The 278,352-nt window shown below is 46.0% G+C and overlaps 1 protein-coding gene across 1 annotated transcript; it reads right to left on the bottom strand.

The window, feature by feature from the left end:
- Positions 1-34,875: 34,875 nt before the first annotated feature.
- LOC144823852 (uncharacterized) lies at positions 34,876-167,821 on the bottom strand. The gene is made up of 7 exons (XM_078682724.1): positions 167,803-167,821; positions 167,023-167,075; positions 67,853-67,969; positions 59,654-59,719; positions 58,420-58,459; positions 51,948-52,087; positions 34,876-35,972 (listed from the first exon to the last, which is right to left on the bottom strand). Exons 1-7 carry the CDS (start codon positions 167,819-167,821, stop codon positions 35,253-35,255), a joined length of 1,155 nt encoding a protein of 384 aa, XP_078538850.1. The 3' UTR covers positions 34,876-35,252.
- Between the last annotated feature and the right edge of the window lie 110,531 nt (positions 167,822-278,352).

The following is a 278,352-nucleotide window of genomic DNA, read 5'->3' as shown; positions in this document are numbered from 1 at the left end:
CCCGGCTCCCGTGTGGCCGCTTGGGGGCGGAAATGGTGGTGCCCCGGGAGATCTTCAGCCCTGAGGAGGTGGGCGCACTTGTTTTTTATGTGCAGCGCCGTCTCCCCAGGACCATCGCGGCAGGCGGCAGGATCGCTGCTGGTTACACCAACAGCCAGGAGCGATGGAAGCGGTGGGGGCAGGTGTGCCGGGCCCTTTTTAAGATCACGGGGGTCCAGCGCACCTACAATCAAGTCACCCACCGCTGGACCGATATCCTGGACCGAGAGCGTGACCTGCTAGACGTGCTGGGAGTGGAGGTCCCCGGGCTTGGTGAGTAGTAGTAGCAATTTTTTCATCACTCACTACTCTGTTTTTTCTCCTGCTCTGTGTGACTGTGTTATATTGCAAATGTTTGCTTTAATTTTTTTACAAAGAGCAATAATGCTGCTGATAACATTGATAAGAGAGGTAAATTAATATTTCAAAATCTTCTGTGCATTTCAGGTGCACTGTTCTCCTTCTCTGTGGCGGTGCCACTGCTTATTTGTTTTCTATTTTGTGTTCATTTAATTGGGCTGAGTAATGTATGAGTGTATTTTACAGAACTGCGTAATGCTAGACACAAAGGGGCAGATTTACAAGCCCCTTGTTCCACGTTTACGCTGCCTTACCTGACGCACAGCGACGTAAACGTGGCGCATCCCTGCAAGTCATGTACAACGTGATCCATCTAAGGAGATGCGCCACGTGAAGGCCTGGGCCTGCGCCACAATGGGTGCGTTCCCACGCAAGGGGGGAGGGGTGGCGGTCAGGCAGCTGTGCACCTCGCAAAAGTGCCTGCCTGAAATCTACAAGATTTAACGCAGGCACTCCCGCGACGCTGCTATGTCAATTCTTTATGCCTGCTTGCTTGAAGCATATTTACAACAAGGAGTGGTGATGGACAGAGTCTCTGAATTAAGCAGAATACTCTCACCCAGTCAAGAGATCAGGGCTAGATCCAACACCGTTTTTTAGCTCATTGCACCATCCCAGTTTCAGAACCCGGCTGTATGCAAATTAGTCTGTCCCTGGCCCAGTGCATCATGGGAACAGGGCAGACCAGACTACAAAAGCCAATTCTTACACTGGGAAGGAAACAAGCTTCCGGGGACCGGTTTCTGGCATTACAGCCGTCTTCGGCCCAGCTTGCTTGAATCCTGATGTTGCAATGAGCAAGGGACTCACATCTGAGTATACCCTTCCACGCTTAGGGTGGACAAAAATATTTACAACAAGGGGTGGTGATGGACAGAGTCTCTGAATTAAGCAGAATACTCTCACCCAGTCAAGAGATCAGGGCTAGATCCAACACCGTTTTTTAGCTCATTGCACCATCCCAGTTTCAGAACCCGGCTGTATGCAAATTAGTCTGTCCCTGGCCCAGTGCATCATGGGAACAGGGCAGACCAGACTACAAAAGCCAATTCTTACACTGGGAAGGAAACAAGCTTCCGGGGACCGGTTTCTGGCATTACAGCCGTCTTCGGCCCGGCTTGCTTGAATCCTGATGGTGCAATGAGCAAGGGACTCACATCTGAGTATACCCTTCCACGCTTAGGGTGGACAAAAATATTTACAACAAGGGGTGGTGATGGACAGAGTCTCTGAATTAAGCAGAATACTCTCACCCAGTCAAGAGATCAGGGCTAGATCCAACACCGTTTTTTATCTCATTGCACCATCCCAGTTTCAGAACCCGGCTGTATGCAATTTAGTCTGTCCCTGGCCCAGTGCATCATGGGAACAGGGCAGACCAGACTACAAAAGCCAATTCTTACACTGGGAAGGAAACAAGCTTCCGGGGACCGGTTTCTGGCATTACAGCCGTCTTCGGCCCGGCTTGCTTGAATCCTGATGGTGCAATGAGCAAGGGACTCACATCTGAGTATACCCTTCCACGCTTAGGGTGGACAAAAATATTTACAACAAGGGGTGGTGATGGACAGAGTCTCTGAATTAAGCAGAATACTCTCACCCAGTCAAGAGATCAGGGCTAGATCCAACACCGTTTTTTATCTCATTGCACCATCCCAGTTTCAGAACCCGGCTGTATGCAAATTAGTCTGTCCCTGGCCCAGTGCATCATGGGAACAGGGCAGACCAGACTACAAAAGCCAATTCTTACACTGGGAAGGAAACAAGCTTCCGGGGACCGGTTTCTGGCATTACAGCCGTCTTCGGCCCGGCTTGCTTGAATCCTGATGGTGCAATGAGCAAGGGACTCACATCTGAGTATACCCTTCCACGCTTAGGGTGGACAAAAATATTTACAACTTGCTATATTTGCTTGAAGCAGGCGTAAGGACTGATGCGGTATGTTGAGTATTGGGCAGCCCTGAGCATTGCTATAGTTGCAACGCGCCCGCGACGCGACTCTAGAGATGCGCCCCTCTTTCGTCACGAGATGCGTCACGCATCTGCCTACCCTTGCGCCAGGGTTTGCCGCATTGTAATAGCGGCGCATCTGCCGTGACGCAAGGTTAGTTTTGCGTTACGCATTTGTTCTGGTGCACATCTGGAGGTGTCCAGCTCAGAACTCGTAAGTATGCCCCTAAGTGTCAGATTAGCAATTACCTGCGCATCCCTGCAAAGTGTGCGGCACGCCAGCACCACCCATGGTGCGCCGTATTTACAATGCTGCACACCATGGTCCCAAAACGTCACCGAAGCGTTACGCATCGGTGCCGTAAAGACGGCTCATTGATGGAGTTGCGTTGCAACGATGGCGCAGCTCCAGCAATGCTGCGTCAAGCCGTAAGTCTGCTTCATGCAGGCGCAGGGTTTCAGTGACGCATCATTGTCCTAAATGACTGATTGAAATTTTATCTATTCCCCATAGCCACTTTTAGCATGCGTTCCTGCGCAGGAACGCCCTCCCTTGCGCTGGAACGCTCCCTAATGGCGCAGGGCTTTAGAATGGGATGCATCTCCCATATGCGTCACGTTGTTAATATACGCCACACCATGGCGCCTCTCTTGTTGTGGCGCTGCGTCACAAAAGTGACGCAAGAACGGAGCAAAAGAGCTGCAAGGGGCTTGTAAATCTGCCCCTAGAGGCTCAGGTGCAGTCCTTCCTTTGTAGCCCTCTTTTTGACTGAAATAGTTGGTTCTTGTTCTTTCTAAATGTTTGATTTGGTTGACAAGGACATCGACAAGCAGCAATCATCAATGTTTTCTGTTCTTTCTTTCATGTTGTACGTCAGGTCCGCCCAGGGGCAAGTGGACCGAAAAATCGGATGCAGTGGCTCCAAAGGAGGAGGATGCAGGCCAGGGCGGCGAGTGCTCCTTTGCTGGCCCCAGTAAGTTTTCATTTAAGTATAGAGGACCTATTGTTGTCCAAGCGTTCCTAATTTAATTGTTTCGAAATAGTGTTTAGATAGGAGCAAAATCAATAATCCTACTGTTGCAGGGACAATTCTCCACAAACCGAACTATGGACACCAAAGACCAGAGTAATAATATTTCAGAGTGGCGTGTTTGGCACACTGTATAAATAAACCTGGTAGTGTCAGCGGCACGGACTCCTCCTTGCAAAAATTGCAAAACTTTTCGCTCAGTCACTCTAGTCTGGAGGACTAAAAACCACAGAGTCTATTCAAGTTTAAAAGCTTTATTAAAAGTTTAAGTAAACACATATATTAAAATAAAGTTAGTTGGAAATGGAAAAGTGCTTGGTGCTGAGTTGATGAGTAATGGAAAACATTTCTTGTGGTCGAGCCGAGCTTTCACCTGGTTTGAAGTTGATGTTGCTCTTGTCCTTAGAAGTCCAGTTTCTGTCTGTTCAGAGAAAAATGGAGTGTGTTAAAATTAAGCAAGCATTCAACAATTGTGACAAAAAAATTAAGCAAGACAACAGCTTTCCCTGGAAGGAGTGACATTTTTACTTTAGACTAGAGTAGACAGTCAATTAATTTTTCTGTTTTCATATTTTTTCATTCATAGACCAAATACTAGTGGAGTGGTGTAATCTAACATTCTTAAATCAACTTTGTAGGTGGAACATCTGGTGGCGGGGCCAGCTCGGATGTGGTGGTGATCCTTGACTCGGAGTCCGAGGATCAATCTGGGGAGGAGGCGGCGCTAGAGGAGTCGGACCAAGAAGAAGTACAGACTGTGAGGAAGGAGACAGTGGCGGTGGCGAGTACAGGTAAGCTGGATCATGGTACTATCTGACTCTTAGATAGGATATGATGTGTATCCAGTGGTGGCCCAGTGACAAATTACAATATGGTAATTACAGCAGGCTGGGACCGACAGACAGATAGAGGCAGAGACAGAGAGAGAGGAAGACAGAAGGAGAGAGAGAGAGGGAGGGAGCCAGAGGGAGGGTGAGGGAGGGAGACAGAGAGAGAGAGACAGCGAGGTAGAGGGAGACACAGGGAGACATAAAGAGGGAGACAGAGAGAGAGAGAGAGAGGGAAACAGACATATCGCCTGGGCTTCTGCCAGATCTCTTTCATATGAAAGAGCATCAAACCAAGGATACAAGTGAGTTGTGGGAAGGGAAATGGTGATTCAAGCGCCCCCCTTGCCCCTCCCTGCGGACGCCCATGATACTGGCCTGAATAGTTTTGTACTGCGCTGGCTAGTTGCTAGTTGTACTGTGACACAACTTCCTGCTGAATTATTTTGTGTTAATCATATTCTTAAAGAGCATTGGTTACATATTATGTCTTTCTTTCTTCATATAGTTGGCAATACTAAAACCTCAAAACCGACGAGGAGTATGCTGGCTGTACTGGCCCGGCAACGGAGGCTGGAAGCAACTGTTGCCCAATATCGGCGGCTGGTGGAATTGGAGGGGGACGACACACAGTCCAGTGCATCAACATCTGCATCCTCCTCCGTGACCCCACGTTCTGCCGGTAAGCGCAGTGCTCCAGCGAACCGGAGCCGTGCTGGAAGACGCCACCGCCGAGCAGCAAAAGCTGCACCTCGCAGTACTGTTAAGGCTCGCTTGCGCCGTGCACTCCGCAGAGTGTCCGACCTAGAGGCGGAGGTCCAGAAATGGAACGAATATCAGAATGTGGTGGAGGGCCTCCGCCTAGATCACGCCACCCTCCAGGAGAAGTATGATGCCCTGGCCCTAAGGCATGATGCCCTGGAGGCCAAACTTAACAGCTTGCATCCCTAGAGTGTCCCTTGCCCCTTTTTTAGAGACTTTTGGGGGGTGGGAATTGGGAGTTGGGTTTTTTGGGGACTTTTGAAGGACTATTTATTTGTTGGGGTTAGGGAGGGTCTTGCGGGAGATTATTTTGTTAGGGATATAAATATACTTTTTCAAACTTTATCTGAGCATACCTGTTTTTTTACTACTTTTGAGCTTGGTGGGTGGTGGTTTTGCAGTAAGTTCATTTAACTGAACACTGTCATCGTGTTGGTTCACGTGCAATAGGCCAAATGTTTTCCAAAGTAAATGCCTGTCACAGAGTTTGTTAATTCAAGAGCCCTAGGACTTTACTACCAGTACCACTGTCACTCTCTCGCCTCTCCGAACACTCCATTATACTACCTCCCATCCAAACGCTTATCTTACCTGTAATTTGTGTTTGAGGGCTGGCTCCACCTGGAATTCACAGAGTCCTAAAGCGTTCTGCAGCAGGGCCACAACTGGAGTTTCCCGGCGTGGATTTTCTGCAAAACAAAAGCAATCAACATTAGAAATGTGGCAGCGGTGCTCACACACCACAAAAACCTAGAAGCCCCACAGACAGCACCCCTAAGACAGGCAAGCGAGCAATAATAACGCCTAAACGTTCACGTGCAATAGGCCAAATGTTTTCCAAAGTAAATGCCTGTCACAGAGTTTGTTAATTCAAGAGCCCTAGGACTTTACTACCAGTACCACTGTCACTCTCTCGCCTCTCCGAACACTCCATTATACTACCTCCCATCCAAACGCTTATCTTACCTGTAATTTGTGTTTGAGGGCTGGCTCCACCTGGAATTCACAGAGTCCTAAAGCAATCTGCAGCAGGGCCACAACTGGAGTTTCCCGGCGTGGATTTTCTGCAAAACAAAAGCAATCAACATTAGAAATGTGGCAGCGGTGCTCACACACCACAAAAACCTAGAAGCCCCACAGACAGCACCCCTAAGACAGGCAAGCGAGCAATAATAACGCCTAAACGTTCACGTGCAATAGGCCAAATGTTTTCCAAAGTAAATGCCTGTCACAGAGTTTGTTAATTCAAGAGCCCTAGGACTTTACTACCAGTACCACTGTCACTCTCTCGCCTCTCCGAACACTCCATTATACTACCTCCCATCCAAACGCTTATCTTACCTGTAATTTGTGTTTGAGGGCTGGCTCCACCTGGAATTCACAGTGTCCTAAGGCGTTAGGGGACTCGTCAACGTAAGTTTCTTCATTGTGCAGAATCCAGGCATCAGCATTATGGGTAATGGATAGGGTGAGTCTGGAGGAGGAGGACTCAGGATAGACGACCAGGACTGAGTTCTTGTCAACTAACTGTTGTGAACCTGAGGAATGCTGCGGCATCAAAATCAAGACAGTTCTGTTGATGGGCTTGTTGTTTTATTGGTTGATTACAGTTTTGTTGGGAATGTGATGAAGCACTTGCTAAAGAAAGACAGACACACAGGAATAAAAGTGAATAAGGAGGACTAAATTTACAATTAATGAATGATTGACTAATTTTCAGAACTCGCTGCCAGGGAAGCAGAACTCGTCCTCATACTCTGCTAAATCATCAGTCGGGGTTACTTCTAGTAACTGAGGAGAACTTTCCTCAGGTAGGTCGGTGTCCTCTTCTTCCTGCGTGGATTCTCGTACTCTGTAATCTGGTGGTATGAAGTGCTGGTTCATCTTTATCAAGGTGAGCCTCTCCACATTTGCGGGCAAGAGGCGGGACCTTTTGGAAGTCACAATGCCACCAGCAGAACTAAAAACACGTTCTGAAGACACGCTTGCGAGTGGGCAAGACAAGTAATTGATAGCCAGGTTGGTGAGCTCTCGCCATATTTTTCTTTTCCCATGCCAATACGCCAATGGGTCCTCAGTAATATTGACCTCTGTTGAGTCATCCAGATAGGCCTGCACCATTGAAAGAATGTCCTCCCGGATTCCTGTATTTTGCACTTCTGTGTCCTTTCTAGGACAAGGAAACCCTAGCTGAGTTAGCCAACCCGCTTCAGACATATCGCCTGGGCCTGGTTCAGATGATACGGTTGCTGGTGTGGTTAACGGCTCAGAGGAAAAGACACTCACTTCTGCCACAGGCACAGATGCAGAAGTGCTTTTTTGCCTGATGGCCTGCTGATTCACTAGTAGTACTGTCTTCTCCTACAGTTTCCTTCCGCTCTCTTTCAAAACGAATGGCTGACTGAGCTAGCCAACCTTTGTACTCTGTAACATCCGATGTTTCAAAAGGAATTATTACTTTGCCAAACAATGGCTTTTTGTAACGTGGATCCAGAATAGTAGCACAAATGTAGTGCTGTTGTTTCTTGATTTTTACAAGCCGTTCATTGCTAACTAGGCGTTGTAATAATCTCTGCGCCAACTCATGTGCTTTGTTCTTTCCAACGTCCTTTAATTGTGAAGACACCACCTTGACTTGGTGCTCGAGCTTCAGCAACAATGGGATAGCTTTGCTCAAAGAACAGTCCTCCCTGCTGACGTCACGCGTGAAGACCTCAAAAGGACGAAGCATGTCTGTCAGGCTTTTAACTAGCTGCCATTGCTCCACCGCTAGCATCATTTCTGTTGTATCACCACCCAGGTTGTAGAAATACTCATTGACTACTGGAAACAGCTCATGCAGACGCTCAAGCATGTAGAAGGTTGAGTTCCAACGTGTTGCCACCTCCTGGATAAGTGCTTTCACTGGCATTCTACGTTCATTTTGCTTGCGCCTCAGCTCCTTCCGGGCCTTAAAAGAATGGTTGAAATGTGTGCATATTCTTCTGCAGATGGTCAGTGTTTTGTCGACTGCAAGTTCTTTTTTCAAAAAATTTTGCACAACAAGGTTGATACAGTGCGCCAAACACGGCACTCTGAAATAGAAACCGTCCTCCATGGCCTTAACTACATTGCTGCCATTATCTGTAGAAACATAACCAACCTTGCATTTTCTTGGGGGCAGCCATTGCGAGACCTTTTTGTTAAAGTCAGCCAAAATGTTGACTGCAGTATGACTTTTCTCCATGCCAAACATGGCTAATGTTGCATGTTTACGAGCACCCTTAAAAATCTCGACCAAGTCACCACCTGCATTTATCTGTTTTATGACTCCTGAAAAAGAGACCCAGTGTGCAGTGATGCACATGTAATCAAGGGCTTGGCAACTGGTCCACATGTCTGTTGTCAGGTGTATAGTGTGAACAGCACTCTTCTGCAAAGCTGCCCCCACCAACTCAAGCACCTCTTTATGTAGTGCTGGAACAGCAACCCTGGCAAAATAGAACCGGCTAGGAACCTTCCATTTAGGGGCCAGTGTTGCCACGAGTTCAAGGAAACCCACACCTTCGACAAACGAAAAAGGGAGAAGGTCCACCGCTAGCATTTTAGCCAGCTTAGTGTTATACAGGCGTACAGTTGGGTGGTTGCGTTGAAATTGCACATCTGAGGAGAACATGGCTGAAATGGTGCGCTGGACAAATTTACGGGATGATGCTGATGCCTTCTTCGACCCACTTCTGATCAGTGTTGACATTTTCCGCATTGGTGTGTCTCCCAGACTCTCAGTGTGCCTCCTATGTGTTCCGGAGGGTGTGGTGCTGCCAGGGCTACTGGGTGCAACCGGACACATGTCTGACGCTTCTTCTACCTCCCCGTCATCTTCAGATGAAACACCTAGTATGGGTATATTTTGGCCACTTGCCCTTTGGGATCGCTTTCCCTTGACGTTTGCTAGGTGCGGAAACCATTCGACAGCGTGCTTTCTTTCAAGATGACCTATCTGGCCTCCGGTTCCATAGTTGGTACCAGTCTTACCACGGCTAACGCTAGTCTTACAAATGCAACAAACGGCTATGTTATCATACTTTTCATGGACACTAAAAAAGTTCCAAACTGGGGACTGGAAACTTCTGGTTTTGCCGCACGAGGTGATACTGCTGCCAATGCCAGATGAAGCAGTGGTGGATGAGCCTTGCAGACATCTACTGGGTTGTGCAATTATTGCAGCAACCTTACTTGAGGGAGTCGAGCTGGATGGAGTCCCCCTCTGGGGAGAAAATATGGGAGCTGTAGGTTTTGTTGAACTTGTTGTACTACTTGACTGCGTTGGTGGTGCTACCAGTGCCACGTCGCCAGGGTCACGCTCAGCATGATGTCGGGATAGGGTATAAATGTCTGTCTGCTGCATGGCCGGTGTGGCTGGAATGACGTGTGTGATGACTAGGTCATTGCTGTCATCCTGTTCATCAACATCAGAATGAACCACTTCATCAAGTCCGACGTTCGGATCCATAAGTATGAGCTTTCCGGGGCCCTTCCTTTTAACATTTGATACCTTTCGCAGCTCATGGTGTGCCTCCCTCTCAGATGTCGGAGATGGTTGCCAATCTAGATCCAGATCATCATCTGATGGAGCGGGACTTGAAGAGGAACTTCTACACACCCTCCTTGATCTTTTCCTTGCTGGGGAGCTGGGAGAAAATGAATCATCAGGAGGAGTGGCTTCGTCTTCCTGACATGATACCCCGGCTCCAAAGTCAATTTCCTCCTGTGCCCCTACTTCTGGAAGAACAACCATTGTGGGCACTTGCACCGCTCCATGCGCCGCTACATGGGCATCTTCACTGACCTCTACTTGCAAGTCTCCATGGACCTCTCCTTCTCGGCCTTCTCCTTCTCGGCCTTCTCCTTCTCGGCCTTCTCCTTCTCGGCCTTCTCCTTCTCGGCCTTCTCCTTCTCGGCCTTCTCCTTCTCCTTCTCGGCCTTCTCCTTCTCGGCCTTCTCCTTCTCGGCCTTCTCCTTCTCGGCCTTCTCCTTCTCGGCCTTCTCCTTCTCGGCCAGCTCCTTCTCGGCCAGCTCCTTCTCGGCCAGCTCCTTCACAGCCAGCTCCTTCACAGCCAGCTCCTTCTCGGACAGCTCCTTCTCGGACAGCTCCTTCTCGGACAGCTCCTTCTCGGACAGCTCCTTGCGCATGTACTTCTGCTTGTACTAGTAGCCCATGCAGTTGTTGTTGCGGCTTTGGTTGTTGAATAGTACTTGTGAGATGAGTTACAACCTGTGTTGATGGTGTGCTGCTACTTTCTTGCGATGAACGAACATCACTGGTCGTTGGTGATTCAACAACTAAACAGGCTACCTGTGCAGCACTCATGGTGGGCCTTTGTTTTTTTTGTTGTTTTTCCCCAAAAAATGTATTGGTTGAGCCACCAGTCTCCTTGGTAAGTGGTGCCACTTGCTTCTTTCTCCTTAGTAGAGACATCTTTCTTGCAAGAGGACCTACGGGCACCTCTTTTTGGAGCCATCTTCTTCAGATGTCGGAACAACAGGCCGCAGCAGGACTTCTTCCTGGCACTGAATGCTCAACGATGATGCGGAGTTTTGTGCACCTAAAAGCAAACGAAGACAGAGGAACATCAGTAAATATATGTTGCTTATGTAGCGCTTCAATAAACAGTTAGCAAGTAGGCATTTATGAATACACACGTGCACAGTGCACACCACACAATATGGAAATTTCAAAATTAGGATTTGGGAAACAGGAATTTAACATTGATCCAAGAGAGCACACACAGAGAGGGTTGTACTTTCATGTACCCCTGACTCCGCCTGGGCACAATGGGTGAAAGCAAGGCACAATGGGTGCAGGCCTATGTCTCAAAGCTCACTGCCTGCCTTCAAAATGGCCGCTTGACCCCCCCATCCACATGGCCAGGACCATGCCTCAAAATGGCCACCACCAACATAGCCAGCCCCCAACCCCTACTCCAAAAAGTGAAAAAACACAACACTAATCAAATCACCACAATCCAATGCCATCCATCAAGTTTCAGAAGGCTTATGCTGCCTGCTGGTGGTTTTCCGGTGCAAAATTGCAATTTTTACAATTTCGCGAGTGCGAGATTGTTGCCTCACGGCGCGAACGTGGCGAAAAACCAGCAAAATCCGCGAACAGACCGATTCTGGGCCCCCTGGGCATAATGGATGACATCAGAGCACACTGGGTGCAGGCCTATGGCACAAAGCACACAAACTGGCTTAAAAATGGCCCCTAGACCCCCACCCACACGGGACCAGGCAATAAAATGGCCCCCATCCACATAGCAAGCCCCCAACACCACCCCAAAAAGTCATAAAACACACAAAGATCACCACAATCCAATGCCATCCATGCCCTGGCCAGAATCATGTTAAAAAAAAAATTCAAGAAAACAGTTGTATCATGCATGCACCCATAACTACTAAGCCTGGTGGTTTTCAATTCATGTGCAGAATTGTAATTTTTACAATTTCGCGAGTGCGAGATTGTTGCTGCGCGGGACACGAGCAGTGCGAACACAAGCAAAAACATCCTCAGCTCGCGAACTTGCAGATTTCCCCCCCCAAAAAGTCGAAAAAAAAGCAACACACACAAAAATCACAACAAACAAACAACATCAACTTACTTGTTTGTGAAATCAAATTTCGAATCCAAAAGTAATCCAAAAGGCCTCAAATGCAAATATCCAGCAGCAACCACAAAAAGTAATCCTTCCCAGTCAAGATCGAAATCAAAGTGGCCAGGAAATGGAGGAGCTTGCTGGACAGGAACAGGAAGTTGGAGACTGGGGCACTTCCTTCACCCCACCCCTATGGGAGGAGCTTGCTGGACAGGAACAGGAAGTTGGAGACTGGGCCACTTCCTTTACCCCTCCCCTTGTAATTTTTGTACTTTCGCGAGTGCGAGATTGTTGCGAGATTGACCGCGAGCAGTGCGAACACAAACAAAAAATCCGCTTCGCGCGGATTTGCGTATTCTCGCCACATCCGCGAGAGTTCGCGGATTCTCCGAAAATACGAAAAATCCGCGAGCGTAACGGATTTTACGCCCATGCTTAGTGTGGGTATGTCCAGATGGTAGACCGATAATGCCAGATAGTTTGTTGTCACAAATGGCTAGGGTGTATCATGGAACTACACACATTGGAAGGAATGCCATGATTAGACATTTCAGGCAAACCTGGTATAATCCGAAGTTTAGTGTAATTGCAGAGAGTTTCTGCCAAAGGCGTTTGATCTGCCAACAGCAAAATCCAAGTAGGAAGACAGTTGTCAGTTGGGGAAAAATTGGAAAGGCAGAGGGACCATTCACAAGATTGCAACTTGACTTCATTGAGTTGCCACCGTGCAACGGTTTGAAGTATGTCCTAGTGATTGTATGTCTGTTTTCTTGATGGGTAGAAGCCTATACCACGAGGAGGAATGGCAGTCTCACAGTTGCCAAACTACTGTTGAGCGATCTCATTCCCAGATTCGGATTTCCAGTCACTTTAGAATCAGATAGAGGACCTCATTTTAATAATGAGGTAATCACATTGATTTTTACAGCTTTCAAAATTGAGCAGAACTTTCATTGTGCCTATCGACCGGAAGCATCTGGAGTGGTTTAGCATCTCAATGGCACAATAAAATCCAGGTTAGGGAAAGTGTGTGCATCTACTTCACTGAAATGGCTGATGCTTTACCCCTTAATTTGATGAGCCTTAGAAGCATACCTGACCGAAAAAGAGGATTAAGTCCACATGAAATCCTCATGTGAAGAGCAATGAGACAAGTATTTGTACCAGGAAACAAATTGATGAATATAACTGATGATGTAGTGTTGGACTATTGTAAAGGACTAGCTGATCTGGTACATTCTGTGTCTCACCAGGTTGAAGAAGACACAACCACAGCACAGCCGAATCAAGCACATGATTAGTGTCCTGGAGACTGGGTCGTGATAAAGAAACACACGAGGAAATTGGGTTTGGAACCCAGGTGGAAAGGACCTTATCAAATCATATTGGCCACGACGATAGCAGTGAAGTGTGCTGGCCTGACAAATTGGATCCATGCCAGTCATACCCAAAAAGTCCTGAGTCCACCTGAACGACAAGAGCAGCAAATGGTAGAGCAAAGAAAAGAACCAGTAGCTGAAAGTTGTGAAATCGAAGAAGTCAGAGAAACAGACTCTAAAGAACGCATTGATGACGAACAACCAAGTGCAAGTCAAGTAGAGTGGGCACCAGTTACTGGGACTGAAAAGACTGCTGTAGAGGCTGAGGAAGAGCCAGAGCCTGAAAGACCAGAATGAAATGAACAAAGAATAAAAGAATTTACTATAGAAAAAACCAGATCAAGATCAGTCAAAAGAAGAAGAAGCAAGACCAACTGGTAGAAGAAGAGACGTCAGAACAAGCTCAGCTAAAAGGACAAGAAGAAGGACTGAAAGATTCAATACAAAGACAACAGAAAAAGAGGAATCAGAAAGTTCAGAACAGGTCCAACCAAAAGAAAGGGAAAACAAAAGGCATTTGAAATAGGGGAAAAAGGTGAAAAGGCAGTACACACAAAAATCAATCAATCAGGGGTTTATAGAGCGTGCTACTCACCCGTGAGGGTTTCAATGGCGGGGGAGCGGGTGGGGGGTGGCTCCGGATCAGTCAAAGAGCCAGGTCTTGAGGTCCTTCCGGAATGTGTCCAGGGATCGGGGAGGGTCTGATGTTCACAGGGAGCTCGTTCCAGGTTTTGGCTATGATGTAGGAGAAGGCTCTCCCGTCGGCTCTTTGTCTGCGGATGCGGGGGACATCTACCAGGGCAAGGTCGGCAGAGCGGAGGGTCCTCTTGGGTACGTAGAAGGATACTCTCTCATTGAGGTATTTGGGTCCGACGTTGTGGAGGGATTTGTAGGCGTGGGTGAGGAGTTTGAAGGTGACCCTCTTCTCGATGGGGAGCCAGTGAAGGCCTCGTAGGGGTTGGGTCATGTGCTCATGGTGCGCTGTCCTGAGGAAGAGTCTGGCTGTGGTGTTCTGGATGGTCTGGAGTCTGTGCAGGAGAGTTTTGTTGTTTCTGGTGTAGAGGCCGTTGCCGTAGTCCAGTCTGCTGGTGATGAGTGTGTGGGCGACGGTCTGTCTGCAGTTGGAGGGGATCCACTTGAAGGTCTTACGGAGGATGCAAAGGCAGTTGAAACTAGTGGAGGCGATGGCGTTGATCTGGTGGTTCATGGAGAGGGAGGAGTCAAGGATGATGCCAAGGTTCCGAGCGTGGTCTGTAGGGGTGGGTGGGCGCTTGAGGGGCCACCAGGTGTTGTCCCAGGCGGAGGTGCAGGGACCGAGGATGAGGACCTCAGTCTTCTCTGAGTTTAGCTTCAGTTGTTGATTGTTTATCAACAGATACTGCTGGAGGGTTCTTAATGATTAATACCCAAATATTTGCAATTAGATCAATGGTTTTGCAAAATAGACTTGCCCTTGATATTGTTGTCAAAAGAGGGTGGAGTCTGTGGCATGTTGAAAGTATTGAGGAATATATCAAGAATATTACTAAGATTCATAAAGACTTGACCCAACTGGAGGTTGACGGTGTTTGGGAAAGACTCAGTAAAGGTATTTCCACTATAGGTAGCTGGTTTTCCACTTTTGAAAGTAGTTTATTAGGGTAAATATTAATTCAAGTACTATTAATAGCAATAATAATTTTGATAATAATAATGCCCTACAAATGTTGCAAGGGAAAATTAAGAACTGGAATGATGATTGAAACAAAGAATAAAAGGATGGGAAGGAAGATAAAAAGGGAGGAAATAGAGCTGGAAGAAATGAAAGAAAGTCTATATGGAGAAATGAAAGAGCTAAACATGAAAGAGAAAAATAAAGAATGTGTAGAGAATAAGGTAAATACTAAGATTAATTAATACAATTGGGACTTGGTAATGATGGGTATTTTATGATGGCTCTAAAATGCCATCAGAGGGGGGGATTAATGGAGCAAGGATTCAAGAAAACGAACCTTGCTTGGACCAATCTCTCATTAATAGTACTAATCGGTACAAATAGTATAGAAAAGGAAATTAGCATACGCAAACATTTCCATATGGGGAAGTAGCTTTACGCATGCTTAATTAATGAAGAATAAAATCCTACGCGATTAAAACCTACTTTAAAATGGAAAATGCTTTTGCGCATGTGCACACCAGAATGACGTATATAACAACGTGTCTAACCCGTTTGAAAGAGAAAACTCTCACGCATGCACAAGAATTACTAAAATTAGGTCTTGAGGCACTGCATGTTTGGCATATGCTTGCCTAAATCTAATAAGAGCTACTGTTGCTAATGCTTTTGTTTAAAGAAAAAGAAATTAACTTGGGATAGAGTACAAGTGGGTGGTGAACAGTGATAATCACATTGAGAGATTAACATCTGTTTATGATTCCTTTATTAATAGTGTACGTTTGGGCCTAATATGGCATGCAAGAGAAAAAGATGGCAGCGGAAATGGAAGCAAGCTAGACATGCGCAGTGTGATAATGATGTGAGCTGCAGACAGTGTCGCTGACAGGCCGCCAAGAGCCAAGGACACGTTACCGTGTGAACCATCTTCATGAATGTGGAATTGTAATAAAATGCATTTATGACTTGAAACATGTGATGGATAAGAATCGGCAATATAGCAAATAAATGAATGAGCTCAAGGGGGAGGGTTTGTTAGACCAAGTTTATTAAAGATGTGAATATGTCAGCATGAGGTGATGACAACTCCCCTGCCCATGCCCAATCACAGTCAGTGAGCCACTCAGATTTGCAACTTTTGAGGGTGGGACATGCAAAACAAAGAGTATAATTGAAGTGACTTAAGTAGATAGAGGGTTGATGACATCGATGCTGAGAGAAGTGTTAGTCGTACATGAGAGAGAGAAGAGGTGAGAGCTACTGCTGAAAGAAAAGAACAGACTGGGAAGATTCATTACTGAATGCCAACCTGATTAGATTGAAGATTCCGGAAGAATATTGAGGGGGGAGAGAGTGTATGAGAGGGAAGCACTCTGGTGCCTCGGGTCTATAGAGAAGTTTAGTAAGAATTGCCCTTAATTGGGAGACCTCCACCAGTCCTTTGGCAAGAGGGTTGGGTTTCCTGGTTCACCATTGGGTAATTATTCTGTCTTAAACTTGCATATCTTTAGCAAATGTATGATTTATTATGCCTTTTGTCTCTTCATCTATTCACTCCTAATGCATTAAATTGTTGAAAGAGTCTGTGAATTGAATGTATTCGTTAAATGAATTTTTCTCCCCATGAAAGTTTATGACGTTTCCACTGTGAATTTTACTAATGAGCGTTCATTTATGACTGAGATTTAGATAAAATTCATTGAATCTTACCCAGAGTCTATGGTTATTTCATTAAGATCTGTAAGTTGCAGACTGCAGTATTGCACGGCTATCAGGACGTTTTAGAGCACCTTATAGGGATCTCCACCCTTTTTGATCGCCGCGTTCGCTGTTCGCTATTTGTTTTAAAAATTGTCAATTTATTTTGCTAATTAACCCTGATTGATGCTACATAACTACTAAATAGTATTTTGCATACCTGCACTTTAAAAAAACGTTCTTTTCATCACCCGCCGCTTTGGCGTGGCTAGTACTCTTGTGGGCGCCATCTTGTGTGAGGGAGGGTCGGGCTTGCTGACATCTGCGGGCGCCATTTTGAGTAGCGCTCTAGCTGTCTGCCAGTTCCTTCAGGATACCTATTTAAACAGGAGGGATGCAGGTGCGCAGATCCAGACTGCAGTATTGCACGGCTATCAGGACGTTTTAGAGCACCTTATAGGGATCTCCACCCTTTTTAATCGCCGCCTTCGCAGTTCGCTATTTGTTTAAAAAATTGTCATTTTATTTTGCCAATTAACCCTGATTGATGCTACATCACTACTAAATAGTATTTCGCATACCTACACTTTAAAAAAAAACGTTCTTTTCATCACCCGCCACTTTGGCGTGGCTAGTACTCTTGTGGGCGCCATCTTTTGTGAGGGAGGGTCGGGCTTGCTGACATCTGCGGGCGCCATTTTGAGTAGCGCTCTAGCTGTCTGCCAGCTCCTCCAGGACATCATTTTAAGCAGGGAGATGCAAGCGCGCGCAGCACGCTCGCACGAAGCGGGCACGCCAGAGGAAAGCCCGTCTGTGCCCCAGAGGCGCCCGGCGCCGGCAATGCTGCCCATCTTGACAGTGCCCATGGACGCATAACCTATGATAGAGATAAAATGATAACGCTTGGTAAGCTAAAATGCACAGCAACTCCAGCTTGGGCCTGTGGGAGAAAGGCTGGAAAGATTCTTCTTGGGGGCTTGATCAATAGCCGGTCCCTGGTTAAATGCTCTGCTGAGGTATCAAGCTTGCTAGAGGACTTGGGACTTGACGCTCTGTTTCTGACAGAAACGTGGACTAATGCAGAATCAGCTGTTGATATCGGCTGTGCCTACCCCATTGGCTATAAATTCCTTGATAAGCCTAGAACCACGTGTAGAGGAGGAGGTGTGGTGGTGATATTTAAGGAGGAGCTGCATTTTAGAATCCTACAGACAGATGAAGTGGAGGGGGAAGAAACGGTGGGGTTTTCTCTATACTCCCCCAGCGGGAACCTCCTCACAGGATTGTTGTGTTATCGATCTCCAGGTGGGCCTGTACATTTTCAACGGTTTCTTGATTTCGTCACCAATCTAGCCCTGATGCACTCCAATATGATCATTTTAGGAGACTTTAATCTCTGGGAAGATGGGAATGTTAATAGCCATCTACATGACTTAAGGCAAGCATGTGTGAACTTGAATCTCTCCCAACTTGTGGCAGGATCTACACATCAGGGAGGGCATACCTTAGACTTGGTATTCTCTAATCCATCAAATACTATGTTATTAAATATAACACCTCAGACCTGGTCCGATCACTATCTTGTCCAGTTCAACACCAGGTTGGCAATCTTTGGGGATAGCATTGGCCAGCAAAGGTCTTACAGAAAGGGCAGGGAATGGGTTAAATTGCTCAAATCAGGTACTCCAATTTCCGATCCGGATGTTTCTCATTTTGATCCCACGCTGACAGTAGAAGGAAACTAGAATGTATTCACAAAACACATAGGCAATATCTTGGACCTGGTAATCCCCATTAAGGTTATAAAAAAATGCTCCATGGTTTAACGAGGAGCTTAAACAGCTCCGTGCCTGCCGGAAGATGGCAGAGAGAAAATGGAGGAAAGGATATGATGAGAACGACAAGAAAGATCTTAGATGTATACAGCTGCGATACAAAGAGGAACTCCTTAGGGCCAAGGCAGGTTTTTATGCCAGCTCTATATTACAGGCGCCGAATAGCACTAAAGCACTTTTTAAAATCATAAAGGATCTCTCTTCTCCTATTTGCATATAAAACAAAGTGGTTGCATCTCAACAAATATGCGACGAAATAGACCTACACTTCCATGATAAGATCACTAAAATAGTGAGCAACCTGCATGCTATCGACAAGGCTGTACCACCTTTTCCTGATTTAGGGACTGAGGTAGTCTCACAACAACCTGTATATCTAGATACTTTTCAGACCTTAACAGAGGAAGAGTTTGCCTGTCTGGGTGACAAAGTATCCTCTGGCTCCCCCCTTGATCCTCTCCCCCACAAGGTATGGAAATCTCTTGGGCGTAATACCTTTCTGTGGCTGAGGCAGATTTGCAATAAGTCTTTGGTAGAAGGTACAGTCCCGGAGTGGTGGTAATTGGCTGTGGTGTCCCCACTAATTAAGAAATCTTCTTTGGACCCGTCAATACCGGCGAATTTCAGACAGATCTCACTGCTCCCTTATCCGGTGAAGATACTAGAGAAGGTGGTCGGTGGGTCTCTGTCTCGCTTCTGGGAGGAGAATAGTCTTCTAGATAAAGACCAGTTTGGTTTTCGCACTGGACACGGGACTGAGGCGGCTCTAACCACTAGGATGGACAACCTGCGGATACGTGCCGACAATGGGAATGCCATGGTTTTGGTACTTCTCGATATGTCAGCCGCATTCGACACGGTGAACCATCTCATACTAGTGGAAAGATTGAAGAGGATAGGAGTGAAGGGCCGGGCGCTGCTGTGGTTTCAATCTTATTTAGAAGGCCGACAGCAGATGGTAACCTTAGCACCTTTCTCCTCTGGTAAATCTTTAGTCGCCCATGGGGTGCCGCAGGGCTCTGCGATTAGCCCCATTCTATTCAATGTCTACCTGCAACCCTTGCTTTCCATCATAAAGTCCTCCAGGGTTTGTTTAGTCAATTATGCCGATGATACACAACTAGCCTTCTCTTTGGAAGGGGACCCTGCACTTTCTCTGGAGGCGTTCCAGCATTGCATGCGGCAGACGACTGAATGGCTCAGGAGGAACTCACTGCAATTTAACAGCGGAAAGACCGAGGTAGTATTTTGTTCTGCAGGCAGGTTGGCTAGATCATTTCAATCCGGCTTTAGACTTACACCAGAGGAGGAACCTTTAACACCAGTCAGGAAGGTCCGCAATTTGGGGGTGATGATTGACGATGACCTCCAGATGGAATCTCAGGCTAGCAAGACCGCCAGTGTTTGCTTTGCCTTAATCCGTATGTTACGGAAAATACTCCCTCTACTTCCTAAGGAGGCTCAATCTCTGGTAGTAAGTAGCATTGTGGGAAGCAGGCTGGATTACTGCAACTCCCTGTATTTGTGAGCCCCTGCCTACATTCTTCAGGGTTTGCAAAAAATCCAGTCTGCTGCAGCCAAACTGGCCCTTGGTAGGTCACGGAGTTCATCCTCTACCCTGGCCTTGAAAGAGCTTCATTGGCTGCCGATCAGGGTGGGGGTCCACTTCAAGACTCTGTGCTTGGTCTTTAGAGCGGCGCATAACCAAGGTCCCATTCCCGTTCAGGAACGGTTCTCATGGTATCGCCAGACGAGACAACTCCGCTCCTCCAGTGCGTGCCTGCTGATGATTCCCCGGTTCAAACGCTCGAGGCTAGGCGGTAGGGCATTCAGTGTGGCCGGCGCAAGGCTGTGGAACGAACTTCCTCTGAGCCTTAGACAAGCCAACTCCTTGCTTGAGTTCCGTAGGAACTTGAAGACCTGGCTCTTCCCTAAGGTGTAAGCTCTGCCCTCCCATGATGTTCGATTGTGACCTGTTCCACCTTGGTCTAGTCTGTTGCGACCTGTTCCATCTTGGTCAAAGTCTGTTGTCTGAAGCGCCAGGATGCCCGTAGGGTGACAGTATGCGCGGTATAATTGTTCAATCAATCAATCAATCAATCAATCAAATGAGTTAGTTAATTGTTAATATCACCATCAACTACTCAACTAATGGTCCATTGACCAAAGGAAGAGTGTTGATCTGTGAAGATTAGTTAGACATAGACTAATAAAGATCAAGGTGAACATAAAACTTGACCCCCAGCGTAACAGCCAGGAAACTTGAATGTGTATATGGGTCCATTTAAAAGATTTTGTTGATTGTGAAATGTTCATCCTGGCCCTTCGCTGGATCACAGGGACTTGATTTCATGTCTTAGACCACAGCTTCCGCAGGATAGACACAAAGGGCAACCACGGCCAGATATCAGCCACATGGGGAGGCTCTACCCCTAGTGTGAGAGCTAGAGCTTTCGGCTGAGCGCCTAGTATCAACCACCAGGGTGCCCCCCCGGCCCAGGCCTGCCCTTCAGGTATTGAATGGGAAATGGCTAGGAGTCCAGTGGGGTCTTGTTTGTTTTCGTAATACCTCTAAGCGGCTAGCAGTGAGAGTGGTAAACCGCTATGAGGGCTGTGGGAACTCTTCAGAAATACCCCAGCTTTTCCCCATTGTTCTTGTTTTCTCAAGTGTGCTCCAACGTTTACTTCATCTAATGAGCCCAGTGAGTACGCGAGCAGGCGGGCACGAGCACAGCATCAGGACATCGCAGGAGCGTCTCTGCTGTGTTTTTGTGACGGATGGGAAGGGGAGAGAAAAATGTGCAAATGCGAGGCATGTTTAACCATGCATGCATGCGGGCAACTTTACCTCAATGATCAAAAATAGTAGAAAGAAAGGAAGTCACCCTGTGCCTGAGCCCTATGAGTGGAGCATGTCGCACGTTCAAATTTCCTGCTTTCATAGTACGCCACCGATGTCAAAACGAAAAGTATGTAAACTGCCATTGAGACACTGTGCAGGCTTCAGAATAAGAAAAGAGGAAGAGCCTTTGTACCTTGTCCATAGGGTACTTTATTGCTAACTGCCTGGCTATTAACCCACGTTCTTCCACAGCCTATTGTCGGCTTAAAGTCACGTCTCCTCTGCATACCCAAACATTAGAAAGCTTTACACGGGGGGCGTGGCCAGGCACCAGCGAAGATGGCTGCCTAAGAAGGGAGCTCCGCCGGAGCAAGGTTTGTCCCCTGCAATATCCGACCTGCATCCTCACCAAAACGCACTCTAGTGTGATCCCCCACCTGCCAAGGCGGACCGCTCTCGGCTCAGCTAATTCCGGATGATTCAGAAAAGGGGGTGGCGATGAACAGAGTGCCTGAATTAAGCAGACCACTCTTACCCAGTCCAAAGATCAAGGCTTGATCCATCACCGTTTTTTAGCTCACTGCACCATCCCAGCTCAGAACTTGGCTATATGCAAATTAGTCTGTTCCTGTCCCAGTGCATGATGGGAACAGGGCAAACCAAACTACCAAACCAATTCTTATACTGGGAAGGAAACAAGCTTCCGGGGACCGGTTTCTGCCATTTCAGGCGTCGTCGGCCCGGCTTGCTTGAATCCTGATGGTGCAATGAGCAAGGGACTCACATCTGAGTATACCCTTCCACGCTTATGGTGGACAAAATTATTCAGAAAAGGGGGTGGTGATGAACAGAGTGCCTGAATTAAGCAGACCACTCTTACCCAGTCCAAAGATCAGGGCTTGATCCATCACCGTTTTTTAGCTCACTGCACCATCCCAGCTCAGAACTTGGCTATATGCAAATTAGTCTGTTCCTGTCCCAGTGCATGATGGGAACAGGGCAAACCAAACTACCAAGCCAATTCTTATACTGGGAAGGAAACAAGCTTCCGGGGACCGGTTTCTGCCATTTCAGGCGTCGTCGGCCCGGCTTGCTTGAATCCTGATGGTGCAATGAGCAAGGGACTCACATCTGAGTATACCCTTCCACGCTTATGGTGGACAAAATGATTCAGAAAAGGGGGTGGTGATGAACAGAGTGCCTGAATTAAGCAGACCACTCTTACCCAGTCCAAAGATCAGGGCTTGATCCTTCACCGTTTTTTAGCTCACTGCACCATCCCAGCTCAGAACTTGGCTATATGCAAATTAGTCTGTTCCTGTCCCAGTGCATGATGGGAACAGGGCAAACCAAACTACCAAGCCAATTATTATACTGGGAAGGAAACAAGCTTCCGGGGACCGGTTTCTGCCATTTCAGGCGTCGTCGGCCCGGCTTGCTTGAATCCTGATGGTGCAATGAGGGATTCAAGCAAGCCGGGCCGAAGACGGCTGCAATGCCAGAAACCGGTCCCCGGAAGCTTGTTTCCTTTCCAGTAAAGAATTGGCTTGGTAGTTTGGTCTGCCCTGTTCCCATCATGCACTGGGCCAGGGACAGACTAATTTGCATATAGCCAGGTTCTGAACTGGGATGGTGCAGTGAGCTAAAAAACGGTGATGGATCAAGCCCTGATCTTTTGACTGGGTAGGAGTGTTCTGCTTAATTCAGATGCTCTGTCCTTCACCACCCCCTTTTATGAATCGTTTTGGCCACTATAGGAGTGGAAGGGTATGCTCAGACATGAGTCCCTTGCTCACTGCACCATCAGGATTCAAGCAAGCCGGGCCGAAGACGGTTGCAATGCCAGAAACCGGTCCCCGGAAGCTTGTTTCCTTTCCAGTAAAGAATTGGCTTGGTAGTTTGGTCTGCCCTGTTCCCATGATGCACTGGGCCACGGACAGACTAATTTGCATATAGCCAGGTTCTGAACTGGGATGGTGCAGTGAGCTAAAAAACGGTGATGGATCAAGTCCTGATCTTTTGACTGGGTAGGAGTGTTCTGCTTAATTCAGATGCTCTGTCCTTCACCACCCACTTTTATGAATCGTTTTGGCCACTATAGGAGTGGAAGGGTATGCTCAGACATCAGTCCCTTGCTCACTGCACCATCAGGATTCAAGCAAGCCGGGCCGAAGACAGCTGCAATGCCAGAAACCGGTCCCCGGAAGCTTGTTTCCTTTCAAGTAAAGAATTGGCTTGGTAGTTTGGTCTGCCCTGTTCCCATGATGCACTGGGCCAGGGACAGACTAATTTGCATATAGCCAGGTTCTGAACTGGGATGGTGCAGTGAGCTAAAAAACGGTGATGGATCAAGCCCTGATCTTTTGACTGGGTAGGAGTGTTCTGCGTAATTCAGATGCTCTGTCCTTTACCACCCCCTTTTATGAATCGTTTTGGCCACTATAGGAGTGGAAGGGTATGCTCAGACATGAGTCCCTTGCTCACTGCACCATCAGGATTCAAGCAAGCCGGGCCGAAGACAGCTGCAATGCCAGAAACCGGTCCCCGGAAGCTTGTTTCCTTTCCAGTAAAGAATTGGCTTGGTAGTTTGGTCTGCCCTGTTCCCATGATGCACTGGGCCAGGGACAGACTAATTTGCATATAGCCAGGTTCTGAACTGGGATGGTGCAGTGAGCTAAAAAACGGTGATGGATCAAGCCCTGATCTTTTGACTGGGTAGGAGTGTTCTGCTTAATTCAGATGCTCTGTCCTTCACCACCCCCTTTTATGAATCGTTTTGGCCACTATAGGAGTGGAAGGGTATGCTCAGACATGAGTCCCTTGCTCACTGCACCATCAGGATTCAAGCAAGCCGGGCCGAAGACGGCTGCAGTGCCAGAAACCGGTCCCCGGAAGCTTGTTTCCTTTCCAGTAAAGAATTGGCTTGGTAGTTTGGTCTGCCCTGTTCCCATGATGCACTGGCCCAAGGGCAGACTAATTTGCATATAGCCAGGTTCTGAACTGGGATGGTGCAGTGAGCTAAAAAACGGTGATGGATCAAGCCCTGATCTTTTGACTGGGTAGGAGTGTTCTGCTTAATTCAGATGCTCTGTCCTTCACCACCCCCTTTTATGAATCGTTTTGGCCACTATAGGAGTGGAAGGGTATGCTCAGACATGAGTCCCCTGCTCACTGCACCATCAGGATTCAAGCAAGCCGGGCCGAAGACGGCTGCAATGCCAGAAACCGGTCCTCGGAAGCTTGTTTCCTTTCCAGTAAAGAATTGGCTTGGTAGTTTGGTCTGCTCTGTTCCCATGATGCACTGGGCCAGGGACAGACTAATTTGCATATAGCCAGGTTCTGAACAGGGATGGTGCAGTGAGCTAAAAAACGGTGATGGATCAAGCCCTGATCTTTTGACTGGGTAGGAGTGTTCTGCTTAATTCAGATGCTCTGTCCTTCACCACCCCCTCTTATGAATCAGCTAATTCCGGAGGCGAGACTTGCCAGCAGCCCGGAGAAATGTTCCTGAGTCACGAGGCCCGGGCTCTCTGCAATCGGATCGGAGCCTCGCACCCGCAACACGAGATCACGCGAGGCCCCGGCTTGCGGCCTGCCCGCGATCAGGAGGTGCACACAGAGGATTGCCCCGGAGCGGCGGCAGAGGGAAAACGACTGCGAAGGGGGGTGCGGAGGAGTGCAGGTCCCCTGAGCCATCTGGTCATGCAGCAGGGGCATGATCCTGGCCCCCGGTGAAGGAGCACCACTCGGCCGGAGGGAGCGGCCTACATCGAGGTAATCAAGCTGCACCGGACTGGGGCCTAGAACACGCGTACACGACCGGAGGCCTGAACGGAGCCGGAAGACGAGTGGCAGCAAGGAGGAACGCGGAGGCGAATGGCCCATTGAGACCTTCTGAGCCGCAGCACAGGGGCCATCCTGGGCCTCGGGGGCACAGCACCGCCCCATGAGGAGGTGCAGCTGCACCGAACAGATTCATCGTCGCCGGACTTGGGCCTTGCCTGGCCGGGTGAGGCCGATGGTCGGGAGTAAGGCTTATGGGCCACTGGCAGCCCTCGGAAGCACAGCGGCACTTTGGTGAGAGATTTCATCTGACCTTCCACTACTGGATTGGGCACTGACAGGCCGGGCGAGACTGGTGGGCCCCGACGACTACGGGGCGAGGCGCTGAGAGGGGAGGTGGCCATTATTGACCCCAGGAACTGAGGCCGGGACTACTATACTGGGGAAGGGCCCCCTGGCGATGGAGGAGTAAGTAGAGGTGGCACACCACAACGCAGGCCATACACCTGCACCCAGGGATGCCGCTGTAACACACAGCAGGGAGACAGCGAACGGCGGGACTGCACGCTGGCTGTATGATCCGGGTGTGGAGGACAGGAGTACCCCGGGCTGCGATGGAGTGCCTCGGAGGTGGTTAAAGGCGCCAGCGGACAGTTGGAGCTGCCCGGAGCAACGTCAGGGAAAGGAGATCCCTAATGGTGGCCGCGGGAGATCCACTACACAGCGGAGGCAGAGTAGTGCCTCTTATTCCAGACCTAATAAAGAAGGAGGCCACCACCGCGACATATCCCTGCCGGCTGGAAAGGAGTTGCTGTCTCTGAGGAAGGGCCTGACTGCCTTGGTCACTCATATCTGGTACGGGACGGTGTGGGGTCTATGACACAATTCTCGCGCCGAACAGATCACCACCATGAGACCTAAAGGAAACTCAACCACACAGACCAACAAGTTGGAGAAATATGCAGTCCCTCTGGGACAGGGCCAAGCGGGGAGTGCGACCGAAGACCAAGCAGGCCAGAAAGAGCCATCTTTGACTTCCATCATGGTGACGATACAAACATTGGGCACTACCCTAGAGACAAAAATTGACAAAATCTCAATAGAAGTGAACCTTCTTAGAACTGATCTTGGCAAGACCACAGACAAGGCCAAAGCAAATGAGTCTGCCATACGGAAGCTTCAGACCTCTGCAAAAACGACGGAGAAGCGGGTGAGCGACCTGGTACACCAGCACCGGCAAATGGCCCTTAAGCTCGAGGACCAGAAAGGTAGGGCCCGCAGAAGTAACATCCGCGTGGTGGGAGTGCCGGAAGGAACGGAGGGGCCCAGCGTGGAACTTTTTCTGGAGGACCTCATCCTCACCCACCTGAAGCCTAAGCGACTCTCTAACATCTTCACGGTGGAACGCGCCTAGGACAATAATTGCAAAAATCCTGAACTTTAGGGATAGGGATGCTATCCTCCAAGCGGCTAGACAGATGGGAGACTTGCCATATGAGAACACCACGATCCGCTTCTTTCCGGACTTTACGTTTCAAGTCCAGCGGGAAAGGTGCTCTTTTGCGGGCGTGAAGGCAGCACTTCGAGACAGGGGACTTAAATATATGATGTTCTTCCCGGCCAAACTGAAAGTCATCGCGGGGGGCAAGTCCCTGTTTTTCACAACGCCGTCAGAGGTGCAGGACTGGCTGGAGAGGGAGTCGTCGCAGGCACAGATGCGGACAGAGGGCGAAACCTGGAGAGACAATTAGGCTGCCTCACCGGGATCCAAAGCCGGGAGGTCGGAGATCGATGTCCAGAGCCAGCGCTCCTGGCGGTCGAGGTCGGCCAGCCCCAAATGGGGGTCCCTCAGAGACACGGAAGGACGCTAGTGGAAGAAGATGCGGACGTGGCCCTGGCAAACTGTAAAGTATAAAGTACTGCTATACCGAGGCAATGGGCTGCTCTTAATTAGCGGGTGGCTATGGGGGGAGAACTCTCAGCTCAGATAGCACTGCGCGTACCTGGCAGTACGGGGCAACATAAGGAGGGAACCCACAGCCTCATCGAACTGAGAGATGGTGTTGGCCCTTGGGGGGCCACTATGTAGCAGTACCAGTGGTCAGACACGAAATGTTACGAGTGTGCGATGATTCTTCAAGAGTGTATTCTTGGGTACAGCAGGGTTGTGCATGAGAGGAGACAGATGTAGACGCCGGCTGGAGCTAGGGCCAGCGCACTCTTCCCTTTTCAAATTTTAGACGGAGGTGGAGGTTTCTTCACTCCCGGGTTGGGATTGGGCGAAAGGCACTCTGCTAATTGGGGATGTGGGTAGTTTGAAACCTACGGAGCAGGGAAGCAGGGTGGGGGGATGGTTGGTGGGGGGTCAGCAAAACCTTTTTGGGGGTGGAAGGAGTTGGGGGTTCAGTTGTGGGATGAGGGGTGGGGGGAGGCAGTTTTGGGAGGTCACACCGAGGTATGCTGGAGAGACTGAGACTTGAACGTGAGGACTGCAGGGACAGTGGGACACACACATATCTGAATTACTATGACGTGGGATAAAAGTTTGAAGATGGTCAGCTGGAATGTCAACGGGCTGGGGGACAAACTGAAACGGAGTATAGTATTGCAGTTTCTGAAGCGGCACCTCCCCGACGTTGTTCTCCTGCAGGAGACACACCTGATGGGTAACACATGCTATGCTCTGAATAGGTGGGGGTATACTTTAGCGGCACATGCAGGTTTTACATCCGGGTCAAGGGGAGTGGGTATCCTGTTACGACGCAACTTTCCAAGTACTATTGGTCACACAGGCCACTTTGTCGCGATCTCAGGAAAATGGGAGGGCCGCCGGCTTAATTTGGTGACAGTTTACATCCTGCCAGGCCTCCAAACACAATCATATCAAGACCTGGGAAAACTGCTATTAACACTCCCTGAGGGTCAACTCCTGGTGGGGGGTGATTTTAACGCAGTGGTCTCAGGGGATTTGGACAGACACCCGGACAGGGATATTGGCATAGGACAAAGATGGCTCCCCAATCTCATGGATGCATTTGGTCTAGTGGACTTTTGGCGCCTACAACACCTAACTCAAGAACAGTATACCTTTATCTCTGGTCCATACCACACTTTCTCGCCAATAGATTACTTGTTAGCACCAATGTCCCAGGATGTAATGCTCCGTAAGATCACTCATTTGGCATGAGGTATCACAGACCACTCTCCATTATGGGCACTTGTGACTATAGGTGGCCACAAGGTGGGTTGTGTGGCATCGATTAATGCTTGGTACATTAAAGGGGAGAACATGAAAAAGAGACTTTCCCAAGCATTTGACAATTATTTCGGGGACAACGAAGGCTCGGTAGATTCGCCTTCGGTATTGTGGGAGGCCTTCAAAGCGGTACTGAGGGGTGAGGCCCTGTCGGTCATCGCAGGTAACCGCAAGGAACGAGAAGCCCAGCTTGTAGCGGTAGAAACAGAGCTCCTGGCGCTTGAAGACGCAGTGCAGCATAGCACAGAACAAGATGCGGTATACCGCCTCCAACTTAAAACAGCAGAATATAAGGCCCTGGCCACGGGCAAGCTCATAGCCTGGCTAGATAAGAAACAACAGGTGCTGAAGGTGGTAGCCGAACTCAAAACAGAATCCATGGCCGTTATCACAGAGCCACGTGAGATAGTGAAGGAGTTTGCAGCTCACTATCGCAGGGTCTATACTAAGAAGTCTGAACCGTCGGAGGAGTCGTCAATGGCTTTTTTGAGCAACATCACTCTGCCCGTCTTAACAGCTGAACAACGGGAGACTCTTGAGGCACCATTAGGGGCAGAGGAATTGATTCAAGCCATTCAGGATCTCCGCTCGTGGAAAGCCCTCGGGCCAAACGGTATACCAGTAGAGCTTTACAAGCTCAAACCCGGCAGTCTTGGAGCACCCCTTCAGCGGATGTTTGTAGACAGCAGAACACGGGGAGTATTGCCAGCGCACAGCCACAATTGTGGCTATTCCCAAGGACGGAAAACCCAAAGACTCATGTGCCTCATACAGGCCGTTCTCATTGCTCAATGCGGAACCGAAGATCCTAGCCAAAGTACTGGCCAAAAGACTTAAACCCGTCCTGCAGGTACTGGTACACCCAGACCAATCGGGCTTTATGCCCCACCGCAACACGGTGCTTAATTTACGCCGGCTTCACGGAGTGCTGGGTAGCTGCCATCGGCTGCATGAGGACGTGGTTGTAGTCTCTTTAGATGTGACAATGGCATTCTACACCTTGGAATGGCAGTATATGTGGGCTGTTCTGCGAACGCTGGGATTTGGCCTGGAGTTTGTGAGCTGGGTGCGTCTTTTGTATGCGGAACCGCTAGCGCAGGTGGTAGTCAATAATAAGGTCTCGGACGTCTTTCAGCTGGAAAGGGGAACACGACAGGCGTGCCCCCTCTCGCCCTTGCTTTTTGCCCACTCCCTGGAGCCGCTGCCGGCCTGGATTCGGCAAGCCTCTTCCCTCGCTGGGATACGATGGGCAGCAGGTTGGGAGGATAGGATTTCGCTCTACGCGGATGACATCCTCCTTTACCTTACGAAACCAGGTGAGTCCATTGTGAGGGCGTTGGAGATCTTCAATAAATTCGGCGAATATTCTGGCTACAGTATTAATTGGGGTAAGACGGCTTCACATACCTGGGAGTGTTTATCACTAAGGACTGGACCCTCAGATACGAGAGGAACCTCTTGCCGCCCCTAAGGCTGCTCCAGAGAGCCACGTGGAAAACCCTCCCTATGTCCCTGTTGGGACGGGCAGCGCTGTTCAAAATGATGTCGCTGCCAAGGTTCCTCTGCGCCCTCCAAAATTACCCAGACCTGGTGCCCCAGAGGTATTTTGCCGCTATTGAGACAACTCAACGGGACCTGCTGTGGAATGGCATGCCCCGTATAGCGCTGCAAAAACTGACGCTGGGCTGGTTCGACGGGGGAATAGCACTTCCCGATATTAGGAAATACTATTGGGCGGCGCACCTCTTGGCCATAAACCAGGGCACATACTGTGCAGGGAATGACCTGGGATACGAGATGGACAGGTGGCTCCTGCCGGGGGCAACTATGAAGTCGCCCTTTATTCACGACCGGGTAGGCATTGTCTCACGGGCCCTACCAAACACTCAGTCCAGCTATGGAACATCACGCAGAAGAAATTGGGATGGGCAGGGAAACTTACCGTAGCAACCCCACTCTGGGCCTCGGAACGACTCGGCTCTCTTAGACGGACCAAAGGATTTAGAAACTGGCACCTGATTGGGATTTCACAAGTTAAAGACCTATGGGGCCCAACTGGGGTAGTATCATTTGACACACTGCAACAGACTTATGACCGGACCTGAATACTTCCGCTACCTACAGGTCAGACATGCACTCCAGACTAACATTCCCCCAGAGACACAACCCCCAGAAGCCTCACCTCTCGAGGATAGGCTGCTGGATGGCCATCTTCCGGAGAAGGCCATCTCGCTTACGTACAAGAAACTCATAAATCCCACCCCAGACACGCTGATGGCCCTAAGGGGTAAATGGGAGGCAGATGGACTCGTAATCGATGATGGCATCCCCCAGAGGGATAGCAATATCGGCCAAATTACGCCTCATACAACTGAAAATCCTGCACCGAGTTTATCTGTCTGGCACAAGGATGGTTCTTATGGGTCGTAGTGAGGATGGGCTCTGCCGCAGGGGATGTGGGGAAATAGGCACCTTCCTGCATATACTATGGGAGTGTCGAGAGATACAGGCCTACTGGTCCCGGGTGTTGCATTGTATGTCTGAGGTGTGGGGAGTGGAGCTGCGACCTGAGGTGAAGAGGTGTCTACTTAATATATGGGAGCCCTCTGACCTTTCATCAAAAGGGAAACTGTGGGTTACATTAGGTCTAGCGATAGTGAAACAGAATATTGCGAGACTGTGGGAGGCGGAGGCACCACCTACTCTTAGCTCCTGGAAAAAGTAAATGGACTGGAGCATGATTCAGGAGAAGACAGTGTATGCGGCTCGGGGGTGCCTGCGGAAGTGGGTGGCGATATGGTCTAATTGGAATAACTATAGGGGAAATAACTGTGAACCTCCATGTATTGCCCGTGACGAGGAGCTGACCAATTTGTGAACATGGTAAATATTGTTTCTCCTGAATTCTGAATGTGACCTGAATGAAGCTGTAGTCCCGATGATTCTTCAATGTATTTATGTATCACCTGCATGCCTTGGAAGTGACACTGGTGTTTGCTTGAGTTTTTTCAAATAAAAAGATTTATAAAAAAAAAAAAAAAAGGTTTACACAAAACCCCATTTCACAGCTGAAAACTTGGCATATCTACTTCACTGATCAGTCACCTACAACTATATTAATACTACAGTAGACTATTTCCAAGAAGCATTAAAAAAGGACTCTATAAAGATGGGGGAACAGAATACAGCAATGAGAAAGCTCTGCCAACTGCTCTGACCAATTGAACAGGTGAAATGAACAGTTGTTTGCAAACCTCAAGGCCTGGCTTAGATTTAGGTGCCAATAATCTATGAGTTTTTTTCACTGTTGGCAGTCTTTGAACATTTTTCATAAGTGGAAGCCAATGCAAGGTTTTCATGTTACATGAATTACGATCAAATTTACACTCTGCATTTTAAACTAGGTGTTGACACATATAACCTGTTTCCATAATCAAAGATGCTTGGGTACAGCATTTATAAATGTGTTTTGGAAATGCAGTTCCACTAAAAGGTAGAACACCTCTCGACATCCTTAAGTGGTAAAACAGGTGTTAAAACAATATAGGCACTTGTGTTTCTAACACAGGTCCAAGGTTGATACTCATCTTCAGAAGGCAACGTGCACTGTCCCATTGATGAAGGATCGAGACAAGCATCCCAATCATGGGGAGGTGAGGAGTTTTACTAGAATTTACTTTTAGAGAGTTAGGCATTCAATATCTGATCACTAATTACCAAGAATTAAGCACAGAAAACTCACTGATGCTGTATGCACCCATCATCTTTCCAGTAAAACTAAATACTATTTAGGTATCATCGACATCAATGTAAAACATGCTTTAGGAAGTCAATGTAAAAAAGTCTGATATCATAAAAAACAAAGGCAGATAGGACTGGCTCCTGGAGGACAAACATCTCAAAAATTAAGGATTGTTTTTCAGTAGTGAGAAGGTAACTTTTTGAGCTCTATCAAATAGGAATGCATTCAGCCAATCCTGGCTTGATCATGCCTTGTTGACCAGGAAGATGTGATTGATGGTGTTGAATGTTGCTGATAGGTGTAACAAATTTTGTACCCTCGGCCATCAAATTCATAACTTGATGACATCCATCACTGAGAAAATCCCCAAGGCATTCCTTATGACAGGGTGTAAGCTCATCCGATAAGTGTCTAACAAATTGTTGTCTTCATCAAAACCTTGTATTTGCATGGCTACTACATGGCTACTACATTACCCATGAGCCGAGCAGTAAATGGAAGTATAGGGGTAAGTCAGTACTTGCTCAGATCCTTGCCTCAGCTGCTTATCTTGGCAAATGATGGATCCCACAGATTCTTCACCCTCACAATGCTTTTCCATCTTAATTAGATCTAAGTGGTATCACAGTGGGAACTTTCTCATGCTTTTACTGCCACCATTTCACCATCACCCCATCGAACAACGCCATGCTAACCCCTGATGCAGACACACTACCGGACCAACTCAACTGCCTCCTGATGAACGCCAAATCACTCTGCAAACACCCCACCGAATTCTGGGACACCATTACCACCATTGGCCTTCATCACAGAAACCTGGCTCACCCCCACATCTGCCCCAGACATCGCCACAGCAACGCCCAGCGGCTACAAAAAAACCCACAAAGACTGCACTAACAGACCTGGTGGAGGCAGCACCATCATACACAAGGAATCTGTCACCTGCACCATCACCAATGATGACACCATGCAGACTATGAAACACATGAATTTTCAGCTCCATTTTGACACCAAAACCACCAAAGGCACCCTCTAATGTAGCCTGCTAAGGACCACGAACAGGCATCAGCAACGCCATTGCCGAATTCATCACCCGCTCGCCTTCAAATCGGAACACTAGGTCTTCCTGGGAGACCTCAACTTCCACCTGGATAACATCAACACCCCCGACATCCTGGAAAGACTAGACAACATGCAGTTCACATAGATTGTCACCAACTCTACACACAGAGCTGGACACGCTAGACCCTTTCTTCACATACAGCAGCAGAATCAGGTATACTGATACCTCAGAACTCACCTGGACGGACCACTCCATCATGCACTTCACCCTCACAGGTCTGCCACACACCACCCCCAATCAACAACACCCCCTACCACAGCTGGACCAAGGTAACCCAGCAGCAATGGACAGATGCCCAACGTCACCACCAACCTGGACCAGACAGTAGAGAATTTCAACACCTGGATCACAAGGGCTGCCAATGTAGTTGCCCCATCAAACCAGCCAAAACACACGGACCCGCCAAGCAAGCCAACTTGTACAAGTCAGAACTCAGCACATCTAGTCACATGTGTATACAACTGGAAAGAATATGGCGAACCAGTAAGAACACCACTAACCTCAGAACTCACATGGACAGACCACTCCATCATGCACTTCACCCTCACTGGTCTGCCACACACCACCCCCAATCAACAACACCCCCTACTGCAGCTGGACCAAGGTAACCCAGCAGCAATGGACAGATGCCCAACGTCACCACCAACCTGGACCAGACAGTAGAGAATTTCAACACCTGGATCACAAGGGCTGCCAACGTAGTCGCCCCATCAAACCAGCCAAATCACACAGACCCGCCAAGCAAGCCAACTGGTACAAGTCAGAACTCAGCACATCTAGTCACAGGTGTAAACAACTGGAAAGAATATGGCGAACCAGTAAGAACACCACTAACCTCAGAACTCACATGGACAGACCACTCCATCATGCACTTCACCCTCACTGGTCTGCCACACACCACCCCCAATCAACAACACCCCCTACTGCAGCTGGACCAAGGTAACCCAGCAGCAATGGACAGATGCCCAACGTCACCACCAACCTGGACCAGACAGTAGAGAATTTCAACACCTGGATCACAAGGGCTGCCAACGTAGTCGCCCCATCAAACCAGCCAAATCACACAGACCCGCCAAGCAAGCCAACTGGTACAAGTCAGAACTCAGCACATCTAGTCACAGGTGTAAACAACTGGAAAGAATATGGCGAACCAGCAAGAACACCACTAACTGAGCTGCCTACAAATCAGCCCTCAACCATTACAACCACCAGCTCAAAGCTGCAAAAAAGGAGGCCCTGACATGCCTGAACGAAACCTGTGTTGGGTTTGTTGGATAGGGAGAGGATGAGTTGGGTGTCGTCTGCGTATGACACAATGTTGAGGCCGTAGGTTCGGACGATGGGGGAGAGCGGAGCCATTTAGACGTTGAAGAGCGTAGGGCTGAGGGAGGAACCATGGGGGACTCCACAGGTGGAAGGTGTAGGGTCCGAGAGGGAAGGGGGGAGTCTGACCGGCTAAGCGTTCTGCCGGAGAGGAAGGAGCGGATCCAGTCGAGGGCCTGGTCTTGGATCCCTGCGTCGTGGAGTCTGCGTAGTAGGGTGCGGTGAGAGACTGTGTCGAACGCCACTGAGAAGTCGAGGAGGATGAGGGCTGCTGTTTCTCCTTCGTCCAGTAAGGTACGGATGTCGTCTGTTGCAGCAAGGAGGGCGGTTTCCGTAGGTGTAGGAGTAGGAGGTGTAGGAAAAGCACCTCCCTACCAAAGCAGCCTGGTGCTCATTGTAGAAAGCACTGCTTCTGTCTGCAAGGCTCTGTTCATAATCTCCTTCTGTTTAGAAAGTCCTTGAAACAGTTTTATTCTAACACTCAAAACCCTTCATTCAGGCCATGCTCCACCAGTATCTCCTAACACAGTGCTTTGAGAACAGTTGTGCACTGTGCACCCTTCCAAATCCTTAAATAAATGTTAATGTCAGACTGTATACGTTTGTTCTAAAGTTCCATGAATTTGAAACATAAACAAAGGTAGTATCATGTTTAATATTTCTTTTAAATAATACATTATTACTTTGTGCTAAATTACTGCATAAGATGTCATCTGTACCTTTTCACTGAAGCTATGATAAAATGATAAATTCAAATGTACATAAAAACAACAGATGTTAATGTGATTTGTACTGGCTTCATTACTGAAACATTCTTAATAAATCCGGGCATGACTAGATTCTTCCACATGTGAATATCATAGTATTCTTTCATATTATTACTACAGTGCTTTTTCTCATAGTTTATTAAGTGCTTTAGAAGAATACTTAAAATATTCCAGTGATCTTTGTACAATTAACAACAAAGGACAGAAGCATCAATAATATATATACTATGTTACACAGATGCCTGTTTAATTTCTGTGGAAAATATATGACCAACTTAAGTTGGCCATGTCTATTCCTTCACCTAAATTGGGCGTGCTGTAATCTGAAAAAAACTTTGAAAAACTATCATTGTGCTGGTCAGCACCAAATGTTTCAGAGAAGGAATCATTTTCAATAGGAGTAAATCCTTGCAATCCACCAAGATCATGCTCAGTGTCTTCTGGTTCAGATGTTATAGGAATAGTGTCAGGAATAATATATCCTGGACTCTCATCATTTGGAGACTTAAACAAACTAAAATCTAACACATCATCTCCCAGCTGTGGAGGAGTTAAGCCGGGCAGCAAAGAAAGCAGCATGGAAGTTGGTGAAAGTACTGTTGCTCCACCTTTGCATGGTGTGGATGTTGACACACCTTCCGGGATGGCCATCTTGATGGGCGTTTTAGAAGGAGAGATGAAAACGTTCACAGGACTGGGTTGATTATTTTGGCTTGAATTCATAGGACTCATTAAATTAATATTGGTTTCTGAATCTGGGCAGTCAGTGTGGCGCTGGTGACACGATTGGGGTTTCCTAATTCTTCTGAATCCATGTCTACGGCCCCTGTATCCCTTCCAACGTTTAGCAACAATCCTTTGTGGCTCTGTGACTTTCCAAGTAGTGGCTTTCAAAACAGAATTTTCTTTGACCGGATGAACAAAGCCTTCTGGGTAAATAATTTGATTTTGGAGCAGGAACGGAAGCTACAAGAAAAACAATATCAATTCATTATTCAATATCAAATATAATTCTTACATAGAAATGCTTGCATGCCCTCATTCCCATATCTTGAACTATTTCTGTATTTTGTAGATGTCTTCTTGAAATATTTCAAGAGGATTATAAATACACATTCTATATTCTATATAGGAGACTCTGAAATTAAGCTACACTACCCACTGCGTTGACCACAAGGATGTGAATGGCTCAACTATTTGTGTTGTTCATCTCAGAATAGAGATTACTGAAATATAAAGTATGCACACTCACTACAACAGTAGTGTCAAATAAAAAAAACAGAACAAATTTCAATATAATAAAAATAATGCTGTGACCAATCAATATTTTTACAAATTGAGTACCCTAATGACAGCTTAGACAGGAAGACCACGTCACTCCAACTGAGTACCAGAGTGAGGAAGAACAGTAAGAAATGTACAGAGATATAAAGGGAGTTCAGTGAGGCATAAAGATCTAGTGCTAAGAGTTACATTCTGGGAGTGAAAGGTGGAAGTGCAGGAAAATAAAGAAGTCTGAAAAATTGAAAAGGCACCACAGGAAAAGAGCTAAAAAGAGCAAAAACGAACCACAAAGGAACCAGGCACACCTACTCACCTTCACTGGAAAAACCTTGTACTGAATGACAGAGCGAAGGTAATGTGATCGATGGACCTTAAGTGCATCTTTTGAATTAGATATGGAAATGGATAGTGAGAGGACCTGAATTGGTTGTCCTGACATTCTAAATACATTTAGGTCCCCAAGAGCACAGCCAACTATTACAGCGAGGTCTGAGAGTTAGACACCAACTCCAAAAGAAGAAGTTTGTACATTTTAGAAATGTTCCCTGAAGTTGATTAGTGTTGAAAACTGGTTTTTACCAAGTGTCTAATCTGGACGTTATGTAAGTGTTTAGCTATCTCACTAAATGGAAATATTGTTTACATTGTGTAAAGGAGTATACAGTACCCCTCTGTAACTTATTGAGGATGCACCTACAGCCCACCCCTTCTGCCATTCGTCAAAGGGGCTTCTATAGGAAGTTGAACTAAAATCAGAATTAGAACGGATTGGCAAATCACGACGGAAAGATAGAGAGACCTAGTCTGACTGCAACATTGTCCCAAACCATTAGCCCGGTCTTCACTGGTGTGCCAAGGTATACATAGGGTGAGGAATAGCCCCTTTCTCATCCAGATGACATGCCACAGTTGTCTCCCCATAATTGACTTTTCTAGGTGCAGTTGTATGGCTCCGTTTTGGACTAGTCAATAACTACTCAAATTTGAGCTGCACAATAGTAAGCAGAGAAATCGTGCAATGCTGCCCCTACCCTCAGTTTGGTGCGCTGTAGCAGTTTCATTGTGACAGTAGCCTTTGCACCCTTCCACGCGAAGTGGGAAATACTATGCTGCAGTGTAGTTAAGAAATGCGTTTCCACTCTCACCAGAAGTCCCTGAAACAGATACAACACTCTTGGAGTAACATTCATCTTGACATCAATTCTGCCTAACCAGGACAAAAGAGAGAGGCCACCTCACTGGATTTTCATGGATTTCTAGAAAGGAAAGAGTGGTAATTAACCTTAACCAAATGCTGTACATTCAGTTCAAGGACTTTGTGCTGGAAGGCTGTCACAGTTACCCATCACTATCTTTTTACACATCACATTGGGGCCAACACGTGTCTTTCAGTCACCAAGTCAAAGGTTCTTTTGGCATCAAGGGATACCAAAGTCAGAACCTTCTTCCTGTGGGCCTTTTTAACCAGGTGGACAATATACTGAATGTTATTGTGGGCCTGCCTCTCTTTGACAAATCCTGATTGATTAGGATGGATCAAATCAAGAACCAATCTTTTAACACTGGTCATTATAACTTTCTTAAAAATCTTGACGCCCACGTTAAGAAAAGCAATCAAACTTTAGGAGGCACAGAGGCCTCTCAGAAATGGAGTGACCTTTTCAGCTGTTGCAGAGTGACTATACAAACAGGTACATTTGGTGGTCACATAAGGACCCAAGACCGTATCAAATTTACTCATAATGGTATTTGGGGTTTGCTAGACTTTATGTCGCAGATAGTTGGGCGCACTTTGTCTTCAGTGATAGGAATATCTAAAGCATCGTCTTGTTCTCAGGGATTTTGGCCCAGTGTGCCCATCTACTATATTTCCTTTGAGCATCCCATGAATAGTATTCACCTAAATAGAGTACCTCATAACATTTCTTAAACATTTTGTGTTGGTGAATAAGTGAGCACCCGAGTATGAGCAGGATTCCTGGCCCTCTCAACCTTCTCTCTCAGCTGACTGGTGTTTGATGTATAATAAAGTGAGTTCCATTCTGCTAGGGGATTTTGCTCTTAATTAGCCCATAAGCGTCGTCATTTCCCTCAACAGCTGGAGAGATGGCTTCTGGTGATATTTTTCCTCAGTCTCTTTAATGTCCATTTCTTGTCTACGTATCTCCAGTGCACATAGCCTTTGCAGCCTTGCCATCATTGAAATTAATTTTCCCAAAAGAACTGGCTTACAGCTGTCCCAGACATAGTGGAGAAGACACCCCTTGATTATTGAGGTCAAAGTATTCGGAAATATGTGATGCTATTTCCAGACATGAAATTGGATTCCTCACGAGTGAAAAGTTCAAGTGCCATTTGCTCCTGCAACTTGGAGTAGCTCCCATGTCCATTTCAAATGTGAATGGGGTGTGATCAGATAGATATAGCATGCTAATGTTGTATTTGTGTGCTAGAGGTACTGGGGATACAAGAAAGATCAATGCGAAGAAGTTTAAATTCTCACCTGCCCATAGTATTCTCAGCAGATATCTGTCAAGCCAGCTGCTGCTATCACACTTTTCAGTTTCTTAGGTAGCACACTGGTGGCACCTCCACTCTACCCTAGATCTATCCAATTTCCTACCTCATAACCCTGAAAAGGGCCCTGTGTGGATAATGTCCTCCTCGGCAAAACTGGTGCGTTGGTGCATAAATTACAAAAGATAGGCTTTGTGGCCGACATTAGGGGAATAAATCATCACCAGTGTCACCAGAAGCGTGGCTCAATGGTTAGAGCGGCAGACCCTGATGCAGAGGTCTGGCCCAGGACCAGGGTTCATTTCCCGCCTCGGCGGCACTTGGACTCAATTTCTCCGGACCTGATCATTCTCGCCTCGGTGCCTAGTCTAATCATGGTCCCACTCTGTGACTCTGGGCAATAGCTTGCTTAATCTCCACAACGGACACAGCAGCGCTTGGATGTCTGGCTTCACCTTGGGGGTGCCCAGGAGTGGACATTTCACAGGAAAGCCAGGATGGGTTCCACAGTGGCATGAATACAGCGCTACGAGACCTCTGGTTAGAAGTGCGCTATATAAATACAAACACATTTACATATACATTTACATTTACATTTACCTGGGAGCTCTCAAGGAAACCCTTAGCCAACAGGAAGGTTCCTTCATGATCTTTAGAGTCTCCAATATAATAAAGGAAAGAGGAATATAGCTAGCCCATTGTGCTTCCAGTTTCTTGAAGAGTTCTCTATTCTCTCTCTGGACATAATCAATGCCTCATTCTCAACTGGTCCCTACAGTTCAGGCCTGTCGCCTATAAGCAAATGGAATCAAGATGTTGCTGAAGTAGGTACGTTCACACAGACAACCTGTTCAAATGACGTTAACCATGGATTAAAGGCAAACAGACATAACTGCTTTTTAGCCCAGATGTAGGCAATTGTCCACTTCCCATTACAGTACACAGAAATGGGAAATCAGACCAGACAGAGTCCTGCCAGCTGCCCTTAAAGCGATTTTCACATGGGCACCCTACCTATTACAATTTCCTTCCCAAAAAGTCAATCCCAACCTGTAGAATTTGAAAAACAATCAACATCAATACGTTTGTGAGACCACTTGCTGAGGTTGTTCGTCCATTTGGCATTAAGATCATATCCTATGCGGACGACACTCAGCTAGTGGTCTCCTTGGCGCAGGAGCCGGGCTTACCATCCCCAAGTGGTCTGGCAAAATGCTTAGAGGAGGTGAAGGGATGGATGACTTCCTCTCTTCTTAAGCTGAATTGTGACAAAACGGAGTTGATGCTCCTGGGTCCCACTAACTCCATGTCTGTCAACCCCTTGTGGCCCTCATGTCTTGGTACCCCCCCAACACCCAGAGACAATATAAAAAGCCTTGGGGTTTGGTTGGACAAGTCTCTGTCTTTTAATACTCAGGCCACCAAACTTGCGGCCACTTGCTTTGGCCTCCTAAGGATGTTGAGGAAAGTTCTTCCTCTTCTTCCGATGGAGGCCAGGCAGGTGGCCATTCAGGGCTTGATTCAGTCCCGCTTGGATTCCAACAACGTTCTCTATCTTGGCGCTCCAGAATATACATTGCGCAAGCTTCAGATTGTGCAAAATTGTGCGCACCGTGCTCCAGCTGCCGCGCAGGCTGTCAGCCAAACCTGGTCTGCACAGCCTGCACTGCCTCCATGTGGGACAAAGAATCGCCTTTAAGGCGTTATGTATATTCCACCAAGCTTTTTGGGACACGGGTCTGGCCATTACTCGGGACCTAGCAAGACAGTACCAACCTGGCAGAATCCTTCGTTCTAGCCAGGCATGTAATGCTACAGTCCCCAGAATAAAAAAGGCAAGAGCTGGCGGCAGGATGTTTAGTTACAACGCCGCCAAGCTGTGGAATTCACTCCCATTTCAACTGAGATCTAACACAAACCTTTCCACCTTTCGGAAACAACTGAAGACTGTTCTGTTTAATGCTTCTTTCTAAACTTCTTTTCTGCCTTTTTAAGCAATTTTACAGCGCTTGGACGCCCCAGGGCAGCAACCGCGCTTTATAAGTTGACATTTCATTTCATTTCATAACCTATAACCCCACCAGCCGTAATCGACCCCTCAAACAGTAGTCCCTAAATACTTAGGTTTGGCTGCTTTACAGTGGGTCAGACTTAGACATGGATAAAGAAACGATACAACATCTCCCCCACTCACTAAGTAGCTCCAGATGGATGGGTGGAAGAAAAACACAGGTACAACTTTTCTGCGCCATGCCCTCTTTACTGTAAGCCCTACCCCTTCTGCCCCCCATACGTAGGGTAGCCAGAGAGAGCATGGTTGAGCCTCCTGGAACATTTTGAGAAGGTGTAAAGAAAACAAAACCTCAAGCAAGAATATTGACAATTCCCTCACAGACCTCCATCTCCACAGAGTTATCATCTAAATTATTCATGTGGCTCTAAAAGCTACTTAACCTTTGCAGTGTCAGAGTTCGTCTCTTTCTTTGGCTTCCTGCTGCCTTTGCGATCTAGTTATATACCAGGGCGGCTTATTGTGCAATGCCTCCTATAGAAAGGATGCAAAAACAACAATTGATGGACAGAATGCAGATCAATGTCATACATTCACCCCAGTACAAAGATCTGGGCCTAAATCCATAGTTTTTTTGCACTCCACACCACCCTAGTTCAGACATATGCAAATCAGCCTCGACCCTGTGCCTCATGGGAACAGTCCAGCCCGAACTGCCAAGCCATGTCTTTCCTGGACCGGAATCAAGCATCCTAGGACCGGTTTCTGGCTATCATCCATCTTCAGCCAGGATAGCTTGACTCCAGCGGTGTGGAGAGCATGGGACTCACGTCTGAGCATACCCATCCCACTCGGGGTGACAAATGCAAAAACAACAATTGATGGACAGAATGCAGATCAATGTCATACATTCACCGCAGTACAAAGATCTGGGCCTAAATCCATCGTTTTTTTGCACTCCACACCACCCCAGTTCAGACATGGCCATATGCAAATCAGCCTCGACCCTGTGCCTCATGGGAACAGTCCAGCCCGAACAGCCAAGCCATGTCTTTCCTGGACCGGAATCAAGCATCCTAGGACCGGTTTCTGGCTATCGGCCGTCTTAAGCCAGGATAGCTTGACTCCAGTGGTGTGGAGAGCATGGGACTCACGTCTGAGCAAACCCATCCCACTCAGGATGACAAATGCAAAAACAACAATTGATGGACAGAATGCAGATCAATGTCATACATTCACCCCAGTACAAAGATCTGGCCATGTTAGAACTGGGGTGGCAGAGTGGGCTAAAGAACGGTGATGGATTAAACCCAGATCTGTTGACTGGGTGTGAGTGTTTGATTGGTTCAGATGCTCCATCCATCACCACCCCCTTTTGTACCACTTTGTTCGCCATAAGTTGGCAGGGTATGCTCAGACGTTAGTCCCTCGCTCACTTTGCCACTGGATTCATGCAAGCCGGGCTGAAGACGGCTGAAATGCCAGAAACCGGTCCTCGGAAGCTTGTTTCCGGTCCAGGGAAGGCATGGCTTGGCAGTTCGGGCTGGACTGTTGCCATGAGGCACAGGGTAAGACTGATTTGCCATGTCTGAACGGGGGTGGCAGAGTGGGCTAAAGAACAGTGATGGATTAAACCCAGATCTGTTGTCTGGGTGTGAGTGTTTAATTGATTCAGATGCTCCGTCCATCACCGTCCCCTGTACCATCCTATAGAAAGGAAGCATCTATCTCTTGATCATTGAAGTGGTAGATGTTGTTATATTTCTCAAAGGCAATCCCAGAGGGAAAATACCACTTACAGCAAATTCCTTGCTTTCGTAGATGGTCTAAAACAGTTTCCCTCCTGTAACATGCCATGGAAACATCTTGCAATAGCTGAGATGAGGTGCCTTGAAATGAAAATATGTTTGGACTGCGTAGTCCTTAAAACAGTTTCCTTTTTGAAAAAAGTAACAGAATTTAAAAAAGGCTTCTCGGAAACAATCGTCATGAGTTAGCTTCCTCAGGCCAACCATCTAGACTTTGTCCAACCTAACCGCTTCATGACCATCCCCCGGAACTGAAGGGAACAGATTCACACAAAGGCCTCAAGGTCTGGGCACTCCTCACATTCCACCGGACACTTACCCTGATATTTACTTTTCATAAGTAGTTTCCGAATTCCTTACATCTTCCTCAGGGCACCCTGGTCTCATTCTTGGGAACTCACTGACCTACACACCTGCTCCAACTTGGCTTCTATATCCAGCACCCTCTGCCCCAGGGAGCCAACATATTTTTGTACGTTTCCAGGTTGGGGGGCAAGTTGCCATGGAGTGCTTGTTGGCCTTTATTCAGGTCTCAGTTTATTTAATCTTGGAGGTCATTTTTAAAGTTCGCCAATCCCTTCATCAGGTTTGCTTTGGTGAGGAACATGGGTGATATTTACGAGTCAGCTCTCGCTAAGACCCTTTCTTGACATACTGTGCTTTGTGGGGCTCGTTATGAGCCTAGCAGATCTGTCTGCATCTATTTGTTAGGTAGGATTAGTGGCAAAAGCACCATCCTGTATGAACTAGATACATGCGCGGGACCAGGTCAATGCAACAGTGGCAGCTATAGCTCATCCCAGGCCAGTACTATCACTCTTGTCTAGGAACAGCCTTCCGATTTCCCATGGGGTGTCAGTGTCCAGATGTTTGATTGTTATATACTTAAATCATGTGAGCTGTACATATGCTGTAGAAGTTCTTGTTTAGAACAGTCTCCCTCAGTGAATGGTCCCCTGCCCCACGCCAAGGAAGAGTCTCTCTTCTAGTCTGAAACCCAAAGTGACCCACTCCCCTGGTGTCAGGATGCTACTAAAATGATGCCTCTGGATATGGCCCCTGCCTTCAATTTACATATACTGGAAGGCTTATGTCCCTTACTCTTGACTCCTCAATTCTCATGGTCTCACATCCATATGCCTCACCTTGCCTCCTGCACTCCACATGATATACCACAGTCTAGCTGGACGGGTACATGGGGGCCAGAGAATAACTCTCGTCTGCAGGCTGACAACACCCCTGGATGGACAACATGGCTACAACTCTACAGTGTCAGTAGGGGCCATCTTGGAGTTAGAATTCCTGTCCCTGGGTGCATGGCTCACTCTTGTCTCCAGGGATGTTGGATCAGAGTATGTTCCCATTCCCCTGATCTGCCCCCTATACCAGTCACTTTCTCCTCATCTGTATCCCATTGTTGGCAGGGTGCTAACAGCTATTGACAGGCTGCCAGATCATAGGAGTGCAAGAGGAGCAGGCTACCAGCGCAATCAGTAGCAATGTAGCATCTTGTATCTCTTGCTTGTCTATGTTGGATTCCTGCCATTATAGTGAATGTTTGTCTGTCCCCAATAAAAGTAATTCAAGACAAAAACGTTTTGCCTGATTTTAAGATGCCACTTTGGGAAGCCAATGTATCATTTTTAAAAGTCATTACAAGACAAAAAAAAACAAATCCCAGTTCCTCAGTTACAATAGTGAACCAGTGGATCCAGAGGGAGTACCAGCACTGACTAAATACTGGCCCCTACAACATACAGTGGGTGCTAGCCAACTTTAAAAATCAGACATGCTCGTCTGTCCCGCCAGCTGTATATGCCTAATGCCTCTATATTTTGTTACGATGCCTACTGATGCTTTGTTGGAAAAATTAATAAAAACACATTTGAAACAAAAAAAAACAGTGTTCCCCAGTTTAAACGTTGACCTTAGAAGACCAAGTGGATTAGTGAATGGTCTCCTGTAGGAAAATATCCAATAACCATTGCATGCCACAAAAGTACCCAATCTTGGTACTATCATTAACTGGGAAATGGAACTCTGACTTCTGACCATTTACTTGGCACCCTGCATGCATCCATTTTATGTGGATGAAAGTTACAATTCACTTTTAGGTAGTGGATTTATGGTGTACAAAATGTATTGAGCATGAACCTCAACTGGAACCCGCTGATTTGTCCCATCCCACAGAGTAGTTCCACCACCTTAAAATTAAGGGCCACAAAGAAATGTAGACCAATGTTGCCCTTTGATAGATTGCATTACAACATTTTGCCTACCACATTTGTTCAAGTGATTGTGGACTAGGAACAAAGCGGTGGTAAAATAACTATGATTCATTTTTTTTTTTTATTCAAGCTAAAATCTAATGAACCTCTTTATTAATAGGTGCTAATGCTATTTCAATTGCAGAATTTAAGAAACTGGGTAATTGGTTGAGAGGAATGGAAGCCCCATTTAAACAAAAGCCACAATCCTGGTAAGGGTGAACCACTAAATTAACCTGTGCTTAACCCAGGCTTAACACCAGACTCAACGTAGAGGCAATGTTTAAAGTATCTATGCAGAACCCAAACAGTAAACAAGTGGAAACACACCACAAGAAAAATCCCAAACCAATTTAGAGAGAGTATGTTTTAATAAATAAAATGATACCAGTACGAACATAATTCAATTAGTAGAACCGGAGATATTATTTTTTTGCGGTTTTAGTAAAAATAGCACCAAGAAGCATAAAGCGCCACTCTTGGTTATCTGGTCGCACTAGACAGAGAGAAAGTCACAAGTTGAGGTCTACTGCAATAGAGTGCTAGTCGCATTCAGGACCAATTATTCCAGCTGAAGAGTTACCTTATGAAGTCTGGTGTGAAGAGCTCAGTTCGCATTAGAGGCAGCTGTGAGGAGGAGGCTTTTTGCACGAGCAGCAGTTCAAGCCTCGCAAACATTTGTTGCTGTAGTGTGAAGAGCTATTTGTTACTGAAGCTTCGTGTTGGTTGATTGTAGTGGACACTCCGCGCGAAGTGCAGGTCTTGTGTTGCCCGTCGTCATAAATGGTCGCTGTTGGCACGAAGAGCAGGTCCTGTCGAGCTTTGCGTTTGTGGACATCACAGGCAGACAATTCTCAGAGCAAAAAGGTCACTACATGGTCACGAGGATCCCAAACTTCATGATTTTTACTTTTTCTTTAGGAGGATTTTTCACTGATGTCAGCCAAGGGTCCAAGACGTGGGGCAACTCATTGGGATTAGGATCCACTCCAGCAGTGGCCAGCAGCAGGGCTCAGGCAGGCCCAGTTGGTGCTTGTCAACTGGGCAGTTGCAGGGAGTCCTCTGGAAGCTTGCTGTGTCCCTGTAGCTCACAAAGGAGGATATCCAACTGACCCTTGGAGTCACTCTGGGTAGCCTGGGAATCAAGGCAAAGAGGATAAATCTTCCTTCTTCAGCCAGCAAGGCAGTCCCTTCACCAGCAGGGCAGTCCTTCTTCTGAATCTTCCACAGGTCCAGGTGTGTTCTTAAGAGTTGTTCTGAGGGTCCTGTTTTTATACCTGGTGGTTTTGGTCATATCTCCCCCTTCCTTTGGGTTTGGCTCCAAACGGTCTAGGGTGACAAAAATAAGTGTTGTGGGGTCCCATTGTTTGTGCTGCAAGCAGAGCCCTTTGAAGTGTAATCAAGGCAGGGAACAGCTCCTCCATCCTGCTGCCAGGAACACCCACTCCTCTCACAGCTAAGCTTTTATTGTTCCCATGTCTGGAAGCATTACACCCCCAACAGCAGAGACGTTCACAGCCAAGTGAACTAGAACCCTGGAAGAAAAGCACTGTTGGTTTGGAAAAGATAATGCACATAAAAATTGGAGCCTAGAGGGAAGAATAGGTCTGGGTCGCCCCCCACTCAATACGTTATCAATACAACAATGACCCAGACCAAGGGCATTCAATATATTTCCTAAGACTTGGCTACCTCATGTCATATTCTTTTAACAATAACCACCCATTTCATACTGTGTAGGGTTGGGGGTACACCAGTCAATGGCCCATCTTAAAAACGCCTGTCTCCTTCTATACAACAGTCCTAACACCCACACCATAATGTGTAGAAAAAATGTGTGAAAAACGTGATAACACCTCACGGGCGCACCACCAATGGGACCCCTGTCTGGTACTCACCAGGATGGCCCTGTTATCATCATCGGTGTTATCACGCTGAACGGAAACGTGTCCAACCAAACAAGTGTTAATAGTGATGAGTGCAGTGGAACAAACAGACAACACATACATATAGTGAAACAATACCACATATATAAAATCCACAACAAGCATGAACAGACAACTTTATTCTTGTTCTAATATGCTTGATGTTCTCAAGTTAAAAAGGTGAAAATGGCTACTCCTTATAGAGCCAATATCAACTTGCCGACATGTTTCATTGCCTTAATGATTTTAGGCAATTTCTTCAGGGCATATCTTTAGTCGCCACTGCTTAGGACACCAGGGTTGTAGATACTGTTGTAAAGACAAACCACAAAAAGGTGTCTCACTCATATGTCCTTTACGTGTGCAATTCTATTGACACAGCGCACCACACACACAATCATTTTTTATATATTTACCCTCGATCAGCCAAGGTGTCTCCTACCAGCCACGAGGTCTTTAAAAACAAATTCCAAGGAACTCCAATCGTGAGTTCACGAAGTTTTCTCCTTGCGCGATGAATCACTGTAAACACATCGCAGTCATGTTCAAAATATGCCTTAAGCAACTCATTGTTACAGACCTGTATTTCTCCAGCTATTCCCTACGTTTGTTTCAAGGAAAAATAAGGGAGGGATACATAGAATCCAACACACGAAAATCCGTACTGCCTATCTATGGTTACACTCAGGGTGATTAGGATGTGACTATGTAAACCCCCTATTTTGATTTCGAAACAATCCAAAAAATTTGGAACTATGGCTGCATTCCCCTGGGGTTGGACATCAGACACATGACAGCATAAATCTCACTCATTAAACATGCATTGACTAGCAATCGGGGCTCCGATTGCATTAGTGCATTTACGTGATGCAGGTCGGCTTGCTTAATCTGTAAACGAAGTGATAGCAACCCGCAGCAGTACCCACGTAACCAAGGAAACAGACTCCGTCTCCTCGCGTGAACAGACGGGAGTTACAACCTCTGGTATAACAAACAATGGGAACTGCCCCAATCCAATATGGCCGCGTGTTACCGCGAGACCACGGGATCCTACCAGAGAGCGTAATATGTAAACAGGGAAGGAACAACCAGAAGGTTGCTCGAGGGATGAGAGAGAGCCGGCGACTCTACGTACAGCGGTAACTTTTCCTTGAAACAAACGTAGGGAATAGCTGGAGAAATACAGGTCTGTAACAATGAGTTGCTTAAGGCATATTTTGAACATGACTGCGATGTGTTTACAGTGATTCATCGCGCAAGGAGAAAACCTCGTGAACTCACGATTGGAGTTCCTTGGAATTTGTTTTTAAAGACCTCGTGGCTGGTAGGAGACACCTTGGCTGATCGAGGGTAAATATATAAAAAATGATTGTGTGTGTGGTGCGCTGTGTCAATAGAATTGAACACGTAAAGGACATATGAGTGAGACACCTTTTTGTGGTTTGTCTTTACAACAGTATCTACAACCCTGGTGTCCTAAGCAGTGGCGACTAAAGATATGCCCTGAAGAAATTGCCTAAAATCATTAAGGCAATGAAACATGTCGGCAAGTTGATATTGGCTCTATAGGGAGTAGCCATTTTCACCTTTTTAACTTGAGAACATCAAGCATATTAGAACAAGAATAAAGTTGTCTGTTCATGCTTGTTGTGGATTTTATATATGTGGTATTGTTTCACTATATGTATGTGTTGTCTGTTTGTTCCACTGCACTCATCACTATTAACACTTGTTTGGTTGGACACGTTTCCGTTCAGCGTGATAACACCGATGATGATAACAGGGCCATCCTGGTGAGTACCAGCCAGGGGTCCCATTGGTGGTGCGCCCGTGAGGTGTTATCACGTTTTTCACACATTTTTTCTACACATTATGGTGTGGGTGTTAGGACTGTTGTATAGAAGGAGACAGGCGTTTTTAAGATGGGCCATTGACTGGTGTACCCCCAACCCTACACAGTATGAAATGGGTGGTTATTGTTAAAAGAATATGACATGAGGTAGCCAAGTCTTAGGAAATATATTGAATGCCCTTGGTCTGGGTCATTGTTGTATTGGAAAAGATAATGCCAACTTTCTAAAACTGGCAGTTTCAATCATGTAACATAAAATCAGACTTCGCTGTTAAAGAGCATTTAAAATTACAAATAATTTGAGGGTAAACAGCATATCTCTATTTGCTCCCAATCTGAAGTTATTAGTTAAAAGGGGGCTCCCACGGGGGGAAAGTGGTCTTTCCATGGCAATAGAGGCAGAACCAAGGCAGAAATAACCCTCAAAGGAGTGGGTATACAATTATGCGTTTAGTGCATGTATATCTGTATAACCTGAATCATGGCTATGTTCATTGATACATAATTATTATAATGCATTACTCATATCTTAAAGATAAGGTGCTCCTAAAAAGTGACAGCGTAGTGAGAGTTATTAATGGTGATAAAAGTGCATACGTGCTATGCTCAGAGATATATACATGTGGTTGACAGGGAAAGTAGAATGTTTAGGGTCAATATTTGGCCAGAAAGTATTGATATCCACCATCAAATGAAAAGACACAGTCAACATATGTTGTTTCGTCCCCATCTGAAGTTAGCACTTATTAAATGTAATAAGGTAACCCAGTGTTCATCAATAGGAGAGACAGGCCTTACAACAGTGAAATACAACTTTAGGATTTGTTCACTGTCAGCCAAGTAAAATTTAAATACACATGCCCTACATTTTAAATACCATGCATCCTGTAATATAAGTGGTTAGATTCTATCTTGAGGTGACTTGTACGTTTTAAAAAGGAAGGTTTATGTCTGGCAAAACGTTTTTTGCCACGTCGAAATGGCAGTTTCAAACTGCACCATAGGCTGAATTGGCAGGCCTTAGACGTGTTTTAAAATGGTATGTCAGTGGGTGGCACAATGAGAGCTGCTGCCTACTAGTAGCACGTAATTTACAGACCCCGGGAACACGTAGTACCACATACTAGGCACGTACAAGCAAATTAAATGTATCAGTCAGTAGTAGGCTAATCCGATGTTTTCCAGGGAAAGCACAAGCATTTTACCACTGATTAATAGGCAGAAAATGAACAGACTGATTTCTCATCCTTACAACATAAAAATAACCTGTCTAACCTTGATTTTGATGTTTTCCTCAAAATTAAGGCAAAGATCTTCAAAATGGGTCTTCTCTCTAATTCTCAACTCATTCGGAAATTACAACTGTTTCTTTCACAAGACCACTCTGCCTCAAAATTCTACTAATTACTCATTACCTCAAAATGTCCTCGTCATCCTCCTCTAGGACAGAAATGGTCCTCTTATTTCTCCTCCGATAACCTTGTTCCGCTAGATGTGGACACCTGGTCCAGGGTAGGCTCACAACTTCTCCAACATAAACTGATCCCATCACTAACCCACACCAGACTTTTTGCAGTGCACTGCATGTATTACACTGGCAAAACTGTTCCGTTTACAGTTGAAGAAAACCAATACATGCTGGGCCTGCAACTTGTTCACTGGTGACGAGGAACACAGGTTCTTTTCCTGCACTCATCTATAACTCTTCTGCCAGAAGGTGTCCTCACAGCTTCAAAATAATTTCAGAATACCTATCCCACTATCCCTCCCGATCATCCTTCTAGGACCCTGATGGCAGACCCTCCAATTGACCTTTCTGCAATGGACCTATCACTCCTTGATCTTTTGCTCACCTTTGCTATTATGGTTATAATACTTGACTGGGAATCCACCAATAATGTATCCTATCATACCTGGAGGGCCTCAGTAACCTATCTACGAAGTACACACATCAACCAATCTCATACAAGAGGTTGCCCAGCCCCCTCTCAGGGTATTTGGGATACGCTTGACCTTTTTATTTGTGACCCTTCCATCGAAAGAGAAATCCTGCAACCATCTACTGACCACGAATTCTTACTATTATTACCATATTTGAATACGGGATACCTCTTGTACACATGATAACATGAATCCCCCCCTCCCTTTCCTGCCCTCCTACACCCCCCCTTTTCTATTTATCATCACAACTTGACATTAACGAAAGGACGGTTCCACTTGTTCACTTCATTCAGTTCTTTTTGATGCCATAACTTGGTACTAAATGCTTCTTTCACTTCTTAAATACTGGACTTATGCTTGTTGTTATCTCATGTCCTTAACGTCAATATCTGTACTTATAACATTACCGAACACATTATACAACTGTCAGAAGATTAAACTTTTTCTTCTACCTCCTCATTGCCTATGTATTGCTTGTTATTATAAAAAAAAACCTAATAAAGGCTCTTGAACAAAAACAAGAGTCCTAAAGGTCAACATTAACGGGTTCAGCAAAGAAAGGCAGAGGAAAGCTAAAATCTGGGGTGACCCTACAGGTTCAACCCAGGGCCTGGTGGCATAAGTGCTATAAAAACAGTTCGAGGTTCTACCTGGATACAACAGAATAGTATGTCATTGTGTAGCATTTGTTATTTTAATATCGGTTAGTTCCTAAATTAAATTACAAAATAAATGAACATTAATTTATTTAAAAATATAGTCTAGCTGGATACTGAGTATATTATATTATTACTGTGAAACATCGTATCAGGTTCAAACTGTAGCAAACTGGCTTTTCTGTGCATCTCCACCTTTTTATGGCTATCTTTTAATACACAGCCATTCGTTGTCACATAGATAATGTAACGTTTTTGCACCCAATTTACTAATTATTTAACTTTGCAGTAAGGCCATGGCAAATTGGAGCAAGAGATGCACTATGGCATGCAAGTTAAACTGAAGCAATGTTAGTTTTAGCCCTGGATAATGTATAAAAATAATTACCTGGATACTTCCAAAAGGTAAGGTTGGAGCAGATTACGGTCCAACCCATGCAAACGAAAACACATGCGGAGCTGAAACTTACACATGGAAGTGCAGCTGTGTGCCCTATGCATACAATAATTAATGTATGCATGTCTTATTATGCAGCTCTTTGGTTTGCTACAGTTTGAGATAACATTTTCTGATTGGTCTACGAGGTGGTTCCTGGGCTGACGTAAGCTGCAGATGGGAGACTTACATCTATGTAACCAGAAGGTGCAGAAGTAACCTGTGTCAAGTACAGATGTATTACCTTTGGGGCAATCAGAGCTGGTTTGGCCTTTTTCAACTGAGAGGATTGCTGAAGATTAGTTGTGGCAAGTGGAGGACCAACGAGTACTGGAATCAGGAGAGCTGCAGACCCCCTGGGAAGGATTGGTTTTATTCTTTTCTCTGAAAAAAGGTGAAAATTATTACACTGTTAATAGCTATCAGCTGACATTGCTTATGTTTTCACTCGAACGAAACGTTTTTCACGTTTCTAAAGCACCAACATAATGTTGAGGTATGTCAGTTTGTGGAATGCCACAGGAACCTCGAGGCTGCTTCAGTAAATTCACGAACCAACCAAAGAGCCCTGCTAAATAAATATCACCCGACATGTTTGGAGTGTGAAACACCAAGAGATAAAAATAAACGACAACGTTGTTTTCCAAAGTCAAACAAACTATGCAGAATCTAAAGTGACTCACAACCTCACACATATCAGGGAAAAGGGTTTTATAATTGAATTCACCCACTTTTCTCGAAAAAAATGCAAGATATCAATACGTGCAAAGTACCGGCGCATTCAATTTTACATTAAAAAAGTAGCTCTAATTAACCAGTGGCGGCTGATAAAAGTAATAAGTGGTGTGGCGGGGGTACGGGGTGAGCAGGGAGCTGGTGTGTGGCGGAGAGGATGCGGGGGGTGGAGGGATTAATACTAGATAAAAAATAGACTTACCTTACTTACGCTGTCAGGCGCCTCGGTGTTCCTCTGCTCCCGGCACAGGCTCCCAGAGTGCCCACCCAATCCCGACGCTGCTCTCCTGCTCAGTATACCAAGCATGAGAGCAGTGTGGGGATTGGTCTGAGCGGGCAGCTTTGATGCTCGGTCAGAGACAGGAAGCCTGGGCCTTTTCACCACCCACTGTGCAGCACAGCTCGGGTGAGAAACCTAAGTGTGTATGTCCGTTTGGCTGGCCAAATACAGCTGGCCAAACTGACATGCGCACTGACAGAAAACTACCATTCCTCCTCCCAGTCCCTCCCTGCCCTGTTAACCTGGGCCTACCCTGCTCTATGCTCACGTCGGCTGCCAGACAGCAAAAAATAAAATGATAATAAAGTAGTTTTATCCTAATTTTTTTTACCGTTTTCTGCCTTTTTGCAGGGTGAAGCAACGCTCCTCAGCTTTCAATGCAATTCACACTACATGAACAAAAGAGCCCATTCCTTAACTTATAGAACCCGACTCACATAGGCAGGGTGAATCATAGCCTTGCTTGTAAGGCCACAGAGCATGTAAGTAACAATCATCGCAAAAAGGACGAGGAGCGTTGGATGGTCAATAAAAGTCCTGCACTCACCTTCCCTCATGCATCCTTTATTTATTCATGACCTCAGCAGTTTTAGTTTCCCATCTCCCACTTGGGTGGAGGGACAGAGACGTAAGCCTTCCTTGGATATTCCCTAGTGCCACACCTGACACACATTCCCAGACCGGGCTCAGGGGAAGGAGGAAGAAGATATAACATTGGGTGTGCATCCCGCCCTGGGATTAGTAAAATGCCCACAAATTATCTGGCAAACACCCACTGACCTGCCCCTATTTGGCCCATGACCTGCACTTGGGGGCCTTGCGCGGGATCACCTATGGACATGCAAGTGCTCCGAGTGATTTTTAGCTTCCCAGAGTTGCTCTTTTACTTATTTGCTCAATGAGGGTACATGCACAAAAAGTGCTTCTGTTGATAGGGCTCCTTATGTTCACACTGGTCAATGGCCCAGAATGATCTTGATTTTAAACGTGTTTGTAAATGTCCAGTTAGAGTTCCTTCCACCCTAGGTAATTACAAGTACTTTCCCATTAAACCTTTTACTAACATGGGATTGAAAGGATAGTAGCTTCCATCAGTAATACCTCGTCCACGAAGATGCCACTGTTGTCAAAGCAGTGCTGGGAGAATCTGCCAAGGCCCCTCACAAGTACCACCTCGATGATTTTCAAGTATTATGTATGTCGCAACGCAGAAGTCCATTTAAAAATATGCATGAAAGTGCATTGAAGATATTGGAGATAACTGATTCTAAAATGCAGCTGTGGCGATTATTCAAAAACAGGAAAAACATTTAAAATAAGCAACGAGAAAGCTAAAAGATCCAGCATTGATTGCCAGCCAATTGGGTTTCCAATGCTTGTTTTAGTATGGTTTTTATAAAACTTTATAGCTAAGAAAGCTGCTGGCTTCTCACCAAAAACAAAGCAAAAATATTGTTTATCTCAAAAAGCACACGTTGCCATAGTAGTAATTGATGGGAACTACTTTGTGGGTGGGTGTGCTCCTGTGAAAGAACAGAATGCTGTCACTCATTTAAAGTTAGCCAATGGCTTAAGTGGGCAGGCCTACTGCCCCATGCTGTAGGCTGTAGTGGGTGGAAGAAAAAACTGAATGACACATGAACAGACAAAATCCTATAGACTGAAGGCTGAAAGTTCATTTTAGTGAGTATTTCATCTACACAATTTTAACTGAATCAAAGGGTCTTGGCTAATGCCAGACCTTTAAAAAACCACATACAATAGGGAGGGGGAGGAGTGCAATGGCATTAATGCTGTGGTGGGAGCAACAGAGAAAGAGGGGGTTGGGGAATAATACAAAAAGAAATAATAGACACGCAAGAGGCACGCTGAGGTGGAAGGGAGAGGGCACCACGGAGAGTATTGGGGGCGGTTGGGGGCACATATGACAGGTAAGCTGCACTCAAAGAAGAGAGCAAGAAAAAACATGCACGCCCAAGGCGTGCTGAAAAGAAAAAGTAAAAAACTGTTCCTTGGTGTGGAGCACTGGAAGGATGCAAGTCATCCAATCACAGGATGATAGAGAAGCTATGCTACAGGGAAGGTTCAGACACAAGAGGAAGGAAACTCTTCTAATGTGATGCAAGTGAATGAGACTGACAAGAAAGCCAACCAATAGAAAGCAATGAGTTAAGCCAAAGAAGCCCACTGGAAGTATTGGTACTGTCCGCAATAGATCGAGGACCAAAAACAGTGAAATGTTGCCCATTGGCATGAGCGAACAAGCATTTGCAATGCAATAGGTCTCGCAGTTGTGAGAGTTTGAGCTATTCGCATTGTAAATGGCAATGCCTTTTATTTACGTATTGGTTTTTAAAACATAAATAAAAATCATTGTCATTTACAATGCCAATAGCTTAAACTCTGGCAAATGCGAAACCTATTGCATTGCAAATGCTTGTTGTATATATGAATAGCTGCAAATATTTCAAGAATACTATGTTTTTCCTAGGAAGCGCTTATGTTGTATATATTTAAAGCACTTGAGATTAAGGATATGTGATGAATCCCTCTTTTATAATGTGATGTATTTTGACTTTACTTTTATGGCCACGGTGGTGGTCGAAATAAAGGGTGAAATTTCAATAGGCAAGATCAAAGGTACTTGTCTGCCAACAACAATCAATCGGGAACTATTTAGGCAAAGTTTTTGTTGTCTTTTAATCTTTAAGCAAGTCCAGCAATAGAAACACCTCTGCAGTCCTAACCAGTCTGAGCTCCTTGAAGAAGTGGTTAGAACATGACACTCTGACATCCAGATGTTACTCTGCTCTGGGGCCAGTCAGCCTCCTGTCTATAAGTATAAAGTGAAAATGGAGCAAATGAACTACTTTTAACCTGGAACAGTCCTTTCAGTTTGAGATATTCTATCACCCCAATCAAGTACCTGTTACACGGGATGCAAAGGGATTGGGTCCACAGCATCTGGCTAACAGGAGAGTGAGCGAAACCTGCAGCAGGAGAATAAACGCAGTATGAGCAATCCAGAGTTTGCAGCTGCCCTTGGGTCAGCCTAGTACAACCTTTTCTGTAGGCAGCAGGTGCCCTGGTGGTAGCACCCTCAAAGTCACAAGTTGCCAACCTCCTACCAACTCAAGCAAAGGAATTATCAAGGGCAGTGTTGATGGGCCCCTCACTAAAACATATGGCTGCACTGGAGAGAAAGTGGCATCAATTTGAGAGAAACTTGTTTGTCACCTTGTATCTCACGATCGGCAAATGATAAGAATTGCTTTCAGGCAATATCATGATGCAGAGAAAGCACAAAAGTGCTAAGTCGGGAATGGGCATGAGCGAGCAGTGCTGCATTCTTGGACATGATGCGAATGCAAGCAGGCTTCCTGATTTAAAGCCAAGCTAGCTGACAGCACACACAGACCTGCGAGGCGCTATGGTCGAGAACTAGAAGGCACGGAGCAGAATCAACAACGTGTTTAAAATAACTAAATAAACTGCATGTCCACTAGCACCTGACAGAAATGTGTAGCTGTTTAATTTAGTTAGAGTGGAAGCTGATCAAAATTGATCATTGTGCTGCATCATACAGTTATTTGCTGCACTTGCTCCAGAAAAGCTGGTGGTTACACCGTAATAATGGAAAGATTCCTAAGGTAAGTATTCCAGTTTCAGGTAATATAAGGAGAAGAAACTAGAAATGTTATTACATTGTTTGGGTCCAGGCGGTTCTAGACAGTTCACATTGAGTCAGACAAGCGGACACCATGTGGGACAATCAGAGCCAATGGAGAAGAGCTAAAATGCCTCAAATTGTAAAGCACTCCGATATCCTTCGGGATCAAGTTTGCGCTATATAAAACTTTATAAATAAATAAATAATAAAATAATGGGATAGAGCGCGGCTCTCCATACTTCATTGATGGGAAAGTCTTTGTGAAAATATTTGCCGAAATTTAAAAAAAATTAAGTCAGATGTATACTAGGAGTAAGGAGGCAAGTGAATGCAGACCATGGCTCTTTGAGTATCTAATGTGGAAAACAATGGGTAGGCTGCAATTTGAAATCGTTCTTGGGTTATGCTCATCCTGCACATTATACAAGAGCATTCGAACTGGGAGAAATGGATAGGTTGTTTGCATAATGAGAAGGTGAAAACTGAACATGTGCAAGAGAAAGTTAGTGATAAAATTAGGGGTCAAAGGAGGTTTGGCATAAAATAGTAATAAAGGGAAATGCCTGCTATTGTCTGTATAAATTCAGAAGTGTACCCGTAACTCCAATGGTAGGAGCAGTTGAATAAATTACAAAGTAATGTTTCAGAATGGATTTTACTGCCAATAGTTATCCAAGGACAATGGGAGCTTAAGAAAATGTGCAGACCTGAGGTAGGCATGATCTACTAGCTATTGGGGATATTTTATGTACTTTGGAAAAAGCAGAAGTGCTATGCTATGCCTCTTCGTGCATACAAATTTATAGACATGCCTTTATTCTTGGCATTAACCTTCATTCTGTTCCAGAAATCAGTGGAAGTACCTTTTAAACTATGAATTCCAGGAGTGATACGTTTTGATATATGCTACTTCTGAAAAATGATAAAGAACATCTAAAGCAGATTGAGTGAACAGTCCAATTGTAGAAGTGTAACATAAAAGTACATTTTGTAACCTATTTAGGGCATACATTAATGAAAGGTATAAAACAGGAACTAGCATTGGGAACACCAATATTTCTTGCGTTGGGCGCGGCAGCCTTTCAGCGTTGTCAATGCCTACCTTGGTTTGTCATTTATTTGTATAACTTTGTTGGTGCAGCTGCTGGGTACTTACCATTATAAAAAAAATACATTAACTAAAAGAAAAAAGCATGCACTGCCATAGTATTGTTAAAGAAACATATAGAGCACATGTCCTCCATAGACCTCTTGTTGCGAGATAAACAGCTTAACGCTTGTTTAAAAGACAGGTTTACAAGCTTTTTTTAAAGGACATCCGACAGAGATCGAATTGTGCTCGCACCTTTGGTGGGAGCGGGACTTCCGTCTTGTGCGCGAATCCCACTCCTAAGAAGACGTGCGCACGCAAAACGAAACCTATCGTGGGGCGGGACTTCCGTTTTGTGAAGCCCGCGCCCACGGAGTGCCTGGAGCAGCAGTGGTGACGTGGGGCTCCCATGCCCGAGGGAGAGCCCCGCGGTAGGAGGCTGCACAAGTCCGGAGTGCCGGTGAGCGGGGAAGGGGGGGATGCCTGTATGTGTGTGTGTGTCTGTGTGTGCGACGGCGGAGGGGTGGGGGGGGATGTCTCTCCGTGCGTGTATGTGTGCTTGTGTATGTGTGTGCACATGCGTGCAGGGGGAGGTGTGCCTGTGTATGTTTGCGCTTCCCAGGAGACAGCCACGGCGAGCGCGTTCGCGCGCGCGTGGCCTGCGCCGATCGCCTTTTGCGAGATGCGCGCGGCCAGGTGCTGTCTCCTGGGAAGCACAGTCAGTAACAAAAGATCTCCTGGCGGACACAGCGCTGACGCGCTGTTACGCCACGAGACCTAAAAATGGCAGCAGTGTCAAGGCGCATAAGAGCGGACACAATGGATATTGGCAGCATAAACACTGCAGTACAGGTGATAGCAGGTTAGTTAAATAAGCAATATAGAGCATGGAATGCATGCTCAACTACCTGCTTGCCAGCTAATGAAATTCATGCACATACCTTTATTTTCTTGTTTATGCGACTTTTTAGTGGTCTTCTTCTGCAGAAATATATGACAGAAATATTTTGTTACAGACTGTTAACACTACTTTCACTTTTTACCTAGACAGCTTAACATTTTCACACTTTTAGTTGTTACTTAACCGGCAATGTTTCCAAAACATGCATTATAAGTTGTGTTTACCACAACCATAATAATTAAAACTTTTTGGCTATGCACCATGCCTGCCTCAAATTTCGAAATCACTATCTAAAGCACCACAAGAAAAAAAAACAACCACCAAAGTAGAATACTCCAATGTTGTATGCATGTTTTAGGAAATGTGTGATGAGCAAGTTACAGATTGTGGAGCATGCTGCAGGTAAGTAGGACCCACACCCTATCTGACCGGCAAGATACCCTTGCCAGTGCATCTGTATCACTTGAGGCAATAGAAAAGGCAGTTTTTGGGTGCCTGATGCACAGGTTAAAACGAAGGAAGGGGATAGGCCAGCAGAAGACACGGAGGTATAGGGGCGTAGGAATCAGGGTTACACCAGTAGCGACTCGCTTTCTTACCAAGTGGTGGGTGGAAGAGAATGGGGAGGGGGAATATAATAAATAAATTAAAAAAACACTCATCTACTGCTGCGCTCCCGGCTCGGGATTCTTCTCCTCGGGGTCCCTGCACACTGCGCAGGCTCCTAGAAGCTAAACAAGATGCTGCTATAAAAAAAAACAGTACAGTGATTGGCCCGAGCAAGCTAGTTTAATGCTTGCTCAGGGCCTAGGAGCCTGTGCCTCAACTCCACCCAGTTGTACAACACAGCTCGGGTGGAGGGAGATCAAAGTGTGAATGAGGGTTTCAATGACATTAAACAGCCGGCCAAACCCTCATGCGCACTCAGTAGCAGTCCGTGGTAGGAGAGCTCCCCGGTGGTGACATGGGGCGGGGGAGGGGCAGGGTGTGTGGTAGTAAATTACGGAATACGGGCAAATACAGGTAAGTAAACATAAATAAAATGAATTTCGTTGCACGCACTGCATCGCCAAATTCGATGGAAAGTTCAGCTATATGGAACACGGAGCACCTCTGTTGTCAAGCCAACACACAGTACACAGCAGGAATCAAAAAAGATACAACTGGCAACGAGAAAGCAGACTCCTCCTTCAATGAGGGTTATGTCCAACTGACTCACCAACGCCTTCCTGACAAACTATTGTGAAAACTGAAAACATGTGCCGAGAACTTACCGAATTATTATGGAATTTTACAGAAGGTAGGCTGCCTAACTGGTCACCTTGCAAGGGAACAGTTTCCTGAAAAAGAGTTTGAATCAGTTTAATAAAATAATATATATTTTTTCAAATTCACAGGTTATATTGCACTTCAGACACTATAACGCAAACCTCAAAATGCATCAGTAAGGTCAGGATAGGCTAAGATACCTGCTAAATTTGGTGATAACGGCCACGTTCGTCTGGTGCTGGACCTTGCACACCAGGAAGATGCTAAAAAGCATGCAGACACTTTACTGAGGCAACGATGACTGTGCAGTCTCCCAGAGTACGCTCCAGTTACACAAGCTTAACCAATGCAAGATCATGTGGACTCACGCCTTTTCACAGAGAAGTTTCAGTCAGTGCTCATACCAAGTGGTTGTATGACAGAACAACGCATGCCTTAAAAACGCATGGCTAAAACACGCGGTCTCAACCACGACTGCGTCTTTACCACGCATGCCTTTACCACGCATGCTTTTACAACAAATCTTGTTGTAAAGGCATGGTTGATAAAGGCATATGCGTGGTAAATATCACACCCCAGCACCCCCACCCTGAGCCGTAAAACCAGTCCACCAGCCCTACAATCCCCCACTGTCCCAGCCCTAAAAACTACCCCTACACCTCACCCTGAGCCTTAAAACCCAGCCCAAAAAACTACCCAAGTTCCCCGCCCTGAGCCCAAAATCTGGCCCCCAGCCTCAAAACTGCACCTTCCTACGCCCTGAGCCCTAAAACCCGGCCCTCAGCCCTAAACCCTAAAAACTACCTCGGCCCCAGCTCCCGTCCTGAACTCTAAAACCGGTCCCCAGACCTAAAAACTAGCCCGAACCCCCACTCCCGCCCTGAGCCCTAAAACCTGGCTACAGCCCTATGTACCAAGCTGTGTCCGGGTCCTTCCTGTCCCGATCGTTCCTGTTCCTCTCCCCGCCTGTCCACTCTGCAACTAGAGTGCTGACTGCCTTAACCACGCTTATACGTGGTTAAGGCAAGCATTGATTGTTCAGCTTGTGTTGTAATGGCACATGTGGTGCAGCCCACGTTGTTAATGCTGTTTCTCATCCCTAATGTATCACTTTCACCTACATACTTGTCGCACAATAGCGCTCCCTAAACTCACGTATGTAGCTATTTCCATGGGCTACATTACACAGTAAGGGCATTTTCATTGTTTGCGCTGGGCGCACCTTTAAAAAGGTGTGCCCAGCGTAAACAGTTAAAATACACCCTATTCCGATGAATGTGCTGGCCCCAGGGCAGCCGCGAACTCGTGCTACGCATTCATGTGAAAATTGAAACAGCTGCTTTACAGCCGCTAAATGTTTTCACAGTGTAGGCAGCAACCCGCCTGCACTTTGAAGGGGATTAGAGATCCCCTTGCAGGCAGGTGCAGTCAGTGACTGCACCCGCCTGTATGTCGATGTCTGGGACCCCCTTCCTCCCCACCAGAGGGCTGCTCTCTCCCTGACAGCTTCTTTGCCTCTGTGCCCACATCTGTAATATGGCGCGGGTGCAGAGGAAAAGGGATTCCCTCATTTGCATGGGGCAAGTCCCCATGCAAATGAGGGAACGCCCCCTGTAGATAGCGCTTGCGCTTTATGTGCGACACCAATACCGGTATTACAGAAGGGACCGCACAAGCATCTGCGGCCACTTCTGTAATACCAAAGTGCCCCGGGAGCGTGCAAAGCAGGCGCAAACGTCCATTGCGCCACTAGGGCACTTTCTGTAATACTGCCCCAGTTCTACAAAACACATTCACAATAATTGCCAATGAAACACCAATATTCACTGTAACAATGTACACATACAGACACTGCCACTTTAGGCTGTGAATCCACACACTGTTAAAGCAGCTCATATTCGGTATTTTACAGAATACTAGCTCCCATCACGCAGTAATTAAAAGATAAAAACAGTTCCACAGCAGAAACAACCGGAGAGGATTTTCTCATTGCAAGGGAAGTAATTGAAAGTGTGCATACAATAAAGATATTTATCTTAGTAGAAGTTTATTTCAGTTTCTTCCTGCTGTCGAGCTATTCTTAACCGTCGCACTATGTGAAAAAAAACACTGGCAATGGCAAACGTTTGGATTTGATGGAAGTGAAAATTATTGTGCCAGCTTTCAATAACACAAAATATGGGGAGGAACAGTGCAAGATTTCAATATACAGGTACAGAACCGGCTCGCAGAAGGCTGAGCATGCTGATAGAATAAGGAGGAATTTAAGGCACCAACACAGCCCTTTGGGTCAACTCTGCCAACAGTTTCTTTAAATCACTTGAGAAAATACAAATTAATTATGGTGCTGTTGGAATCCCTTGTATCTAAACTAAGCATGAGCGCAAAATCCGCTACGCTCGCGGATTTTGCGAATTTTCGGTAAATCCGCGATCCGCGAACTCTCGCGTATTTACCGAAAATTCGCAATCCGCGAGCGGCGAATTCCGAGGCCAAAAGTTCAAGCCTTCCTGGCCTGTTGTTGTAACTATTTTACGATGGCGCCGGCAAGCTGCCAGCGCCATCGTAAAATAGTTACTAAATTAGCTTCAACAGGAAGCACTAATAGATAAAATCAAGCAGGCGCTCGTGCATCTGCTTTATTTTATCTATTCGAGCTTCCTGTTGAAGCTAATTTAGTAACTATTTTAGGATGCGCTGGCAGCTTGCCGGCGCCATCGTAAAATAGTTACCAGGCCAGGCAGCTGTGCCCTCTTCCCAAATATACCATCGAAAATCGGCTGTGATGCTGGACAGAGGCCTTTGCATCCGTGACTGTCACGAGCGCAATCCTCGTGCTGTTCCTGTGGACAGGAGCTTTTATAGCTCACTCAAGGGACCCCTGCGCCCTTCGGCGCTATTGCATAGTAACACACACCTGGTCGCTGTAGACAACTCTCTGGCACTTTAGGCAGCTGTAGTGTAGTGTAGTGAAAGCACTATACATTTAGCCAATGAGGTATGGCACAAAACGGTGGCGTCTTCTTGAATAAATATGAAGGGCAGGGTTCATTCTGGCACGATGGTCCTGGCACAAAAATTAAACCTCAACCGGAAGCACTTACAGATATCATTTAAGCATGTGCCCTAGTTGAAGCTTAAATTCAGTGACTCACTCATCGGCCCAAAAAACAATCGTGAGCGTTGTCAAGGCTGGGCAGCTGTGCCCTCTTCCCAAATATACCATCGAAAATCGGCTGTGATGCTGGACAGAGGCCTTTGCATCCTTGACTGTCACGAGCGCAATCCTCGTGCTGTTCCTGTGGCCAGGAGCTTCTGTATCTTCTTCATCCGCTGCTCTGATCGGTCTCTGACCTTTTATACACACAAGAGGCATGTGCACTCGCATGGAAGCCCCGCCCCAAATCCGCAAATCCGTAATCCGCAAATACGCGGATTTTGCGGATCCACGATCTGTGAATACGCAAATCCGTGAATCGTGGATCCGCAAAATTCGCCCATGCTTAATCTAAACTGATATGATAAAATAGTGGGTTATTGCACATACTGCTGAGATGTCCTACACTCTGAGGCTTCACAAGGTAAAAGCTTGCTGCTCGGCCTGGGCGGGGGGCTGGAGGGGGGGTATTTTGATCAGTAAGATTGGGGGGTAAGCGTCAAATTTTTCAACAATCACACTGGCATATCTTGTTAAAATACGTTATAAGAAACAGGACAACGGGAGGGCAGAAGAGGAAGTGGAAAGAGAGAGGAGTGCTGATTGTCCGGGGTATTTAAAACACAATTGTTTACAAACTAACGAAGATTTTTTAGGCAGAGGCAAGAGAGAGTGTGTGTTTTTGTCTGGGGATCATGCAAAAATCCAGGGTGATACCTCCTTGAGCTAAGCCCCAGGCTCAGCCTTTCATTTTCTAAAAACGGAAGTTGGAACATAATCACTGTAACAAAGGTAGACAGTGAACAGGAAAGAGACAAAAGGGTGGTTTTACCTAAAAGAGCCTTCTCACTCTGAACAGCAGAGTCCAGCCCCCTTCATCTCCACCATCCACCACGAGGCAGTGCTACAGGAACTCTAATCAGCAGCCCCTCCCAGCAAAAGGACCTCTTCGAATTCTTACAGGAGCCTAGGCTCCTTTGTCCTCACTCCACTGTCTGGGTCTGCTCCCTCCTGCATCCCTCCTGATGCACTGTCTGGCAAAGCAACAGCTCACTTCTTGTTCACTGGAAGAGGCCCGGGGCTTTCAAAATAGAATCCACGGGCCTCCTTTACTTTGGTACACTTACACGTACAATACTTATATTATAATGAGCACACACACAAACACGCACAACATACAGTTGGATGGGATTAGGTGACAGGGTATAAATCTGACTGCACATTGAGGAGACACTCTCAGCCAGTGCCAAATCACTAATTTTTGTGAGTGAAAAAAAACGTTAATTACAGAATAGTGAAGGCAGATCTTTAAACAAAACCATATCTTTTATTGGTGACAATTTCCCTTGTGCAGCGTACAGACCTATACCAAGGTTGGGACACTCCAGACTATGTTTAAAAGTGCTGCACTAGGCTTGTCACACAGCTGGTTCGGGCTCTTAACCCCTTTGCCGCGGCTGCAATTTTGCGGCAGTGCGGCACTTCTGCAAAATGGGCGGGGCCGCGTCGGCTGTTGGCCGACGTCAGCACTAGCGAGGTAGTGCTCCCGTCAGACAAGGGCTGACGGCAGCACGCAAGGGGTTAAGGATTGAAAGATGTGTACACTTCGTAGTTCCATATTTCATGTTTCAATTGACTGCCCCACATGTGGAGCACTTTGTATAATGTTGTTTCTTCTACAACGTACATCTTCAATTGCTTGGTATCTCAGAAGGCCTTCTCTCTCTATACTCCTAATACCCTGTGTGAAAAATAGACATTGACCAACTTCTGCTTGATTTCTCTTCTTTCTTTTTCCTGAGTGACCCTCTTCTTACCTTCCACTCTCTGCATGCTTATTTCTGAATATAGCCTCGTCTCAGTGTCATGCCTGTACTTCTTATTGTAATGTTGCAATTGATGATGCCTCATATCATATAGTTCAACCTCTCCTCTTTAAAACCTATACTTTTAATCTAACATTACCTAATCTCCACCAGCCAATCTGTCTCACCAACCATTCACCTGAGACTACTTAGCTCCCGGTAATGATAACACCTAATTTGAATTAATATAATCTATCACTAAGTAACTGGAGGCCATTTTTTTCTTGAGAGCACATGACTAATAGCAATAATCACTAGATTACCCGTTAAACTTGGCTACCTGAGTATCACGCTACACGCCGTGAAGCCTTTCAACGCCTTGTCAGGGGTAGTGAGCGCAATATAAATTCAATTACAATTAATTCCTGCCATCAATATAAACATTCTGAGCAGCTAGATGTTCCTGATCTGGATACACAACACGCTTATTTGAACTTCAAATAAATAGGATGTTTTGGGGCACCTTGAAAGGTACAGTGCATAGCTCACACCTCGTTTGTGATTGGCTATCGATGAACTCACAGATGCGGATGTGGTGAGTAGATGTGGTGGTTTCCTTTCATCACAAGTTCTGAAAACCCAGGGCCACAGTTTTCACAAATGTGGCTCCAAAAGTTAGGGAACAGCAACACAAAATCTCAAAATCCTGACAGGAGGAAAGGGTGATGGGGTACAAACATAAGAGACGGAGGGTGATTAGAGGAAAGGTGATGACAGAAAAGCTGAGGGTGAGGAAAAAGAAAAGGAAGCATACAAAAAGAATGCTAAGGAAAGAGGTGGATGATACACGAGAAACAACTGAGTAGAAGGGAAGAGAAGGCAGATCACGACAAAGGGTTGATGGAAAAACAGTAGAAGAGTTATGAGTGTCAATGTAGAGAAGGCAATGAATATGGTCTGGGAGCTGGATTATGGAGGAAGGATGAGAAGTAAGAGGATGCAGGATGATGGAGCAGAAGAATGAGGAGTAAAAGTAAGTGGTGGCAGTATGGTGATGGGTTAGCATGTCCTGAGAGGGGGTGATGAGAGATGGGAGGAGGAAGAGTAGTAAGGAGTATGAGGCTCGTGAAGAATGAGGATGATTAGAAATGAAGGTGATGTGAGAGATAGCAATGAGCAAATGAGAACTGGTGGAAGAGGGGGAGAGAAGAGGAGGAGCGTGAAGAGACTGGAGGAGAGTGGTAAAACAGAAAGGTGAAGAGCGTGATAGGCTGGAAGGCGGATAGAGAAAACGGGGTGATGGGAATGGGAGACACTATTGGGAGAAAAAAAGAGAAAAGGAATGGGGGAGCAAGATAGTCACTAGTTGGGAGTGGCAGTTCAGTTTTGACTCACTCAGCGAAAGACAAATATTGGCAGAGAAACTAGCCACCCAACTGCAAATCCAACCGTCAACCTGTCTTGGCACAGTGGGCAGCTAAGAGTAGACACAAGCCACATTTGGTGTTTGATTGGCTGGTTCTGCTCAAATTGCTGACTTTGCTCTTTCAAATGTTATTTTACTTATTTGGAGTAAATGCACTGCAGTAGGCACTATTCACAACTTTAAAATTGTGCACTGCTCCACAGTACCTCTTTAAAGTATGCATGGCCCCCAAGTCTTTGTTCCTTGAACCTGAAGTGTATGCTCATGAGCGCCTTCTGTATGATCCAGACCTTGGGGCTGATGTTGTTCAAAATTATGAGAGTCACCAATGAGGAACAGGTACAGGGCAGTGGGAGCACAATGAGAGAGAAGGAGAGGAGACAAACAGAAGCAGAGAGAGAGGAAAGCTATAGGGAAGAAGTGATGGGGAGAGAAGTAGGCGAACCACAGAGAGGGAGGACAGTGAAGAAGAAGTGAGAGGGAGGACGGTGAGGGAGAGAAGCAGGAGAGTGAGCTGGAAAAGCAGAGGAGGGTGAAAGAAAGAAAAGGGTGGGGTATATATAGGCAGATAGAGGAGGGTGAGGCAGAGAGAGAAGAGATTAAAGTGGGAGGAAGCAGCGCATGAGAGGCCAGGAGAACAGGGTGAAGCAGAGAGAAGAAGGTCGGTGAGGTGGAGAGAGGGGCGGGTTAAGTACAGAGAGTCGAAGAGATGAAGGACATAAAAAAAAATAGAAATAGAGAGAGTTACAGCTCGAAGGCACGACCAAGGTGGGCAGAGTATGCAGTTCATCCCCTACCAGACCATCTAGCATATCTTAATCAAAAACTCAGGTACTTGGGAAATTCTGGGCAACCAAATTCATTTGCTTAGAAGTCAGAAAAATATTGGATTGCCACAACTGTGGCGTGTAGCACTGAAAGCAGACCTTATGTAAAAAATATCTGAGGATAAACAGGTTTTTGCAAGAAGGAATTCATGCACAGCTTAAAGTTATCACGGCTCACTGCTGGTACATGGGGTGAGTGGAGTCATAGGGTAAAGCAATATTAAATGTTCTCTATATTACATATAAATGGTAATTGTTAAATATTAAACTACAATTAAATGTCAGCAGTCAGGAACTTTGTGAAATGCCAAAAGGTCTTCTAGAAAATAGGACCATTTGAATTTAAAATTGCAAATCATAACTATGAGAAAGCATTCATATATAAAATCTTATTGAGCTAACCAATCCAAATTGTGTTTCTATTATCCGCTGTAGACCTTTTCTATAAATGTAAGGTTTGAGTGTTTCTTCCAAATGTTTTACTAGGATTGTAGCCTATCTTGAAAAGACTAAATAATCATATAGTACAACACGAAGGATACTATGGGAGCAAATGAAGCTTTTGAACTTATCTAAAGGATAATGCCTAACATGATTTCTGGTCCACTTGCATCTTGGTTATTGAACAATTGTGTCCAATAGTAATAGCTTAAAGGTTCTATAGTCTGAAAAATCGCAGTGGATGAGAGGTTAGAAAAAGTGGTTGCCCCCACGCATGACCCCCCATGTAGATCAAAATCTGGGAAAAATCTACGGATATTTGACTCTAAATTTTATTGAGTACAGACCAAAATCTCATTACACACCCCTGAAGAACACCCATATTGGTTCCATAACCAAAAATCTTTTTCCATGTTTAAAGAGACAGCCAGATATGGATCGAAAACTTGCATCCACAACCTTCAGGCGAAATATAGAATTGCTTGCAATAAGTTTATCATCATTAAACATCATTGTAACAGAGGGCAGATTTTTGTTTCTAGACTTACAATTTGTGGAAGATTTGAATCCAAATGTGTTTTTAGCGTCCAAAAGGTAACCTTTTCATTCTCTCCTGTTTCTCGAACAAAGATATCGCGCGTTGATAGGGTGTGTCGAATAGAGTTCTGCACAATATTAATAAAGAAATGTAAACAAATTCCAATAAACACACAGTGGATTTACACAGAAATTACAACAATAATACTTTGTAAATAAAATTGCTAAATCTTGGTTTATAATCATATCTACTAGGCGTTTCAACTTGCATTGGCCAGCTTATTCACTGCATAATTTATGCCTGCCTCTTATTTGAAATGAGGTCTCTCCGATAGTTCTGCAAAGTTAAGTACAATTTAAACAGCATTACAAAGTACATTAATATGAGATTTTTATTTAAATAAAGTACACATTTTAACTATTGTTACATTCTGTAATTTCAGCCAGAACACAGATGAAGAAATTTAATTATTTGTAATTAAAATGATAAAATAACTCATTTTATAGATCAATTTCTTGAGATGGATACAAGCTTTTCAAAAAAATAGCAGCTGGTGTAACAAGCATTGGCATAGCCAATAGATCTCGCCTTTGGGACCTTACAAGTGTTTAGTTATCCAGCACAATATCCTTGGGCAACAACATCAAGTGTTGCATGACTAAACACTCATAAGGTCCAAAGGCGAGACCTATTGGCTATGCCAATGCTTGTTTAAAGTACCATTCCGAAAACCAGGAGGTTTGCTTCTGATTCTTTGATGCCAGCTGGCAAGCTTGGGAAACATCTCTATTTATCTGAGACCAACTCCATACTTTAGGAAAGAACTTAACCTCCGCGCCCCCGCAGACATAATTATTTTTATTAACTGGACCTGACTACAGTTGCCAATTCAGAAGACATGGGCAAACAATTTCAAGGATTTTGTGTTGTGAGGTGGACACTCGGACCCTGTGGCTCCTCCTAGGCCACCAGCAACGACAAGGGACGACACTGCTTATTTCTGTTTGAGCGCTAGACGGGAAGTGAGGGGAGAGGGACGGGCACTGTGGGGTAGAAAAGCACATGAACCGCATGGGTGGAGAAAAGTCCCCCCCCTGGAGGAGAGGAACAATGTGGTAGAGAGAGTAACCAAAATAAAAAATTCATACAGTTCATGGAAAAAACAGCCAGTACTCACTGACCTTGGTCTTGACTTTGAGGCGACTTTTGCAATATGCGGCTACTGCAGTCACTTGGAGATGGTCCTCGCCAGGGTTTTCATGTGTTTTAAGCAAATCATTGTTTGAGGAGGGGGCTGGTCATGGGGTGTATTGCCATTTTACTAGAGGAGAGGGGAGGGCAACCAAAATACTTTACTGAGGGTGGGGCACATTTGGGCGGGAAAACGCTGTTTTCAGGCAGCATCGATATTAAGGATGCCACGTGAATTAAAGACCACCCAGATGCAAATGACAAGTGGGTTGTGTAACTGCTTTCCCCCCACCCACCGAGCATGTCCATTATGACTGCAGGCATTCTTCAGCCCTCCCCTCGGGTGGATAAATAGAAAATGGATTCTAAGTGGCAACGTGAGACATTAATCACAACCGTGTGTTTTGGCATTATAATGCTGGCTGTCGTGAATGTTTTGCGAGAACAGCGTGTTACTTTAATTACTCACCAGTGACGACGAGTCAGTTTGAAAGTCGGTCACACATGCACATTTCAGTGTTACCGCCTGCTGCATTATTCATGCTTGTCACTGCTTCTAGGAGTGACGGCAGGGAGCTGCTCATCCAACCGGCAGATGGCAGCATAGCTCCAGAGAAAGAACAATGGTGCGCACGAAAGTGATCGCGACCGGGAGTTGTGTGCGCGCAGAAAAAAAAAAACAGGCTGGCGAGTGGTGTGCGTGCACCATGACAAGAAAGGAAAGCCATATGGCGCCTCTGCTCGTCATTGTGCGCGTAACCGCACGCTCTATGTCTGCCAAAAGCGTGTGGTAGGACTTTTAATAGCCCACACACTAAATGTCTCGCAGAGCACCGCATGCGCTGGCTCAGCGAGACCTAAACATGAAGGTTTTTCACTCTCAACGAAACCCTAAATACATTTTCTTCAAAAAGAATTAGTTAAACATTTAGGGCCTGATTACTAGTTAGGCGGTGTGGGAGCGGGCCACCACGCCAGCACCCCGCTCCCACACCGCAAAACTCGACTGCCACCTGCCAGCGCCTTGAAACCCTCACGGGTGAGTAGCGGGCTTTACAATATCCTCATTGATTGATTAATGGCTAGCTCTCGTGGTCCCCTGACTATGGGCTGGGGGGATATGCTATGAAGAGACCCAGCCAAATGAGGACTTCTGACCAGAGTGATGGGCATAGATATTGAGGAGTCTCTTTTCTCCTTTGTTGTGATGCCTATACATGAATATATGAGTACTCTCGGAATGGGATAAGGTACGGATTTAAAAAGCTGTGCAGTGGAACATTAAAATAAGTCCAACTGCCCCTGCGGGAAATGGAAAAAAGCCAAAGAATGCCAGCGGACATGCCAAAGTGCACCAGAGAACACCGAACGCCAACATGGAACAAGTCCAATTCAGCACAGATCATGTACCAAACCTTGACAAAAAAATACCTCACTAGAACTCAGAATGTTACATTAAATACTGCATGAAATATACCATAAGTTAACTTTATTGTTTCAGAAAATGGTGGGACGATAACATTTATTAAGCAGTAAAGCTGAGCGGTCATTGCCAGTGGTCCTGGTCTGTGCTTCAGGTGATTTGTGTGTGGGCAGCATGGCCAGGAGTTATATACTGAGGGGTATTAATATTATTACTAGTGAATTCTTGTATAGCGCATAGATACCCATAGGGTTTACCAGCGCTTGGGAGCATGTTCCACAGCCACAAATGGGAGCTAGCATAACCAAGTTCTTAGCTACTTGCCATAGGTGGGTAATGAGATGCAGCCTCTACGTGATTCTGGTAGAGCATTCCACAATGTAGGGCCCAGAAAAGAAAACAAGCAGCCATCCATCCGGGAGAGTCACTCTCAGGGCACTGTGAAGAGGGAACTTTTGCTAGAGCAAAGGGAGTGTGGAGGACAATACGGGCCAGCTAGTTTTTGCAGGAACGGCGGTTCCATGTTGGAGTTGATTTTGTACATGAAGCAAAGAGCCATGACATTAATACACTTGTCCACTGTGAGCCAGTGGAGAACACGGAGAAGATCAGAGACAGAGGAGTGTTTGGGCTGTGAAATAAGAGCCTGGCAGCAGAGTTTTGGACCACCTGCAGACATCTGACCATGGACTTAGCAGCCCCCAGGTATAGAATATTACCATAGTCCAGCATCGATTGGCCAGGACAATGGTTCTTTGTGCAGAAAAAGGAAGTATCCATAGGGCTTTTTGGAGACATTTCAAGGTGGCAAAGCAAAAGGAGGCAACCTTAATAGCCTGAAACTTCATGGTCAAGTTGGAATCAAGCCAGAAGGCCAGATTCTTCACTTTAAGGACGGGGTCAGAAAGTTCTCCCAAAGTAACTGGCCAGTGCTGGGGACCCAAGAGCTGGGGGTCCCTGCCTAGCACCATAACCTCCGTCTTGTCGCCATTTAATGTCAGGGAGTTGGAATTCAACAAGGAAGAGACACGACTTAGGCAGGAATAGAGATCTTCCATGCTAGCTTCCTCATCAGACGATAAAGAGAAAATAATTTGTGCGTTGTCTGCATAAGAGAACAGGGTCAGGCCGCAGCTTTCCGCCAGGGGGAGGACATTGATATTAATAAAAAGCATGGGGCTAAGGGCAGACCCCTGGGGGACTCCTCATGTCAGTTAGTGAGGACTAGGTATTGTAGTCGAGGACAAAAACCTGGAAAGTTTGATCCACAAAGGATTTAAGCCAGTGAAGCGCCAAACCTTGGAAGCCTAGTTGGGACATTCTGATAGTCAGAAAATCATGGGTAGTGGAGGTAGAGGTTATGCAGTAAACATGCCTTGGTGTGTGCGCTCTAAGATCAAACTTCTTCTGACCAGGAGCAATGGAAGTAAAGAAAATCCATCAAATTGCAGGCTAAATGTGCATCCAGGATGTGGAAGAGAATAGTTTAGGCTGCAAAAGATTTGGTGCCACGCTTTCTCCTGTTTTTCACAGAACACTACTCAAGGAATGTTGCTCAATTAGAAGAACAAAAGAGACGGAAATTAAAAGTCCTATTACTACCACTGTACTCTGTGCCTCGCTAGCATCTTGTCTTTCCTGCCCACATTAGAAATTCTATAGAGGAGGCATCTCTTGGCCTGCTACAATTATTACTAGATTAGAAACACATGAATATTCCGCCGACCACTTTTTAGGTCTCGGCAACGAGATCTATTGTCGCCGAGTTCGCTCGCAAGGGACTACAGAGAGGTGCACGAGCCGACCATGGACCATGGACGCGCACACACCCAGGCAGGCAGGCAGGCACGCGCCAGACACACATAGACAGACAGACACACGCACGCACACACGCACACACACGCACACACGCACACACGCACACACGCACGCACACACACACACACACACCCTCCCTCTCTGCCCACTCCCTCTCTGCCGCCCCCCCCTCTACCCCCACTCACCTGGCTCTTTCCCTCTGCAGCGGGTCAGTCATGGCAGCAGGCAGACTCAGTGTCTTCTCCGGCGATCTTCAGCTGATGTGCACGCCCACGCTGCGTCTCGTGCGCGCCCACCACGCTGTTTCGCGCCGTTGATCCTCAGCTTGTGATTACTACTCCTTCTAACCCGGATTCTAAATTACTATTTCTTGGTTCTCTAACTCCACTCTGTTGATTTGTAACAAACTGATATTCAGCACATTTCACAGTCTCGCTTTTGCTTCTCATAAATACAATAAGATTATTTTAAGCAAATGTCTACCCTTCTTTTGGTCCTGTGACTATTATGCTTCGGACTATAGAGTTTTAGAAAGTGTGGTGGAAGATTTCATGATATCAGCGTGCGGAACCTGGGTGTCATAGACATAGAAAAAGACTGCCCATATGCCAACCTGTGTGCTGACTCCAGAGTGTGAGTGCAGAGTAGTGAGTGCAGAGTGCAGAGTGGTGAGTGCAGAGTGCAGGGTGCAGAGTGGGGAGTGCAGAGTGGTGAGTGCAGAGTGGTGAGTGCAGAGTGGTGAGTGCAGAGTGGTGAGTGCAGAGTGGTGAGTGCAAAGTGGTGAGTGCAGAGTAGTGAGTGTGCAGAGTAGTGAGTGTGCAGAGTAGTGAGTGTGCAGAGTAGTGAGTGTGCAGAGTAGTGAGTGTGCAGAGTAGTGAGTGTGCAGAGTAGTGAGTGTGCAGAGTAGTAAGTGCAGTGTGAGTCCAGAGTGCAGAGTGAGTGTGCAGAGTAGTGAGTGTGCAGAGTAGTGAGTGAGCAGAGTAGTGAGTGTGCAGAGTAGTGAGTGTGCAGAGTAGTGAGTGTGCAGAGTAGTGAGTGCAGAGTAGTGAGTGCAGAGTAGTGAGTGCAGAGTAGTGAGTGCAGAGTAGCGAGTGCAGAGTAGTGAGTAGTGAGTGCAGAGTAGTGAGTGCAGAGTAGTGAGTGCAGAGTAGTGAGTACAGAGTAGTGAGTAGTGAGTGCAGAGTAGTGAGTGCAGAGTAGTGAGTGCAGAGTAGTGAGTGCAGAGTAGTGAGTGCAGAGTAGTGAGTAGTGAGTGCAGAGTAGTGAGTGCAGAGTAGTGAGTGCAGAGTAGTGAGTGCAGAGTAGTGAGTGCAGAGTAGTGAGTGGAGAGTAGTGAGTAGTGAGTGCAGAGTAGTGAGTAGTGAGTGCAGAGTAGTGAGTGCAGAGTGCAGAGTGGTGAGTGCAGAGTGCAGGGTGCAGAGTGGTGAGTGCAGAGTGGTGAGTGCAGAGTGGTGAGTGCAGAGTGGTGAGTGCAAAGTGGTGAGTGCAGAGTAGTGAGTGCAGAGTAGTGAGTGTGCAGAGTAGTGAGTGTGCAGAGTAGTGAGTGTGCAGAGTAGTGAGTGTGCAGAGTAGTGAGTGTGCAGAGTAGTGAGTGTGCAGAGTAGTAAGTGCAGTGTGAGTCCAGAGTGCAGAGTGAGTGTGCAGAGTAGTGAGTGTGCAGAGTAGTGAGTGAGCAGAGTAGTGAGTGTGCAGAGTAGTGAGTGTGCAGAGTAGTGAGTGTGCAGAGTAGTGAGTGTGCAGAGTAGTGAGTGCAGAGTAGTGAGTGCAGAGTAGTGAGTGCAGAGTAGTGAGTGCAGAGTAGCGAGTGCAGAGTAGTGAGTAGTGAGTGCAGAGTAGTGAGTAGTGAGTGCAGAGTAGTGAGTGCAGAGTAGTGAGTAGTGAGTGCAGAGTAGTGAGTGCAGAGTAGTGAGTGCAGAGTAGTGAGTGCAGAGTAGTGAGTAGTGAGTGCAGAGTAGTGAGTAGTGAGTAGTGAGTAGTGAGTAGTGAGTAGTGAGTGCAGAGTAGGGAGTGCAGAGTAGGGAGTGCAGAGTAGTGAGTGCAGAGTAGTGAGTGCAGAGTAGTGAGTGCAGAGTAGTGAGTGCAGAGTAGTGAGTGCAGAGTAGTGAGTGCAGAGTAGTGAGTAGTGAGTAGTGAGTGCAGAGTAGTGAGTAGTGAGTAGCGAGTAGTGAGTGCAGAGTAGTGAGTGCAGAGTAGTGAGTGCAGAGTAGTGAGTGCAGAGTAGTGAGTAGTGAGTAGTGAGTAGTGAGTAGTGAGTAGTGAGTGCAGAGTAGTGAGTGCAGAGTAGTGAGTGCAGAGTAGTGAGTGCAGAGTAGTGAGTAGTGAGTGCAGAGTAGTGATTAGTGAGTGCAGAGTAGTGATTAGTGAGTGCAGAGTAGTGAGTAGTGAGTGCAGAGTAGTGAGTAGTGAGTGCAGAGTAGTGAGTAGTGTGTAGTGAGTGCAGAGTAGTGAGTAGTGAGTGCAGAGTAGTGAGTAGTGAGTGCAGAGTAGTGAGTGCAGACTAGTGAGTAGTGAGTGTAGAGTAGTGAGTGCAGAGTAGTGAGTAGTGAGTGCAGAGTAGTGAGTAGTGAGTGCAGAGTAGTGAGTGCAGAGTAGTGAGTGCAGAGTAGTGAGTGCAGAGTAATGAGTGCAGAGTAGTGAGTGCAGAGTAGTGAGTGCAGAGTAGTGAGTGCAGAGTAGTGAGTGCAGAGTAGTGAGTGCAGAGTAGTGAGTAGTGAGTGCAGAACAGTGAGTAGTGAGTGCAGAGTAGTGAGTAGTGAGTGCAGAGTAGTGAGTAGTGAGTAGTGTGTAGTGAGTGCAGAGTAGTGAGTAGTGAGTAGTGTGTAGTGAGTGCAGAGTAGTGAGTAGTGTGTAGTGAGTGCAGAGTAGTGTGTGCAGAGTAGTGAGTAGTGAGTGCAGAGTAGTGAGTAGTGAGTGCAGAGTAGTGAGTAGTGAGTGCAGAGTAGTGTGTAGTGAGTGCAGAGTAGTGAGTGCAGAGTAGTTAGTGCAGAGTAGTGAGTGCAGAGTAGTGAGTGCAGAGTAGTGAGTGCAGAGTAGTGAGTGCAGAGTAGTGAGTGCAGAGTAGTGAGTAGTGAGTGCAGAGTAGTGAGTGCAGAGTAGTGAGTGCAGAGTAGTGAGTGTGCAGAGTAGTGAGTGCAGAGTAGTGAGTGCAGAGTAGTGAGTGCAGAGTAGTGAGTGCAGAGTAGTGAGTGCAGAGTAGTGAGTGCAGAGTAGTGAGTGCAGAGTAGTGAGTGCAGAGTAGTGAGTAGTGAGTGCAGAGTAGTGAGTGCAGAGTAGTGAGTAGTGAGTGCAGAGTAGTGAGTGCAGAGTAGTGAGTGCAGAGTAGTGAGTGCAGAGTAGTGAGTGCAGAGTAGTGAGTGCAGAGTAGTGAGTGCAGAGTAGTGAGTGCAGAGTAGTGAGTAGAGAGTAGTGAGTAGAGAGTAGTGAGTAGTGAGTGCAGACTAGTGAGTAGTGAGTGCAGAGTAGTGAGTAGTGAGTGCAGAGTAGTGAGTAGTGAGTGCAGAGTAGTGAGTGCAGAGTAGTGAGTGCAGAGTAGTGAGTGCAGAGTAGTGAGTGCAGAGTAGTGAGTAGTGAGTGCAGAGTAGTGAGTAGTGAGTGCAGAGTAGTGAGTGCAGAGTAGTGAGTGCAGAGTCGTGAGTGCAGAGTCGTGAGTGCAGAGTAGTGAGTGCAGAGTAGTGAGTGCAGAGTAGTGAGTGCAGAGTAGTGAGTGCAGAGTAGTGAGTGCAGAGTAGTGAGTGCAGAGTAGTGAGTAGTGAGTAGTGAGTAGTGAGTAGTGAGTAGTGAGTGCAGACTAGTGAGTAGTGAGTGCAGACTAGTGAGTAGTGAGTGCAGAGTAGTGAGTGGAGAGTAGTGAGTAGTGAGTGCAGAGTAGTGAGTGCAGAGTAGTGAGTGCAGAGTAGTGAGTGCAGAGTAGTGAGTAGTGAGTGCAGAGTAGTGAGTAGTGAGTGCAGAGTAGTGTGTAGTGAGTGCAGAGTAGTGAGTAGTGAGTGCAGAGTAGTGTGTAGTGAGTGCAGAGTAGTGAGTAGTGAGTGCAGAGTAGTGAATGCAGAGTAGTGAGTGCAGAGTAGTGAGTAGTGAGTGCAGAGTAGTGAGTGCAGAGTAGTGAGTGCAGAGTAGTGAGTAGTGAGTGCAGAGTAGTGAGTAGTGTGTAGTGAGTGCAGAGTAGTGAGTGCAGAGTAGTGAGTAGTGAGTAGTGTGTAGTGAGTGAAGAGTAGTGAGTAGTGAATGCAGAGTAGTGAGTGCAGAGTAGTGAGTAGTGTGTAGTGAGTGCAGAGTAGTGAGTAGTGAATGCAGAGTAGTGAGTGCAGAGTAGTGAGTAGTGAGTGCAGACTAGTGAGTAGTGAGTGCAGAGTAGTGAGTAGTGAGTGCAGACTAGTGAGTAGTGAGTGCAGAGTAGTGAGTAGTGAGTGCAGAGTAGTGAGTAGTGAGTGCAGAGTAGTGAGTAGTGAGTGCAGAGTAGTGAGTAGTGAGTGCAGAGTAGTGAGTAGTGAGTGCAGAGTAGTGAGTAGTGAGTGCAGAGTAGTGAGTGCAGAGTAGTGAGTAGTGAGTGCAGAGTAGTGAGTGCAGAGTAGTGAGTAGTGAGTGCAGAGTAGTGAGTGCAGAGTAGTGAGTAGTGAGTGCAGAGTAGTGAGTAGTGAGTAGTGTGTAGTGAGTGCAGAGTAGTGAGTGCAGAGTAATGAGTAGTGAGTGCAGGGTAGTGAGTAGTGAGTGCAGAGTAGTGAGTAGTGAGTGCAGAGTAGTGAGTGCAGAGTAGTGAGTGCAGAGTAGTGAGTGCAGAGTAGTGAGTGCAGAGTAGTGAGTAGTGAGTGCAGAGTAGTGAGTAGTGAGTGCAGAGTAGTGAGTAGTGAGTGCAGGGTAGTGAGTAGTGAGTGCAGAGTAGTGAGTAGTGAGTAGTGTGTAGTGAGTGCAGAGTAGTGAGTGCAGAGTAGTGAGTAGTGAGTAGTGTGTAGTGAGTGCAGAGTAGTGAGTAGTGAATGCAGAGTAGTGAGTGCAGAGTAGTGAGTAGTGAGTGCAGAGTAGTGAGTAGTGAGTGCAGAGTAGTGAGTAGTGAGTGCAGAGTAGTGAGTAGTGAGTGCAGAGTAGTGAGTGCAGAGTAGTGAGTAGTGAGTGCAGAGTAGTGAGTAGTGAGTAGTGTGTAGTGAGTGCAGAGTAGTGAGTGCAGAGTAGTGAGTAGTGAGTGCAGAGTAGTGAGTGCAGAGTAGTGAGTAGTGAGTGCAGAGTAGTGAGTAGTGAGTAGTGTGTAGTGAGTGCAGAGTAGTGAGTGCAGAGTAGTGAGTAGTGAGTGCAGGGTAGTGAGTGCAGAGTAGTGAGTAGTGAGTGCAGAGTAGTGAGTGCAGAGTAGTGAGTGCAGAGTAGTGAGTGCAGAGTAGTGAGTGCAGAGTAGTGAGTGCAGAGTAGTGAGTAGTGAGTAGTGTGTAGTGAGTGCAGAGTAGTGAGTGCAGAGTAGTGAGTAGTGAGTGCAGAGTAGTGAGTGCAGAGTAGTGAGTAGTGAGTGCAGAGTAGTGAGTAGTGAGTAGTGTGTAGTGAGTGCAGAGTAGTGAGTGCAGAGTAGTGAGTAGTGAGTGCAGGGTAGTGAGTAGTGAGTGCAGAGTAGTGAGTAGTGAGTGCAGAGTAGTGAGTGCAGAGTAGTGAGTAGTGAGTAGTGTGTAGTGAGTGCAGAGTAGTGAGTGCAGAGTAGTGAGTGCAGAGTAGTGAGTAGTGAGTGCAGGGTAGTGAGTAGTGAGTGCAGAGTAGTGAGTAGTGAGTGCAGAGTAGTGAGTGCAGAGTAGTGAGTGCAGAGTAGTGAGTGCAGAGTAGTGAGTGCAGAGTAGTGAGTGCAGAGTAGTGAGTAGTGAGTGCAGAGTAGTGAGTAGTGAGTGCAGAGTAGTGAGTAGTGAGTGCAGAGTAGTGAGTGCAGAGTGCTGGGGACCCAAGAGCTGGGGGTCCCTGCCTAGCACCATAACCTCCGTCTTGTCGCCATTTAATGTCAGGGAGTTGGAATTCAACAAGGAAGAGACACGACTTAGGCAGGAATAGAGATCTTCCATGCTAGCTTCCTCATCAGACGATAAAGAGAAAATAATTTGTGCGTTGTCTGCATAAGAGAACAGGGTCAGGCCGCAGCTTTCCGCCAGGGGGAGGACATTGATATTAATAAAAAGCATGGGGCTAAGGGCAGACCCCTGGGGGACTCCTCATGTCAGTTAGTGAGGACTAGGTATTGTAGTCGAGGACAAAAACCTGGAAAGTTTGATCCACAAAGGATTTAAGCCAGTGAAGCGCCAAACCTTGGAAGCCTAGTTGGGACATTCTGATAGTCAGAAAATCATGGGTAGTGGAGGTAGAGGTTATGCAGTAAACATGCCTTGGTGTGTGCGCTCTAAGATCAAACTTCTTCTGACCAGGAGCAATGGAAGTAAAGAAAATCCATCAAATTGCAGGCTAAATGTGCATCCAGGATGTGGAAGAGAATAGTTTAGGCTGCAAAAGATTTGGTGCCACGCTTTCTCCTGTTTTTCACAGAACACTACTCAAGGAATGTTGCTCAATTAGAAGAACAAAAGAGACGGAAATTAAAAGTCCTATTACTACCACTGTACTCTGTGCCTCGCTAGCATCTTGTCTTTCCTGCCCACATTAGAAATTCTATAGAGGAGGCATCTCTTGGCCTGCTACAATTATTACTAGATTAGAAACACATGAATATTCCGCCGACCACTTTTTAGGTCTCGGCAACGAGATCTATTGTCGCCGAGTTCGCTCGCAAGGGACTACAGAGAGGTGCACGAGCCGACCATGGACCATGGACGCGCACACACCCAGGCAGGCAGGCAGGCACGCGCCAGACACACATAGACAGACAGACACACGCACGCACACACGCACACACACGCACACACGCACACACGCACGCACACACACACACACACACACACACACACACCCTCCCTCTCTGCCCACTCCCTCTCTGCCGCCCCCCCTCTACCCCCACTCACCTGGCTCTTTCCCTCTGCAGCGGGTCAGTCATGGCAGCAGGCAGACTCAGTGTCTTCTCCGGCGATCTTCAGCTGATGTGCACGCCCACGCTGCGTCTCGTGCGCGCCCACCACGCTGTTTCGCGCCGTTGATCCTCAGCTTGTGATTACTACTCCTTCTAACCCGGATTCTAAATTACTATTTCTTGGTTCTCTAACTCCACTCTGTTGATTTGTAACAAACTGATATTCAGCACATTTCACAGTCTCGCTTTTGCTTCTCATAAATACAATAAGATTATTTTAAGCAAATGTCTACCCTTCTTTTGGTCCTGTGACTATTATGCTTCGGACTATAGAGTTTTAGAAAGTGTGGTGGAAGATTTCATGATATCAGCGTGCGGAACCTGGGTGTCATAGACATAGAAAAAGACTGCCCATATGCCAACCTGTGTGCTGACTCCAGAGTGTGAGTGCAGAGTAGTGAGTGCAGAGTGCAGAGTGGTGAGTGCAGAGTGCAGGGTGCAGAGTGGGGAGTGCAGAGTGGTGAGTGCAGAGTGGTGAGTGCAGAGTGGTGAGTGCAGAGTGGTGAGTGCAGAGTGGTGAGTGCAGAGTGGTGAGTGCAAAGTGGTGAGTGCAGAGTAGTGAGTGTGCAGAGTAGTGAGTGTGCAGAGTAGTGAGTGTGCAGAGTAGTGAGTGTGCAGAGTAGTGAGTGTGCAGAGTAGTGAGTGTGCAGAGTAGTGAGTGTGCAGAGTAGTAAGTGCAGTGTGAGTCCAGAGTGCAGAGTGAGTGTGCAGAGTAGTGAGTGTGCAGAGTAGTGAGTGAGCAGAGTAGTGAGTGTGCAGAGTAGTGAGTGTGCAGAGTAGTGAGTGTGCAGAGTAGTGAGTGTGCAGAGTAGTGAGTGCAGAGTAGTGAGTGCAGAGTAGTGAGTGCAGAGTAGTGAGTGCAGAGTAGCGAGTGCAGAGTAGTGAGTAGTGAGTGCAGAGTAGTGAGTGCAGAGTAGTGAGTGCAGAGTAGTGAGTGCAGAGTAGTGAGTGCAGAGTAGTGAGTAGTGAGTGCAGAGTAGTGAGTGCAGAGTAGTGAGTGCAGAGTAGTGAGTGCAGAGTAGTGAGTGCAGAGTAGTGAGTAGTGAGTGCAGAGTAGTGAGTGCAGAGTAGTGAGTGCAGAGTAGTGAGTGCAGAGTAGTGAGTGCAGAGTAGTGAGTAGTGAGTGCAGAGTAGTGAGTAGTGAGTGCAGAGTAGTGAGTGCAGAGTGCAGAGTGGTGAGTGCAGAGTGCAGGGTGCAGAGTGGTGAGTGCAGAGTGGTGAGTGCAGAGTGGTGAGTGCAGAGTGGTGAGTGCAGAGTGGTGAGTGCAGAGTGGTGAGTGCAAAGTGGTGAGTGCAGAGTAGTGAGTGTGCAGAGTAGTGAGTGTGCAGAGTAGTGAGTGTGCAGAGTAGTGAGTGTGCAGAGTAGTGAGTGTGCAGAGTAGTGAGTGTGCAGAGTAGTAAGTGCAGTGTGAGTCCAGAGTGCAGAGTGAGTGTGCAGAGTAGTGAGTGTGCAGAGTAGTGAGTGAGCAGAGTAGTGAGTGAGCAGAGTAGTGAGTGTGCAGAGTAGTGAGTGTGCAGAGTAGTGAGTGCAGAGTAGTGAGTGCAGAGTAGTGAGTGCAGAGTAGTGAGTGCAGAGTAGCGAGTGCAGAGTAGTGAGTAGTGAGTGCAGAGTAGTGAGTAGTGAGTGCAGAGTAGTGAGTGCAGAGTAGTGAGTAGTGAGTGCAGAGTAGTGAGTGCAGAGTAGTGAGTGCAGAGTAGTGAGTGCAGAGTAGTGAGTGCAGAGTAGTGAGTAGTGAGTGCAGAGTAGTGAGTAGTGAGTAGTGAGTAGTGAGTAGTGAGTGCAGAGTAGTGAGTGCAGAGTAGGGAGTGCAGAGTAGGGAGTGCAGAGTAGTGAGTGCAGAGTAGTGAGTGCAGAGTAGTGAGTGCAGAGTAGTGAGTGCAGAGTAGTGAGTGCAGAGTAGTGAGTGCAGAGTAGTGAGTAGTGAGTAGTGAGTGCAGAGTAGTGAGTAGTGAGTAGCGAGTAGTGAGTGCAGAGTAGTGAGTGCAGAGTAGTGAGTGCAGAGTAGTGAGTGCAGAGTAGTGAGTAGTGAGTAGTGAGTAGTGAGTAGTGAGTAGTGAGTGCAGAGTAGTGAGTGCAGAGTAGTGAGTGCAGAGTAGTGAGTAGTGAGTGCAGAGTAGTGAGTAGTGAGTGCAGAGTAGTGAGCAGTGAGTGCAGAGTAGTGAGTAGTGAGTGCAGAGTAGTGAGTAGTGTGTAGTGAGTGCAGAGTAGTGAGTAGTGAGTGCAGAGTAGTGAGTAGTGAGTGCAGAGTAGTGAGTGCAGACTAGTGAGTAGTGAGTGTAGAGTAGTGAGTGCAGAGTAGTGAGTAGTGAGTGCAGAGTAGTGAGTAGTGAGTGCAGAGTAGTGAGTGCAGAGTAGTGAGTGCAGAGTAGTGAGTGCAGAGTAATGAGTGCAGAGTAGTGAGTGCAGAGTAGTGAGTGCAGAGTAGTGAGTGCAGAGTAGTGAGTGCAGAGTAGTGAGTGCAGAGTAGTGAGTAGTGAGTGCAGAACAGTGAGTAGTGAGTGCAGAGTAGTGAGTAGTGAGTGCAGAGTAGTGAGTAGTGAGTAGTGTGTAGTGAGTGCAGAGTAGTGAGTAGTGAGTAGTGTGTAGTGAGTGCAGAGTAGTGAGTAGTGTGTAGTGAGTGCAGAGTAGTGTGTGCAGAGTAGTGAGTAGTGAGTGCAGAGTAGTGAGTAGTGAGTGCAGAGTAGTGAGTAGTGAGTGCAGAGTAGTGAGTAGTGAGTGCAGAGTAGTGAGTGCAGAGTAGTTAGTGCAGAGTAGTGAGTGCAGAGTAGTGAGTGCAGAGTAGTGAGTGCAGAGTAGTGAGTGCAGAGTAGTGAGTAGTGAGTGCAGAGTAGTGAGTGCAGAGTAGTGAGTGCAGAGTAGTGAGTGCAGAGTAGTGAGTGCAGAGTAGTGAGTGCAGAGTAGTGAGTGTGCAGAGTAGTGAGTGTGCAGAGTAGTGAGTGCAGAGTAGTGAGTGCAGAGTAGTGAGTGCAGAGTAGTGAGTGCAGAGTAGTGAGTGCAGAGTAGTGAGTGCAGAGTAGTGAGTGCAGAGTAGTGAGTAGAGAGTAGTGAGTAGAGAGTAGTGAGTAGTGAGTGCAGACTAGTGAGTAGTGAGTGCAGAGTAGTGAGTAGTGAGTGCAGAGTAGTGAGTAGTGAGTGCAGAGTAGTGAGTGCAGAGTAGTGAGTGCAGAGTAGTGAGTGCAGAGTAGTGAGTGCAGAGTAGTGAGTAGTGAGTGCAGAGTAGTGAGTAGTGAGTGCAGAGTAGTGAGTGCAGAGTCGTGAGTGCAGAGTCGTGAGTGCAGAGTAGTGAGTGCAGAGTAGTGAGTGCAGAGTAGTGAGTGCAGAGTAGTGAGTGCAGAGTAGTGAGTGCAGAGTAGTGAGTGCAGAGTAGTGAGTGCAGAGTAGTGAGTAGTGAGTAGTGAGTAGTGAGTAGTGAGTGCAGACTAGTGAGTAGTGAGTGCAGACTAGTGAGTAGTGAGTGCAGAGTAGTGAGTGGAGAGTAGTGAGTAGTGAGTGCAGAGTAGTGAGTGCAGAGTAGTGAGTGCAGAGTAGTGAGTGCAGAGTAGTGAGTAGTGAGTGCAGAGTAGTGAGTGCAGAGTAGTGAGTGCAGAGTAGTGAGTGCAGAGTAGTGAGTGCAGAGTAGTGAGTGCAGAGTAGTGAGTAGTGAGTGCAGAGTAGTGAGTGCAGAGTAGTGAGTAGTGAGTGCAGAGTAGTGAGTGCAGAGTAGTGAGTGCAGAGTAGTGAGTGCAGAGTAGTGAGTGCAGAGTAGTGAGTGCAGAGTAGTGAGTGCAGAGTAGTGAGTGCAGAGTAGTGAGTAGAGAGTAGTGAGTAGAGAGTAGTGAGTAGTGAGTGCAGACTAGTGAGTAGTGAGTGCAGAGTAGTGAGTAGTGAGTGCAGAGTAGTGAGTAGTGAGTGCAGAGTAGTGAGTGCAGAGTAGTGAGTGCAGAGTAGTGAGTGCAGAGTAGTGAGTGCAGAGTAGTGAGTAGTGAGTGCAGAGTAGTGAGTAGTGAGTGCAGAGTAGTGAGTGCAGAGTCGTGAGTGCAGAGTCGTGAGTGCAGAGTAGTGAGTGCAGAGTAGTGAGTGCAGAGTAGTGAGTGCAGAGTAGTGAGTGCAGAGTAGTGAGTGCAGAGTAGTGAGTGCAGAGTAGTGAGTGCAGAGTAGTGAGTAGTGAGTAGTGAGTAGTGAGTAGTGAGTGCAGACTAGTGAGTAGTGAGTGCAGACTAGTGAGTAGTGAGTGCAGAGTAGTGAGTGGAGAGTAGTGAGTAGTGAGTGCAGAGTAGTGAGTGCAGAGTAGTGAGTGCAGAGTAGTGAGTGCAGAGTAGTGAGTAGTGAGTGCAGAGTAGTGAGTAGTGAGTGCAGAGTAGTGTGTAGTGAGTGCAGAGTAGTGAGTAGTGAGTGCAGAGTAGTGTGTAGTGAGTGCAGAGTAGTGAGTAGTGAGTGCAGAGTAGTGAATGCAGAGTAGTGAGTGCAGAGTAGTGAGTAGTGAGTGCAGAGTAGTGAGTGCAGAGTAGTGAGTGCAGAGTAGTGAGTAGTGAGTGCAGAGTAGTGAGTAGTGTGTAGTGAGTGCAGAGTAGTGAGTGCAGAGTAGTGAGTAGTGTGTAGTGAGTGAAGAGTAGTGAGTAGTGAATGCAGAGTAGTGAGTGCAGAGTAGTGAGTAGTGTGTAGTGAGTGCAGAGTAGTGAGTAGTGAATGCAGAGTAGTGAGTGCAGAGTAGTGAGTAGTGAGTGCAGAGTAGTGAGTAGTGAGTGCAGACTAGTGAGTAGTGAGTGCAGAGTAGTGAGTAGTGAGTGCAGAGTAGTGAGTAGTGAGTGCAGAGTAGTGAGTAGTGAGTGCAGAGTAGTGAGTAGTGAGTGCAGAGTAGTGAGTAGTGAGTGCAGAGTAGTGAGTAGTGAGTGCAGAGTAGTGAGTAGTGAGTGCAGAGTAGTGAGTGCAGAGTAGTGAGTAGTGAGTGCAGAGTAGTGAGTGCAGAGTAGTGAGTAGTGAGTGCAGAGTAGTGAGTGCAGAGTAGTGAGTAGTGAGTGCAGAGTAGTGAGTAGTGAGTAGTGTGTAGTGAGTGCAGAGTAGTGAGTGCAGAGTAATGAGTAGTGAGTGCAGGGTAGTGAGTAGTGAGTGCAGAGTAGTGAGTAGTGAGTGCAGAGTAGTGAGTGCAGAGTAGTGAGTGCAGAGTAGTGAGTGCAGAGTAGTGAGTGCAGAGTAGTGAGTAGTGAGTGCAGAGTAGTGAGTAGTGAGTGCAGGGTAGTGAGTAGTGAGTGCAGAGTAGTGAGTAGTGAGTAGTGTGTAGTGAGTGCAGAGTAGTGAGTGCAGAGTAGTGAGTAGTGAGTAGTGTGTAGTGAGTGCAGAGTAGTGAGTAGTGAATGCAGAGTAGTGAGTGCAGAGTAGTGAGTAGTGAGTGCAGAGTAGTGAGTAGTGAGTGCAGAGTAGTGAGTAGTGAGTGCAGAGTAGTGAGTAGTGAGTGCAGAGTAGTGAGTGCAGAGTAGTGAGTAGTGAGTGCAGAGTAGTGAGTAGTGAGTAGTGTGTAGTGAGTGCAGAGTAGTGAGTGCAGAGTAGTGAGTAGTGAGTGCAGAGTAGTGAGTGCAGAGTAGTGAGTAGTGAGTGCAGAGTAGTGAGTAGTGAGTAGTGTGTAGTGAGTGCAGAGTAGTGAGTGCAGAGTAGTGAGTAGTGAGTGCAGGGTAGTGAGTGCAGAGTAGTGAGTAGTGAGTGCAGAGTAGTGAGTGCAGAGTAGTGAGTGCAGAGTAGTGAGTGCAGAGTAGTGAGTGCAGAGTAGTGAGTGCAGAGTAGTGAGTGCAGAGTAGTGAGTAGTGAGTAGTGTGTAGTGAGTGCAGAGTAGTGAGTGCAGAGTAGTGAGTAGTGAGTGCAGAGTAGTGAGTGCAGAGTAGTGAGTAGTGAGTGCAGAGTAGTGAGTAGTGAGTAGTGTGTAGTGAGTGCAGAGTAGTGAGTGCAGAGTAGTGAGTAGTGAGTGCAGGGTAGTGAGTAGTGAGTGCAGAGTAGTGAGTAGTGAGTGCAGAGTAGTGAGTGCAGAGTAGTGAGTAGTGAGTAGTGTGTAGTGAGTGCAGAGTAGTGAGTGCAGAGTAGTGAGTGCAGAGTAGTGAGTGCAGAGTAGTGAGTAGTGAGTGCAGAGTAGTGAGTAGTGAGTGCAGAGTAGTGTGTAGTGAGTGCAGAGTAGTGAGTGCAGAGTAGTGAGTGCAGAGTAGTGAGTGCAGAGTAGTGAGTGCAGAGTAGTGAGTGCAGAGTAGTGAGTGCAGAGTAGTGAGTGCAGAGTAGTGAGTGTAGAGTAGTGAGTGCAGAGTAGTGAGTGCAGAGTAGAGTGCAGAGTAGTGAGTGCAGAGTAGTGAGTAGTGAGTGCAGAGTAGTGAGTGCAGAGTAGTGTGTGCAGAGTAGTGTGTGCAGAGTAGTGAGTGTGCAGAGTAGTGAGTGCAGAGTAGTGAGTGCAGAGTAGTGAGTGCATAGTAGTGAGTGCAGAGTAGTGAGTGCAGAGTAGTGAGTGCAGAGTAGTGAGTGCAGAGTAGTGAGTAGTGAGTGCAGAGTAGTGAGTAGTGAGTGCAGAGTAGTGAGTAGTGAGTGCAGAGTAGTGAGTGCAGAGTAGTGAGTGCAGAGTAGTGAGTGCAGAGTAGTGAGTAGTGAGTGCAGAGTAGTGAGTAGTGAGTGCAGAGTAGTGAGTAGTGAGTGCAGAGTAGTGAGTAGTGAGTGCAGAGTAGTGAGTGCAGAGTAGTGAGTGCAGAGTAGTGAGTAGTGAGTAGTGAGTAGTGAGTCCAGAGTAGTGAGTAGTGAGTGCAGAATAGTGATTAGTGAGTGCAGAGTAGTGAGTGCAGAGTAGTGAGTAGTGAGTGCAGAGTAGTGAGTAGTGAGTGCAGAGTAGTGAGTGCAGAGTAGTGAGTGCAGAGTAGTGAGTGCAGAGTAGTGAGTGCAGAGTAGTGAGTGCAGAGTAGTGAGTGCAGAGTAGTGAGTAGTGAGTGCAGAGTAGTGAGTGCAGAGTAGTGAGTGCAGAGTAGTGAGTGCAGAGTAGTGAGTAGTGAGTAGTGAGTAGTGAGTGCAGAGTAGTGTGTAGTGAGTGCAGAGTAGTGAGTAGTGAGTGCAGAGTAGTGAGTAGTGAGTGCAGAGTAGTGAGTAGTGAGTGCAGAGTAGTGTGTAGTGAGTGCAGAGTAGTGAGTGCAGAGTAGTGAGTGCAGAGTAGTGAGTGCAGAGTAGTGAGTAGTGAGTGCAGAGTAGTGAGTAGTGAGTGCAGAGTAGTGAGTAGTGAGTGCAAAGTAGTGAGTAGTGAGTAGTGAGTGCAGAGTAGTGTGTACTGAGGGCAGAGTAGTGAGTGCAGAGTAGTGAGTAGTGAGTGCAGAGTAGTGTGTAGTGAGTGCAGAGTAGTGAGTGCAGAGTAGTGAGTAGTGAGTGCAGAGTAGTGAGTAGTGAGTGCAAAGTAGTGAGTAGTGAGTGCAGAGTAGTGTGTAGTGAGTGCAGAGAAGTGAGTGCAGAGTAGTGTGTAGTGAGTGCAGAGTAGTGAGTGCAGAGTAGTGAGTGCAGAGTAGTGAGTGCAGAGTAGTGAGTAGTGAGTGCAGAGTAGTGAGTGCAGAGTAGTGAGTAGTGAGTGCAGAGTAGTGAGTGCAGAGTAGTGAGTAGTGAGTGCAGAGTAGTGAGTAGTGAGTGCAGAGTAGTGAGTAGTGAGTGCAGAGTAGTGAGTGCAGAGTAGTGAGTGCAGGGTAGTGAGTGCAGGGTCGTGAGTGCAGGGTCGTGAGTGCAGGGTAGTGAGTAGTGAGTGCAGAGTAGTGAGTGCAGAGTAGTGAGTGCAGAGTAGTGAGTGCAGAGTAGTGAGTGCAGAGTAGTGAGTAGTGAGTGCAGAGTAGTGAGTGCAGAGTAGTGAGTAGTGAGTGCAGAGTAGTGAGTAGTGAGTAGTGAGTGCAGAGTAGTGAGTAGTGAGTAGTGAGTAGTGAGTGCAGAGTAGTGAGTGCAGAGTAGTAAGTGCAGAGTAGTGAGTAGTGTGTAGTGAGTGCCGAGTAGTGAGTAGTGAGTGCAGAGTAGTGAGTAGTGTGTAGTGAGTGCAGAGTAGTGAGTAGTGTGTAGTGAGTGCAGAGTAGTGAGTAGTGAGTGCAGAGTAGTGAGTGCAGAGTAGTGAGTAGTGAGTAGTGTGTAGTGAGTGCAGAGTAGTGAGTAGTGAGTGCAGAGTAGTGAGTAGTGAGTGCAGAGTAGTGAGTGCAGAGTAGTGAGTGCAGAGTAGTGAGTAGTGAGTGCAGAGTAGTGAGTAGTGAGTAGTGAGTGCAGAGTAGTGAGTGCAGAGTGCAGAGTAGTGAGTGCAGAGTGCAGAGTAGTGAGTAGTGAGTGCAGAGTAGTGAGTAGTGAGTGCAGGGTAGTGAGTAGTGAGTGCAGAGTAGTGAGTAGTGAGTGCAGAGTAGTGAGTAGTGAGTGCAGAGTAGTGAGTAGTGAGTGCAGAGTAGTGAGTAGTGAGTGCAGAGTAGTGAGTAGTGAGTGCAGAGTAGTGAGTAGTGAGTGCAGAGTAGTGAGTAGTGTGTAGTGAGTGCAGAGTAGTGAGTGCAGAGTAGTGAGTGCAGAGTAGTGAGTGCAGAGTAGTGAGTGCAGAGTAGTGAGTGCAGAGTAGTGAGTAGTGAGTAGTGAGTAGCGAGTAGTGAGTGCAGAGTAGTGAGTGCAGAGTAGTGAGTGCAGAGTAGTGAGTGCAGAGTAGTGAGTAGTGAGTGCAGAGTATTAGCGGGTAGGGGGACCCGCGGGACCATGTCTCTCCCCCCTAGGCAGGCGAGAGCCATGGCGGCTGGCTCCCATTCTTGGTGTTCCTGTTCATATTCTTCTTGTTCCTCTGAGATCCGTTCCTCCCCCAGAGCAGCAGCGGCTACTTGGCGGGGTCTTGGGCTCTGGTACTGGGGGCAGTTTGGGTCGTTTGCATAGTGTCCGACTCGTTGACATCGATGGCAGGTAACATTGGTTCGATGTCCCGGTCGCGCTGGGGTGCTGCCCCGGTTGGCCGGGGGGGTGGGGCTGGTAGTGGGGGTGACCGGAGCGTTGCTTCTTCCGCGTCCTTGGCCTCCACCTCCTCGGGGACGGTGCTGACCATTGTTGTTCCGGTTCTGTTCGCAGGACCCATTTCGGCTCACTCTGGTGATCTCCCACCGGTCTGCTTCGGCTGCGAGCTGCCGGGGATCCGTTAACTTGCTGTCGAGGAGGTGCTGGCGGAGTTCAATGAAGCAATTGTTCGACAGATGCTCCCATACCATAAGATTGAACAGTTGTTCGTAGGTTGTGACCTTGCTTCCTTTGATCCAGCCCTCGAAGGCTCGGCTAAAGTAATTGACATAGTCCACCCAAGTTGTACCTGGGATGCGGGTGCAGTCTCGGAACCTCTGACGGTACATCTCGGGTGTGAGGCCATAGCGGGTGAGGAGTGCAGCTTTCATATGGTCATAGGAGGTCATCTGCTGGTCCGGGAGTTGCAGCAGGGCGTCGCGGCCCTCATTGAGGAATCTCCCCCACAGACCGGCCCCCCAATCGCTTCTATCGATCCGGTGTGCAGTCATAGCGATTTCATAGGCCTTAAACCATTGCTGGATGTCGTCCTCTCGGAAGTATTCTCGAACGACATCCTTGGGGATGTGTACCTTCTTCTCTGTTGCCCCTGGAGTGTGGGGTTGCTCGGGCACCCCTGTTTCTTTATTCTGTTTGCGTAGGTCGATTTCAGCTAATTTCCGCTCATGTTCATATGCCAGTTTCTTTTCCTCGAGCTCCCTTTGTCTCTGTTTCTCCTCTCTTTCTTCTCGGAGACGCAGGTGCTCTAAGTTGATTTTCTGTTCGGCCAACTTTAGTTCAACGTCCATTTTGAGCCGGGCCATTTCCAGCTCGTGTAGTCGGGTTCTTTCTCGTTCCTGGATCTCGTCTGGCGAGAGACCCGTTCTTCGTTCTTCAGGGGCCATGGGGGTTTGTGCTGCGATGTCTTGATCGGGGGTTCCGGCAGCCCCGGTTTCCGCCCAAGATTCCAGGGCCTGCTTAAAGTCATCTTTGGTATTTAGTCCGGTGGTAGCGATACCTAATTCGATACAGAACTGTTTAAGTTCACGATGGCTGTACTCGCCCAATTTCTCCATCTGGAATTTCTCCGTTGATCCGCTGTCTTTAGTTGACATCGTGATTCGTCGTGGGGTGAGCTACTCTCTGTACGGTTTATGCGGTGATTCGGATCCCGTCGCTGGCCACCAATGTTAGACGGACCGGGAGGGTCGGCCGAGGATACGGGGAGAGGTCTCCGGGGAGAGCCGTCTCCAGTGAATCGTACAGACAAGTAACTTCCCCCCCCACAGACGGACACCACACAATGATAAAGTTCACGATACTTTATAGATAATTCTTCAAGTACGGTAGAATGGTACAAGGAGGTCTGGACTCAGGGGTCCCCTCTATTCTGGTCTCTGTTTGGGAAAAGGGTAGCGGGACAGTCTTGTTACCAAAAGATGGAAAATAGCTCTCAATCCTCGAGCTCGGTGGTGTAGATGAACGGGCCGCGGCGGAGCCAGCAGGTCCCGAGATGGATGAAGGAAGACGACGGTCCGCGGCAGAGCCAGCAGGTCCCGATGAAGGTGGTGGTTACAAACGGTCCGCGGCCACGCCAGCAGGTCCCGACGATGATGAAGGATAGGGTGGTTCCCAAAGCCGCGGCAGCGCCAGCAGGCAAGACGAGGGTGCACAAGACAGAGCTACGGCAGCGCCAGTAGTCCGTCAAGGATGAGTTCTTCTTTGCGTCTCTCGACTCCAAGATACAACTCCCGTCCTGCTCTGGAGCTGCCCCAGTTATAGGGCTGGTGTGCTTTGATGTCCGGACCCTCGCACTTGGAGGTCGGGAGGTCCGGGATGAGGGGGTTCAGACACCCAGCAGGGGGGTGGAGCCAGCGCCCGGGGAGGCGATGGGCGAGCGGCACTTGGCGGGGGAGAGCCATCGACACCTCCTGCTCCCATTGACTGACCAAGTAGCCCGCTCACCTCCTGGGTGGATGTTGGTGCCGGAATGTCGGAGGCCTGGCCGGGCCCAGGGTTGAGGTCGATCGGGGGCCAGGCGGCCTCGTGGTGGAGTGTCCAAGATGGCGCCCAGGATGGGCGCGCAGGCCGGTAGTGGGTCGGCCTACGCGGTCAACAGGTTCGAGTGTAGGGGTCCCTGCGGGGACGGTGGACGTGCAATGGTGGTGTGTGGTACTTGCGTGGCTGGTTCGGGCCTGGTTGGGCCGGGGGGGAGCGGCCCTTCATGTGGCCTGTCCAACAGTAGTGAATGCAGAGTAGTGAGTGCAGAGTAGTGAGTAGTGAGTAGTGTGTAGTGAGTGCAGAGTAGTGAGTGCAGAGTAGTGAGTGCAGAGTAGTGAGTAGTGAGTGCAGAGTAGTGAGTAGTGAGTAGTGTGTAGTGAGTGCAGAGTAGTGAGTGCAGAGTAGTGAGTAGTGAGTGCAGGGTAGTGAGTAGTGAGTGCAGAGTAGTGAGTAGTGAGTGCAGAGTAGTGAGTGCAGAGTAGTGAGTGCAGAGTAGTGAGTGCAGAGTAGTGAGTGCAGAGTAGTGAGTGCAGAGTAGTGAGTAGTGAGTGCAGAGTAGTGTGTAGTGAGTGCAGAGTAGTGAGTGCAGAGTAGTGAGTGCAGAGTAGTGAGTGCAGAGTAGTGAGTGCAGAGTAGTGAGTGCAGAGTAGTGAGTGCAGAGTAGTGAGTGCAGAGTAGTGAGTGCAGAGTAGTGAGTGCAGAGTAGTGAGTGTAGAGTAGTGAGTGCAGAGTAGTGAGTGCAGAGTAGTGAGTAGTGAGTGCAGAGTAGTGAGTGCAGAGTAGTGAGTGCAGAGTAGTGTGTGCAGAGTAGTGTGTGCAGAGTAGTGAGTGTGCAGAGTAGTGAGTGCAGAGTAGTGAGTGCAGAGTAGTGAGTGCAGAGTAGTGAGTGCAGAGTAGTGAGTGCAGAGTAGTGAGTGCAGAGTAGTGAGTGCAGAGTAGTGAGTAGTGAGTGCAGAGTAGTGAGTAGTGAGTGCAGAGTAGTGAGTGCAGAGTAGTGAGTGCAGAGTAGTGAGTGCAGAGTAGTGAGTGCAGAGTAGTGAGTAGTGAGTGCAGAGTAGTGAGTAGTGAGTGCAGGGTAGTGAGTAGTGAGTGCAGAGTAGTGAGTAGTGAGTGCAGAGTAGTGAGTAGTGAGTGCAGAGTAGTGAGTAGTGAGTGCAGAGTAGTGAGTAGTGAGTGCAGAGTAGTGAGTAGTGAGTGCAGAGTAGTGAGTAGTGAGTAGTGTGTAGTGAGTGCAGAGTAGTGAGTAGTGTGTAGTGAGTGCAGAGTAGTGAGTAGTGTGTAGTGAGTGCAGAGTAGTGAGTAGTGAGTAGTGTGTAGTGAGTGCAGAGTAGTGAGTAGTGAGTGCAGAGTAGTGAGTAGTGAGTGCAGAGTAGTGAGTAGTGAGTGCAGAGTAGTGAGTGCAAAGTAGTGTGTAGTGTGTGCAGAGTAGTGTGTAGTGAGTGCAGAGTAGTGAGTGCAGAGTAGTGAGTGCAGAGTAGTGAGTAGTGAGTGCAGAGTAGTGAGTAGTGAGTGCAGAGTAGTGTGTAGTGAGTGCAGAGTAGTGAGTGCAGAGTAGTGAGTGCAGAGTAGTGAGTGCAGAGTAGTGAGTGCAGAGTAGTGAGTGCAGAGTAGTGAGTGCAGAGTAGTGAGTGCAGAGTAGTGAGTGTAGAGTAGTGAGTGCAGAGTAGTGAGTAGTGAGTGCAGAGTAGTGAGTGCAGAGTAGTGAGTGCAGAGTAGTGTGTGCAGAGTAGTGTGTGCAGAGTAGTGAGTGTGCAGAGTAGTGAGTGCAGAGTAGTGAGTGCAGAGTAGTGAGTGCAGAGTAGTGAGTGCATAGTAGTGAGTGCAGAGTAGTGAGTGCAGAGTAGTGAGTGCAGAGTAGTGAGTGCAGAGTAGTGAGTAGTGAGTGCAGAGTAGTGAGTAGTGAGTGCAGAGTAGTGAGTAGTGAGTGCAGAGTAGTGAGTGCAGAGTAGTGAGTGCAGAGTAGTGAGTGCAGAGTAGTGAGTAGTGAGTGCAGAGTAGTGAGTGCAGAGTAGTGAGTAGTGAGTGCAGAGTAGTGAGTGCAGAGTAGTGAGTAGTGAGTGCAGAGTAGTGAGTGCAGAGTAGTGAGTGCAGAGTAGTGAGTGCAGAGTAGTGAGTGCAGAGTAGTGAGTAGTGAGTAGTGAGTCCAGAGTAGTGAGTGCAGAATAGTGATTAGTGAGTGCAGAGTAGTGAGTGCAGAGTAGTGAGTAGTGAGTGCAGAGTAGTGAGTAGTGAGTAGTGAGTGCAGAGTAGTGAGTGCAGAGTAGTGAGTGCAGAGTAGTGAGTGCAGAGTAGTGAGTGCAGAGTAGTGAGTGCAGAGTAGTGAGTAGTGAGTGCAGAGTAGTGAGTGCAGAGTAGTGAGTGCAGAGTAGTGAGTAGTGAGTAGTGAGTAGTGAGTGCAGAGTAGTGTGTAGTGAGTGCAGAGTAGTGAGTAGTGAGTGCAGAGTAGTGAGTAGTGAGTGCAGAGTAGTGAGTAGTGAGTAGTGAGTGCAGAGTAGTGAGTAGTGAGTGCAGAGTAGTGTGTAGTGAGTGCAGAGTAGTGAGTGCAGAGTAGTGAGTGCAGAGTAGTGAGTGCAGAGTAGTGAGTGCAGAGTAGTGAGTGCAGAGTAGTGAGTAGTGAGTGCAGAGTAGTGAGTAGTGAGTGCAAAGTAGTGAGTAGTGAGTAGTGAGTGCAGAGTAGTGTGTACTGAGGGCAGAGTAGTGAGTGCAGAGTAGTGAGTAGTGAGTGCAGAGTAGTGTGTAGTGAGTGCAGAGTAGTGAGTGCAGAGTAGTGAGTAGTGAGTGCAGAGTAGTGAGTAGTGAGTGCAAAGTAGTGAGTAGTGAGTGCAGAGTAGTGTGTAGTGAGTGCAGAGAAGTGAGTGCAGAGTAGTGTGTAGTGAGTGCAGAGTAGTGAGTGCAGAGTAGTGAGTGCAGAGTAGTGAGTGCAGAGTAGTGAGTGCAGAGTAGTGAGTGCAGAGTAGTGAGTAGTGAGTGCAGAGTAGTGAGTGCAGAGTAGTGAGTAGCGAGTGCAGAGTAGTGAGTAGTGAGTGCAGAGTAGTGAGTAGTGAGTGCAGAGTAGTGAGTGCAGAGTAGTGAGTTCAGGGTAGTGAGTGCAGGGTAGTGAGTGCAGGGTAGTGAGTGCAGGGTAGTGAGTGCAGGGTAGTGAGTGCAGGGTAGTGAGTGCAGGGTAGTGAGTAGTGAGTGCAGAGTAGTGAGTGCAGAGTAGTGAGTAGTGAGTGCAGAGTAGTGAGTGCAGAGTAGTGAGTAGTGAGTGCAGAGTAGTGAGTAGTGAGTGCAGAGTAGTGAGTAGTGAGTGCAGAGTAGTGAGTAGTGAGTGCAGAGTAGTGAGTGCAGAGTGCAGAGTAGTGAGTGCAGAGTGCAGAGTAGTGAGTGCAGAGTGCAGAGTAGTGAGTAGTGAGTGCAGAGTAGTGAGTAGCGAGTGCAGAGTAGTGAGTAGTGAGTGCAGAGTAGTGAGTAGTGAGTGCAGAGTAGTGAGTGCAGAGTAGTGAGTGCAGGGTAGTGAGTGCAGGGTAGTGAGTGCAGGGTAGTGAGTGCAGGGTAGTGAGTAGTGAGTGCAGAGTAGTGAGTGCAGAGTAGTGAGTAGTGAGTGCAGAGTAGTGAGTGCAGAGTAGTGAGTAGTGAGTGCAGAGTAGTGAGTAGTGAGTGCAGAGTAGTGAGTAGTGAGTGCAGAGTAGTGAGTAGTGAGTGCAGAGTAGTGAGTGCAGAGTAGTAAGTGCAGAGTAGTGAGTAGTGTGTAGTGAGTGCCGAGTAGTGAGTAGTGAGTGCAGAGTAGTGAGTAGTGTGTAGTGAGTGCAGAGTAGTGAGTAGTGTGTAGTGAGTGCAGAGTAGTGAGTAGTGAGTGCAGAGTAGTGAGTGCAGAGTAGTGAGTAGTGAGTAGTGTGTAGTGAGTACAGAGTAGTGAGTAGTGAGTGCAGAGTAGTGAGTAGTGAGTGCAGAGTAGTGAGTGCAGAGTAGTGAGTGCAGAGTAGTGAGTAGTGAGTGCAGAGTAGTGAGTAGTGAGTGCAGAGTAGTGAGTGCAGAGTGCAGAGTAGTGAGTGCAGAGTGCAGAGTAGTGAGTAGTGAGTGCAGAGTAGTGAGTAGTGAGTGCAGGGTAGTGAGTAGTGAGTGCAGAGTAGTGAGTAGTGAGTGCAGAGTAGTGAGTAGTGAGTGCAGAGTAGTGAGTAGTGAGTGCAGAGTAGTGAGTAGTGAGTGCAGAGTAGTGAGTAGTGAGTGCAGAGTAGTGAGTAGTGAGTGCAGAGTAGTGAGTAGTGAGTAGTGAGTGCAGAGTAGTGAGTAGTGTGTAGTGAGTGCAGAGTAGTGAGTGCAGAGTAGTGAGTGCAGAGTAGTGAGTGCAGAGTAGTGAGTGCAGAGTAGTGAGTGCAGAGTAGTGAGTGCAGAGTAGTGAGTGCAGAGTAGTGAGTGCAGAGTAGTGAGTAGTGTGTAGTGAGTGCCGAGTAGTGAGTAGTGAGTGCAGAGTAGTGAGTAGTGTGTAGTGAGTGCAGAGTAGTGAGTAGTGTGTAGTGAGTGCAGAGTAGTGAGTAGTGAGTGCAGAGTAGTGAGTGCAGAGTAGTGAGTAGTGAGTAGTGTGTAGTGAGTACAGAGTAGTGAGTAGTGAGTGCAGAGTAGTGAGTAGTGAGTGCAGAGTAGTGAGTGCAGAGTAGTGAGTGCAGAGTAGTGAGTAGTGAGTGCAGAGTAGTGAGTAGTGAGTGCAGAGTAGTGAGTGCAGAGTGCAGAGTAGTGAGTAGTGAGTGCAGAGTAGTGAGTAGTGAGTGCAGGGTAGTGAGTAGTGAGTGCAGAGTAGTGAGTAGTGAGTGCAGAGTAGTGAGTAGTGAGTGCAGAGTAGTGAGTGCAGAGTAGTGAGTAGTGTGTAGTGAGTGCCGAGTAGTGAGTAGTGAGTGCAGAGTAGTGAGTAGTGTGTAGTGAGTGCAGAGTAGTGAGTAGTGAGTAGTGAGTGCAGAGTAGTGAGTAGTGAGTAGTGTGTAGTGAGTGCAGAGTAGTGAGTGCAGAGTAGTGAGTGCAGAGTAGTGAGTGCAGAGTAGTGAGTGCAGAGTAGTGAGTGCAGAGTAGTGAGTGCAGAGTAGTGAGTAGTGAGTAGTGAGTGCAGAGTAGTGAGTGCAGAGTAGTGAGTGCAGAGTAGTGAGTGCAGAGTAGTGAGTGCAGAGTAGTGAGTGCAGAGTAGTGAGTGCAGAGTAGTGAGTGCAGAGTAGTGAGTGCAGAGTAGTGAGTAGTGAGTGCAGAGTAGTGAGTAGTGAGTGCAGAGTAGTGAGTAGTGAGTGCAGAGTAGTGAGTAGTGAGTGCAGAGTAGTGAGTGCAGAGTAGTGAGTGCAGAGTAGTGAGTGCAGAGTAGTGAGTGCAGAGTAGTGAGTGCAGAGTAGTGAGTAGTGAGTAGTGAGTAGTGAGTAGTGAGTGCAGAGTAGTGAGTGCAGAGTAGTGAGTGCAGAGTAGTGAGTAGTGAGTGCAGAGTAGTGGGTAGTGAGTGCAGAGTAGTGAGTGCAGAGTAGTGAGTAGTGAGTGCAGAGTAGTGAGTGCAGAGTAGTGAGTGCAGAGTAGTGAGTGCAGAGTAGTGAGTGCAGAGTAGTGAGTAGTGAGTAGTGAGTGCAGAGTAGTGAGTAGTGAGTGCAGAGTAGTGAGTGCAGAGTAGTGAGTGCAGAGTAGTGAGTGCAGAGTAGTGAGTGCAGAGTAGTGAGTGCAGAGTAGTGAGTGCAGAGTAGTGAGTGCAGAGTAGTGAGTGCAGAGTAGTGAGTGCAGAGTAGTGAGTGCAGAGTAGTGAGTAGTGAGTAGTGAGTGCAGAGTAGTGAGTAGTGAGTAGCGAGTAGTGAGTGCAGAGTAGTGAGTGCAGAGTAGTGAGTGCAGAGTAGTGAGTGCAGAGTAGTGAGTTCAGAGTAGTGAGTGCAGAGTAGTGAGTAGTGAGTAGTGAGTAGTGAGTGCAGAGTAGTGAGTGCAGAGTAGTGAGTGCAGAGTAGTGAGTAGTGAGTGCAGAGTAGTGAGTAGTGAGTGCAGAGTAGTGAGTAGTGAGTGCTGAGTAGTGAGTAGTGAGTGCAGAGTAGTGAGTAGTGTGTAGTGAGTGCAGAGTAGTGAGTAGTGAGTGCAGAGTAGTGAGTAGTGAGTGCAGAGTAGTGAGTGCAGACTAGTGAGTAGTGAGTGTAGAGTAGTGAGTGCAGAGTAGTGAGTAGTGAGTGCAGAGTAGTGAGTAGTGAGTGCAGAGTAGTGAGTGCAGAGTAGTGAGTGCAGAGTAGTGAGTGCAGAGTAGTGAGTGCAGAGTAGTGAGTGCAGAGTAGTGAGTGCAGAGTAGTGAGTAGTGAGTGCAGAGTAGTGAGTAGTGAGTGCAGAGTAGTGAGTAGTGAGTGCAGAGTAGTGAGTAGTGAGTAGTGTGTAGTGAGTGCAGATTAGTGAGTAGTGTGTAGTGAGTGCAGAGTAGTGAGTAGTGAGTGCAGAGTAGTGTGTGCAGAGTAGTGAGTAGTGAGTGCAGAGTAGTGAGTAGTGAGTGCAGAGTAGTGAGTGCAGAGTAGTAAGTGCAGAGTAGTGAGTAGTGTGTAGTGAGTGCCGAGTAGTGAGTAGTGAGTGCAGAGTAGTGAGTAGTGTGTAGTGAGTGCAGAGTAGTGAGTAGTGTGTAGTGAGTGCAGAGTAGTGAGTAGTGAGTGCAGAGTAGTGAGTGCAGAGTAGTGAGTAGTGAGTAGTGAGTAGTGAGTGCAGAGTAGTGAGTGCAGAGTAGTGAGTGCAGAGTAGTGAGTGCAGAGTAGTGAGTGCAGAGTAGTGAGTGCAGAGTAGTGAGTGCAGAGTAGTGAGTGCAGAGTAGTGAGTGCAGAGTAGTGAGTGCAGAGTAGTGAGTGCAGAGTAGTGAGTAGTGAGTGCAGAGTAGTGAGTGCAGAGTAGTGAGTAGTGAGTGCAGAGTAGTGAGTGCAGAGTAGTGAGTGTGCAGAGTAGTGAGTGTGCAGAGTAGTGAGTGTGCAGAGTAGTGAGTGCAGAGTAGTGAGTGCAGAGTAGTGAGTAGTGAGTGCAGAGTAGTGAGTGCAGAGTAGTGAGTGCAGAGTAGTGAGTGCAGAGTAGTGAGTAGTGAGTGCAGAGTAGTGAGTAGTGAGTGCAGAGTAGTGTGTAGTGAGTGCAGAGTAGTGAGTAGTGAGTGCAGAGTAGTGTGTAGTGAGTGCAGAGTAGTGAGTAGTGAGTGCAGAGTAGTGAATGCAGAGTAGTGAGTGCAGAGTAGTGAGTAGTGAGTGCAGAGTAGTGAGTGCAGAGTAGTGAGTGCAGAGTAGTGAGTAGTGAGTGCAGAGTAGTGAGTGTGCAGAGTAGTGAGTGTGCAGAGTAGTGAGTGTGCAGAGTAGTGAGTGCAGAGTAGTGAGTGCAGAGTAGTGAGTGCAGAGTAGTGAGTGCAGAGTAGTGAGTGCAGAGTAGTGAGTAGTGAGTGCAGAGTAGTGAGTGCAGAGTAGTGAGTGCAGAGTAGTGAGTAGTGAGTGCAGAGTAGTGAGTGCAGAGTAGTGAGTGCAGAGTAGTGAGTGCAGAGTAGTGAGTAGTGAGTGCAGAGTAGTGAGTAGTGAGTGCAGAGTAGTGAGTGCAGAGTAGTGAGTAGTGAGTGCAGAGTAGTGAGTGCAGAGTAGTGAGTAGTGAGTGCAGAGTAGTGAGTGCAGAGTAGTGAGTGCAAAGTAGTGAGTGCAGAGTAGTGAGTGCAGAGTAGTGAGTGCAGAGTAGTGAGTGCAGAGTAGTGAGTGCAGAGTAGTGAGTGCAGAGTAGTGAGTAGAGAGTAGTGAGTAGTGAGTGCAGACTAGTGAGTAGTGAGTGCAGAGTAGTGAGTAGTGAGTGCAGAGTAGTGAGTAGTGAGTGCAGAGTAGTGAGTGCAGAGTAGTGAGTGCAGAGTAGTGAGTGCAGAGTAGTGAGTAGTGAGTGCAGAGTAGTGAGTGCAGAGTCGTGAGTGCAGAGTAGTGAGTGCAGAGTAGTGAGTGCAGAGTAGTGAGTGCAGAGTAGTGAGTGCAGAGTAGTGAGTGCAGAGTAGTGAGTGCAGAGTAGTGAGTGCAGAGTAGTGAGTAGTGAGTGCAGAGTAGTGAGTAGTGAGTAGTGAGTAGTGAGTGCAGACTAGTGAGTAGTGAGTGCAGACTAGTGAGTAGTGAGTGCAGAGTAGTGAGTGCAGAGTAGTGAGTAGTGAGTGCAGAGTAGTGAGTGCAGAGTAGTGAGTGCAGAGTAGTGAGTGCAGAGTAGTGAGTAGTGAGTGCAGAGTAGTGAGTAGTGAGTGCAGAGTAGTGTGTAGTGAGTGCAGAGTAGTGAGTAGTGAGTGCAGAGTAGTGTGTAGTGAGTGCAGAGTAGTGAGTAGTGAGTGCAGAGTAGTGAATGCAGAGTAGTGAGTGCAGAGTAGTGAGTAGTGAGTGCAGAGTAGTGAGTGCAGAGTAGTGAGTGCAGAGTAGTGAGTGCAGAGTAGTGAGTGCAGAGTAGTGAGTAGTGTGTAGTGAGTGCAGAGTAGTGAGTGCAGAGTAGTGAGTAGTGAGTAGTGTGTAGTGAGTGAAGAGTAGTGAGTAGTGAATGCAGAGTAGTGAGTGCAGAGTAGTGAGTAGTGTGTAGTGAGTGCAGAGTAGTGAGTAGTGAATGCAGAGTAGTGAGTGCAGAGTAGTGAGTAGTGAGTGCAGAGTAGTGAGTAGTGAGTGCAGAGTAGTGAGTAGTGAGTGCAGAGTAGTGAGTAGTGAGTGCAGAGTAGTGAGTGCAGAGTAGTGAGTAGTGAGTGCAGAGTAGTGAGTGCAGAGTAGTGAGTAGTGAGTGCAGAGTAGTGAGTGCAGAGTAGTGAGTAGTGAGTGCAGAGTAGTGAGTAGTGAGTAGTGTGTAGTGAGTGCAGAGTAGTGAGTGCAGAGTAATGAGTAGTGAGTGCAGGGTAGTGAGTAGTGAGTGCAGAGTAGTGAGTAGTGAGTGCAGAGTAGTGAGTGCAGAGTAGTGAGTGCAGAGTAGTGAGTGCAGAGTAGTGAGTGCAGAGTAGTGAGTAGTGAGTGCAGAGTAGTGAGTAGTGAGTGCAGAGTAGTGAGTAGTGAGTGCAGAGTAGTGAGTAGTGAGTGCAGAGTAGTGAGTGCAGAGTAGTGAGTAGTGAGTAGTGTGTAGTGAGTGCAGAGTAGTGAGTGCAGAGTAGTGAGTAGTGAGTAGTGTGTAGTGAGTGCAGAGTAGTGAGTAGTGAATGCAGAGTAGTGAGTGCAGAGTAGTGAGTAGTGAGTGCAGAGTAGTGAGTAGTGAGTGCAGAGTAGTGAGTAGTGAGTGCAGAGTAGTGAGTAGTGAGTGCAGAGTAGTGAGTGCAGAGTAGTGAGTAGTGAGTGCAGAGTAGTGAGTAGTGAGTAGTGTGTAGTGAGTGCAGAGTAGTGAGTGCAGAGTAGTGAGTGCAGAGTAGTGAGTAGTGAGTGCAGAGTAGTGAGTGCAGAGTAGTGAGTAGTGAGTGCAGAGTAGTGAGTAGTGTGTAGTGAGTGCAGAGTAGTGAGTGCAGAGTAGTGAGTAGTGAGTGCAGGGTAGTGAGTGCAGAGTAGTGAGTAGTGAGTGCAGAGTAGTGAGTGCAGAGTAGTGAGTGCAGAGTAGTGAGTGCAGAGTAGTGAGTAGTGAGTGCAGAGTAGTGAGTAGTGTGTAGTGAGTGCAGAGTAGTGAGTGCAGAGTAGTGAGTAGTGAGTGCAGAGTAGTGAGTGCAGAGTAGTGAGTAGTGAGTGCAGAGTAGTGAGTAGTGAGTAGTGTGTAGTGAGTGCAGAGTAGTGAGTGCAGAGTAGTGAGTAGTGAGTGCAGGGTAGTGAGTAGTGAGTGCAGAGTAGTGAGTAGTGAGTGCAGAGTAGTGAGTGCAGAGTAGTGAGTAGTGAGTAGTGTGTAGTGAGTAGTGTGTAGTGAGTGCAGAGTAGTGAGTAGTGAGTAGTGTGTAGTGAGTGCAGAGTAGTGAGTGCAGAGTAGTGAGTGCAGGGTAGTGAGTAGTGAGTGCAGAGTAGTGAGTAGTGAGTGCAGAGTAGTGAGTGCAGAGTAGTGAGTGCAGAGTAGTGAGTGCAGAGTAGTGAGTGCAGAGTAGTGAGTGCAGAGTAGTGAGTAGTGAGTGCAGAGTAGTAAGTAGTGAGTGCAGAGTAGTGAGTAGTGAGTGCAGAGTAGTGAGTGCAGAGTAGTGAGTAGTGAGTAGTGTGTAGTGAGTGCAGAGTAGTGAGTGCAGAGTAGTGAGTAGTGAGTAGTGTGTAGTGAGTGCAGAGTAGTGAGTAGTGAATGCAGAGTAGTGAGTGCAGAGTAGTGAGTAGTGAGTGCAGAGTAGTGAGTGCAGAGTAGTGAGTAGTGTGTAGTGAGTGCAGAGTAGTGAGTGCAGAGTAGTGAGTAGTGAGTAGTGTGTAGTGAGTGCAGAGTAGTGAGTAGTGAATGCAGAGTAGTGAGTGCAGAGTAGTGAGTAGTGAGTGCAGAGTAGTGAGTAGTGAGTGCAGAGTAGTGAGTAGTGAGTGCAGAGTAGTGAGTGCAGAGTAGTGAGTAGTGAGTGCAGAGTAGTGAGTAGTGTGTAGTGAGTGCAGAGTAGTGAGTAGTGAGTAGTGTGTAGTGAGTGCAGAGTAGTGAGTAGTGAATGCAGAGTAGTGAGTACAGAATAGTGTGTAGTGAGTGCAGAGTAGTGAGTGCAGAGTAGTGAGTAGTGAGTAGTGTGTAGTGAGTGCAGAGTAGTGAGTGCAGAGTAGTGAGTGCAGAGTAGTGAGTAGTGAGTGCAGAGTAGTGAGTAGTGAGTAGTGTGTAGTGAGTGCAGAGTAGTGAGTGCAGAGTAGTGAGTGCAGAGTAGTGAGTAGTGAGTGCAGGGTAGTGAGTAGTGAGTGCAGGGTAGTGAGTAGTGAGTGCAGAGTAGTGAGTGCAGAGTAGTGAGTGCAGAGTAGTGAGTGCAGAGTAGTGAGTGCAGAGTAGTGAGTGCAGAGTAGTGAGTAGTGAGTGCAGAGTAGTGAGTAGTGAGTGCAGAGTAGTGAGTAGTGAGTGCAGAGTAGTGAGTGCAGAGTAGTGAGTGCAGAGTAGTGAGTGCAGAGTAGTGAGTGCAGAGTAGTGAGTGCAGGGTAGTGAGTGCAGGGTAGTGAGTGCAGGGTAGTGAGTGCAGGGTAGTGAGTAGTGAGTGTAGAGTAGTGAGTGCAGAGTAGTGAGTAGTGAGTGCAGAGTAGTGAGTGCAGAGTAGTGAGTAGTGAGTGCAGAGTAGTGAGTAGTGAGTGCAGAGTAGTGAGTAGTGAGTGCAGAGTAGTGAGTAGTGAGTGCAGAGTAGTGAGTAGTGAGTGCAGAGTAGTGAGTAGTGAGTGCAGAGTAGTGAGTGCAGAGTAGTGAGTAGTGAGTGCAGAGTAGTGAGTGCAGAGTAGTGAGTAGTGAGTGTAGAGTAGTGAGTAGTGAGTAGTGTGTAGTGAGTGCAGAGTAGTGAGTGCAGAGTAGTGAGTAGTGAGTGCAGGGTAGTGAGTAGTGAGTGCAGAGTAGTGAGTAGTGAGTGCAGAGTAGTGAGTGCAGAGTAGTGAGTGCAGAGTAGTGAGTGCAGAGTAGTGAGTAGTGAGTGCAGAGTAGTGAGTAGTGAGTGCAGAGTAGTGAGTAGTGAGTGCAGAGTAGTGAGTGCAGAGTAGTGAGTGCAGAGTAGTGAGTGCAGAGTAGTGAGTGCAGAGTAGTGAGTGCAGAGTAGTGAGTGCAGAGTAGTGAGTGCAGAGTAGTGAGTGCAGAGTAGTGAGTGCAGGGTAGTGAGTGCAGGGTAGTGAGTGCAGGGTAGTGAGTAGTGAGTGCAGGGTAGTGAGTAGTGAGTGCAGAGTAGTGAGTGCAGAGTAGTGAGTAGTGAGTGCAGAGTAGTGAGTGCAGAGTAGTGAGTAGTGAGTGCAGAGTAGTGAGTGCAGAGTAGTGAGTAGTGAGTGCAGAGTAGTGAGTAGTGAGTGCAGAGTAGTGAGTGCAGAGTAGTGAGTGCAGAGTAGTGAGTGCAGAGTAGTGAGTGCAGAGTAGTGAGTGCAGAGTAGTGAGTGCAGAGTAGTGAGTGCAGAGTAGTGAGTGCAGAGTAGTGAGTGCAGAGTAGTGAGTGGAGAGTAGTGAGTAGTGAGTGCAGAGTAGTGAGTAGTGAGTGCAGAGTAGTGAGTAGTGAGTGCAGAGTAGTGAGTAGTGAGTAGTGTGTAGTGAGTGCAGAGTAGTGAGTAGTGTGTAGTGAGTGCAGAGTAGTGAGTAGTGAGTAGTGAGTGCAGAGTAGTGAGTAGTGAGTGCAGAGTAGTGAGTGCAAAGTAGTGTGTAGTGAGTGCAGAGTAGTGTGTAGTGAGTGCAGAGTAGTGAGTGCAGAGTAGTGAGTAGTGAGTGCAGAGTAGTGAGTAGTGAGTGCAGAGTAGTGTGTAGTGAGTGCAGAGTAGTGAGTGCAGAGTAGTGAGTGCAGAGTAGTGAGTGCAGAGTAGTGAGTGCAGAGTAGTGAGTGCAGAGTAGTGAGTGCAGAGTAGTGAGTGCAGAGTAGTGAGTGCAGAGTAGTGAGTGTAGAGTAGTGAGTGCAGAGTAGTGAGTAGTGAGTGCAGAGTAGTGAGTGCAGAGTAGTGAGTGCAGAGTAGTGAGTGTGCAGAGTAGTGAGTGTGCAGAGTAGTGAGTGCAGAGTAGTGAGTGCAGAGTAGTGAGTGCATAGTAGTGAGTGCAGAGTAGTGAGTGCAGAGTAGTGAGTGCAGAGTAGTGAGTGCAGAGTAGTGAGTGCAGAGTAGTGAGTGCAGAGTAGTGAGTAGTGAGTGCAGAGTAGTGAGTAGTGAGTGCAGAGTAGTGAGTGCAGAGTAGTGAGTGCAGAGTAGTGAGTGCAGAGTAGTGAGTAGTGAGTGCAGAGTAGTGAGTAGTGAGTGCAGAGTAGTGAGTGCAGAGTAGTGAGTAGTGAGTGCAGAGTAGTGAGTGCAGAGTAGTGAGTAGTGAGTGCAGAGTAGTGAGTGCAGAGTAGTGAGTGCAGAGTAGTGAGTAGTGAGTAGTGAGTCCAGAGTAGTGAGTAGTGAGTGCAGAATAGTGATTAGTGAGTGCAGAGTAGTGAGTGCAGAGTAGTGAGTAGTGAGTGCAGAGTAGTGAGTAGTGAGTGCAGAGTAGTGAGTGCAGAGTAGTGAGTGCAGAGTAGTGAGTGCAGAGTAGTGAGTGCAGAGTAGTGAGTAGTGAGTAGTGAGTAGTGAGTAGTGAGTGCAGAGTAGTGTGTAGTGAGTGCAGAGTAGTGAGTAGTGAGTGCAGAGTAGTGAGTAGTGAGTGCAGAGTAGTGAGTAGTGAGAGCAGAGTAGTGTGTAGTGAGTGCAAAGTAGTGAGTGCAGAGTAGTGAGTGCAGAGTAGTGTGTAGTGAGTGCAGAGTAGTGAGTGCAGAGTAGTGAGTGCAGAGTAGTGAGTGCAGAGTAGTGAGTGCAGAGTAGTGAGTGCAGAGTAGTGAGTAGTGAGTGCAGAGTAGTGAGTAGTGAGTGCAGAGTAGTGAGTAGTGAGTGCAAAGTAGTGAGTAGTGAGTAGTGAGTGCAGAGTAGTGTGTACTGAGGGCAGAGTAGTGAGTGCAGAGTAGTGAGTAGTGAGTGCAGAGTAGTGTGTAGTGAGTGCAGAGTAGTGAGTGCAGAGTAGTGAGTAGTGAGTGCAGAGTAGTGAGTAGTGAGTGCAAAGTAGTGAGTAGTGAGTGCAGAGTAGTGTGTAGTGAGTGCAGAGAAGTGAGTGCAGAGTAGTGGTAGTGAGTGCAGAGTAGTGAGTGCAGAGTAGTGAGTGCAGAGTAGTGAGTGCAGAGTAGTGAGTAGTGAGTGCAGAGTAGTGAGTGCAGAGTAGTGAGTAGTGAGTGCAGAGTAGTGAGTGCAGAGTAGTGAGTAGTGAGTGCAGAGTAGTGAGTAGTGAGTGCAGAGTAGTGAGTAGTGAGTGCAGAGTAGTGAGTAGTGAGTGCAGAGTAGTGAGTGCAGAGTAGTGAGTGCAGAGTAGTGAGTGCAGGGTAGTGAGTGCAGGGTAGTGAGTGCAGGGTAGTGAGTGCAGGGTAGTGAGTGCAGGGTAGTGAGTAGTGAGTGCAGAGTAGTGAGTGCAGAGTAGTGAGTGCAGAGTAGTGAGTGCAGAGTAGTGAGTGCAGAGTAGTGAGTGCAGAGTAGTGAGTAGTGAGTGCAGAGTAGTGTGTAGTGAGTGCAGAGAAGTGAGTGCAGAGTAGTGTGTAGTGAGTGCAGAGAAGTGAGTGCAGAGTAGTGTGTAGTGAGTGCAGAGTAGTGAGTGCAGAGTAGTGAGTGCAGAGTAGTGAGTGCAGAGTAGTGAGTGCAGAGTAGTGAGTAGTGAGTGCAGAGTAGTGAGTGCAGAGTAGTGAGTAGTGAGTGCAGAGTAGTGAGTGCAGAGTAGTGAGTAGTGAGTGCAGAGTAGTGAGTAGTGAGTGCAGAGTAGTGAGTAGTGAGTGCAGAGTAGTGAGTAGTGAGTGCAGAGTAGTGAGTGCAAAGTAGTGAGTGCAGAGTAGTGAGTGCAGGGTAGTGAGTGCAGGGTAGTGAGTGCAGGGTAGTGAGTGCAGGGTAGTGAGTGCAGGGTAGTGAGTAGTGAGTGCAGAGTAGTGAGTGCAGAGTAGTGAGTGCAGAGTAGTGAGTGCAGAGTAGTGAGTGCAGAGTAGTGAGTGCAGAGTAGTGAGTGCAGAGTAGTGAGTAGTGAGTGCAGAGTAGTGAGTGCAGAGTAGTGAGTAGTGAGTGCAGAGTAGTGAGTGCAGAGTAGTGAGTAGTGAGTGCAGAGTAGTGAGTAGTGAGTAGTGAGTGCAGAGTAGTGAGTAGTGAGTAGTGAGTAGTGAGTAGTGAGTAGTGAGTAGTGAGTAGTGAGTGCAGAGTAGTGAGTAGTGAGTAGTGAGTAGTGAGTGCAGAGTAGTGAGTGCAGAGTAGTAAGTGCAGAGTAGTGAGTAGTGTGTAGTGAGTGCCGAGTAGTGAGTAGTGAGTGCAGAGTAGTGAGTGCAGAGTAGTGAGTGCAGAGTAGTGAGTAGTGAGTAGTGAGTAGTGAGTAGTGAGTGCAGAGTAGTGAGTAGTGTGTAGTGAGTGCAGAGTAGTGAGTGCAGAGTAGTGAGTGCAGAGTAGTGAGTGCAGAGTAGTGAGTGCAGAGTAGTGAGTGCAGAGTAGTGAGTGCAGAGTAGTGAGTAGTGAGTAGTGAGTAGTGAGTAGTGAGTAGTGAGTAGTGAGTAGTGAGTAGTGAGTAGTGAGTAGTGAGTAGTGAGTAGTGAGTAGTGAGTGCAGAGTAGTGAGTGCAGAGTAGTGAGTGCAGAGTAGTGAGTGCAGAGTAGTGAGTGCAGAGTAGTGAGTAGTGTGTAGTGAGTAGTGTGTAGTGAGTAGTGTGTAGTGAGTAGTGAGTGCAGAGTAGTGAGTAGTGTGTAGTGAGTGCAGAGTAGTGTGTAGTGAGTGCAGAGTAGTGAGTAGTGAGTAGTGAGTAGTGTGTAGTGAGTGCAGAGTAGTGAGTGCATAGTAGTGAGTGCAGAGTAGTGAGTGCAGAGTAGTGAGTGCAGAGTAGTGAGTAGTGAGTGCAGAGTAGTGAGTGCAGAGTAGTGAGTAGTGAGTGCAGAGTAGTGAGTAGTGAGTAGTGAGTGCAGAGTAGTGAGTAGTGAGTAGTGAGTAGTGAGTAGTGAGTAGTGAGTGCAGAGTAGTGAGTAGTGAGTAGTGAGCAGTGAGTGCAGAGTAGTGAGTGCAGAGTAGTAAGTGCAGAGTAGTGAGTAGTGTGTAGTGAGTGCCGAGTAGTGAGTAGTGAGTGCAGAGTAGTGAGTAGTGTGTAGTGAGTGCAGAGTAGTGAGTAGTGTGTAGTGAGTGCAGAGTAGTGAGTAGTGAGTGCAGAGTAGTGAGTGCAGAGTAGTGAGTAGTGAGTAGTGTGTAGTGAGTGCAGAGTAGTGAGTAGTGAGTGCAGAGTAGTGAGTAGTGAGTGCAGAGTAGTGAGTGCAGAGTAGTGAGTGCAGAGTAGTGAGTAGTGAGTGCAGAGTAGTGAGTAGTGAGTAGTGAGTGCAGAGTAGTGAGTGCAGAGTGCAGAGTAGTGAGTGCAGAGTGCAGAGTAGTGAGTAGTGAGTGCAGAGTAGTGAGTAGTGAGTAGTGAGTGCAGAGTAGTGAGTAGTGTGTAGTGAGTGCAGAGTAGTGAGTGCAGAGTAGTGAGTGCAGAGTAGTGAGTGCAGAGTAGTGAGTGCAGAGTAGTGAGTGCAGAGTAGTGAGTGCAGAGTAGTGAGTAGTGAGTAGTGAGTAGTGAGTAGTGAGTAGTGAGTAGTGAGTGCAGAGTAGTGAGTGCAGAGTAGTGAGTGCAGAGTAGTGAGTGCAGAGTAGTGAGTAGTGAGTAGTGAGTAGTGAGTAGTGAGTGCAGAGTAGTGAGTAGTGTGTAGTGAGTGCAGAGTAGTGAGTGCAGAGTAGTGAGTGCAGAGTAGTGAGTGCAGAGTAGTGAGTGCAGAGTAGTGAGTGCAGAGTAGTGAGTGCAGAGTAGTGAGTAGTGAGTAGTGAGTAGTGAGTAGTGAGTAGTGAGTGCAGAGTAGTGAGTGCAGAGTAGTGAGTGCAGAGTAGTGAGTGCAGAGTAGTGAGTGCAGAGTAGTGAGTGCAGAGTAGTGAGTGCAGAGTAGTGAGTAGTGTGTAGTGAGTAGTGTGTAGTGAGTAGTGTGTAGTGAGTAGTGAGTGCAGAGTAGTGAGTAGTGTGTAGTGAGTGCAGAGTAGTGTGTAGTGAGTGCAGAGTAGTGAGTAGTGAGTAGTGAGTAGTGTGTAGTGAGTGCAGAGTAGTGAGTGCAGAGTAGTGAGTGCAGAGTAGTGAGTGCAGAGTAGTGAGTGCAGAGTAGTGAGTGCAGAGTAGTGAGTAGTGTGTAGTGTGTAGTGAGTGCAGAGTAGTGAGTAGTGAGTGCAGAGTAGTGAGTAGTGAGTGCAGAGTAGTGAGTAGTGTGTAGTGAGTGCAGAGTAGTGTGTAGTGAGTGCAGAGTAGTGTGTAGTGAGTGCAGAGTAGTGTGTAGTGAGTGCAGAGTAGTGTGTAGTGAGTGCAGAGTAGTGAGTAGTGAGTAGTGAGTAGCGAGTAGTGAGTAGTGAGTAGTGAGTAGTGAGTAGTGAGTAGTGAGTAGCGAGTAGTGAGTAGCGAGTGCAGAGTAGTGAGTGCAGAGTAGTGAGTGCAGAGTAGTGAGTAGTGAGTGCAGAGTAGTGAGTGCAGAGTAGTGAGTGCAGAGTAGTGAGTGCAGAGTAGTGAGTGCAGAGTAGTGAGTGCAGAGTAGTGAGTGCAGAGTAGTGAGTAGTGAGTAGCGAGTAGCGAGTAGTGAGTAGTGAGTAGTGAGTAGCGAGTAGTGAGTAGCGAGTGCAGAGTAGTGAGTGCAGAGTAGTGAGTGCAGAGTAGTGAGTAGTGAGTGCAGAGTAGTGAGTGCAGAGTAGTGAGTGCAGAGTAGTGAGTGCAGAGTAGTGAGTGCAGAGTAGTGAGTGCAGAGTAGTGAGTGCAGAGTAGTGAGTGCAGAGTGAGTGTGCAGAGTAGTGAGTGCAGAGCGAGTGTGCAGAGTAGTGAGTGCAGAGTAGCGAGTAGTGAGTGCAGAGTAGTGAGTGCAGAGTAGTGAGTGCAGAGTAGTGAGTGCAGAGTAGTGAGTGCAGAGTAGTGAGTGCAGAGTAGTGAGTGCAGAGTAGTGAGTAGTGAGTAGTGAGTGCAGAGTAGTGAGTGCAGAGTAGTGAGTGCAGAGTAGTGAGTAGTGTGTAGTAAGTGCAGAGTAGTGAGTAGTGAGTAGTGAGTAGTGAGTAGTGTGTAGTGAGTGCAGAGTAGTGAGTGCAGAGTAGTGAGTGCAGAGTAGTGAGTGCAGAGTAGTGAGTGCAGAGTAGTGAGTGCAGAGTAGTGAGTGCAGAGTAGTGAGTGCAGAGTAGTGAGTGCAGAGTAGTGAGTGCAGAGTAGTGAGTAGTAAGTGCAGAGTAGTGAGTAGTGAGTAGTGAGTAGTGAGTAGTGAGTAGTGAGTGCAGAGTAGTGAGTGCAGAGTAGTGAGTGCAGAGTAGTGAGTGCAGAGTAGTGAGTGCAGAGTAGTGAGTGCAGAGTAGTGAGTAGTGAGTGCAGAGTAGTGAGTGCAGAGTAGTGAGTAGTGAGTAGTGAGTAGTGAGTGCAGACTAGTGAGTAGTGAGTGCAGACTAGTGAGTAGTGAGTGCAGAGTAGTGAGTGCAGAGTAGTGAGTGCAGAGTAGTGAGTAGTGAGTGCAGAGTAGTAAGTGCAGAGTAGTGAGTGCAGAGTAGTGAGTGCAGAGTAGTGAGTAGTGAGTGCAGAGTAGTGAGTAGTGAGTGCAGAGTAGTGAGTGCAGAGTAGTGAGTAGTGAGTAGTGAGTAGTGAGTAGTGAGTGCAGAGTAGTGAGTAGTGAGTGCAGAGTAGTGAGTAGTGAGTGCAGAGTAGTGAGTAGTGAGTGCAGAGTAGTGAGTGCAGAGTAGTGAGTACAGAGTAGTGAGTGCAGAGTAGTGAGTAGTGAGTGCAGAGTAGTGAGTGCAGAGTAGTGAGTGCAGAGTAGTGAGTAGTGTGTAGTGAGTAGTGTGTAGTGAGTAGTGAGTGCAGAGTAGTGAGTAGTGTGTAGTGAGTGCAGAGTAGTGTGTAGTGAGTGCAGAGTAGTGAGTAGTGAGTAGTGAGTAGTGTGTAGTGAGTGCAGAGTAGTGAGTGCATAGTAGTGAGTGCAGAGTAGTGAGTGCAGAGTAGTGAGTGCAGAGTAGTGAGTGCAGAGTAGTGTGTAGTGTGTAGTGAGTGCAGAGTAGTGAGTAGTGAGTGCAGAGTAGTGAGTAGTGAGTGCAGAGTAGTGAGTAGTGTGTAGTGAGTGCAGAGTAGTGTGTAGTGAGTGCAGAGTAGTGTGTAGTGAGTGCAGAGTAGTGTGTAGTGAGTGCAGAGTAGTGTGTAGTGAGTGCAGAGTAGTGTGTAGTGAGTGCAGAGTAGTGTGTAGTGAGTGCAGAGTAGTGAGTAGTGAGTAGCGAGTAGTGAGTAGCGAGTGCAGAGTAGTGAGTGCAGAGTAGTGAGTGCAGAGTAGTGAGTAGTGAGTGCAGAGTAGTGAGTGCAGAGTAGTGAGTGCAGAGTAGTGAGTAGTGAGTAGCGAGCAGTGAGTAGTGAGTGCAGAGTAGTGAGTGCAGAGTAGTGAGTGCAGAGTAGTGAGTGCAGAGTAGTGAGTGCAGAGTAGTGAGTGCAGAGTAGTGAGTGCAGAGTAGTGAGTGCAGAGTAGTGAGTAGTGAGTAGCGAGTAGTGAGTGCAGAGTAGTGAGTGCAGAGTAGTGAGTAGTGAGTGCAGAGTAGTGAGTGCAGAGTAGTGAGTGCAGAGTAGTGAGTAGTGTGTAGTAAGTGCAGAGTAGTGAGTAGTGAGTACAGAGTAGTGAGTAGTGAGTAGTGAGTAGTGTGTAGTGAGTGCAGAGTAGTGAGTGCAGAGTAGTGAGTGCAGAGTAGTGAGTGCAGAGTAGTGAGTGCAGAGTAGTGAGTGCAGAGTAGTGAGTGCAGAGTAGTGAGTAGTGAGTGCAGAGTAGTGAGTAGTGAGTGCAGAGTAGTGAGTAGTGAGTAGTGAGTAGTGAGTAGTGAGTAGTGAGTGCAGAGTAGTGAGTGCAGAGTAGTGAGTGCAGAGTAGTGAGTGCAGAGTAGTGAGTGCAGAGTAGTGAGTGCAGAGTAGTGAGTAGTGAGTGCAGAGTAGTGAGTGCAGAGTAGTGAGTAGTGAGTAGTGAGTAGTGAGTGCAGACTAGTGAGTAGTGAGTGCATACTAGTGAGTAGTGAGTGCAGAGTAGTGAGTGCAGAGTAGTGAGTAGTGAGTGCAGAGTAGTGAGTGCAGAGTAGTGAGTGCAGAGTAGTGAGTAGTGAGTGCAGAGTAGTGAGTAGTGAGTGCAGAGTAGTGAGTGCAGAGTAGTGAGTAGTGAGTAGTGAGTAGTGAGTAGTGAGTGCAGAGTAGTGAGTAGTGAGTGCAGAGTAGTGAGTAGTGAGTGCAGAGTAGTGAGTAGTGAGTGCAACGTAGTGAGTAGTGAGTGCAGAGTAGTGAGTAGTGTATAGTGAGTGCAGAGTAATGAGTGCAGAGTAGTGAGTGAAGAGTAGTGAGTGCAGAGTAGTGAGTAGTGAGTAGTGAGTAGTGAGTAGTGTGTAGTGAGTAGTGAGTGCAGAGTAGTGAGTAGTGAGTAGTGTGTAGTGAGTGCAGAGTAGTGAGTAGTGAGTAGTGAGTGCAGAGTAGTGTGTAGTGAGTGCAGAGTAGTGTGTAGTGAGTGCAGAGTAGTGAGTAGTGAGTAGTGAGTGCAGAGTAGTGAGTAGTGAGTGCAGAGTAGTGTGTAGTGAGTAGTGAGTAGTGAGTAGTGAGTGCAGAGTAGTGTGTAGTGAGTGCAGAGTAGTGAGTGCAGAGTAGTGAGTGCAGAGTAGTGAGTGCAGAGTAGTGAGTGCAGAGTAGTGAGTGCAGAGTAGTGAGTGCAGAGTAGTGAGTGCAGAGTAGTGAGTGCAGAGTAGTGAGTGCAGAGTAGTGAGTAGTGAGTGCAGAGTAGTGAGTAGTGAGTAGTGAGTAGTGAGTAGTGAGTGCAGAGTAGTGAGTGCAGAGTAGTGAGTGCAGAGTAGTGAGTGCAGAGTAGTGAGTGCAGAGTAGTGAGTGCAGAGTAGTGAGTGCAGAGTAGTGAGTGCAGAGTAGTGAGTGCAGAGTAGTGAGTGCAGAGTAGTGAGTGCAGAGTAGTGAGTAGTGAGTAGTGTGTAGTGAGTGCAGAGTAGTGAGTAGTGAGTAGTGAGTGCAGAGTAGTGTGTAGTGAGTGCAGAGTAGTGTGTAGTGAGTGCAGAGTAGTGAGTAGTGAGTAGTGAGTGCAGAGTAGTGAGTAGTGAGTGCAGAGTAGTGTGTAGTGAGTAGTGAGTAGTGAGTGCAGAGTAGTTTGTAGTGAGTGCAGAGTAGTGAGTGCAGAGTAGTGAGTGCAGAGTAGTGAGTGCAGAGTAGTGAGTGCAGAGTAGTGAGTGCAGAGTAGTGAGTGCAGAGTAGTGAGTGCAGAGTAGTGAGTAGTGAGTGCAGAGTAGTGAGTAGTGAGTAGTGAGTAGTGAGTAGTGAGTGCAGAGTAGTGAGTGCAGAGTAGTGAGTGCAGAGTAGTGAGTGCAGAGTAGTGAGTGCAGAGTAGTGAGTGCAGAGTAGTGAGTGCAGAGTAGTGAGTGCAGAGTAGTGAGTGCAAAGTAGTGAGTAGTGAGTGCAGAGTAGTGAGTGCAGAGTAGTGAGTAGTGAGTAGTGAGTAGTGAGTGCAGACTAGTGAGTGCAGACTAGTGAGTAGTGAGTGCAGACTAGTGAGTAGTGAGTACAGAGTAGTGAGTGCAGAGTAGTGAGTGCAGAGTAGTGAGTAGTGAGTGCAGAGTAGTAAGTGCAGAGTAGTGAGTGCAGAGTAGTGAGTGCAGAGTAGTGAGTAGTGAGTGCAGAGTAGTGAGTAGTGAGTGCAGAGTAGTGAGTGCAGAGTAGTGAGTAGTGAGTAGTGAGTAGTGAGTAGTGAGTGCAGAGTAGTGAGTAGTGAGTGCAGAGTAGTGAGTAGTGAGTGCAGAGTAGTGAGTAGTGAGTGCAGAGTAGTGAGTAGTGAGTGCAGAGTAGTGAGTAGTGAGTGCAGAGTAGTGAGTAGTGAGTGCAGAGTAGTGAGTGCAGAGTAGTGAGTGCAGAGTAGTGAGTGCAGAGTAGTGAGTGCAGAGTAGTGAGTGCAGAGTAGTGAGTAGTGAGTGCAGAGTAGTGAGTAGTGAGTGCAGAGTAGTGAGTAGTGTGTAGTGAGTAGTTTCAATGAAGGCATTTTTGGTTTGAAGAGTGGAAGTGGTATTCAGCAGCTTTACAACTAGTGAGGCTTGGTTGGAAAACATAACAGGCTGAAGACGAGTTTTAAACACCACATGCCAAGCCATCGCAGGACGGAAAGCAGACTAGCAGAGCCACAGGATCAGCACGGTTCGTGGAAGAGCTTTGTGAAGGGATTTCGCCAGCCAGACCCAGCGAGGAACCCCCCACCAACTCCTCGGTGCATACAGACAGACTTAGGTGGAAAATTCTGATGGTGCCGCTCGTGTGGAGTATTTGCCCTGCTGACCTGCTCGCCACTGTCCTGGCTGGGAGCCAACGTCTGCTTGCCTGGGGAGACACCGCCTGAGAGTCCGGCCGCAGTGGAGGTGAGAGGCGCAGGCGAGCGGGACTGCGAGGACCAGCATTCCATTGGTCATCGTCAGCTGGTTCCTCTTCCCGCCGCGCCGCGCCCCCTCCCAGTGCCGCGCCCCCCCGCCTGAGCCACTACTTAACTCCTCGCGGCCCCCGCTCCGCGGGTGCCGCTTGTGTGGAGTATTTGCCCTGCTGACCTGCTCGCCACTGTCCTGGCTGGGAGCCAACGTCTGCTTGCCTGGGGAGACACCGCCTGAGAGTCCGGCCGCAGTGGAGGTGAGAGGCGCAGGCGAGCGGGACTGCGAGGACCAGCATTCCATTGGTCATCGTCAGCTGGTTCCTCTTCCCGCCGCGCCCCCTCCCAGTGCCGCGCCCCCCCGCCTGAGCCACTACTTAACTCCTCGCGGCCCCCGCTCCGCGGGTGCCGCTCGTGTGGAGTATTTGCCCTGCTGACCTGCTCGCCACTGTCCTGGCTGGGAGCCAACGTCTGCTTGCCTGGGGAGACACCGCCTGAGAGTCCGGCCGCAGTGGAGGTGAGAGGCGCAGGCGAGCGGGACTGCGAGGACCAGCATTCCATTGGTCATCGTCAGCTGGTTCCTCTTCCCGCCGCGCCGCGCCCCCTCCCAGTGCCGCGCCCCCCCGCCTGAGCCACTACTTAACTCCTCGCGGCCCCCGCTCCGCGGGTGCCGCTCGTGTGGAGTATTTGCCCTGCTGACCTGCTCGCCACTGTCCTGGCTGGGAGCCAACGTCTGCTTGCCTGGGGAGACACCGCCTGAGAGTCCGGCCGCAGTGGAGGTGAGAGGCGCAGGCGAGCGGGACTGCGAGGACCAGCATTCCATTGGTCATCGTCAGCTGGTTCCTCTTCCCGCCGCGCCGCGCCCCCTCCCAGTGCCACGCCCCCTTGTTATACTTAGGTGAACTCGCCCACGCGCATCGCGGGACGCGCGCGGGGCGGTCACCGGGGCGAAGACCGGGCAAAGAGCGGGCCGTTCTAGGCCGTTAGAGGCCGGCAGAGACCGGACCGGGCCACCCCTCTGACGCCCCGGGCTTTCTTTAGCTCCCCTTACATACTCCATCATGGCGACCAGAACCTCACGAAGCAAGTCTGCCCAACAAGGTACAAGCACTCTGGATAAATTTTTCCCAAAGACGAGTAACCTAGCTAGTATATGCTCGTCAATCCCTGAGGCCCACCTCGAGATGGGCCCGGAAAGTGTGTTTCTGGATCAGGGGGATACCTTTTCTACAGATGCGAGTACACCGATCACACTGGATGCCACCCACATGTCACTACTGGACAGCATTGACCAGACGATTGAGTCGGTCCTTCAGCAGTTAAGAACTCCCTTGACGCAGAGGGACAGGAACTCTTCCCGGCTATCTGGGATCTCTGACCATACTACCATTCCGGAAAGCAGGGGAACAGTCCTGCAAGATGCAGGTCAGGCCGACTTGCCCATAGATGATGTAGGCAGCTTAGTAGAACACCCCCCCAAAAGGAAAAGGTCCAGGAAAGCAAAGAAGGCAAAGAGGGCCAAAGTGGACACAGTAGAGCTAAACCAGACTGACAGCATAGACATTTCTGCCTCTCCTGACCTCAACCTATCAGGGTCCAGGCCGATTCGCACGGGCTCTCCAGCTCTTGCTTCCCTACCCTTGCACACGGGCCCTTTTATTTTTGGTGGGGCAACTTCCACTTCTACTAGCACTGACTCATTAGTTAACACACTCACTGATATTATGAGGAACTTGTTAACCCCCATTGCAGCTAAACTGGACGCCATAGAGTCCAGATTGAAGGCCCTGGAAAGCAGTCATCTAAGGAAAAGCCCTGGGACAGACAGAAATGTGACTAACCTCCCTCCAGTCCCCCGGGCCTCCCTGGGGAATAGCCTGCGGTCCGTTACACCGTCACAGGGCGCTAATGCGGTGCTGCTAGGCACGGACGGTGCGCCTGTTCTGCAGGCGCCCCCTTTGTTGCCCTCGGCTCCCAGGCCCCCTGTTCCGGCCCCAAGGAGATCAAAGCAACTTCCAGCGCCACAGACTGGGGGAGCTGTGATCCCTACAAATGGCTCTACTGATGGTCCCGCTCCCCAAAGTGATAGGCGTAGGGTGGTCAACCTGCCTCCAGAAGCGGTCCCTTACACGGTAATCATGGTGGGAGTACCTGAGTTAACTGGTGATATGAGGGAGCCCCAAGACTCGTTACGCAACAAGGTGATAAGCTGGCTTAGCATCAACAGGCCGCTGCCTCCTAACCTGAAAGGCGAGGTCCTGATGGCTAGGAGGATCCCCTGGATTGGTCACACCCCAAAGAATAGGGCTGGGGATTGTATCATCATAAGTTTTAAAAGCCCCCACGTAGCCAACTACATTTCTAATTGGCTTGCTAGGCCTGACAAGTCCAACATAGAATTAGTCCCCCTCTCGTACTTCTACCCAAATGCAAGTAGCACAGAGGCAAGGGGGGAGAAGGGGTGGACTAGAGTGGGCTTTGCTGTGGATGGTTCACGCTACAGACCAAGGCACCACCTTCCACATGCCCAGGCAAACTTTATTCATCACAATAGATTCTCCTGCCTAGACCAGGTCGACTGACTACAAATCAGTGACACCTCGTCTGGCTCGGGAAAGATGGTAGATGAGGTTCGCAGGGGGGTGGGAGAGAGCAGAGCCCCTGCAGCTGAACCTGGCTCCCAGGTTAATGCTAAAGTTAAAGCGCAAAGTCGGGTGGGAATGACTGTAGCCCCCGTAATAGAATACGCCCCGCAGGTTAACGCTAGTGACCGACCACCTAACAGCGGTGACAGTCTGGGCTTACAGGGGACTTCTCACATCACCGGGGCTGGCCACATCCTGCAACCCGGGGGGGACGAGCTGGCTGGTCCACCTACCATCGTGCCAGGAATTTATCCACCCACCGTCCCTATGCAATCCCCCACTGTAGGTCAAGGTGCTCTACCCACAGACCAGGGCCTGAGAATTGTTTCGTGGAATGTAGCGGGTATTGCAAACAAGGAAGGCACACCGGAGTGGGACCATTTGCTGGCCAGTAGCGACATCCTCCTCCTTCAAGAAACGTGGGCGCGGGACACTGTAATCAGGAATGGGTTTGATGTATTTGAGATTCCTGCCAAATGGGGGGGGAGGGGGAGGCCGTCGGGCGGGCTGGCAATCTGGATTGCGAGTCACACCGGATGTCAGGCGGAACAGGTACTTACGTCCTCGCAGGACATCCAGTGTGTTCGGCTCACATGGCCTGGCAAACCATCATGGGCCATTGTGAATGTCTACTCTCGACCGGTTGCCGCGCCTGTCGAATCCCCCACCCTAAACGACCTCTCCTCCTTCTTGGGGCAGCTGCCGGGAGACCTCAAGGTGGTGCTTGGAGGAGACTTCAACTGCCACTTTGAACCCCTTGAGGGCATGTCGGAGGGTGCCCTCACGGCTGAAGATGACCATTGGGGAGTTCCACCCTCGTCCTCCCCATATCCTAAAGCCTGGTCCCCCCTTGTAATACAACTTATGTCCCTTACCCTGAACTACGCACTGAGGGCTTGTAATGGGCGCACCATCTCCGATACTCCCTCAGTGTGCACTTTTAATAGGAGGGGTCATGAGTCGAGGCTAGACTACATCATGGTGGATATCTCACTCTGGCCTAAAGTCCACGATTTCAGGGTAATAAACAGGTCAGATAGCGATCATAATGCCCTGTGTTTAAATATCCAGCGGCCTCCCCATGTAGCGGGAACAGTGATAGAAAACTCAGGGGGAGAGGAGGGGGATCTGGTTCTTACAACCAGCAGGCGACGGGTTAAGTGGGGAAAACTTGTGAGCTCAGAAGAGGCCATTAGCAAACTATACGGGTTGGCAATCCCAAGGTTTATGGAGGTGGATGCACTGCTAAACGCACCAAGAACCCCGGAATACAATGAGAAACTGGGTGATATCCACCAGGGTCTTGTAAGAGATTTGGCTGAGGTATTCCACCCGCTGGTGCCAAATAGAAAGAAAAAGACCCATGTTCCCACCTGGTATACCTCCTCTTGTAGGGCAGCAAAGTCTGAGCTCATTGCTGCAATAAAAGAGGGGTCAAACAAGGCCAAGGTGCGTGCCCATAGGAAACACTATAAAACAGTGATGGCGTCTGCCAGGACCGAGTGGGACTGGAACCACTGGCATGATCTTTGTGATGCCCTAAAAGTTAGGGATTCCCGTAAATTCTGGGCCCTTGTTAATAATGGCACAGGGGAACTCAAAAATGCAGTAGAACCCAATATTGCCCCCGAGGTTTGGGAGGCCCATTTCGGGGAACTTTATCAAGATACCAATCCTTGTCCTGTCACAGCTCTGGATGCACCTTGTGGCATACAGGACCGTGAATTGGAACTATCCCTGGGGGAAGTGGAGGCAGCCCTGAAGCAACTATCAGCGGGGAAGGCGCCGGGCCTAGATAGGCTACCTGGGGATTTGTTTAGGCACCATCTGGACATCTGGGGCCCATACCTCCTTATTCTTTTTAATGCCATCTTAGGAGGTATGTCAATCCCCAAGTCGTGGCTGGGGGCAGAGATTGTTCCGATCCACAAGAAGGGATCTACTCTGCTCCCCGCCAACTACAGGCCCATTAGCCTAATAGATGTCCCCCAAAAGCTCTTTGCGCGCCTCATCCTTAATCACCTCCTGGACTGGGTGGAGGAAAATGACATCATGACTCCCCTTCAGGCTGGCTTCAGAAAGAACACGTCGACCATGGATCAGATCTTCCGCCTTCTTCTCCTATATTGGAAGACTGTCACCATAGAGGGTGGAAGACTGTACATGGTCTTCGTGGATCTGAGGTCAGCCTTTGACCTAGTCCCTAGAGGGAAACTTTGGGAGGTTTTGCAGAAGCTAGGAGTGCCCCCACACCTTCTTAGTACTATCATCAGGCTCCACGAGAACAACTATGCCCAAGTAAGGTGTGGGAGGGATGGTAAGCTCTCAGGCAAATTCCCTGTCCTTAGAGGAGTCAGACAGGGCTGTGTCCTGGCGCCAACCCTCTTCTGCCTCTTCATTAACAGTGTCATTCAACATCTTGACACTGTCGAGGACAATGACGCCCCGGTTTTGGCAGGCAGGAGGGTTCCGGCAATCATGTTTGCTGATGACACCCTCCTGCTTTCCAAATCCCCCATGGGGATCCAGAGGATTGTAAATGGTTTTGGCCTTTTCTGTCGGCAACACGGGTTGGAGGTCAACACAGAAAAAACTAAGTTTATGATCTTCAACCCCCCTGCCAGAACCAGACCCAACCCAAAACTGGGGGAAGTTAGTCTTGAGAGGGTCTCGACCTTTGTCTATCTGGGGGTAACATTACAAGAAAACCTGGCCTGGGACTGCCAGATAGCGAGATCAAGGCTGAAGCTATCCCAGCTAGCGGGCGCACTCCTGAAGGTGGCAAATAAATCCACCTTTAAGCCTGTAAGCCCGGCCCTTGAAACCTATAGAACTCAAGCGAAGGCAGCAGCCATGTATGGCAGCGAGCTGTGGGGTTACAAAGCAGGGAAGGCATTGTTAGCGGTGGAAAATACATTCTTGAGACGCCTACTTGCTCTCCCGCAGGGAACGCCACTCCTCCCCCTAAGATTGGATTTGGGCCTACACTCCATCGCTGAAGATCTTCTATCCAAACCCGTGAAGTTCTGGCATCGGATATGGTCCACTGAGGAACTGTATCACTATAGACAGGACCTTATCCATGTACTGAGGCTGAATGGCAGTAACAAAATCCCCTGGCTGGCTTTTATTAAATCAGAATTGTCCAGTTTGAACTTGCCAGACCTCTGGGATGATCCAGTTCAGGGTTGTCAAAGGATCACACGCAAAACTCTTGCCCAGCTGTACAAAAACAAAAATCTGGCTGACATGGACAATGCTCATAGTACCGGCACCCTGACGAGTCGTTTTATGGAGTCCAAAAATTCTTACCTCTTTGAACCTTTTATGGATTTTATTTTTCCTCTTTTGGCAAGGAAATTGTTCCTGCAATGGAGGTTTGGCACACTCCCCACCAAAGTATTTACCCACAAATGGCTCACTGGGGGTGACAAATTCTGTCCTTGTTGTAAAACCAAGAACGAAGATGATCTGCACATAATGTTTGTTTGCCACGCATACCAAAATCCCAGGAAGCGTTGGATTGCACCGCTGTGCCGAAACCTGGGTTTTCGGGAATACCTACAAGCATACAGGGTTATGAAAACCAATACCCTGGGACATATTGTCTTTGCGGTATCAAAATTCCTAATGGCAGCTTGGTTAATAAGGAAGAAAATGTCCCCCTGAACTGGTGCCACTGTGTTTCCTTACCTCATGCAGACCTTCTAGCCTTTTTATATGTAAATATTCTCTAATACATGCATTCCATTTTACTGTGTATTTATGTACTGTATTTTATTGCATCTTTTATGGCCCATGTGGCCGAAATAAAGAATTTTTGGAATTGTAGTGAGTAGTGTGTAGTGAGTAGTGAGTGCAGAGTAGTGAGTAGTGTGTAGTGAGTGCAGAGTAGTGTGTAGTGAGTGAGTGAGTAGTGAGTGCAGAGTAGTGAGTGCAGAGTAGTGAGTGCAGAGTAGTGAGTGCAGAGTAGTGAGTGCAGAGTAGTGAGTGCAGAGTAGTGAGTAGTGAGTGCAGAGTAGTGAGTAGTGAGTGCAGAGTAGTGAGTAGTGAGTGCAGAGTAGTGAGTAGTGAGTGCAGAGTAGTGAGTAGTGTATAGTGAGTGCAGAGTAATGAGTGCAGAGTAGTGAGTGAAGAGTAGTGAGTGCAGAGTAGTGAGTAGTGAGTAGTGAGTAGTGTGTAGTGAGTGCAGAGTAGTGAGTAGTGAGTAGTGTGTAGTGAGTGCAGAGTAGTGAGTAGTGAGTAGTGAGTGCAGAGTAGTGTGTAGTGAGTGCAGAGTAGTGTGTAGTGAGTGCAGAGTAGTGAGTAGTGAGTGCAGAGTAGTGAGTAGTGAGTAGTGAGTAGTGAGTAGTGAGTAATGAGTGCAGAGTAGTGAGTAGTGAGTAGTGAGTAGTGAGTAGTGAGTGCAGAGTAGTGTGTAGTGAGTGCAGAGTAGTGTGTAGTGAGTGCAGAGTAGTGAGTAGTGAGTGCAGAGTAGTGAGTAGTGAGTGCAGAGTAGTGAGTAGTGAGTGCAGAGTAGTGAGTGCAGAGTAGTGAGTGCAGAGTAGTGAGTGCAGAGTAGTGAGTGCAGAGTAGTGAGTGCAGAGTAGTGTGTAGTGAGTGCAGAGTAGTGTGTAGTGAGTGCAGAGTAGTGTGTAATGAGTGCAGAGTAGTGTGTAGTGAGTGCAGAGTAGTGTGTAGTGAGTGCAGAGTAGTGTGTAGTGAATGCAGAGTAGTGTGTAGTGAGTGCAGAGTAGTGAGTAGTGAGTGCAGAGTAGTGAGTGCAGAGTAGTGAGTAGGGAGTGCAGAGTAGTGAGTGCAGAGTAGTGAGTAGTGAGTGCAGAGTAGGGAGTGCAGAGTAGTGAGTAGGGAGTGCAGAGTAGTGAGTGCAGAGTAGTGAGTAGGGAGTGCAGAGTAGTGAGTAGGGAGTGCAGAGTGGTGAGTGCAGAGTAGTGAGTAGGGAGTGCAGAGTAGTGAGTGCAGAGTAGTGAGTAGGGAGTGCAGAGTAGTGAGTGCAGAGTAGTGAGTGCAGAGTAGTGAGTGCAGAGTAGTGAGTAGTGAGTAGTGAGTAGTGAGTGCAGAGTAGTGAGTAGTGAGTGCAGAGTAGTGTGTAGTGAGTGCAGAGTAGTGAGTGCAGAGTAGTGAGTAGTGAGTGCAGAGTAGTGAGTGCAGAGTAGTGAGTAGTGAGTGCAGAGTAGTGAGTGCAGAGTAGTGAGTGGTGAGTGCAGAGTAGTGAGTGCAGAGTAGTGAGTAGTGAGTGCAGAGTAGTGAGTGCAGAGTAGTGAGTAGTGAGTGCAGAGTAGTGAGTAGTGAGTGCAGAGTAGTGAGTGCAGAGTAGTGAGTAGTGAGTGCAGAGTAGTGAGTGCAGAGTAGTGAGTAGTGAGTGCAGAGTAGTGAGTGCAGAGTAGTGAGTGCAGAGTAGTGAGTGCAGAGTAGTGAGTAGTGAGTGCAGAGTAGTGAGTAGTGAGTAGTGTGTAGTGAGTGCAGAGTAGTGAGTAGTGAGTGCAGAGTAGTGAGTAGTGAGTGCAGAGTAGTGAGTGCAGAGTAGTGAGTAGTGAGTAGTGTGTAGTGAGTGCAGAGTAGTGAGTAGTGAGTGCAGAGTAGTGAGTAGTGAGTGCAGGGTAGTGAGTAGTGAGTGCAGAGTAGTAAGTAGTGAGTGCAGAGTAGTGAGTAGTGAGTGCAGAGTAGTGAGTGCAGAGTAGTGAGTAGTGAGTGCAGAGTAGTGAGTGCAGAGTAGTGAGTAGTGAGTGCAGAGTAGTGAGTAGTGAGTGCAGAGTAGTGAGTAGTGAGTGCAGAGTAGTAAGTAGTGAGTGCAGAGTAGTGAGTGCAGAGTAGTGAGTGCAGAGTAGTGAGTGCAGAGTAGTGAGTGCAGAGTAGTGAGTGCAGAGTAGTGAGTGCAGAGTAGTGAGTGCAGGGTAGTGAGTGCAGGGTAGTGAGTGCAGGGTAGTGAGTGCAGGGTAGTGAGTAGTGAGTGCAGAGTAGTGAGTGCAGAGTAGTGAGTAGTGAGTGCAGAGTAGTGAGTGCAGAGTAGTGAGTAGTGAGTGCAGAGTAGTGAGTGCAGAGTAGTGAGTAGTGAGTGCAGAGTAGTGAGTAGTGAGTGCAGAGTAGTGAGTAGTGAGTGCAGAGTAGTGAGTAGTGAGTGCAGAGTAGTGAGTGCAGAGTAGTGAGTGCAGGGTAGTGAGTGCAGGGTAGTGAGTGCAGGGTAGTGAGTAGTGAGTGCAGAGTAGTGAGTGCAGAGTAGTGAGTAGTGAGTGCAGAGTAGTGAGTGCAGAGTAGTGAGTAGTGAGTGCAGAGTAGTGAGTGCAGAGTAGTGAGTAGTGAGTGCAGAGTAGTGAGTAGTGAGTAGTGAGTGCAGAGTAGTGAGTGCAGAGTAGTAAGTGCAGAGTAGTGAGTAGTGTGTAGTGAGTGCAGAGTAGTGAGTAGTGAGTGCAGAGTAGTGAGTAGTGTGTAGTGAGTGCAGAGTAGTGAGTAGTGTGTAGTGAGTGCAGAGTAGTGAGTAGTGAGTGCAGAGTAGTGAGTGCAGAGTAGTGAGTGCAGAGTAGTGAGTAGTGAGTAGTGTGTAGTGAGTGCAGAGTAGTGAGTAGTGAGTGCAGATTAGTGAGTAGTGAGTGCAGAGTAGTGAGTAGTGAGTGCAGAGTAGTGAGTGCAGAGTAGTGAGTGCAGAGTAGTGAGTGCAGAGTAGTGAGTGCAGAGTAGTGAGTAGTGAGTGCAGAGTAGTGAGTAGTGAGTAGTGAGTGCAGAGTAGTGAGTGCAGAGTGCAGAGTAGTGAGTGCAGAGTGCAGAGTAGTGAGTAGTGAGTGCAGAGTAGTGAGTAGTGAGTGCAGAGTAGTGAGTAGTGAGTAGTGAGTGCAGAGTAGTGAGTGCAGAGTAGTGAGTAGTGTGTAGTGAGTGCAGAGTAGTGAGTGCAGAGTAGTGAGTGCAGAGTAGTGAGTGCAGAGTAGTGAGTGCAGAGTAGTGAGTGCAGAGTAGTGAGTGCAGAGTAGTGAGTGCAGAGTAGTGAGTGCAGAGTAGTGAGTAGTGAGTGCAGAGTAGTGAGTGCAGAGTAGTGAGTGCAGAGTAGTGAGTGCAGAGTAGTGAGTGCAGAGTAGTGAGTGCAGAGTAGTAAGTGCAGAGTAGTAAGTGCAGAGTAGTGAGTAGTGTGTAGTGAGTGCAGAGTAGTGAGTGCAGAGTGCAGAGTAGTGAGTGCAGAGTGCAGAGTAGTGAGTAGTGAGTGCAGAGTAGTGAGTGCAGAGTGCAGAGTAGTGAGTAGTGAGTGCAGAGTAGTGAGTAGTGAGTGCAGGGTAGTGAGTAGTGAGTGCAGAGTAGTGAGTAGTGAGTGCAGAGTAGTGAGTAGTGAGTGCAGAGTAGTGAGTAGTGAGTGCAGAGTAGTGAGTAGTGTGCAGTGAGTGCAGAGTAGTGAGTGCAGAGTAGTGAGTGCAGAGTAGTGAGTGCAGAGTAGTGAGTGCAGAGTAGTGAGTGCAGAGTAGTGAGTAGTGAGTGCAGAGTAGTGAGTGCAGAGTAGTGAGTGCAGAGTAGTGAGTGCAGAGTAGTGAGTGCAGAGTAGTGAGTGCAGAGTAGTGAGTGCAGAGTAGTGAGTAGTGAGTGCAGAGTAGTGAGTAGTGAGTGCAGAGTAGTGAGTGCAGAGTAGTGAGTGCAGAGTAGTGAGTGCAGAGTAGTGAGTGCAGAGTAGTGAGTGCAGAGTAGTGAGTGCAGAGTACTAAGTGCAGAGTAGTGAGTAGTGTGTAGTGAGTGCAGAGTAGTGTGTAGTGAGTGCAGAGTAGTGAGTAGTGAGTGCAGAGTAGTGAGTAGTGAGTGCAGAGTAGTGAGTAGTGAGTGCAGAGTAGTGAGTGCAGAGTAGTGAGTGCAGAGTAGTGAGTGCAGAGTAGTGAGTGCAGAGTAGTGAGTGCAGAGTAGTGTGTAGTGAGTACAGAGTAGTGTGTAATGAGTGCAGAGTAGTGTGTAGTGAGTGCAGAGTAGTGTGTAGTGAGTGCAGAGTAGTGAGTAGTGAGTGCAGAGTAGTGAGTGCAGAGTAGTGAGTGCAGAGTAGTGAGTAGTGAGTGCAGAGTAGTGAGTAGTGAGTGCAGAGTAGTGAGTGCAGAGTAGTGAGTGCAGAGTAGTGTGTAGTGAGTGCAGAGTAGTGTGTAGTGAGTGCAGAGTAGTGTGTAGTGAGTGCAGAGTAGTGTGTAGTGAGTGCAGAGTAGTGTGTAGTGAGTGCAGAGTAGTGTGTAGTGAGTGCAGAGTAGTGTGTAGTGAGTGCAGAGTAGTGTGTAGTGAGTGCAGAGTAGTGAGTAGTGAGTGCAGAGTAGTGAGTAGGGAGTGCAGAGTAGTGAGTGCAGAGTAGTGAGTAGGGAGTGCAGAGTAGTGAGTAGGGAGTGCAGAGTAGTGAGTGCAGAGTAGTGAGTAGGGAGTGCAGAGTAGTGAGTGCAGAGTAGTGAGTAGGGAGTGCAGAGTAGTGAGTGCAGAGTAGTGAGTAGGGAGTGCAAAGTAGTGAGTAGTGAGTGCAGAGTAGTGAGTGCAGAGTAGTGAGTAGGGAGTGCAGAGTAGTGAGTGCAGAGTAGTGAGTGCAGAGTCGTGAGTAGGGAGTGCAGAGTAGTGAGTGCAGAGTAGGGAGTAGGGAGTGCAGAGTAGTGAGTAGGGAGTGCAGAGTAGTGAGTAGGGAGTGCAGAGTAGTGAGTAGGGAGTGCAGAGTAGTGAGTGCAGAGTAGTGAGTAGGGAGTGCAGAGTAGTGAGTAGGGAGTGCAGAGTAGTGAGTAGGGAGTGCAGAGTAGTGAGTAGTGAGTGCAAAGTAGTGAGTAGTGAGTGCAGAGTAGTGAGTAGTGTATAGTGAGTGCAGAGTAATGAGTGCAGAGTAGTGAGTGACGAGTAGTGAGTGCAGAGTAGTGAGTAGTGAGTGCAGAGTAGTGAGTGCAGAGTAGTGAGTGCAGAGTAGTGAGTGCAGAGTAGTGAGTAGTGAGTGCAGAGTAGTGAGTAGTGAGTGCAGAGTAGTGAGTAGTGAGTGCAGAGTAGTGAGTGCAAAGTAGTGAGTAGTGAGTAGTGAGTGCAGAGTAGTGAGTAGTGAGTGCAGAGTAGTGTGTAGTGAGTAGTGAGTAGTGAGTAGTGAGTGCAGAGTAGTGTGTAGTGAGTGCAGAGTAGTGAGTGCAGAGTAGTGAGTGCAGAGTAGTGAGTGCAGAGTAGTGAGTGCAGAGTAGTGAGTGCAGAGTAGTGAGTGTAGAGTAGTGAGTGCAGAGTAGTGAGTGCAGAGTAGTGAGTAGTGAGTGCAGAGTAGTGAGTAGTGAGTAGTGAGTAGTGAGTAGTGAGTGCAGAGTAGTGAGTGCAGAGTAGTGAGTGCAGAGTAGTGAGTGCAGAGTAGTGAGTGCAGAGTAGTGAGTGCAGAGTAGTGAGTGCAGAGTAGTGAGTGCAGAGTAGTGAGTGCAGAGTAGTGAGTGCAGAGTAGTGAGTGCAGAGTAGTGAGTAGTGAGTAGTGTGTAGTGAGTGCAGAGTAGTGAGTAGTGAGTAGTGAGTGCAGAGTAGTGTGTAGTGAGTGCAGAGTAGTGTGTAGTGAGTGCAGAGTAGTGAGTAGTGAGTAGTGAGTGCAGAGTAGTGAGTAGTGAGTGCAGAGTAGTGTGTAGTGAGTAGTGAGTAGTGAGTAGTGAGTGCAGAGTAGTGAGTAGTGAGTGCAGAGTAGTTTGTAGTGAGTGCAGAGTAGTGAGTGCAGAGTAGTGAGTGCAGAGTAGTGAGTGCAGAGTAGTGAGTGCAGAGTAGTGAGTGCAGAGTAGTGAGTGCAGAGTAGTGAGTGCAGAGTAGTGAGTAGTGAGTGCAGAGTAGTGAGTAGTGAGTAGTGAGTAGTGAGTAGTGAGTAGTGAGTAGTGAGTGCAGAGTAGTGAGTGCAGAGTAGTGAGTGCAGAGTAGTGAGTGCAGAGTAGTGAGTGCAGAGTAGTGAGTGCAGAGTAGTGAGTGCAGAGTAGTGAGTGCAGAGTAGTGAGTGCAGAGTAGTGAGTGCAGAGTAGTGAGTGCAAAGTAGTGAGTAGTGAGTGCAGAGTAGTGAGTGCAGAGTAGTGAGTAGTGAGTAGTGAGTAGTGAGTGCAGACTAGTGAGTGCAGACTAGTGAGTAGTGAGTGCAGACTAGTGAGTAGTGAGTACAGAGTAGTGAGTGCAGAGTAGTGAGTGCAGAGTAGTGAGTAGTGAGTGCAGAGTAGTAAGTGCAGAGTAGTGAGTGCAGAGTAGTGAGTGCAGAGTAGTGAGTAGTGAGTGCAGAGTAGTGAGTAGTGAGTGCAGAGTAGTGAGTGCAGAGTAGTGAGTAGTGAGTAGTGAGTAGTGAGTAGTGAGTGCAGAGTAGTGAGTAGTGAGTGCAGAGTAGTGAGTAGTGAGTGCAGAGTAGTGAGTAGTGAGTGCAGAGTAGTGAGTAGTGAGTGCAGAGTAGTGAGTAGTGAGTGCAGAGTAGTGAGTAGTGAGTGCAGAGTAGTGAGTAGTGAGTGCAGAGTAGTGAGTGCAGAGTAGTGAGTGCAGAGTAGTGAGTGCAGAGTAGTGAGTGCAGAGTAGTGAGTGCAGAGTAGTGAGTAGTGAGTGCAGAGTAGTGAGTAGTGAGTGCAGAGTAGTGAGTAGTGTGTAGTGAGTAGTGTGTAGTGAGTAGTGAGTGCAGAGTAGTGAGTAGTGTGTAGTGAGTGCAGAGTAGTGTGTAGTGAGTGAGTGAGTAGTGAGTGCAGAGTAGTGAGTGCAGAGTAGTGAGTGCAGAGTAGTGAGTGCAGAGTAGTGAGTGCAGAGTAGTGAGTGCAGAGTAGTGAGTAGTGAGTGCAGAGTAGTGAGTAGTGAGTGCAGAGTAGTGAGTAGTGAGTGCAGAGTAGTGAGTAGTGAGTGCAGAGTAGTGAGTAGTGTATAGTGAGTGCAGAGTAATGAGTGCAGAGTAGTGAGTGAAGAGTAGTGAGTGCTGAGTAGTGAGTAGTGAGTAGTGAGTAGTGTGTAGTGAGTGCAGAGTAGTGAGTAGTGAGTAGTGTGTAGTGAGTGCAGAGTAGTGAGTAGTGAGTAGTGAGTGCAGAGTAGTGTGTAGTGAGTGCAGAGTAGTGTGTAGTGAGTGCAGAGTAGTGAGTAGTGAGTGCAGAGTAGTGAGTAGTGAGTAGTGAGTAGTGAGTAGTGAGTAATGAGTGCAGAGTAGTGAGTAGTGAGTAGTGAGTAGTGAGTAGTGAGTGCAGAGTAGTGTGTAGTGAGTGCAGAGTAGTGTGTAGTGAGTGCAGAGTAGTGAGTAGTGAGTGCAGAGTAGTGAGTAGTGAGTGCAGAGTAGTGAGTAGTGAGTGCAGAGTAGTGAGTGCAGAGTAGTGAGTGCAGAGTAGTGAGTGCAGAGTAGTGAGTGCAGAGTAGTGAGTGCAGAGTAGTGTGTAGTGAGTGCAGAGTAGTGTGTAATGAGTGCAGAGTAGTGTGTAGTGAGTGCAGAGTAGTGTGTAGTGAGTGCAGAGTAGTGTGTAGTGAATGCAGAGTAGTGTGTAGTGAGTGCAGAGTAGTGAGTAGTGAGTGCAGAGTAGTGAGTGCAGAGTAGTGAGTAGGGAGTGCAGAGTAGTGAGTGCAGAGTAGTGAGTAGTGAGTGCAGAGTAGGGAGTGCAGAGTAGTGAGTAGGGAGTGCAGAGTAGTGAGTGCAGAGTAGTGAGTAGGGAGTGCAGAGTAGTGAGTAGGGAGTGCAGAGTGGTGAGTGCAGAGTAGTGAGTAGGGAGTGCAGAGTAGTGAGTGCAGAGTAGTGAGTAGGGAGTGCAGAGTAGTGAGTGCAGAGTAGTGAGTGCAGAGTAGTGAGTGCAGAGTAGTGAGTAGTGAGTAGTGAGTAGTGAGTGCAGAGTAGTGAGTAGTGAGTGCAGAGTAGTGTGTAGTGAGTGCAGAGTAGTGAGTGCAGAGTAGTGAGTAGTGAGTGCAGAGTAGTGAGTGCAGAGTAGTGAGTAGTGAGTGCAGAGTAGTGAGTGCAGAGTAGTGAGTGGTGAGTGCAGAGTAGTGAGTGCAGAGTAGTGAGTAGTGAGTGCAGAGTAGTGAGTGCAGAGTAGTGAGTAGTGAGTGCAGAGTAGTGAGTAGTGAGTGCAGAGTAGTGAGTGCAGAGTAGTGAGTAGTGAGTGCAGAGTAGTGAGTGCAGAGTAGTGAGTAGTGAGTGCAGAGTAGTGAGTGCAGAGTAGTGAGTGCAGAGTAGTGAGTGCAGAGTAGTGAGTAGTGAGTGCAGAGTAGTGAGTAGTGAGTAGTGTGTAGTGAGTGCAGAGTAGTGAGTAGTGAGTGCAGAGTAGTGAGTAGTGAGTGCAGAGTAGTGAGTGCAGAGTAGTGAGTAGTGAGTAGTGTGTAGTGAGTGCAGAGTAGTGAGTAGTGAGTGCAGAGTAGTGAGTAGTGAGTGCAGGGTAGTGAGTAGTGAGTGCAGAGTAGTAAGTAGTGAGTGCAGAGTAGTGAGTAGTGAGTGCAGAGTAGTGAGTGCAGAGTAGTGAGTAGTGAGTGCAGAGTAGTGAGTGCAGAGTAGTGAGTGCAGAGTAGTGAGTAGTGAGTGCAGAGTAGTGAGTAGTGAGTGCAGAGTAGTGAGTAGTGAGTGCAGAGTAGTAAGTAGTGAGTGCAGAGTAGTGAGTGCAGAGTAGTGAGTGCAGAGTAGTGAGTGCAGAGTAGTGAGTGCAGAGTAGTGAGTGCAGAGTAGTGAGTGCAGAGTAGTGAGTGCAGGGTAGTGAGTGCAGGGTAGTGAGTGCAGGGTAGTGAGTGCAGGGTAGTGAGTAGTGAGTGCAGAGTAGTGAGTGCAGAGTAGTGAGTAGTGAGTGCAGAGTAGTGAGTGCAGAGTAGTGAGTAGTGAGTGCAGAGTAGTGAGTGCAGAGTAGTGAGTAGTGAGTGCAGAGTAGTGAGTAGTGAGTGCAGAGTAGTGAGTAGTGAGTGCAGAGTAGTGAGTAGTGAGTGCAGAGTAGTGAGTGCAGAGTAGTGAGTGCAGGGTAGTGAGTGCAGGGTAGTGAGTGCAGGGTAGTGAGTAGTGAGTGCAGAGTAGTGAGTGCAGAGTAGTGAGTAGTGAGTGCAGAGTAGTGAGTGCAGAGTAGTGAGTAGTGAGTGCAGAGTAGTGAGTGCAGAGTAGTGAGTAGTGAGTGCAGAGTAGTGAGTAGTGAGTAGTGAGTGCAGAGTAGTGAGTGCAGAGTAGTAAGTGCAGAGTAGTGAGTAGTGTGTAGTGAGTGCAGAGTAGTGAGTAGTGAGTGCAGAGTAGTGAGTAGTGTGTAGTGAGTGCAGAGTAGTGAGTAGTGTGTAGTGAGTGCAGAGTAGTGAGTAGTGAGTGCAGAGTAGTGAGTGCAGAGTAGTGAGTGCAGAGTAGTGAGTAGTGAGTAGTGTGTAGTGAGTGCAGAGTAGTGAGTAGTGAGTGCAGATTAGTGAGTAGTGAGTGCAGAGTAGTGAGTAGTGAGTGCAGAGTAGTGAGTGCAGAGTAGTGAGTGCAGAGTAGTGAGTGCAGAGTAGTGAGTAGTGAGTGCAGAGTAGTGAGTAGTGAGTAGTGAGTGCAGAGTAGTGAGTGCAGAGTGCAGAGTAGTGAGTGCAGAGTGCAGAGTAGTGAGTAGTGAGTGCAGAGTAGTGAGTAGTGAGTGCAGAGTAGTGAGTAGTGAGTAGTGAGTGCAGAGTAGTGAGTGCAGAGTAGTGAGTAGTGTGTAGTGAGTGCAGAGTAGTGAGTGCAGAGTAGTGAGTGCAGAGTAGTGAGTGCAGAGTAGTGAGTGCAGAGTAGTGAGTGCAGAGTAGTGAGTGCAGAGTAGTGAGTGCAGAGTAGTGAGTGCAGAGTAGTGAGTAGTGAGTGCAGAGTAGTGAGTGCAGAGTAGTGAGTGCAGAGTAGTGAGTGCAGAGTAGTGAGTGCAGAGTAGTGAGTGCAGAGTAGTAAGTGCAGAGTAGTAAGTGCAGAGTAGTGAGTAGTGTGTAGTGAGTGCAGAGTAGTGAGTGCAGAGTGCAGAGTAGTGAGTGCAGAGTGCAGAGTAGTGAGTAGTGAGTGCAGAGTAGTGAGTGCAGAGTGCAGAGTAGTGAGTAGTGAGTGCAGAGTAGTGAGTAGTGAGTGCAGGGTAGTGAGTAGTGAGTGCAGAGTAGTGAGTAGTGAGTGCAGAGTAGTGAGTAGTGAGTGCAGAGTAGTGAGTAGTGAGTGCAGAGTAGTGAGTAGTGTGCAGTGAGTGCAGAGTAGTGAGTGCAGAGTAGTGAGTGCAGAGTAGTGAGTGCAGAGTAGTGAGTGCAGAGTAGTGAGTGCAGAGTAGTGAGTAGTGAGTGCAGAGTAGTGAGTGCAGAGTAGTGAGTGCAGAGTAGTGAGTGCAGAGTAGTGAGTGCAGAGTAGTGAGTGCAGAGTAGTGAGTGCAGAGTAGTGAGTAGTGAGTGCAGAGTAGTGAGTAGTGAGTGCAGAGTAGTGAGTGCAGAGTAGTGAGTGCAGAGTAGTGAGTGCAGAGTAGTGAGTGCAGAGTAGTGAGTGCAGAGTAGTGAGTGCAGAGTACTAAGTGCAGAGTAGTGAGTAGTGTGTAGTGAGTGCAGAGTAGTGTGTAGTGAGTGCAGAGTAGTGAGTAGTGAGTGCAGAGTAGTGAGTAGTGAGTGCAGAGTAGTGAGTAGTGAGTGCAGAGTAGTGAGTGCAGAGTAGTGAGTGCAGAGTAGTGAGTGCAGAGTAGTGAGTGCAGAGTAGTGAGTGCAGAGTAGTGTGTAGTGAGTACAGAGTAGTGTGTAATGAGTGCAGAGTAGTGTGTAGTGAGTGCAGAGTAGTGTGTAGTGAGTGCAGAGTAGTGAGTAGTGAGTGCAGAGTAGTGAGTGCAGAGTAGTGAGTGCAGAGTAGTGAGTAGTGAGTGCAGAGTAGTGAGTAGTGAGTGCAGAGTAGTGAGTGCAGAGTAGTGAGTGCAGAGTAGTGTGTAGTGAGTGCAGAGTAGTGTGTAGTGAGTGCAGAGTAGTGTGTAGTGAGTGCAGAGTAGTGTGTAGTGAGTGCAGAGTAGTGTGTAGTGAGTGCAGAGTAGTGTGTAGTGAGTGCAGAGTAGTGTGTAGTGAGTGCAGAGTAGTGTGTAGTGAGTGCAGAGTAGTGAGTAGTGAGTGCAGAGTAGTGAGTAGGGAGTGCAGAGTAGTGAGTGCAGAGTAGTGAGTAGGGAGTGCAGAGTAGTGAGTAGGGAGTGCAGAGTAGTGAGTGCAGAGTAGTGAGTAGGGAGTGCAGAGTAGTGAGTGCAGAGTAGTGAGTAGGGAGTGCAGAGTAGTGAGTGCAGAGTAGTGAGTAGGGAGTGCAAAGTAGTGAGTAGTGAGTGCAGAGTAGTGAGTGCAGAGTAGTGAGTAGGGAGTGCAGAGTAGTGAGTGCAGAGTAGTGAGTGCAGAGTCGTGAGTAGGGAGTGCAGAGTAGTGAGTGCAGAGTAGGGAGTAGGGAGTGCAGAGTAGTGAGTAGGGAGTGCAGAGTAGTGAGTAGGGAGTGCAGAGTAGTGAGTAGGGAGTGCAGAGTAGTGAGTAGGGAGTGCAGAGTAGTGAGTGCAGAGTAGTGAGTAGGGAGTGCAGAGTAGTGAGTAGGGAGTGCAGAGTAGTGAGTAGGGAGTGCAGAGTAGTGAGTAGTGAGTGCAAAGTAGTGAGTAGTGAGTGCAGAGTAGTGAGTAGTGTATAGTGAGTGCAGAGTAATGAGTGCAGAGTAGTGAGTGACGAGTAGTGAGTGCAGAGTAGTGAGTAGTGAGTGCAGAGTAGTGAGTGCAGAGTAGTGAGTGCAGAGTAGTGAGTGCAGAGTAGTGAGTAGTGAGTGCAGAGTAGTGAGTAGTGAGTGCAGAGTAGTGAGTAGTGAGTGCAGAGTAGTGAGTGCAAAGTAGTGAGTAGTGAGTAGTGAGTAGTGAGTAGTGAGTGCAGAGTAGTGAGTAGTGAGTGCAGAGTAGTGAGTAGTGAGTGCAAAGTAGTGAGTAGTGAGTGCAAAGTAGTGAGTAGTGAGTGCAGAGTAGTGAGTAGTGTATAGTGAGTGCAGAGTAATGAGTGCAGAGTAGTGAGTGAAGAGTAGTGAGTGCAGAGTAGTGAGTAGTGAGTAGTGAGTAGTGAGTAGTGTGTAGTGAGTAGTGAGTGCAGAGTAGTGAGTAGTGAGTAGTGTGTAGTGAGTGCAGAGTAGTGAGTAGTGAGTGCAGAGTAGTGAGTAGTGAGTGCAGAGTAGTGTGTAGTGAGTGCAGAGTAGTGAGTAGTGAGTGCAGAGTAGTGTCTAGTGAGTAGTGAGTAGTGTGTAGTGAGTGCAGAGTAGTGAGTAGTGAGTAGTGAGTAGTGAGTGCAGAGTAGTGTGTAGTGAGTGCAGAGTAGTGAGTGCAGAGTAGTGAGTGCAGAGTAGTGAGTGCAGAGTAGTGAGTGCAGAGTAGTGAGTGCAGAGTAGTGAGTAGTGAGTAGTGAGTAGTGAGTAGTGAGTAGTGAGTGCAGAGTAGTGAGTGCAGAGTAGTGAGTGCAGAGTAGTGAGTAGTGAGTGCAGAGTAGTGAGTAGTGAGTGCAGAGTAGTGAGTAGTGAGTGCAGAGTAGTGAGTAGTGAGTGCAGAGTAGTGAGTAGTGTATAGTGAGTGCAGAGTAATGAGTGCAGAGTAGTGAGTGAAGAGTAGTGAATGCAGAGTAGTGAGTAGTGAGTAGTGAGTAGTGAGTAGTGTGTAGTGAGTGCAGAGTAGTGAGTAGTGAGTGCAGAGTAGTGAGTAGTGAGTAGTGAGTAGTGAGTAGTGAGTAGTGAGTAGTGAGTGCAGAGTAGTGAGTAGTGAGTAGTGAGTAGTGAGTGCAGAGTAGTGTGTAGTGAGTGCAGAGTAGTGTGTAGTGAGTGCAGAGTAGTGAGTAGTGAGTGCAGAGTAGTGAGTAGTGAGTGCAGAGTAGTGAGTAGTGAGTGCAGAGTGAGTGCAGAGTAGTGAGTGCAGAGTAGTGAGTGCAGAGTAGTGAGTGCAGAGTAGTGTGTAGTGAGTGCAGAGTAGTGTGTAGTGAGTGCAGAGTAGTGTGTAATGAGTGCAGAGTAGTGTGTAGTGAGTGCAGAGTAGTGTGTAGTGAGTGCAGAGTAGTGTGTAGTGAATGCAGAGTAGTGTGTAGTGAGTGCAGAGTAGTGAGTAGTGAGTGCAGAGTAGTGAGTGCAGAGTAGTGAGTAGGGAGTGCAGAGTAGTGAGTGCAGAGTAGTGAGTAGGGAGTGCAGAGTAGTGAGTGCAGAGTAGTGAGTAGGGAGTGCAGAGTAGTGAGTGCAGAGTAGTGAGTAGGGAGTGCAGAGTAGTGAGTAGTGAGTGCAGAGTGGTGAGTGCAGGAGTAGTGAGTAGGGAGTGCAGAGTAGTGAGTGCAGAGTAGTGAGTAGGGAGTGCAGAGTAGTGAGTGCAGAGTAGTGAGTGCAGAGTAGTGAGTGCAGAGTAGTGAGTAGTGAGTAGTGAGTAGTGAGTAGTGAGTAGTGAGTAGTGAGTGCAGAGTAGTGAGTGCAGAGTAGTGAGTAGTGAGTGCAGAGTAGTGAGTGCAGAGTAGTGAGTGCAGAGTAGTGAGTAGTGAGTTCAGAGTAGTGAGTGCAGAGTAGTGAGTAGTGAGTGCAGAGTAGTGAGTGCAGAGTAGTGAGTGGTGAGTGCAGAGTAGTGAGTGCAGAGTAGTGAGTAGTGAGTGCAGAGTAGTGAGTGCAGAGTAGTGAGTAGTGAGTGCAGAGTAGTGAGTGCAGAGTAGTGAGTAGTGAGTGCAGAGTAGTGAGTGCAGAGTAGTGAGTGCAGAGTAGTGAGTAGTGAGTGCAGAGTAGTGAGTAGTGAGTAGTGTGTAGTGAGTGCAGAGTAGTGAGTAGTGAGTGCAGAGTAGTGAGTAGTGAGTGCAGAGTAGTGAGTGCAGAGTAGTGAGTAGTGAGTAGTGTGTAGTGAGTGCAGAGTAGTGAGTAGTGAGTGCAGAGTAGTGAGTAGTGAGTGCAGGGTAGTGAGTAGTGAGTGCAGAGTAGTGAGTAGTGAGTGCAGAGTAGTGAGTGCAGAGTAGTGAGTGCAGAGTAGTGAGTGCAGAGTAGTGAGTGCAGAGTAGTGAGTAGTGAGTGCAGAGTAGTGAGTAGTGAGTGCAGAGTAGTGAGTAGTGAGTGCAGAGTAGTGAGTGCAGAGTAGTGAGTAGTGAGTAGTGTGTAGTGAGTGCAGAGTAGTGAGTGCAGAGTAGTGAGTAGTGAGTAGTGTGTAGTGAGTGCAGAGTAGTGAGTAGTGAATGCAGAGTAGTGAGTGCAGAGTAGTGAGTAGTGAGTGCAGAGTAGTGAGTGCAGAGTAGTGAGTAGTGTGTAGTGAGTGCAGAGTAGTGAGTGCAGAGTAGTGAGTAGTGAGTAGTGTGTAGTGAGTGCAGAGTAGTGAGTAGTGAATGCAGAGTAGTGAGTGCAGAGTAGTGAGTAGTGAGTGCAGAGTAGTGAGTAGTGAGTGCAGAGTAGTGAGTAGTGAGTGCAGAGTAGTGAGTGCAGAGTAGTGAGTAGTGAGTGCAGAGTAGTGAGTAGTGTGTAGTGAGTGCAGAGTAGTGAGTAGTGAGTAGTGTGTAGTGAGTGCAGAGTAGTGAGTAGTGAATGCAGAGTAGTGAGTACAGAATAGTGTGTAGTGAGTGCAGAGTAGTGAGTGCAGAGTAGTGAGTAGTGAGTAGTGTGTAGTGAGTGCAGAGTAGTGAGTGCAGAGTAGTGAGTGCAGAGTAGTGAGTAGTGAGTGCAGAGTAGTGAGTAGTGAGTAGTGTGTAGTGAGTGCAGAGTAGTGAGTGCAGAGTAGTGAGTAGTGAGTGCAGGGTAGTGAGTAGTGAGTGCAGGGTAGTGAGTAGTGAGTGCAGAGTAGTGAGTGCAGAGTAGTGAGTGCAGAGTAGTGAGTGCAGAGTAGTGAGTGCAGAGTAGTGAGTAGTGAGTGCAGAGTAGTGAGTAGTGAGTGCAGAGTAGTGAGTAGTGAGTGCAGAGTAGTGAGTGCAGAGTAGTGAGTGCAGAGTAGTGAGTGCAGAGTAGTGAGTGCAGAGTAGTGAGTGCAGGTGTAGTGAGTGCAGGGTAGTGAGTGCAGGGTAGTGAGTGCAGGGTAGTGAGTAGTGAGTGCAGAGTAGTGAGTGCAGAGTAGTGAGTAGTGAGTGCAGAGTAGTGAGTAGTGAGTGCAGAGTAGTGAGTAGTGAGTGCAGAGTAGTGAGTAGTGAGTGCAGAGTAGTGAGTAGTGAGTGCAGAGTAGTGAGTAGTGAGTAGTGAGTGCAGAGTAGTGAGTAGTGAGTGCAGAGTAGTGAGTAGTGAGTAGTGAGTGCAGAGTAGTGAGTAGTGAGTGCAGAGTAGTGAGTGCAGAGTAGTGAGTAGTGAGTGCAGAGTAGTGAGTGCAGAGTAGTGAGTAGTGAGTGCAGAGTAGTGAGTAGTGAGTAGTGTGTAGTGAGTGCAGAGTAGTGAGTGCAGAGTAGTGAGTAGTGAGTGCAGGGTAGTGAGTAGTGAGTGCAGAGTAGTGAGTAGTGAGTGCAGAGTAGTGAGTGCAGAGTAGTGAGTGCAGAGTAGTGAGTGCAGAGTAGTGAGTAGTGAGTGCAGAGTAGTGAGTAGTGAGTGCAGAGTATAGTAGTGAGTGCAGAGTAGTGAGTGCAGAGTAGTGAGTGCAGAGTAGTGAGTGCAGAGTAGTGAGTGCAGAGTAGTGAGTGCAGAGTAGTGAGTGCAGAGTAGTGAGTGCAGAGTAGTGAGTGCAGAGTAGTGAGTGCAGAGTAGTGAGTGCAGGGTAGTGAGTGCAGAGTAGTGAGTGCAGAGTAGTGAGTAGTGAGTGCAGAGTAGTGAGTGCAGAGTAGTGAGTAGTGAGTGCAGAGTAGTGAGTGCAGAGTAGTGAGTAGTGAGTGCAGAGTAGTGAGTGCAGAGTAGTGAGTAGTGAGTGCAGAGTAGTGAGTAGTGAGTGCAGAGTAGTGAGTGCAGAGTAGTGAGTGCAGAGTAGTGGCAGAGTAGTGAGTGCAGAGTAGTGAGTGCAGAGTAGTGAGTGCAGAGTAGTGAGTGCAGAGTAGTGAGTGCAGAGTAGTGAGTGCAGAGTAGTGAGTGCAGATAGTGAGTGCAGAGTAGTGAGTGGAGAGTAGTGAGTAGTGAGTGCAGAGTAGTGAGTAGTGAGTGCAGAGTAGTGAGTGCAGTGTAGTGAGTGCAGAGTAGTGAGTAGTGAGTAGTGTAGTGAGTGCAGAGTAGTGAGTAGTGTGTAGTGAGTGCAGAGTAGTGAGTAGTGAGTGAGTAGTGAGTGCAGAGTAGTGAGTAGTGTGTGCAGAGTAGTGAGTGCAAAGTAGTGTGTAGTGAGTGCAGAGTAGTGTGTGCAGAGTAGTGAGTGCAGAGTAGTGAGTGCAGAGTAGTGAGTAGTGAGTGCAGAGTAGTGAGTAGTGAGTGCAGAGTAGTGTGTAGTGAGTGCAGAGTAGTGAGTGCAGAGTAGTGAGTGCAGAGTAGTGAGTGCAGAGTAGTGAGTGCAGAGTAGTGAGTGCAGAGTAGTGAGTGCAGAGTAGTGAGTGCAGAGTAGTGAGTGCAGAGTAGTGAGTGCAGAGTAGTGAGTGCAGAGTAGTGAGTATAGAGTAGTGAGTGCAGAGTAGTGAGTAGTGAGTGCAGAGTAGTGAGTGCAGAGTAGTGAGTGCAGAGTAGTGTGTGCAGAGTAGTGAGTAGTGAGTGCAGAGTAGTGAGTGCAGAGTAGTGAGTGCAGAGTAGTGAGTGCATAGTAGTGAGTGCAGAGTAGTGAGTGCAGAGTAGTGAGTGCAGAGTAGTGAGTGCAGAGTAGTGAGTGCAGAGTAGTGAGTGCAGAGTAGAGTGAGTGCAGAGTGTGAGTGCAGAGTAGTGAGTAGTGAGTGCAGAGTAGTGAGTGCAGAGTAGTGAGTGCAGAGTAGTGAGTGCAGAGTAGTGAGTAGTGAGTGCAGAGTAGTGAGTAGTGAGTGCAGAGTAGTGAGTGCAGAGTAGTGAGTAGTGAGTGCAAGTAGTGAGTGCAGAGTAGTGAGTAGTGAGTGCAGAGTAGTGAGTGCAGAGTAGTGAGTGCAGAGTAGTAGTGAGTAGTGAGTAGTGAGTCCAGAGTAGTGAGTAGTGAGTGCAGAATAGTGATTAGTGAGTGCAGAGTAGTGAGTGCAGAGTAGTGAGTAGTGAGTGCAGAGTAGTGAGTAGTGAGTGCAGAGTAGTGAGTGCAGAGTAGTGAGTGCAGAGTAGTGAGTGCAGAGTAGTGAGTGCAGAGTAGTGAGTGCAGAGTAGTGAGTGCAGAGTAGTGAGTAGTGTGCAGAGTAGTGAGTAGTGAGTGCAGAGTAGTGAGTAGTGAGTGCAGAGTAGTGTGTAGTGAGTGCAGAGTAGTGAGTAGTGAGTCAGAGTAGTGAGTAGTGAGTGCAGAGTAGTGAGTAGTGAGTGCAGAGTAGTGAGTGCATGTAGTGAGTGCAGAGTAGTGAGTGCAGAGTAGTGAGTGCAGAGTAGTGAGTAGTGAGTGCAGAGTAGTGAGTGCAGAGTAGTGAGTGCAGAGTAGTGAGTGCAGAGTAGTGAGTGCAGAGTAGTGAGTGCAGAGTAGTGAGTGCAGAGTAGTGAGTGCAGAGTAGTGAGTGCAGAGATGTTAGGAGTGCAGAGTAGTGAGTAGTGAGTGCAGAGTAGTGAGTAGTGAGTGCAGAGTAGTGAGTAGTGAGTGCAAAGTAGTGAGTAGTAGGTAGTGAGTGCAGAGTAGTGTGTAGTGAGTGCAGAGTAGTGAGTGCAGAGTAGTGAGTAGTGAGTGCATAGTAGTAGTGAGTGCAGAGTAGTGAGTGTAGTGAGTGCAGAGTAGTGAGTGCAGAGTAGTGAGTGAGAGTAGTGAGTAGTGAGTGCAGAGTAGTGGGAGTGCAGAGTAGTGTGTAGTGAGTGCAGATAAGTGAGTAGCCGAGTAGTGTGTAGGAGTGCCAGAGTAGTGAGGTAGTGAGTGCAGAGTAGTGAGTGCAGAGTAGTGAGTAGTGAGTGCAGAGTAGTGAGTGCAGAGTAGTGAGTAGTGAGTGCAGAGTAGTGAGTGCAGAGTAGTGAGTAGTGAGTGCAGAGTAGTGAGTAGTGAGTGCAGAGTAGTGAGTAGTGAGTGCAGAGTAGTGAGTAGTGAGTGCAGAGTAGTGAGTGCAGAGTAGTGAGTGCAGAGTAGTGAGTGCAGGGTAGTGAGTGCAGGGTAGTGAGTGCAGGGTAGTGAGTGCAGGGTAGTGAGTGCAGGGTAGTGAGTAGTGAGTGCAGAGTAGTGAGTGCAGAGTAGTGAGTGCAGAGTAGTGAGTGCAGAGTAGTGAGTGCAGAGTAGTGAGTGCAGAGTAGTGAGTGCAGAGTAGTGAGTAGTGAGTGCAGAGTAGTGAGTGCAGAGTAGTGAGTAGTGAGTGCAGAGTAGTGAGTAGTGAGTAGTGAGTGCAGAGTAGTGAGTAGTGAGTAGTGAGTAGTGAGTAGTGAGTAGTGAGTAGTGAGTGCAGAGTAGTGAGTAGTGAGTAGTGAGTAGTGAGTGCAGAGTAGTGAGTGCAGAGTAGTAAGTGCAGAGTAGTGAGTAGTGTGTAGTGAGTGCCGAGTAGTGAGTAGTGAGTGCAGAGTAGTGAGTAGTGTGTAGTGAGTGCAGAGTAGTGAGTAGTGTGTAGTGAGTGCAGAGTAGTGAGTAGTGAGTGCAGAGTAGTGAGTGCAGAGTAGTGAGTAGTGAGTAGTGTGTAGTGAGTGCAGAGTAGTGAGTAGTGAGTGCAGAGTAGTGAGTAGTGAGTGCAGAGTAGTGAGTGCAGAGTAGTGAGTGCAGAGTAGTGAGTAGTGAGTGCAGAGTAGTGAGTAGTGAGTAGTGAGTGCAGAGTAGTGAGTGCAGAGTGCAGAGTAGTGAGTGCAGAGTGCAGAGTAGTGAGTAGTGAGTGCAGAGTAGTGAGTAGTGAGTAGTGAGTGCAGAGTAGTGAGTAGTGTGTAGTGAGTGCAGAGTAGTGAGTAGTGTGTAGTGAGTGCAGAGTAGTGAGTGCAGAGTAGTGAGTGCAGAGTAGTGAGTGCAGAGTAGTGAGTGCAGAGTAGTGAGTAGTGAGTAGTGAGTAGTGAGTAGTGAGTAGTGAGTGCAGAGTAGTGAGTGCAGAGTAGTGAGTGCAGAGTAGTGAGTGCAGAGTAGTGAGTGCAGAGTAGTGAGTAGTGAGTAGTGAGTAGTGAGTAGTGAGTAGTGAGTAGTGAGTGCAGAGTAGTGAGTAGTGTGTAGTGAGTGCAGAGTAGTGAGTGCAGAGTAGTGAGTGCAGAGTAGTGAGTGCAGAGTAGTGAGTGCAGAGTAGTGAGTGCAGAGTAGTGAGTGCAGAGTAGTGAGTAGTGAGTAGTGAGTAGTGAGTAGTGAGTGCAGAGTAGTGAGTGCAGAGTAGTGAGTGCAGAGTAGTGAGTAGTGTGTAGTGAGTAGTGTGTAGTGAGTAGTGTGTAGTGAGTAGTGAGTGCAGAGTAGTGAGTAGTGTGTAGTGAGTGCAGAGTAGTGTGTAGTGAGTGCAGAGTAGTGAGTAGTGAGTAGTGAGTAGTGTGTAGTGAGTGCAGAGTAGTGAGTGCATAGTAGTGAGTGCAGAGTAGTGAGTGCAGAGTAGTGAGTGCAGAGTAGTGAGTAGTGAGTGCAGAGTAGTGAGTGCAGAGTAGTGAGTGCAGAGTAGTGAGTAGTGAGTGCAGAGTAGTGAGTAGTGAGTAGTGAGTGCAGAGTAGTGAGTAGTGAGTAGTGAGTAGTGAGTAGTGAGTGCAGAGTAGTGAGTAGTGAGTAGTGAGCAGTGAGTGCAGAGTAGTGAGTGCAGAGTAGTAAGTGCAGAGTAGTGAGTAGTGTGTAGTGAGTGCCGAGTAGTGAGTAGTGAGTGCAGAGTAGTGAGTAGTGTGTAGTGAGTGCAGAGTAGCGAGTAGTGTGTAGTGAGTGCAGAGTAGTGAGTAGTGAGTGCAGAGTAGTGAGTGCAGAGTAGTGAGTAGTGAGTAGTGTGTAGTGAGTGCAGAGTAGTGAGTAGTGAGTGCAGAGTAGTGAGTAGTGAGTGCAGAGTAGTGAGTGCAGAGTAGTGAGTGCAGAGTAGTGAGTAGTGAGTGCAGAGTAGTGAGTAGTGAGTGCAGAGTAGTGAGTAGTGAGTAGTGAGTGCAGAGTAGTGAGTGCAGAGTGCAGAGTAGTGAGTGCAGAGTGCAGAGTAGTGAGTAGTGAGTGCAGAGTAGTGAGTAGTGAGTAGTGAGTGCAGAGTAGTGAGTAGTGTGTAGTGAGTGCAGAGTAGTGAGTGCAGAGTAGTGAGTGCAGAGTAGTGAGTGCAGAGTAGTGAGTGCAGAGTAGTGAGTGCAGAGTAGTGAGTGCAGAGTAGTGAGTGCAGAGTAGTGAGTAGTGAGTAGTGAGTAGTGAGTAGTGAGTAGTGAGTAGTGAGTAGTGAGTGCAGAGTAGTGAGTGCAGAGTAGTGAGTGCAGAGTAGTGAGTGCAGAGTAGTGAGTAGTGAGTAGTGAGTAGTGAGTAGTGAGTGCAGAGTAGTGAGTAGTGTGTAGTGAGTGCAGAGTAGTGAGTGCAGAGTAGTGAGTGCAGAGTAGTGAGTGCAGAGTAGTGAGTGCAGAGTAGTGAGTGCAGAGTAGTGAGTGCAGAGTAGTGAGTGCAGAGTAGTGAGTAGTGAGTAGTGAGTAGTGAGTAGTGAGTAGTGAGTAGTGAGTGCAGAGTAGTGAGTGCAGAGTAGTGAGTGCAGAGTAGTGAGTGCAGAGTAGTGAGTGCAGAGTAGTGAGTGCAGAGTAGTGAGTAGTGTGTAGTGAGTAGTGTGTAGTGAGTAGTGTGTAGTGAGTAGTGAGTGCAGAGTAGTGAGTAGTGTGTAGCGAGTGCAGAGTAGTGTGTAGTGAGTGCAGAGTAGTGAGTAGTGAGTAGTGAGTAGTGTGTAGTGAGTGCAGAGTAGTGAGTGCATAGTAGTGAGTGCAGAGTAGTGAGTGCAGAGTAGTGAGTGCAGAGTAGTGAGTGCAGAGTAGTGAGTAGTGTGTAGTGTGTAGTGAGTGCAGAGTAGTGAGTAGTGAGTGCAGAGTAGTGAGTAGTGAGTGCAGAGTAGTGAGTAGTGTGTAGTGAGTGCAGAGTAGTGTGTAGTGAGTGCAGAGTAGTGTGTAGTGAGTGCAGAGTAGTGTGTAGTGAGTGCAGAGTAGTGTGTAGTGAGTGCAGAGTAGTGAGTGCAGAGTAGTGAGTAGTGAGTAGTGAGTAGCGAGTAGTGAGTAGTGAGTAGTGAGTAGCGAGTAGTGAGTAGCGAGTGCAGAGTAGTGAGTGCAGAGTAGTGAGTGCAGAGTAGTGAGTAGTGAGTGCAGAGTAGTGAGTGCAGAGTAGTGAGTGCAGAGTAGTGAGTGCAGAGTAGTGAGTGCAGAGTAGTGAGTGCAGAGTAGTGAGTGCAGAGTAGTGAGTAGTGAGTAGCGAGTAGCGAGTAGTGAGTAGTGAGTAGTGAGTAGCGAGTAGTGAGTAGCAAGTGCAGAGTAGTGAGTGCAGAGTAGTGAGTGCAGAGTAGTGAGTAGTGAGTGCAGAGTAGTGAGTGCAGAGTAGTGAGTGCAGAGTAGTGAGTGCAGAGTAGTGAGTGCAGAGTAGTGAGTGCAGAGTAGTGAGTGCAGAGTAGTGAGTGCAGAGTAGTGAGTGCAGAGTGAGTGTGCAGAGTAGTGAGTGCAGAGCGAGTGTGCAGAGTAGTGAGTGCAGAGTAGCGAGTAGTGAGTGCAGAGTAGTGAGTGCAGAGTAGTGAGTGCAGAGTAGTGAGTGCAGAGTAGTGAGTGCAGAGTAGTGAGTGCAGAGTAGTGAGTGCAGAGTAGTGAGTAGTGAGTAGTGAGTGCAGAGTAGTGAGTGCAGAGTAGTGAGTGCAGAGTAGTGAGTAGTGTGTAGTAAGTGCAGAGTAGTGAGTAGTGAGTGCAGAGTAGTGAGTAGTGAGTAGTGAGTAGTGAGTAGTGTGTAGTGAGTGCAGAGTAGTGAGTGCAGAGTAGTGAGTAATGAGTGCAGAGTAGTGAGTGCAGAGTAGTGAGTGCAGAGTAGTGAGTGCAGAGTAGTGAGTGCAGAGTAGTGAGTGCAGAGTAGTGAGTGCAGAGTAGTGAGTGCAGAGTAGTGAGTAGTAAGTGCAGAGTAGTGAGTAGTGAGTAGTGAGTAGTGAGTAGTGAGTAGTGAGTAGTGAGTAGTGAGTGCAGAGTAGTGAGTGCAGAGTAGTGAGTGCAGAGTAGTGAGTGCAGAGTAGTGAGTGCAGAGTAGTGAGTGCAGAGTAGTGAGTGCAGAGTAGTGAGTAGTGAGTGCAGAGTAGTGAGTGCAGAGTAGTGAGTAGTGAGTAGTGAGTAGTGAGTGCAGACTAGTGAGTAGTGAGTGCAGACTAGTGAGTAGTGAGTGCAGAGTAGTGAGTGCAGAGTAGTGAGTGCAGAGTAGTGAGTAGTGAGTGCAGAGTAGTAAGTGCAGAGTAGTGAGTGCAGAGTAGTGAGTGCAGAGTAGTGAGTAGTGAGTGCAGAGTAGTGAGCAGTGAGTGCAGAGTAGTGAGTGCAGAGTAGTGAGTAGTGAGTAGTGAGTAGTGAGTAGTGAGTGCAGAGTAGTGAGTAGTGAGTGCAGAGTAGTGAGTAGTGAGTGCAGAGTAGTGAGTAGTGAGTGCAGAGTAGTGAGTGCAGAGTAGTGAGTACAGAGTAGTGAGTGCAGAGTAGTGAGTAGTGAGTGCAGAGTAGTGAGTGCAGAGTAGTGAGTGCAGAGTAGTGAGTAGTGTGTAGTGAGTAGTGTGTAGTGAGTAGTGAGTGCAGAGTAGTGAGTAGTGTGTAGTGAGTGCAGAGTAGTGTGTAGTGAGTGCAGAGTAGTGAGTAGTGAGTAGTGAGTAGTGTGTAGTGAGTGCAGAGTAGTGAGTGCATAGTAGTGAGTGCAGAGTAGTGAGTGCAGAGTAGTGAGTGCAGAGTAGTGAGTGCAGAGTAGTGTGTAGTGTGTAGTGAGTGCAGAGTAGTGAGTAGTGAGTGCAGAGTAGTGAGTAGTGAGTGCAGAGTAGTGAGTAGTGTGTAGTGAGTGCAGAGTAGTGTGTAGTGAGTGCAGAGTAGTGTGTAGTGAGTGCAGAGTAGTGTGTAGTGAGTGCAGAGTAGTGTGTAGTGAGTGCAGAGTAGTGTGTAGTGAGTGCAGAGTAGTGTGTAGTGAGTGCAGAGTAGTGTGTAGTGAGTGCAGAGTAGTGAGTAGTGAGTAGTGAGTAGCGAGTAGTGAGTAGCGAGTGCAGAGTAGTGAGTGCAGAGTAGTGAGTGCAGAGTAGTGAGTAGTGAGTGCAGAGTAGTGAGTGCAGAGTAGTGAGTGCAGAGTAGTGAGTGCAGAGTAGTGAGTGCAGAGTAGTGAGTGCAGAGTAGTGAGTGCAGAGTAGTGAGTGCAGAGTAGTGAGTGCAGAGTAGTGAGTGCAGAGTAGTGAGTGCAGAGTAGTGAGTAGTGAGTAGCGAGTAGTGAGTGCAGAGTAGTGAGTGCAGAGTAGTGAGTAGTGAGTAGTGAGTGCAGAGTAGTGAGTGCAGAGTAGTGAGTGCAGAGTAGTGAGTAGTGTGTAGTAAGTGCAGAGTAGTGAGTAGTGAGTGCAGAGTAGTGAGTAGTGAGTAGTGAGTAGTGTGTAGTGAGTGCAGAGTAGTGAGTGCAGAGTAGTGAGTGCAGAGTAGTGAGTGCAGAGTAGTGAGTGCAGAGTAGTGAGTGCAGAGTAGTGAGTGCAGAGTAGTGAGTAGTGAGTGCAGAGTAGTGAGTAGTGAGTGCAGAGTAGTGAGTAGTGAGTGCAGAGTAGTGAGTAGTGAGTGCAGAGTAGTGAGTAGTGAGTAGTGAGTAGTGAGTAGTGAGTGCAGAGTAGTGAGTGCAGAGTAGTGAGTGCAGAGTAGTGAGTGCAGAGTAGTGAGTGCAGAGTAGTGAGTAGTGAGTAGTGAGTAGTGAGTAGTGAGTGCAGAGTAGTGAGTAGTGTGTAGTGAGTGCAGAGTAGTGAGTGCAGAGTAGTGAGTGCAGAGTAGTGAGTGCAGAGTAGTGAGTGCAGAGTAGTGAGTGCAGAGTAGTGAGTGCAGAGTAGTGAGTAGTGAGTAGTGAGTAGTGAGTAGTGAGTGCAGAGTAGTGAGTGCAGAGTAGTGAGTGCAGAGTAGTGAGTGCAGAGTAGTGAGTGCAGAGTAGTGAGTGCAGAGTAGTGAGTAGTGTGTAGTGAGTAGTGTGTAGTGAGTAGTGTGTAGTGAGTAGTGAGTGCAGAGTAGTGAGTAGTGTGTAGTGAGTGCAGAGTAGTGTGTAGTGAGTGCAGAGTAGTGAGTAGTGAGTAGTGAGTAGTGTGTAGTGAGTGCAGAGTAGTGAGTGCATAGTAGTGAGTGTAGAGTAGTGAGTGCAGAGTAGTGAGTGCAGAGTAGTGAGTGCAGAGTAGTGAGTAGTGTGTAGTGTGTAGTGAGTGCAGAGTAGTGAGTAGTGAGAGTAGTGAGTAGTGAGTGCAGAGTAGTGAGTAGTGTGTAGTGAGTGCAGAGTAGTGTGTAGTGAGTGCAGAGTAGTGTGTAGTGAGTGCAGAGTAGTGTGTAGTGAGTGCAGAGTAGTGTGTAGTGAGTGCAGAGTAGTGAGTGCAGAGTAGTGAGTAGTGAGTAGTGAGTAGCGAGTAGTGAGTAGTGAGTAGTGAGTAGCGAGTAGTGAGTAGCGAGTGCAGAGTAGTGAGTGCAGAGTAGTGAGTGCAGAGTAGTGAGTAGTGAGTGCAGAGTAGTGAGTGCAGAGTAGTGAGTGCAGAGTAGTGAGTGCAGAGTAGTGAGTGCAGAGTAGTGAGTGCAGAGTAGTGAGTGCAGAGTAGTGAGTAGTGAGTAGCGAGTAGCGAGTAGTGAGTAGTGAGTAGTGAGTAGCGAGTAGTGAGTAGCGAGTGCAGAGTAGTGAGTGCAGAGTAGTGAGTGCAGAGTAGTGAGTAGTGAGTGCAGAGTAGTGAGTGCAGAGTAGTGAGTGCAGAGTAGTGAGTGCAGAGTAGTGAGTGCAGAGTAGTGAGTGCAGAGTAGTGAGTGCAGAGTAGTGAGTGCAGAGTGAGTGTGCAGAGTAGTGAGTGCAGAGCGAGTGTGCAGAGTAGTGAGTGCAGAGTAGCGAGTAGTGAGTGCAGAGTAGTGAGTGCAGAGTAGTGAGTGCAGAGTAGTGAGTGCAGAGTAGTGAGTGCAGAGTAGTGAGTGCAGAGTAGTGAGTGCAGAGTAGTGAGTGCAGAGTAGTGAGTGCAGAGTAGTGAGTGCAGAGTAGTGAGTGCAGAGTAGTGAGTGCAGAGTAGTGAGTAGTGTGTAGTAAGTGCAGAGTAGTGAGTAGTGAGTGCAGAGTAGTGAGTAGTGAGTAGTGAGTAGTGAGTAGTGTGTAGTGAGTGCAGAGTAGTGAGTGCAGAGTAGTGAGTAGTGAGTGCAGAGTAGTGAGTGCAGAGTAGTGAGTGCAGAGTAGTGAGTGCAGAGTAGTGAGTGCAGAGTAGTGAGTGCAGAGTAGTGAGTGCAGAGTAGTGAGTGCAGAGTAGTGAGTAGTAAGTGCAGAGTAGTGAGTAGTGAGTAGTGAGTAGTGAGTAGTGAGTAGTGAGTGCAGAGTAGTGAGTGCAGAGTAGTGAGTGCAGAGTAGTGAGTGCAGAGTAGTGAGTGCAGAGTAGTGAGTGCAGAGTAGTGAGTGCAGAGTAGTGAGTAGTGAGTGCAGAGTAGTGAGTGGAGAGTAGTGAGTAGTGAGTAGTGAGTAGTGAGTGCAGACTAGTGAGTAGTGAGTGCAGACTAGTGAGTAGTGAGTGCAGAGTAGTGAGTGCAGAGTAGTGAGTGCAGAGTAGTGAGTAGTGAGTGCAGAGTAGTAAGTGCAGAGTAGTGAGTGCAGAGTAGTGAGTGCAGAGTAGTGAGTAGTGAGTGCAGAGTAGTGAGCAGTGAGTGCAGAGTAGTGAGTGCAGAGTAGTGAGTAGTGAGTAGTGAGTAGTGAGTGCAGAGTAGTGAGTAGTGAGTGCAGAGTAGTGAGTAGTGAGTGCAGAGTAGTGAGTAGTGAGTGCAGAGTAGTGAGTGCAGAGTAGTGAGTACAGAGTAGTGAGTGCAGAGTAGTGAGTAGTGAGTGCAGAGTAGTGAGTGCAGAGTAGTGAGTAGTGTGTAGTGAGTAGTGTGTAGTGAGTAGTGAGTGCAGAGTAGTGAGTAGTGTGTAGTGAGTGCAGAGTAGTGTGTAGTGAGTGCAGAGTAGTGAGTAGTGAGTAGTGAGTAGTGTGTAGTGAGTGCAGAGTAGTGAGTGCATAGTAGTGAGTGCAGAGTAGTGAGTGCAGAGTAGTGAGTGCAGAGTAGTGAGTGCAGAGTAGTGTGTAGTGTGTAGTGAGTGCAGAGTAGTGAGTAGTGAGTGCAGAGTAGTGAGTAGTGAGTGCAGAGTAGTGAGTAGTGTGTAGTGAGTGCAGAGTAGTGTGTAGTGAGTGCAGAGTAGTGTGTAGTGAGTGCAGAGTAGTGTGTAGTGAGTGCAGAGTAGTGTGTAGTGAGTGCAGAGTAGTGTGTAGTGAGTGCAGAGTAGTGTGTAGTGAGTGCAGAGTAGTGTGTAGTGAGTGCAGAGTAGTGAGTAGTGAGTAGCGAGTAGTGAGTAGCGAGTGCAGAGTAGTGAGTGCAGAGTAGTGAGTGCAGAGTAGTGAGTAGTGAGTGCAGAGTAGTGAGTGCAGAGTAGTGAGTGCAGAGTAGTGAGTGCAGAGTAGTGAGTGCAGAGTAGTGAGTGCAGAGTAGTGAGTGCAGAGTAGTGAGTGCAGAGTAGTGAGTGCAGAGTAGTGAGTAGTGAGTAGCGAGTAGTGAGTGCAGAGTAGTGAGTGCAGAGTAGTGAGTAGTGAGTAGTGAGTGCAGAGTAGTGAGTGCAGAGTAGTGAGTAGTGTGTAGTAAGTGCAGAGTAGTGAGTAGTGAGTGCAGAGTAGTGAGTAGTGAGTAGTGAGTAGTGTGTAGTGAGTGCAGAGTAGTGAGTGCAGAGTAGTGAGTGCAGAGTAGTGAGTGCAGAGTAGTGAGTGCAGAGTAGTGAGTGCAGAGTAGTGAGTGCAGAGTAGTGAGTGCAGAGTAGTGAGTGCAGAGTAGTGAGTAGTGAGTGCAGAGTAGTGAGTAGTGAGTGCAGAGTAGTGAGTAGTGAGTGCAGAGTAGTGAGTAGTGAGTAGTGAGTAGTGAGTAGTGAGTGCAGAGTAGTGAGTGCAGAGTAGTGAGTGCAGAGTAGTGAGTGCAGAGTAGTGAGTGCAGAGTAGTGAGTGCAGAGTAGTGAGTAGTGAGTGCAGAGTAGTGAGTGCAGAGTAGTGAGTAGTGAGTAGTGAGTAGTGAGTGCAGACTAGTGAGTAGTGAGTGCATACTAGTGAGTAGTGAGTGCAGAGTAGTGAGTGCAGAGTAGTGAGTAGTGAGTGCAGAGTAGTGAGTGCAGAGTAGTGAGTGCAGAGTAGTGAGTGCAGAGTAGTGAGTAGTGAGTGCAGAGTAGTGAGTAGTGAGTGCAGAGTAGTGAGTGCAGAGTAGTGAGTAGTGAGTAGTGAGTAGTGAGTAGTGAGTGCAGAGTAGTGAGTAGTGAGTGCAGAGTAGTGAGTAGTGAGTGCAGAGTAGTGAGTAGTGAGTGCAAAGTAGTGAGTAGTGAGTGCAGAGTAGTGAGTAGTGTATAGTGAGTGCAGAGTAATGAGTGCAGAGTAGTGAGTGAAGAGTAGTGAGTGCAGAGTAGTGAGTAGTGAGTAGTGAGTAGTGTGTAGTGAGTAGTGAGTGCAGAGTAGTGAGTAGTGAGTAGTGTGTAGTGAGTGCAGAGTAGTGAGTAGTGAGTAGTGAGTGCAGAGTAGTGTGTAGTGAGTGCAGAGTAGTGTGTAGTGAGTGCAGAGTAGTGAGTAGTGAGTAGTGAGTGCAGAGTAGTGAGTAGTGAGTGCAGAGTAGTGTGTAGTGAGTAGTGAGTAGTGAGTAGTGAGTGCAGAGTAGTGTGTAGTGAGTGCAGAGTAGTGAGTGCAGAGTAGTGAGTGCAGAGTAGTGAGTGCAGAGTAGTGAGTGCAGAGTAGTGAGTGCAGAGTAGTGAGTGCAGAGTAGTGAGTGCAGAGTAGTGAGTGCAGAGTAGTGAGTAGTGAGTGCAGAGTAGTGAGTAGTGAGTAGTGAGTAGTGAGTAGTGAGTGCAGAGTAGTGAGTGCAGAGTAGTGAGTGCAGAGTAGTGAGTGCAGAGTAGTGAGTGCAGAGTAGTGAGTGCAGAGTAGTGAGTGCAGAGTAGTGAGTGCAGAGTAGTGAGTGCAGAGTAGTGAGTAGTGAGTAGTGTGTAGTGAGTGCAGAGTAGTGAGTAGTGAGTAGTGAGTGCAGAGTAGTGTGTAGTGAGTGCAGAGTAGTGTGTAGTGAGTGCAGAGTAGTGAGTAGTGAGTAGTGAGTGCAGAGTAGTGAGTAGTGAGTGCAGAGTAGTGTGTAGTGAGTAGTGAGTAGTGAGTAGTGAGTGCAGAGTAGTGAGTAGTGAGTGCAGAGTAGTGTGTAGTGAGTGCAGAGTAGTGAGTGCAGAGTAGTGAGTGCAGAGTAGTGAGTGCAGAGTAGTGAGTGCAGAGTAGTGAGTGCAGAGTAGTGAGTGCAGAGTAGTGAGTGCAGAGTAGTGAGTGCAGAGTAGTGAGTAGTGAGTGCAGAGTAGTGAGTAGTGAGTAGTGAGTAGTGAGTAGTGAGTGCAGAGTAGTGAGTGCAGAGTAGTGAGTGCAGAGTAGTGAGTGCAGAGTAGTGAGTGCAGAGTAGTGAGTGCAGAGTAGTGAGTGCAGAGTAGTGAGTGCAGAGTAGTGAGTGCAGAGTAGTGAGTGCAGAGTAGTGAGTGCAAAGTAGTGAGTAGTGAGTGCAGAGTAGTGAGTGCAGAGTAGTGAGTAGTGAGTAGTGAGTAGTGAGTGCAGACTAGTGAGTAGTGAGTGCAGACTAGTGAGTAGTGAGTACAGAGTAGTGAGTGCAGAGTAGTGAGTGCAGAGTAGTGAGTAGTGAGTGCAGAGTAGTAAGTGCAGAGTAGTGAGTGCAGAGTAGTGAGTGCAGAGTAGTGAGTAGTGAGTGCAGAGTAGTGAGTAGTGAGTGCAGAGTAGTGAGTGCAGAGTAGTGAGTAGTGAGTAGTGAGTAGTGAGTAGTGAGTGCAGAGTAGTGAGTAGTGAGTGCAGAGTAGTGAGTAGTGAGTGCAGAGTAGTGAGTAGTGAGTGCAGAGTAGTGAGTAGTGAGTGCAGAGTAGTGAGTAGTGAGTGCAGAGTAGTGAGTGCAGAGTAGTGAGTGCAGAGTAGTGAGTGCAGAGTAGTGAGTGCAGAGTAGTGAGTGCAGAGTAGTGAGTGCAGAGTAGTGAGTAGTGAGTGCAGAGTAGTGAGTGCAGAGTAGTGAGTAGTGTGTAGTGAGTAGTGTGTAGTGAGTAGTGAGTGCAGAGTAGTGAGTAGTGTGTAGTGAGTGCAGAGTAGTGTGTAGTGAGTGAGTGAGTAGTGAGTGCAGAGTAGTGAGTGCAGAGTAGTGAGTGCAGAGTAGTGAGTGCAGAGTAGTGAGTGCAGAGTAGTGAGTAGTGAGTGCAGAGTAGTGAGTAGTGAGTGCAGAGTAGTGAGTAGTGAGTGCAGAGTAGTGAGTAGTGAGTGCAGAGTAGTGAGTAGTGTATAGTGAGTGCAGAGTAATGAGTGCAGAGTAGTGAGTGAAGAGTAGTGAGTGCAGAGTAGTGAGTAGTGAGTAGTGAGTAGTGTGTAGTGAGTGCAGAGTAGTGAGTAGTGAGTAGTGTGTAGTGAGTGCAGAGTAGTGAGTAGTGAGTAGTGAGTGCAGAGTAGTGTGTAGTGAGTGCAGAGTAGTGTGTAGTGAGTGCAGAGTAGTGAGTAGTGAGTGCAGAGTAGTGAGTAGTGAGTAGTGAGTAGTGAGTAATGAGTGCAGAGTAGTGAGTAGTGAGTAGTGAGTAGTGAGTGCAGAGTAGTGTGTAGTGAGTGCAGAGTAGTGTGTAGTGAGTGCAGAGTAGTGAGTAGTGAGTGCAGAGTAGTGAGTAGTGAGTGCAGAGTAGTGAGTAGTGAGTGCAGAGTAGTGAGTGCAGAGTAGTGAGTGCAGAGTAGTGAGTGCAGAGTAGTGAGTGCAGAGTAGTGAGTGCAGAGTAGTGAGTGCAGAGTAGTGTGTAGTGAGTGCAGAGTAGTGTGTAGTGAGTGCAGAGTAGTGTGTAATGAGTGCAGAGTAGTGTGTAGTGAGTGCAGAGTAGTGTGTAGTGAGTGCAGAGTAGTGTGTAGTGAATGCAGAGTAGTGTGTAGTGAGTGCAGAGTAGTGAGTAGTGAGTGCAGAGTAGTGAGTGCAGAGTAGTGAGTAGGGAGTGCAGAGTAGTGAGTGCAGAGTAGTGAGTAGTGAGTGCAGAGTAGTGAGTGCAGAGTAGTGAGTGCAGAGTAGTGAGTAGGGAGTGCAGAGTAGTGAGTGCAGAGTAGTGAGTAGGGAGTGCAGAGTAGTGAGTAGTGAGTGCAGAGTGGTGAGTGCAGAGTAGTGAGTAGGGAGTGCAGAGTAGTGAGTGCAGAGTAGTGAGTAGGGAGTGCAGAGTAGTGAGTGCAGAGTAGTGAGTGCAGAGTAGTGAGTGCAGAGTAGTGAGTGCAGAGTAGTGAGTAGTGAGTAGTGAGTAGTGAGTGCAGAGTAGTGAGTAGTGAGTGCAGAGTAGTGTGTAGTGAGTGCAGAGTAGTGAGTGCAGAGTAGTGAGTAGTGAGTGCAGAGTAGTGAGTGCAGAGTAGTGAGTAGTGAGTGCAGAGTAGTGAGTGCAGAGTAGTGAGTGGTGAGTGCAGAGTAGTGAGTGCAGAGTAGTGAGTAGTGAGTGCAGAGTAGTGAGTGCAGAGTAGTGAGTAGTGAGTGCAGAGTAGTGAGTAGTGAGTGCAGAGTAGTGAGTGCAGAGTAGTGAGTAGTGAGTGCAGAGTAGTGAGTGCAGAGTAGTGAGTAGTGAGTGCAGAGTAGTGAGTGCAGAGTAGTGAGTGCAGAGTAGTGAGTAGTGAGTGCAGAGTAGTGAGTAGTGAGTAGTGTGTAGTGAGTGCAGAGTAGTGAGTAGTGAGTGCAGAGTAGTGAGTAGTGAGTGCAGAGTAGTGAGTGCAGAGTAGTGAGTAGTGAGTAGTGTGTAGTGAGTGCAGAGTAGTGAGTAGTGAGTGCAGAGTAGTGAGTAGTGAGTGCAGGGTAGTGAGTAGTGAGTGCAGAGTAGTGAGTAGTGAGTGCAGAGTAGTGAGTAGTGAGTGCAGAGTAGTGAGTAGTGAGTGCAGAGTAGTGAGTGCAGAGTAGTGAGTAGTGAGTGCAGAGTAGTGAGTGCAGAGTAGTGAGTAGTGAGTGCAGAGTAGTGAGTAGTGAGTGCAGAGTAGTGAGTAGTGAGTGCAGAGTAGTGAGTGCAGAGTAGTGAGTGCAGAGTAGTGAGTGCAGAGTAGTGAGTGCAGGGTAGTGAGTGCAGGGTAGTGAGTGCAGGGTAGTGAGTGCAGGGTAGTGAGTGCAGGGTAGTGAGTGCAGGGTAGTGAGTGCAGGGTAGTGAGTAGTGAGTGCAGAGTAGTGAGTGCAGAGTAGTGAGTAGTGAGTGCAGAGTAGTGAGTGCAGAGTAGTGAGTAGTGAGTGCAGAGTAGTGAGTGCAGAGTAGTGAGTAGTGAGTGCAGAGTAGTGAGTAGTGAGTGCAGAGTAGTGAGTAGTGAGTGCAGAGTAGTGAGTAGTGAGTGCAGAGTAGTGAGTGCAGAGTAGTGAGTGCAGGGTAGTGAGTGCAGGGTAGTGAGTGCAGGGTAGTGAGTGCAGGGTAGTGAGTGCAGGGTAGTGAGTGCAGGGTAGTGAGTGCAGAGTAGTGAGTAGTGAGTGCAGAGTAGTGAGTGCAGAGTAGTGAGTAGTGAGTGCAGAGTAGTGAGTGCAGAGTAGTGAGTAGTGAGTGCAGAGTAGTAAGTAGTGAGTAGTGAGTGCAGAGTAGTGAGTGCAGAGTAGTAAGTGCAGAGTAGTGAGTAGTGTGTAGTGAGTGCAGAGTAGTGAGTAGTGAGTGCAGAGTAGTGAGTAGTGTGTAGTGAGTGCAGAGTAGTGAGTAGTGTGTAGTGAGTGCAGAGTAGTGAGTAGTGAGTGCAGAGTAGTGAGTGCAGAGTAGTGAGTGCAGAGTAGTGAGTAGTGAGTAGTGTGTAGTGAGTGCAGAGTAGTGAGTAGTGAGTGCAGATTAGTGAGTAGTGAGTGCAGAGTAGTGAGTAGTGAGTGCAGAGTAGTGAGTGCAGAGTAGTGAGTGCAGAGTAGTGAGTGCAGAGTAGTGAGTAGTGAGTGCAGAGTAGTGAGTAGTGAGTAGTGAGTGCAGAGTAGTGAGTGCAGAGTGCAGAGTAGTGAGTGCAGAGTGCAGAGTAGTGAGTAGTGAGTGCAGAGTAGTGAGTAGTGAGTGCAGAGTAGTGAGTAGTGAGTAGTGAGTGCAGAGTAGTGAGTAGTGTGTAGTGAGTGCAGAGTAGTGAGTGCAGAGTAGTGAGTGCAGAGTAGTGAGTGCAGAGTAGTGAGTGCAGAGTAGTGAGTGCAGAGTAGTGAGTGCAGAGTAGTGAGTGCAGAGTAGTGAGTGCAGAGTAGTGAGTAGTGAGTGCAGAGTAGTGAGTGCAGAGTAGTGAGTGCAGAGTAGTGAGTGCAGAGTAGTGAGTGCAGAGTAGTGAGTGCAGAGTAGTGAGTGCAGAGTAGTGAGTGCAGAGTAGTAAGTGCAGAGTAGTGAGTAGTGTGTAGTGAGTGCAGAGTAGTGAGTGCAGAGTGCAGAGTAGTGAGTGCAGAGTGCAGAGTAGTGAGTAGTGAGTGCAGAGTAGTGAGTGCAGAGTGCAGAGTAGTGAGTAGTGAGTGCAGAGTAGTGAGTAGTGAGTGCAGGGTAGTGAGTAGTGAGTGCAGAGTAGTGAGTAGTGAGTGCAGAGTAGTGAGTAGTGAGTGCAGAGTAGTGAGTAGTGAGTGCAGAGTAGTGAGTAGTGTGCAGTGAGTGCAGAGTAGTGAGTGCAGAGTAGTGAGTGCAGAGTAGTGAGTGCAGAGTAGTGAGTGCAGAGTAGTGAGTGCAGAGTAGTGAGTAGTGAGTGCAGAGTAGTGAGTGCAGAGTAGTGAGTGCAGAGTAGTGAGTGCAGAGTAGTGAGTGCAGAGTCGTGAGTGCAGAGTAGTGAGTAGTGAGTGCAGAGTAGTGAGTAGTGAGTGCAGAGTAGTGAGTGCAGAGTAGTGAGTGCAGAGTAGTGAGTGCAGAGTAGTGAGTGCAGAGTAGTGAGTGCAGAGTAGTGAGTGCAGAGTACTAAGTGCAGAGTAGTGAGTAGTGTGTAGTGAGTGCAGAGTAGTGTGTAGTGAGTGCAGAGTAGTGAGTAGTGAGTGCAGAGTAGTGAGTAGTGAGTGCAGAGTAGTGAGTAGTGAGTGCAGAGTAGTGAGTGCAGAGTAGTGAGTGCAGAGTAGTGAGTGCAGAGTAGTGAGTGCAGAGTAGTGTGTAGTGAGTACAGAGTAGTGTGTAATGAGTGCAGAGTAGTGTGTAGTGAGTGCAGAGTAGTGTGTAGTGAGTGCAGAGTAGTGAGTGCAGAGTAGTGAGTGCAGAGTAGTGAGTAGTGAGTGCAGAGTAGTGAGTAGTGAGTGCAGAGTAGTGAGTGCAGAGTAGTGAGTGCAGAGTAGTGAGTGCAGAGTAGTGAGTGCAGAGTAGTGAGTGCAGAGTAGTGAGTGCAGAGTAGTGAGTGCAGAGTAGTGTGTAGTGAGTGCAGAGTAGTGTGTAGTGAGTGCAGAGTAGTGTGTAGTGAGTGCAGAGTAGTGTGTAGTGAGTGCAGAGTAGTGTGTAGTGAGTGCAGAGTAGTGTGTAGTGAGTGCAGAGTAGTGAGTAGTGAGTGCAGAGTAGTGAGTAGGGAGTGCAGAGTATTGAGTGCAGAGTAGTGAGTAGGGAGTGCAGAGTAGTGAGTAGGGAGTGCAGAGTAGTGAGTGCAGAGTAGTGAGTAGGGAGTGCAGAGTAGTGAGTGCAGAGTAGTGAGTAGGGAGTGCAGAGTAGTGAGTGCAGAGTAGTGAGTAGGGAGTGCAAAGTAGTGAGTAGTGAGTGCAGAGTAGTGAGTGCAGAGTAGTGAGTAGGGAGTGCAGAGTAGTGAGTGCAGAGTAGTGAGTGCAGAGTCGTGAGTAGGGAGTGCAGAGTAGTGAGTGCAGAGTAGGGAGTAGGGAGTGCAGAGTAGTGAGTAGGGAGTGCAGAGTAGTGAGTAGGGAGTGCAGAGTAGTGAGTAGGGAGTGCAGAGTAGTGAGTGCAGAGTAGTGAGTAGGGAGTGCAGAGTAGTGAGTAGGGAGTGCAGAGTAGTGAGTAGGGAGTGCAGAGTAGTGAGTAGTGAGTGCAAAGTAGTGAGTAGTGAGTGCAGAGTAGTGAGTAGTGTGTAGTGAGTGCAGAGTAATGAGTGCAGAGTAGTGAGTGACGAGTAGTGAGTGCAGAGTAGTGAGTAGTGAGTGCAGAGTAGTGAGTGCAGAGTAGTGAGTGCAGAGTAGTGAGTGCAGAGTAGTGAGTGCAGAGTAGTGAGTAGTGAGTGCAGAGTAGTGAGTAGTGAGTGCAGAGTAGTGAGTAGTGAGTGCAGAGTAGTGAGTGCAAAGTAGTGAGTAGTGAGTAGTGAGTAGTGAGTAGTGAGTAGTGAGTGCAGAGTAGTGAGTAGTGAGTGCAGAGTAGTGAGTAGTGAGTGCAAAGTAGTGAGTAGTGAGTGCAAAGTAGTGAGTAGTGAGTGCAGAGTAGTGAGTAGTGTATAGTGAGTGCAGAGTAATGAGTGCAGAGTAGTGAGTGAAGAGTAGTGAGTGCAGAGTAGTGAGTAGTGAGTAGTGAGTAGTGAGTAGTGTGTAGTGAGTAGTGAGTGCAGAGTAGTGAGTAGTGAGTAGTGTGTAGTGAGTGCAGAGTAGTGAGTAGTGAGTGCAGAGTAGTGAGTAGTGAGTGCAGAGTAGTGTGTAGTGAGTGCAGAGTAGTGAGTAGTGAGTGCAGAGTAGTGTGTAGTGAGTAGTGAGTAGTGTGTAGTGAGTGCAGAGTAGTGAGTAGTGAGTAGTGAGTAGTGAGTGCAGAGTAGTGTGTAGTGAGTGCAGAGTAGTGAGTGCAGAGTAGTGAGTGCAGAGTAGTGAGTGCAGAGTAGTGAGTGCAGAGTAGTGAGTGCAGAGTAGTGAGTGCAGAGTAGTGAGTAGTGAGTAGTGAGTAGTGAGTGCAGAGTAGTGAGTGCAGAGTAGTGAGTGCAGAGTAGTGAGTGCAGAGTAGTGAGTGCAGAGTAGTGAGTGCAGAGTAGTGAGTAGTGAGTGCAGAGTAGTGAGTAGTGAGTGCAGAGTAGTGAGTAGTGAGTGCAGAGTAGTGAGTAGTGTATAGTGAGTGCAGAGTAATGAGTGCAGAGTAGTGAGTGAAGAGTAGTGAGTGCAGAGTAGTGAGTAGTGAGTAGTGAGTAGTGAGTAGTGTGTAGTGAGTGCAGAGTAGTGAGTAGTGAGTGCAGAGTAGTGAGTAGTGAGTAGTGAGTAGTGAGTAGTGAGTAGTGAGTAGTGAGTGCAGAGTAGTGAGTAGTGAGTAGTGAGTAGTGAGTGCAGAGTAGTGTGTAGTGAGTGCAGAGTAGTGTGTAGTGAGTGCAGAGTAGTGAGTAGTGAGTGCAGAGTAGTGAGTAGTGAGTGCAGAGTAGTGAGTAGTGAGTGCAGAGTAGTGAGTGCAGAGTAGTGAGTGCAGAGTAGTGAGTGCAGAGTAGTGAGTGCAGAGTAGTGAGTGCAGAGTAGTGTGTAGTGAGTGCAGAGTAGTGTGTAGTGAGTGCAGAGTAGTGTGTAATGAGTGCAGAGTAGTGTGTAGTGAGTGCAGAGTAGTGTGTAGTGAGTGCAGAGTAGTGTGTAGTGAGTGCAGAGTAGTGTGTAGTGAATGCAGAGTAGTGTGTAGTGAGTGCAGAGTAGTGAGTAGTGAGTGCAGAGTAGTGAGTGCAGAGTAGTGAGTAGGGAGTGCAGAGTAGTGAGTGCAGAGTAGTGAGTAGGGAGTGCAGAGTAGTGAGTGCAGAGTAGTGAGTAGGGAGTGCAGAGTAGTGAGTGCAGAGTAGTGAGTAGGGAGTGCAGAGTAGTGAGTAGTGAGTGCAGAGTGGTGAGTGCAGAGTAGTGAGTAGGGAGTGCAGAGTAGTGAGTGCAGAGTAGTGAGTAGGGAGTGCAGAGTAGTGAGTGCAGAGTAGTGAGTGCAGAGTAGTGAGTGCAGAGTAGTGAGTAGTGAGTAGTGAGTAGTGAGTAGTGAGTAGTGAGTGCAGAGTAGTGAGTGCAGAGTAGTGAGTAGTGAGTGCAGAGTAGTGAGTGCAGAGTAGTGAGTGCAGAGTAGTGAGTAGTGAGTTCAGAGTAGTGAGTGCAGAGTAGTGAGTAGTGAGTGCAGAGTAGTGAGTGCAGAGTAGTGAGTGGTGAGTGCAGAGTAGTGAGTGCAGAGTAGTGAGTAGTGAGTGCAGAGTAGTGAGTGCAGAGTAGTGAGTGCAGAGTAGTGAGTGCAGAGTAGTGAGTGCAGAGTAGTGAGTAGTGAGTGCAGAGTAGTGAGTGCAGAGTAGTGAGTAGTGAGTGCAGAGTAGTGAGTGCAGAGTAGTGAGTGCAGAGTAGTGAGTAGTGAGTGCAGAGTAGTGAGTAGTGAGTAGTGTGTAGTGAGTGCAGAGTAGTGAGTAGTCAGTGCAGAGTAGTGAGTAGTGAGTGCAGAGTAGTGAGTGCAGAGTAGTGAGTAGTGAGTAGTGTGTAGTGAGTGCAGAGTAGTGAGTAGTGAGTGCAGAGTAGTGAGTAGTGAGTGCAGGGTAGTGAGTAGTGAGTGCAGAGTAGTGAGTAGTGAGTGCAGAGTAGTGAGTAGTGAGTGCAGAGTAGTGAGTAGTGAGTGCAGAGTAGTGAGTGCAGAGTAGTGAGTAGTGAGTGCAGAGTAGTGAGTGCAGAGTAGTGAGTAGTGAGTGCAGAGTAGTGAGTAGTGAGTGCAGAGTAGTGAGTAGTGAGTGCAGAGTAGTAAGTAGTGAGTGCAGAGTAGTGAGTGCAGAGTAGTGAGTGCAGAGTAGTGAGTGCAGAGTAGTGAGTGCAGAGTAGTGAGTGCAGAGTAGTGAGTGCAGGGTAGTGAGTGCAGGGTAGTGAGTGCAGGGTAGTGAGTGCAGGGTAGTGAGTAGTGAGTGCAGAGTAGTGAGTGCAGAGTAGTGAGTAGTGAGTGCAGAGTAGTGAGTGCAGAGTAGTGAGTAGTGAGTGCAGAGTAGTGAGTGCAGAGTAGTGAGTAGTGAGTGCAGAGTAGTGAGTAGTGAGTGCAGAGTAGTGAGTAGTGAGTGCAGAGTAGTGAGTAGTGAGTGCAGAGTAGTGAGTGCAGAGTAGTGAGTGCAGGGTAGTGAGTGCAGGGTAGTGAGTGCAGGGTAGTGAGTAGTGAGTGCAGAGTAGTGAGTGCAGAGTAGTGAGTAGTGAGTGCAGAGTAGTGAGTGCAGAGTAGTGAGTAGTGAGTGCAGAGTAGTGAGTGCAGAGTAGTGAGTAGTGAGTGCAGAGTAGTGAGTAGTGAGTGCAGAGTAGTGAGTGCAGAGTAGTAAGTGCAGAGTAGTGAGTAGTGTGTAGTGAGTGCAGAGTAGTGAGTAGTGAGTAGTGAGTAGTGTGTAGTGAGTGCAGAGTAGTGAGTAGTGTGTAGTGAGTGCAGAGTAGTGAGTAGTGAGTGCAGAGTAGTGAGTGCAGAGTAGTGAGTGCAGAGTAGTGAGTAGTGAGTAGTGTGTAGTGAGTGCAGAGTAGTGAGTAGTGAGTGCAGATTAGTGAGTAGTGAGTGCAGAGTAGTGAGTAGTGAGTGCAGAGTAGTGAGTGCAGAGTAGTGAGTGCAGAGTAGTGAGTGCAGAGTAGTGAGTAGTGAGTGCAGAGTAGTGAGTAGTGAGTAGTGAGTGCAGAGTAGTGAGTGCAGAGTGCAGAGTAGTGAGTGCAGAGTGCAGAGTAGTGAGTAGTGAGTGCAGAGTAGTGAGTAGTGAGTGCAGAGTAGTGAGTAGTGAGTAGTGAGTGCAGAGTAGTGAGTAGTGTGTAGTGAGTGCAGAGTAGTGAGTGCAGAGTAGTGAGTAGTGTGTAGTGAGTGCAGAGTAGTGAGTGCAGAGTAGTGAGTGCAGAGTAGTGAGTGCAGAGTAGTGAGTGCAGAGTAGTGAGTGCAGAGTAGTGAGTGCAGAGTAGTGAGTGCAGAGTAGTGAGTAGTGAGTGCAGAGTAGTGAGTGCAGAGTAGTGAGTGCAGAGTAGTGAGTGCAGAGTAGTGAGTGCAGAGTAGTGAGTGCAGAGTAGTGAGTGCAGAGTAGTGAGTAGTGAGTGCAGAGTAGTGAGTGCAGAGTAGTGAGTGCAGAGTAGTGAGTGCAGAGTAGTGAGTGCAGAGTAGTGAGTGCAGAGTAGTGAGTGCAGAGTAGTGAGTGCAGAGTAGTGAGTGCAGAGTAGTAAGTGCAGAGTAGTGAGTAGTGTGTAGTGAGTGCAGAGTAGTGAGTGCAGAGTGCAGAGTAGTGAGTGCAGAGTGCAGAGTAGTGAGTAGTGAGTGCAGAGTAGTGAGTGCAGAGTGCAGAGTAGTGAGTAGTGAGTGCAGAGTAGTGAGTAGTGAGTGCAGGGTAGTGAGTAGTGAGTGCAGAGTAGTGAGTAGTGAGTGCAGAGTAGTGAGTAGTGAGTGCAGAGTAGTGAGTAGTGAGTGCAGAGTAGTGAGTAGTGAGTGCAGAGTAGTGAGTAGTGTGCAGTGAGTGCAGAGTAGTGAGTGCAGAGTAGTGAGTGCAGAGTAGTGAGTGCAGAGTAGTGAGTGCAGAGTAGTGAGTGCAGAGTAGTGAGTAGTGAGTGCAGAGTAGTGAGTGCAGAGTAGTGAGTGCAGAGTAGTGAGTGCAGAGTAGTGAGTGCAGAGTAGTGAGTGCAGAGTAGTGAGTGCAGAGTAGTGAGTAGTGAGTGCAGAGTAGTGAGTAGTGAGTGCAGAGTAGTGAGTAGTGAGTGCAGAGTAGTGAGTGCAGAGTAGTGAGTGCAGAGTAGTGAGTGCAGAGTAGTGAGTGCAGAGTAGTGAGTGCAGAGTAGTGAGTGCAGAGTAGTGAGTGCAGAGTACTAAGTGCAGAGTAGTGAGTAGTGTGTAGTGAGTGCAGAGTAGTGTGTAGTGAGTGCAGAGTAGTGAGTAGTGAGTGCAGAGTAGTGAGTAGTGAGTGCAGAGTAGTGAGTAGTGAGTGCAGAGTAGTGAGTGCAGAGTAGTGAGTGCAGAGTAGTGAGTGCAGAGTAGTGAGTGCAGAGTAGTGAGTGCAGAGTAGTGTGTAGTGAGTACAGAGTAGTGTGTAATGAGTGCAGAGTAGTGTGTAGTGAGTGCAGAGTAGTGAGTAGTGAGTGCAGAGTAGTGAGTGCAGAGTAGTGAGTGCAGAGTAGTGAGTAGTGAGTGCAGAGTAGTGAGTAGTGAGTGCAGAGTAGTGAGTGCAGAGTAGTGAGTGCAGAGTAGTGAGTGCAGAGTAGTGTGTAGTGAGTGCAGAGTAGTGTGTAGTGAGTGCAGAGTAGTGTGTAGTGAGTGCAGAGTAGTGTGTAGTGAGTGCAGAGTAGTGTGTAGTGAGTGCAGAGTAGTGTGTAGTGAGTGCAGAGTAGTGTGTAGTGAGTGCAGAGTAGTGAGTAGTGAGTGCAGAGTAGTGAGTAGGGAGTGCAGAGTATTGAGTGCAGAGTAGTGAGTAGGGAGTGCAGAGTAGTGAGTAGGGAGTGCAGAGTAGTGAGTGCAGAGTAGTGAGTAGGGAGTGCAGAGTAGTGAGTGCAGAGTAGTGAGTAGGGAGTGCAGAGTAGTGAGTGCAGAGTAGTGAGTAGGGAGTGCAAAGTAGTGAGTAGTGAGTGCAGAGTAGTGAGTGCAGAGTAGTGAGTAGGGAGTGCAGAGTAGTGAGTGCAGAGTAGTGAGTGCAGAGTCGTGAGTAGGGAGTGCAGAGTAGTGAGTGCAGAGTAGGGAGTAGGGAGTGCAGAGTAGTGAGTAGGGAGTGCAGAGTAGTGAGTAGGGAGTGCAGAGTAGTGAGTAGGGAGTGCAGAGTAGTGAGTGCAGAGTAGTGAGTAGGGAGTGCAGAGTAGTGAGTAGGGAGTGCAGAGTAGTGAGTAGGGAGTGCAGAGTAGTGAGTAGGGAGTGCAGAGTAGTGAGTAGTGAGTGCAAAGTAGTGAGTAGTGAGTGCAGAGTAGTGAGTAGTGTATAGTGAGTGCAGAGTAATGAGTGCAGAGTAGTGAGTGACGAGTAGTGAGTGCAGAGTAGTGAGTAGTGAGTGCAGAGTAGTGAGTGCAGAGTAGTGAGTGCAGAGTAGTGAGTGCAGAGTAGTGAGTAGTGAGTGCAGAGTAGTGAGTAGTGAGTGCAGAGTAGTGAGTAGTGAGTGCAGAGTAGTGAGTGCAAAGTAGTGAGTAGTGAGTAGTGAGTAGTGAGTAGTGAGTAGTGAGTGCAGAGTAGTGAGTAGTGAGTGCAGAGTAGTGAGTAGTGAGTGCAGAGTAGTGAGTAGTGAGTGCAAAGTAGTGAGTAGTGAGTGCAGAGTAGTGAGTAGTGTATAGTGAGTGCAGAGTAATGAGTGCAGAGTAGTGAGTGAAGAGTAGTGAGTGCAGAGTAGTGAGTAGTGAGTAGTGAGTAGTGTGTAGTGAGTAGTGAGTGCAGAGTAGTGAGTAGTGAGTAGTGTGTAGTGAGTGCAGAGTAGTGAGTAGTGAGTAGTGAGTAGTGAGTGCAGAGTAGTGTGTAGTGAGTGCAGAGTAGTGAGTGCAGAGTAGTGAGTGCAGAGTAGTGAGTGCAGAGTAGTGAGTGCAGAGTAGTGAGTGCAGAGTAGTGAGTGCAGAGTAGTGAGTGCAGAGTAGTGAGTAGTGAGTAGTGAGTGCAGAGTAGTGAGTGCAGAGTAGTGAGTGCAGAGTAGTGAGTGCAGAGTAGTGAGTAGTGAGTGCAGAGTAGTGAGTAGTGAGTGCAGAGTAGTGAGTAGTGAGTGCAGAGTAGTGAGTAGTGAGTGCAGAGTAGTGAGTAGTGTATAGTGAGTGCAGAGTAATGAGTGCAGAGTAGTGAGTGAAGAGTAGTGAGTGCAGAGTAGTGAGTAGTGAGTAGTGAGTAGTGAGTAGTGTGTAGTGAGTAGTGTGTAGTGAGTGCAGAGTAGTGAGTAGTGAGTGCAGAGTAGTGTGTAGTGAGTGCAGAGTAGTGTGTAGTGAGTGCAGAGTAGTGAGTAGTGAGTGCAGAGTAGTGAGTAGTGAGTAGTGAGTAGTGAGTAGTGAGTAGTGAGTAGTGAGTGCAGAGTAGTGTGTAGTGAGTGCAGAGTAGTGAGTAGTGAGTGCAGAGTAGTGAGTAGTGAGTGCAGAGTAGTGAGTGCAGAGTAGTGAGTGCAGAGTAGTGAGTGCAGAGTAGTGAGTGCAGAGTAGTGTGTAGTGAGTGCAGAGTAGTGTGTAGTGAGTGCAGAGTAGTGTGTAGTGAGTGCAGAGTAGTGTGTAATGAGTGCAGAGTAGTGTGTAGTGAGTGCAGAGTAGTGTGTAGTGAGTGCAGAGTAGTGTGTAGTGAGTGCAGAGTAGTGTGTAGTGAGTGCAGAGTAGTGAGTAGTGAGTGCAGAGTAGTGAGTGCAGAGTAGTGAGTAGGGAGTGCAGAGTAGTGAGTGCAGAGTAGTGAGTAGGGAGTGCAGAGTAGTGAGTGCAGAGTAGTGAGTAGGGAGTGCAGAGTAGTGAGTGCAGAGTAGTGAGTAGGGAGTGCAGAGTAGTGAGTAGTGAGTGCAGAGTGGTGAGTGCAGAGTAGTGAGTAGGGAGTGCAGAGTAGTGAGTGCAGAGTAGTGAGTAGGGAGTGCAGAGTAGTGAGTGCAGAGTAGTGAGTGCAGAGTAGTGAGTGCAGAGTAGTGAGTAGTGAGTAGTGAGTGCAGAGTAGTGAGTGCAGAGTAGTGAGTAGTGAGTGCAGAGTAGTGAGTGCAGAGTAGTGAGTGCAGAGTAGTGAGTAGTGAGTAGTGAGTAGTGAGTAGTGAGTAGTGAGTGCAGAGTAGTGAGTGCAGAGTAGTGAGTAGTGAGTGCAGAGTAGTGTGTAGTGAGTGCAGAGTAGTGAGTGCAGAGTAGTGAGTAGTGAGTGCAGAGTAGTGAGTAGTGAGTGCAGAGTAGTGAGTGCAGAGTAGTGAGTGCAGAGTAGTGAGTGGTGAGTGCAGAGTAGTGAGTGCAGAGTAGTGAGTAGTGAGTGCAGAGTAGTGAGTGCAGAGTAGTGAGTAGTGAGTGCAGAGTAGTGAGTGCAGAGTAGTGAGTAGTGAGTGCAGAGTAGTGAGTGCAGAGTAGTGAGTAGTGAGTGCAGAGTAGTGAGTGCAGAGTAGTGAGTGCAGAGTAGTGAGTAGTGAGTGCAGAGTAGTGAGTAGTGTGTAGTGAGTGCAGAGTAGTGAGTAGTGAGTGCAGAGTAGTGAGTAGTGAGTGCAGGGTAGTGAGTAGTGAGTGCAGAGTAGTGAGTAGTGAGTGCAGAGTAGTGAGTAGTGAGTGCAGAGTAGTGAGTAGTGAGTGCAGAGTAGTGAGTGCAGAGTAGTGAGTAGTGAGTGCAGAGTAGTGAGTGCAGAGTAGTGAGTAGTGAGTGCAGAGTAGTGAGTAGTGAGTGCAGAGTAGTAAGTAGTGAGTGCAGAGTAGTGAGTGCAGAGTAGTGAGTGCAGAGTAGTGAGTGCAGAGTAGTGAGTGCAGGGTAGTGAGTGCAGGGTAGTGAGTAGTGAGTGCAGAGTAGTGAGTGCAGAGTAGTGAGTAGTGAGTGCAGAGTAGTGAGTGCAGAGTAGTGAGTGCAGAGTAGTGAGTAGTGAGTGCAGAGTAGTGAGTAGTGAGTGCAGAGTAGTGAGTAGTGAGTGCAGAGTAGTGAGTGCAGAGTAGTGAGTGCAGAGTAGTGAGTGCAGGGTAGTGAGTGCAGGGTAGTGAGTAGTGAGTGCAGAGTAGTGAGTGCAGAGTAGTGAGTAGTGAGTGCAGAGTAGTGAGTGCAGAGTAGTGAGTAGTGAGTGCAGAGTAGTGAGTGCAGAGTAGTGAGTATTGAGTGCAGAGTAGTGAGTAGTGAGTAGTGAGTGCAGAGTAGTGAGTAGTGAGTGCAGAGTAGTGAGTGCAGAGTAGTAAGTGCAGAGTAGTGAGTAGTGTGTAGTGAGTGCAGAGTAGTGAGTAGTGAGTGCAGAGTAGTGAGTAGTGTGTAGTGAGTGCAGAGTAGTGAGTAGTGTGTAGTGAGTGCAGAGTAGTGAGTAGTGAGTGCAGAGTAGTGAGTGCAGAGTAGTGAGTGCAGAGTAGTGAGTAGTGTGTAGTGAGTGCAGAGTAGTGAGTAGTGAGTGCAGATTAGTGAGTAGTGAGTGCAGAGTAGTGAGTAGTGAGTGCAGAGTAGTGAGTGCAGAGTAGTGAGTGCAGAGTAGTGAGTAGTGAGTGCAGAGTAGTGAGTAGTGAGTGCAGAGTAGTGAGTGCAGAGTGCAGAGTAGTGAGTGCAGAGTGCAGAGTAGTGAGTAGTGAGTGCAGAGTAGTGAGTAGTGAGTGCAGAGTAGTGAGTAGTGAGTGCAGGGTAGTGAGTAGTGAGTGCAGAGTAGTGAGTAGTGAGTGCAGAGTAGTGAGTAGTGAGTGCAGAGTAGTGAGTAGTGAGTAGTGAGTGCAGAGTAGTGAGTGCAGAGTAGTGAGTGCAGAGTAGTGAGTGCAGAGTAGTGAGTGCAGAGTAGTGAGTGCAGAGTAGTGAGTGCAGAGTAGTGAGTGCAGAGTAGTGAGTGCAGAGTAGTGAGTAGTGAGTGCAGAGTAGTGAGTAGTGAGTGCAGAGTAGTGAGTGCAGAGTAGTGAGTGCAGAGTAGTGAGTGCAGAGTAGTGAGTGCAGAGTAGTGAGTGCAGAGTAGTGAGTGCAGAGTAGTAAGTGCAGAGTGGTAAGTGCAGAGTAGTGAGTAGTGTGTAGTGAGTGCAGAGTAGTGAGTGCAGAGTGCAGAGTAGTGAGTGCAGAGTGCAGAGTAGTGAGTAGTGAGTGCAGAGTAGTGAGTGCAGAGTGCAGAGTAGTGAGTAGTGAGTGCAGAGTAGTGAGTAGTGAGTGCAGGGTAGTGAGTAGTGAGTGCAGAGTAGTGAGTAGTGAGTGCAGAGTAGTGAGTAGTGAGTGCAGAGTAGTGAGTAGTGAGTGCAGAGTAGTGAGTAGTGTGCAGTGAGTGCAGAGTAGTGAGTGCAGAGTAGTGAGTGCAGAGTAGTGAGTGCAGAGTAGTGAGTGCAGAGTAGTGAGTAGTGAGTGCAGAGTAGTGAGTAGTGAGTGCAGAGTAGTGAGTGCAGAGTAGTGAGTGCAGAGTAGTGAGTGCAGAGTAGTGAGTGCAGAGTAGTGAGTGCAGAGTAGTGAGTACAGAGTAGTGAGTAGTGAGTGCAGAGTAGTGAGTAGTGAGTGCAGAGTAGTGAGTGCAGAGTAGTGAGTGCAGAGTAGTGAGTGCAGAGTACTAAGTGCAGAGTAGTGAGTAGTGTGTAGTGAGTGCAGAGTAGTGTGTAGTGAGTGCAGAGTAGTGAGTAGTGAGTGCAGAGTAGCGAGTAGTGAGTGCAGAGTAGTGAGTGCAGAGTAGTGAGTGCAGAGTAGTGAGTGCAGAGTAGTGAGTGCAGAGTAGTGTGTAGTGAGTGCAGAGTAGTGTGTAGTGAGTGCAGAGTAGTGTGTAATGAGTGCAGAGTAGTGTGTAGTGAGTGCAGAGTAGTGAGTAGTGAGTGCAGAGTAGTGAGTGCAGAGTAGTGAGTGCAGAGTAGTGAGTAGTGAGTGCAGAGTAGTGAGTAGTGAGTGCAGAGTAGTGAGTGTAGAGTAGTGAGTGCAGAGTAGTGAGTGCAGAGTAGTGTGTAGTGAGTGCAGAGTAGTGTGTAGTGAGTGCAGAGTAGTGTGTAGTGAGTGCAGAGTAGTGTGTAGTGAGTGCAGAGTAGTGTGTAGTGAGTGCAGAGTAGTGTGTAGTGAGTGCAGAGTAGTGAGTAGTGAGTGCAGAGTAGTGAGTAGGGAGTGCAGAGTATTGAGTGCAGAGTAGTGAGTAGGGAGTGCAGAGTAGTGAGTAGGGAGTGCAGAGTAGTGAGTGCAGAGTAGTGAGTAGGGAGTGCAGAGTAGTGAGTGCAGAGTAGTGAGTAGGGAGTGCAGAGTAGTGAGTGCAGAGTAGTGAGTAGGGAGTGCAAAGTAGTGAGTAGTGAGTGCAGAGTAGTGAGTGCAGAGTAGTGAGTAGGGAGTGCAGAGTAGTGAGTGCAGAGTAGTGAGTGCAGAGTAGTGAGTAGGGAGTGCAGATTAGTGAGTGCAGAGTAGGGAGTACGGAGTGCAGAGTAGTGAGTAGGGAGTGCAGAGTAGTGAGTAGGGAGTGCAGAGTAGTGAGTAGGGAGTGCAGAGTAGTGAGTGCAGAGTAGTGAGTAGGGAGTGCAGAGTAGTGAGTAGGGAGTGCAGAGTAGTGAGTAGGGAGTGCAGAGTAGTGAGTGCAGACTAGTGAGTAGTGAGTGCAGAGTAGTGAGTGCAGAGTAGTGAGTAGGGAGTGCAGAGTAGTGAGTGCAGAGTAGTGAGTAGGGAGTGCAGAGTAGTGAGTAGTGAGTGCAGAGTAGTGAGTAGTGAGTGCAGAGTAGTGAGTGCAGAGTAGTGAGTAGGGAGTGCAGAGTAGTGAGTAGGGAGTGCAGAGTAGTGAGTGCAGAGTAGTGAGTAGGGAGTGCAGAGTAGTGAGTAGTGAGTGCAGAGTAGTGAGTGCAGAGTAGTGAGTAGGGAGTGCAGAGTAGTGAGTGCAGAGTAGTGAGTAGGGAGTGCAGAGTAGTGAGTAGGGAGTGCAGAGTAGGGAGTGCAGAGTAGGGAGTGCAGAGTAGGGAGTGCAGAATGCAGAGTGGTGAGTGCCGAGTGGTGAGTGCAGAGTGGTGAGTGCAGAGTGGTGAGTGCAGAGTGGTGTGTGCTGTTGAGTGCAGAGTGGTGTGTGCTGTTGAGTGCAGAGTGGTGTGTGCTGTTGAGTGCAGAGTGATGTGTGCTGTTGAGTGCAGAGTGGTGTGTGCTGTTGAGTGCAGAGTGGTGTGTGCTGTTGAGTGCAGAGTGGTGTGTATTGGCAATGTAAATGACAATGCCATTTATTTATGATTTAAAGAAAAAAAAAAGAAATGTCATGAGCAATGCCAATAGCTCTACCTTTAATGATGCCGAGACCATTGCATTGTAAATGCTTGTTATTTCTACAACCGTGTTTTTCTATAAGGAAATACCAGTTGAAATCCACTCTAAGAAACCATGACTAAGAGGCTTCAAGCAAGCAATATTTATTACAGGCTTCATTTTGATCTTCAGTGACATATGAAGTTGCAAAACGTACTGATAAAAACTCATTTCACAATGAAGCTTGACATCTGAGATATATTTAATGGGTCGCAATGACGCATTGATTTCATGACAGCCCCAAACTACTCTGCAGAGCTTCACCGTTGTCACGGTCACTAGGAATATGTGGCAATAACGGGGGGCAATATATGCGAAAGGGTTTTCTGAACCATGCTGCCCTCTTTTAATACATTTGAGCTAGAAGCAATATTTGTTTGCTGAAATCTGCAAAATTAAGCAGCAAATTGGATGACGAATGTGGAACATTCAAAACTATGCAGTACACAATGTAGCCACAGAATTGCATATTTCCACTGACATTCACCATTTTCTATTCATGAAAGGTAAACAAAAACGAAACATTCAAATTACAATCAGTGCCCACTTGTAGCTGCACCTTGGTGAGAGCAGTTTCAACACTCCTTCCCACCTACAGACCGAATATGTTTAACAATGCAAAGGGTGGTTTTCCTAAAATTCGACTTTTTAAACGGAGTTCAAACAATTGAGTATTGTTTGCTACTTTTTACTTCAGACAAACAAATTGGTAGGTCAGTATTCCACGTACGTTTTCAATGAAAATGTTGCAGTGTAAAAAATCACATTTATCAAGCTAAAAAATACCCCCCAGCCCTTCCCCCCACATTAAAATCGTATTATAATGGTAAGTAACATTTATGGATCTTTGGATCTGAATAATATTATAATTTATCACTCCAGTTAAGTCTGGCAAAGTGCTCACTTTTTTTTAAAGACTCGTGATGAGGTGTCTGAAATTTGAAAGCTTTTCCTCATTTTACCAGCAAGTGTCTAGGTGGAGGATTTTACTCAAACACATCTGGAGGTTTCATTAGCGAAGGGCTGAAGTTGTGTTTTAGGTCAATAGATTGCCTTTGTAGTATCTTATTTGATAAAACAAAGTAAGGTCAGCTTCCAGAAAAAGCCCTTAAGCACGTCCCAGATTTGCAAATATCACCAGTACAAGAACAGTTGTGATGTAGATTGTCATGTGACTGATCAGGTGGCAGAGGTCGAGGCATGCAACCTCAGATGAGACCTCATTGAGATCTATGCACTTTTCTTTCTCCGGTCCGCTGTGATGTACCATCAAATCTCCAATGTGATTTCTTAGCAGGTATATTGGGGGAGTTTCAATAAAGACAGTAACATAAATAGTAGTAATAGTAGAGTCCATAAAATAGAATTAAGGTTAATTAACATAGTATGCTAAATGTGCCATAAAAAGCGTAAAACTTAACGTTAAACTGGCACACATTTAAAATGTGATCATTCATAGTAGGCAATCATTGGTATTCATGTAGACCATGGAAAGGCCATGAAACAAGCTTTTCCAGCTAGAAGGGAACCCGATATTGCTGAAAAGTACAGAGCGTGATTCAGAAGTTTGACAGTAGAATGACATGCTTAGAAATGCTGTCATTCAAAGCTTGAAAAGAATCATTTGTGCATATAAACAATAATGATTGATTCACTGAGAAAAAGAATGCCTTAGCCAACAGTAAGTTTGTCTTTTAATTAGTAGTTCATTGTTGTCTCAGTGAAACAAATTTATATGTGGAAGGTCGTACTGTGTTCAAAACCTATGGGAACTATACCTGATGTTTCCAGAATCTCATTGTGCAAGACTTTCAATAGCTAACCACACAATAAAAATTTAAATCTGTATATGTTTCCGTGGGAACAGATGAGCTGAACCTGATTACCGGAGAACTCTGTCTCATGATTAGGTCGTGGAGGAGGAAATCTGCTACAATGTTTTCGAGATGCTTTTCTTGACTTTTATATTAGAGTGTGTTCCTAAGTAGTCTCACCGGCATTTCTCCTATCTCTAGCCAAACTCTTAACGGTTGTGGCTGCTGCTGCTGTTGTTACTATAGACTCCCTTTGCTATTAGATTTGAAGCCTGCTACTGCAACCGCATGCTTACTCAATTCAGGACTTAAAAAAATCAATAAAATGTTACTAGACCTGCAGGACTAGTGACTTAGATAATCTACTCAACCTAATTATAATTCTCTTGACCCATGAACTGGTTTCAAATTATGTGGTCCTGGGCAAATATTTCTATTCACTGAGCCCCCATTTTCTTCTTAATCGCAAATAAGAGCACCTTCAAACCCAAAAGTTCAGCATATCTGCTGTACACAAAACACTAAGATCATTGACTGCATTGTCATCAGGGAGATGGAAGGAATGTTTCTCAAGTCATGTTTAAAAACTATACCCTTAAATAAATACATTCCTAAAGCATGAAGTGGTAGCACACTCATTAGCAATCAGCAGATTTTACATCTAAATGGGCACAACATTTCCCACTTTCACTTTTAAAACTATATAGTGTAGAATGTTTAGAAATCGAGTTTCTGCGAATATTTGTCATTTGCACATCACCAAGTAAAGTAATCTGATTTGTTTTACTCTTATTTACATATTTGTTTGCATCACACTTCTGAATTACAAAACAAATGTGCTTTAGTTATTCCGGATATTTTCTGAAATATTTGTACTATGTGTGTTAGAAAAAAAGACAACTTACAGCCTTTTGTTTCACAATGATTGTGAGATAGGTCACTTGACATAAACCTCTAACTGTAATAAGAAAAAGAAAAGTAAACACAGTTTTCCATGATAAGTTCAGCAGCAATTAGTAAAAAGACAAATTGACATTTGATCTTTGTCCTTGAACAGACAGCAAATGGGTCCAGATGAAAACAAGATTTAAAGGCGTCTTTATTGCTCACTTTCTGAATGAAGAGAACACCCGTTCTGAGTAGCTCTTGTAAAAACCTCAACCTGATAAAATCTTGACTCAACGTAGTGAGTGTGCGAGTAAAGTTTTTTAATCTGTATTTAAATTTACTAAGACTCGGCGGAGTCTTATGAATTACTCTTTATGAGGAGCTCTGCTACTTTAATTCAACTTTGAAGCATTATGTTCCCTTCATTTGACTCTTTTCCATTGAAGTTGAACTCTTTATGGGTTCTTAGAATCTAAAGCTCAACCTGATTTATAGAATAGGGTACTTATTCCTTTATGGAACACGCTCAGTGTAATCTAATTATTTGATACTTTGTTCTAACCATTTCTTTTGATGAGATTTCTGCAAACGTATTTGATTGATGGACTAAAAGAAATAACTTTAATTATCTCTTAATGAGAAATAACATTTTGAAACGACAATATAACTCTCATCATTGACTGAACCTAAACCGTTAATGAGATTTCAACGTGAGATGTCTAACTTGCTCCTTGACTTCTAATACCCATGGCAAGGTCCATCATTGAGAAGGATTTAGCACAAAAAAGAGGGCTTACCTCTAACAGATGACAACATTTTGGGCCCAGTACACACTATCTTCTTGTAGCAGAGGATGGTTAAAATGTTTGGCGCAAGGAGCTATAAATAAATCCTAAATTAGAATAAAATATCTGAATCCCGGAATCCAATGCCCACAGCTTGAGGAGCTGATAAAGTGCAATTTTCGATGCTGATTGCTGTTTTGGAGGCGTGGGCATTAATAGGCTGATACAACGTCTAATGTAATTGTCATTGTGCTTTATTTCCAAAGTTAGAATAAAGTATCTGAATCCAGAATCCAATGCCAGAGCTTGAGGAGCTGATTAGGTGCTGTTTTCAAAGGCAGTTGCTGTTTTGGAGGTGTGAGTATTAATAAGGAGATGCAACGTCTATTGTAATTGTGCTTTAACCTTGTGCTATTTGAGAGTAGATGGTTTGATGAAAATAGATGATTATTGATTTATGTTTTATGTGAAGAGATTGAAGAATTCAGACCCAGCATAGACTGGGATCCTAGGATAATAAAAGATTGAGACAAGTGTAGAAAATACTTGAATAATTTCTTGTTTACATAGATTTTGTGGTGTAGAGTGTGAGGTATCACACCTAATCAATTGTGAAAAATATTTAAAAAAATAGTTTGTGGTGATTAATATTGATTGCTGTTGGCAAAACATAATTGAACAAACAGGAGAAGGTGCATTAATTAGGGTTATTCACGTTGTTTGAGATCTCGCTTGCGAATGAGGATTTTCTGTTTGAATTTATAAAGGTTGAAATCTGTAAAACCCTTAATATTCCGGTTGTTGAGGTGCTATTATTTTTCTTTTAGGAAAGCAAACAAGAATTGATATATCTGTTTTGTAAAGTATGTTTGTAGTTTGTGCAAGTATGAGAGAAATTGTTAAAGAGGGTTAACTGCTGTAGGGAGCAAGACTACACATCATAGAGGTCCACACTGGTGTGCTTTCACTCTGGGATTGGTTGGTGACATCAAGATGCCACACTGTGATAAGTCAGTGATTTGTGAATGCCGTATTGAGAACATGATTTTGATAAACACCAATTGAAACAGGATTGGAAGAAGAAAATTGACGTCTACGGAACAGAATCATAACATTGAACTGTAAATTGTTTATTTTACAAATCTTGTGGAAACATTAGATTCTTAAAAGGACTTATCAGTTTTGCGAAAGAGGATGTTGCAGTTCCTATACGAAAAGGTGAAAAGTTACAACCTGAGGGTAGGCATACACATTTTATGTTTACTGAGGTGGGATTGGATGCAGACTCGTAGCTTTGTCAATTGTGTAAGATAACTGAGAAAGAGGGTCCATTGAGGTTTCCAAAATATAAGAGTTTTGAGATAAGAATAATTGACAAATTAAGGAACAAATTACATGAGTTTAAACCCCTCCACCCAGACCTGCACAATTTGAAGCTTTAAGAATGTGGGAAAATGCACCTAGAGAAAAATATCAAAAAGCGACAAAGAGGCAATGTGCAAATCTGCAGTTGCTCAATGGAATGAGGAGCAGCTTAGATGGAGGAAGGCTATAGTCGAAGGCACTCGATTAAGTCCAGCAATTTCTACTGAAATGTCGGAGAAAGGAAAGAAGAAAAATACTAAAGAAAAAGATAAAGAGGGTAAAGGAGAAGAAAATGAGACAGGCAGCGATTCAGGAGATGATATATTAGATTTAATGTTAGCTGCCCGACCCTTGCTGTATGCAACTACAGCTGATAATTCTGGAAATAGTGCCACAATAAGCAATATGGTAGCGACTGCTCCTATGGAAACGAAAGTGGTGCAAATTGAGAGACAACCTTAAGTGTTGCAGATTGCCTCACCACAAGTTGCTCAGAGACAAATTGTTCCACCACCTGTGGTAAATCCACCTGTTATACTGGTACCAAAGGAAGAACCACAAATAGAGACTGCACAGACAGTGCCTCGACCAGTTGCAAATGCTCTAGTGAATATTAATTTGAATCCAGATACACAAGGAGAGGTAAGATGGTTACCTGTAAAAAGATTTGTCCCAACTTCTGAAAATTCACAGATTGTTGTGTGGAGACCACCTCAGACAGTTCACGCACTAAGAGATGGGAGAAGAATTGTCTTTATGACACCAATACCCCAGAGGAACCTAAACTGTTCAAAGATGGGATTTTCCCACATTGGCTTGAAGAACCTGTGGGTATTAAAAACATAGAAGGCTCAATGCAAATGACTAGCCCAGACCCTAAGAAAGAGAGGGCATTAAATATCCAAAGATTAAAAACTGAACTAGAGGCAGTCATTAGGGGTTGTTTGGAATTAGAATATTTGAGTACGCATCAAGAAAAATAAGGAATTACCTATATTAAAAAACTATAAGACGAGCAGCAATTACACAAGAGAAACTGACTAAATGGTATCAGCAATATGATGTGGAAATTCCAAAAAGCTCTCCTTACCAGAAGAGTTATAGGGTACATTTGGATGATGATGTGATTGAAAACATGTGTCCTACAGGAATACGAATGCACATAATTGAATTAATAAAATCCATTAATTAATGGAGTGATTTTAAAAAGTTAGAAAACAAATCAGCAATGAAATATGAAAAGAAAAAGAAAAATCCAGAATTAGAAAAGGGCCATAAAGAGATAGAAGACAGCGTCTCAGCTAATGCACTTAGAGAAGTAGCAGGAGAAGTGTATGTACATGTGCCTTAGAGCTGAGGTGATCTTACAGCATTCACAAACAATTTTCCAAAATTGAGAGACAAACATGTGCAGTGGTACACACAAGTAGTATGATTTGTGAAAATTTCAAAGGTGATGTGGACTATTTTGACATAGTGCCAAGTGTTTTCTGGGCTGAATGTAAGATTACAGTTTAATGGCAAAGAGATGAGCCACCAAGAGATAAGCCCACAAATGCACCAGCTCCCAGAGTTATAGAGAAGTGTGAAGCAGTGATTAATTTCCTGAAATGCGGAGTGCCTCCAAAAGACTTAGGGCCTAAATGTGAGTTTGGCGGTCCATTGGACCACCGAACCCGTGGTGACGGCCCCTGGACCGCCAGATTGGCAGTTCACCCGCCATATTACAACTATGGCAGAGGGATCATCAAAGGTCCACCACAACCGCCTGGGATCCCTGATCCCACAGTAGTTGCGCTGAGGTGTGAGGCTGTAATATACTGGCACTGCTGCTGCTGCACCATCAAGCATATTACGAGTTTCCTCATTGCGACACGTTTCATGGTGGTGAGCCAGTCATGAAAAGGCTGGCAGTGGGGAAGCTAAAGAGGTCCTACAGGCCCCTTGTTGCTTCCGTGCATGGAGGTGCACGCAGGAGGGCACATGGTGTGCCCCCCTGTATTTATGCACCCCCCTGTCCCTGCATGGACAGAAATGCACAACCTACAGCGGGGTCTTTCTAAGTCCCTCCTATGAGCCTTAGAAAGGCACCGTCATAGGAATGCCCCCGATGGAACGCCGTCGCAGGACCACCCGCCAGGATTACAATTTATAATCTGGCAGTCGGACTGACTACAGCTTTGTCAGTCTTGGAACGGGGTGCTGGCATGACGGCTCGCTCCAAGACTGCCAATCTCATAATCAGGCCCTTAGAGTGTTTAAAAATTGATGGAACCAAACAGGATGCAAAGGAAACAGTTCATGAGTATTATGAATGTTTGTTGCAGGTGTTTCAGCAACGCAGTTGAAGAGAATACCCTGAAGAGAAGGACATGAGAATTTTCATGTCACAGTTTGTGTTAGGATGATTAGGGGCCAGATGTACGACCATTTTATTTTGTGCTTCGCAATTTGAGACTAATTGCGAGTCACAAATTGCGAGGCGCAAATTAAAATGTACAACAGTGTGTTTAATACTGTTTGCGATTCCCAATTGGGTCGCAAACTGCGACGTTCATTAGTAATAATGAGCCTCTCTCGCAATTTGCGCGCCCATTGGGAATTACAGGCCCTCCTAGGGATGGCGGCCTGCTGGGCTCAGCAGACCACCATGTCTGGGACTACTTTGAGATAAAGCCATTTTTTTTTAAATGTAGCCCGTTTTCCTAAAAGGAAAACTGGATGCATTAAAAAAAAAAAAAAAAATGAAACGTTTTCGTTTAATTTTTTAAGGGCAGGCAGTGGTCCCAGGGAATCAGAAAAAGATGAAAGAGAAATGTATGTGGGCACAGACTAAATTGGCTCAGAAAGGTTTCCAGAATTACATTTTTTGCAGAAAAAACAAAGAGGTGAGCAAGGTGGTGTTGGTACACGAACTGGTTTTCAGGGAAATTCTGGAGGGTATGGTGTTATGCAGGGTAGAGGTAGAAGAGTACGTATTGATCCAAGTTCAGGAATGGAGGTTTCAGCATTAATGATGACTCCCGGTCTTAGGTCGGGCATTGGAAGCGGTAATGTAGATTTTATCCTGGTAGTGTACATGGAAATGTCACAATGCAGAGAGCAGTTCAGATGCAAAATATGCCAGTGCAACAAATGCAGGTGCCAATGTAGAAACAAGTTCCAATGATACAGGTTCCGCTGGCTCAGATAATCCCACAAAATATGGAAAAGCAAAAAAGGTAATTTAAATCAGATGCTTAAGGCAAACCCAAATTATTTTCAGAATATGAATCAAAATGCATTTCAACTATCCCCAAATGAAGGTAAAATGCTTTCCAGTAATTTCCTGTTTTCAAGAGTGATAGCTCAGGCTCAGACACTTCTCTATGACTGGTTTGAGAGGGTAAAAAGATGGTATGCTTGGAGCAGTCTTAGTGGTAAACCAGAGTGGACCATTTGTAAATGGCGAGATATATGGCCACCCCATATCTTTTCTTCTAGATACTAGTGCTACCAGATACGCTGTTAGAACTGTGAGGTCCTAGACCTACTCCTCTTGGAAAAGAAGATCCAGGTTGTAGCAGTGTCATATAGACAGGATACAAATCAAATTTCAGGAAAGGTCCCTGTAAAAATAGATACATTTGAAGATAATCATCAATTTGTTGTTTGCAAAACAAGTCCTATAAATCTGTTAGGAAGAGATTTATTGTGCAAGGTAAATTGTACAATCTATTGCACACCGGATGATGTGGAACTCCAAACAAATGATGAAGATGTAGTATTCAAAATGATTCAACAATAGTCAGCTGTAGGGTTGTTCCCTCTAATGACATATAATGATTTTCCTGCTGATTTGAGGGAAGCTGTGAATCCAGAAGTGTGGGTGCTCACAGGAAAAGACATTTGGTTAATTAAAGGAGCAGAACTGGTCCAGGTTATAGTAAAGTCTAATGCGGTGCTTCCAAGAACTCCACCATATCATTTGTCCCCAGAAACAATTGCAAGAATTACGCCTGTAATAGAAGATATGATACAGAAAGGAATTTTGAGGGAACTAATTGAAAGGCTGTGTAACTCTCTGTTCATAGGTTTACAGAAACCAAATGGGAAATATTGGCTTGTGCGAGACCTGAAGAAAAACGAGATTGTTGCCCCATGTTGTCATGTGGTAATGAATCCAGCCACAATATTGTTTCAGATTCATTGTACTGCAGAATAGGTTACTGTCATTGAACTCTGCCAGGCTTTTTTCTCGGCGCAATTGAATGAACATTGTCAATTCCTCTTTTCATTCGTGTTTCAGCAGATACTTTTGACATGGTGCCAAGTCCCACAAGGTTAAACAGAAAATCTATTGATTTTCAACCAGATATTGAAAAAGAATCTGGAGTCATTACAGATGTCCTATAAATCAGTACTAGTTCAATATATCAATGACTTGCTTGTGGCGTCGGAGACTCAGAAGCTTGTAAAGTAGATGCCATTACTTTGTTAAACCCCATGGCTGAGAATAAACATAATGTGTCCCCAGGAAAACTGCAGCCCTGTCAGAAATAAGTTCAATATCTGGGACATTTAACTGAAAAAGAAGCTAGGAAGGCGTCACCAGAGAGTGGAAGCAGTTCTTCAAATGAATCCTCCTCGAACCCAGAAATAAGTCAAACTGTTTCTAGGACTGGTTGGCTACTGTAGACAGTGGTACCCAACTTTTCTTTAATGGCTAAGCCTTTACTGAGGCTGACACACAGTGATATGTCTGATCCACTTCCATGTGAAAGCAAATGTTTGAAAGCCTTCCTGGAGCTGAAAGAAAGTCTGTGCCCCAGCACTAAGAATACCAGATTACACCAGAGAGGTTTTCTTCTATTTTGCAGTGAAAGGGAGGGCTGCACTCTCTCAGTATTGACACAGATGGATGGAGATGCCCGGAAACCTGTGGCATATTTTAAACAACCCTTGACCCTGTCACCACTGGTCTCACTGCCTGTTTGTAAGCCATTGCTGCAGTGAGCACTAGTCTGGAAAAGAGTGAAAGTATAGTGATGGGAAATCTAGTAACTGTAATGGTCCTTCACTCTGTGGAGCTACTATTGACGAGAATGAAAGCACAGCACGACATATAACAGGTTGACAAAGGATGAGCAGAGGATTTTATCCTCTGAAAATAATGTAATAAAGAGGTGCCAGATTTTGAAGCCTGCAGCACTGATGTCTGTAAATTATGTTTGTGATGAAATCGAACATTATTGCTTTGATGTCACAAATGTATGCACAAAGCCTGATATAAAGAATGAACTCCTGATTGAGCCAGATCATGCACTTTTTGTAAATGGCTCATGCTTAAGAAACAACAAAAGGTACCCTTACAGCAGTTTATGCCATATGTACAATACATTATGTTGTTGTGGCATCACGGTTTCAGGGGGTTACCTCAGCACATGTTGAAGAATTAATTAGCCTTACAAGAGCATGAAGTTTACCTGCTTAAATGAGAGTTCAAACATTCACAGACAGTCGGTATGGCTTTGGCCTTATCCATGATTTTGGGCAATTATGCTCACAGAAAGGCTTTATGACCTCATCAGGGACGCTCATACCCATCAATGTAGTCGGGTCGTATGCACCACAAATAGCAAGGTCAAAGTGGTTACTATTCTAGATCAAGCACTGGGCGTCAATATTAATAACCCAGTGGCATTGTGACAACAATGGGGGGAGGATATTGCGCAACCGATCACAGATGCCAACTGGGCCATAATACTAGCAAACACACACACAATCTCGTGCAACTCCAGGTTCAAATTGATAAAACGTCAAATACTTACATAGAGCATACTTCACAACAGGAAAACGAAGCAGATGTTTGGAGCACAGTTGTCAACTTGCCCCAGATGCTGGGAAGACTGGGCTGAGATGCTCTACATGGTGTGAGTCTGTCCTGCTCTACTTGAATTTTGTGATGGGATGATAGTCTGCTTTAACGAGGTTACAAAGCAGACGATTCCCTGCACCCCTCTGGCGTGTAAATTGGGGGTGGGATATCCACGGGCAGCCAAACACAAAGTGGCCACTAAATTGGTGGACCTCACACTGATTGTCGCCAAAAGTGTGATCACAATGCAATGGAAAGCAGCTAAGGCACCCAAGGGGTCAGGTGTAGAAAGACCCTACTGTTGTAGGCAAGGTATGAGAGCGCAGTCTTATTTAGGGAGGTAAACAGAGGTTGTTGTATGATGAATAAAGCCTGGGACAACTTAGCAGAGTATCTGAAGAATCCTAAAACAGAACTCCCTGGCAGTTCCCTGTTATCTAATCATGGCCCAGGGGTGGCTGAGGACCAAGTGAATGCATATATAAGCTGTCCTGGGATGCACATTCCTGTGAACTGCAATATGTAGTGACCTACAATTGTGCAGTCATCATACACATTAACCCATTTACCCATTTGGATTTTGACTTCGGGCAGGGCGGGGAGGGGAGGGAGAAATAAGGAAGTTCATTTTAAAGGTTTTATGAACAGTTTGATATCCAGTTATTGCTATGTTTAAATCCTTACTTCGAACAACTATTAACTGTAACCAAATGACACATATGTATAACAAACGCTATGTAAGAACATGTTTCATAGTTATTGACCCGAATTGTTTAGAAATACACTGGTAAAAAATGCAATAAAATGTTGTTTACAAAATAAAATTAGGGACGCCTATAAGACATGGGGTGCAGGTGATAGGATTTATTGGATGCTCTCCAATTGCCAGCTGAAATTACAGCTGTTAAATGTGCAGCCCCATCAAAGTGGAAATGGCTACACAGCCATAGGGGAATAAGTATGCTGATTCAGTAGCACAGTATTGTGCTTTGTTGACGTGCACATTAGATGGAATTTTTACATGTGAGCCTGTGGTAGACACTAACTTCTTGATGTTGATGAAAGCTACAGATAGCTGGAACAAGTTGAAAAGAGTACAAGAAAATGTTTCAGAAGCAGAACAGTGGAGTTGGATATGACCAGGTTGTGCGAAAAATGCTAATTAAATTTGAATGAATGCTGATGAAAGACCAGTGTTACATGACAGTTTGTTGTATGGATACACACACTTATATAGGGACGCAATGACCAAACTGTCCCACCAGAGTTGGTTTAACCCAGATTTAGGATGTTAGCAGAAAAATTGTGTCAAAGATGTGTGACATGTCAACAAATGAATGCTGCACACGTTACACTGAGTCACTAAGGGAAATTAGGCAGTCCTTTAAACAGGATGTAGAGTTTATCAAAATGCCTGTTTGTAATGGGCTGAGGTATGTCCTAGTCACACTATGTGTCTTTTTGAGATGGGTGGAAACCTACCCAACAAAAAGAAATGACAGTCTCACAGTGGTAAAACTATTATTACGAGGATTGATACCCAGGTATGGCATGCTGGTCTCTTTGTAATCAGAAAGGGGGAGCCACTTCAATAATGAAATCCAGAAGATCATTTACACACATTACAAAAGCAGCAAAATCTACATTACAGTTATCGACATGAAGCCTCTGGTATAGTTAAACAGATGAATGGGATTATCCAGTCTCGTTTAGCAAAAGTTTGTGCTTCAACTTTACTGAAATGGCCAGATGAATTACTATTGGTGGGTTCATTTTGTTTCTTACCAGGTTGCAGCTGTGTCTAAAGATCCACACAAAGAACAGTACCTCTACCTCAATTCTAGTGATTGGGTCCTGCTCAAGAAGCACGTTTGGAAGAAATGTTTGGAGCAAAGGTGAAAAGGCCCCTTTCAGGTCGTTCTAGTCACCAACACTGCTGTGAACTGTGGAGGAATTCCAAACTGGCTGCATGCAACACACACCAAGAAGGTGGGAAATTCCAAATAAGAAATTGTATTCTTTTGCCCCGAACCAAGAGCATTGGTGACTGCACCACCACAAGCTGTACGATCATGTGGAGAAGTGGGACTGGGATCCAAACAACAGCAAGGGGAAGAAAGGGGTGAATAACTGCAAAAAATCACACCAATTCAGTAGTAGTTATTCCACAGAGGCACTGAGGTCACTAACGAAGTAGAAGCCGAGACTGATCCTCAATTTAGAAACTGACTGAAGCAACAAAAGTATAGCAAGAAGATCCAGGTGAAGGCACAAGCATTGGGCCGAGAGGAGTCACCAGTGAAGTTGAATGGCCACAGACTCAAAATCAATGAAGCCTGAAACAGAGTTTGTCAGTTGATCAAAGTTTGATAATAGAGGAATCAGAGACAAGTAACATAAGTGATCAGAAGAACAGCACATAAAAACTGAGAAGATCAAAAAGAGTAAGAGTACCTTATCAGAGGTATTCAGCACCTGAGTGGAATTAATATCTAAATGAAGTACTAAATGTCTCAATTGATTATCTGTGTGATGCGAGATCTGAACTATTTGAACCTTCACAATATCACCAAAATAAGCATTGCTGGAAAAGATAGTTGACAAAAACAAACTGTGCATTTACAAAGAGACTGTGAAAGAAGAGAATACGAAAATCAGAAAGACTAACATGGATTGATTTCCCTATTTTAAAAGAAATCTTTTTATTTTACAGAAGGTCAACCTAGGCTCGCGTGTGAAGTAGAAGAGTAGGTACAACATTATTAGAAGAACACAGAGTAGGGTTAATGATTTTCTAATATTGCTTTGCGAAATAATAAAAGATTCAAAAAGAGTTAGACATTGAATCACATCATGAATGATGACCATAGAAAGTCGGTGAAATTTAAAAGTTTATAAAGAAAGAGAAAGGATTTAATAGATTATGATTGTGCCTTCTGAACAGAACTCCCAGCTGAAACCACGATAGTGTGATGTTTGATAAACCATCAGGTGTGGGACTAATGGTGTCTATAAATGAAAATGAAAATGAATGAAAATAGTGTGCTAAATGTATCATAAAAGTGTAAAATGTAATGTTAAATTGACACACATTTAAAATGTGCTAATTCGTAGTAGGCAGTTATTGTTATACATGTAGGCCGTAGAAAGGACATGAAACAAGCTTTTCCAGCTAGAAGGGAACTCAATATTGCTGAAATATGTACAATGTGATTTAGAAGCTTGACCCTAGAATGACATGTTTAGAGATGTTGTTATAACTACAGAATCTTTCGGTTTCATAAAATGTATTACTTTATTAAGCAACATAGTTATTTTTAATATCATGAACTACTTTCTTATGTTTCATACTTCGCTTGAATAGAATAATTTGTGCATTTAAACAATAATGATTGATTCATAGAGTAAAAGAATACATTACCTAACAGTGATTTTGCCTTTTAATTAGTAGCTCATTGTTCTTGCAGTGCAACAAATTTATATGTGGAAGGTCGATCTGTGTTTAAAGAATTTGGAAACAATGCCTGTTTCCATAATCTCATCGCGCAAGATTGTCTGCAGCTAACCATACATTAAAAGTTTAATCCACAAGTATTTCCATGGAAATGGAGAAGCTGAACCTGATTACCGAAGAGCTGTCTCATGAAGCCTGCAGCAATGTTTTCAATATGCTTTTCTCGACTTTACATTAGTGTGTGCTCCTAGCTAGTCTCACCGGCTTTTCCCTTTCCCCATGCCGAACTCTAGATGGCAGTGTCTACTGCTGCTGCTCTTCTCTTAGACTCCCTTTGCTATTTGATAGCTTGCTACCACAACTGTATTCTAACATTGCATTTATTAAAGACTCATCTGAGTCTTATTTTTTTTTTTTTGTCAAACCTTTTTTATTGCAGAACCTAAGGCATCACAACTTAATCAGGTATCATGACGTCAGCGTGGGACCCCCATCCCCTTGTGCGTACATCCATTTTTCGAACACAGCCATTCAGCCCACATCCCGGAGGCCGGGCGGCAATGCGCAGAGTCAGGAAAAAACGGTCCAATCAACATTTGCTGTGTGCGAGAATCATCTGAGTCTTAGTAGCTACTTTTTATGGGGAGTTCTGCTACTCTAAATCGACTTTGAAGCTTTATGATCCCTTGATTTCACTCTTTACCACCGAATTCACACTCTTTAAGGGTTTTTAGAATATAAAGCTCCGAACTGATGTATAGAATAGGGAACTTATTCCTTTATGGAACATGCACAATGTAATCTTACTATTTGATGTTTTGTTTGATGAGATTTCTGTAAACATATTTGATTGATGGACTAACTAAATAAAAAAACACAAAGACCAAAGAAATACAAATAAAGAAAGAACCCTACTAATCTCCAAATGAAAAAATACAGTTTTGAAACAACATTACAACTCTCATCATTGACTGAACCTAAACAGTTAATGTAATTTAAATTTGAGATGTCTAATCTGCTCCTTGGCTCATAGTACACATTCTAAGTTCCATCAATGGAAAATATTTAGCTCAGAAAAGAGGGCTTAACTCTAACTGATGACAACATTCTGTACCCAGTTTGTGCTATCATATGCTAAATCTGTGGACTTGTCACAAGGGTGAAATAAATGTAAATATTAAAGCATGATTGGAAGTGGAGTCATGTGGTTCTCTTCATGTGGATACAGTCTGATAAGATATGAAGGTGTCCATTCTGACTTACTGATGGAAACCATATTGGTGAGATTTCAGAGCCGGTAATAGTGGAAACCAAAAGCTAAGGATAGTGAGGTGGCTCAACCATAGAGTAGAAGGTGCCAGAGATTGATTTTGCACCAAAAGGGCCCATCTGTACTTGCTGGAAAGAATTGCTAGTGTGCATGACTCCTACTCTCTTGACACTTCCCCCACACCCAGAGAACTAGCTTCCACCATCTCCCCTAACACTGCATTCTGTCAGAGAGGGTCCAAATTCCTGAAAGGACATCCAACAATGAAGATGAGAAAGTTCTTTGTACAACCTCTTTAAGTGACTGGTCTTAGGAGACCATCTGATCTTAACTTCAGTGCCCTAGATCTTGACAGTTGTTGCCCACTTGCTGTAAAGGTAAGGTGTCCTAAATCTATGTAATCTGTGGGGTTTGGCCCCATACAGCATGAGCTTTGTCAATGGAGCCCAATTTCTAAACGTTTTGATCCATTCTGGGCAGAAAAATGACAGGCACGACTTGTACACACGTTTCTCCTCAAAGATTCTAGGACACTTCTTAACTGGATTGACTAACCGACTCATTTCAAAGGCATAGCTAATAGCTGCAAGTTACAAGAATTGTAGGCACCCCTAGATAAATTCAATTATGGGGGTCAAGGTGCTCAAGACAGGCGGCATGACCAGTGCTTTCTATTTTGGACATTTTAACTACATGATTTGAGATACATTTAAGCATCAGCCTATTAAAGCTAAGTGAATGTTTGAATCACTGACTCAATTATTTGCAAAATGGAAACGTCTGAATAGGTAATATAACTTGATTGGGTTACTTGTTTATTCATTTTCGCAGAGGGTAATTGTTAGACCTGTCTGGATTTTTTGCGCAGTCCCTCCTCATTATTATTTATTTTGTCCCCTTTTTGCCCCTCATACCCTTATTAATTTTTGTGTCTACTGGATTTTTATAGGTGTTGGCCAGGGGGATAGGTGTTCCCTCTCCCCCTCATAGTTTTTTTACCTCAGGTCCAGAGGCCTGTTCTGACAGGAAAGTTGGCACCACCTAAAATGGTGGCCACCAACTGCCCCAACTGTCACCAACAGAACCTGGCTATAGACCAACATAGGGCATTCCAGAACCTTCTGGTCCATTCTGGACCACTGAAGGGCAGCCTATATAAGGCGGAATGCGGGGCAGCCATTTTGTCTACCTGTGAGAGTCAGCTGGAGGACAGGCTATCCTGGCAGGTGGGAGGAGACTAGTGTAAGGGTTGAACTTCTAGACTGGGAAGCAGCCTATTAATTCCACTTCTCTATTCCTCCTGTGGGTTCCTTGTCCTGTCCCCGCTGGGAAAGTTGAGGGAGACCCTGGGCGCCTGACTGACCCCTAACTTCCAAATAGTAGGGTGTAGGTAGGGTAAGGAGACTGCAGCGCAGTGGAGCGCAGTCCTCTGCCCAGCATTGGAAACTGAACTGGGAGGGTTCCTAGTAACTGTCTAGGGAAGAGGGCTGGGGTCCTAGTGAGGAGAAAGCACCCTGAAGCTTCATTCTGTGGAACCCCTTTGATTCCCCCCTTTTCCTGTTAGAAACAAGAAGATAACTGTTGTCCTGGGTGGCACTGGGCACCTCTTACCTGGGTCAGAACTGGCAAGGAGCCGACCCTGTGTTGATGAATCAGTGGTTGGAGCCTGGTGGAAGATTCCCTCGAGCCTGGGCAACCTTGTGAGGCCAGCACCGAAAACGGGACCCCGGGGGCACCTGTCGCGCTTTGTGTGGATCCGGAGATAAGTGGGAGCGCAGTGCTCCATCCCGGCGCCAGCGCGCTAATTCCCCCGTGAAATTGTCGAACTGTGGTGAGAGAAGGGGCCGAGGATTGAACAGGCCCGGAGCGGAGACGCTTTTCCCCCGCGCATGCGCAGTGGAGGCCGGGGCAGTGGAAATCGACGACGTCACTTTCGGGTGAGGAGCGCTGTGAGGAGGCGGCTTCGGCGAGTGCTCGTGTGTGAACTGCGCGCCGAGGGACAGATCCGGGTGTGAGGAGCGAGGAGCGCATTGCGCATGTCCCCGCGATCAGCGCGTTCCCGGCCAGAAAGAGTGAGGCTTCATTTTTTTTCCCCCCCTTCGCTCAGGCGCTTCAGAAAGGAGCCAGCGCGAGCGGAAAGGGGGCCTTCCTGAGGGCGCTTCACCAACTCTCTGCCCTAGTATCCAGGAAGCGAGGGCGCTTCACTATTCCCCCGCCCCAGCACTAAAAAGGCAGCTGGCTCGGCAGGAGGGACCTCGAAGGAGCCCGTAACTGACAGTAAGGAGGTTATCTGGAGGGGGAAGGTGGCGCTAGAGCCTGTGATCACCTGGTAACCCAGTAATGGTTGTTGCTCCTCGCAGTTACTGCAATTCATAACGTGGTGGGTAACCTGAGAAAACCCTCTTTGACTGTGAGCTAAAAGGAGACAATTACTGGTACTGTGTAAAGCAAGTCTAGGGTACTCCGTAGAATTCCATTCCCCCTACAAGGGCATAATTAAATGCTGGTTTAAGTGGGCTAACCCAATGGCCTTCATTTGAGTAATAAGATTATCTAAATGTCTCTAATGTAGATGGGAGTGTTGTTCTGCTTGGATTTAGAAATTGTTTGTGCCAAAACTTAAAGTAAAGCTGCGTTTGGAAATAATATAAAGTAAGCTGGGTACAGACATTACTTGATTGAATTATAAAAGAGTAAGATTTATTTGCCAAATGTCCAGATGATTTATCTGTTTTACAAATGTTGGTCGCTCTTCTGTTTTAGACTTGAATAAGTATTCCTGCTATAATCCAACCAACCTGAATGTATTAAGGGATAATCTGCCAATAATTTGAAAAGCATAAATGTTGACCCTGAAAGTGATTTAAACTGTTTCTGAGCTAATTACATGTGAGATACTTAAATTTGACAACAGAGAGCATATTATTTTTATATAAAGCAACACGTATTTTCATATAATTTTGGTGTAGTGTTTTCTTTTTGAGTGCTATTGCGTGAAGTTACTTTTGGGTGGTCTGTAACCTTTACACTGTGCCTCTAGATGTTAGTCTTGCCCTAGGCCAGGCTACCTAATTCCAACATATTGGTGCCTAGCGGTGGGATTGCGGACTTGGTTGCAGCTACTTACTAGTAATTTGACGTAATACACCTAACCTATACCAGGAGTTTTCTCCTTGCGGCCCTCCCAATTAGTCCTTTTGTTTTTTCTAAATTTATTCCTGGTGGTGGGTGGAGTTGGTTTTAGGTTACCCTTACCCCTCTGAAATTTCTGGTGTGTATCCAGGTTTGCCAGACTCACAATGGAGTTTGCAGTGGAAAACCTGGAAGTCTATTCCGTGCCCCAATTGAGAATGTTCTGCCAACAAATGGGGGTCTTTTTCAAACAGGGTGCCAGGAAGGGGGAGCTCCAGACTAGCCTTAGGGCCTGGGTGGAGGCACACCAAGAGACAAAGGAGGAGGATGAAGAGGTTGACCAGGACATGCTGGGGGAGGTAGAAGAGTTATTCCGCGATAAGGGGGAAAACTTACTCACCAAACCAATGTCCTATTCCAGTAAGGGCAGTAGCATCTCTGGGAGAAGCCTAACAGAAGCCGAGCTCACCGATAGGAGAGAGAAAAGACAGCTAAAGTGGGAGTTGGCTAAGTTGGAGCAGGAGAAAGAGGAGAGGAGGATGGTCCACGAGTTTAGACTGAAGGAACTGGAGCTCCAAAGTCTGCGACGGGGGTCCTCTCCTGTTAGGAATGGTGGCAGCGAACCAAAAGAGTCAGCCAGGGAGACCAAACCCTATATCCCAAAGGACCTGATAGCGAGTTTCAGTCAGGGGGATGATGTAGCTAAGTGGCTGGCCGCTTATGAGGTTTCTTTGAAGGTTCATGGAGTGCAGGAGAAGCACTGGGGGGGTAGTTTGTACAAGTACATGCCTCCTGCTGGTCGGGACACCTTGCTGGCCCTGGATCCAGAGGAACAGACAAACTACCCCACCATGAAGTTGGCGTTATTGAGGAAGTTCGGGCTCACCCCAGAGAGGTACCGACAGAAGTTTAGGGGGAGTCACAAGATGGGCACTCAGAACTGGGTGGACTTCCTTGATTATGCCAGAAAGGCCTTAGAGGGTTGGGTCAAGGGCAGTGAGGTAAAGGATTATGAGGGGCTGTACAATCTATTTTTGAAAGAACACCTCCTCGAGAAATGTTTTCCCGAGCTGCGCCAACACCTGGTAGACAGCAAGCTGACCAATCCCCGGAAGCTTGCAGAGGAGGCGGACATCTGGACAAGTACTCGGGTGTCCTCCAAGGGGACTGGAGGGGAATCTCAAAAAGCCGGACAGGGCGCCCCCCAGAAGAAGGAAGGGGGGGAGAAAAAGAAAGAGTTCTCTAAAGGTCCCCAAAATAACTTCCAAGGGAAGGGAGCAGGTTTCACCCCTAGGGCAAACCCGCCCCGGAACCCTTATCCTGGCCAAAGCCAGCAGCCCAGGGTTCCCCACTGTTTTGAATGCGGTGGCGTTGGACATTATAAGGGAGATGTCAGATGCCCAAAGAGACCACCCCCTCCCACCGGAGGAAAGTCACCGGGAGTAGCTAGTGTAGCGCTCGGGGAGGAGTTGCCCTTAGATAAGGGGGGTGAGTGGGCGGGTGTCACCTTAGTGTCCCTGGGAGAGCGGGAGATGGTGCCAAAGATCCAGGTGCCCCCAAATACTACAAAGTATGGGCAATGGGTTACCATCAATGGCCAGAGAGGGGAGGCTCTGAGGGATACAGGAGCCAGCATGACTATGGTGAGAAGTCAGCTGGTGTCCCCAGAGCAGGTTGTTCCTAATGTACTCCACCCCGCCGCGATGGCTGACGGCAGAATGGGCCACTATCCAGTGGCTGAGGTTCCCTTTGAGTGGGAGGGGGTTGCAGGTTCACTTCGAGTTGCCGTAAGCCCTGCCGTGCCAGTCGATTGTCTGTTGGGGAATGACATGGAACACAACACTTGGAGAGAGGTGGAATACCGGACGCATTCTGCGATGCTGGGTACACCTAACTGGGCCTGTGTCAGCACAAGGTCTGCGACTGCCCGGAGAGGGAGTTCGCCTGGGTTGGAGCCTGGAACAATGGCCCAACCCGCTGCTAAAAAGGGTCAGAAACGGAGACAGGGACAGCCTGCTCCTGCTTCCACGCCCCATGTGACAGATCGGCCACCTGCAGTGGTAGGCCAGGAGTCCGTGGAGGGGGAAGTAGACTCTCTGGAGGATTTGCCCATCCCTGCTGAATGGCATGTGGAGGGAGGCCCTACCAGAGAGGAATTCTGTAGGGGGCAGAGGGAGTGCCCTACCCTTGAGGGACTGAGGCGTCAGGCTGAAGCCCAGGCAGCAGGTGATGCTACGGGACACCACCATATTTACTGGGAGGATGGCCTCCTCTACAGTGAACCTAAGGTTCCTCTACCTGGCTCATCAAGGGCCTTGGTGGTCCCGCAGCAATACCGAGCCTTTCTGCTGGAATTGGCTCATGCGATACCACTGGCAGGACACTTAGGCCAGGACAAGACCTTTGCACGGCTTGTTCTCCACTTTTACTGGCCTCAGATGAAAGCGGCGTCCAACACATACTGTAGGACATGTGTATCCTGCCAGGCCAGTGGGAAGACAGGGGTGAAGCTAAAGGCTCCCCTGGAACCACTTCCTGTCGTTAGCACCCCCTTTGAAAGGGTGGGCATCGACATTGTAGGGCCATTGGATCCACCAACAACAGCTGGTCACAGGTTCATCCTGGTTCTGGTGGATCATGCCACACGGTACCCAGAGGCCATCCCTCTGAGGACTGTTACTGCACCTGTGGTGGCTAGGGCCCTGATGGGAATCTTTACTAGGGTAGGATTCCCAAAGGAGGTTGTGTCTGACAGGGGGACTAACTTCCTGTCTGCTTACATGCGGACTATGTGGAAGGAGTGTGGGGTGACCTACCGGTTCACCACTCCTTATCACCCCCAGTCCAATGGACTGGTTGAGAGGTTCAATAAGACCCTGAAGGGCATGATAAGAAGTCTGCCAGAGAGTTTACGGAGGAAGTGGGACATCCTCCTACCTTGCTTACTGTTCTCCTACAGAGAGGTGCCACAGAAAGGAGTGGGCTTCAGCCCATTTGAATTGTTGTATGGGCACCCAGTGCGTGGGCCTCTCAGCCTGGTGAAGGAAGGATGGGAGAAGTCTCCCAGAAAACCTCCCCAGGATGTGGTGAGCTACATGTTGGCCTTCAGAAGCCAGATGGCTAAGTTGTGGAAGCAGGCTGCTGACAACTTGGAGGCCAGTCAGGCAGTCATGAAGGAATGGTACGATCAGAATGCTCACCCGGTGGAGTTGGAGCCTGGCCAGAAAGTCTGGGTGATGGAACCTGGAGAGCTAAGTGCCCTTCAGGATCGTTGGACAGGCCCCTTTGAGGTGTTGGAGAAAAAGGGTAAGGCCACTTACTTGGTGGATCTTAAGACCCCGAGGCAGCCCCTACGGGTGCTGCATGCCAATCGCCTCAAACCCCACCATGAGAGGCCAGAGGTCATCCTGATGTTGGTGACTGATGGTGCTGAGGAAGCAGAAAGCGAGCCTCTCCCAGACCTCTTTTCATGTCAAGAGAAGGATGGGTCGGTGGAGGGAGTGATTCTCTCCCCGTCTCTCACTCCTGAGCAACGAGAGGACTGCCGACAGGTATTGGGGCAGTACTCTTCACTGTTTTCCCTTGTCCCAGGAAGAACCCACCTGTGTACCCATGATGTGGACACAGGAGACAGCCCCCCAGTGAAATCCAAGACCTATAGGCTGTCGGACAAGGTGAAGGCTAGCATCCATGGCGAAGTTGCCAAGATGTTGGAGCTAGGAGTGATAGAACCGTCCAGCAGCCCTTGGTCCAGTCCGGTGGTGCTAGTCCCAAAAGCCGCCCCACCGGGCACCACACCAGAACTGAGGTTCTGTGTGGATTACCGAGGACTGAACTCAGTTACCAAAACTGATGCTCATCCAATCCCCAGGGCGGATGAGTTAATTGACCGGCTAGGAGCTGCCCAATACCTCAGTACCTTTGACCTCACTTCAGGGTACTGGCAGATCTCCTTGACAGATGGAGCAAGGGAAAGGTCAGCCTTTTCCACGCCCGAGGGACACTTCCAGTTCTGCGTGATGCCCTTTGGTCTCAAGAACGCTCCTGCCACATTTCAGCGACTGGTGAACCAGGTCCTCTCTGGAATGGAGGGATTCTCGGCTGCTTACCTGGATGACATTGCTGTCTTCAGTAGCAGTTGGGAGGACCACTTGCAACATTTGCAAGCAGTTCTCCAGGCGCTGAAACAAGCTGGATTGACCATCAAAGCCAGCAAATGCCAGATTGGGCAGGGGTCGGTTGTGTACCTTGGACACTTGGTGGGTAGGGGGTCAGTGCAGCCCCTGCAGGCAAAAATTGAGGCAATCATGGCCTGGGAACCCCCCAAGACACAAACTGAGGTCCGGGCTTTTCTGGGCCTCACAGGTTACTACCGTCGCTTTGTGAAGGGGTATGGCACTATTGTAGCGCCCCTCACAGAGCTCACCTCTAGGAAACAACCTCGACGGGTAGTATGGACAAAGGCTTGTCAGCAAGCCTTTGAAAAGTTGAAGCAGGCAATGTGCGAAGCACCGGTCCTGAAGGCTCCCGATTTCTCCAAGGAGTTCATTGTTCAAACAGATGCATCCGAACATGGCATTGGGGCAGTGTTATCGCAACTAAATGAAGAGGGCCTGGATCAGCCTGTAGTCTTCCTATCCAGGAGACTGCTTCCCCGGGAACAGAAGTGGAGTGCAATTGAGAGGGAAGCTTTTGCGGTGGTGTGGGCTCTGAAGAAGCTGCGGCCATACCTCTTTGGCTCGCACTTCCTGGTTCAGACTGACCACCGCCCCCTTCGTTGGCTGATGCAAATGAAGGGGGAAAATCCCAAGCTGTTGAGGTGGTCCATCTCCCTACAGGGAATGGACTTCCGGGTGGAACACCGGCCTGGAGTGGACCACGCCAATGCAGACGGTCTCTCCAGGTATTTCCGCCTTAGTGACGAGGACTCCCAAGGGGTTGGGTAGTTCTCCCCACTTTCAGCTGGGGGGGACGCGTGTTAGACCTGTCTGGATTTTTTGCGCAGTCCCTCCTCATTATTATTTATTTTGTCCCCTTTTTGCCCCTCATACCCTTATTAATTTTTGTGTCTACTGGATTTTTATAGGTGTTGGCCAGGGGGATAGGTGTTCCCTCTCCCCCTCATAGTTTTTTACCTCAGGTCCAGAGGCCTGTTCTGACAGGAAAGTTGGCACCACCTAAAATGGTGGCCACCAACTGCCCCAACTGTCACCAACAGAACCTGGCTATAGACCAACATAGGGCATTCCAGAACCTTCTGGTCCATTCTGGACCACTGAAGGGCAGCCTATATAAGGCGGAATGCGGGGCAGCCATTTTGTCTACCTGTGAGAGTCAGCTGGAGGACAGGCTATCCTGGCAGGTGGGAGGAGACTAGTGTAAGGGTTGAACTTCTAGACTGGGAAGCAGCCTATTAATTCCACTTCTCTATTCCTCCTGTGGGTTCCTTGTCCTGTCCCCGCTGGGAAAGTTGAGGGAGACCCTGGGCGCCTGACTGACCCCTAACTTCCAAATAGTAGGGTGTAGGTAGGGTAAGGAGACTGCAGCGCAGTGGAGCGCAGTCCTCTGCCCAGCATTGGAAACTGAACTGGGAGGGTTCCTAGTAACTGTCTAGGGAAGAGGGCTGGGGTCCTAGTGAGGAGAAAGCACCCTGAAGCTTCATTCTGTGGAACCCCTTTGATTCCCCCCTTTTCCTGTTAGAAACAAGAAGATAACTGTTGTCCTGGGTGGCACTGGGCACCTCTTACCTGGGTCAGAACTGGCAAGGAGCCGACCCTGTGTTGATGAATCAGTGGTTGGAGCCTGGTGGAAGATTCCCTCGAGCCTGGGCAACCTTGTGAGGCCAGCACCGAAAACGGGACCCCGGGGGCACCTGTCGCGCTTTGTGTGGATCCGGAGATAAGTGGGAGCGCAGTGCTCCATCCCGGCGCCAGCGCGCTAATTCCCCCGTGAAATTGTCGAACTGTGGTGAGAGAAGGGGCCGAGGATTGAACAGGCCCGGAGCGGAGACGCTTTTCCCCCGCGCATGCGCAGTGGAGGCCGGGGCAGTGGAAATCGACGACGTCACTTTCGGGTGAGGAGCGCTGTGAGGAGGCGGCTTCGGCGAGTGCTCGTGTGTGAACTGCGCGCCGAGGGACAGATCCGGGTGTGAGGAGCGAGGAGCGCATTGCGCATGTCCCCGCGATCAGCGCGTTCCCGGCCAGAAAGAGTGAGGCTTCATTTTTTTTCCCCCCCTTCGCTCAGGCGCTTCAGAAAGGAGCCAGCGCGAGCGGAAAGGGGGCCTTCCTGAGGGCGCTTCACCAACTCTCTGCCCTAGTATCCAGGAAGCGAGGGCGCTTCACTATTCCCCCGCCCCAGCACTAAAAAGGCAGCTGGCTCGGCAGGAGGGACCTCGAAGGAGCCCGTAACTGACAGTAAGGAGGTTATCTGGAGGGGGAAGGTGGCGCTAGAGCCTGTGATCACCTGGTAACCCAGTAATGGTTGTTGCTCCTCGCAGTTACTGCAATTCATAACGTGGTGGGTAACCTGAGAAAACCCTCTTTGACTGTGAGCTAAAAGGAGACAATTACTGGTACTGTGTAAAGCAAGTCTAGGGTACTCCGTAGAATTCCATTCCCCCTACAAGGGCATAATTAAATGCTGGTTTAAGTGGGCTAACCCAATGGCCTTCATTTGAGTAATAAGATTATCTAAATGTCTCTAATGTAGATGGGAGTGTTGTTCTGCTTGGATTTAGAAATTGTTTGTGCCAAAACTTAAAGTAAAGCTGCGTTTGGAAATAATATAAAGTAAGCTGGGTACAGACATTACTTGATTGAATTATAAAAGAGTAAGATTTATTTGCCAAATGTCCAGATGATTTATCTGTTTTACAAATGTTGGTCGCTCTTCTGTTTTAGACTTGAATAAGTATTCCTGCTATAATCCAACCAACCTGAATGTATTAAGGGATAATCTGCCAATAATTTGAAAAGCATAAATGTTGACCCTGAAAGTGATTTAAACTGTTTCTGAGCTAATTACATGTGAGATACTTAAATTTGACAACAGAGAGCATATTATTTTTATATAAAGCAACACGTATTTTCATATAATTTTGGTGTAGTGTTTTCTTTTTGAGTGCTATTGCGTGAAGTTACTTTTGGGTGGTCTGTAACCTTTACACTGTGCCTCTAGATGTTAGTCTTGCCCTAGGCCAGGCTACCTAATTCCAACAGTAATGGTTCAGTATATATATGGAATGAGAGGACTGCTCACTCCCCCTTTCTTTTGGCATTTGTTTGTACTAAGTGAGAGTCTGAGGAAGGACCCTGCCAATCTGAGATATATATGCAAGATGTGAAAGGCAATGTGAGTTGATGTAGACTTAGGCTGTCTGCTGCATGTTTCAATGAATACATTACATTTTGGAATAAGGACATTATTTCTTTACTGATCCCGGTGGGATTTTGTGCTCTTTTCCAGTACTCTAAGCCAAGAGAATTGTTGTCTGTTTCGATTTAGTGACCAGAGAGTATTTGTAAATGGATTTTGTGGCTTAAGAGTCTATTGAACCATTAACCCATGGCTGATCATTTCACTAAATTAGGTCCTCCTCTAGTGCACATACAGTGTTAGATGAGATGTGGTCTTCTAGCTTTGGAAGAGCGGACTGGGCACACATTGATCAACTTTGGATACTCCAGTCTTAAAATCTAGCTGGTGACATGTTATCCAACAAGAGGATGACCACTAGCAAACAGTCACTATCCAATGACCCGCAACTTTAGCAACTTTGAACAGAGTGAATGGGGAAGAAGCATCAGTGAATGTTGTTGTGCCATGTAGATTGTTCACAGTGCTCTCTTATGAGACATGTGAGCAGTTTAAGCTGTTGCCAGAGAAAAAGGATTGTGTCTAGAAGCACAGTAATATTTTCGATGGAAACAGTTGCAATGTAAGTGGTTCGTTGCATAGGACAGATACAAACAAAAAATGCTGGGATAGTTAAGATAGCTTGCAGACTTAGATCAGGGACTCTTGAGCTTTGGAGTCTAGTAAGCTGTTGCTCAAATATGAATTTACCTTGAAAAACAAAAGACAAGAGGCATTTGGCAAAACAGGAACAGGTGGTTTAATTAACACTTTGGCCTGGAGCAGTGTTACAGAAGAGTCTGAGGACAGTCTCAAAGTACAATCAATCTGAACAGGGGTATATACATTGCTTTGGGCATCATAAAGTACTTTTGGTGAACCTTTTTTGGTAAAAAAAAATGCGGTCCTTGTCTGCGGAATCATAAAAAAGTCCCCCAATAGCAAATGCAGGTGAGCCTTGACCTTGCATCGACCCAATGTGGGCCAGTGGGTAATGTGTTCAGATATCCGTCATGAAAGGTGGGTGTAATACTGCGTGTACTGAGTGCTGTTTGGCTGTGTGTTCATAACTTCATGTGGTATCTGACTTTATGGTATTTTGGGAATGAGTGCAGTCCCTCTACCCATGTGTGCTTTATTGGGGCCAATCTCTCTGGACCATTGTGGTGTTGCCGCGCTTATCTGGGAGATGGAGCTGAGATTAATCTACGCGCATTTGTCTGCTGGCTACATGCCACCCCCACCAGTGAACTGTCAATCAGTAACCTCAGGCCTAGGTCACAGAGCCTGCCTGACCATATATTATTGAGTCACGTTTGATGGAGAGTTCATGATGGGTGAATTTGATAATAGTGATGCGATTTTGTTCTTCTATACAAATGTATCATTAATCATTGGCATTGATTCTATCAATATAAACAAAGCTATTTTTGTTACTACAAACTGCTTTTTTTCAAAAGTTGAAGAATACATTGAGGCCAGACACATTAGTAACATATTATTATTTCCCAATTGTATTACAGGAAACAAAATTGATTTTAAGTGTATGAAGGGCTCCATTTTGGTAACATATGATGGAGAATAATGACCATAAAGGTCTGCAGGGCAACTGGATTTACGAGTTACTGTTTTTGAGGTAAATGAGGCCCATCCTGTATCTAACCACATTTTTGTAGTATATTAATCCTTGAGAAAAAAATCTCTCCAAATCGCAGACAGCCAATTTGATTTTATCATGGGTAGGGTATAGCTTGTATTCAGTAACTCACAATCATCAGATGAGCCATAACAAATACAAACTCAATCAGGCTATGTTAGGCAAGTTCTAAACATTACTGGGTCATCTCAGCATCACAGCTAGATGGAGCGCAAGGGGCGATTCTCCTCCCTCACCTGATGAACAATATCTTACTATAAATGTTTGAGCACATCACCAAACCACAGATGCCCAATCAAGTAATGGCCTCTTTGCACGGGACAGAGAGCGCACTGATCTGTGGCAATACTTAATGCAAAGTATTGCGGTAGAGTATAACCTATACATAGAAAAGAACAGCATTTCATGCAGATTACCCTCGCCATGAAACTCTGAATGCAAAAAACTCACCTAATCTATAACATCAACATCCCTGTGTAAAATCATTATGCCAGATTTATTGGCTTACTTAATTTAAAGGGCAACATAGATATCACCTTTTTTGTGTATTAAACTCCATACATTTGAAATATTGTGAAAAGTATCATAATTAGAACTGTATGCCTGGCTTGGTCAGAAAAGACACTAGTAGGACACTATCCCAAAAGCTGTAGAAGTTTCAAGAAGCAACAGCCAACACCCCCTCCCCACCCCTTCACCCCCCCCCCCTCACTGTGACATTCGGAGTACTTTCTTTATTTGTGCAACACTTATAACCACTTTAAAATGAATAAGCTTGCCCATTTTGAGCTTGGAATTTGCTGGCTATAAATTTCAGCCCAATATTTAAGATGACAATGAGATTTTATGTCAAGCCACAGAGGCTAACATTATGCAATAGCCTTTATTGCTCCTACTCACAGCAGCAACAGAAGAAATTTAGAACGTTAACCAACATTTTAAAACATTCTAAAAATCCAGAACATGAAGTCCTCATCCTTCTATTGTTGACGCTCCTCACAAGATAAGTACTTATGATGGTTTGGTATGCAAGATAGATGAATCTGTCAGTTTTGGGATTTCTGTTACTGGGATTGCCTTTAGACAGTAAGTTGCATGATTTGGATATTTATTATGCAAAAAGAGCAAATGATGGATGAAATGCTGATCAATGTCAAACACTCACCCCCAGGACAGAGATCTGGGCCTAAATCCATCATGTTTCTGCTCACCACACCATTCCAGTGTACACCTAGCATATGCAAATCATTTTTCACTCTGATCCCCATGCTGCAAAGGTGTGGAACCAGCTTCCCTTTTTCCTGAGGAACAGCACCGATTTGCTGTTCTTCAGGAAAATGCTTGAGACCTGGTTGTTCTAGTCTTCTCCTCAGCCTCTCCGCTCATCAGGATAGCAGTTAGCGCCAGGACAACCAAGGGTAACAGACGTGCTTAACAAAATAATTAACATAACATAACATGGGAACGGTCCAACCCGAACTGCCAGGTAAGGTCCTCCCCAGACCAGAAACAAGCAACCTAGGACCGGTTTTGGGATATCCACCCTCATCAGCCAGGATAGCTTGACTCCAGTAGCATGGTGAGCACAGGACCCACATCTCGGCATACCTGTCCCACTTAGGATGACAAATACAAAAAGAACAAATGAGGGATGGAATGCTGAACATATATAATGAAAAATGTGTTGTAGAAAGCACCAGGTTTGCAATCTTTTCCCAATTTTTATTCCCAAGCCCCCTTATAGTGGTCAGGCTTGCTTGCTATGCACCATATTCACAGTATAGAGTCTGGTCTGACAAAACTTGCACGGACTGCTTTGGATTCCTAATCCAACCTTGACTCTCTTTCTTGCGGGAGGTCGGCACAAGCAAAGTGTGCGTTGATGCATTGTTGATCATGTACTTTCCTTATAAGAAAAGGATGTTCAACAACTTTGCAAGAAACGCAAGGGCAGGAGGACATGATGGGAAAGCCTGCACTAGTTCCCAGTGCGTCCATTAGAGGAAAGATTGTAAAGAAGGGTGGCGAGTGACATCACACACGTTTCGACCATTTTTAGATGTTTGGGAACAAAGTCAGCTATACAGAGCTTTTCCATGACAGATGAGACTTTTTTTTGTAACTATCAGTGTGCATGTTATTTACGATTTTTGGTCTTTCAGTCGAATTGGGAGATGTTGGATACTATTGAGAAGCAGACCGTGGAACAAAAAATAAATTCTTATTTGAATAAGGCCATACAGAGATTTATGAGCACCATAATAGATACAATAGATAGAAAGTTTGAAAGTTTGTGGCTTGATATAAGACAGATAGTAGTGGAGTTATCATTTACAAATGTTTTGGATGTTGATGAAGGGTCAGGTTGTTGTAGATGGGTAGGAAGGATTTAGAGGAAACTGAGTTCTGTCAATTCAAAATCTGAGTTACAGCGAACTGTGAGAACTGTAACAGAGAAAACATCGGGGAACTCAGTGGAGAGTGCTTCTGGCACTGCTGATGGGCAGATTGAAGCTCCAAAAAAAGCTCCAAAGAGTACTGAGCCATGTAGAGCCTCAGAGTAGGTGCAGATTGAGTTATCTTGTTTATCCGCTTTTGATTCGGATAGTGTTGTAGTGGAAATGAAAGAAAAGGGAACTTTGGATGAGGCAGAGAAGGCCTCTAAGAGAAAGGACAAATTAAATAATTCTTTCTGTGTGAGAGGTGTGACCCACTCTTAATTAAACACCCTTTATCACCTAAATGGGCTTCTTTCCCACATGTGGCTCAGTTTGTGGCAAATTGTACACTGAGAGAGATACCTAAAGAGGTAAGGACCAGATTGAGATCTGTATGCCTAAAGCCCACTTTGCCAGGTAAAATAGCCCTAACCACATAACTGGATTATGCTAAATTCTTGGAGTTTATAAGTAAGAATTGAAGAGATCCATGAAAAGGTTTGGACAGGGGTCTAAGGTCCTGCCAAAACGTCTTCTTGATATTGTAGGACACCTGTCAATGATATTTGAGATGGCGAAGGAAGCCTATGTAACTAAGAACACGGTAGATCCTGACGAGTTGCGCCAATAGGTGGAACAAGTTTTTGTCTTCTGGGAATGCTAATGCGGCGTTGTCCAATGAGAGAAGAAAGAGTATTTGGTGATAATAGATCAGAAATTAGCTGAGTTACCTTATAAAGAAGGAGGCGTAGCATTTTAGGACTGTTTGTTTGGTGACAACTTCATTAAGGATATGGCGAAGCATGTAGGTGCTTTCCACTCCATTCAAAAGTCGCAAAAAACATCAAAATGGTTTATGGAGACATGGTTTTCGGTAGAGCCGGGAGAATGCAGGGTAGATTCCCTGGCTGAGGACAGTTCTATTTCTAGAACCTTTTTTTGGGAAGAGGGTTTAGACCCTATGGATTTGGCACTTTCAGATTGGGAACCCACCAAGGATTTTTGCCACAAAGAGCATGGGGAAAATTTCCACGGGGAGATAGATGTCAATGAGGACGTTCAGCAGATGAGTGTAGATCGAGTCTTTTTAGGCATCCCTTAGAGGTTTGGAGGCAGACTAGCCCACCTTTATGGGATTTGGAGAAATATAACTCAAGAACCTTGTATATAAGCTACAGTAAGAGGTTTCAAGATAGAGTTTACAGTTTTACCGGTTCAGAAGAGAATACCATGCAAAATACATTTTACGGTAAAAGAGATGATTTTGGTAAGCAACAAAGTGGAAGAGTTGGTTGAAAAAAGAGCAGGTGAAAAAGGGATTTCGCGAAATTGTAAGCAATATTTTCTGTGGTGGAAAATAAGGACAAGGGCATGCGGCTAGTAATAAACTTAAAAGAGGTGAACAATTGGGTGGTCTGTCATCATTTCAAGATGGAGGTTATCCCTCTTAAGGGATGTACTGAGGAAAGGCGATTGGTTGACGAGATTAGATTTAAAGGAAGCATATCTGACTGTTTCTATCTTGCAACAACAACAGGATTACCTTCAGTTCAGATGAATGGGAATGTTGGTCAAGTTCACATACCTCCCCTTTGGTCTCTCCTCTACCCCGCGAGGCTTTAACCCCTTCGCTGCTAGGCCTTTTCCCCTCCTGTGCTGAGGCTTTTTTTGGCGTTTTGGAGTAGTGCGCGCTTAGGCCCTTGTAACTTTTTGACCACATAAGGTATCCACGCCAAATTTGCGTCCTTTTCTTCCAACATCATGTGGATTCTAAAGGCGCCCTGGGTTTGTGGATTCCCTTGGAGGGGGCCCAGAAATTTAGCAAAATATAGTGATTTTTTTGTTTTTTTCAGAAAAATGGGAAAAACGGGCTGCAAATGAAAGCCTCTGGGTGTTTCCCTGAAAATGGTATCACAAAAAGGTTTGTGGGGCTGAAATCTCCATTTTCTCAGCTTTCAGGGAATGACAGACTTTTGTCAGAGAACCGAAATTTTTCACTCAGTTTTGGCATTTTTCTGGGACATAGCCTATTTTTGCTATTTTTAGAGCTTTCCACCTCCTTCCAGTTAATGGTAGAAATTAGTTTGAAAGCAATAATGGATCCTGGAAAGCTTTACATTTTCGAAAAGTAGACAAAATTCTGAATTCAGAAAGGGGTCATTTGTCTAAATCCATGAAGGTTTCGTTATAGAAACTAACAGTTAGATATTGGAATATTTGAAATTTTGTTGAAAAAAACAGCCTTTTGTCTCAACGTTTTCACCTATAACTTTTTCTAATTTTGACAGCTCTTGGAAAGCAATATACCGTTACATCCGTTAGACCTTCCTGGTTGTGGGGATATATAGGACTTGTAGTTTCACCAAGAACCCGACGAACCCAGATCCAAAAACTGAGCAGCAACTTGCAATGGTATTTTTTCATTTACTGGGTATAGTGCACTTTGTCTTGGAAAATGTATACATGGAATAATCTGTATGAAAGACACCTATGTATTTCTGAATTGGGTACAAATTATAGACTTCAGAAACAGTATATAATTGCACATTTTCAAAGTTGGGAATACTCATACTAGCATGAGAATTATTGGTCATTTTTCATAAAGATTTTTTTTTTACTCAATGTCTTTCATTCAAAGGGAGAAATGCATGAAAGCTCAATTGGTAATAACAGTTGATTTACAAATCTGAATTACCCCAAGTGTCCCGATAAAAACGGTACCTCACTTGTGTGGGTCGGCCTTGTGCCTGCGACAGGAAACGGCGGAAAATGCAACGTGGTCACACCTAAATTTAGCAGTTACAAATTGACCCTTTTTTGGCAAAGTGCCTACCTGTAGTTTTTGCACCCTAGCTCTGCCGGCACCTAGGGAAACCTTGCAAACCTATACATTTTTAAAAAGTAGACACCCAGGGGAATTCAGGATGGGGTGACTCGACTGCCTACCACCAGGTTTTGTTACCCAGAATCCCTTGCAAAGCTAAGTTTTTCACAAAATAAACACATTTTCCTCACATTTCTGTGGTGGAAAGTTCTGGAATCTGCGTGGATCAACAAATTTCCACCCACCCAGCGTGCCCCCAGGTCTCCCGAAAAAAACGGTACCTCACTTGCGTGGGTAGGCATAGTGGCTGCGACATGAAACAGCGCAAAACGCAGCATGGTCGCACCTCAATTTCCCAGTGAAATTTAGCACGATTCGGACAAAAAGACTACCTTTTGTTTTTGCGCCGTAGCTCTGCCAGCACCTAGGGAAACCTAGCAAACCTATACATTTTTGAAAACTAGACACCCAGGGAAATTCAGGATGGGGTGCCTCGCCTGCCTATCCCCAGGTTTTGTTACCCAGAATCCCTTGCAAACATAAAAATTTGACCAAAAAAAACACATTTTCCTCACATTTCTGTGGTGGTAAGTTCTGGAATCTGCGTGGATCAACAAATTTCCACCCACCCAGCGTGCCCCCAGGTCTCCCGAAAAAAACGGTACCTCACTTGCGTGGGTAGGCATAGTGGCTGCGACATGAAACAGCGCAAAACGCAGCATGGTCGCACCTCAATTTCCCAGTGAAATTTAGCACGATTCGGACAAAAAGACTACCTTTTGTTTTTGCGCCGTAGCTCTGCCAGCACCTAGGGAAACCTAGCAAACCTATACATTTTTGAAAACTAGACACCCAGGGGAATTCAGGATGGGGTGACTCGCCTGCCTACCCCCAGGTTTTGTTACCCAGAATCCCTTGCAAACATAAAAATTTGACCCAAAAAACACATTTTCCTCACATTTCTGTGGTGGAAAGTTCTGGAATCTGCGTGGATCAACAAATTTCCACCCACCCAGCGTGCCCCCAGGTCTCCCGAAAAAAACGGTACCTCACTTGCGTGGGTAGGCATAGTGGCTGCGACATGAAACAGCGCAAAACGCAGCATGGTCGCACCTCAATTTCCCATTGAAATTTAGCACGATTCGGACAAAAAGACTACCTTTTGTTTTTGCGCCGTAGCTCTGCCAGCATCTAGGGAAACCTAGCAAACCTATACATTTTTGAAAACTAGACACCCAGGGGAATTCAGGATGGGGTGACTCGCCTGCCTACCCCCAGGTTTTGTTACCCAGAATCCCTTGCAAACATAAAAATTTGACCAAAAAAACACATTTTCCTCACATTTCTGTGGTGGAAAGTTCTGGAATCTGCGTGGATCAACAAATTTCCACTCACCCAGCGTGCCCCCAGGTCTCCCGAAAAAAACGGTACCTCACTTGCGTGGGTAGGCATAGTGGCTGCGACATGAAACAGCGCAAAACGCAGCATGGTTGCACCTCAATTTCCCAGTGAAATTTAGCACGATTCGGACAAAAAGACTACCTTTTGTTTTTGCGCCGTAGCTCTGCCAGCACCTAGGGAAACCTAGCAAACCTATACATTTTTGAAAACTAGACACCCAGGGAAATTCAGGATGGGGTGACTCGCCTGCCTACCCCCAGGTTTTGTTACCCAGAATCCCTTGCAAACATAAAAATTTGACCAAAAAAACACATTTTCCTCACATTTCTGTGGTGGAAAGTTCTGGAATCTGCGTGGATCAACAAATTTCCACCCACCCAGCGTGCCCCCAGGTCTCCCGAAAAAAACGGTACCTCACTTGCGTGGGTAGGCATAGTGGCTGCGACATGAAACAGCGCAAAACGCAGCATGGTCGCACCTCAATTTCCCAGTGAAATTTAGCACGATTCGGACAAAAAGACTACCTTTTGTTTTTGCGCCGTAGCTCTGCCAGCACCTAGGGAAACCTAGCAAACCTATACATTTTTGAAAACTAGACACCCAGGGGAATTCAGGATGGGGTGACTCGCCTGCCTACCCCCAGGTTTTGTTACCCAGAATCCCTTGCAAACATAAAAATTTGACCAAAAAAACACATTTTCCTCACATTTCTGTGGTGGAAAGTTCTGGAATCTGCGTGGATCAACAAATTTCCACCCACCCAGCGTGCCCCCAGGTCTCCCGAAAAAAACGGTACCTCACTTGCGTGGGTAGGCATAGTGGCTGCGACATGAAACAGCGCAAAACGCAGCATGGTCGCACCTCAATTTCCCAGTGAAATTTAGCACGATTCGGACAAAAAGACTACCTTTTGTTTTTGCGCCGTAGCTCTGCCAGCACCTAGGGAAACCTAGCAAACCTATACATTTTTGAAAACTAGACACCCAGGGGAATTCAGGATGGGGTGACTCGCCTGCCTACCCCCAGGTTTTGTTACCCAGAATCCCTTGCAAACATAAAAATTTGACCAAAAAAACACATTTTCCTCACATTTCTGTGGTGGAAAGTTCTGGAATCTGCGTGGATCAACAAATTTCCACCCACCCAGCGTGCCCCCAGGTCTCCCGAAAAAAACGGTACCTCACTTGCGTGGGTAGGCATAGTGGCTGCGACATGAAACAGCGCAAAACGCAGCATGGTCGCACCTCAATTTCCCAGTGAAATTTAGCACGATTCGGACAAAAAGACTACCTTTTGTTTTTGCGCCGTAGCTCTGCCAGCACCTAGGGAAACCTAGCAAACCTATACATTTTTGAAAACTAGACACCCAGGGGAATTCAGGATGTGGTGACTCGCCTGCCTACCCCCAGGTTTTGTTACCCAGAATCCCTTGCAAACATAAAAATTTGACCAAAAAAACACATTTTCCTCACATTTCTGTGGTGGAAAGTTCTGGAATCTGCGTGGATCAACAAATTTCCACCCACCCAGCGTGCCCCCAGGTCTCCCGAAAAAAACGGTACCTCACTTGCGTGGGTAGGCATAGTGGCTGCGACATGAAACAGCGCAAAACGCAGCATAGTCGCACCTCAATTTCCCAGTGAAATTTAGCACGATTCGGACAAAAAGACTACCTTTTGTTTTTGCGCCGTAGCTCTGCCAGCACCTAGGGAAACCTAGCAAACCTATACATTTTTGAAAACTAGACACCCAGGGGAATTCAGGATGGGGTGACTCGCCTGCCTACCCCCAGGTTTTGTTACCCAGAATCCCTTGCAAACATAAAAATTTGACCAAAAAAACACATTTTCCTCACATTTCTGTGGTGGAAAGTTCTGGAATCTGCGTGGATCAACAAATTTCCACCCACCCAGCGTGCCCCCAGGTCTCCCGAAAAAAACGGTACCTCACTTGCGTGGGTAGGCATAGTGGCTGCGACATGAAACAGCGCAAAACGCAGCATGGTCGCACCTCAATTTCCCAGTGAAATTTAGCACGATTCGGACAAAAAGACTACCTTTTGTTTTTGCGCCGTAGCTCTGCCAGCACCTAGGGAAACCTAGCAAACCTATACATTTTTGAAAACTAGACACCCAGGGGAATTCAGGATGGGGTGACTCGCCTGCCTACCCCCAGGTTTTGTTACCCAGAATCCCTTGCAAACATAAAAATTTGACCAAAAAAACACATTTTCCTCACATTTCTGTGGTGGAAAGTTCTGGAATCTGCGTGGATCAACAAATTTCCACCCACCCAGCGTGCCCCCAGGTCTCCCGAAAAAAACGGTACCTCACTTGCGTGGGTAGGCATAGTGGCTGCGACATGAAACAGCGCAAAACGCAGCATGGTCGCACCTCAATTTCCCAGTGAAATTTAGCACGATTCGGACAAAAAGACTACCTTTTGTTTTTGCGCCGTAGCTCTGCCAGCACCTAGGGAAACCTAGCAAACCTATACATTTTTGAAAACTAGACACCCAGGGGAATTCAGGATGGGGTGACTCGCCTGCCTACCCCCAGGTTTTGTTACCCAGAATCCCTTGCAAACATAAAAATTTGACCAAAAAAACACATTTTCCTCACATTTCTGTGGTGGAAAGTTCTGGAATCTGCGTGGATCAACAAATTTCCACCCACCCAGCGTGCCCCCAGGTCTCCCGAAAAAAACGGTACCTCACTTGCGTGGGTAGGCATAGTGGCTGCGACATGAAACAGCGCAAAACGCAGCATGGTCGCACCTCAATTTCCCAGTGAAATTTAGCACAATTCGGACAAAAAGACTACCTTTTGTTTTTGCGCCGTAGCTCTGCCAGCACCTAGGGAAACCTAGCAAACCTATACATTTTTGAAAACTAGACACCCAGGGGAATTCAGGATGGGGTGACTCGCCTGCCTACCCCCAGGTTTTGTTACCCAGAATCCCTTGCAAACATAAAAATTTGACCAAAAAAACACATTTTCCTCACATTTCTGTGGTGGAAAGTTCTGGAATCTGCGTGGATCAACAAATTTCCACCCACCCAGCGTGCCCCCAGGTCTCCCGAAAAAAACGGTACCTCACTTGCGTGGGTAAACATAGTGGCTGCAACAGGAAACGGTTCAAATTGTACGGTGGTGAATTTACATTACCTTATTGCAAAACTACCTTGATTTTGGGGGGGGGCATCTGAGTTTGTGGCCCGGGGCTCGGTGGTATTCTTTGCAAAGTAGCAAACCCAAACAGTTCTGAAAACTAGACACCCGGGGGACTCCAGGGAGGTATGGCATGCATGGGTCCCCCAATGTTTTCCTACCCAGAACTCTCTGCAAACCTTAAAATTAGGTAAAAATTGCACTTTTCCAAACTTTTTGGCGTGGGATCGCCGGGTCGGCAAAAAAGTCATACCACCCTGCGTTCCCCTTGTTCTCCCGAGTAAAAGGATACCTCACTTGTGTGGGTGCCCCAAAGCAGAATACGCCAAAAATGAATTTTGAAAAAAGTAGTTTTTACTCATATTTACGTTTTACAAATTAAGCACCCCAGCCTAAGTCACATGCCTTTGGCCCACCCACACAAGTGAGGTATCATTTTACTCGGGAGAACAAGGGAAACACTGGGTGGTAGGACATTTGTTCCGGCAGCGAGATCCCACCCAAAAAAGTATGGAAAAGTGGGTTTTTTGACCAAAATTTCAGGTTTGCAGGGGTTTCTGGGTAGGAAAACATTGGGGGACCCACGCATGCCATACCACCCTGGACTCCCCTGGGTGTCTAGTTCTCAGAACTGTTTGGGTTTGGTAGTTTCCAAAGATGCCTGCCAAGCCCCGGGCCAAAAGCTCAGGTGACCCCCTCAAAAAATAAGATTATTTGGCTAAAGGTAAAGTTTTTGTCTCCACAGTATGAATTGGGCCTTTTCCTAAAGCAGCCGCTATGCCTACCCACGCAAGTGAGGTACCATTTTTATCGGGAGACCTTGGGGAACGCTGGGTGGGAGGTAATTTGTGTGTGCCCAGTGATGCCACGCTTTCCCACACTAAAACGTGTGAAAAAACTGATTTTTTACCATGCAAAAAATGAGGTTTGCAAGGGATTCTGGGTAAAGGAACGTTGGAGGATCCACGCAAGCCATACCTCCTTGGAAGCCCCCGGTTGTCTACTTTTCAGAAATGTGTGGGATTGGTAGGTTTCCCTAGATGGCTGTCTCGCACGGGGCCAAAAACCCAGGTAACCCCTCTTGCAAAAGCTGGTGGACTTAGGGGTTACCTGGGTTTCTGGCCCCGTGCGAGACAGCCATCTATGGAAACCTACGAAACCCACACATTTCTGAAAAGTAGACACCCGGGCGCTTCCAAGGAGGTATGGCTTGCGTGGATCCGCCAACGTTCCTTTACCCAGAATCCCTTGCAAACCTCAATTTTAGCAGAAAAAAATAAATTTTTTCACACGTTGTAGTCTGGGAAAGCGTGGCATCACTGGGCTCACACAAATTACCTCCCACCCAGCATTCCCCCAGGTCTCCCGATAAAAATGGTACCTCACTTGCGTGGGTAGCCATAGTGGCTGCAACAGGAAAAGGTCCAAATCTAACAGTGGTGAATATAAAATACCCTGAAGCAATATAACTTTGATTTTTTGGGGGGGAGGCACCTGAGTTTTTGGCCCGGGATGGGTGGTATTCTTTGGAAAGTAGCAAACCCAAACAGTTCTGAAAACTAGACACCCGGGAGAGTCCAGGGAGGTATGGCATGTGTGGGTCCACCAATGTTTTCCTACCCAGAACTCCTTGCAAACCTTAAAAATAGGTAAAAATAGCACTTTTCCAAACATTTTGGCGTGGGATCGCCGTGCCGGCAAAAAAGTCCTACCACCCTGCGCTCCCCTTGTTCTCCCAAGTAAAAGGATACCACACCTTAACAGAGTTACTCAAAAGTCAAACATTCAAGCACGGCTATCTATTCCTCAAAGACACACACATACAGGTTGGATTTGGCACGAGGGCGAGTGATGGTTCAGTACATAAAATTTTATTAACAAGATATTTCAAAAAAATGAAATGCTCTGTCAATAAATAAATGCATAAAAACTGAACCAGTGACTCGCAACTCGTGAGCTGTAAAGCCACGACAAGGCACCAACCGTTTTACAGGCCATTCACGCACCTTTCATACCTGATACAAACCAGACCATTGACACCATCCGAATGGAAAAGCAACACATAACAACAATCACAATAAGGGGCAAGGTACACCCTACTGCAGAAATTAGAAAAAAAACAATTATTACTGCACACCCATCTAATCCGCAAGCACACACACATACTGGTTGGATTTGGCACGAGGGTGAGTGATGATTCAGTACATACAATTGGATACGCAAGTAATTTCATCAAAAATGAAATACACTGCGTATAATTGAAAGTATGATAAACTGAACCACTGACTCGCAGCTCGTGAGCTGTAAAGCCACGTCAAGGCACCAACCTCTTTACAGGCCATTCATACACCTTTCGTACGCGTGACACATACAAAACATTCACACCGCCAGCCGCGGACCCATCACATTTCAACACTCACACCAGCAAACAGCGCCATTCAAGGGCCCATCACTTTCACACGCCCACATTTCTGACACTGCAACTACACAAAATGATGGACTGTGTGGAGTGTCACTCAACTAGCAGTGTGTGTAGTGACCAACAGAAAGTAACTACTCACACACCGCCTGCCGAGCGCCAGTCCACCCACACCACCATCCAAGCACCAGACCATGCACACTGCCAGCCAAACACCACTCAGCGCACACCGACAGCCAACTACCACTCCACACACACCACCAGCCAAGCATCACTCCACGCACACCACCAGCCAAGCGCCACTCCACAAACACAACACCATCCAAGCACCACTCCACACACGCCGCCAGCCAAGCACCACTCCACACACACCGCCAGCCAAGCACCACTCCACTCACACCGCCAGCCAAGCACCTAACCATACACTCCGCCAGCCAAGCAAAAATCCACTAACCCCCCCAGCACAACTCCAATCCATGCACTATTCCAGCCAAGCACCAGACCACGCACACCACCAGCCAAGCGCCTGTCCACGCACACCAACAATCCAAGCACAATCCTGCACACACCACCATCAAAATTAGAATTTTTTAAAGAAATACCACAAATCAAATGTAGAAACCTACAAATCTGCTAACACAAATTCAAAACCTAAATGCTTTGCACTAATGCAAACCTAAAAGCAAACAAAAAAATATTACAGAAAACAAACCAGACAGTACACTTACAAGCTCAATGAAACTCCCAAAACTTCTTTTGTGTGTGGTACGATTTAAAACAAGCTGGCACACACAATCCAGGATTTGAAGGACAGTCAGGACAGTGCATACGAGACTCCCTCCGCACTTCTCTTCGCCAACAGACTCTACATCTTTTAGTGGGTTTGTCTTTTGCAGTTGTGGGAGGAATGTATTCTGGAAAGTGGCGATCTTTCAGTCTAGCCACTTCCTCCACCACTCCAAATCTTGGCACACTTGCCTGTTCCACTAGTACAAGGCTGCCTATTATAGTCTCCTGAAACTTAACAAAAGGCATCTTTGACTCAGGACAAGATTTCTGGAAAACAACAAAAGCATTAAAGGATGCCAAGTGGAAAAGATGGATAGCCAACTTCTTGTACCAAACGTAAGACTTTCGAAGAGCAGCATAAGGTTCCAACCTCTGATCTACTCTGTCAACACCACCCATGTGCCTATTATAGTCTAAAATGCACACAGGTTTACGCACTTCAGCAGTCTCACCCCGAACTGGCAAAGCTTCAGTGCTTTCGTCATGGATAGTAGTCAGCATGTAAACATCTCTCCTGTCTGAAAACTTCACAGCTAGAAGCTTCCCACATCGCAATGCAGTAGACTGTCCCCGCACAAGCCTTTTGCAAACAAGTTCTATTGGAAAACCTTTCCGGTTACTGCGCATCGTGCCACATGCAACAGTGCCCACTTTGGCCAACTCCTTGAACAAACGCACACTAGTGTAGAAGTTATCTACATATAAATGGTGGCCTTTGTTAAATAATCGTCTACCTAGTTCCCACACAATTTTCTCAGTCACTCCAAAAGTGGACGGACAAGCAGAAGTGTTAATGCTGGAATCCTTACCGGTGTACACCCTGAAATTATAAACATATCCAGTCTCACTGTCACACAGCATATACAGTTTGATGCCATAGCGTGCCCTCTTACTAGGAATGTATTGCCTAAAAACCAAGCGGCCCTTGAACAACACCAAAGACTCGTCCACAGCTATTTCTCTTCCAGGTGCAAACATCTCAGGAAAACGATCAACAAAGTGATCAAGGACAGGCCGAATCTTAAAAAGACGGTCACAATCAGGGTGATCGCGTGGCAACGCTAAATCATTATCAACAAAATGCATCATGCGAAGAAGAAGCATATATCGATCACGAGTCATAAGTGCTGGAAATATAGATGTTGCCATCAAGGGACTAGTGGACCAATAAGAAGACATTGATGGCTTCCTTAGCAAGCCCATCAAAAAAGTTAATCCCAAAAACTTCTTCATCTCTTCAACATATGTGGGAGACCAATGGGTAGCTCTGGAATGGGGCTTAAGGCTGGCACTGTGGTCCCTCAAATACTGCTCTGCATACAAATTAGTTTGCTCCACAATCTCCTGCAAAAACTCATCGTCAAAAAACAATTGAAAATATTGAATTGGCAAAAAATTGTCAGTATCCACTCTACACCCTGGAACACCAGTGAAGTCTGGCAATTCCGGCTGCACCATGCCAGGGGCAACCCAGACGTCATCACTAACATGAGGAGAAGAAGCCACCCTAGCCTGCAGGCCAGATGCCTCTTGCTGCACTACATCAACGGGAACACTAGCATCCCCAGATGCCTCTTGCCTCACTACACCAACAGGAATACTAGCATCCCCAGATACATTTTGCATCTCTTCACCAACAGACGAACTCACATCCCCAGCTGCCTCTTGCATCTCAACATCAACAGAAGAACTCGCATCCCCAGATGCCACTTGCTGCTCAACAACAACAGAAAGACTAGCAGCACCAGATGCCTCATGCTGCTCAACAACAGGAAGACTAGCAGCACCAGATAACCTTTGGCGCACCACAGCAATGTGAAACCTTTTGGGCGCAGCCTTTACCACACTTGCCTGTTCCTGACGAGAAAAAAAGGGAAACCTTGAGGACCTAGGCTGCCGCTCACATGGCTCTTCCCTCTCTACCGGCACATCAATGTCCCTCTCTACCACAGGCACTTCATCAGCACTAGAAGAAGAATCATCATCCGATGATACCATGCGAAGAGAAAACTCACTGCCTGAATCTTCTGCACCTAACTCAAGCTCCGAATCGGAGTCAGTGTCTGGACCATGGTCAGAGGAAGACTCAAAAAGCAAACTAACAACCTGCTTAGCAGTAATCCTGCGAGCAGCCATTATCCTTACAAATCAAGAAGACTACACACACAAGTGAACAACAACCTACACTGTGCAAAGGAAGAAGTAAACAAGGTAGAGTCTTCACACAAAAATCAATACACTCAAAAACAATTCAAATCTAACCAAATATAAGAAGACTCACCAGCACCTACTCTGCTGAAACACAGCAAAAAGAAAGGAAATCCCACTGGAAAGAAAAAAAAACAAGTATAGATTAGACAAAGTACACATCAAGCAGCAATACAAAAAAAAAGTTAACAATCAAGAAACACAAAGCCACACAAACAGCAATAACTTCACTTTTCATAACAACACATTTATCTAGGAAAAATAGTACAAAAAACATTTACTTACCAAGCACATGCAACTACACAAGCTGCAAAACCAGCATTAACCGAACCACAACCTACACCAATACAAACAGCAAAAGCCTGGATCAAAAACAAAGAAGAAAAAAAATAATTTAATACTACATTTCACAAACAACATAACAAATGAATAAACAATACACAAATGTACCCCCAAAATCACATCCACACAGATGGGCCATCAAAAAGGGCAAAACGGACAAAAGTACGGGTTGATTTGCCCACCGGGGGGGGGGGGCCAGAACATCTAAATTTAAAATCCGACCCACCTGAAAGCGACCCTTGCACAATGGGTCACTTCCTACAATCTAAAATAAAATCCCTGGTGCTAGTGAGGGCATTTCCACCGCACAATCGCAATGCTGTGCGCGACCGTGAGCCAGAAATGCCCTGCAAAGAGACATCAGAAGAGAGGAAAATCACTTACCTCTCCCCTGAAGCCTCTTTGCAAACCCCCCCAAATATCTCAAAACCAACCTAACACCTCCAGGCGCAGGAAGCAAATGGCTTCCCGACCGCCTGGGAATCCCTGAAGATGTTGGCGCGTGCTGTGCGCGCTGACATCATCAGGGATTCTCATGGGGAGGGGGACAACAGAATTACTGTGGTTAACTGCGATGCTGGACAGAGGCACTTGCATCCTTGATTTTCACAAGCGCAATCCTAAAACAGTTCCTATGACCAGGAGCTTCTTTCTCCCCATCTGCTGCTCTCAACAGTCTCTGACCATTTATACACATAAGAGGCATGTGAACTCACACAGAAGATCCCCTATTGGCAACGCCCACCAACTAGCGGAGTGCACCATCTTTCCTAAATTTACCCACTATGATGGACAGCTCACTCAAGGGACCTGTGCACACATTGGTGCGATGGCATAGTAACACACACGGACACTGGAGACAAAGCAAGCGCTCGAGTTGCAGCACAAATTCAGAAAAACATTCATCAGCCCAAAAACATTTGTGACCTTCCCACTATGATTCACAGCTCACACAAGGGACCCCTGCGCACATCTGTGCAATTGCATAGTAACGCACACATGGACACTGGAGACAAAGATGGGGCTCGAGTTGCAGCACAAACTCAGGAAAGCAATCATCAGCCCAAAAACATTTGTGAACTTCCCACTATGATGAACAAATGGTCTCTGCTTCCAGATACCTAAGAGCGTTGCTAGTTTATTCAGATAACAACCAACACACACTGGGGTCGATTGTGAAAATATGGTATTGTGTACAAAAAAGGGGAGAAATGCTCCTCTTTTAGGTGTCCCCTCACTCACCAGGGTTGCCCCACGGTGACATGCTTCATCATTGGGGCCATCCCAGTCCTCTACGGGCTGGGGCGTGCTGCGACTTGCGAAAGTTACGTAGGAGCACTTTATTAGACTATGTGTGGTGCATGTGTATTTGAGGAGTGGACTATGTGATGTGTGAAATACCTGCCCAGTAGGTTTACAATAAACTTTATTCTTGCCTCTAGGTGGTAATAAACGGGGTGGAAAGATAGGCTGCCCTAAACGTAATGTGTCCAGATGTACCTATCAACTCCTATCGTCGACATGTTTCGTGCATACCCCAAACACTATGATGGACAGCTCACACAAGGGACCCCTGCGCACATCTGTGCAATTGCATAGTAACGCACACATGGACACTGGAGACAAAGATGGCGCTCGAGTTGCGGCACAAACTCAGGAAAACAATCATCAACACAAAAAAATTTGTGAGCTTCCCACTATGATGGACAGCCCACTCAAGGGACCCCTGCGCACATTTGTGCAGTTGCATAGTAACGCACCCATGGTCAATGGAGACAAAGATGGCGCTAGAGTTGCAGCACAAATTCAGGTAACAATCAACAGCCCAAAAACATTTGTGAGCTTCCCACTATGATGGACAGCTCACTCAAGGGACCCCTTCGCACATGGCATAGTAACACACACATGGTCACTGGAGACAAAGCATGTGTTTGAAAAGCAGCACACAAAAAAAAAACATTCATCAGGCCAAAAACACTAGTGAGCTTTGCCTAGGCAGCACAGGTGTGTTTTTTAGCCACTTCAGAAACACACATCAGTATAAGTAATGAAGGACAGAGGCACTTGCATCCTTCATTACAATGAGCACTATTATTTTACTTTATAAATGACCCCCATCGGCATTTTTGTAGAAAAAACGGCCTTTCAACAACATTGCAGCAAAGAGAAGACTTCATAGATAATGTTCCCCCAACAAGGGGAGCGACCCTTCCCCAAGGGGCCGCTCCCCGAACTACGAAATTGATCATCCATGAAAAAAAAAAAAAATCCCTAACATTCCTGCTGCACGATCGCACGATCGTGCAGCAGGAAACCTCTAAATGCCACCGAGGGAAAGGAAAAGCCTTTCCTTTCCCTCCTTAGAACCAATACTGAAATCTCCCCCGCCCCAGCCGCAAAACTAACCTGTTTACCATCCGACGCGCAGGAAGCAAATGGCTTCCCTGCGCGTCGGTAAACAAATGGAGCCTCCGGTGACGTCAGCGCGCCTCGCGCGCTGACGTCATTGATGACGCGGGCGGGGAGGGCGGGGGGAGGCAGGGGAAGGTCTTCCCCTGCCATCCCCGCAGAAACTAAAAAAATCGGGCTGACTCGGGGGGAGCGCTGGCGCTTCCCCCGAGGGTGGGGCTCATGACGAGCTGGGCTCGTCATGAGCGTGCGAGGAGGCTACGCCATGACGAGCCCAGCTCGTCATCAGCCCCGAAGGGGTTAAGAAGGTACTTCTGCCAGTGGTCTCTTGGTTACAGTCAAGGGGAGTGAGGTTGGTGACCTTTGGACGACATTTTGCTGATGAGTCACAAGAAAGCGGTTGAGTTACAACACACTAGTTTTGTGGTCAAGAGGAAAAAGTCTAGTTTAATAACCAATCATGAGACTCAGGGCCAGATGTACAACAATCTTTTGCGGTCTTAAAAGGGTATTCAACCCATTTGTGACCGCAAAAAATGGTGGTGGTACGTAACAATGCTATTTTGCAAGTCACAGACTCGCAAAATAGAATTTGCAACTTGCTTTTAGGAATGGGCGTGCCAAGAGAGTTCCTTCCTAATAGCAAGTCCAAATCGTATGTAGCATTATTTTGCAACCGCATTTGCGGTAGCAAAACTCTCGCTGTTTACCACCTACTTCGAGTAGGTGGTAAACCATACGCAAACCGGAAGGGATCCCAGGGGACCCCTTCCCCTTTGTGAATGGGTGCAAAATATTTTTTAAGAGCAGGCCTTAAAAAGACAAACTGAAAAGTTAAATTTTTCTTTTTTAAATACATCCCGTTTTCCTTTAAGGAAAATGTGCAGCATTACAAAAAAAAAGTTTTATTTAAAAGCAATCTCAGAAATGGTGGGGCTGCTGACCCCAGAAGGCCATGGCAAGCAAGGATTGGTTCTGTCGGGGAATCGACAATTTCTTAGATATGGAGTCTATTCTCAAATAACTTTTCTCACTCAGTTAGAAGAAATAGAATTAGAAAATCACACACCACACATTTTTTCAAACGAGAAAAGGATTCTTATTCATCAATCTCGTTACAGCAATTCATTTCAACACTTAAAAGAAAGGTTGTCCATGCAATAGATTTCAAAAAACAAAAGTACACAAGTGAGTTGAACGTGAACAAGTGATTGGGGTGTATCATACAGTGAAACAAATTTTACAACACAAGATTATTAAAAGAAGTCACGGTCCAAGACTGATGTCAATGTCCACAAACAGTACAATTATTTATATTTTTCTGCTGTGTTTTTAACAAGGACCAGTTGAAGAGGTAACGTCGACGTTTCGACCCTGGGGAGCGGTGCTGTCTTATTAGCAACCAGTTCGGGTCTTCATCAGGACGATAAAGGAGAAGGGACAACCTATAATTAAAAAGGGAGTGCCTGTTTTAGTATGCGGTGTGTGGATAGGCTGAGCAGGTAACAAAAACCCTTATTTTTTGCTCACCTGAGATTTCGTCATTTAGAGAGGGTATAGGCGTCCTATTTCTGCCTCTACACTCGTGGTTCTTAATGTTCTAGCGTTGATTCTGTAAATTATAGTTTCATTAAGTATCACATAATTTTAAATTGAAACTTGTGCCTCAATTCATAAGTCACACGTTTTAATGGCCACCTACCTCAAATATTTGTCACCGTCCGGTGTACAAATAGGGGAAGGTGCTTTAGGTCGATATACAGATTGACAAGGTTTTCAGGGCGTTGTATCTGAAATTTATTTAAACAGTATTCAATAACTGTCCTTATTAATTAAATGATCAGTGGCACGCAAGTTCATAGGGACACGTACCTTGGTGTTTAAAACGCTACCTTCAGGTTAGAGATTCAAGCCTGTAGTGCCGCAGCCGCGATCACCTAAACAGGTAAACAATCCCGCATTAGTGGATTCAATTCCTTAGTTAAAAAATGCGTTTAGACATCCTAAACTCGGAAGTCAAATGGGCTCCGTTTACTTACTTCTGGAACAGTAACAGCAAACGTCTGTATTCCACGCGAGTTAATCCATTACTGCCGGCTCGCGTCAGTTTCCATTATATTTGCCGAATGCTTCCGGATAGCGTGCATTCCGAGAAGCATGTGACCTCAAGCCCGTAGATCTACTGGGCGTGTTGGCCCTGCATCCAATTACGATCTGACCCGCATCACGTCACAGACTCGTGAACCGCACCCTGTACTGAGCTTGTTGTCCGTGCCTCCAATCACAGTCTGACTCGCACTCGTGAAACGCACCACGTCATCCTGTTGGACGCGACCACCCTGCTGTTGCCTAATCGTGTAACGTCATGACTGACGCATTAGAGGCTATGGTGCATCTCGGTATTTGTATACACATTTTACTGATAGTAAACAGTGGCGATGTTTGTTTACACATTTTACTGGTAGAGGCACTGGTCAGACAGCCCGCAAGTTCTAGCCATTGTACTGCGAAATTGTTCCGGTGTTCAGATTTATATTTTGCACGATATTATGTAGACATCCACATCTCAAACAATGTTACCTTAAGCATCCATATTAGTTTAAGCTTTGGCCGCCAAGGCTTTTGATCGTGTTTGTTGGGCCTACCTATAGAAATTCCTGGCGGCTATGGGCTTTGGTCCCTTCTCCATAAATACGCTGAAGGCACTATACAAACAATCTACAGCTAGAATTTTCCTCAATGGATCTCTTACACGCAGTTTCCCGATAACTAGAGGTACACGACAGGGCTTCCCTATTTCCCCGTTATTATTTGATATTTACATTGACCCATTGGGCTTGAAATTGAGACAAGATGATCAGGTTATCCCCTTCAGCACCGGCGCATATAAACATAGCGTGTACGTGGACAACCTGGTAATGTTTACTGCGGATCCTGTGTGAACCATACCTCGGGTAGAAACATTGGTGAAAGATTTCGGGGTACTATCTGGGTACCTTGTCAATAATGCAAAAAACGGAATAATGTGCTGGAATATATCAGATTGGAAGGGAAGCATACAAACTGAGCCTAGATACCTGGGCATCAGTGTAATTAAACCATTGGCGAATATCCCCCAGTTTAATTTGGGGAAGGCAGCAAAGGAGGTGGATGTAATACTTGGTAGGTGGAGGAATTTACCCTTGACTTTATACGGGAGAGTGAATCTAATTAAGATGGTTGTACTCCCTAAACTGACATATCTTTTTAATTGTATCCCTCTCAAGTTTCCCAAATTAATGATTGATAAGAGACAGGGGAAATTAGTGAGTTTCATTTGGGCATCTAAGGGAGTGAGGCTTCCAAGGAAGAAACTGCGGCGTAAGCTGGCGAAGGGCGGACTGGCTTTCTCAGACCTGAGGATTTACTGTATGTCATTTCAGTTTAAGAACTGCAGAATCCTTTTCGGTAAACCAGGATCCTTGACATGGGGTGGACCTTTGGAAGAAATGGTGAGGGAATGGGGCACTAAATACATCCTTTACAAATTTGGTGCAAGGAATTTTTTTCAAAAAGGTAAGGCTAAAGATCTTAAAGGCATCACTTACCCTTTGGCTGAAGGTAAGGAAGACACTTGAGATGGGTTATTTCTCAGATTTTCCACCAATCTGGGATTCATCAGATACGCCTTAGTGTCTTCAAGACTGGTTAAGTCTTCTACAGAGGAGGGTTGGAATTGAAATGAGGGGGGATCTTGTGACAATGCAGGGTTTGGTGCCATGGGATGTGCTAGTGGCGAAAACAGGTGATTCCCTCTAGAGATTTAAGAATCTTCAACTCTCCTCTTGGGTGGTGACTAACAGGCAAGAGAAAGGTGGAGAGTGGAAGTTCAAATTAAAAATACAGAACAAGGTTCCCAGAAAAAAGGAAGTAGCTAACTGGTATTGGACTCTGCTGGAAACTGAGGATAAGAAATCTAAAGCGCCACACGAGATCTGGGCAGGCGATATCCAGATGATGGAGCAGCAATCAGTCTGGCAACGATCCTTAAAGACTCTGTATATGGTGGTTAAACCTGCAAATTTGAAAATAAACAATTTCTATACAATAAATAGGCTGTATTGGACCCCAAAGAAACTTGCCAAGTTTTTAACAGCACCCACCCCAAGATGTCGTAGATGTGATTTGTTAAGTGCTGATGATATCCATATGTTCTTTGAGTGCCCTAAATTACAGGACTACTTGAATGCTGTTGAGAATGCTGTTAATGATATGTTTCAGACCACTATAACAATGAACCCAACATTGGTACTGATGGGACTGGATGAAGTCAGCTTGTGTCTGCAAATAGGAGAGATCTCCTCTTTTATATCATCCTTTTAGCCAAGAGAGATCTGTAAGAGATGGTTAGACCCCCTTCCACCCCAGGGATGTAATTGGCTCCAGGTACTTAGTACTATATGTAGAATGGATACAGGACTTGAAGGGAGCTCTTGTGGTGTGATCTGGGAAGACTATCCGAACTGGCAAAAAACAACAAGGGCTTAAGCTGATGTCCAATGATTATCCCTGCATGAATCCAGTAGCTAGGGAACTGGTAGGACTGGTACGGCAGGGCTAGTTGTTAATTTGCAAGTGGCCTGAGGGCTGTACAGGTCATACTTATTGGCACAGCTTTGCAACACTGGTGATATTAGGATAAAAAAAAAATGGTGGTTGATGAATGCGAATGCATGGAATTAGAAGGCAATTTTTGGGCAGGAATCAGAATTAGTAATAGAATCAGAATGCGAGTTTGGATGGATGGGAAGAGAGATGTGGGATATCAGCTAATGGAGAAATCAAGAGAGGAGCTTACATATCAATTGTTTAGAATTGTTAGAAGGTTCATTTGCAGTTCATTGTTTCACTCTGGACAGGGTAAAGTGTTCAAAGATACTTCATATGGACAATGTGTCAGCGGCGAACATAATGGGGGTGCACGGTCGAAAGGCTTTGACTCATGCTTATTTAAACACCCTTTATCGCCAGAATGGGTTCCAGTTCCACATGTGGCTCAGTATGTGGTGCATTGGTTGCTGAGAGAGATAGCTAAAGAGGTAAGGACTAGATTGAGATCCGGAAGATTTTTGGGATTTATTGTTTGAGCAAAGGGATTACAGTTATGGCAGAATATATACCCGGGTTAAGCAATGGTATTGTGAATTGGTTTTCAAGAAATTTCAGGGCTTCAAGCTATTGGAGATTGAACAGAGAAGTGTTTCAGTGATTGGAGGAAGTTAAGGGTCCTTTCGGGGTAGATCTATTTGTGAACAGGCTGAACTGTGAGTTGGAGAAGTTCTTCAGTTGGAGACTGGACCTAAAAGCATCCGGAGTGGAAGCCTTCTTGCAAGAATGGAGGGGGTTAGCACCGCACGCTTTTCTTTCCTTTGTCATGCTGCGATTGTTGATTCAGGTTTGCAGGCGCAGAGAGGTAGTGGCAGAAATATCTTCGGTTTGGGGATCACAGGACTGGTGACCTATTATGATGGAGATGTCGGTGAATTGCCTGATATATGCCTTCCAAAAATCGAAGATCTGATTTCAGTCCTTCAGGGGGAGTTTCACAACCTGATAGAGATGGGGCAAATAGCTTTGATACAGTGGAAGATGTCAGTGCAGTTTCAACCCAGACAATAAACTATCCTACAGGAGCAAAGGGCAATCATAACAATTTATTTTTATCTTGCAGGATTATTAGTCACCACCAACACTGAAAGCATGATCAGAAAGCACTTCTTGTTCAGTTTTTTTCTTTATAAATAAATAAAATAAAATGAATGAGCAGGAGAGGGCTGCTGGGTATGTAGAAAGCAAACCTCATACCATTCATCCCCAAAAACCCAGAAAGCATTATTTATATATTGAGGTTGGAAAATCAAAACTACTACCACAACTGAGTATGTCTACTGAAAAAGAAAACAGCAACAAACCAAATTTTCCTTTTCCCACGTGGACAAAACAAACCATGATATTTCGGCCTCACCTTCCACCCTGGCTTGGCACTGTATCTATAATAGGGGAAATGGTCTTCCACCCAAGTATATATCTGTTTCAAGGTCATTCTCTTGGCCTGTGAGCTGCTAATAGCAAGATGTATTATTTCAGAATAGGATTTGGGTGGTCGCTCTTTTGATCGAGTCCTGCAAGTTTTATCAGACTGAAAGAAAACAAGAAATTATATTAAAAACTGTCAGCAGTGTAATAGAAAGAACATTTAATGTACTTACTTAATAACGACAAATACAATGTGTTTCTTCTATCAGCCTGGCATTATCAGTAACAATTACGTCACCAGTATAACCCACACAAACAACCGTGCCTTCTCAAACACCATTGCTCAGCTTAATGAGTTCCATTTTTATTAAACCAGGGGAAATGAAATGCTAGGTCAGGCTGGAACTTTAGAAGTTGTGACTCTTGTCCAACCAGAGCAATGAACCATGTCCCCACTATTGGTTTGTAGGTGTCGAACGTATCCAAAGTAAAAGCTGTTGAAAGGGTTCAATCCTTTCTACAAATGATCCAAAAGGCACAACTCTAGGTTGTTTCAGAAAAGGTTTCTAAAATGTTCTCGGAACTTACACTGGGATACTGTGATACTTAAATCAATTTAAAATGCTCCTTTCAAACAAAAAGATTTCGATTTTAGGCAAAAATGCTTTAAATTTTGCCAAAAATGTTCAATTTTCACCATGTATATAGGTGAAATCAGATGCAACCGGTAAAGGGTGGGGGGGGGGGCAACTAATAACTGTTCCACTCAAAGCCATAATGAAGATTGTCCTCACATGAATTGCAAAATAGCCATATTTTTATCGAGTTTGTCTACCAAGGGTTTCCATCATTGGTTTGATCAAAACATTTACCAATGTAATAAGCAAACCATTTTGGTAGGGTTTTTTTTATTGGTGGCACCTTTTCTTTAATTCAGAGACATGTTTGATTGAGTTACTCAATTCCAGTATAGTATGATCATCCCACTGTTTTATTTTTACATGCTGGATTGTTAAATAAATCAGTTTAAGTTTCTGGTTCAACTAAATGTGAGAACATCAAATGTATCTAAGGTTAAGGAAAGAGAAATGTATATTTGGAGCCGAACAAGTCAAGTATCTGGGACACGTTATAATGCAAGGAGTCAGACCTAAGGACAGTTTGTAGAAGGAAGCAGAATACGCTACAGAACCAGAAAGCAGACAGAGTATTTACATTACTTTCTTACACTGACGACACTCAACTTTATGTAAAGATATCTTCTCTAAAACCGAACAAAACGAAAAACCTTTGTTGTTGCAGTTACATCATCATTTCTTTGCGCATCACACATATCTCATGATATCAAGGTGCAATTTGCTTCAAATAACCATCAAATCATAATCTATCATCATGTGGGCCATGGTGTGTTTTTGTTTTTCTTCTATTACTACTATGGAGGTCGTGTCCAGATCCATGTTGATATTTTCTTCAAAACGGTAGTGTCCCCTTAAAAGACTTCAATGTTAATACTTAGGGATGGCAGCTCATGCTTCAATTCACCTTCATAACAGATCTTCATTAATGGTGCCTTATTTAATAAACTGTTACGCAATCCGAAGAGTGTAGCAAATTGTCTGGCTGACAAGATGGTACAATGTAGTGCGGCTCTAAATTTAATATTAAAGTCTTTTAATAAATCTGTGTCAAACTTCTCCATTCTATAATATGCCTAAAAGGTCCGCATGAGCTCCCACAGCATATGAAGTTGATAATTATTTTCTTATAAACTTTTTTATTTGATTTTAACTACTATACAATACAATACACATCATTAACCTCATGCACCATTGGTTCAACAGCAGACATGTTGTAGTTACACCACCATTAACCTTTACTTCAATTTACAGTTTCTAATTATATTATTAAAACTAAAACTCCTTTTTTCCCCTCATTCCCAGATACTCATCCCAGCCTCCTGTACTGGCAGTAAAGAGATTATAAGTTAAACCAACACAGAGTAGCAAGAAGTCAAAAGGGCAACTAACTATGTAGAAGTAAAGGAGAGGACAGAACAAACTCAACTAATAATGTGTGCTAATAAAGTCACGCTAAGGGTATCCATTCTTTGTAAAAAGATTCCCATCAGTCACCGACCGAGTGCGCCCTTCATCATCTGGGATCCTTCATACCATGAAGGTAGAGTAGTATACCCACAGCTGACTGGCAGATGTAAAAGCCTGATCTAGCCTGTGGGACCCAGTGATTTAAGTGTCATATGGGGGTGTCCGATGATGACTGTAAAGCAGTGCAATAAATGTGAGAAAGAGTGAGTGAACAAGTGAATTACTGAAAATGGTAAAATTGGGTAGTAAAGGGGAAAGGAAACTTTAATATGCACTCCTTCATTCCCAAATTAATAAAAAGTGCGAAGTGGCATAAACAAATAACCACTAAAGAGAGTGGAAGATCGACATGTTTCTTCAGACTGATTGGTTCCAACAGGTATCCTGCTGCTTCTTCAGGACCATTAACGCTACTGCTACAAACAATATAAAAAGGTAAAATATCACCTGGATATTAGTTATATCTTCCTTCTCCTGACTACGTGGCAGGAGAGAAAGACTCCACCTCACCTGGCTACAGCGCAGGTAAACGGAGCACCGCTCTGTCCGTCGGTACTCCGGCATACTTCCGGTCTTGGCCTCTATATTCAGGGTTCCACTCTGTGACGGGACATGTAAATAACTTACAGTGTGCAAAATAGTTTCTTGTACAGGGTTGCAGGTATGCCGATGAGGGGCAACTACCCGGTAAATATATCACACAAGATATCATTGATTCCCCACAGATATATTTTTTATATCTTTTTAATTTGATGCAGGTCTGTCACATATGTTAATGAACTGTGGTATGCTGTTGTTTGCAGGTACAATAAACGGAGAAAAGAGGTGCAGTGAGTACGCTGACCCTAACCCTGATGAAATTGCCGGTAAATTTTGTGAGGCAATGAAACATGTTGGTTTTAATTGAGCAGACACACAGCAAGGAATAAAATAGTGTAGCCAGTGGGTCTAGCTTGTTTTTAAACTAGGGTGTTCCGGGTTTCTATGCCAGATCTCGGGACTCCTCTTAGGGTCGCATGTAGCACATACACCTCATATTTTGGGTTTCTTTTTCTCTGCACTATCTATTTATTTATTTTCAAGTTGGCAGGTGCTAATGATGAGAACCTGAGGACACAGGTGTGTACCAGCCTGTAACCTCCCATGGTGTTACTCCAGTGAGGCTCTGCCATCTTTTCCTCACCTTTTTCTCCTTCTTCAGGTTCTCTGCACACTGGTGGGAGGGTTAGATAAGCAGACACAGCACCACACATCACAGTTTAAATAGTGATTTAGGTCACTGTATGGCAGATGTGAGATATAGATCCACTGCTGTGACACATGGAATTGTGTGTCCTCTTTAAAAACACATGGTGGACGTTGGCTTTTGTCCATACAGTTAGATGGAAAAGGGCCTTTTGTGAGGCGAAGTTATTGAGTGGGGGGCGACCTGTTCTTTTTCTACCCCCTTGGCTCCTAGTTGTGGATAGTCCATTACAACAGGAGCCTAGCTTCCACAACAAGTATTAGTAGGAATAGAAGATACCAGAGCAGCCAGCATAAGCTGCATAAAAAAGGTAGGAGTTTAATTCTGATGAATTAAAGGATAATCCCACTGCTTCCAAGAACGTATCACTAGATCAGGCATCTCCACTGATTAGCTCATGAGCTCTCCTGTGTATAGCCCATAAAATATTTTGCTTGGTTGGATTAATTTATGTATACCCAAATTGAAAAGAGTGCTGACAAGACATGAATGTGTGTATTTTCAGAACTCATTTGGACTCCTAGATGCTGGTTTTCGACTGACAGGACACTGAAGCCTGCTACCAAGGCCCCAGTGCTCTCTCTCTAAAACTGATAAATGTGAATTGGCACCCCAAACTGGCAAGGACTTTAACCCCCTTATAAGTCCCTAGTATATGGTACCAGTGGTACCCAGGGCAGGGTATTAAAGAGGTCACTAGGGCCTAAAGCACAGTTAGTGCCACCCTGAGTGACCCAAGTTAACTGATGACAGCAGGCCTGCCACTGCAGAATGCAGGAGCAGTCTAAACTGCTTGAACTTAACTTTGCCCTTACCATGTGTGGTGATACAGCAGAGATTTCATCTAACAAATTTTAATGACAAAAGAAATGATTATGACAACATTCATGCAAATGATGGCAAATGTGTGTTAAGTTCCACGTTATTGAAAATGACATACAAATATAATGTAGATGCTGCATCGTAAAAGCATGCCAATGAAAAGACAGTTTTTGAGACATATTATGTTTAATTAATATGGATTTGACGATTATTTATGACATGTTATTCATTCATTTAAATGTGCTAGAAAATGTCGGAGAAAATGTCACATTATTAATTTTTATTACTAATGGATTTAAATTTCATGTAATGAATGTGAAATTAAGACTAAAAATATATATTTAAATGTGAATCAGATTGATTTTCATGGGAAAAGGACAAAATTATTATGCTATGTTATGGTGTATGCACCGAAAATGACAACAAAAAGTAGGTGACTACATGAATGTACTTTAATGTGCATTAGTGAAACTTCTTTAACATAGGTTTTATATATGTATTAGATGAACAACACATAAATGATAAAGATAAAAAAACATTTTCCTATATGTGTAATGTTGACACTTAGAAAACATTTTTTAGGAGTACCCTATTACATGCAGTAATTATGAATACATTGAATTGCTTATTTATGTATTGTGAAGTTAATATGCTAGCTTTCGTTTAACATGTGATTCACAATTTAAGATGGCCATTGTAGTAGGTTAGCCATATTTCAGGTAAGCCTTATTTTTACTCTCCTTCTCCAATGAAGTCATGGACTGAGTATTCAGATGCGTATGAGAGTATTCTGAAAACTAGCAAACTGTATTGAAATGGTAACTGTTTCTTTTTACATTGTCTGGACCGAATAATGTAGTTGCAACAAATATTGTTACAGTCTGGAACAGCTGTATGCGGATGGAACTTTTCCAATCTTCATGTAACTATCTTAAATGTTTTATTGTTCAATGGGTCCTATGCTTACATTACCTAAGGAAACTGCGTAATCGACTTACTTAATTTTTCTGGATTGTATCTTCTTTCCTGCTACATTACCCTCATCTCACTTTGGAATGACCAATGGAACTGAGTGGTATCACAATTTTGGTGATGTCAGGCAGTGTCACCTTGGAAACCTTTCGAGTATAATTGTTCAATTTTGGGAGTGAGCGTGAGCAGCAACGGCTGTTTCCGTGATATGCGTTTCTGATTTGATTCAGAGACCAATTCTACTGTTGGGACAAGGACTAGTTGCTGCTGACCGGTGTCCTGATGCATATTGAACCTTTCAGCTGAAGGGTTCTTGTGAAGCAACTGTGGATCTTGTTGTTACAGCCACAGACAGACAGATTGCTGCCTCGGCGAACTGGAACTGGCTACTTGGTAGTTTACTGAACTTTCCTGAGAGTTTTTACAAGACTTACCTGGCTTCTTAATCCTACTGACATATATGCTGTACGTATCCATATCTGCCTAGACTGAGGCTAATTTTCCTGTTTATCCATTTAATGCACCCTGAATCTCAGAGGCACAGTATATTTAATTAAATATTTTACTAATGAATTATTAGGGCTGTATGTTGTCTTATTTGAATGCAAATGTTTTTTTACCGATCATTCCTTGTGGGTAAATCATTTTGGTTTTTGAGTCACTATAGTCACTGGGGATGTTTTACCTGATTATAATGAAATTGAGTTAATGATACAGTTATTCTATTCCTGATTGGTTGACTGTCCATCCTCCGAATATCCAACCCCTTTCAGCACAGAACAAGATCCAACGGCGGACCAACTGTATGTATAAGGTAGCGAGAGGTTAAGAATATATGTGTAAATGTATACATAGGCCCAGTAAACGCTACAACAGTTTCTCTGGTAGCGTGTTGGAAGATTTACTGTCTGACAAAGTTAGGATAAATATTGAGGCCACTATAGAATCACCCAAAATCAAAGTTCAGTAAAGATTTACTAAGCACTAGTCAAGACAACAATGCAGTGGTGTGAGCATTAATAGGGTTTGAGTCTTGCCGTTGCTTAAAGTTTAATTTGCGGAAATTTACTGCGCAATGTTTTTAGTGTTTATGCTTGATTGAAATTCTTTCCTGTTGCTGAGTTGAAATTGTTATCGAGGCCAAAGTGGCCTAAGAGCCCAGGATATATACCTAAGGGTTGTCTCAGCGTAGCATAAGCTGAGTAAGATTGTCTGCTGTGGTTTTGAAGGTGCTGTACATGAGACGTCATCGGCAGTACTACCAGAGAAGGCAATTTTTGTGAGAGTGAGAAGTTACAATCGTTAGGGTTTTTCTCAGTGCAAGGAGAATATTCGTAAGGATTTAAGTGAGATCGCACTGGTCGAGATTTCGCTCGGAATGTGTGATCGAATGATGTTCTTGGAGTGAATGAAAGTGAATAAATGTGTTTGAGTGGAGCAGACTAGGGTGTATTTGAGAGCATTTTCGTATACCGCTGCTTTGTAATATTTTTTATAACGTTTGTTGGAGAAGTGCAAACTGAATTGTAAAGGCGAGGTAGCTGCTACAGGGAGTAAAATGACATCCTAGAGTGTCACACTGTGATTGATTGGTTAGTGTGAAACCGCGCTGGGATAGGTGGACAACATCATTAAGAGCCGTGCTGGTTCTGGTGGTTTGGACGAAAACAAGGAAGTATTTCCTAGAATTGCTGAGAGAAGTATTTGTAAAAGACAATTGGAAAAGTAATTGGGACAGAATATAAAAACTTTAATACAAGGAGATGTGACCGTACCCACTCAAGAAGGGGTAACCATACCACCTGAGGGCACACCTACTTTGTATATGTCTCAAGAGAGAGGTTATCATATATGTACATGGTTAGAGAATTGGATGAAGTATACCGAGAAAGACAATTGTAACATGCTGCCCATCAGAAAGAAAAGCTGAAATATTAGGGAAGGTACAAAAACACCTTAAATCGGTATGTTGAAGCCAGATGGGATGGCAACGGAAAGCATGTAGAACAGATATTGCAGAGGGAACACAAATGTATCCTGTATTAGTTGCAGAGAAAGGTGAAGGAGAGAAATGTATGGAGAAGAAAAAACATCTTGAGGACTCTCAGACATTGGCATTGACTGATAAGAATGAGATAGACAATGAATTTTTAAATGAGTTATTGTTAAATTGTCCTCTACCGTATAATGAGGATTAACCTTGAGTCAGGCCAAATTCTTTTATTGGAATTTTACCTGATGCACCTTCGATGCCCACAAATTCAAATTTGCATAATCCTTTCCTAACTGTAGTAAAGACACCCAAAGGAGCAGAACATAATAATCCCATGACAGTGAATGCTCCTGATGCTCTTTCAGATCCAGTGACGATAGGACCTGTAGTTCCACTACATCAACCAGGTAATGAAGGACAACTGGAACATTCAGAAGAATAGATACTGTTCCTAGGAAATCGAGTATGGAGCAAATTAATTAAACATCGATACTTTCAAAATCTGACAATTCTCTTTGAGGAAATGGATTAGGATTTAGTTCAGATATGGGTTTTTTTGGTTTTAGTTTTATATAGCGCTACAATATCATGTATCAGAGCGCTACATGAGCACCAGTTTGATTACAGATGGGCACATTAATTTTTGTTAGGCACGGGGATATTAAGTGATTTGCCCAGAATCACAGGATGCTGAGCTTTGTTGCAGAGTTCATCCAAATGTATTAAGTAACCTAATGAGACTGACCCCATAACCAGATTTAGCTGAAAGAAATATGGAAACCACTAGTAGAGTAACTCAAGCTATGACAGGGGGGTACACGAGATTCTGAATTACACACTACACTGTCTTTGGAGGGACCAAGTGGAGGGTCTCAAGGTGATATTTTGGAAAAGCAGATAGGCCCTATCCCACAAGAACATGATGATTGGGTTAGAGAGATAGCATCATCTACATTCGATAAAGGTGCAGATGTCCAACGTACTGCTGTTCAGAGAAACTCAAATGAAAAATCGCTGTAGCCAAGCTTAAGGTGGAATTGAAGGAAATGATCTTATGTACTATCAGTCCTGGTAAAATTATTTATTATTGGGATGATGGAATGTTAATCATGTGTAAGGTTATTACTCAACAACTAGAACTACCAATGATACATTAGCCGAATTAGCACAGAAATATGGGGTGGACATTAGCCGAATTAGCACAGAAATATGGGGTGGACATACAAAATCAAAGTCATAACAGAAAACTTATAAATGAGATTTTAGTGACCGAGGCCTCGAAAACATGAAACCTCAGGAAAAAGATTACAGATTAAGGAATTGTTGACTACACTTCGAAAATTGGGTAAGTTGGAAAAATGGGAAAGCAGATGGTCAAAAATAAGGAAACAAAGAAAACGGTCATGCCCATTGTTAGACCTGGGATCCCTGGTTGGCTGAGGTAGGTACCTTAGGTCAAATAGAGACCCGCGTTTCCACATCAGGGAAAGGAAGGACACCTTCTGAGATAGCCCCCGCTCAGCCCCTTGGTAGCTTGGCTCGAGCAGCCAGCCTTATCTTCAAGGCAAATGTGTAAAGTATTTGCAATCACGCTCACAGCAACCCAATGATGACACCACAAATAGACTTCACACGTGTTTTATAGAAACAAGTATATATTTTAAATAAAAAGATATACGATAAGACCACACAATATAAATTCAACATATGGGTATGTGTAATCTTTTTCCTGGCTCGTTCTTAGGCCAGCCATCCCTTGTAAGTGCTGGCGATATTAATGATCACTTCTAATCATTCCACTGTAGTCCTAATACCATGTTATGAAGTTCGTAATGCTAGAATCAGGCACTCAGCAATGGAAAAGTAATGCAATGCGTAACGCAACAATCCGGCACTTTGCAATGTAAAAATAATGCAATGCGTAATACAACAACCAGGTACGTCATTATGCAGAAATAAGGCAATGCGTAATACACTAATCAGGTAGTTCGTTATACAGGAATAATGCAATGTGAAATACGCTAATCAGGTAGTTCGTTATGCAGAAATAATGCCATGAGTCATACACTAATCAGTTAGTTCGTTTTGCAGTAATAATGCAATGCGTGATACACTAATCAGGTAGTTCGTTATGCAGAAATGATGCAATGTGTAATACGACAATCAGGTACTCCGTTATGCAGACATAAGGTAATGCGTAATGCACTCCAGCACCGATCACAGTGCCTCAGGCGGTCTCTCCGCCACTCCTTCTGACACGCAGTCAGCCTCTGTCAACAGTTGCCCCCAACACAGGTATGGTATAACAAAAAGTGCAGCTCCACATTCCGGCCCCGGTACTGCAACTCCATTGGTAAGTACAGGCCGCGATACGAGACGAAGCAGAGGCTCGCGCTGCCGGAATGAGAGAGAGGCAGAGAGCGTCTCCCTCGGAACCCGCACCCCGTCCCAGGCGTCGACACACGTTACCATGGGGGTGAGACCTCACTTTACTCCCCTCTCCTCTTCCAGCGACAGCTAAGTCCTTTCAAGCAGGGGGACACAGCAAAGTCCCTTTAGCCTTTCCTTGGTTAAAACAGCAAACTGCAGGCCAGACCCAGAACACACAGCAAGGCTCAGTCCTTTCCATCAGTCTCTTCAGTTGGTTCCTCCTTGGCAAAGGTTCCTCTTAACCACAAAGTAGCTCCAGTCTTGGTCAATCTTGATCAAGCCATTGTCCAAGGTTCAGGGGCATCAGCTCTCATAGTTATACCCCTCAATGGCTTTGAATTCTTTGCGTTCAGGGGGCACTGACCCCTGTTAAAACCTGTTCTGGGTGCCTCCCTGCCAGTGACACCTTCTTCCTTTGATTAGTGGGGGTCTGGATTCTCAATCATTCAGCAGGAGATGGGACAATCATTTTACAGCAGCAACCCAGGCCTCTTCACCTATAGGGGCCACTCCTCCCCCTACACTCCAGATTCAGGTCAGCCTGTTGGTGCCTCACCTCCTACCCTGGGTCAAGACATTCCCCAGATCCTATCGCTTTCTAATCCAGACAATCAATCCTCAGCCAGCCAGAGACACACAGTAATGTTAACGCACAAATATCCAGTCACTTAAAAGAGTGGCTTCTAAACGCACAATGCAAAAACCACCTTCATAAAAAGATGTAATATTACATTGTGAGTTCAGGCACATTAAACTTCACCTCTCCGCCTCAAGCCATTGGAAAGATAGGCTGGAAAACATATTACACAGCCTTCCCATTCTATCCTATGGGCAAGATGGCCTTTCAACAGTGAAAAACGAAATGGAGATTATTTCACTGTCAGGACATGGTACACACCTTAGTACATGTCCTACCTTTCACATACACTGCACCCTGCCCGTTGGTTACCTTGGACCTACCATAGGGGTGTCTGATGTACATAGAAAGGGAAGGGTAAGGTCTGGCAAGTGGGGGCACTTGTCAGACCAACATGGCAATTTAACAAACTGCGCGCAGGCACTGCAATGGCAGGCCTGAGTTCCCTTTTTAAGGCTACATGTGTGGGTGGCACAATTAGTGCTGCAGGCCCACTAGTAGCATTTGCATTACCAGCCCTTGCACACATAGTGCACTTTACTAGGGACTTTACTAGTAAGGCAAACATACCAATCATGGCCAACCAATTACCATTACACTTTATACAGGGAGCACTTGCACTTTGACACTGTTTAGCAGAGGCAAAGTGTCCAAAGCCTCTAAGTTGGCAATACTCTGTCAGAAAAAAGGTCTAGGGGGAAAGCAAAACGTTTAGGGAACTTTAGCCAAAAAGGGCCAAGTCCTACACACATGTATCTAATGTTTCAGGAGGAGGAAGATAAATCAGGAATAGAAATACTTCTTATGAGAGATGGACAAGGCCAGACATATTATCTTTTACAAATGATTCACTGAAACTAAGAGAGAACCCTTTTGAGTGGTACAAGTAAGTTGAGAGGTTTGTTAAGGTGTCTAAGGTTTTGTTGAAGGATTTGGATACATTATTTGATATAGTACCCCCAAGTGGTTTATGGACCAAATGCAAAATTGCTATAGATTGGCCTGAGACTGAAGCTGCTAGGGATCCACGAACTGGTGCACTGTCCGATGAGGTAATTAACAAAATATAATCAAGCCATCACATATTTGAAAGGGAAGATTTCTCAAAAGGAAATAGATTAGGTAAAGATTGACAGGACAACCCAGGAGTAGAAGGAGACAGTGCATGCGTATTATGAACGACTTCTGCAGGCATTCAAACAGTAATGTGGGAAGAAAATTGTGACCGGGAAGGATATGGGACATTTTGTGTATTGCTTTGGGCACGGATTAAGACCTGAAATAAGTGCTAAGATACAATAGCATTTGATTTGTTGTCAGAGCAAACCGATATGCCAAATATTGTGGAGATTTGCTGGGCACCAAGCATACGGCATTGAAAGACAAGTTGATGTGAGCTTAAATGTAGGCAGAAGAGAATGGTTACATGGGCGTTGGTGGAGATTGTGCAATTTGTGCAATTGTAGTACAAGGAAATGATCAAGCAAATTCTAGAATGTGAGGAGTAGCAGGTGGACAACAACAGGGAGCGCAGGTAGAGGTTTACCTATAGAAATGTTGAAAAAGACTAACCTGTGGCACATTTGTGGAATGTTTGGGCATTGGAAGCACTAGTGTCGATTGAATCCATTGAATCAAATGAATGAACAGATACCACAGGGGCGTAATGCACAGTCTAAAGTAAATGATATGATGCAGAACCAGAAGACTCAAAGACAGAAAAATGTCAATCTTAACTTGCCCCAATGCCTCACCTGAATGGTCAGGTTACAAAATATAATGTAACCAAAGGATTCCATACCAATGCTAAAATTGATTCAAACCCAAATGCTACTCAGCGATATTTAATTCAAGTTGATGCACTGATTCTAATTTGTCACAATGATGTTGCTTGAGGGGGAGGAGGAATGGGTGCTTGGTGCATCCCTAGAGGTAGAATAGAGTGGTCTCTATGTGGATGGCAAGGTAAATGGAACTCCTGTTTCATTCTTTGTTGATACTGAGGCTACTCATTCCACTGTAAGAACAGCGGAAGTTCCCAACCTACTGCTCTCGGGTGGAAAAATCCAAGTTGTGGGAGTTTCAAATCGATTAATATCAAACCATGTAACTACACCGTTCTCTGTACAAATTGGGTCACTTGAAGATTTCCATAAGTTCGTAATATGTGATTCTAGTACAGTAAATTTATTAGAACGGGATTTGTAGTGCAAACTCAATTGTTCCATCTATTGTACACCAAAAGAAATTGAATTCTATATGAATGATGAGGATGTTGTATTTAGACTGGCAAACAAAAATGTGAAGCAGAAGGTCTATTCCCATTATTGACAAAAGATGATTTGCCCTTGGAGTTAAGAGACAGTGTGTCACCTGAGGTTTGGGATTTTACAGGGAAAGATATTGGATTAATCAAAGAGGTTGCTCCACTATTATATAGTATTACTTTGAAACCAAATGCAGAATTCCCTTGAATGCCCCTTTTACAACAGTTGCAAAGTCTTTATGTATGCCAGTCGACCCCAAAGGAAGGCCTCCTGAGCCCAGGAGGCAGGGTACATTATATTAAAGGTGAGGACATATCAGTGCAAGCTTCGGGAGAGGATGTGGTGTAACAACCAGAGCTACTGACTCAGGAACTGGGGACCCGGTTCGAACCTTGGCATTGTCTCAACATCCTGTGATTCTGGGAAAATCACGTAATCTCCCTATGCCTACAAAAAATGAATGTGTCCTTGTGTAACGTAACTTGTGCTCATGTAAAGCACTCTAATACCTTTGGGTCGAGTTTGCGCTACATAAAACGGCAAAAAAAAAATGCCCTTATATTGACCTTTATCATTAAAGGCTACTATAAGTGATAAGCGGTCCATAGGATAACAAAGGCTGACGCCAGGCAAACCCTAGGTCACCAGGTCCATTATGGTACTGCCAACATATGTCATGTTTGGTATCCTACAACGTGCCTCATCACCCCCTGACACCAATCTGGTATCAAGGGTGATATGGCATGCACCCAAGTGGCTACCTAGAGGTTGCGCATCTGGTTGCCCCAGCCTTTCCTGTGCTCTGGCTCGCAGCCCGCAGCTGCCAAGACAGGAATGTGCCAGGAGTTATGAACACTTCCAGATTCAGAAAAAATGGCCTGGATGGGTAAGAGTTTACACCTCCCGCCCTGTCAGGATGGCTAGTGAAGTGGCAACAAGCTTCAAAGCTGTCACCGCCTGTGATATGCAATCAGGCTACCTCCTAATGGAGGAAACAACATTCCCCCTGCTCCCAGGCACATTTGCACCCAGGCAGGCAGGAAAATTAGATATTCAGGAGTTGTACATCCCCAGTATGCTAGCCACACTTGTAGGGTGGGCTACCTGATCTGTACAGCTAAGAAACGTTTCTGCGGGGGGCGTGGCCATGGAGGCAACCAAGATGGCTGCCTCCGCTTGTAGCTCTGCAGGTCGGGCTTCCCATTGTCCATTAAAACATGTGTTAAACCATTTCTGAGCCCAGCTACTTATACCCATCCTACAGCGGTCCCCATTTGCTGATATCCGGCGCCCGAACGGTGTTTGGGAGGGGCGTGAAGAGCGAGAACGGTGGAGGGGATCGAGGGCCGCTCTGCCCTCTCCTGTAGAATCCCTAACTGCGCCCTGCTGGACGGTGAGTACTGCGCCTGTGGGGCTCCCCGCTGCCTTCTGCGCTCTCTCGCGGCGCTCGGTGCGCCCCTCTCTCTTCCCTGTCTTTCTCGGGGTCGGGCCGTGCTGTCCCCGGTCTCTGGGATGCGGCTCTCGGGCCTTCGGCGCGATCCCGGACCGGGACCTCGAGTTGCGGTCCTCCCCGGTGGGAGGGGGGGGGTAGGGCCGGCTGTGCTGTGGGCTGTGGTGGGGCGCGGTGGCGGGCGCTGCGTGTGTGAGTGCCCCCCCCGGCTTAGTGGCGGCCCCGCCTGCTCCTCATTGCTTTCGCCCCAGCCGTGGCACTTTCTTTCACGCCTGCCCTCCAGCTTTGTTCCAGCTATCGGAGCCCGGTGAGCCCTCAGCCCTGGTTGTAAGTCTCTCCTTGCTGGTCTTCCTAAGCTCCCCACCTCGGCCAACTGGTGGGCGCTGCGGGGGATTGTTGCAGCTGCAGGGAAGCCTAAGTGACTGTCCTGGGGCGATCTCGCCCCCCCCCCCACACACTACGGAGTCATTTTGAAGTCGCAGGGTTTTTGCCGCAGGGACTGATTCGGCCTTGATTTCTCGCCTCTTGATATCTGCCGTTGCAGCTTTGCGCCTATCAGGCTTCTGACCGATAATAAACTAGATCACGGGCCCCGACGCTGACCCTCTCCACCGTACCACAGGTGCTCCCTTGATGCCTTTCTGACCACCTGCCCTCTGGCGCTATCTTTGCCTGCTGTTCAAATAAGACGGTGAGGGTTCCCTTGCTGGACCCTGATTTGCCTCTGCTGTGCGAGGCCATCTATCCCTGCCACGTTGTTGGTCCACCGCTACCTGTCGCCCCCACAGCTTTTACCATGGGGAAAAGAGATCCGAACCAACGCAAACTCTGTTTTGACAAAGCCTCCCTTCTCACCACTGATGCCCCTCCTGGCTCCTCAACGGACTCTATGGAGTCTACTGAAGGGATGACGCGACTTCTTGGGTCACTGCCATGATGAGTGAGATGAGGACAGGTTTCAAGTCGGTTGACAGCCAATTCGACAGCCTCGAACAAAAACTGGCTGACATGGGGTCTAAGGTACAGGCCCACAACCTGACGGTTGGATATGAGTCTAGAGTCTCGGACATAGAAGACAGCGCAGCAAAATCGTTGAAGCGGCTAGAGCGAGCGGAAAAAATCCTCAAAGAAGTGGCCATCAAGAACGAGGACCTCGAAGCTCGGAGCTGACGCAACAACATCCGCATCATTGGTGTGGCGGAGACGACATCGATCGGACGCATGGGTATCTTTGTGGAAAAACTGCTCATTGACCTGTTTGGCAGAGAGGTGTTCACGCAGGGGTTTGTGGTAGGGCAAGCCCATAGATCTCTGGGGCCCCGTCCTCGCCCTGGCCTACCTCCACGCACAATTATCGCAAGACTCATAAATTTCCGCGACCGCGATACTGCTCTCCGAGCGGCACGTGAGAAGGGTGAGATCCAGTGGCGGGGAGGCACCTTGTCTTTTTTTTCCAGATTTCACCTTTATGGTACAGGAGGCGTGACGTAAGTACAATGCCGTCAAGGCTACACTGAGGAACCTGGGCCTTAAGTGCGGTATGCTATATCCAGCAAGACTAAAAGTGGAGGTGGCCGGCAGGTTTAGCATTTTCGACATCCCCGCGGAGGCGCAGGAGTTTTGCCAGAACTATAAAAAACAAGGGTCGGGCACAGCTGTCGTGTCTGGTTCCAGTTTTCCAATACAGGGTGATTCCCAAAACAGCGTTGAACTCTTCACAGACCCGGGGACTGGCTGACGATTCATTCTTTCATATCCTTTTACTTGTGCTGTGGTGCAAGACTATGTTCATTTCTGGTATTCATTCGTAACTTGACATATGGGTCTGCCTGACCGACGTGGCGTTGCTGCCCCCCATGGCGGATGCCTTTGCTTTCTTGATTCTTGTGGGCTTTTTTGGAAAGGTTTATTGCTTTCCCAATTGGTCAGTGTCATTCATATTAACATGCTATGCTAAAAGATTACAGTGGGTTTGCCTCATGGGGGTTATCAAGAGGCTGGGTGGTGGGTGGGTGGGGGGGGTTTGTTTTGTCCTTTTGCATTTCTAGTTGTTGCATTGATGATCATATTTTTAAGTTGAGATGGAGTAGCACACACTGCAGATTATCTTTGATATTGATTCTCGAATGGCCAAGTTAGGCCTTAAGCTTGGTTCTTCCGGGCTTTCGCTGATGTCCTGAAACTTTCGGGGGCTGAACAATACTAAAAAACGTAAGCAAGTCTTTAACTATATCACCAGACATAATGTGGATATCGCCTTTTTGCAGGAGACACATTTGTCTTCTTCTGACCCCTCTCAGGTCGCCAAGAGTTGGGGCGCACATTGTTTTTTTTCTAATTACAGTAGATACTCTAGAGGAGTAGCCATAATTATACACAAACGAGTTCCATTTGCTCTTTCCAACAGTATCACTGACAAAGAGGGCCGATATCTGATAGTCACTGGGACTCTTATGGAACATAGGCTCACATTAGTCGGGATCTATGGCCCCAACAGTTTGATTCCCCTTCTTTTTTTCAAGACCTGTAGGTGCACCTTCTCACGTTCGAACCCAGGTTGTTGATTATAGGAGGTGACTTTAATTTATTGATGAATCCCACAAGAGATAGTACGTCCTCATCCCCCGACACTAAAGCTAGATCACGCCCGATACTGCTTGATATATGCATACACTTCTCCTTAATTGACATTGAGGAGAGACTACATATACAGTTTCCTGACTATACCCATCATTCTGGGTTTCACAACACCTGGACCAGAATAAATTATTGGCTCCTCTCTCCTGGGGTGGCTGGTTGGGTTGAGAACCTCCTCACTCTCCCTCGCACGTTGTCGGATCACTCTCCAATAGTTCTTAAGTTGCAGGTTCCCAGGCTGGGAGGCTATGAGAGACAGTGGCGGTTTCCTGGGAAGGCACTAACTGACCCCGTTTTTACTGAGGAAGTCCGACAAGCCATTGAGTAATATTTCGATCTCAACACTTGGTCGGTGTATTCCTGGGCAGTTTTGTGGGAAGGGTTCAAGGCTACCATTCGTGGTGTCTGCATTGCCAAACAGGTTGGTGCTTTAAGGGACACACTGTCCCATGTTGAAAAAGACATTGCTGCATTAGATAGGGAACTGTTATTGAATCCCTCCAGTGAGAAAGAGGCTAGACGTCTAGCGATGATGGTGGAGTTTAGGGACGAGGCGGACGGGGAGCTGAGGTTTTTGACCAAACAATGCGTTGCACGACAGTATGGGGAAGGTGACAGACCAGGCAAACTACTGGTGCAGTTGCTTCGCCCCCCTTATAATTCATCATACATCACAGGGATTGTGCGCTCACAGGGCAATCTACTTCACTCCACGCCAGAAATATGCAACACCTTCCTGTCCTATTATAAAACCTTATACACATCCACACTGTCAGATGACCAGAGCAACCGGGGTGACTACCTCAACGAGATTGCTATGGTCCATCTTGAAAAACACATGCAGGAATTTCTAGCTACACCCATCACTCAGGATAGCATAGTTGAAGCTATTGATGCGTTGAGCGGTTCCTCGGCGCCAGGCCTCAACGGCTTTTCTGCCGAGTTTTATAAGATAACAAAGAAGCCTTAGTCCCCCGACTAGTGGAAGTATATACTGAGGCACTTGAAACGGGCTGTTTGCCGCCCACGTTCAGAGAAGCGGTCATCATTCTTCTTCCCAAGCCAGCCAGAGACGCCACACTATGCAGTTCATATAGACCTCTCTCTTTACTAAACCTTGACTATAAGATTCTGGCTAAGGTTATTGCCATTCGGCTTTCATTACTGATGGAGTCTATCATATCCCCGGCACAGTCTGGATTTGTTCCACATCGATCCACTTTCTTGAACCGGAGGACCTTATTTGCAGTTTTGCATCGCATAGACCCATCCACACCGGCCACCGCGATACTTTTTGACGCTGAGAAAGCGTTTGACTCTTTGGAATGGCCCTTTTTTCTGTCCATTATGAGACGCATGGGCATGCCAGAATGTTTTGTCTCCACAGTGGCACTATTATATACTGCACCTACGGCCAGACTGCGCCTTAATGGCACCATCACTGAACAGTTCTCCCTATCGCGTGGCACACGGCAGGGATGCCCCTTATCCCCGCTCCTCTTCATCCTGGCAATGGACCCTCTAGTCCGCCATTTTCAAGAAAAACATCTACACCGGGGGCTCCAGGTCCGTACTGGCCCTCTCCTGGCATCTTTATATGCGGATGACACGATCTTGTATGTCAGAATGCCTCATATTAACCTTGAACCACTTATCTTGGAGATCATTTGCTTCGGCAAATTCTCTGGTCTTCACATTAATTGGCACAAATCAGTAATTTTTCCGCTCACATCGAGCACTACCGCTTGGAATTGCTCTTTCCCTCTTGAATGGAGTCATGACACAGTCCAATATTTAGGGGTCCATGTCCATCTGGATACCGCCACCATCATTAGACTAAATTATGGGAGTGCGATCAGTCTACTAGAGAACCAGATTGATAGATGGATTCGCCTCCCTCTGTCTATGGCTGGGCGAATTGCCATAATTAAAATGGCTGTACTTCCCCGTTTTTTATACTTCTTTAAAAATCTCCCAATACCTCTCACCAAGATCTTTTTTTACCAATTGAGTTCTTTACTGTTGCGTTTAGTCTGGGGAGACAAAAATCCACGTGTCACATGGCGGGTCTTGACTCTCCCATATGAACGAGACGGCTTTGGCGTCCCTGATTTTTATCTTTATTTTTTAATTGCATAATGCTCATATGCGTATTCTTGGTTCCGCCCAGATGCCGGCATTCTGTATTTGAAACCCGAAGCGGACTTAGTCCTTCCGGGACTCCTCTCCACTGGCCTTCCCAAAGGCTTCGCTCGAGATCCGCTGGATATACAAACTAACTGTCTCGATGACCTGCTGGGCCTGGGATAGACTGCGCAGACTTCTTGGCCTGGACCAATTGTATTCACCAGCCCTACCTCTGCCCAATGCCTCTTGGTTCCCGATTACCGGGGAATCAGTAGTTAAACACACATTGGCTAAATTCCAGATTCACACCATTGGCGATCTCTTTCCTGAGGGCCATGCTTTTTCTATATCTGAGGACCCTCGGTTCGATGGCTGCTCGTTCATGGACTCCTTTGTTTTGGCTCGACTGTGATCCATGTTGCGGGCTTCATTTCCAACATTTCCATTGGCTCCTGAACCCTCCCCCCCGCTTACACTCCTCATCCAACACCAATCGGGAGTGCACCTAGTTTCTAAATTGTATAGAATATGCAGTGTTTCAATCCCCACCCTTGATGCTAAAGTACGTGCTGCGTGGGAGGGTGATCTGGGGAAACCCATCTCCGACGATCAATGGGTTCAGTGCTGCAAAGCTACGAAGGAAGTTTCCCTAAACAGTAGACACAAACTCATCCATTTCAAATTTCTTCGTAGGCTATATCACACTCCAGCACGTACCATAGAATAGACCCTAGTTGTCCCCACCACTGCGCCAAGGGCAAGGCCCCCTTTGCCGATTTTGCTCACCTACCCTGGACCCGTCTCCTTTTGCATGATTATTGGTCTCAAGTACACCATACTTTCAGTGACATTTAATGCTTGAATCTGGTCCCCACCCGAGAAATTGCTTAGCTGGGCTATGTTTTCAACTTCCCACGATCTGTTCGAAAACTTGCAGCACTGGGATTCTTGCTGGCAAAGAGAGAAATAGCGGTACTCTGGTGTGATAGACGGCCTCCGAGATTGAAGTTGTGGCTTGGGAGCATGGCCTTTTGCAATATCAACTGTGTGGAGTACTCTGCACAGGTCCCCAGTCCATTCTGACCTATTGATATCTGGGGGCCATATCGCTCCTATATTGCCAAGATCACTGCTGAACGTCAATCTCAGTTAGAAAGCCAAATAGATCCAGAGGGGGTTAGCGGAGGTACTGTGCAATTGTATAACTAGGCATTCGTGTTTTATTTGTTCGACTGATTTTTTCCTTTGGCCTTCGGGCCTTTGATTTTCCTTGGGAGTAAGTGTTCTTCTCTTGCGTGCAGGTTGTCATTCACATGATTGTGTAGGCCACTGTTATACCCCTTTTGTTTTCCATCTCCCCATGCTGAACCATGTGCCCTACATGTAATTCTTATGGTAATGTGTTCTGATTTGTGATATGTATGCACGCTCTCCTATTTTGATGGTCTCTCTATGCTATGATTTGCAACAAGACATACGTTGTTGTTTTATTATTTGGAAAATGATAAATAAAGTTAAAAAAATAAAATAAACGTTTCTGCTATTTTTAAAAGTGGCAGAATAGAGGGTTCTGGGTAGAAAAGGTGACATACACTCCCACATGTGGTCACCTGAGGGGTGTATTAGCTGCTTGGGCTAGTAGTCCATTGGCGACTTGCACCCACAACCCTGATGCCCCTAAATCTAGGATGTAAGGGTTCCCATGACACTAGAACCTCAGTTCTAATCTGACTTGCAACAAAGGACACAAGAAGAGACCAGAGTCAGAGAGCTGCACAAAACCAAAGGCATGATAGTCTTCACCTGTGGCAACCTTCTTGGAACTGCATGACTGCGACTCGTCCCGGACCAAAGACTGGTTCCCCCAGACAGAGGGACCCCATTTGAGAACCAACAGGCTACTCCAGACTCCGCTTGACTAGTGGCTATATCCCTCTACACCCTGTAGGTAAAATTATACCGGAACCAAAAAACAAAAATGGCTAGCCACTGGGCCCTCCAAGGGAATCACCCAAAAGTAGAAGGTCTAGTCCACTGTGGTAAACGTAATCATGACCTCCAGCAAGTTTTAAGCGATTACCGTTTTCCCCGGACGTCGAAATAACTTACTGCTGAGCTTACTGCTGCCAACGCTTGTTGGTCAGGAATCCAGCACCGACCACCTTCACTCAACGCTGCACCTCGAGGGAACACCGCAAAACCTTCATCCAACATCAGCATTGACTCCGTTGTCGACTTTTAGCACCAGTTTCCTCACCACCATTGCTCTTTGCCGCTCTATCAGGACTGAGCAAAGGATTTAATTTTGTGAATCCAAGGACCATCTTTGAGGTATGATGAGAGTACTGCATGGTGAAGCCTAACCTGAACCATCACATAATATTCCACCTTCCTACACTTAGCAATACCGAGCTGTAGATTAGTTTGAGTTCTGCATGCCTCTCTTTATATATCAAGCAAAGTGAATTCAGGCTTGGACAGGACGCCAGTGCACAGCACAATGTGCCTCAGAAAGATGATCAAATGTTCACAGGCTATAATCAGTGGGACAGCCATATTTTCTATTCACTGCAGTGAATACAAGAGGCTGGAAGACCCATGTAATTAGCATTGCAGCGGTCTAAACAAGATAGTATTAATGTTCCCATCACCTGGGCATGGAATTCTATAGGGAGGAAAGGAAAAATGTTCCTGAGCAGATGCAGAAAGAACAGGCATGATGACGATACTGAATAGATCTGGTAAATAATAGACAAAGTGTTATACATGCAAACACCAAAATTATTCACTTGATGAGCAGGTAGAAGGTGAGTACCCAAAAAGGGTGGCCACTTCAGTGGTTCTCATCCAACAAAAAGGAATTCATGTTTACCCCCATTAATTTGAGATAGTTATTGGCCATCCAGCTGTCAACTGTCACTAAGCAGATCCTAAGTGCAATGCCCAAGTTTCCGACTGAAGAGGTGAGAGAGGAGTGTTATCAGCATATGAAAGTGCCTAAAAGCTGAAACTCCAAATAATCTCTCACAAGCGCTACATACAGATGTTGAATAGGATAACCAAGAGGACATACCTGACGCACCTTTGGGGACTCATGGGCTGGTTGAGGGCTCCAGGGAAGATCAGTGTGGTTTGGAAGTGGAGTTAGCGTTCCAGCTTCCTCGCTCACACGCCCCGATGCACGCTGACACGCAGTCGGCTCTAAATTCTGCCGATGACGCGGCCGCGTGGTAACACTTTTGTTTGTGCCTGATCCGTGACTAGAAACTAAAATTGTTTTAAACTTTAAATATCATATTGATTGTCTTGGTTTTAATAAATTTATTTCTCGGGGAATTCAGCAAACTGCACGCACCTACGGGGACACGTGGGCTGGTTGAGGGTTCCGAGGAAGATCAGTGTGGTTTGGAAGTGGAGTTAGCGTTCCAGCTTCCTCACTCATACACCCCGACGCATGCTGACACGCAGACTCAGCTATAAATTCTGCCGATGACGCCGAAGGCAAGCCCGTCCGCGCCCGTCCGCGCCAGGACGTAGCTAGGGGCTGGGACTCCCGCCCGTTTTCCCTCTGAGAAGCTGGTATATAACAGGGAGCAACTCCTCAAACTTAGAGGTGAGAGCAGAATGGACTGCATGTTTTTCCGGTAGAAGAGGAGAATTTTGCCTGTCCTCAGTGTACTTTTAACTGGAATTCATTACAGGCCATCCCCTCTGGGGATTCTGGCGGGGGAAAGAAAAACCCATCTCCCTCGTAGTACTTAATTGTCGCTCCATTCAAAAACATGCTAGTGAAATTTACCTACTTCTTGAGGAAAGGCATCCAGATGTTCTCTTTCTCACAGAAACCTGGACTAATAAGGACTCTGACCCGGAGATTGTTCAGGCCCTCCCATCTAATTACGCCATACTCAGGCTAAACCGAGTTGGCAGGAGGGGCAGCGGAATTGCTATTATTTATAAAGATGTGTATAAATGTAGAGCCACCATTGGTCAAGTAACTGACTGGATCATTAGGCAACTTTTGTAAAGATCTGCCAGAGGTAGTCACTCATGATGCTAGCCGTTCTTCTAATATCTCTATCTTGGGCGACCTGAATTTACATTTTGATGATCCGGATTCGGTTTTAGTGGAGGCTCTCATAGATTGTCTTGAAACTTTTCAAATCAAGCAAATAGTGACTGGTCTCACTCATAAATTGGGACATTTGCTTGACCCTTTGTTCACTAATCTCTCAGACATTATCTTTGTGGAATCCAAAGCGGTCCCATGGTCCAACCATTTACTGTGATCTTTTAGTTGGACTCCTCAAGAGCCTCCTCAACCCTCTGTTAAAACTAAAAAACTCGGTCGTACATGGTCCAAACTTTCGGTTAATGATTGGGCGTCCAATCTCAGAAATGCTACTCTAGCCTCTCACCCGGATCCTATGGTAGCCAACGAGAATTTTAACAACTGGCTGGAGGCCTCTTTGGACATTGTTCTCCCGAAAAAAGTGGTTAGACACCGAATAGGTTCTGATAAGAAAGCATGGTATACACTTATTCTGAGACAGCTAGCCGAGAGGAACTGGAGGAAGGACTTCTCAGAATCAAGTAAGAGCAAGTATAGAGAAGCTATGAAGCTCTATAAAAATGAAATAAAAGCTGCCCAAACTAGGTATTACCATGAAAAAATCACTGCAGCCTCTAACTCTCCTTTTGAAATTTTTAAAATTTTGAAATCGCTTCTTACTCTCCCTGCTCCTCCTAATGATGATGATGATAATGCCTAAAGGCGCTGTGAGGAATTAGCCAGGTTTTTTTCAACCAAAATTCATACCATTTATGCTAGTTTTCAGCACAGGGCTGCGGATATTAATGTCATATTACCTGGACGACAAGCTGTGCTGGAAACTTTTTCCCCCCTTACTCTTACCTCATTGCAGGATTTTTTGCACCAGTTAAAATCTGGATCGCCAGCTGATCAAGCCCCCCCAGCTACTCTTAACTTAATATCAGATATAGTCTGCCAAGTGATATTGGACGTGATAAATGCGTCCCTCTCAACGGGACAGGTCCCTGGTCCCTGGAAACAAGCTAGAGTTAAAGCCCTTCTTAAGAAAACAACTTAGACCCTGATGACTGGTCTAATTATCGTCCCATCTCTTTGTTGCCCGGACTGAGCAAACTGGCAGAAAAACATATCAATTCAGTACTGTCAGGTCATCTTGAGGAGAATAATTACCTCCACTCGACCCAGACAGGTTTTAGGCGTTACCAGGGCACAGAGACTGCTCTCCTTGCGGTACTTGAAGAGTCAAGGAAATGTCTGCTTTCACACACAGCAAAGAAATAGTAACCAGAAGGTGGGATCCAACTAAAAGTAAAATCAACCATCAATATAGGACGTCCATCCTTCAATGCAACAGAGGTTCTGAAAAACCGCAATCACTGGATTCAAGACGTCCTGAAAGTATATGGTGGTGAGCGCACCTCAAATCCAAAGTTCGAAAAAACAGCAAGAGTTGCTGCTTTCAGGCCGTCTTGAATCCAATGATTGCGGTTTATCAGAATCTCTGTGGCAATGAAGGATGGACGTCCTATATTGATGATTGATGTTACTTTTAGTTGAATTTCACCTTTGGTTACTATTTTTTTGCTGTGAATGCAGACACGCAAGGACTCTTTCACTTGAGTGAATTTCGCTCTGGTTTTCCTGTATAATGGATATATATGGTTTGCATTACCTAAATTAATGGTGTTGGCCAATTCAGACTAACCCACTACTTGAAATATAACTCAGCTTCTACTGAGCTCCGACTTCGGACCCTGTAAATACTGGATGAATACAGTCCGGTTTGCTATACCTGTAGCGTGTTGATAAACTTTAGCAGGCAACTGCTGCAGATTGATTCCAGCTCAAATAGTGTGTTGACGTTTCCTAGAAATTGGATTCCACTTGGTTCTTCTAAGCTGGCTTATTACCGCCTTGACTCAACAACTGGAACAAGGCCATCAAGTATACTTCTTGCCCTGACGAAGTTCCGATAAAGGGAACAAAACGCGTTGGCTGTGGTTCGGTTTTTGTAATGAAATGAAGAATAAAGGAATGTGAAATGACCACTTTGGCTAAAGTGTGACTTCATCCCTGGTGCTGCCTCCACTTTTCTTTAAAGCATCAAATTTCTATCTCGGTATGAACATTTTTAACAACATGACACGCTGCTTCTGGGACTAAAAACTTGCCATTCACTCGACTTCTCTTTGCAAACTCTGCAGAAGAGAGCTTTGATGTGAGTCAGTGACAGTATGTGGGGAAGAATCTGGAAGTGACATAGTGAGGAGAATGAAAAGCACCTGGTAAAGTAGAAATCATGCAGGTTGGATGGTGGTAACAAATTACAGGTTGAAATTCACAAGTGTGGGAGGCAGTATGTGCATTACAGACACCTCTCTGCATTACCCAATGATATTTACACTAAAAATGATTAGCTACTAGACCTGAAAGCAATCATCACCTTTTAGGAAAGACTTCTTAGTGTGCCTACTGAAATTTAGGACAATCAATCTGCAGCCCTCATTTTCCAAAATGCTTCAGAAACAGAAAAAGTGGATTCTCAAATACATATGTAAGAAACCTTACCTTTGTCTCTGCACAATTAATCTCTAACTCAGGAATCAAACCCTTGCAAGAAAGTTGTCCTAGCCATTTAATATTTGTCAAGTATTCATCAAGCTCAGTTTTTCCACCTGAAACAAAAAGAAAAGAGATTATGAGAGAGAATACTTGCTTCGGTTAAGAATTATCCAGCCCATTAGTAACCATTTTCGTAAGAAATATGGAGTAAGGCAATAATAGTTCAGAAAATAAGCCCAAATCAAATACCTTCCTGGGTGCAAATTTCTATGCACACTGGAATACATTGCAATGTGTGCAAATCATACTTTTGTAAGGTGTCACCTACTGGTAACCTTCTGGGGGGAAAGTTCAGGACACACGGTTTGCAGAGTGCAAACAGCGCATGATCATTCAGCCAATGGGCAAATATCACCCAAGTTCAATTCCCATTCACATCATAAGCTGGAGTGTGCACCTTAGATTTGCCACATAGTTATAATCATGACCTTAACAGTGAATAGCAACAATGTAGATTCAAGAAATAAATACCACACTTTTCAAATGTATTGCTTGAGGAATATCACAACATCATGTTTATTTTCTGATCTTTTTGATGTATATAAGTTCAATGGCATACTTTAGTCTTACTATTTATTTTTCTCATTCTCAACTTTAGTCTCGTAAAGGCTTGCACATGACCTCTGCACCTATTGAAATGAAATAAAACTTATAACTGCGCGACTTTGCCCGGAGGCGTCAAGGCGCCTACAAAAGAAGAATGAAAAACGAGAAGGCAGAACCAAAGAGCTAGGGGTAAGCTTTGACAAAAAGCCATGTCTTCAGGGCCTTTCTGAAAGATTGTATTGAAGGTAGCATCCTGATTTCGAAGGGAACAGTATTCCACCATCTTGGAGCCAGATTGGAAAAGGCTCTGCCTCCCCACTTAGCTCTTCGCACTCGGGGAGCTGTGAGGAGGACCTTCATTGAGGAGCGAAGGTTCCTGGCGGGAACATAGGGAATCAGGAGGTCTTTTACCCCTCCAGTCTCTTTTCTGTTCAGTGCTCCGAACACCAAACAAAGCACTTTAAATGAAATCCTGGCATCAATTGGGAGCCAGTGCAAGGATTTCCTGGCGACAGTAGCTGACGACCTTCTAGGCAGGTCCAGTACAAACTTCGCCGCTGCATTTTGCACCGATTGAAGTCTTTGCAGCAGGCCTTTATTAGCTCCCGCGTATAGGGCATTACAATAATCAAGCCGAGATGCTATCAATGCTACCACAGTTTGTTTCCGGGCTTGCACAGACAGGTAATGCTTAATTTTCCGCAGGATTCCGATGATGCCCCAACAAGTGGAGATGGTCCTCTTTACTTGGAGGCCCATATCGAGGGCCGGGTCGATCATGACCCCCAGATTTCGTGCTGCGAGGGTTGGAGCCGGACAAGTCCCCAGGGATGAAGGCCACCATTCCGCCGACCAGATGTCTTCCTTCTCGCCAAACACAAGGATCTCCGTCTTTTCGCCATTTAGCCGCAATGAGTTGTCAATCATCCATTGCGCGACTGCCTCCATACAGAGTCTGAACTTGGAGGCAGAGGAGCTGACAGGCTGGGCGAGGGACAACAAGATCTGAGTGTCGTTGGCGTAGGACACTACCTCCATCCCAAAGGATCTAATAAGCCTGGCCAGGGGGGTCACATAGATGTTGAACAGGGTCGGACTTAACGCCGACCCCTGTGGGACCCCCCACTTCATCGGCAGGGATGGAGATAGGAACTCACCCAGCTTCACTCTCTGTTCCCTCTGGTCCAAGAAAGAGGCCAACAAGCTGAGAGCGGGCCCCTCCACCCCTATCTCCCTCAGACGAGATGTTAAGACGAGGGGAGACAGGGTGTCAAACGCAGCTGTGAGATCCAAAAGGATCAGCAAAGAACTCCCACCCTTATCGACTGTGGTGTGGATGTTGTCAAGCACCACAGTCAGGGCGGATTCCGTGCTATGACCCTTTCGAAATCCATGCTGCGAATGATCCAAAAGACCAGAGGTTTCCAGAAAGGATGAAATATGCTGGTGAAGATGGATTTCCAGCATCTTTGCTGGGGCTGGAAGCAGTGAAATGGGGCGAAAATTTTTAAGCACCTCCGGGTCCAGTGACGGCTTCTTCAAGAGCGGCTTCACCACCGCTTTCTTCCATTGGGAAGGAAAAATGCCATCCCTCAAAGCCCTGTTCATGATCTGAAGTAAAGGGGGCAGGAGAGTGTCCTTACATTGTTTCAGGAGATAAAGAGGACAGTGGTCGAGAGGTGAAGCAGACTTGGTCTTAGCCAAAAGGACTTCCAATTCCTGTAAGGAAAGCGGGGGAAAGCTAGACAGCAAGGTCGAATTAGCAAGTCTAACAGACCATAGGAGGGGAGGGATCTGAGAAGTAGGGGAAGATGTTGGAGCCCTTTGAAGCTCAAGGGCCGAGACAATATCAGCTATTTTGACATGAAAGTATTCAGCGATATTGTCACACAGCTGTTGCGAACAGGTAACAGGATCAGGGGTCTTCAGGGTGGTCAATGAGTCCACAATATTAAAAAGCTCTTTCGGCGAGGTAAGAGCCCCGGTGAGGTTTGAGAAATATTCCTGCTTAGTTCTTATGACCTCAGCCCTATATTCCCTCAGAAGGGTTTTATGAATTACCCTATCCTGTATGTTCCCACTAGTCCTGCTAGTTCCTGCTTTCTACAGCCTTGTCTTAATAGCCTTAAAGACTCGGCATACCAGGGGGCCGACGGCCTTTTTCTAGCAGTGTAGCGTAAGGAGGCAGGAGCAAGCTCATCCACGGCGGCAGAGGTGACGCTTTCAAACCTCCGTACCGCCGACTCCACATCCTCATCCATAGGAATTGCCATGGTAGAAATTAAAGGACCTAATAGCTCATTAGTAACCCTCCTCAGATTTCGCCTAAGTTCCATTTTGCTGGGGCCCTTCGGGATATTATTAATAGGAGTGGTGTCCAATTGCAACGGGACAGCAAAATGGTCTGACCAGGTGAGCGGTACGGGGGCATCGGTGGACAGACGCCTATCATTCGAAAAAACGCCATCTAGCGTATGGCCCGCCTGGTGAGTGGCACCTTTAACTAATTGCTGCAGAACACATGCAGATAAGGTGTCTAAGAGACAGAGAGTATCTTTTGCCTCTAGATTATCTAGATGAAAATTCATGTCTCCCAAGACTGTAACATAATCACAGCCAAAATAAGGTTCTAGAATACTAAGCAGATGCTGACTAAAATCTACTCTAGGCCCCGGGGGTCTATATACGAGCACGCCCATAAACGGGACGGTATAGGATGCATTAATAGAAAAGTGTAGGGCCTGGATAGCTTCGTGGGGGGCTGATAGAGGGGTAATGCGGCACGAGTGGGAATCCCTATACAAAATACCAAGGCCTCCACCAATACGACCCACTCTATCTAGTCTAACTAGGGTATAACCGTCTGGCACTGCCTCTACAAGATCCGGCCCAGAGGAATCTTTGGCCCACGTTTCGGTAATAAGGACCCACGAGGGTCTGTTAACCACGACAAAGTCCTTAAAAGAGACATTGTTCTTAATTAAAGATCTGGCATTAATCAAGAAACCATGCTCTCCACTTGTATGGTGTGAGGAATTTGCTAAAGAAAATGCGTTTGTGGACCAGGGAGAAAGCGCAGCTCCTGTACAGCAAGACCTAAAGCACCTACAAGTGGGTGAAGAATGCAGAGCCTCGGGGGTGAACGAGTGGTGGCAAGGTAGCCGAGCAGGTTTAAGATCCAACAAAACCTGGTGAGGGTACCTGAAACGACCATGTCCGCTCTCGATGAAGCTAGGTGCCCCCTCGTCCAGCTCGTCCGTAGCGCGGACGGGCGCAGACGGGCTGGACTCTGGCGTGACTCCGGCGTTACTGCGGCACATACGCCGTGCGCATGCGCCGTGCGCATGCGCCGTGCGCTAGCATACTCGTATTTAAGTAGGGCTGGGGCCATGATTCAAAATTTTAATTGTATGTTACGATTAAGGAAAAACAAAGAAATTCGAGAAAATGGTCTCAATGTTGACATATTAATCTTGTTGGAATGCAGAAACATACAAAGTTAACATCTCTCTTTCTAACAATACCAATTATTCAAACTCTAATGAATCATTTAAGGATTTAAATAATTTTGGACAAATTCCCCTTCTTTCCTTCATTGAGAAACTATTTTAGAAGCTTGTTTCTCTCAGACGTTTTTTTGCTGAGAGCAACTGCCTATTCAACTAATTCTATTGAGGATTCTGCCCTCACAGGAGCAATACATTGGTTGTCCTTTCAGAACTCAATGATATAAGGGGAAAAAGTAGATGGTGGTACTGCAGCCTTCAACATCTTTGTCCATGCCAGCTTGACTGCTAGAGTATCTGAAGTAGGTTATTCAGGCTAGGGCTTAAACCAGCCGAAATATTTTCTAGTTTAGAGTAAACAGCCTCATCCACCAGCTCTGGACATCAAGGTCTTAATTGTGGTGGCCCACAAGGATGGTTCTTTTTCCCTTCTTATTTATTATACTCTTGCAGCCTCTGTAAAAGTTAGTACATCTACCAGGGGTTCGCCATTAAATGTAGTCAATGGCATCCAGCTGATCTTTAGTCTTCATCAACAACTTAAGACAGAAACCAAGATCATATAATCATCTTCTTTAATAAAGTATTTCTCCTTTAGCTTTAGGCGAATGTTGACTATTTGTCTAAACTCCAACCCCACCAAGATGGAAGTGCTTAAAGCATCTCTCAGATAATCTGCAGCCTCCTGTCAAGGGTCAACTTCAAATTAAAATAAAGGTGGTCTTGAATCTAGGAATCCCAAAATCTATTCTTAGAAATTCAAGCTGCCATTGTGTCCAATACATTCTTATTGTAGTTCATGGTACTCAATTTGTGTGATAATGCTGTTGTCCAATTACACTTGGCCTACGGGTTTCCTATATACTTGGCAGCCACACAGAGCCTGCTAAACCATCTTCAAATAGCTCCTATCTGCACACTAATCTACCTAACCAGGATCACATGTATTAGTGCTTTGCCATCGCTCCATTAGGAATATTATCCCCTTTAAAAATAATACGATAACAGAGCTATATATATATATACACATATACGCTCCAAACCAGCGTTTCCCATACTATGGATATCACAAGACAATTTTGTCACATTTGCCAGTGCTTTAAAGACAGAGGTCAAATATCAGGATCTATCTTCTGACACAGTGTTGCTTATTTTAACATGGGATTGGTGCTTACTTTTCTTTTTCTGACTAATGTGAAAGGAGAGGCTGTAGGATGTTGTGTTTCTTGCAGCACACAACAACATGTAAATACCTGCAATGGAAATGTATGCATTCAGCAGTTAGGAAAGCAAACATGAAGCACTTTTTTTGGTAATTCTAACGAGTGCTGGAAACAGATCTTAATAGGTTCAAAACAAATCAAGACACTTGGTGGTGTGCAAATGATAAATGTTCAAAGAAACCCGATTTCCACATAGTATAATTTGCATGCTATCAGTAAAGCTGTATGTGTGTGCAAAGTTGGTGGCTATTTCAATGTAAAATGTGCTGTCTGTAAATGACAATGGCCTACCACACGATGCTTTAGTTATATTAAAAAATCGTCCTTCCTCCCCCTCATCTCCTTTAAAGATAGGTGGGTCGTGAAAGTTTGTCGTTCTAAAACGTTTGGGGAACACAGCACTATATCAGCCTTTTCTAGACTTTCTGTCCGACATATTTAGCTAGTACAATCCTGGAGGAATTCCTAGCTATGTCAATTTAGCCCTCCTTACAATTTCTGTCTGATCGTTCTGAGTACGGGGGAATTTCCAATTCATGTGCAGACAGGAACGTGTGGATAAATTGGTTGTTGCACATTGTACACTTAAGGCAGCATATTCATTCAGTGTTTTCCCAGGGCACATTTTCCCATTTCTAGGCCATTTGCCCTTGGGAAAACTGCTTAAATTGGTGCCCAGTACACTGGTTACCCTTGTTATGCCTCATTCTGCTGATGACAAACTCTTGATAGATTCCTGTACTTTATAGTATGGCTTCCAAGGCTGCTGGGAATTTCTGGGTGTGGAATTTCCCATCAGATTATGGAGTTACTCCTAATGAGCTCCCGAGTGTCGGAATTACCTTCCTCTGTCCAACTACAGGCAACCCTCCCATACAATGGTCACTTTCCACACAGCCCCGCGGCAATCTAGTGCACCAGCTGATGTCCTCAATCAGCTGCCTTGAGCCATTGAGCTCCTTACAGATGGGTGCACAGTCAGCGCAGGAGGGTGTTGTAGGATCTGGTATGTCCGAGATCTAAGGCCCTTCGAATCATCAAAGGAGCGGACCAGCCGCTAAAAGGGGGTGTATGGCCGAGTAGCCGCCTGCAACAGTGCGGGTGACGACACCCAGTGCTGCAACTGGGCATACTGTAGGCCCGCTTCTGGCGGGAGATGAAATTCTTCTCTGCACTGGCCAAACGTCTTCAAGAGTCCCCCCTCAAACATGTCTCCAATCACTCTGCACCCTCCCTGTAGACATTTGGCAAATGATTGCGTGTGGCAGGTCGGGGGAAGAGCGGATTGTCCGCTATGGGAATATGGGGGTAGGGAAAGTCATCAGCCCCTTAAGTACGGCTATTTGGTCCCAGATATCAAGGACCATTTTGGTAGGCACTGCCATGTAAGCACTGTGGGAGAGTGCCGCCCAGTGGAGCCATGTAAGATCCCAGATAGTACGCCCCGTTACCATCCTATCCATATGGAACCATACCTTTTCGCTTTCAGTGGTTGTCCATTCCGAGACAATACAAAGGTGTGAAGCCCAGTAATAGTCCAAGAGATTAGGGCATGCTAGTCCCCCTCTATCTCTTGGCAACACGAGGATCTTGTGAGAGAACCGAGGTCGACGACCACCCCAAATAAACTTGGTCATCTCTTTTTGGAGGTCCAGTATCTGTTGTTGTGGTATGGGGATGGGAAGACATTGAAACAAGTATAACATTTTAGGGAGTATGGACATTTTGACAGCGTTAAGCCTACAGAGCCAAGAGATAGTCAGAGGTTTCCACCTTCACAGGTCCTCTTGGACGGCTTTCTTGCATTCACACCAATTTACCTGAGACCACGTGTCCAGGGAAGGGGTCAGCTGGAGGCCTAGATAACGACAATGGTCCGCAGTGTGTGCCGGTTTTTAAAGAATATCCGAATAAAGAAAGAATACTTTTTTGGACCAGCTGATTCCGGGTCTAATTTCAAAGAGTGCACCTTCCATCTTTCTATGAACATTGTGACCTGACTTGTACCTTTGGACGACGGGTGCGGGAAGTGTTTTGCACCAGCCTTTGATTGTTGATGGTATATGTGTTTTGGTTGAGCTGGACCCTGGACTGTCGTTTGTTCTTTATTTGCTAATGTCAAGGATCTCCCTGCAGGCCTCTCCAGTCTTACCGATCTTCTGCTTACTTTCGGAAACCTCTCGGGCTCCGAGTGAGCTGGATGAAGTTATTTGACTATCTTCAGAAACCCTCGACACCCTACTTCCGGGTAGTCATAGGTGGAATGCCTCCACAATGGGAGGACTAACCTTTCTTGTACCCTCGTTTCAATGTTTTCCATACTAACCCAGACCTTAAGGATGGTAGTCTCACCAGGACAGGGTCCTCTTTTAGGGCCCAGGTCGCTTTCTGGAAACCCTTCCACTCTCTGTAAAAGGGCATATAGCCCTGGCCAAAATGGTAATGCTCCCCCTCCTGCTCTACCACTTTACCACTCTCCCAGTGATTTCCCACCAATCGTTGTTCCAAGACGTACGCCAGCCTCAATCAAGATTGGACTTTTTTTTTTTCATCTCACATAATATTTGACAATCATTAATGACAGCAGAGATTGGTTCAATCCAAATTTCTGATCATGCTCCTATTATCATGCGGTTAGATATTTTACAGAAACCTTGCACTCCCCGCAAATGGCACTTCAACAATACTCTTCTTTTAGACCCGATATTCACTTCCTCATTTACTTCTTTTTTTAATGAGTATTTTTTGTTTAATCAGACCTATGATTTACCTTTTCATGTGATATGGGACGCTTTCAAAGCAGCAGCTAGAGACTTTATTATTGGTTATGTATCTAAAAAGCGTAAAAAATTCACAAACACTTACCGCATCTCTTTTAGCCAAGATAAAGAGACTGGAGCATTCTTTTAATTCCTCAAGATCAAAAGAGTGTTTGACAGAACTCACTAACTTTAAATTTCAGTTTAATAAGGAGTCGACGAAAAATGCCTCCACTTGTTTACTAAAATCCAGTGCAAAGTTTTATGGTGGGCAGAATAAAGCTGGTAAAGTACTAGCTAACTATTTGAAGGTCAAACATAACAAACTCAAATAAGAATCCATTATGAATGAACAGCAGTCACTGAACTATAAAGACGACAACATTTTAAATTAATTTTTTCACTTTTACAAAACATTATACACATCAGAACCCCTTCCCATAAAGAAGCCTATCTCTCAGTTTTTGTCCGATATCCAACAACCACCTCTTACTCAACCAGACCATTCCATCTTATAATCTGACCTTTCGCAAAAAGAATTACATGCCGCACTATTGGTACTTAAAAAAGATAAAGCCCCAGGCCCTGACGGCTTCACTGATGAATTCTTTATACACTTTGCCTCCCTATTAATTCCTAAACTACATATTTTATTAAATTCCTTTTTGTCCTCCAGTAAATCCTCAGGCTCTTTCTCAGAACTCTCATTTGTCATATATGCCCATGGATGGTAGGATGGAAGACTTGAGATATTGTAAAAAATGTTGGACCATATCTCTTGTTAATGTTGATTACAAAAATATTTCAAAATCCCTGGCATTACGATTGGATTCCCATTTGCCCGATTTGTTGGAGGTGGAACAGACAGGATTTGTCAAAGGTCGTTATCAATCATTTTTTTAAAATAAGTCCTCCCATGTTTCTCATCCCTTGGCAGCCATTGCATTAGACGCAGAAAAAGCGTTTGACAGAGTGGAGTGGGCGTACATTTTCCAAACTCTTCAATGGTTTGGCTTTGGACCTAAAATAATTTTTTTTAATCTCACTTCTATACTCTAAGCCAAGAGCAGCTGTGTGCGCTAATGGCACCATATGCTATGCTCTTATTAAATTTGGGTAGGGCTGTTCGTCAAGGTTGTCCATTGTCCCCGTTTCTCTTTAACTTAGCCCTGGAACCCTTCCTATCACGACTTCGACAAAATATGGACATTCATGGCTTTAATTTCAACTGCACTCATATCAAACTGGCAGCATATGCTGACAACATATTGGTAATCATTTCACAACCCCATTCTTCTCTCCCTGCATGCCTACGTGAAGTGTACTCCTTTGCAGTTGTCGCTGGGTACAAATTAAATAAAGATAAATGTGAAATATTACCCTTAACGAAATATACATTTAAAGATGACTTTGCTTCCTCAAACTCTGCTTGGTGTCCTCAATACTTTAAGTATTTGGGTTTACATTTTACTCCATCCATTTCAAACACAATTTCCAGGTGTATGGATAATTGTATACAAAGAATAACTTCTTTGACTGCTAAATGGCACCCTCTTTACCCATCATGGTGGGACTGTCTGGATACCATAAAAATGATGCTGTCTCCCATAGTTCTTTATACAATCTCCAATATCCCATTATCTATTCCCTTAAAATGCTTCAAGAAAATAAATTCTTTGTTATCCTCTTTCTTATGGAGCAATAAAAAGTCATGCATGTCTGTATCAAAATTGACTCATCCAAAGTCAGAGGGAGGTGTCAATTTTCCCAATTTTCCGATATATCAAAAATCTTTTTTGCTCCGTCAAGTATCAAGGTGGCTCTCTCTTCCCTCCGAAGATTACCCTTTATGGGCCGAACTTGTACTTTCTTTTCTTTCCCCTTTTTCCTTTCAAGAATACCTATCATTCTCACGCAAACCACAACACCGTTCAACCCCCATAATTAAATACATATCCAAAATTCTGAAACCCACTTCTTCAGTGGATTCTATAAACTGGACTTCTTTCTCCAACTCCACGATATGGCATAATAAAATGATATTGATCCGTGACAAACCCTTCTATTGGAAATCTTGGAGGCAAAAAGGCCTAATCTGGATACATCAATTATATATACAAGATCAGATTATGTATTTTGCGCAGGTTAAAAGACTTTATGACTTACCAATGTCCTTCCAATCTAAATATATTCTCTTCAAACAAGCTCTTTTGACTGCCTATACCAGGCACATACTTTCAAGCTGTTCCACTGATTCGATCACCCCTTCAATTGAGAAATTGCACTCTCTGTTACAAACCAACTCCAAGGGTTCTGTTATTTACAATTACTTAAATTTTTCATGTGCTACACGAGAAAAAACTAAGACTAAACTCTCCTGGGAACAAGATTTAGGTGTCAACTGGTCCATAGACACATATAACAAGATATGGTGTAAAATCAGAAAATCCTCGAGAGCTGCTAATACTACACAGACACTCTTTTTTATATATAATAGGCTTGTATTATCTCCAGTTGCTCTACATAAAAGACATGCCGATATCTTAGATGGCTGCAGGTCATGCTCTTCTCCACAAGCAGATCTACATCATTTACTTTTTACATGTCCGCTTGTCTACTGTTTTTGGGAAAAGGTGTGGGCTCAAATCAAATTAATGTTTCACTCCAAATATCCTTTCTCGGTTTCTAATGTATTTTTGGGAAGTTTATATCCGGTATGGTCAGAACGCACTTCTAACACAAAAATAGTGGACCTATTACTGGCGATTGCTTTTCAGCAGATTACTAAAAACTGGAAAGACTTTACCAAATTATCCTATCAAGCCTGGTGGTATGCTACTTGTTATATTCATAGACTAGATACAGCTCTTGTGTACCCCATTACCATAGCAACGAAACGTCTGTTTTTGTGGTTACCTATTTCATCGTAAAACACAAACAATTGAAGAAGGGTCTGAGGAAAATTTAAAGACCTGCCCAGTTCGTATCCCCCTAACTGTAATCCTAACAACAAAAGAACCGGGGTCTATAACGGAGCTTCAAGTACTCCGAGCTGCTGCAAAACTCCTACATAAGTGAGTTAGGCGCTAATAGAGCTACATAAGTCTCTATATCAGAATGTGTGCCAGGACAAACCTGTCGAAGGACCTACTGAGATTGTTGGTAAGACCCTACAGAGATGTATTGGATTCCCATCAAATAGGTATGTAGATCAAGTGTTCTCATTTGGTCATCCAAAAATGGGGTGGTATGTCTCTTGATCAATGAGACCCATCCATCGCCCTTACTCAATTGGGTCGCACCATCAATCGCTAAGGTACCCATGAACAAATGATAAAGATGGGATCGAGTGCAGTGCGAAAATCAAAAGATGTGTGAGTTAAAAACAAGGGGTAAAAGGATCAATAGCCGAAAAACTCTAATGTAATTTGTCCTTTCCCTCAAACAAACAAGAACAATGCAGAGGAAGCAGTCTAAACATATAACTGCATTTACAAGGCCAACATGTTTCAGCCGGTAGGGACAAGATCCCATGGCTTTCTTCAGGGCCAGAGTTCTAAGCATTAGCTACTGCATACATAAAGTGAACGTAACGACAATCTGTAAAGGATATACATAAATAGTCCAAAATCGTGTTCCTCTGTACCAAACGGTGTCTCTTACATCTGTTAACAAGAAATACATTGTAGTAAGTCCTATCAAAACAGGAAAGACCTGGCACTGGCCTCTACTAATTAAGCCAATTTATTTTACTAATGTTACTCACCTGAATAGTACAGGGAGTGTACCTCACCTCTCCTTGAACCCAGCTCAGGAAAAAGGAGGCCCGCTCTGTGAAGGCAAGGAAGGGGTAATGAACGGAAGGGTGGACAGTACTACTCTATCTCTCCCTCCAATACATAATATAGCCCCTATAACAGTCAAGCTTCACAGAGCCACAAAAAATCCTAAGGGTGGAATAAGTCACAGAGCCCATAAAAGTCCCAGGTTCCCAAGATCCATCACTTAATGTAAAAAGCTTTCCTCTAAATATGAGTGTCCTAAATAGGATGGAGCTAAACTGTAGCAGGTTTAGATCTAGGCTAGCAAAAGTTTGACAGACCAAGCCTGGTCTCATATCCCAGAAACATAGGTGAACCAGTCTACGCCACCCCAAAAGAAAAAAGGCCAAGAATAAATCCTAATGAGCCACTAACCTGTCCGGCGTTGTCTCATCGCAGGACCCGAGCTTGGTGGAAGGCAAAAAATGGCTGCCCACAGGAAGCTTATAAAGGAGATAGGGGCGGAGTATCACGTACTCTCGCGGGATTCGATTGAACTACAGAGTGATGTCACAATCCACTGTGTTGTAGTTCACCCAAGAACTACAAGATGACATCATTACGGCCATCTTTGTAGTTTGAACTAGTTCAAAAATAAAGGTGCTTTATTTAACCATAGCGCAAGTGTTTGCAAGCGCGAAATAGTCAACCGAGCTGATGTCTATTTATAAAGATCCATCAAAGTGGTCTCTGATAATGATCCCCAAATGAACCCAAAGAAAGGTAGCCAATGGTGGGAAGGGGGGAGGAGGAAGAGGGGGGCTGAATCATCCGCCCCTCACTTCAAAAACTGAAGTGGTAGAGGGCTGTCAAAACAGTACAATATCGTGCTGTGCCTGCCATATCAGAATAATGATGTTGCTTGTTAGTTCAAACTCACATATAGGCAAACAGTGTGCCAAGGGTACATCTGTAGAGAGCCCTAAAGGACCAAAGTGAAGGTGGGTGACCCTAGACTCAAAGGAAACTGAACCTAATACCTCCCCAGAATATTCAGTGGTGCAGACTAGAGCACACAGTGTCCCTAGCGAAAGAACTACCTCCATAAAGTGTAGTCTAAGAGAAAGACCCGCAGCTGGCAGCTGCTCTAAACAGTAAAACACAAACAATTGAAGAAGGGTCTGAGGGAAATTTAAAGACCTGCCCAGTTCGTATCCCCCTAACTGTAATCCTAACAACAAAAGAACCGGGGGTCTATAACGGAGCTTCAAGTACTCCGAGCTGCTGCAAAACTCCTACATAAGTGAGTTAGGCGCTAATAGAGCTACATAAGTCTCTATATCAGAATGTGTGCCAGGACAAACCTGTCGAAGGACCTACTGAGATTGTTGGTAAGACCCGTACAGAGATGTGTTGGATTCCCATCAAATAGGTATGTAGATCAAGTGTTCTCATTTGGTCATCCAAAAATGGGGTGGTATGTCTCTTGATCAATGAGACCCATCCATCGCCCTTACTCAATTGGGTCGCACCATCAATCGCTAAGGTACCCATGAACAAATGATAAAGATGGGATCGAGTGCAGTGCAAAAATCAAAAGATGTGTAAGTTAAAAACAAGGGGTAAAAGGATCAATAGGCGAAAAACTGTAATGTAATTTGTCCTTTCCCTCAAACAAACAAGAACAATGCAGAGGAAGCAGTCTAAACATATAACTGCATTTACAAGGCCAACATGTTTCAGCCGGTAGGGACAAGATCCCATGGCTTTCTTCAGGGCCAGAGTTCTAAGCATTAGCTACTGCATACATAAAGTGAACGTAACGACAATCTGTAAAGGATATACATAAATAGTCCAAAATCGTGTTCCTCTGTACCAAACGGTGTCTCTTACATCTGTTAACAAGAAACAAGAAATACATTGTAGTAAGTCCTATCAAAACAGGAAAGACCTGGCACTGGCTTCTACTAATTAAGCCAATTTATTTTACTAATGTTATTCACCTGAATAGTACAGGGAGTGTACCTCACCTCTCCTGGAACCCAGCTCAGGAAAAAGGAGGCCCCGCTCTGTGAAGGCAAGGAAGGGGTAATGAACGGAAGGGTGGACAGTACTACTCTATCTCTCCCTCCAATACATAATATAGCCCCTATAACAGTCAAGCTTCACAGAGCCACAAAAAATCCTAAGGGTGGAATAAGTCACAGAGCCCATAAAAGTCCCAGGTTCCCAAGATCCATCACTTAATGTAAAAAGCTTTCCTCTAAATATGAGTGTCCTAAATAGGATGGAGCTAAACTGTAGCAGGTTTATATCTAGGCTAGCAAAAGTTTGACAGACCAAGCCTGGTCTCATATCCCAGAAACATAGGTGAACCAGTCTATGCCACCCCAAAAGAAAAAAGGCCAAGAATAAATCCTAATGAGCCACTAACCTGTCCGGCGTTGTCTCATCGCAGGACCCGAGCTTGGTGGAAGGCAAAAAATGGCTGCCCACAGGAAGCCTATAAAGGAGATAGGGGCGGAGTATCACGTACTCTCGCGGGATTCGATTGAACTACAGAGTGATGTCACAATCCACTGTGTTGTAGTTCACCCAAGAACTACAAGATGACATCATTACGGCCATCTTTGTAGTTTGAACTAGTTCAAAAATAAAGGTGCTTTATTTAAACATAGCGCAAGTGTTTGCAAGCGCTATGCTAGCCTAGTTCTAAACCTGCTACAGTTTAGCTCCATCCTATTTAGGACACTCCTATTTAGAGGAAAGCTTTTTACATTAAGTGATGGATCTTGGGAACCTGGGACTTTTATGGGCTCTGTGACTTATTCCACCCTTAGGATTTTTTGTGGCTCTGTGAAGCTTGACTGTTATAGGGGCTATATTATGTATTGGAGGGAGAGATAGAGTAGTACTGTCCACCCTTCCGTTCATTACCCCTTCCTTGCCTTCACAGAGCGGGGCCTCCTTTTTCCTGAGCTGGGTTCCAAGAGAGGTGAGGTACACTCCCTGTACTATTCAGGTGAGTAACATTAGTAAAATAAATTGGCTTAATTAGTAGAAGCCAGTGCCAGGTCTTTCCTGTTTTGATAGGACTTACTACAATGTATTTCTTGTTTCTTGTTAACAGATGTAAGAGACACCGTTTGGTACAGAGGAACACGATTTTGGACTATTTATGTATATCCTTTACAGATTGTCGTTACGTTCACTTTATGTATGCAGTAGCTAATGCTTAGAACTCTGGCCCTGCAGAAAGCCATGGGATCTTGTCCCTACCGGCTGAAACAGGTTGGCCTTGTAAATGCAGGTATATGTTTAGACTGCTTCCTCTGCATTGTTCTTGTTTGTTTGAGGGAAAGGACAAATTACATTAGAGTTTTTCGCCTATTGATCCTTTTACCCCTCGTTTTTAACTCACACATCTTTTGATTTTTGCACTGCACTCGATCCCATCTTTATCATTTGTTCATGGGTACCTTAGCGATTGATGGTGCGACCCAATTGAGTAAGGGCGATGGATGGGTCTCATTGATCAAGAGACATACCACCCCATTTTTGGATGACCAAATGAGAACACTTGATCTACATACCTATTTGATGGGAATCCAACACATCTCTGTACGGGTCTTACCAACAATCTCAGTAGGTCCTTCGACAGGTTTGTCCTGGCACACATTCTGATATAGAGACTTATGTAGCTCTATTAGCGCCTAACTCACTTATGTAGGAGTTTTGCAGCAGCTCGGAGTACTTGAAGCTCCGTTATAGACCCCCGGTTCTTTTGTTGTTAGGATTACCTATTTCATCGCTCATTGAAGCTAGTGCTAAACGCTACTCTTTTTTATCTCCTGTACAACAAGAAGTTTCCAAGCCTCCATGACTTTCTTTACATAATGTTTTTATTTGCAGGGTCATTTTCATCTTGCATTATAATTTTTTTATATTCTGTGAATTGAAATCTCTCTGCTTTTTTGTTGATGTATTTATATACTTTCATTAATCCTTTTCTTTTAGAAGACCAACTTTAATTTGTACACAATTATTTTCTCTTTGTATCCAAGAATATGGATTCATGTGACTGTATATTCTTAATTAGTTTTTTGTATTGAGATTTGCATTTCCCTAAATAAACTTATTTCTGAACTAAGCCTTACGCCAGCCAATGGCATTGCAGAAGGCGCAGAGTGGCTCTTACTAAATTACAGTTCCCGACGGACTCTTGTGGCCTCCGATCCCTACTTTTGAATTGTACATTTTAGCAGCTCAGCTGCAATAGCCGGCTTGCTGGCTGAGGACCAGGACCTGGCGCTGTCGCATCCCCCCTTCACTCCCACACCCCAAAACTCAATGAGGATCCATGCCCCTTTGGTTATCAGAGTTCGGTCTCTGAAGCCTAATTATCCCTTCAATGTAACATTTTCTCTCCTGGATATATAACCTATGTTTGTTTCGATAAAAATAAATAACGTGTTTTTTTTTAATGGAAATGTGACTCCCAAGGAAAGAGGGATGCAAATCATCCTACTGCCAACCAGTCTCCTTTGACACAGGAAACACGTGCCGAAGTTGCTCAGGAATATAAGTAATGATCATATATGAACTAACCGTCTAAAACTGCATTTGTGCACAGAATGAAGTGTGTTAGAGAGTAATTTGAAAAGATGTGCTCAGTTAATTGGGTCAAGGCAATGGCACTATGCAGAACTCCACATTTTCCCATATTTCGCAGAAAAACTAAGTTACTGGACCCAATACTGTAACTGCTGTCACTGTAAATGCTGAAGCGATTCAGTCAGCTTACTTGCGATGTAACCAAAGGATTGTGTTCTTGAAACAAGTGTAAATCTGATGAATGTAGGTGTTCAGCTGCATAAAAGTAAGACTGTTCTAGCATGCTAGTGGGTAAATATCAACTACAGGACGAGCAAGAGCAAATGAGTAAAAGGGTAGGTCTGAGAAGAATTTACAAATAGGAAAGGCTAGTGAGGGCAAAGGACAACATTGGCTCATGGAAAAGAGAAGCAGGTTAAAGATACTGAGCTGGGGAAGTGGAAGATTATATTTGCTTTTAAGTGTGAAAGTAGCTGAAGATGAGAGGTTCTAATACAACAAAAGAATACACAGATGAGGACCAATATGCACACAAGAGTATATATTTCAAGGGTCTGGAGGAGCAGACGACAAATAATGGGCACCGTTTGCACTAGAGGGGATAGAGCCACATGTAGACATATACAATAATTTACATCAAAGACCAGAGAAACAGTTACACTGAGGAAACCATCCAAATACAAAGGCGGGATGAAGATTTAAAGTGTATAGGTGTTTCAGAAGATGGAGAATTAGCTCAAGGGACAGCACTATATTTGGACTGCACTTGGAAGAATATTAAAGAGAAGCTTCAACATAAAACTTGGAAACTCATTTGAGAGTTCCACCTTGCTTTAAGCAGACCTGAGAAGAGTTGCACATCTTTATAAACAAAAAAAGCAGTTTTGAAGTTACATTTGGAGTTTATGGGACACTAGCTGAATGCATAAAAGAGTTGTCATATGATCAAAGCAATAGGTGGCACTGATTATCCAAGCCGTAGCAAGTTGACTGCTTTTAGTATTTTTGAGGGTATAGTGATAAAATTCACAGAAAACATTTTTCAACAGCTGGCGTTGGCATGATTGGTTTTTGATAGATTTCTGATCGCAGCTCTAGGTGAGATTTGCTGGCACAAGTACTGCCTAGAAATGTAGCATTTGATATGGGAGTAGGTACAGTCCCAACTGATGCAGGTGGTGTCTTCCAATTCTGTACTAAATGTAGAAGAAGATGAGGTGAGAAAAAATAATTTAATCTCGTGGGCTGAACTTCGAGTTGTATTGTACCATATAAACCTGTATGTTTGCAAATTAAAAGATGCTGATCTGATTTACCCTCCAACCTTGGTATAATTCTAATATGATCATCACATTAACAGCTAGCAAGACCCATGCTGCTCACAACCTCACTCAGTGACTCCATGTAGGCTTTAAAATGTATGGTGTACAGCATGGATACTCATACACATTTCCCCAGGGGCCACAAACCATGGTCTGTGGTGTGCCTGAGGGCCGCATTAATGGCAGCACAGGGAGTGGGTCTTTGTGGGGAAGGGGGGGGGGGGGTTGAAGTGGGTGTAAAGGAAGAGAATCACATACAATGTGTGGTCAGCTGGCTTAGTGAAGTAATACGTCCACTGTAGGGGCCTGTGTTTGGTCCTCATGATCTCAGGTTCAAATCCAGGTGGTTCCACTCAGCCTTTCATCCTTCTGTAGTCGATAAAATGAGTACCATTGAGTTGGGCACAATAAACATCTCTTATTCAATGCCACGATACCCTTGGGTAAACGTGCGCTTTACAAATTCATGTTGGGAGTCATGGGATTATTTTAAGGGTTTCTTTCATTACTGCCCTCTAAATTATGCCCCAGTCTCTAGTAGAGTCATAGATGTGACAAAACTGTTATTTTGTATCTGAATTGCTATAACTCTACCGCACATTGGGGTATGCCTTTCTGCTTGCTATTGTTACCTTGGGAGATGAAAGTGTAAAAAGAAGGTAATCAGAAAAGCTAGGATCAATCCGGCTTCCCCGCATGACCCAACTGTTTGAACTTAGGCAACTGTCTAATTTCACTTTACCTCTTTTTTCTTCATTATGGCAAATAAGAGCACCTTGAAATACAAGAGTTCGGGATATAGGCTGCACAGACCTCTTGTGTTTGATTTAATAAACTATAATACCCATATATAGCAACAACCCTGACCACCCAGAGGGTTCCATGTGGCAACTGACTTGCCTCTTAGTTTACTATTGGCACTGTTGTCAGGGTGCGAGGAGGAATAAATATTTCTACACCCATTTTTGGAGTCGATCAGCTTTAAAGGAAATACATCTAAATATACTTATCTATTCTGAGGTACCAAGTTGTAGCACTTCTGCATGTCAATGAAAAACACTTTTCAAATTTTGAAGAGACTTTGTCATATTTTTACACGTTTGTTGCTTGATGAATTGAAAAAGTTATGGCAAGGTAGGGCACCTTGTTTGCTTCATTTCATTTACTTCAGTTAGCCTGTAAATAAATGTTTTCTTTTTTATAGGACTTATTTTCGAATGTTAGTGCTTTTTGAAGTAAACAGCAGCCCAGTACAGTCATTCAGCTGGGGGCCGCAAGTGAAGGTCAGGAGGGCTGCATGCAGCTCCCAGGCCGTACTTGGAGTACCCTGGGGGTACATGAATCAGGTTTGAGGAAATTCAATATGCTGCTAGAACAGGGCAAGAAAGAGTCTCCATTATTTACCACTGGGTGCAATTTTGGTTGTGAAGAAATGTGCCACAAAAACTAAGGAAGACCCAAAGACTCTTGCCTGAGATTTAACTAAAGCAGTGAGAGTATTCCAGGCAGGACAAAGGCTACTAATGGTGTCTAGAAGGCTTAACAATACAGCAAACAAGTCAGGTGTTTTGTCTAATATAGTTCCATGAGGAGATCATAAAAAACATAGAACTTTTTGCGTACAAATTACCGTATTCCGAGAACAAAAACTTTAGAGCAGTTTGCACTGATCTAGTGGTTTGATCTGGACTGATGAAAGTATGTCAGAGGTAGAAAAGCAGGATCCCAAGCTTACCCTAGGCATAGCAGTGTACCTTTTCTATGATTGGTGCCTTGTCATGCAAATGATACCCATCTTACTTTACGAGTTGATAAACCTGAACGGGTATTCAAGTGGATCTAACAGGGTGCCTTTCAGAAACACTACATTGGATGAAGTTTCTGAGAGTAAATGGATCCCAGACTGAAGACTCATTACTAGTCAGAAATAATCCCTAGTCCTCATATATAAGCCAACCAACCTTGATTCTCTACTAGTGGCCCTGTATAAAGTAAAGGTTTTTGCTTGAAAAAGAGCTTACGTTGGCTCCACAAATGAATTATGTATTTTCCTCAAATTTCCCCCACCTTAAAATTTTAAAGAAATCGCTTCACAGCACTTCTCATCTCAGTGCCGTGGCAGTTAATTCGGCCATCAATATTTGCCTAGATTCTATATGTTATGTTATGTTATGTTATGTTACGATATTGGTAGAGCGCAAACAGCTGCCCCAGCAAAGGGGCGTCCCGGCGCTAATAATTCACATAACATCCTGGGGGTAGATATTCGGCAAGGCCTAGAGGGGAGGAAATAGGTGGGTTTTCACAGCTCTTCGGAAGGCGTATAGATTTTCCAGTGAGCGGATGCTGAGGGGCAGATCATTCCAAAGTTTGGCTCCTAATACTCGGAAGGAGCGTCCGCCAGTGCGAGCCAGCTTAGTGAGGGGGATCTTCAACAGTTGTTGTCCAAGTGAGCGCAGATTACGCTGTGGAACATACGGAGCAAGGAGAGGCCGGAGGATTTCTGGGCGGCCCGTCTTGAGGATTTTGAAGATCATGACGAGGGCTTTAAACTTGATTCGGGATTCGATAGGCAGCCAATGAAGTTTACGGATTGTGGCCCTGGCCGAACATCTGCGAGGAAGTCCGACTAAGGTTCTTGCCGCGGTGTTCTGTATGCGCTGCAGACGCGCAATCTCTGCTTTATTGGCGCCCAAGAGTAAGACGTTAGCGTAGTCTATGCGAGACAGAATTGTAGCTTGGATGATCATTTGGCGGACCTTGGGATCAAAGAATCCGAGTATGGGGTTAAGGCTTCTCATCAGGCCCACACAGGTGGCCGCTACTCTTTTAGTGTGGGTTTGAAAATTGAGTGATGAGTCCATCCATACGCCCAAGTTTTTGACCAGTGATTTGGGGGGAGGGACAATGCCCAGTGAAGATGGCCACCAGTGTTGGTTCCAGTGACTGGTGTTCTTACCGAGGAGCAGCACCTCCGTCTTGCCGGCGTTGAGCTGTAGGCAGTTGTCTGTCATCCATTGGGCTACTGCTGCCAGCCCGTCCCTGAACCTTGCTGCAGAGGAGGAGGGGCCCTCAGTTAGAGTGACAGCCAGCTGAGTGTCGTCAGCATAGGACACCAGCGACAGGCCCCATTCTCTGGCTACAGCCGCGAGGGGCTGTACGTATAGGTTGAAAAGGGATGGGCTGAGTGCAGAGCCTTGAGGGACCCCCTGCCCGATAGAGTGGGACTGTGAGAGGAATGGTGGGGCTGAGACCCTGAATGCTCTGTCCTCCAGAAAGGAGCGGAACCATTCCAAAGCACGGTCCGCAATACCAGCTGTGGCCAGACGATTTAGAAGGATGTTATGGGAGACCGTGTCAAAGGCCGCGCTGAGGTCTAGTAGGATCAGCGCGGCACTTTGGCCGGCATCTAGGATCGTCCGGAGATGTTCTGACGTGGCTAGTAGGGCGGACTCGGTGCTATGGCCTGGTCTGAAGCCGTTTTGCGATGGATCCAAGGTGTTATTTAGATCCAGATGTTTGGACAGGGCGATGTTTGCGTGGGCCTCAGCAATTTTGGATATCCAAGGGAGCAATGAGATGGGTCTAAAGTTCTCCAGTTTGGAGGGATCGAGGGTTGGTTTTTTAATAATGGGAGAGACCCATGCTTGCTTCCAGACTGTCGGGACCGTGGCCGAGGAAAAGGATAGGTTTAGTATATGTGCTAAGGAGGGGAGTAGGAATTCAAGTGATTCCATGAAGTGTGCCGGTCTCATGGGGTCTGCTGGGGAGCCGGATTTAACTTTCTTGCAGAGTACCCTCAGGTCTTCTTGCGAGATTTCAGGTATATGCTCCAGTTTTGTACCATTGTTGGTAGATAGAGGGGGGTTGCGAGAGGCTGCCAAGTGATGCGGGAAGGATTTATATATATTTTGTACTTTGTCGACAAAATAGGATGCGAGGTCCTCACATTGCTGTGCTGACAGGGTATGGGAGGAGAGAGATCTCTTACTCTGCAGCTCATCCACAAGTTTGAACACCACTTTAGAGGGGTTGGGGCTGGAGCTAATCTCTTCCGCATAGAAGGCGGCCCTGGCGGAGCAGATTGCTTTGTGATAGAGCTTTTGTTTGAGCCGGTAGGTGGATTTATCTGTGTTGCTATATACACGTCTCCAAGTTCTTTCGGCAGTCTTACAGTCCTTCCGCATAGCTTTCAAGGTGTTATTGTACCAGGGGTTGGAGGGGGAGCTGCGGCCCCTAGTCCATTTAAGCGGTATAAGGGTGTCTAGCCCTTGAGTGATCCAGTTGTGAAAGGCAGCATAGGTAGAGTCTATATTTGAATGCGCCTCAGGATGGAATTCACCTAAGGTGGTGCGCAGGTCGCTGGGTAAGAGTTTGTGCCATGCTCTTTTGAGGTGACGGGGAGGTACGGTTCCGGTGAATGCTTCTTTGATCGGTATACTGAATTTGATTAGATGATGGTCCGTCCATACCATGGGTTTGGGCACCTCTGTTCGGGTCTCCGGTAGGTTAGTGAAGACCGGGTCCAGAATGTGACCAGCTGAGTGGGTAGCATCCTGAATCAAGGGGCAGAGTTGTAGGGCTGAGAGGTCAGCCAGGAGATTTTTGATATTAGGGTCTTGATTCCGATCGAAGTGGAGATTTAGGTCGCCTAGGATGGTGAAATTAGCCGATCTTACAACTAGGGAGTTTGCTGTTTCAAGGAGAGCTTCAGTGAACTTAGAAGAAGGGCCAGGGGGGCGATAGATGTAGAGGCCGGACAGTGAGAACTGCGGACCTATATTGATTTTAAAGTAGGCGTTTTCACAGTTCGAGATGGATTCTTTAGTGAATGAGCACAGAAATTGCTTTCTGTATATAACAGCGATACCGCCACCTCTAGTGTCTCGATTAATGGATTTCATGTGGTAGCTCTCAGGAAGCGCGAGATTGATGATACTGGACATGTCGTCATGTAACCAGGTTTCGCACATGAAGAGAATGTCCTGCAAACACCTGCATCTGGGCCAGTCAGCTTGCGCAGGGTACAGATGAAACAGAATTTTTCGGTAAGTCTATTTCATTTTTAACCTCCACAAATTTGACCAGGTCTCTGAAGTGCATCATTCTTTACAAAGGTTTCCAGTTGAAAAACATATTCAAAGTACATCTTAAGGCTATTGTTAAAAAGCATATTATACACACAGCCCTTGGCTTTTCACAAGTTGCTCTCTAGTAACTTTTTCAATCGTTTTATTCGATCCAGCAAGCATTGACGGGTTGATGCTTTGCTAAGGCAAGAGTGGGCATTTCAGCCTTCATAGTTGTGTCTCCCACTCGGTGGAACACTGGCCCGCTCTTTTCTCCACTTATGGAAAAATCCTCGATCTTTTAGAAAGACCTTGAAAACTCATTTATTCTGCTTAGGATCTAGAGGCTTTTGGTTTGTTCCCAGGCATGTCTAGCGTTCTGAAGCCTCTGGGTGCCCATTGCGCCTTACAAATACCTCCAATCATTCATTCCAGATCAAGCGCATTTAAATTTTCACACTAGCCCCCAAAACCATATAGAAACATACACCATCCTATGTGAAATACTGAAAAAGGTCAATGCAAGGCATGGAATGAAATATAATAAATCATTTCCTTTTATGGAAGGTAATAGTTTATAAAAGAGATTGTAGAGATTGTGAATAATGTATGGCACTTGGGTGTTTCTGTGCAAAACCATAAAGGGGTTGAATAATTGTTGTTTTTTTTCTCAATGTGTGGATGATGGTAAAATAGAACATGAAATAGAGAACTAAAGAAAAACTATGTTGGTGATGATTATAATTGTGCCTTTTCTGTTTTCAGATCGGTTTTACATGTTGCATTTTATGGTCTATATGTTTTATGTATGGAATCCAGAACCTTCTTTACGTACTGTGGTGCCCGAGCAACCTTGGCCGATGACAGGTGGAGCTGTCCTTTGCAGTTATAGAGGAGTTTGGCTCTGGTTCACCCCTCGGCAGTCACCTACCCAGCCGGACATCGGACACTGTTTCCCTGGTCTCCCCGTTGTGTTTCTTTCCCCTCCCTGCCTCCTCCCTCCATGGTTCTTTGTCTGCCTCCCCTGTTCCAGCATGACTTTCCTGTTTCCCCTGAACTACTTTCCTTCTTGCAGTTTTTTTCTAATGTTTATTCTATGCTTTTGTAACTCATGTATCTACATTATACTGTTCCCCTTTCATGTTATGCGGCGCTCCAGCAACTGATGTAACTTTGTAACCCTGTTCTGAAACCAGGTCCTTGCTCATGTAAAGCACTCTGATACCTCCAGGTCTAACCAGCAATATATAAAACTTTTCAAATAAAAACATTCTTTATGAAAGATTAATGAATTAAGGTTCTGAAGAAGGTGGAGTGATAAAATCCTAAGTCACAGAAATGCAATGACAATTTCAAGTCCACAATTTGCCTGAATAATTGTACAGTGACAGTATTAGCAAAGTGGAATGAACATTGATTAGCTCATTTAATGATTCTGATTTTTAAGCAATGCAAAAGACATGTACCCATGATTTCCCGACTGACAATACTTTTTTTATTTACAAGAACGTTTTTCCTTTTGCAAACACTTCTTTTTAAAGGTTTTTTTTTAAATAAAATATTATACATTTTAGATTGGTGACATGATAAATAATTAAATGTTTTTGCACAGGTTACATACAGTGAGTGTAAGTTGACTGGTGAGTCTGTTTATCTTGCATGATTTACGTTTCTTATATTCTAGACCCAACAGCACCCATATAGCTAAAAAGATTATCCACCAAAAACTCTTAACCATGGTATAATGATAGACTCAATACTGAAAGACGCAACTTGAGACTAGCCGTATGAAGATGGAGATCCTCACTTTCCCTTAAACACCTCAAACATCTGAGGTCACCGAGGGATACATATTACAAAAGCATCAGAAACGAGAAATCAAATTTCTTCAAAAACCAACTCGACCAAGCTAAAATCAACCTAAAAAACATTTGAGATTGTTAAACTTCAATCATTTGGCCCGCCCAACCCTTCCCCCTCTGGATCTAATCCACTTCCTAATTGTGAAGATTTTGCCTCCTTCTTCCTTGAGAAGACTGATCACATTAGAACGGACTTGCAGAATGCACTGGGGCATGATCCTATCTTACATCACCCTAGCCTTACCGCCTCCATGACTGTGGTGCCGTCTTGTTGTCCAGGACACATTTTCAAAAGTAACTCTACATGGAATTCTTTCACAACCATTAAGGAACTCGCTATTCTTAACATTTTATCAGATTTCAAACCACTTTAATGACCCTCTTCCCCCCAACTTCTTCAAGGAGCTCAAAGTGTTGAAACTCCCACTTTGGACCAAGATGGTAAATGCATCACTACGTCAAGGCACCCTGACGGATTGCCTAAACTTTTGGCAGATCTCACCTATCCTAAAAAAGCTAAATCAGCAGATCAAACAGACCTAAGCAATTTTAGCCCCATCTCCAATATCCCAACTCTGGCAAAGCTCCTTGAAGAATGTGCACATGTCCAACTATGTAACCAGATTGAACAATTCTGTCTTCTTGAACGATTCCAATCATGCTTCCGCCCGGGGCACGGCACTGAATCGGTCCTTACACACATAGTGGATGAAACGCTAAAAATGCTAGATCATAATGAATCATGCCTCTGAATTCTCCTTGACCTATCTCCCACAATCAATACAGTTAAGCATGACTACCTACTAGGCATATTGGAACATAGGATGGGAATCTCAGGTTCTGTCCTAAAATAAGTTCACCCCGTGTCTCCATAACAGAATGCAAAAAGTCAAGGTAAATCAGTCCCTGTCTAAAATGCTCCAGTCACATTGGGTGTTTCTCATGGCTCCCTCTCACCCAATCTCTTTTACTTGTTCATGGAGCCACTAACAGAAATGCTTAGTTCATTTAACATCCATTGTCACATGTACGCTGACGATATCCAACTCTAAACAACCAAAGTTGGCTAACATGCAACTCCCTCAAACTCAACACAATCAAACTAAAAGTCCTCCTAAGTGCCCTCCCCCCAGCCTGTCTCCCATCATTAGTGAATGAATGAAGCAATTAACAGTGCTCAAAGGCCTACCACAAATTGTTGATTCAAAAAGATCACGGAGAATAACTCTTGATAAGAATCTTAATATGCAGAAACACAACAGTGCTTCCACTAAAGGAGGAAGCCACCAAATGAACATCTTAAGAAAAATATAACCCTTCCTCTCCCATAATAACCTCAAGTCTGTCGTCCATGCCCTATTGATTACCATGTTGACTATGGAAGTGTTACCCTCTGCGGTTTGCCCAAATGCAAAACAGCCCCAATAAAAGGGCTTCCCTTAATTCTGCTGCAATGCTCATCACAGGATCAAAAAGAAACAATCACATCATCCCCGATTTGAAATCCCTCAATTGGTTCCCAATGAAGCAAGAATTCAATTGAAAATTGCTTGAATGACCCACAAAGCTCTACACCTCAGTACCCCAAGCTACCTTGCTCAGAAGCTAGAAAATTTGGGAGGACCGAGATCCTCTTGAAGCTCTAGCACTTTACTACTTAAACCTCTGAGATTCTTTAAAAAGAAAACCTATAACAGAACCTTCTCTGGCATCACACAGAATTTGGAACTCCCTTCCCCTGTTAACTAAGTATGAACCCTTCAACCACATCCTTCAAGAAAGGAGTTATTGCTCATGAACAATTTTTTGCCCTAGGCACTGGTAACTCTCTTTCCGAGCAGTCTACACGCCTCAACCACACCTTTGATTACTACTTGCCTGTTCCACTATTGTTCTTTTGATTTCTCTGTGTCAACATTGAGTGGCACCACCCTTATTGGGGATGCTGCATGATGAATCCTGTATTGTCCTCGATTATGATATTATGATCACTGCTTGTTTTCATATTTATCGTCACGCCTGATCTAATTGTCCTAACACTGAGATGATATCACCCTTAACTGGGGTGTTGCCTCAGACTGTACTGTTCTAGATTATGACATCAATTTTACTACTTGCTTATTACGGTATTGCGTTGTTTAATCTATTGGTTATAACAGTGAAAGGTTACCACCCTCTTCTTGGGGTGTTTCTGTATCTTGTATTGCTCTAATTTATTCTAATTTTTATGCATGTATCTTTTATGCACTATACCCTCTCTAACAATTGTAAAGCGTTCGGATACCCACAAGGGTCATGTTCGCGCTATATAAAACTCTTCAAATAAATAAAAGCAATACCATGAGGAGTCTTTTCTAGTATTCTGGTTAGGTAACCCAGCCCTTTTGTCTTAGAAAGATTGCCTTTTTTTCATATTTCATATGTTGCACCCACACAAAACATACAAATGCGTGACCTTAGACAGTACCTGTAGAGGGCTCGCTTTCTTCAAAGGTTGTGGGGCACGTATATTGTGGCTGATGCAAATGCGAAGATCCATTTTCCACAAAATGTGAATAGTCCTCTTTGGAAAAGTATTTTTTACCATCAATGGTACTGGTGGTTGGTTGATCCACATGCCAATTGGAGAACGTGGTGTCCTCGTCCATGAATATAGGGATTTTGGCGGTTCATTCAAGTAAAATGTGCAATACAATAGCTGCAAATCAAGGTGAGATTCTAAAAATAATATTTGTAGGGGGACGAAAAGGCAGGAGACAACAAAGTCTACATAACACAGACTCACAAGTCACCCTGACTGGGACAGAAGAGAAAGCCAGGCTGTTTGAAGATTTCTTAGGGTTAGGATTTTCTTCTGTGTTCATCACACATAAGCTCTCCCTCTGGCTAGTCACATCTTAAAATTTGATGGCCCTGTCAAACAGAAAAAAAAGATATAAGACATTAAAACAAGTTTAAAGCTGCAGCTTTCAAGCTTGTATTTACTTGCCCTTTCTAACGGCTGCGGCACCAGCTAATCTATTGAACATTTTCACATTCACCCGTTTTTCCTTTTAAACCTCCCAACACAAAGGTCTAGAAAAGGGCACATCCTTCACGCACAGGCACAAACAGAGGTGTATCACTTTTTGAACACTCTCAAAAAGTAGGCTGTTATTGCTTTACAAACTGACATCCACCAGATGTAAGGCCAACATATTAATTTACAAACTGGGAGTAGACAAGTTATGCTTAAAAAGTTAAGTGAAAAGGTGTGAAATTATGAGATCAGGCCACCTAGTTTAAGACGGTAGGCTTATACTCTTCATAAGGTGTTCCCATTATGTCACTACATAACTGACAAGAGCTGTCAAGTCGCAACTGACAGGAACCGCCAACATTCTGAATGCACTCTCAAGATCTTCAGTGGGTAATACCAGAACAATAGGTGTGGGGGAAATAGTGGAGGAATGTACCAACAGTAGTGTTGGTTTAATTACATCATAATTGGTAACATGACAAGGGGGATGTCTTACATATAGATATAAAAAATTATTGAGATTACAACATTATGCTTACGTCCTGGTTGAAGGGTCATCTCACTCTGGAAAAGGAAACTGTGAACTGAGCAGTCTGAGCTCAAGAGCCTGTGAGAGCCAGGAAGACTGAGGGAAAGGATACGGCTAGATGTTTTGTGTGGAAGAGTGCTATTCAGAAAGACTTAAGAAACGTGTCTATATCAATCGTGTGCAAAGTACACCATGAAATTTCTTGCTGGCAGATTATCATGGCGAAATATCTCAATGGAAGCGTGCAAGGCTTTGCAGAGGTGCACAACATGTGTTAAGTTATATATGGAAATGATGATTTAATGGTGTCTGAATATACCAACGTGTTATTGGCCCACTTGTTACCCATATGGAAGTGGCCATTCGTATTCGGGTTGTAATGCAGACATTCCTTTTTATGCAGAGTAATTAATGCGTTTGGTGAATCCGATTCCAAATCCGACTTACTTCTATGTCCTTGGGCTTGAAGTACACAAAATATATAGCCAGGAGGAAGCACAGATTATTGAAAGTTAAGTGCGCATTTAGTGGAATACTTGCATTACTTACAGTTTTAGTCTTGGGCATGAACATTGCAAAGATTTTCAGTGGCAAAATGCTCCTATGCCTTTTGAGTGCCTCCAACTATAGAAGAAAAAGAATCTTTCTGGACTCATCTGCTAGGTGACAGCCCAAGGTTTCATCACTGCATGAGATAGTTCACGGCAAGGACGTTTCCTCCGCCGACAAACTTGTCCTTGGCCAAATCCCCGAGGGCCTGATGCACACAGCTATTTGTAGGTCTGTTCGGTATACATCCTTTACAACGCAACTTTTACCACGCAGTGCCTTTACGACGTAACTTTTACAACGCAAACTATTACAACGCATTGCGCTGGGGGCGCTCTAGGATAGGGAATAGGTTTAATGTACTATCCAACACCTTCCCTACTATCCACGGGGACTGGAGTTGGAATAGTAAATTAAACTATTCACTATCCAGCGCCTACAAGCACTATGTGTTGTAAAGGTATGCGTTGTAAAACTGGCGATGTAAAGGTAGGTGTTGTAAAAGTATGCGTTGTAACGTCATACATCCGTCTGTTCTGTATACATACTTAAAAGGCCCTTATTTTGAATTTTTTTAACAAGTGAATAAGCACTTTTCAATTTCACAACAGTTGCCTGTGTACTCCTAAATGCATTTATTTGCAAAGGCTTTCGTGTGAATAAATCCAGTCACTAAGTGACAAGTGGTCAGGAATGGGTGTTCCAAAGCTGGTATGTCCTACAAGATTTGTTTATATCTGCAAACACGTTTTTGTTTTTTATTCACCCAACTCTTATCTGACTTCTTCTCAATTTGAAAGTAGTTGGAAATTGAAATTTACATTAAAGAGCAGGAGACCAAATATATATCTATCTACATTTGTCCATTCGAAAATAGAATTCAGATTTTTCTTTTAGGAGTATGCCCAGAAAGAAGCAACTGTTGCCAGTTTTAAGGTACCCTTTAAGGCACACTTCTGGAACCCTTTGCAAATCTCCATCCAAGTGCAGTTACAGACTACTGGATGCAGAAGTTGGACTTTCTTTTCGAAATGGGCCTTTTCACAGGAAGTATCTGTGTGGCCAGACACCTTTGTTTTAACATCTAAAACTAGAACTTCATGGGGTAGTTTTGTTTCTTCCTCTAAACATGAGTTTACACATGTAGTTGTGGTCACTGATTACATTGGTCCGATCCGTGACATTTTTTCTAACAAATTTATTTATGAAAGAAAGGGTATTGCTACTCGTTACTATGGAAACTTGAGACACAGCCCCATGTCCTGGAGAGGAAATGTTATGAACATTAATGACCAATCTATGCGTGGGGTAAAATAACGATTGGTAAATAGAGTGAACCCCCATTGGTCCAGAAGATGGAAAGAGATGGTGTGTTCTTTGGAGTGGCCAGAGCACCACGCAACTCGCTTTTGCACCTTAGATAAACTGGGGAATAGCTGGTTGTTCAGGGCATTAGAATGGATGTAAACGGTAATGAGGAAGATGGTTTAACGATCCTTATGAGAGTTTGAACAAGGCAATATTGTGGACCAAAGTCTGGCTTTTTTGTGTATAATTTAAAGACTGTAAACAATTACAACGAATAGGTGAGGCCCAATTTTCCAGTTTTGTATTCCAGTGGATGTCTGGAGCCAAGAGCAGAATAAGTATGGCATGGAAGAGGAACAAACTATTTTCCACACTCACCCTGGAAAGGTAGATTGAATGGTTGCTGGGTACTGGTGAAGGGTCATTCTAAATTGCCTTTAGCTTGACAGGCAATTGTCTCCTGAGATGTCATCAGTTCCTTCAGAGTACCACAGTGAGCATTCACACCTCAAACTTTGAAGGTGCCCCAACTGAACATTGAACAGTTTAGGCACCCTCATTTGTCCATGCACCAAGTACCAATATCAATCCTGAAGAAACGGTCCTTGCTGCACAAGAAGCAACTTCAAATGTTCTGCTCATGCTCGCTAGTAACCACTACCTATTTAAACAGGAATTCCAACCTGCCCATGCTCAGACCCATGAGGAACACTGATCTATCTCCTAATATACAGTAGTAAAATACATTTCTGTAATTTTTTCTGCTGTCCTATGTTCACTGCCATGGATAACAATCTTATCTTACATGGCCTGCAGAAATCATGCAATGACAGTCCCCAAGACTTCCACAGCTTGACCTTTTCTGACCTTCTATAAAAAGAAAGTTATTCCTCCAGTAACCCTCGTTTCTCATGTGCCTCCTAGCGCTGCTGTCTCCCATGGACCTACTTTGCCACTGCTGTTTTACCAAGTGAAATGCTTCCCATGGTACGGTTAACCTACTCTTTCAGGATTACATCCAACTCTTAGGTTTGCTTGTCTCTTACCTCTTAGGAACACACTGTACCTTCTCCCTGCCTCTTGGCAGTTGAACACTAAATGAATCACAGAACTATGTAATAGCTACTGTGGTAGATGTATCTCCATCTTTATGGATCATCTGGCCCTGAGCTCTTGGCTCATCAGGAATTGTTAAAAAACTGGTTTCCATCACCTTGAAATCTTGATACAAATAATCCCATTTCTAAGTTTTCCATATCAAGTGCAAGTGGACTTCTACATTCCAGTTTCTGTTCTACCTCCTTGGCATAGGTTACTTGCCTTGACCGTTTATCCCGAAGCCCACGAAAATGGACAGAGTGGGATTGGACATTCTCCGCCCCAGTCTTTGAGATGCTCTTCCACACATATCTGGCTCTCACAGCACTCAAATGATACTCCTTTTCTATTATGAGTTTCATTTTCCATGGTCCAGTTCAGCTGCCCTTATGCCGTCTAGCATGAACAGTCCACAATGTGTGTGTTATGCTGAGCTTGTTAAAGATCGCATACCATCAACAGAGGGGTGAAGGTTGTTGAAACGGCTTGAAACAGCTTAAGTGCTTGACCTGCCTATTTTCCTGGCTTTCATTGAAACCTTGACCACCTATTACATGACGTTTTTATTGTCATTGTCTGTTACTTTTTCAATGATTTACATTAACATGAAATTAGCCATTCTACCGTTACAATGAATAAAGTTTGTACATTCACCAATAGAGCATGAAAAAAGCACATGCATCTGAAGTGTGCAGCTGCAACTCCATTGGCTTGTTACTTCATGATGTTATGGATAAGGGAGAAAAACTGGCCTATCAAATATATTTAAAAGAATACAGCAGAGAGATGAGGAGAGACTACTTTGTGCCCTTTTTGCAATGTAGACCTACAAACGATTGTTGAGCAGCACAGAGGCCATACTGGCTCATTTTCACCAAGCCATGCTGTACATATGAGGTGGTGGAGAGGATGGCAAAAAGACTGCTGTGAACCAGCAACATCAGCACATCTAATAAGTCACATAGAGGAAAAAATGAAGAAACATCTAAAGAACATGCGTGGCACCTTGATCACACGGATACCTTGTTTCCTGCACCACTTCTTTTTCTGACTTCCTGGGACAGATGTCTCCTTCACCCAAATAAGTCATTGCATACTAATTGAGCATTCATTTATTTCATGTGGCTTTTAGGCCAAGTGAAGGGTAGGCGTAGGACAGTGAATATCACCGTCATATTAAGTATAGGTAATTACAAGACATGATTTTGGCGTATCTGTATGGAGCCTTTAGTTTTAGGAGTTCCCAATTTGAACCTCTTTTTTCCTCCTTCACAACAAGTCTCCTGGTTTGCTCTCCTAGTGTTCTGCTGGTTGAACAAGGAGGAGTCAGGACAAGCGCCAAATAACAGTTCAGAGCAAGCAAGAGACTACTGTGCTGTGACAGGCATAACTCCATCAGGGCCCTCCTCTAGCCCAGTCTAGAACATTGCCACTGGGCAACCTCAGAAGCAATCCACAACGATAAACCGAGAATAAGTTATTGTGACCAGCTCTTTGAACTGTAATGAAATAAAGGGTAGAGTCATAGGAATCAATACTGGATATAGGCACTAAGGGTGTACAATCAGTAAACAATTTCAATTTCCAGTTGAGCAAGAAATAGCAAAGTGTCTCAACAGCCCATTTGAGGGTCAGTCATCATTATTTGTTTGTAGAAAAATATTGTTAAAGCAGTAACTACTTCGGCTGGAATAAGAGAAGTAGATGCTCCTCATACTCTCCCACCTGGGAAGGCAGAGTCTGAAGCAACACATAGAGGGATAGAACTGCTTAATGATATCCAGATATACCTACACTAGGTCTGAACACAGAATGATCTAAAGGTTGTGTCAAGCCACTCCATCAGAATGAATCCAGTGCAGTGGTCTCAGAGAAGATTTCTGGAACAAATCTGAAACTAGGCAGACCGGGTTTGCGAAATATGGAATAGATTGTAAGTACCAACTGACCACAAACGTACTGCCTTTTAGCTATGGGAAGATTGATAGGCAGATTATTTTCTATACTGTCCATTGGTTATTGAATTTGTCCACCTACTATGACATTTCTGAGAAAAATCTTTTTGGTTTCCCCTAGGATGCATTTCCTTGAAAGGCAGTCAGTTTAGTACAACACAGGATCTTGAATATTATTGGAGAGGGAACAATCCAGCTAGATAGTCACAACTATGCACTACAATGACACTGATGTAGGTGGAGGGATACTACAAATGGAAAACCAATAAGCAGTACATGTGCCTATGAGAGGTGGGCAGAGCATCACAGAGTTCAAATGGTAATGTTGCTAATTGGAATAAATTAGAGGCTGATCAAGAATGCTGGGTTTTATTATGATATCACTCAAAGTTTACCTATCAGAGTATAGTAAGGTTGAAGGTCAATTAAAAGACAACTTGGTGAAAGATCTCTATCCCCTCATAAACCATGAGAATTTGCAGAACTGTGAAAAGATTGTGGCTTTGCATGAATCAAATCAGAATCACAAATACCAGTTGCACATCAATGCCATTAGAGCAGGAGAATTCAAGTCTGTCCAAGAATGCTCAATGAAGCCTGACTGAACGATCAATTGTATTTCATGTGTGATCCCTCTTCGATAAGCTGAAGCAATACAACAGGCTTAACATGTAGTGTTTTACCAACAAAGTCCTTCTGGGTAGGCGGAGAGTGAGGGAGTGCATGTATTTCTCAAGCACAAGGGTTTTCTTAAAGGATAACATGATCCTCTTTACTGGAGATAATTCCCGAATTTTGATTGTGAGACCTGGACCTGGACAAAAGCAATTGCTGCCATCATGCAAGGTACAGCCTCCACTTTCCTTTCATTTTTTAACAAATGTATATGGTAGATTCCATTGTTCCTCGTGTGCCATCAAATATGCTCTCTAGAAACTTCTAAGGGGCATGCTAATTTGTCAAGAGTTTAGTTTTCAAAGAGGAAATAATGTCTCCCTCTGGAAAATCCACAAGTATATTTGAAACCTGTAAGGAGTATATTGGCATACAAGTTCTTTCTACACTTTCAGAGATGAGATTGTGGATCGGATCTAGTTGGTCCAGTAGCTGGAGGGCAGTTTCCAACAACAGCTTCTCAGATGGTAGTTTATGTGTGAATCCTTTTTTAAATTCCGATACAGATTTAACCCGTGAGGTTTTTTAAGTAATCAGAAATTATTACCTGGTGCAATTAACACTTTGGAAATATGTTTACCACTGTAATCCTCCAGGATTTCGTGATTTTTCAATTCACTAAAAAAAAATAATTGCACTTTTGTAAAACGCTCACTGGCAAAATTAATGTGCCACAAAGTATAGTTCACAGCACTGCTGCTTGACCTAATAAAAGGTTGCTGCAGTAGACAAGAGGGGTCATAAAAATACACCCGTGACATTTGTTTCCACCCTCGCCCAACATATGTTGCTGGGTAACGTGTTGCACACCTGTGATTTTATTGCATTTAACAATCACACAGTGTGTACATTAAGCAGGAGTCCCTTCCTGATTATTCGATGATCAAAGAAACATTACATTGTACGAGACAATGTGCATTAGCATTACCTGTATTAGTCAGCTCTTTTTCAACTCCTGTCTCCTTTCCCCTACTGCAGGTCGCTACCGTGCCTTAGGAATGTAACAAGATTACTCCTACTCACACCCCGGATTCCTTTTCCATCTTAGTTCTCCCATCACACACGTTCATCCTGTCGGCTACCCTCTATTCTCCTGGTTCTTCTCTCATCGCCCCTACCCCCGGTCCCGGAAGTGTCAGGCTCCCAGGTAGAGACCGCCTCAGTGGCGTAGGCTCGCCTGATTCCAATTCGGGGTCTTTCATGCTATCCACCAGCACCTCTCAGGCTCTGGCTCTCTCAATCGAGCCTATCCCCCTCCAGGCCTTCCTAAGCAATACCCTCCCTTCACATCCAGCCCATCTCTCTAGGTCGTTTTTCACATTGTTATTAGAGGCCCTCCTGGTGCTTTCCAGTGTATCGTTAATTCCTGCTTAGCTAGGATGAAGGTCAGGTCTTGGAATCGGCTACTAACCCTTGTTTTGGAAGTGTGGGGGAAGAGACTGAGGAGGCAGTCGGCCGGTGAACATTGGACAGGCCTCTCAATGACAGCAACTACTGTTTTTGTGACTTCGTCCCAGTACCTGTGCAGTGTTGGACATGCCCAGATCATGCGGAACATTTCCGCTCCGAGTTCACCACACCGCGGGCACCCCGCATCCTCCCTGTGGAAGTATTTGTTATTGTGTCCCAGGGTGAGGTATGCCCTATGCAGCATGTAGAAATGTGTTAGCCTAAAGCCGGCATTTCTCAAAACCTGGGGGTTCCTGGCCAGGACGTTCTCCCAGTCCTTGTCATCTATAGGGGTGTCTAAGTCCGTCATCCAGAGGTCCTTCAATTCGTACAGTGGTTGTAGTGCATCGCATCCTATCGCTCTATAGATGCATGTAACTGCTTTATTCCTACCTCCCGCTGTGCCTATGTAACTGCAAGTAATGTGATGTTTCGGTTCCGTGGTGCCCATGCACCAGTGCTGTCACATGGTGGCCGTCACCCCCCTGTGTAGTAAGAAGTGGCATTGAGGAAGGCCCAATCCTGCTCTGAAATCCTCAAAAGGGAGGAGTACCCCCTCTATGTAAAGGTTCCCTATCCTAGTTCACTTGTATGCAGTCTCCGATGCTCTCCAACTGTCCCTCGTGAGGCATAATATTTAACACTGCCATGGGTAGGTCCAGTAAATACGGGGGTTTTGTTACATATCTTTTGGAGGCATCTCGTCCAGCAGCGCCTCATCACCTGCAGCTCACCAGAACATTCAGGCGGGCTCCCTACCACGTTCAATAGTAGAATCCGTAGAAGCTTATCATGTTCTGGTACGAAGTGCCCAATCTCCCGTTCCTGTGTCTCTTTCGCCTGCTGTCCATTGTGTGATCCACCTCACCTGCCCTGCTAAATATTATGCCTCAAAGTTGGCGACTGCAAGTCCTTCGTCATCAGTCGGGCGCTTCATCGTCGCCAGGGCCACCCGTTTGCTGCCATTTCCCAATAGGAAGGATACTATAAGGGAATCTAGTTCAACAAACAGTTTCCTCGGTACCCACACAGGCAATGTCATGCAGAAATACAACAGGCGTGGAAGCGCCACCATTTTTAAAAGCGTCACCCTCCCAGCCACGGACAGTGGTAAGGTTTTCCAGAAGTCCATAATGGTCCTCAATGATCTTATAGTGGCCACAATATTTCCTTCCTGTAAATCGAATTGGAGATGATTTACCTTCATGCCAAGGTATCGCAGACAACGTGGTTACCATTGGAAATTACCCAGCTCGTCAGTTTGGATTTGATGGATCATAAATCCATAGGGTTGCCACCTGGCTTGCTTTCTATCTGCAACACCAGAATTTTCCATGTCCCAGCCGGTACAAAAATAAGCAAAATCACTTAAAGCCAATATTTTTACCTTAATCTGTACATATTTCAAACAGCAAATATAAATAGAAAGGAATTTTAAACGTGTACAAGAGCAGCATTAATGATTCATTACAAATAACTATAGTAAACAAAGAAAGAAAAGTCATGTTACAAATTAATACATACAATTTTGTTTACAGTTATATTCAGGTTCACATCCGGGTATTTGCATACTCTAGAAACAACTACAAATGCTCTGTATTTTTCTCTTGGAAAGGTGTCAACCCTTGAAATCCAGGGGCTTTGGATCTAAGATTTTAAAGGCTGTTCTTTCTAAATTCATTTCTCCTGTTATGCTATAAATCTTTTATTAGGCAAATGTGTCACTTTACATTAAAGTTGTGTTTATTGTCACAGTTGGTCCCCAGGCACAACGTGACTTATCACCTATATAATAACAAAAATTCAGCACTTTTTAATGTTCTCCATCTTGCACCTACGTCACAAAATATCAC

Source organism: Lissotriton helveticus, chromosome 3_1 (genome assembly GCF_964261635.1).
Source record: "Lissotriton helveticus chromosome 3_1, aLisHel1.1, whole genome shotgun sequence".
Classification (NCBI taxonomy): domain Eukaryota; kingdom Metazoa; phylum Chordata; class Amphibia; order Caudata; family Salamandridae; genus Lissotriton; species Lissotriton helveticus.
The sequence above is the reverse complement of the archived record's forward strand: the minus strand, read 5'-3'. Positions and strand labels throughout refer to the sequence as shown.

Coding starts and splice junctions, on each gene's coding strand:
- LOC144823852 (XM_078682724.1), bottom strand. Junction 67,970..167,022: donor TCATTGTGAAACAAAAGGCT/GTAAGTTGTCTT, acceptor AATATTGTGCAG/AACTCTATTCGACACACCCT. Junction 35,973..51,947: donor CAGCTCTGATTGCCCCAAAG/GTAATACATCTG, acceptor TTTTTCTTGTAG/CTTCCGTTCCTGCTCCAAAA.